Source organism: Hyperolius riggenbachi, chromosome 10, assembly GCF_040937935.1.
Source record: "Hyperolius riggenbachi isolate aHypRig1 chromosome 10, aHypRig1.pri, whole genome shotgun sequence".
NCBI lineage: Eukaryota > Metazoa > Chordata > Amphibia > Anura > Hyperoliidae > Hyperolius > Hyperolius riggenbachi.
The window spans coordinates 81,658,370-81,902,162 of record NC_090655.1 but is presented as its reverse complement, the minus strand read 5'-3'; the positions used below and the strand labels follow the sequence as shown (position 1 = coordinate 81,902,162).

General features: G+C 46.5%; 1 protein-coding gene and 1 long non-coding RNA gene across 2 annotated transcripts; both read left to right on the top strand.

The window, feature by feature from the left end:
- Nucleotides 1-21,132: 21,132 nt before the first annotated feature.
- LOC137534031 (C-type lectin domain family 2 member B-like) lies at nucleotides 21,133-171,465 on the top strand. Its single transcript, XM_068255358.1, has 6 exons — nucleotides 21,133-21,166; nucleotides 116,950-117,039; nucleotides 117,162-117,296; nucleotides 123,001-123,152; nucleotides 125,006-125,109; nucleotides 171,174-171,465. Exons 2-6 carry the CDS (start codon nucleotides 116,982-116,984, stop codon nucleotides 171,289-171,291), a joined length of 567 nt encoding a protein of 188 aa, XP_068111459.1. The 5' UTR covers nucleotides 21,133-21,166; nucleotides 116,950-116,981; the 3' UTR covers nucleotides 171,292-171,465.
- On the top strand, nucleotides 63,004-66,371 carry LOC137534032 (uncharacterized). Its single transcript, XR_011024288.1, has 2 exons — nucleotides 63,004-63,093; nucleotides 66,209-66,371. It is a non-coding gene; the product is annotated as an uncharacterized lncRNA (long non-coding RNA).
- Nucleotides 171,466-243,793: the final 72,328 nt, after the last annotated feature.

Sequence of the window (243,793 nt, the reverse complement as noted above, 5' to 3'; positions counted from 1 at the left end):
CTCTAAGTATCTTTGTATTTGGGCTCCAAGGAGCCCCATTGGTCCTTAGCAGACCAATGGGGTTCCTTCTGATTTGAAGGAACCCCATTAGTCTGCTAAGGACCAATGGGGCTCCTTGAAGCCCAAATACAAAGATGCTTAGAGAGCTCTGAGCTATATAGCTCAGAGCTCTGTGGTCCGTGCAGGACGCTAAGTCCCGCCGGCTCTCGCTGCCCTCCCCGCCTCTCCCACATGTCACCTATATACATGCTGGCACCCATGGGTGCCAGCATGTATATGGGTGACAGGTGTGGGCGGAGTGGACGGCGGGAGTCGGCGGGGACTTCGCGTAAGTGTATGCAGCGGCCGGCGGGTGAGTGGCGAGTGACGTCGGGTGCGGTGGAGTTACAAAGTAACAAAGTTGTTACATTGTAACAACTTTGTTACATTGTAACTGATTAGCCAATTTCCGAGGATATTGCGTGGGAACTGGCTTTTAAAGGGACAGGTAAGTATTAATGGTTAATTAAGAATATTAAAGGACTTTTTTCGTGGTTATGTTTTTTGTTCAATTAAAATACTTTTTCTAAGTGTTTGTGTGTTTACTTTTAACTCTTAAAGGAAATGGGTAAGGGGTACAAGTACCCCTATACTCATTTCTCCTGGGAGGGGGGGGGTGGGCATCTGGGGGACCCCTTTTTAAAGGGGACTCCCAGATGCCACCATGAACCCCCCCAGGAAATCGCGGCCTCCACCTCCACCGCCCATCGGAGGTGGAGAAGAGCCCCTTGTCCTTGGATTGGACAAGGGCTCGGAGGGGGAGGGGAAAGCTTGGCTGCCCCTCCCCTTCCGAGACCCCCCCAATCCATGGACCATGCGGGCTGGTATAGTCAGGGTGCGGAGCCCCACGCGGCTGGTGCTCCGCATTATGGCTATCCCAGCCTGCATGGGGGACAAGGGGTTAAAGAGGTCTGGGAGGGGGGACCCCACGTCGTTTTTTTTTTATATTTCCCACACTCAGAACGAAGTAAGTAAAACTCTTCCCACTTGGGGGAATCTATGAAAATAATACACTATTGTTACCTGTGCAAAAAAACCTGACATTTTCCGCATTTAAAAGACATTTTTGCCCTTGAAACTTAAAAATCGATTTTCTCAAAAACTATAAGGTCTTTTTGAAAAAAAAAATGTCCTCTTATTCCCACTGATCCCCTTAATATACCCTGGGAATTTGGTGTTCCTAAATTTTAAGCAGGCTTTGCTATTAACTGTTAAAGTCGGCGGGTTTTTAAATGTATATATTTTTCCTTTGAAACTTTAACATCGATTTTCTCAAAAACTATAAGGTCTTTTTGAAAAAAAAAAATTTCTTCTTATTCCTTCTGATCTCCTTAATATATTCTCCAAATTTGAGGCTCTAAGCAATTAAGGGGGCTTTGCTATTAACCCTTAAAGTCGGCGGCTACCTAACATTGATCCATGCGTCAACTTTTCCGCTTGGGAGCATGGCCTTACGCATTAATTGCTAGTAGGAAATTACGCGTAAGGCATAACGTAACAACCTGCATTACGGTATTCTTACGCGTAATTGCATAAGGGCTATGCGTAATTACAGACATGAACCGTAAATAAATGTCTACACCGTAAGCGTAATTCCGTAATGCGTAATAGCGTAAAATTACGCGTAATGATCCGTAAGCGTAGTTTTTTCCATTACGCCCAACACTGAAAAACACAACATGTAAAACAAATACACCTTTATTTCTAAATACAATAATGTCATTGTACTAGTAACTTAACCTAAATGAAGTGATAACCAGGACAAATAGGCAAACAACATGTGTGAGTTTTATCTACAATAGCATTGTTTAATGAAGACATTGTCATTCTTCAATTTCATCCCTTTAAAATGCATAGAAAATAGTAAAAATAAACAAACAAAAAAAACACAAAAACCCTAATTTGGCCCTAAAAAAACAAAACAAAAACAAGACCTAGATCATTTAGGTATGATGAGTACCGTAGTTGGGCGAATGAATGAAAGCAGCACTGCAATGTGAACAATAAAGTAAATATGTAATGTTCACTAAGGAGATGAAAAATTAAAGGCACGTGCCCAAAAGTGTAACCAAAGAAAATGGCTCCTTTAGTGTTAACTATCCCACTGACCGAAACTGGTTTTAAATTAATATGCAAATTTGCATGCAAAAACATGCATGCAATTTGACCAATGTTAACACTGCCTAAAGCACAGGTGTGGAGCTCCAGTCCTCGGGGGTGTAAGATCCACTGGCTCCTCATGGTGTTGGAACGCCGAGACTCACGCTGAGCCGCAAGCCTCTGGGTGTCGGCCTCTCTCTGCCATCATTGGAGCGCATGGCGCTCAGCTCCCTTTGGATAAGCGGCGGACGCACTCTCCATATGCGCTCCGCTGCTGTAAACAATAAGTTGGGTTATAGGTCAGTCATATGGGCATACAGTCTGACTCATAGCAGGTGACTAGGCAAGCCTGGGGGGCACTTGTCCTGAAAGATTACTGGAAACAATGTTACCAGGTAACTAATAACTCTACTAGTCTTCCCCAGTAATCTTCTAGCATATGTACTCTGAGATGATCAGCAAGAAATGAGAGGTTAGGGTGAGTCCCCAGCTTGGAGAAAGTCCTGAATGTAGAGCAGGTGACATCTATAGTGTAGTTCCAGCACTGTGAGGCTACGTCATTGCTGCTGCTCTAATAATATGTGCTTCCAGGAGACTTGTGCTTGTTTCCCCGTAGCTTCATAAGCTGCCTGACTGTAACTTTCCTCCTGACATGACTAAGGACGCTTTCCTGTGTGACTTCTCTGAAGTTTAATAAAACTAGCTTTCTGACTGAAACATTTCCCACACTCTGAACACAAATAAGCACGCTCTCCTTTGTGTCTCCTGTGATGTCTAAGAAAAACACATTTCTGACAACCATTTCACGCATTCAGAACATGTCCCACATGTCCAGTGTTTTTTCTGGCCATCCATTGCAATATATGTATGTATCTTAGTAGTATTTGATAGTTATTCATGCCGCGTACTTCATGATGTTGTCAGACTGTGTATTTCCCCTGGGGGCGGACCGACCGGATACGAGGCTTGGCTGTGACGGTGGCCTGACTGGGTGCGTGCGTATTGACACATAAGCGCAGTCCGGCGGTGGGCGTGGCCACGCCCACCGGCACTCGGCGACTCCCGGGGTTTAGTATAAAGGGTATCAGCTGTATTGCGCTGATATCTCCGACGAAGGACAGGGGTCCGGAACGCGTGAGATTGCGCGCAGCAGTGGGGCATCGGTGTCTGGGGTCTCTTCCTGTGGGTAAGTGCACAGTCTGACTACATACATTTATTTATATGTGGACTCTGTGTGATTCACATTTGGTTACTTTCTACATAGCTGTCATTGGGCACAGCTTGTTACATGCTTGGTCCTGTGTTCTCACAGATTTTTCTGTGTGCTTGCCCCTGATCAGTATTTAAGCTCTTTTACATTTAGTGTCATTTTAGACTTATATTATTTATGTGTATCTAAGAGTTTTGCCTGAGTACCCCACCCGTTGTGAACCCGTGCTGATTGATTTTACTTGTTTTTTATTATCATGATATCCTTAATAAACATTACATAATATTACTATTATCATGGAGTTGGTTTCATATATTGATTCATAGTGTCATGGACGCTTTCTTCTTGTGGTTGTATATATGACTTTGTCCATAGACATGAATATAGGTTTGGTTATTTCTTTTGTACTCTGTTTTGTGGTGTCTTCTGAATGTAGAGCAGGTGACATCTATAGTGTAGTTCCAGCACTGTGAGGCCACGTCATTGCTGCTGCTCTAATAATATGTGCTTCCAGGAGACTTGTGCTTGTTTCCCCGTAGCTTCATAAGCTGCCTGACTGTAACTTTCCTCCTGACATGACTAAGGACACTTTCCTGTGTGACTTCTCTGAAGTTTAATAAAACTAGCTTTCTGACTGAAACATTTCCCACACTCTGAACACAAATAAGGACGCTCTCCTTTGTGTCTCCTGTGATGTCTAAGAAAAACAAATTTCTGACAACCATTTCACGCATTCAGAACATGTAAAAGGACGCTCACCCATGATTTTTCTGATGTGTAGTAAGATTACCTTTCTGTCTGAAACATTTCCCACACTCTGGACATGAATAAGGACGCTCTCCTTTGTGATGTCTAAGAAAAATTCATTTGTGAATGAAACATTTCCCACATTCAGAACATGTAAAAGGACGCTCTCCTGTGTGACTTCTCTGATGTATAATAAGACTACCTTTCTGCGTGAAACATTTACCACACTCTGGACATGAATGTGGACGCTTTCCTGTTTGAATTCTGTGATGTGTACATAAACCAGTTTTCAAACAAAAACATTTCCCACACTCAGAAGATAAAAAAAAAAGATGGGTATTTGAGCTAACAGGATAGGATCTATCAGAAGATTCCTCAGGATTGGAGAGATGTGGTGATTTGTCCTCATGGTGACGTCTGCTGTGTATATTTTCTGCAATGAAGTTTCCTGCTGGTAAATGTAGTGCGCACCATTATCATCTGCACCATAATCTGTTGGAGAAATAATAACAGAGAATAGTCATTGTCCTGTCAGCAGTCGTGTGTGTTGCTGTAGCAGTTACAGATAATAAAGACCAGGTCAGACACAAACTCAATAGATTACAAGATAAAACCAAGAAAAAAAACAAAACACAGCGACCCAACCATAAGATCCAACGTCATAGAAACAATCACATCAATCAATCCAGTCCAACAATAGATCAGATGCCTCCCGCCTTGCAGCACATGTAATGTACAGACTGGGAGCCCCAATACACAGCAAGGTGCCACATAGCATCACAGATATACCACCCAACACATCATACCGGTATAGATACATAAATGTAAGTGCTGAAGGGTTAAAGCACTGTGTGCCAAAAGCTATATAAAAGGTGGCCACAGACCATCAAATGTTTCCTTCAGCTCTTTTAAAATACAATCAGTTTTCTTGATTGATTGTTTTGTTTAACCACTTGCCGACCGCACGCTTATACCGTGCGTCGGCAAAGTGGCAGCTGCAGGCTGATTAAACAGGAAGCAGCCGCTCGCGCGAGCGGCTGCTTCCTGTCAAATCACGGCGGGGGGCTCCGTGAATAGCCTGCGGGCCGCCGATGGCGGCTCGCAGGCTAAATGTAAACACAAGCGGAAATAATCCGCTTTGTTTACATTTGTACGGCGCTGCTGCGCAGCAGCGCCGTAAGGCAGATCGGGGGACGTCCTGTCACTGGCTGCACAGGACGGATAGCGTCCTGTGCAGCCTCGATCACCGGGGGGGGGGGGGGGGGGAGCAGGTAGGAGAGGGAGGGGGGAATTTCGCCGCGGAGGGGGGCTTTGAGGTGCCCCCCCCGCCAGCCACACGCAGGCAGAAGAGATCAGACCCCCCCTGCACACCATCCCTATAGGGGGAAAAAAAGGGGGGCAATCTGATCTCTCTGCCTGCACCCTGATCTGTGCTGGGGGCTGTAGAGCCCACCCAGCACAGATCACTAAAAACAGCGCTGGTCCTTAAGGGGGTGTAAAGGGTGGGTCATCAAGTGGTTAAAAACCAACACACCATTCAGATATTTTTAGAGACTGATCAGAATTTTGCCACCGCAGGTGATAGATCAGAAGGCTGAAAATATTTTAGGGAAATTAACCCTTTAACAGTTTTTTTTGTTTTTTCCACAAAAGCCAGTTATGTTTGTATTGTGTTTATAACCTCTCGAGGACCACAAGCTTACATCCCCAGGTGACCAGGCCATTTTTTACAATTCAGCACTCTGTTAACAGTTCGCTGCACAGACATACAACTTATCACCCAAATGAATCTTGCCTACTTTTGCCACCAACAGAGATTTCTGTTAGTGGCATCTGATTGTTGCTGCCCACAGAATAACGTGAACTTGAATATCAGGGACTACTACTCCAGTGCATGATCTGGCATTGTGCATGTTACTGCTTATTAGCTGCAGTGTGTTGCATGTCAACCCTATTATTATTGTCTGTAATCTTATTTATCATCCAGCACTGTGTAATACAGTGGCTTGCAAAAGTATTCGGCCCCCTTGAAGTTTTTCACATTTTGTTACATTACTGCCACAAACATGAATCAATTTTATTGGAATTCCACGTGAAAGACCAATACAAAGTGGTGTACACTTGAGAAGTGGAACGAAAGTCATACATGATTCCAAACATTTTTTACAAATAAATAACTGCAAAGTGGGGTGTGCATAATTATTCTGCCCCCTGAGTCAATACTTTGTAGAACCACCGTTTGCTGCAATTACAGCTGCCAATCTTTTAGGGTATGTCTCTACCAGCTGCGCACATCTAGAGACTGAAATCCTTGCCCATTCTTCTTTGCAAAACGTCTCCAGCTCAGTCAGATTAGATGGACAGCGTTTGTGAACAGCAGTTTTCAGATCTTGCCACAGATTCTCGATTGGATTTAGATCTGGACTTTGACTGGACCATTTTAATACATGGATATGTTTTGTTTTAAACTATTCCATTGTTGCCCTGGCTTTATGTTTAGGGTTGTTGTACTGCTGGAAGGTGAACCTCCACCCCAGTCTCAAGTCTTTTGCAGACTCCAAGAGGTTTTCTTCCAAGATTGCCCTGTATTTGGCTCCATCCATCTTCCCATCAACTCTGAACAGCTTCCCTGTCCCTGCTGAAGAGAAGCACCCCCAGAGCATGATGCTTCCCCCACCATATTTGACAGTGGGGATGGTGTGTTCAGGGTGATGTGCAGTGTTAGTTTTCCACCACACATAGCGTTTTGCATTTTGGCCAAAAAGTTCAATTTTGGTCTCATCTGACCAGAGCGCCTTCTTCCGCATGTTTGCTGTGTCCCCCACATGGCTTGTGGCAAACTGGACTTCTTATGCTTTTCTGTTAACAATGGCTTTCTTCTTGCCACTTTTCCATAAAGGCCAACTTTGTGCAGTGCACGACTAATAGTTGCCCTATGGACAGATTCCCCCACCTGAGCTGTAGATCTCTGCAGCTCGTCCAGAGTCACCATGGGTCTCTTGATTGCATTTCTGATCAGCGCTCTCCTTGTTTGGCCTGTGAGTTTAGGTGGACGGCCTTGTCTTGGTAGGTTTACAGTTGTGCCATACTGCTTCCATTTCTGAATGATCGCTTGAACAGTGCTCCGTGGGATGTTCAAGGCTTTGGAAATCTTTTTGTAGCCTAAGCCTGCTTTAAATTTCTCAATAACTTTATCCCTGACCTGTCTGGTGTGTTCTTTGGACTTCATGGTGGTGTTGCTCCTAATATTCTCTTAGACAACCTCTGAGGCCGTCACAGAGCAGCTGTATTTGTACTGACATTAGATTACACACATGTGCACTCTATTTAGTCATTAGCACTCATTAGGCAATGTCTATGGGCAACTGACTGCACTCAGACCAAAGGTGGCTGAATAATTGCGCACACCCCACTTTGCAGTTATTTATTTGTAAAACATTTTTGGAATTATGTATGATTTTCATTCCACTTCTCACATGTACACCACTTTGTATTGGTCTTTCATGTGAAATTCCAATAAAATGTATTCATGTTTGTGGCAGTAATGTGACAAAATGTGGAAAACGTCAAAGGGGCTGAATACTTTTGCAAGCCACTGTATGTTGGTGCTATATGAATCCAATACACCTGTGAAGTGAAAACCATTTCAGGTGACTGCCTTTTGAAGCTCATCAAGAGAATGCCAAGAGTGTGCAAGGCAGTAATCAAAGCAAAAGGTGGCTACTTTGAAGAACCTAGACTGTGAAATATTTTCAGCTGTTTCACACTTTTTGGTTATGTACTATACTTCCACATGTGTTAATTCATAGTTTGGATGCCTTCAGTGTGAATCTACAATGTTCAAAGTCATGAAAATAAAGAAAAGTCTTTGAATGAGAAGGTGTGTCCAAACTTTTGTTCTATACTGTACCTAATGTGGTACTTTACCAAACTATTATTTTTTACTATACAGCTCAGAGTGATTTGAAGCCAATGTGAAGGCCGGAGGGATGGTGCACATCGTCTTGTCTGGGGCACCAAATAGGTGGGAAATGGCCCTGGGTGTAAGCACATAGTTACATATGGCAATGGGCAAGGCTGCTTGTTCACCTGGAAGTGGCATCCCTGAGTCACTGGTCCCCATCATGTCACTCTCCTCTGCAGACTGCGGCCCCTCCTTCACGTGTCTCTTCATCTCCATCCTCCAGCTTCACATTTGTCACTCCTTCAGCCTAAACACAGAAAATAACACTGTTACAATGCAAGCACTGATGAAGTGAAGTCATTCCATATGGAGTCAATGTTATGTTTACAGCCTCAGTTCCATCTACCTGACGAGGGTGGCAGATGGTGTGATCTTCCTGTATACTATCCTGGGAATTAAGAGGACCTGTATATCTCTCCGGTGAGGTTATGTTACTGGATCCACCTGTAGGGAACAAACACAAGGGTGGGAAAGGCAGAAATATGAGATTCCTCTATTACAGGGGTAGGGAACCTATGGCTCGGGAGCCATATGTGGCTCTTTTGATGGCTACATCTGGCTCAGTAGAGGTTGATTCAATAAGCTACAATGATCAAGCAGCGCAGCTTAGTGTAGCAACGCAAATACAATTTTCAAAACAGGCACGCTACTGCTGTAGCATGCACTACTTACTTACTCACCCTACTCCAAAACGAACAGCTGCTCCAATTGTCCCTCTCTGGACCCTGTCAGGTCCAGTGACTTTGTAGGACGAGATCCCCGCAATTTGGCCCAAGAGGCTGCCTGTCAGGTGACAGGCAACCTATTGGGCCGATCAAAGTTTGGGGATCTTGTCTTACAAAGTGAACCAACCACCAAGTAATCTAGATAATTGTACAAGCTGTTAGTCGGTATTTCTCCTGTCTGGCTCTCGGGGAAATTGCTGATGTTGCTGAAACCCAAGAGAAGCTGAAGACATTGTAAAATCACAAAACACTGCGCTGATATAAATGATACAGGGTGATGTGTACAATCGGTGTGAAGTGAAGCTGAAGACATGTCTGACACTTCCGCTGCCTGGCGGATCAACTGTATACACATCACCATGGCAACAGGGATGTGAGTCCTACTGTCCCAGTTTGAAAAATATTGTATGGCTCTCATGGAATTACATTTTAAAATATGTGGTGTTTATGGCTCTCTCAGCCAAAAAGGTTCCTGACCCCTGCTCTATTACAACATAATAGTGATCTCTGCCATGTAGTCCAAGTGACTGCTGTACAGAAGCAGCTTTGTGTGTGGCTGGGGGAGCTCTGCAGTGTATTGCAGCTCACAGATAACTAACCCATGCTCTATAATAAGCTCCTTATTAGATGGGGATTTCCAGTAGCCTACCCCCACAGCACACCTGCAGAGACAGGCCCTGACCAAATCCAGAGGAGGAGCAGCCCTATTTGAGATAAAACAAGGATGTCACCCTCAACCACACTTTGCAAGACTCAGACACCACTAGCAGTTGTGTGTGAACAAATCTGCTAGACACAAACACACACACAGATTTCTGCGCTGAAAGGGATATCTGTCCCTGTCTGTAAAGTGTAGAGAAACCGAGAGCCCAATATAGTGTAGTATGTTAAGCATAAATGAAGTAAAGGTTATCGTGAGAAAATTATACTCACAAACGTGGGTTACCACAAAGGCAACCACTGTATAGGCAGGTGAGGAGATTAGACCTGTCCTCACTCAGGGATAAGAAGTCGCTCTCTAGATGCGAAAGGGGTAGATCACCCCTCCACCAGTTGTGGACACGGTATAGCAGTAAGAGAACAGAGGCGCCAGCAGGATAAAAACTTTAAAATTTGCTGGAAGGAAGCAGTGGACTTACCTCCATAAAGAAGACACGAAAGACTGTCTGAATAGTAGCAATCACATTTATTAACCACCCTGGCGTTCTATTAAGATCGCCAGGGCGGCTGCGGGAGGGTTTTTTTTAAATTTAAAAAAAACTATTTCATGCAGCCAACTGAAAGTTGGCTGCATGAAAGCCCACTAGAGGGCGCTCCGGAGGCGTTCTTCCGATCGCCTCCGGCGCCCAGAATAAACAAGGAAGGCCGCAATGAGCGGCCTTCCTTGTTTTGTTTAGATCGTCGCCATAGCGACGAGCGGAGTGACGTCATGGACGTCAGCCGACGTCCTGACGTCAGCCGCCTCCGATCCAGCCCTTAGCGCTGGCCGGAACTTTTTGTTCCGGCTACGCTGGGCTCAGGCGGCTGGGGGGACCCTCTTTCGCCGCTACTCGCGGCGAATCGCCGCAGAGCGGCGGCGATCGGGCAGCACACGCGGCTGGCAAAGTGCCGGCTGCGTGTGCTGCTCTTTATTTGAACAAAATCGGCCCAGCAGGGCCTGAGCGGCAGCCATCGGCGGTGATGGACGAGCTGAGCTCGTCCATACCGCTAAGATGGTTAACTAGTACCCCAAAAAAGTGCAATGCGTTTCGAAGGCCCAGCCCACTTCATCAGGCAATAAACATGGGGACCAAACTGTAGACAAGAGACAGTACATTATGCTATAGTAAATTCTGCAAATTTGCATATCAATATATTGCATATCATAAAGCATACCATATGAAAAAATGCTTCGTGGAGATGGCATAAAAGAGTGGGGTGTACAAGTAAACAATAGGGGGTAGAGGCTATTGTGCTCATGATAGTAATGGGCTATGCGGTGTTATTTTACACAGATTTGCAATGAGTGGTATTGGTAATGGAAAAGGGTATATGTCAGCAAGAGTAATGGGTAATAGAGCATTGAGAAGAGAACAGGGGGCCAGAAATACAGGGTAAAGTGTGCAAATAAAATAACATAAAGCACTCACCAGAATTTCAGCAATAACAGGTGTAGCAACTCAGTAAAGTGGTGAGGACGCTCAACTCCTTATATATACAGGTTCTTGCTAAAAGGGCCAATTAGATGTATGGGAGGTGTTAGGTGGGCGGGGTTAGGGCGAGTGTGCGAGCAGCCAATGGGCTCTCGCCACCTGTGTTCAGTGAGTTGGGTTTTTGGGAAGGGTGGGTGGGGTTAGGGCGGGCTTGTGAGTAGCCAATGAGCTCTCGCCACCTGTGTTCGGTGTATTGGGTAGTTGGGGGGCGGATACAGGTATCATGGTTACCAAATGTGCAGCTGAATAGTGTACTAGCTGAATAGAGTACTGGTTAAGGGCACTGCCTTTGACATGGGTGACCAGGGTTCAAATCCCGGCCGGGGCAGTACCTACTCAGTGGTGTTTGGATGCTGTAAATGGGCAAAAGAATAAATTACGTAAAAAAGAATATGCAAAGGTCTTTTTCAAGAAAAATATTATATATATTCCCAGTGGGAATATAATTACCGTAGTATATTTGACCGAGGGATTGATTTGTAAAAGTATTTAGCTGCCATCTAGTGGACCAAAAAGTAAGAGCATGTAAGAGCAACATAAAAATTAATAGAAACATATTAAAAAAAATAATAATATATAAAAAAAAAAAAAAAAAAAAAAGGTCATACCAATAACAAACAAATATGGATCAACTTAGTAGTCCTGGGCTATTGTAGCAACTGGTAAAAAGCATATAGCAATCGAAACAATTTTGACATAAAAATATGTAAAATAATGATCAAGCCAGAGGTGTAGTTGTAAAAATGGACGGTTACACTAAAACTTATTGGGACAAATAAAATAAAATACAATAAATAAAAAAAGTCATGAAACAAGACAAAAAAAGTCATGAAACAAGACACAAAAGAAACATCACAAAAAAATTCCCCCTTCACAGCGTATCACGGCACTTCTGCACTCACCACGCCAACAATCCACAATTCTTCAACATTACACTAATTGACTCAATTGATGCAAGTTCATCAAACGCATTCGAACAACTTAAAACATTTGAAATGTTCTGGATACAAACTATAAGAACCCTCACCCCTGAGGGTCTGAATGAAGTTCTGGAAAAAATTTACTAAAATACCTCCTGTACCGTTTTTCTTTTATCTTTTTTGTCTTGTTTCATGACTTTTTTTATTTATTGTATTTTATTTGTCCCAATAAGTTTTAGTGTAACCGTCCATTTTTACAACTACACCTCTGGCTTGATCATTATTTTACATATTTTTATGTCAAAAAGTGTAATTTGGTTTGATTTGTTATGTGCTTTTTACCAGTTGCTACAATTGCCCAGGACTACTAAGTTGATCCATATTTGTTTATTATTGGTATGACATTTTTTTTTTATATATATTATTTTTTTAATATGTTTCTATTAATTTTTATGTTGCTCTTACATGTCTATTTATTCTATTAATTTTTATGTTGCTCTTACATGTCTATTGATGCTTGTGTCTTAGGACCGGGTCATAACTTTTTGGTCCGATAGAAATCCCCAGAAATCCGCTCACACTTCCCTGGGACAGTGCTGGAACCGGGACAGGCCAATCCAATGAGACAAAAGCAAAGAAAGGGTGTCCGCACGATATCCCTTGCATCAGGTTCCTTTATTATGGACGTATCCACACCACAACACACATCATATAGCTGACACGTTTCGAACCAAACGGTTCTTACTCATAGCTCCACTAGATGGCAGCTAAATACTTTTACACATCAATCCCTCTGTCAAATATCCGAATTATATTCCCACTGGATCGAATCCATTATATTTAAATCTTGAAAAAGATCTTTGCATATTCTTTTTTAAGTAATTTATTCTTTTGCCCATTTACAGCATCCAAACACCACTGAGTAGGTACTGCCCCGGGCCGGGATTTGAACCCTGGTCTCCCATGTCAAAGGCAGTGCCCTTAACCAGTACTCTATTCAGCTAGTACACTATTCAGCTGCACATTTGGTAACCATGATACCTGTATCCGCCCCCCAACTACCCAATACACCGAACACAGGTGGCGAGAGCTCATTGGCTACTCACAAGCCCGCCCTAACCCCACCCACCCAACTACCCAATACACCGAACACAGGTGGCGAGAGCCCATTGGCTACTCACAAGCCCGCCCTAACCCCACCCACCCTTCCCAAAAACCCAACTCACTGAACACAGGTGGCGAGAGCCCATTGGCTGCTCGAACACTCGCCCTAACCCCGCCCACCTAACACCTCTCATACATCTAATTGGCCCTTTTAGCAAGAACCTGTATATATAAGGAGTTGAGCGTCCTCACCACTTCACTGAGGCGCTACACCTGCTATTGCTGAAATTCTGGTGAGTGCTTTATGTTATTTTATTTGCACACTTTACCCTGTATTTCTGGCCCCCTGTTCTCTTCTCAATGCTCTATTACCCATTACTCTTGCTGACATATTCCCTTTTCCATTACCAATACTACTCATTGCAAATCTGTGTAAAATAACATTCCATAGCCCATTACTATCACAAGCACCATAGCCTCTACCCTCTATTGTTTACTTGTACACCCAACTCTTTTATGCCATCTCCACGAAGCAATTTTTCATATGGTATGCTTTATGATATGCAATATATTGATATGCAAATTTGCAGAATTTACTATAGCATAATGCACTGTCTCTTGTCTACAGTTTTGTCCCCATGTTTATTGCCTGATGAAGCGGGCTGGGCCTGCGAAACGTGTTGCACTTTTTTGGGGTACTGGTTAATAAATGTGATTGCTCCTGGGCTGCTTTGTTCCTCTGCTGGGCTGCTTTGTTCCTCCGCTGGCTGGAATGGGTAAAGCCATGACTGGGCGCAGTCATGATTCAATGTGTATACCATGGTGCTTCTGTGGTCAGTAGCACACTGTACCTGCGCAGAATGCTCCTAGCCACAGGAGTATGATCAAGAATGTGCATGGCTGCAGATTTCCAGCACTCCCAGACTACCGAGCTAGACAGTGGAAAAATGGGCGGGACTGGGATGATGATGAGGAAGCCCACAGCCTACAGGGGGCTCTGGAGGAAGTACTCAGGTAAATATAAATGCTTGTAGTTCTTTGGTTTCCTTTAGGCCTCTTTCAGACAGGAGACTGAACTGTGCGCTTGTTGGGTGTTGCCTGTCAGTGCATTTCAGGTGCAATTTAAACACAGAATTGCTGCGGTTCTTAGATGGCATTTGTCAAGCGCTAACATGCAGTGGTGTTACGCAGCAGAGCACTGTGACATGTCGAGTCTGAGCATGGCTGTGGCCATGCTTAGATCTGACTCCAGTGCTGATACCGAGGCGCTAACAGGTGCCCAGCTGGTGCTGGAGAGCAGCTGACAGGCTGTGAATGAAACGCCTGTCTGAACGTGGCCGTTTATGGTATTTCTGTGTGGGAACACAACTGCTGCTATTTTGTGGTAATGTGCTGCAGAGGGGCTCCTGATCTTCCAGGATCCTAACAACTCCCCTGGTCAATGAAATGGTAACCATTCTCTGATGTCAGTTTTATGCTAATTGTATGCAATGTTTGCTGCTTAGAATTGGAACAATAAAATCTAGCCAGTTTATGTTGTAGAGCCCCTGACTAGGGATCATCAATGATAAGCAAATCATTCCCAGCTGGTGCAGGATTATGCAAGATTTACACACAAATGTATGACGCTTGAAAATGGACCATGACCTTGGCCGAATTCATTTGTCCCATTTCCAAGCTGCATATATTTGCATATAAAATTGCATGATTCTGCATTAACTTGGTAGTATTTGCATCTCATTGCCCCTCCCTACTACTGGTGTGTGTGTGTGTGTGTGTGTGTGTGTCCCCGTGTGTCCCCAGCTCCACAGATTGGGATCGGTTTCAGGCTGAAATCGATTCACAATCTGCAGTAAAGGTGGCCATATGATCCCTCTGTGATCAGATTCGATCAGAGAGGGATCTATCTGTTGGTCGAATCTGATGGCAAATTGACCAGTGTATGGCCACCTTAAGCGGTCCCAAACCAGCATTCCTGAATGCTTATGTGACGGATTGTTTGTAAACAATCGTCTTGCAAATTGTACCATTATTGGTCACCTTTTAAAGACTTGCTTATCCTCACTTAAGTTAGATAGGGGTCTAAAACTATTTTTAATTCCTTTGGGTGCCAATGTTCCCATTTTGAGCTATATTTTGTCTCCTAGTTGCACCCCATCCAATTGGGGTAGAAATCACTGGCGTTGTAAGGGGGTTGGAAGTGCGGCCCGCACCAGGGTGTCAGCTGAGCTGACAAGGGGTGACGTCACTCTGCACAGTCTGGGGCTCCAACAGTGACTCTGCCACACGGCCTCAGCTGTGATTGTTAATTATGCCCTGCTCTTTCTGTGCCCTTTCTGCCCCGTCCCCAAAGCTGTGCTTCTGATTGCAGAGCTGCAGATCATGAGAGCAGCATGTCTGCTACATTGTAACAACTCACCTGATTCCAGCGCTGGAGCCTCTCTTCTATGCTCTCTCCAGGCTGCAACCCTCCGATCCTCCTGCTCTGTATCTATCTGCCTCCTCGGTCTTCCTGTATGTTGGGTGAACTCACCAGAGGTGGGACAAGGTCCTTCAGCTGAGGCTGAGACAGCAAAGTGCGCCCCTCCATCCCTCCCTCCCACTCCAGCTGTCACACACTGATTGCTATTAGACTAATAGGTGCCCCAGGGCCCAGAAACACCTTAATCTCTAGTTATCTGGCTTGCAGTCACTGTCATCTATACCCTTTTCTTATTTCTTTCTGCTTCAAACCCAATTGGGAATGACAGCTGAATGAATTGTGCGCCCCCTCCTACACTGCGCCCTGAGGCTGGAGCCTCTCCAGCCTATGCCTCGGCCCAGCCCTGGAACTCACCATGTGACATACAGGAAGACCAAGGAGGCAGAGAGATATATACAGCAGGAGAGCAGAGAAGAGACTCCCGCGCTGGAATCAGGTGAGTTCTTACAGACAGCCACGCTGATTGTCTGCAATAGTAGCTATAGGCCCTGCCCCCACACAATATTAGGCGCTGCCTGCAGGTTTAAGCCACACCCCCTTTTATGTCCAGGTTAGACTCCTGTCCCACAGAAGAAAGGAGGTTGTCACAGTTTCCTTTATGCAGCTATCCCAACAAAGGAATGTAAGTGCTGCCTGCTGTGACCCTGTTGCCTTCTAGTTAGCTCACTGATTTTTCTGCTATTCTTCTCTTCTCACTGTCACCCCTTCCTGCTTTCATCACTGTTTGTCACCCCTCCCACTGTCATGCTACTTGTCGCTCTTGCCGCAGTTGTCACTACGTATTGCTCCTTGCCGCTGTTGTCGCTTCTTGTCACCCTTAGCCGCTGTCGTTGGTGCTTGTTTTCGCTTGTTACTCCTTTCCACTTTCACCCCTTCCTGCTATTATCGCTGCTCATTGCCCCTTCCACTGTCATCTTGGCCTAACACCTCTGCCGCTAGCTATTATAATCTACCTAACACTACCTGCCGGACATTACAATCTACCTATCACTACCTGTCGGCCACTACAATCTACCTATCACTACCTCCCTGCCACTACAGCCTACCTATCCTTACCTTTCGGCCACTACAGTCTACCTATCACTACCTATTGGCCACCACAATCTACCTATTGGCCACCACAATATACCCATCACTACCTATCAGCTACTCCAATCTACCTTCATGGCATTCCTCAGAGATTTTGGTCCACATTGACATGATCACATGAGCATCACACAGTTTCGGCAGATTTATTATCTGCGCATCAATGGGGAAACACTGCTTTCTTATGTGTTTGGGGAACGTTGTCTAATTGCCTTAAGGATTGGTTCAAATGGTCTTTCAGGGCCGTTTCCACTATCGCGAATTTGCATGCGTTTGCCGCATGCGAATTCGCATAGCCAATACAAGTGGATGGGACTGTTTCCACTTGTCAGGATTTCTGAGCGTTTTCGTCCGCGGTAAAAATTCGCATGGCAGGGCCATCAGAATTCGCATACCGCTATGTGGGTGTATGCAAATTTTCAATGGAAAAGCACACAGGCACTGCCATGGTTAAATTCGCATACAGCGTCATACATGTGAATTCGCATGAAAATTTGCATACACCCGCATGCGAAATTCGCATCCACATGGAAATTTTTACCGCGGCAATTCACACCGCACAAGAAGGAAACGGGCCGTCAGCGATCTGCATTTTTCACCCCCACAAACAGACACGTGGCGGTAAATGACTAGGGTCGGCTGAAGCGACAGGAAAAATAAGGATAAAAACATGGCGATTGCGCAAACAGCAAACGACAGTAAACAATGGCATCTGCAGTGCCAATTCATATGTATGGGCAGTGCTTAGACAACGAGCGTCCGTGTAAACCAGGCCTTAGGGTCACTTATCTAACTATGTTTTGGGAGGAAACTCAGGGCACTGCCTTGGAATTACAATGTTACATAACGGTTATCTCCGCCCATGTCTTTTTTTTTTTTTGCCGGGGGAGGAGGGGGGGGGGGGGGGGTGCTGGAAATAACCAGCACCGGGTGTCATGTCTTGCCATACACTAAACTAAATGTTTAAGCTACTGTATATACCTTGCATGTACTTGCATGCAAAACTTTCTGCTTTTTTTTTTTTTATGATGTGATATGTTAATCAAATTCCCCCTGCACAGTGTTTCACGTCAGCGGCCTATGACAAACTGAAAAAAATTGGAGATGTACTGGATCCAAACCCTCAGGACGCTAGTTCCCGAGGGTCTCAACGAAGTTTTAGAGAAAATGAATTATTACTATCCACATTCCGTTAAGACTTTTTTAACTAGTCCTCTCTTAATTCTTTCTATATTTTATATTTACATTTTTATTTTAATATGATGTTATATGATATGCACTGTATATAATGTGTTCATATAATTGGCTTTATACTAAATTATCAGTCTAAACAGCTGTTGACAGTCAACCACTCCCTTATTTCCCAAACCCCCCCCTCCACTCCTCCCCCTTTTTATCCCCCCAGCCCCATTTTTCTTCTTTTTAGGTATTCATTCCTAAATTTAGGTAACTATTCATTTTTTTATATGTATCAATTAATTTTTATATCTTTTTATATTTTTTATCTTGTATATAATTTTTATTGGATGATCTATGCAAATTTTGTTGTGTCTATTTCTACATTAGGCAATGAAGCCCCAACCTTAGTACTATAATACCAGATCTGGTCATGCTTACCACTGAGGTTACCATTCCTCAGTTAAGGATTTTTCAAACACAATTCCCTTTTTTTTTTTTTTTTCCCCCTTCCCCGCCCAGCATTACATCCCTGGCCTGTCCACATGGCAGTCCCTGATTGGCCCACACTCACCCAACACCTATTTAAGCTGCTATAGCTTGCTCTTTCATTACAGAGGTGCTTAAGGCCCCGTTCACACTTGCGGTTTTGTCAAAACCGCACCGGATGTCCGGACCGCACCGGAGCCGGACCGGACCTGATCCGTACGGTTCCTATCCGGATCCGGTCCGGATCCGGTCCGTTTGCATCCGGTTTCCGTGCGGTGTGAACACGGTTGCGGTCCGGATCCGGTTTCTTAAGGAGATAACATCCTGTAAATACCTGGGGTCTGGGAGGTCAGCAGAAGGGTCTGGGGTCATTGTTGGAGACAGGTGGACGTGTGGAGACCATCCGTGGATACAGAGACTGCAGTTGGGACCATGGATCCAGGCATTTTTTACTCGTAAACCTGGGAATTCTCTCCTTCCTGTTGTTCGCCTCCTCGTTATCAGACATGTTGCTGCCAAAACGAGCTCCAGCATGAAATCGCTGCTGCCCCACTCTTTGAACGCTGGGCCCATGTGGTCCCCATCCAAAATGCATAGGAAGTGGGGTAGAACGTCCGGTTTTTGTAGCCAGTGTGTTGTGCGCTCTCCGGCTCTCATTGCTTTGTATTGGCCGGTTGGTGCAGTCCGGCTCCGCTCCGGATACGGCTGCCGGAGGAGCCGGACCAAAAAACAGCGCATGTTGGAACGGACGCCGGAGTCCGGATCCGGTCCGGATCCGGTCCGGCTCCGGTCCGGCAGAACGGACGCATGTGAACAGACGCATAGGCTTTCATTGCTATTGCCGTGCGTCCGTTCCGTCCGTTCTGCAAGCGGTCCGGCTCCGGCACGGCGATTCCGGACGGCCACCGCTAATGTGAACCGGGCCTAACTTGAATCCTTGTGCAGGTTGGTAAGTCACTTTGCTACATCTTTTGGAATCTTGTCTCCTAGTTTGTATAATTATGCTTTACACATCCTTAGGCCACATACACACATCAGACCATAGTCTTTTGAAAATGAAAGATCACAGACCAATCTTACCACCCTTCATGTAGTATGAGAGCCATACTCTACACAGTCTTTTCTATGGAGCTGAACTCCCCATCAGAAACAAATCTTTGCAAGATGCTGCACACACAGATGCTGTACAGACACAAAAGATCAGTATCTGCAAAAGATCTGTTCCTGCCAAAGATCCGTTCCTGCAAATTGCAATGATAGTCTATGAGATCTGTAGATCATCATACACACCTTGTTTAACTGACATTCATCTGCAGATCAGAAAATCCATCCTGGTGGATCTAATCTGCAGATGAATGTCTGTTAAACAAGGTGTGTATGATGATCTGCAGATCTCATAGACTATGAATGCATTTGGCAGGAACGGATCTTTGGCAGGAACGGATCTTTGGCAGGAACGGATCTTTGGCAGGAACGGATCTTTGGCAGGAACGGATCTTTGGCAGGAACGGATCTTTGGCAGGAACGGATCTTTGGCAGGAACGGATCTTTGGCAGGAACGGATCTTTGGCAGGAACAGATCTTTTGTGTCTGTACAGCATCTGTGTGTGCAGCATCTTGCAAAGATTTCTGTCTGATGTGGAGTTCAGCTCCATAGAATAGACTGTGTAGGTATGGCTCTCATACTACATGGAAGGGGGTAAAATTGGTCTGTGATCTTTCATTTTCAAAAGACTATTGTCTGATGTGTGTATGAGCCTTTAGAGTGATACCAGCAAAACCTTTATTACCTTTAGTTTAGTCACTCCTTATCCAGGACAAATACCTGATACTGAATACACTATTATTTATTACTAAACACCTACTACTTCAATCCATATGCAGCACATGGATGTTGCATTAGATCAGTTAAAACAATCACTCATTTGCTGCAATTTCTCTGCATTGCCATGTTTGGCTATGGGTTGTTCCGAGATACATTTGTTCTGAGATTTGTTTTATTATTGACATACTGAATATACAAAATCCATAGTTTTGCATTTGAACTCAATTTATTGAGTTAATTGAGGGAACCATATGCATTGCCAAGTTGGGCTATGTATATGTGTTTTTTCAAGATACATTTATTCTGAAATAAATCATGGGCTTACCTTATATATTTAATCCATAGTTTTGCATTTGAACTCAATTTATTATATTGAAATTACTATTTTTGAATATTATATAATAACACGTTTATGATTGTACGAGTGTATTCATACTTTGGTCTCTGGCATTTTCAGTTTGATACTCCTCCCTATATTGTCTGATGAAGCGGGGTTGAACCTGCGAAATGCGTTGCATTTCTTTTTGGAGTTCCTAATAAATGTTTGACTGTCTGAATCGCAGTCCTTGTCGTGTCTGATTGAGGGAGGTAAGACCACCACTTCCTCCTTCAATTTTGCCATTTAAATTGGTTTTTAAGCTTATTTAATCTAATCTTATACTTTTAGCGCCTCTGTTCATTGTGTACAATTTTGAGTCCACCCTTGGTGGAGGGTTGCTACCCTTTTTTCCTGTCTACAGAGAGCGACTTCTTAATCCTGAGTGGGGTCAGGACAATCTCCCAGGGGCGTAGGGAGGGGGGGGTCAGAGGGGTACATCTGTCCCCCCCCCCACAGCATCTGGGGGGGCGATTTGCCAGTGTTGGTTGACTGGAGAACGGCAGCAGTTGTTTCTCAGTATTCAGCTTGCTGCTGCGCTGTTCTCCAGTCTCTCCTGCCTGTGTGTATACACACAGAGAAGAGCGCCCCTCCTCTTCTCTCCACTGTGACACTGAGCGAGGGGCGGGGCTGAGCCAAACAGACCGGGTAATTCAAGCCAAGCAGGAAGAAAGGAGATGGCTGGCTTCTAGCTAATGAGTGGAGGAGATGCTGCTGTCAGAATGGAGGAGGTAAAGAACTAGCGTGTGAAAAGTCTGCTGGCATTTAGTTTACTTTAGCTGCCTGGTCCTGAGCTACTGTGTAGAGTGAGTGACCAGCGGGGGAGGCACTAATTGAATGATTGCAAAGCAATGTTAATGGAGTATGTTTTCAATGATAATGGTCTGGGGTATGCTTTCTTACTTGTATTTAATATTGTGCAAAGGTCTGCTATATCCCTGTGTTATATTATATACAGTGCTGTAGATTACTTTCTGCCCATACAATTGTATATAGGTTTACACTGCAGCTGGCTGTCTTCTATCAGTTCTCCTATATTCATGCAGCCCTGTCTTTCTTATCAGGCAGCTCTTCTCCTCCCCCAGTCATCTACCTTTTCATTCTCACACACTCTAAAAACTATTCACGTGGGTTCAACTAAAGGTGGCCACACATCAGGTGACTTTGCGGCAAATCGACCATCCGATTAGATCATTATAACCTCATCTGATAAAAATTTGTGACGCTAAGAGCATGCTTGATTGACAATGCAACCAATTTCGGGTTTCTGGAAATTGGTTACATGTAAACTTGCTTGATCGGGTACATGGCAGTAACGGCGTACAATTTCGGGACGAACGCGACGCAACGCTCTGTCCTCCCCAATGTAAAATGTCCCCCCTGGTGCAGTATATTTTACTTGTCTGTCACTGGCTTTGGGCTCTGTCTACATACAGGTGCCCCATCTGGTTGCCAGACATTACGTGGGTGACGCCACACACGTGCCCAAGTATATGCCGGCAATCACATGGGGCGCATGTGTGTAGACAAAGCCAAAACCAGCGACGGACAAGTAAAATATACTGCTCCGGGCACTGGGAGGGCATTTTACATTAAGGGGACAGCGTGGAGGCAGTGAGATGGTGGATGCGGCGTCACAAGGCTGATTCCCGAGAGATTTATGCTGAAATCTATCAGGAATTTACCTGTGGTGTATGGGCAGGCAGCAGATTAGATCAGAGAGAGATCTGTCTCTTGGTCGATCTGCCCATACATCTTCTGATGTATGGGCACCTTACAGGATACCTGATGTGACATGATGAGATAGACATGTGTATGTACAGTGCCTAGAACACAAATAACTATGCTGCGTTCCTCTTTTTTTTTTCTTTCTCTGCCTGAAAGAGTTAAATATCAGGTATGTAAGTGGCTGACTCACTCCTGACAGGAAGTGACTACAGTGTGACCCTCAGTGATAAGAAATTCCAACTATAAAACACTTTCCTAGCAGACAATGGCTTCTGAGAGCAAGAAAGAGATAAAAAGGGGAAAATCTTAACAGTGAGGGTCACACTGTAGTCACTTCCTGTCTGAGTCAGGACTGAGTCAGCCGCTTACATATCTGATATATAACTCTTTCAGGAAGAGAAAGAAAAAAGAAACAGCATAGTTATTTGTGTTCTAGGCACTGTACATACACATGTCTATGTCAACTTGTCACATGTCACTTGGGGTATCCTTTAAAGGGGTTCTCTGGGGGGGGGGTTTGAAAAAATAAACACACTTACCTGGGGCTTCTACCGGCCCCCTGTAGCTGTAATGTCCCGTGCCGTCCTCCAACGATCAGCCGTTCCCTGCTGCCGGCCCCAGTCTAACGCGGCATCTCATCACACTGCGGCTGCGCATGTGCGCGCTTCCGCTCGCGTCATCAGAAGCTTACTGCGCAGGCACAGTACAAGAAAGCTTCGTACTGCGCCTGTGCAACAAGCTCCTGATGACGCGAGCGGGAGCGCTCATTATTCGTCTTATTAGACGAATAATTAGTCTTATTAGACTTATTCCCGGTAGGGAACGGGTGATCGTAGGAGGACGACGTGGGGCATGACAGCTACAGGGGGCCAGTAGAAGCCCCAAGTAAGTGTCAGATTTTATTTCCAAACTCCCCCCAGAGAACCCCTTTAAGTTGGTTCCTTTGTTATTGCATTCTGAGCACAGTGGTTCACCCAGCTGTTTGGAGCAACAGCACTTTTTCTCTTTCTGCAGCAGCCCATTAATGTGTCACCCTAATTCTTATAAAGAATTTATACTATGCTGATGTCCTCCATAGTAGGCTACAGAGTACATAGTCACGTCACTGACTGTCCTCAGAGGAGCTCACAATCTAATCCTACCATAGTCCTAGTCCTAATGTCCTACCATATTACTATTATGTATTTATATATCACTGACCTCTTCTGCAGCACATTACAGAGTACATAGTCATGTCACTGACTGTCCTCAGAGGAGCTCACAATCTAATCTTACCATAGTCCTAGTCCTAATGTCCTACCATATAATTATTATGTATTTATATATCACTGACCTCTTCTGCAGCACATTACAGAGTACATAGTCATGTCACTGACTGTCCTTAGAGGAACTGACAATCTAATCCTACCATAGCCAGTCTAATGTCCTACCATATTATTATTATTATTATTATTATTATTATTATTATTATGCTGCGCTTGAGTGAACCTAACTTGCCTAATCTCTATGCTCCCATCCAGTGACTGACTAAGCATTACCTCATACTGTGCTGTGTGATCTGGTTTTCTTGTATTCCTGTATTGTAATATTGCTATATGTCACCCTAAATATTGTCTGTAACCTAAATTAATGTTCAGTGCTGCGTAATATGTTGGCGCTTTATAAATACAATAAATAATAATCATAATATATATATATATATATATATATATATATATATATATAGCTCTGACATCTTCTGCAGTACTTTACAGAGTCCATAGTCATGTCACTGACCTTCCATAGTCAATTTAATCACCCTAATCTTGTGATCATTAACCCTAACCTGATACTTTACTGTATATTTTTTCCCATAATCCTATTGTCTAATTCCTAGCCTTACCTTAAACTGCCAAAAGGTCTTGTCAATACCCAATATCCTGATTAGTATCTCTAACATCCCCCTCTCCTACTTCTGATAACCCCTGGTGCTGTTCCCCAAGTATATAAATGTGCATGTACATGTATGCATTTATACATTACCTGTCCTGTGTTGCGGTGCCCATCCGTCTTCCGAATCCACCACTCTTCTATTAGCCCCATACATGCCACCGGCACATAGAATGCGGCACGTGTGTGAAGTCACACCCGAGCCACACCAGTGGCGTGTATAGTGCTAATGGAGGAGCGGCGGATTTGGAAGACGGATGGGCACGGCGATACAGGGCTGGTAATGTATAAATGCATACATGTACATGCACATTTATACACTATGGCAGATGCGGCACACTTCAGCATGAAATTGATAGTGAATCAGCCTGTGGTGTATGGGCAGCCAACAGATCTCTCTCTAATCAGATTCAATTACAGAGATTTGTCTCTTGGTTGAATCTGCCCATCATCGCTAGATGTACGGCTACCTTAACTAACCTAAAGGCTGGTACACAGAACGCTATTTCCTGTCAGATCAACAGGTCAGAACAATTATTTCCATCATTTCCAATCTACACCTGATTGATTTTAGGATCACTACTTCATACAATCTTGTTCTTCATCGGGAACAGGTCGGACATACCGGAAATTATTGATTTGACCTGTCGATCTGACGGGAAGTAGCATCATGTGTTCCAGACGTAATGTTTTTCCTTAATTGTATCCCTATCCCCATTATCCTTATCCTTAACCTATATTGTCCAAAATACCTATGTTGCATTGCCCAGGCATCTCCAGGGGGGGCGCAAAAATGGTCTTTGTCCCCGGGTGCTGAAAACCCTAGCTACGCCTCTGGCTGGCCGCGGCTGCGCAGGCTGTTTCCTGTAGCCTGGATCGGGGGGTTGGCCCTAGAGCTGCGGCCAGCTCATGCGGCCATGTTAGTGGAGGCGGAAGAGCCCGGGCAGTGCGGTCGGGAGCCGGCCCTGGGGGCTATTGAGTGGCGGGGACCCGGCGGAACGGCACGGAGGGCGCGGACGGCATCCTCCGTGCCTACACATGTATTTCACTTTTTTTTTTACACTTGGCCTCGGAAGTCCTTTAAAATAAGATGCAATTTTGTAGGCTTCAGACTCTCTTTAGAGTCCTTAATCACCCCAACTACCGGGGGAAAAAATCCACGACTTTCTAGGATGTGGATATTGCTGCCCGGGGAGGCAGAGCTTAGCGCTGTAGCTCTGCCTCCATTCGCATCAATCTCCACGGATCACCACCTCTCCCCGCCTTCACGCTGCTGTGTGTGCCCGCTCCGCTCTATCTTCTGGTGTTATGCTGTCCGCATTGAGATTATTCTCTGCTGAAATGTTGCACTCATTGTGATTATTCTCTGCTGAAATGTTGCACTCATTGTGATTATTTTCTGGTGAAATGTTGCCCACATTGCGATTATTCTCTGCTGAAATGTTGCACTCATTGTGATTATTTTCTGGTGAAATGTTGCCCACATTGCGATTATTCTCTGCTGAAATGTTGCACTCATTGTGATTATTTTCTGGTGAAATGTTGCCCACATTGCGATTATTCTCTGCTGAAATGTTGCACTCATTGCGATTATTCTCTGATGAAATGCTGCCAACGATTATTTTCTGGTGAAACATTGCTGAATTACGATTATTTGAAGGTGAAACGCTGCCCCTTACAATTATTTTATAGTGAAACGCTGCCCCATTATGATTATTTGGCACCTATGGGGGGGCCCCATCCAAATTTCGCAAGGGGATTCCGTGATTTCTAGTTACGCCCCTGACTACTACCTAAACTGGAGATACCTATAGACCTGGCTATCTATACTGGGGACACCTATAGTATGTCTGCATTGGGGACACCTAGAGACCTGGCTACTTTATACTGTACTTATACTAATTATTTATATAGCGCCAACATATTACGCAACGCTGTACAATGTATTGTCTTGTCACTAACTGTCCCACAGAGGGGCTCACAATCTAATCCCTACCATAGTCATATGTGTATGTATGTATCTTAGTCTAGGGCCAATTTTTAGGGGGAAGCCAATTAACTTATCTGTATCGTATGCTATTGGGATTTGGGAGGAAACCAGAGTGTCTGAAGGAAACCCACACAGACACAGGGAGAACATACCAACTCCTTGCAGATGTTGACCTGGCTGGGATTCGAACCGGGAACCCAGCGCTGCAAGGTGAGAGCGCTAACCACTACACCACCATGCTGCCATTACTACTGTACTATATTGTACTGCCATCTTCAGCAGTACTTCAGAGTATGTAGTCATGGCACTGACTATCCTCTGAGGAGCTTACAATCTAATCCTGCCATAGTCTAATGTCCTACCATATTATTATTTATTTATATAGCACTGGCATCTTCTGCAGCACTTTGCAGAGAACATAGTCATGTTACTGACTTTTCTCAGGGGAGCTCACAATCTAATACCTACCACTATTTTGTGCGAGAGAACACTGGCTAATTTCCTACTTGCTTTTTTAGGGTCACTTTACTCCTACCCGAGGAGAAAACATCCCCCACCGTCTTTGGGCTGCACTCTTACTAGGAAATTTTAATTGGCCACACCAACTGTATGTTATGGACACGGCCACTAGGGATGCTCATTCGGATTCCACGGAAATGCAATTTCCGAAATTCCGATCGGAAATTGCATTTCCGCATCGGAATGCGGAAATCGGTAATGCAAGTGTGTTAGGTGGATTTCCGCCGGAAATCGCGGAAATTCCGCCCGACTTTAACATCGATTTTCTCAAAAACTATAAGGTCTTTTTGAAAACTTTTTTTTTTTGCATCTTGTTCAGGAGATTCTGCTTAATAAACCCTGAAAATTTGGTGTTTCTAGGACTTATGGGAGATTTGCTATTAACTGCTAAAGTCGGCGGATTTTTACTGTAATGTAAAATGCAGAAAATCCGCATCTGCCTATTTTCTGCATTTACATTACAGTAAAAATCCGCCGACTTTAGCGGTTAATAGCAAAGCCCCCGTAAGTCCTAGAAACACCAAATTTCCAGGGTTTATTAAGCAGAATCTACTCAACAAGATGCAAAAAAAGTTTTCAAAAAGACCTTATAGTTTTTGAGAAATGTCTGAATACACTGCCAGGTGAGGGGGGAGTGGCGGTGGCTAGAGGGGGGGCTTCCCTGTCACTCACTCACTACCTAAAGGGGCTCCCTGGCACTCACTCACTGCCTAAAGGGGCTCCCTGGCACTCACTCACTGCCTAAAGGGGCTCCCTGGCACTCACTCACTACCTAAAGGGGCCTCCCTGGCACTCACTCACTGCCTAAAGGGGCTCCCTGGCACTCACTCACTGCCTAAAGGGGCTCCCTGGCACTCACTCACTGCCTAAAGGGGCTCCCTGGCACTCACTCACTGCCTAAAGGGGCTCACTCAACACCTAAAGGGGTTCCCTGGCACTCACTCACTGCTTAAAGGGACTCCCTGTCACTCACTCACTACCTAAAGGGACTCCGTCACTCACTCCCTGCCTAAAGGGACTCCCTGGCACTCACTCACTCCCTAATGGGGCTCCCTGTCACTCACTCACTACCTAAAGGGCCTCCCTTTCACTCACTCCCTGCCTAAAGGGACTCCCTGGCACTCACTCACTTCCTAATAGGGCTCCCTGGCACTCACTCACTGCCTAAAGGGCCTCCCTGTCACTCACTCACTTCCTAATGGGGCTCCCTGTCACTCACTCACTTCCTAATGGGGCTCCCTGTCACTCACTTCCTAATGGGGCTCCCTGTCACTCGCTCACTTCCTAATGGGGCTCCCTGGCACTCGCTCACTGCCTGAAGGGGCTCCCTGGCACTCACTCACTGCCTGAAGGGGCTCCCTGGCACTCACTCACTGCCTGAAGGGGCTCCCTGGCACTCACTCACTGCCTGAAGGGGCTCCCTGGCACTCACTCACTGCCTGAAGGGGCTCCCTGGCACTCACTCACTGCCTGAAGGGGCTCCCTGGCACTCACTCACTGCCTGAAGGGGTTCCCTGGCACTCACTCACTGCCTGAAGGGGCTCCCTGGCACTCACTAGCTAACCTGGGGGTCCCTGTCACTCACTAGCTAACCTGGGGGTCCCTGTCACTCACTAGCTAACCTGGGGGTCCCTGTCACTCACTAGCTAACCTGGGGGGGGGGGGGGGGGCTACCATATTAAGGGGGCATTCTGCCTATTTATGTGAAATGCTGTCTATTTATGTGCCTCATGACTGCTGAATTTGTCTTGTTGGGGGGCTCATGATTTGTTGGAGGCGTCATGATTGCTGAATTTGTCTTGTTGGGGGTCACATGATTGCTAACTGTGAGACTATGGGAAAAGCTGAATCCTTATCATATGAGACAATAGCATTAAGGCTGGTTTCACAGTGGGATGTTACAGGCGCACGTTAGAGCAGCCTGTAACGCAGCCCACCGCACAGCAATGAAAAATCAATGGGCTGTTCACAGTGCCCACGTTGCGTTACTCAGTAACGCTGCGCTATAACAGAACGTACTGCATGCAGTACTTTATAAGCGGCAGAGCCGCGTTAGACTGCTTGCACATGCGCTGTAATGTTGGGGAGGAGCGGAGAGCGGCCAAGCACATGGCTAATATTCACTGCACTCAGTGACGTGCAGTGTTTACCTCCTGGAGCGGCCGCTCTGTGCGGCGATTGGCCGGGCGGGACCACGTGATGCCACATGCGTCCAAGAGTGCGCATCACGGCATCACGGACGCCAGAGTGAGCTGCACAACGCGGCTCACTCTGACGTCCACATTAGAAAGCACCAGGCGTTGCGTTAGGGGCACGTTATGCGACCATAACGTCCCCTAAAACGCAACGTCCTGGTGTGAAACCAGCCTAAACCTACTTTTTTAGCTTTTTAAAACAGAAAATAAAACTGGGAGGTTCTAAAAAATTGAATACATTTTTCAGGAGTAGGATGGATGAAATTGTTTATCTTCAGTTTTATTTTCAACTTGGATTTTCCATAATGTTCATGTATGAGTTAAAACATTTGTACAGTATTTAGTTTAAATTGCTGTTGCCACTTTGCGATAGATAAGTGACTTTTGGGTTGCAGTTTGGGCACTCGGCCTCCAAAAGGTTCGCCACCACTGTCATAATCTAATGTCCCACCATTGCTAGGTTCATGTAAATTTGTCTCCACCTGTTACCACACCTATATTCTGGTCCATGGCCCACCTATGTTTCGGTGCAGCGCGATAAGCACGCCGCACAACGTGATCCCCATATTTTTGGCACGCTAGCTGCAGTGTGCTGAATTCTGCTGCCTACAGTATGTACAGTATACGCTGTTCTCTAGTGCCTGCACTGAGTGCTGATTTACCTCCAGTGTGTACAGTGTAAGGTGTTACTCTGTGCCTTTACTGATTGTAAACCAGCTATATTGTATACTGATCCCTGCTACTTTCAGTATGTACAGTATTAGCTGTAAAGCCTGGTACACACATACAATTTTGATTAGCTAATTTTAGCTCTGTTCATAAAATTGTCTGTTGGCCCACTTATTGCAGGGGGGTGGTAAAATTGGGGGTCAGTGATTGACCAATCAAAATTGTATGTGCGTATACATCTTTGATCTATGCCTATACTGATTGTAAATTATCTAAATAAAGGACAGGGGGCTCCATCCAATATTTCGATGGGCAGGCCCGTTATCTGTAGCTTACACCGCTGCTAAGTTCATGTACATTTGGCCCCACCCATGGCCACGCCCACTCACCTCATGGCCATGCCCATTTTTTGCCGCTCCCCACCTGGTGCCCACAGGTGCCCTCGATCTCCAAGGACCCTAGAAACGCCCCTGCCGCCGCACACCCGACCAACCAACTTCGGCCCGACATCTTCCAGCATGCGCAACCAACCGTGCGGCCAATTTCTGTCCCGAAATTGGTCGCTTTGTCGGTCAGGCATGCACTTGGCAGCACCAATTTTCATCCAATTCGATTATCATAATCGAATTGGATGGTCGATTGGTTGGTTGGTCGGCTAATGTATGGCCCCCTTAACTCTTCTGGCATTATGTGCTTTTCAAGGCCGAGCGCATCTACCCCAATAGCTTTAGCTATCTTGATGGTCTACATACCATCCATAAGCTGTTTCTATATTTTTCTCTGCAGCAGTGGATATAGTCAGACATGCTGAGACCTGTAGTTCTTTGCATAAAATCCAAAAACATTGTTATCCTCCTTTTAAGGATTTAAGATTGATAAGATTGAGCTGATAAAAAGCCTGACCTTATGATAGCAGATCCTCTGAGAATATACTTCACTTTGGTAAGGTTAGAAGAATAAATCCCACCAGAAAATGTTAAGAAAATATCAGAAAAGGGCTGGGGCTGATTAAACATCTAGGATTTCAGAGGAACAAATTATGAATTAACCTGGACATTTGTCATTTCATAGTCTTTCTCATGGGAGATGTAATATCAGCCAAGCTGGGCAGGGACATTTCTTAAGGGGCCCATACACTCAGCCGATTTTCTGGCCGACCGATCGATCCCGATCGATCGATTGATCGTTTGCAAATCGGTTGGTCAATCGACCGATCGATGGCCGATTTCGATCGATTTCGATGGATTTCCGTCGACCAGGCAGGATGGAAAATTTAGGTCGATCTGAGATTGCTTATCAGTTTGCATTGGCCTTAATGGAAATCTGATGGCAAAAAAATGCCATCAGATCGAATTTCAATAGATTTCAAACTGAAATCTATTGGAATTCTATCCTGGTAAAAAATGTTCTAAAAACGCATCAGATAGATCATCAGATGCATTTCTTATCTATCTGCTGCCAATCTGACGAGTGTATGGGCACCTTTACTTGTGCATTTAGCAGAATAGCTCCAATCCTTGCCCTATTGCTTTATGATAAACCCCTAATAACATGTGCAGTAAAGCTGCTCTCGTGTGGTATCTGGAAACACTACAGGGGGTTGTAACATCAAAAACAAAAACCTTGTCTAAAAAGCAGTTAGTGCCCCAAAAATATATGGATACCCTTAAAAAAATATTCCTATGAGTTTCCAATTTTTTTTTTCTTTTTATCTGATCTGGGTGCTTTTCCTTAAAGGACACCTGAGGTGAAAATAAACTGATGAGAAAAACAATTTGATCTATCCTCAGTCTTCTAAAAATGACTTTTATAGATATCCCAGAGTTTTATTTTATATTTAAATCTAGTTTTTAAGTTTTTACTGTTTCATTGTCTCTGCTCAATGACACCTTCATTGAAGTATGCTAGAGCTCAAATCTGCAAATTATTGAACCTTTTTATCTCTTTTCCTGCTTTCAGAAGCCATTTACTGACAGAAAAGTGTTTTATGGCTGTAATTGCTTATCAGTGAAGGTTATGCTATAGTCTGACCCAGTCCGACCCAGTCCCGACCCGGACAGAAATTGTCACTTACTTACCTGATATTTAACTTTTTCAGGCAGAGGAAGAAAAAAAGGAACACAGCATAGTTATTTGTGTGCTAGGCACTGTACATACCCATGTCTATCTCATCATGTCACATGTCACCTCGGCTGTCCTTTGGCAGCAGGAACTGTGCTGCAACAGCGGGATTGTGGGAACACTTTTTTTTTAGCTGCAGTAACAAGCTTATCTCTGCATGCAAATAACAGGAAGCTTCCTATTTGGGACAAGATAAGGACACTATGACCAGAAGGTAATTGGAACCCCCTTCATTTGAAGAGTTTACACAGTGTTATAAGCGTGTTGTCTAGGTGATGTTTGTTGTAGGAGGGACAGTAAGCTGGGGGAGTAGGGAGGGAAAATTAACTCTGATCTTGGTTGAAAATAATAAAGGCAGATGTGTTATCACTTTTGGCATCACAAAGAAACAGTAAAGATGGACACCAGCAGAAATATGATTTTCATTTTTCTTAGCACATTTCTCCTAAATCTGACAATAAATGCTAAAAACAGGATAGGAGAGATAAATAGGCAATTTTAATGCTGGATACACACTATGAGATTTTATGGTCGATTTACTGTCAGATCGATTATTTTCAACATGTCCGATTTGCCTTCTGGTCGATTTCCAAGATTGCTGAATTTTTCTTGTTGGGGGCCTCAAGATTGCTGAATTTTTCTTGTTGGGGGCCTCATGATTGCTGAATTTGTCTTGTTGTGGGTCACCTGATTGCTGAATTTGTCTTGCTGGGGGGGCCTCATGATTGCTGAATTTGTCTTGTTGGGGGTCACATGATTGCTAACTGCGAGACTATGGAAAAATCTAAATCATCATCATATGAGACAATAGCATTAAACCTACTTTTCAGCTTTTTAAAACAGAAAATGAAACTGGGAGGTTCTAAAAAAAATGAATATATTTTTCAGGAGTAGGATGGATGACATTGTTTATCTTCACAGTTTATTTTCAACTTGGATTTTCCATAATGTTCATGTATGAGTTAAAATGTTTGTATTTAGTTTAAATTGCTGTTGGCACTTTGATAGATAAGTGACTTTTGGGTTGCAGTTTGTGCACTCGACCTCCAAAAGGTTTGCCACCACTGTCCTAATCTAATGTCCCACCATTACTAAGTTCATGTAAACTTGTCTCCACCCGCGACCACACCCACATTGTGGTCCATGACCACACCCATTTTTCAGGGGAGCGCTAGGCGCGCCACATGACGTAGCCCCATTTTTGTACCCCCAATTTTTGGTACTTCTCCCCCCCTCTTTTTAAGGCCCCCCCCCCTGGAAAATTTTCTACGTCGCCCATGGATGGACATGTAGGACTACAGGGGCTGGAAGAACCCCAAGTAAGTTGAACTTCTTTAGGTCACTTAAGATTGCCTTTAACCACTCGACCACTATAGGTGGTGTTCCCCTTATGGACCAGAGCAATTTTCACATTTCAGCACTCCTTTTACTTTCAGCCCTAGACCCTGAACAAGCATACAGCAGATCAGGTGTTAGCCACATGCCTGTTTCAGGTGTGTGATGCAGGTTTGCAGAAGCCGCCCTGCTTTTCTACACACACAGCCTGAATTCTGGAGCTCCGTGCATCTTCCCTACTTCCTGGTGTGGGACGGGACAGTGCTATCTCCTAATGTTTGGTGGTAGCTGGTCTTGGGCACTGGAAAATACAAATCCGGCCCTGGATGTACTTGAATTTCCTAAAATGTAAGTGGAGTAGCTGTTTCTTGACTTTCAATAATTATATGTTTTATTAATCCCATTAACTAATAATTTTAGATTTTCATAGTCTTGGAAGCTGTACAACATGATCTAAATCTTCTTAGAACTGTTTTGTTTAGTTATACAATGATGCAGTTCTTCAGTAAGGATCACGTGGACCTGTAAAGGTTAAGAGGACTCACCAGACCACAGTTGATTATATATAAATTACTAGACTTATCACAGTAGCGGTTTATCCCCAACAGTCTGTCTCTCTTGATGACATGAGGGCTGGTATTGTAGCTTTCCTTTTCGGCCTGGCATTGATACACTCTTCATCGGCTGGTAAGTCAACTTTTTTCATGCTGAAATCGATTCACAATCTGTTTGCAGTAAAGGCAGCCATACGATCCCTCTCTGATCAAATTCGATCAGAGAGGGATCTATCTGTTGGTCGAATCTGATGGCAAATCGACCAGTGTATGGCTACCTTTAAAGAGAGACTAAAGTGAATTAATTTTGCCCTTTTTACCTTATAATTCGCTTCAGTACACTCAGCACAAGTAAACCGCCACATCCCCGCCGCTAAACGAGCTCTTTAGACCCCACAAATTCCCGGGGGGCAATCTGGCCGGCGCTTCCTGAAAGAGGCAGTGCTTTCAGCTTCAGCTCTGCCTCTTCTGATGTCAATCGCGGCAGAGCGCCGCCTCTCCCCGCCCGTCTCACTTTTTCTTCATAGAGAGGGGCAGGGAGAGGCAGAGATCAGCTCGTCTATTGATGTCAGGAGAGGCAGAGCTGCGGCTGAAAGCTCTGCCTCTCAGCGCAGCAAAATCCACGACCAAGTTGGTCGTGGATGTTTGCCCGGTGATTTGGGGGTTTAAACCCCTCGTTTTGCGGCGGAGATGCGGCGGTTTACTTGTGCTGAGACTACTAAAGCGAATAATAAGGTAAAAAAGGTGAAATTTATTTGCTTCAGTGTCTCTTTAAGGACATCAGAAAAGTGTATGTCTTTAAATATCAGGTTGAAATGAATAGCACCTTAATAAATCCTTTCAATCCGCTTTAAGATACAAACCAAATTGCATATCATAAGCTCAACACAAATGAATCCAGCCCCTTAAATGATCATCACAGGTCAAAGGATTGCAACAATATGGATCCAGGAGTCATCCTTTGACCTGTGTATCCACTTCAAGGACCGGCACCACACAAAAGTATTTATAGCTCAGTGCTCTTTTATTATATCATCAAAGATAATGACAGGCAATGGGACAGCCCGCTGTTTCGGCCAAATGGCCTTTATCAAGTTGGAGCAACAGCGGGCTGTTGTTGCCTGTCATTATCTTTGATGATATAATAAATGAGCACTGAGCTATAAATACTTTTGTGTGGTGCCGGTCCTTGAAGTGGATACACAGTTCAAAGGATGAAACCAGAAATTCCAGTCAATCGAAATCTACAGTAGATAAAATGAGTCCTAATTCGTGAGTAAATTAATTATATCTGAGATCTTACCCTGTGCCTAAAAATTTGTGGCAACCATGGAAATATTAGAGAAGTGTCTATGTGTACACTTACAAACCAATAAGCCTCAACAAAGTACTTACAATTTTGTCAGATTTACACTCTCGCAAAAAAATTGTAAAATGTACACTTTAAAGAGACACTGAAGCGAAAAAAAAATTATGATATTATGATTTGTATGTGTAGTACAGCTAAGAAATAAAACATTAAGATCAGATACATCAGTCTAATTGTTTCCAGTACAGGAAGAGTTGAGAAACTCCAGTTATCTCTATGCAAACAAGCCATTAAGCTCTCCAATTAAGTTAGGGCCCTTTTTCCACCTGCAGTTGCTAGCGTTCATGCTGAACGCTAGCGATTGCTGAATCGCAATTACCGGCGATTCCCCGACGTTCGCCGCCGCGATTTTGCTATCCTATGCACTGCATAGCAAAATCGCGGCAAATATCGCTCCGCCGCGCGTACGCGTTCCTGACAAAAACGAATCGCGGTAGTGGAAATGACCTACCGCGATTCCTATGTTAAAAAGCAAACCGTAGCGATTGTAAAATCACTAGCTGTTTGCGTTTTTGCGATTCAGCCAGCGCAAACGCGCTGGTGAAAAAGGGCCCTCAGTGGTGGAGAGGGCTGTTATCTGACTTTTATTATCTCAACTGTTCCTGGACTATTTACTTTTCCTCTGCCAGAGGAGATGTCATTACTTCACAGACTGCTCTGAAAGAATCATTTTGAATGCTGAGTGTTGTGTAATCTGCACATATTATAGAATAATGCAATGTTAGAAAAAACACTATATACCTGAAAATAAAAGTATGAGAATATTTTCTTTGCTGCTAATCTTCTAGTAATTATTCATAGTACACAACCAATTCATTATATCATATTTTTTTTTTTCGCTTCAGTGTCTCTTTAAGTATTATCTTTACAATTGTTCCTCAAAAGGAGATATACAAATATGTCAACCAGCTTCCCTACTTATTTGCAAACTATTTTGGCATTAGAACTGGGCAATTGCCGCTCTGTAAGAGCTCTTGTAAATAGAGATGTTGCGAACCTCTGATTTTCGGTTCGCGAACCGGGTTCGCGAACTTCTGCGGAAGGTTCGGTTCGCGAAAAAGTTTGCGAACCGCAATAGACTTCAATGGGGAGGCGAACTTTGAAAAATAGAAAAAATTATGCTGGCCACAAAAGTGATGAAAAAGATGTTTCAAGGGGTCTAACACCTGGAGGGGGGCATGGCGGAGTGGGATACATGCCAAAAGTCCCGGGGAAAAATCTGGATGTGACGCAAAGCAGCGTTTTAAAGAGAACCCGAGGTGGGAATTACTAATACTATTGGGGCACAGAGGCTGGTTGTGCACACTAAGACCAGCCTCTGTTGCCCCATCGTATGCCTCCATGTCCCCCCTGCTCGCCGCTATAGACCCCGCAGTGTTGGCGACACGCATCGCGTCGCCAGCACAATGTTTACCTTAGCTCTGTCTATCAGCGCCGCTCCCCCGCCTCCTCCGCATCGCCGCTACTCGCCCGCGTCACTTCCCTCCTATCAGCGGGAGGGAAGGGACACGGGCGGGTGCATGGAGGCATACGATGGGGCAACAGAGGCTGGTCTTAGTGTGCACAACCAGCCTCTGTGCCCCAATAGTATTAGTAATTCCCACCTCGGGTTCTCTTTAAGGGCAGAAATCACATTGAATGCTAAATTTCAGGCCTAACGTGCTTTCAAACATCTTGCATGTGTATACATCAATCAGGGAGTGTAATTAGAGTACTGCTTCACACTGACACACCAAACTCACTGTGTAACGCACCGCAAACAGCTGTTTGTGTAGTGACGGCCATGCTGGACTACTGCGCAACATGGCGAGATTGCTCTTCCTCACTCAGTGATATCAGGTAATGTGTGACTTCCTTCTCAACTTTCCATGGCATTGTTAAAAAGCTTACGTTTTGTTTTTAAATTACATTTTCTACTTGCTGTGTACTTCTTCAGTACCGCTACAATGAGAATCCTGTGGAGGCGGGCAAGTCTGCCATTGTGACCCCGGGTAATGTCCGGGGAATGAGGGGTTTGAATCCGGTGTGGAGCCTGAGCAATGGCTACCACTACACATCCAAGGAGGGCAGCGGGCAGGCATGCCCGCCCGCCCCGGGGTAGTGACCAAAAATAACAATACAGGAGGAGGGCTTTTGAGGCCCTGCTGTGTATTTGAAATGAATGTACTTTAAATCCTTTAACGAGAACCAGTTATGGCGGGCAAAGATGACACCACATTCCTTTCACGAGAATCATATGGAGGCGGGCAAGTCTGCCATTTGTGACCCCGGGTAATGGCTGGGGAATGAGGGATGGAATCCGGTGTGGAGCCTGAGAAAGGGCTACCACTACACATCCAAGGAGGGCAGCAGGCAGGCATGCACGCCCGCCCCGAAGTAGTGACCAAAAATAACAATACAGGAGGCGGACTTTCGAGGCCCTGCTGTGTATTTGAAATGAATTAACTTTAAATCCTTTAACGGGAATCCGTTATGGAGGGCATGTCTGCCATTGTCACCGCGGGGAATGAAGGTTGGATTCCGGCCCGAAGTGGGAGCCTGCTGAGACCCATGCTGTAGCTGCCCTGACCGTGCTTTGCAGACCAGGCATCTGTGGTCAGATGGACCCTTGAGCCAGCGGAAGACAAACCAAGTCGAAAGCATTTGCCAAGAATGTTTTACGGAGGGCAAGTTTTTTTTTGCCCTTTTTTTTTAATTTTTTTGAAAATGATAGATGGTTGTATTTTTAAATTGTTTGAAAGTGTATCCATTCTTCCTCCCCCCAGCCACGAACAATACCATGGGAATGTGGAGCAGCAGAAGCCCCCTGTGACGGCTGCCGCGGTTGTTCTCCGCGGCTTGTCTTTTGAGGGGTGCTGCTTTTCCTCCGGTGTTCTTGCCATAGCTGTTTGTGCCTTCTCTCCAGGTGCCTTCGTAAGGCACTTGTCCCTACGTGAGAGTTGGCCTTTCCACGGCTCAATTTTTGCTGGCAGAGACAACAGATGGCTTTGCTCCGATCTGAGACACACACATTAAAAAATTTCCAAACCGCTGAGCCCCCCTGGGCTGATGGCGCTACGGTGGCATCAGCAGCTGACGTTGAAGGGCATGTTGGCTGTCTGGCCATAGTTGGCGATACATGGTGCCGGACACTGCCCCCAGATGTTTCTGAGGACGAGCTCCCTCTGCTTCTATCATGGAGTCGTCTCCTCCTAGTCCTCTCTGAATCCTCCTCTGAACTGTCCCCCTGGTCATCTCCTCTACCGGGAACATATGTTGTATCCGTATAATCGTCATCATAATCCTCCTGGCCAGCTGCGTTTCCTCAGAAACCTCCTCAACTGCACCAACTTCAGGTGGTCCATCATCCACACACGTTACGTCCATACTATCGCCACCTAACTCAGACGTAGGAGGTGGTGTACCTGTGCCTTCTTCTTGTTGTTGCAGTAGTGGCTGTGAATCGGTGATTTCACCACCACCACCACCAAATAACTCCTGCGAAGTGTCAAATGCAGCGGATGTGGTGCTTGTTGTAGCGCTGGTGGCTGCGGGAGATGAGGTGTTCTGTGTTAAATACTCAATCACCTCCTCACGATTTTGGGAAGTGATGGCACGTGCCTTCTGAGCACTGTATTTTGGGGCAGGTCCGCACGAAATCACAGCAACACCACCTCGCACAGACCTGCCGGTGCCTGGTGGCCTTCCTGTGGGTCTACCTCTACCTCTTCCTCTACCTGGTTTGTCCATTTTGTCCATCTCGGGGGGATGCTAGGTATATGCAGTGAGCTGGGTTTACTCAACACAACTGGTAGTTATGTGCACTGATGAGGTGGGTTAAGTAAACGCAACAGGTAGTAGGTATATGCAGTGAGCTGGGTTCACTTAACACAACATGTAGTAGGTATATGCAGTGAGCTGGGTTCACTCAACACAACAGGTAGTAGGTATATGCAGTGAGCTGGGTTCACTCAACACAACAGGTAGTGGGTATATGCAGTGAGCTGGGTTCACTCAACACTACAGGTAGTTATGTGCAGTGATGAGGTGGGTTAAGTAAACACAACAGGTAGTAGGTATATGCAGTGAGCTGGGTTCACTCAACACTACAGGTAGTTGTGTTTACTTAACCCACCTCATCACTGCACATAACTACCTGTAGTGTTGAGTGAACCCAGCTCACTGCATATACCTACTACCTGTTGTGTTTACTTAACCCACCTCATCACTGCACATAACAGGTAGTAGGTATATGCAGTGAGCTGGGTTCACTCAACACAAAGCTAGGTATATGCAGTGATGAGGTGGGTTAAGTAAACACAACAGGTACTGGGTATATGCAGTACTGGGTAGTAAAATGTGCAGCTCCCTGTCACACACACAGGCAGTCAGTCACTGAATGTGCTGGGCTGCTGGCAGTGGCACACACACGCTATCAATTAGCAAGGCTGTGCATGCAACAAAAGTGTCAGTTTGACACACAGTAAAAAAAAAAGTACAGGATGAGCTCTGACAAGAGCTAGGGTGCTATAAAAGCAATAACAATCAGCCAGGAGCAAACTAAGCAGCCAAGAACCTAACTAATCTGTCCCTAGAAGAACAAGTCTGCAGCAGCTGTCCCTTTCCTCTCACTAGCAGGCACACGAGTGAGCGTAATGGCCGCCGGACCCTGCCTTATATAAGGGGGGGGGGGGGGGGGGGGCTCCAGGGCTTACTGTAGCCTGAATGGCTACAATGTGCCTGTTGACTGTGATGCAGAGGGTCAAAGTTGACCCTCATAGTGCATTATGGGGCGAATCGAACTTCCGGAAAAGTTCGCCTGGCGCAGGTGAACGCGAACCCCCAATGTTCGCCTGGAACCGTTTGCCGGCGAACCGTTCGCTACATCTCTACTTGTAAATACAAAAACCATGTGAGCATTCCCCATGAGGATATGGACTAGTCCAAAACCTGACAGATCTGTCAGGTTTTCACTACTTACTGTAAGTGTCGCCGTAGGAAAATAGTAATTTTAGTGCATTTTACTCTGGTAGAAATGTATATTTATATGAAGGTGTTTTGCAATGTTTTGCAATAGTTATCCTTTTAACTAAGGGATATGGAAAAAATAACCAGAAGATACTTACGTACTTACGTATTATCCTGTCTGCAGAGTTTGGCAGCTTCTTGTTTATGTTCTGTTTGCTCCCCTAGCCAGATCTAACCATTTTTGGAAAGCTGAAAGTCCTGGCTTTCCTTTGCACCAGGTCCCGAGTCAGTGTAATGCAAAGAAAAGCCAGGGAATTACCACAAGATCGTACGCAGCGCAGCTCCCCAGCACGCTGTGTGCAATAATAGCAAATAGGAGTAGAGGTGGGCCGAACGGTTCGCCGGCGAACCTCGGGTGGTTCGTCTTTGCCGGCGAACTTTCCCGGAAGTTCGATTCGCCCCATAATGCTCTATGAGGGTCAACTTTGACCCTCTGCATCACAGTCAGCAGGCGCATTGTAGCCAATCCGGCTGCACTAAGCCCTGGAGCCCCACCCCCCTTATATAAGGCAGGCTTCGGCGGCCATTAGCCTCACTCGTGTGCCTGCTAGAGACAGACTAGGGACGGCTGCTGCAGACTTGTTCTCCTAGGGACAGATTAGTCAGGCTCTTGCCTTCTTAGCTTGCTCCTAGCTGAATCTTATTGCTATAATAGCGCCCCAGAACAGCTTTTCAGAGCTCATCCTACTCGTGTGATCAATTTTTTTTTCTGTGTTTGAAACTGACCCTTGTGGTGTTTAGACAGCATTGCTAATTCATACTGTGTGTCCCACTGCCAGCAGCAGCAGCAGCACATTCAGTGACTACTACCTGTGTGTGTGAGACACTTGTGTTGCTTAGACAGCATTGCTAATTCATAATGTGTGTGTCCCACTGCCAGCAGCCCACCAGCATTCAGCAGCACATTCAGTGACTACCTGTGTGTGTGTGACAGGGAGCTGCACATTGTACTACCCACCCAGTACTGCATTTACCTACTACTAGTACCTGTTGTGTTTAGCTAACCCACCTCATCACTGCATACACCTACGTTTGTGTTGAGTGAACCCACCTCGCTGCACATAACTACCTTTTGTGTTGAGTGAACTTGCCTCACTGCATATAACTACCTTTTAAGTTGAGTGAACTCGCCTCACTGCATATCTACCTTTTCTGTTGAGTGAACTCACCTCACTGCATATCTACCTTTTCTGTTGAGTGAACTCCCCTCACTGTATATAACTACCTTTGTGTTGAGTGAACCCAGCTGACTGCATCTAACTACCTGCTGTGTTCATTGAACTCACCTCAATGCATATATAACTACCTTTGGGTTGAGTGAACTCACCTCACTGCATATAGCTACCTTTTGTGTTGAGTGAACTCACCTCACTGCATATACCTAGCTTCCCCCCAAGATGGACAAAAAGGACAAACCAGGTAGAGGAAGAGGTAGAGGCAGACCCAGAGGAAGGCCACCTGGCACTGGCAGGTCTGTGTGAGGTGGTGTTGCTGGCCCAAAGTACAGTGCTCAGAAGAAGGCACGTGCCATCACTTCCCAAAATTGTGAGGACGTGCTTGAGTATTTAACACAGAACACCTCATCTCCCCCAGCCACCAGCGCTACAACAAGCACCACATCCGCAGCATTTGACACTTCGCAGGAGTTATTTGGTGGTGGTAAAATCACTGATTCACAGCCACTACTGCAACAACAAGAAGAAGGCGCAGGTACACCACCTCATACGCCTGAGTTAGGTGGCGATAGTATCGACGTAACGTGTGAGGAGGGGCATGATGACCCACCTGAAGTTGGTGCAGTTGTGGAGTTGTCTGAGGAAAGCGAAGCTGGGCAGGAGGATTATGATGACGATTATACGGATGCCACGTATGTTCCCAATAGAGGAGATGACCAGGGGGACAGTTCAGACGGGGAGCCAGAGAGGAGTAGGAGGAGACCACTCCATGATAGAAGCAGAGGGAGCTCGTCCTCAGAAACATCTGGGGGCAGTGTCCGGCGCCATGTATCGCCAGCTAGGGCCAGCCAGAAAAACATGCCCTTCAAGGTCAGCTGTTGATGCCACCGTAGTGCCATCACCCCAGGGGGGCTCAGCGGTTTGGAAATATTTTAACGTGTGTGCCTCAGATAGGAGCAAAGCCATCTGTTCTCTCTGCCTCCAAAAAATTGAGCCGTGGAAAGGCCAACACTCACGTAGGGACAAGTGCCTTACGAAGGCACCTGGAGAAAATGCACAAACAGCTATGGGAAGAACACCTGAGGAAAAGCAGCCCCCTCAAAAGACAAGCCACCCTCCTTCTCCTCTTCCTCCTTCAGGTGCATCCTCTTCATCCGCTTTCTCCCTTGAACCTTCACAGCCACCCTCCTTCACACCGCCTCTGCCCTTGAGCGGTTCCTGCTCCTCTGCCCACAGCAGTAGCCAGGTGTCCGTGAAGGAAGTCTTTGAGCGGAAGAAGCCAATTTCGGCCAGTCCCCCTCTTGCCCGGCGTCTGACAGCTGGTGTGGTGGAACTATTAGCTCGCCAACTATTACCATACAAGCTGGTGGAGTCAGAGGCTTTCCGTAAATTTATGGCCATTGGGACACCGCAGTGGAAGATACCAGGCCGCACTTATTTTTCACGAAAGGCCATACCCAAACTGTACCGTGCAGTTCAGAGGCAAGTGGTGTCATCTATTGCGAAGAGCTTTGGGTCCACCTGACCACGGATGCCTGGTCTGCCAAGCACGGGCAGGGCCGCTACATTACGTACACAGCCCATTGGGTCAACCTGGTGACCGGTGGCAGCAAGCAGGGAGTACGTGGCTGCGCAGCGGACCGACTTGTCACACCTCCACGGCTTGCAGGCAAGCCTCCTGACACCTCCTCTCCTTCTCCTCCAGCTACATCCTCTTCACTGTCAACCTCCTCCTTGGCTGAGTGGCAGTTGAACTCTAGCGGTGCTGCCATCTCCTATTCCTCTCCAGCCAAACAGCCCCATCTCCCCAGAGCCTACGCTGCATGCCAGGTACGACGGTGTCACGCAATTTTAGACATGTCTTGCCTCAAAGCGCAGAATCACACTGGAGCAGCTCTCCTGGCTGCTCTTAACAAACAGGTGGAGCAATGGCTGACCCCGCACCAGCTGGAGATCGGCAACGTGGTGTGTGACAACGGCAGCAATGCATGGCACATGTGCTGAATCTGGTCGTGCAAAGATTTGTCTCAAAGTACCCAGGCTTAGAGGACGTCCTGAAGCAGACCAGGAAGTCGTGTGGGCATTTCAGGCGGTCTTATACGGCCATGGCACGCTTTTGCGGACATTCAGCGGAAAAACAACTTGCCGGTGAGACGCTAGATATCGCTGGAATTCCACCCTGCTCATGTTCCCTCGCCTGCTAGACAGGGGAGGACTGGGACCTCTTGGCCTGGGGGGAAAACACAACCCAGAGGCCCTTGGGAGGGGGGGGGGGGGGGGGGAGTGTTACAACAGTGAGGCGAACAACAAAGATGGGATTGACCGTGGCATGATGTGGGCGGAGCTAACTGCATGGCACTATCATGCCAGTATGGACCAAAAATCTCTGAGGAATGTCTTAAAGAATTAAGGCAGTTCCGATGGCAAAAAAAATAAATCATATTCAGTACTAGCAAAACATACCTAATAAAGTGGCAAAATACAGGTAGTCTCTGGTTAATGAAGGAGATAGAGAATGTGGGTTCGTTCTTAATCTGAATCCGTTCTTAAGTCAGAACACTCATTTCTGTGCCTCTTCTGTCCTCCTCTATGTCACCTGTTCCCCCTGTGCCTTTTTTGTCCCCCTCTGTGTTACCCGTGTGTCTCTTGTCTCCCTCTGTGTCACCTCCTGTCCCGTTCCTTATTTCCCCAGTGTCCCCTCTGTTCCCCTGTGCCTTTTTGTCCCGTGTCACCTCTGTTCATCGTCTCTTTTGTCCCCTATGTTACATCTGTTCCACGTGTCACCTCTGTTCCTCCTCTGTTACCTCATGTCCCCCTGTGCCTTTTTTCCCCCCCAATCTCTTTTGTTCCCTCATGTTACATCTGTTCTTCCCTCTCTTCTCACTGTGCCTCTTTTGTCCTCCTGTGTCACCTGTTCCGCCTCTGAGATGTGGTGTATTTATGCTTACCTGGGGTTTCCTCCAGCCTCATGAGGTGTGTAGGCTCCCTCGCCGCCCTCTCCGTTGTGTTGTAGTCCCCCATGGTAATCTGGCTGGCCGCACTCTTCTGCGCAGGTACGGCTCGACTGCATGTGCTCCCCCATCATGCTCCCACAGCTGGGAGCGTTCTGTGCCTGTGCACTGTTGCAGACGCAGAGCACTCGTGCGTGGCAGGGCATTGTAGAAGCACATGACTGGCTGCTACTGGCCAGATTACTGGGAGGGGTTGTGTAATATTACAACAAAGTGGCCAGAGAGAACAGCAAGGGAGCACCTCATGGGGCTGGAGGAAGCCACAGGTAAGTATAAATACACCAGTACACAACTCAGGTAGACTTTACAGTTTCCTTTAAAGGACTTCCGATGCATCTACCAGTTGTACTAATATCTTGTACTTAATAAAGCCTTAATAAAGGACTTACGATGCAAAGTAAAAAAAAATCAATTTTTTACTCACGTGGGGCTTCTTCCATCCCCGAACAGTCGTCTCAGTCCCTCACCGCAGCCCCGGTCCTCCTTGGTATCCCCTCTGGCTATCCGCAATGATGGCGACCCGCTGGTGGGGTCGGCTCTTCCGTGCCTGCGCGTCTATGTCATCTCACGCATACTGCACTTGCGCACAACTATTGCACAGGCACCATATGCGCCAGATGATGTGGACACGCAGGCGCAGAAGAGCTGACCCCAGCAGCGGGTCACCATCATTGCGGACAGCCAGCGGGGACACGAAAAAGGACCATGGCTGCGGCGAGGGACTGACACAGTTGCTCGGGGATGGAAGAAGCCCCAGGTGAGTAAAAAAAAAATAGATTTTCTACTTCACATCAGAAGTTCTTTAAGTAAAGTGGTAAGTGCTATTGAGGTAGTACAATATATCAGTATGCAGCCAAAGTAGTATATATAAATATGCATGACTTAAATAGAAAGTGCTGTGAAAAGCTATATCAGCTAATAACAGCAGGCAGCAGTGAAAGGGTTAAATGAATGCATCAGACAGAGGGATGCCTGGCTGGAGTGTTCAGAACTTGCCTGCTCAAAGCATAACAAAGGAAAAGCAGAGGAAGTGTCCGCTTAAGTGACTCTGCTCTGTAGACTCTGCCGCTGTCAGCGTCCTTGTCCGTCCCAGCTACAAGAGGCAGGAGGCTGGGATTGAGGGAGACACTCGGCAGGGAGAGACATCAGGCAGCACTGGAATACTCGGCCTGTCTCTGCCCTTTCATATGACGCGCTGGAGGCGACGCTGCTCTCTTCTCCTCACTGGCTGGCTGTGTCTGCAGGCAAGGGGTGGGATCTCTGTTGCCTAGCAGCCAGTCTTAGCAGCCGGAATAGTAGCAGTTCGGGAGAAGGGCCACCCGCTTCTGCAAATGTAAGATTCAGCCCTGGGCGGCCCTGATGCAAGGGACAGGAGGCGGCCCGGGGGGCAATCACCCCCCTCCCCCCGGGCCAGTCCGCCACTGCTGCTAGACCAGGAGAAAGCCGTCACCCAGTACCTGTACAACTACAGTAGGACACAATCTGGGAAGATGGGGATGTTGTGGCCCAACAGCTGGACACTGATGCGAAATGCATGCAGGACCATGCGGCCGTTTGAGGAGGTGACCAACCTGGTGAGTCGCGCTGAAGGCACCATCAGCGACTTGATCCCCCTACGCTTACTTCCTGGAGCGTGCTGTGCGTAGAGTGGTGGATGAAGCGGTGGAGGAGCGGGAACAGGAACCGCTACGGCAGGAGGATTCGTGGGAGCGATTTACATCCGAACCACATGTTTCCTCGACACCTGCAGCACCACAGAGGGGGGAGGAGAAGGAAGAAGAGGAGTCGTGTGGGGAAGGAGAGGAGTCAGACTCGGATGACGATTATGAGGAAGGTGTTTCTGTGGAGGAGGAAGAGGCGGCAGAAGAACAACCGCAGCAGCCATCACAGGGGGCTTCTGCTGCTCCATGTTCCCATGGTATTATTCGTGGCTGGGGGGAGGAAGAGGAGTTGCGTGACGCCACTGTGGAAGAGCAAGAGGAGATGGAGAGTACGTCTGGATCCAACTTTGTGCAGATGGCCTCTTTCATGTTGTCCAGCCTGTTGAGGGACCCCCGTAACAAAAAACTCAAGGCGAATGACCTGTACTGGGTGGCTACGCTACTAGACCCTCGGTACAGGCACAAAGTGGCAGACCTTTTACCAACTCAACACAAGGCGGAAAGGATGCAGCACTTGCAGAACAAGCTGTCAATGATGCTTTACAATGCATTTAAAGAGAACTCGAGGTGTGTTTAAAGAATGTTATCTGCATACAGAGGCTGGATCTGCCTATACACCCCAGCCTCTGTTGCTATCCCAAACCCCACTAAGGTCCCTCTGCACTCTGCAATCCCTCATAAATCACAGCCGTGCTGTGAGGCTGTGTTTACATCTGTAGAGTCAGTCTCAGCTGCTCCCCCCGCCTCCTGCATAGCTCCGGTCCCTGCCCCTGTCCCTTACCTCCAATCAACAGGGAGGGAAGGGATGCAGGCGGGGACCGGAGTTCTCCAGGAGGCGGGGAGAGCAGCAGACTGACACTATAGAGATAAACACAGCCAGCTCTGACAAGCTGTTTGTCAGCAGCGTGGCTGTGATTTCTGAGGGATTGCAGAGTGCAGGGGGACCTTAAGGGGGTTTAGGATAGCAACAGAGGCTGGGCTGTATAGGCAGATCCATCCTCTGTATGCAGATAATATTCTTCAAACACACCTTGGGTTCTCTTTAAGGGTGATGTGACAGTACAACGCAATAAAGGTACCACCGGCAGTAATCCTCCTCCTCCTCCCCAGTCCACGCAGGCAAGGATAGGACACTCCAGCGATCTCGGGGTGATGTCGGACATGCGGACATTCTTTAGTCCAACGCCTCGCAGTAGCCCTTCGGGATCCACCCTCCACCAACGCCTGGACCGGCAGGTAGCCGACTACCTGGTCTTAAGTGTGGATGTACACACTGCGACTGCGAGCAGCGCCCTTGCTCTACTGGTTGCGCATGCTTGACCTGTGGCCAGAGCTGTCCCAATTTGCCATACAACTTCTCTCTTGCCCTGCCGCAAGCGTCCTGTCAGAAAGAACCTTCAGTGCAGCTGGAGGCATTGTCACTGAGAAGAGAAGTCGCTTAAGTCATGACAGTGTTCAGTACCTGACCTTTATCAAAATGAATGAGGCATGGATCCCTGAGGGCTATTGCATGACCGAAGACTAAGTCAGTCCCCACACACAGCATCTCCGCCTGCAGGCCGCTTGACTGCCTTCTCCGCCACCACCACCAGGGTCCAGGACTCTAGGCGGATTCCAGAATTTTTAAGAGCGCTGCTAGCAGTGGCCGCTATACTAATTTTTCTGGGGCGTGCACATGCCTGCCTAATTTTTCTGGCTGAACTGCAGGCGGCTGCAACAAAAAAACAAAAGGCATGTACATGTGCCCATCCCCCTTCGTGATCATTACCTTGCCGCGGTGAAGGGGCTTGCTTATCACAATGAAGCAATGACCGCCGGCTATATGAGTGTCTCGGTGGGGGTGGCACACCAAAGATAATAAGGTCATTGTTTCATTGTGGTCAGACCAAATTTGATCAGATGGACAGTCACTGTTCTGTCATTCAGCTATATCAGCCGGGGCAGGCGTGCATGCCTGCCTGCTGCCCTCCTTGCCTGGATGTGTGGTGGTAGCCGTTTCTTAGGCTCCAACTCCGGAGCGCAATACAACCATCTACAGTTTCAAACAATTTCAAAATACAACCATCTACAGTTTCAAACAATTGAAAAAAATGGCAAAAAACTTGCCCTCCGTAAAACATTCTTGGCAAATGCTTTCGACTTGGTTTGTCTTCCGCTGGGTCAAGGGTCCATCTGACCACAGATGCCTGGTCTGCAAAGCACGGTCAGGGCAGCTACAGCATGGGTCTCAGCAGGCTCCCACTTCGGGCCGGAATCCAACCTTCATTCCCCGCCCATTACCCGTGGTGACAATGGCAGACTTGCCCTCCATAATGGATTCCTGTTAAAGGATTTAAAGTTGATTCATTACAATTAAGGCCTCAAAAGTCCTCCTGAGTCCTGTATTGTTGTTTTTGGTCACTACCTCGGGGCGGGCGTGTATGCCTGCCTGCTGCCCTCCTTGGATGTGTAGTGGTAGCCGTTGCTCAGGCTCCACACCGGATTCAAACCCTCATTCCCCGGCCATTACTCGTGGTCACAAATGGCAGACTTGCCCGCCTCCATATGATTCTCGTGAAAGGAATGTGGTGTCATCTTTGCCCGCCATAACTGGTTCTCGTTAAGGATTTAAAGTACATGTGGTGTCATCTTTGCCCGCCATAACTGGTTCTCGTTAAAGGATTTAAAGTACATTCATTTCAAATACAGCAAGCCCTCGCTAGTCCTCCTGTATTGTTATTTTTGGTCACTACCTCGGGGCGGGCGGGCGTGCATGCCTGCCTGCTGCCCTCCTTGAATGTGTAGTGGTAGCCGTTGCTCAGGCTCCACACCGGATTCAAACCCTTATTCCCCGGCTATTACCCGGGGTCACAATGCCAGACTTGCCCGCCTCCATAGGATTCTCATTGTAGCAGTACTGAACAAGTACACAGCAAGTAGAAAATGTAATTTACAACAAAACGTAAGCTTTTTAACAATGCCATGGAAAGTTGATAAGGCAGTCACACATTACCTGACATCACTGAGTGAGAAAGAGTAATCTCGCCATGTTGCGCAGTAGTCCAGCATGGCCGTCACTACACAAACAGCTGGTAACTTGCGGTGCGTTACACAGTTAGTTTGGTGCGTCAGTGTGAAGAAGTACTCTAATTACACTACCTGATTGATGTATACACATGCAAGATGTTTTAACCACTTGAGGACCTGGGGCTTTACCCCCCTTAAAGTGGACCCAAATTAAAAATACAAGATTTCAGAAATGAAATCTATTTTCTAAATTATAATCATAAATAGCAGCCTTTTTTCAGCTGCATGATGGCAAATATAAAATATTTTACATTTATTGGAGAAACCCCTCCCTTCCTTTCATATTGCCGGGAAATAATCCGGCAAACTGGTGAAGTAGATGGTGTCCAGCAAAGGAGGAATTGCTAATGGCTGCCACCTGTATAACCCTAGTTATGCAAAGAGAAGGGTGAAAAGCATGCACTGAAATGCTCACAGGCTTGAAGGAGTATTTATTTATCTTTGTATGTGTCAGAGTGGTGCAACTAAATATTTTGAATAAAAAAAATGTTTGGTTTGGGTCCGCTTTAAGGACCGGCCACTTTTTTTCCATTCAGACCACTGCAGCTTTCACGGTTTATTGCTCGCTCATACAACCTACCACCTAAATGAATTTTGGCTCCTTTTCTTGTCACTAATAAAGCTTTCTTTTGGTGCTATTTGATTGCTCCTGCGATTTTTACTTTTTATTATATTCATCAAAAAAGACATGAATTTTGGCAAAAAAATGATTTTTTTAACTTTCTGTGCTGACATTTTTCAAATAAAGTAAAATTTCTGTATACATGCAGCGCGAAAAATGTGGACAAACATGTTTTTGATTAAAAAAAACCCATTCAGTGTATATTTATTGGTTTGGGTAAAAGTTATAGCGTTTACAAACTATGGTGCAAAAAGTGAATTTTCCCATTTTCAAGCATCTATGACTTTTCTGACCACCTGACATGTTTCATGAGGGGCTAGAATTCCAGGATAGTATAAATACCCTCCAAATGACCGCATTTTGGAAAGAAGACATCCCAATTCACTGAGAGGCATAGTGAGTTCATAGAAGATATTAATTTTTGTCACAAGTAAGCGGAAAATGACACTTTGTGACAAAAAAAAAAAAGTTTCCATTTCTTCTAACTTGCGACAAAAAAAAATGAAATCTGCCACGGACTCACCATGCCCCTCTCTGAATACCTTGAAGTGTCTACTTTCCAAAATGGGGTCATTTGTGGGGTGTGTTTACTGTCCTCGCATTTTGGGGGGTGCTAATTTGTAAGCACCCCTGTAAAGCCTAAAGGTGCTCATTGGACTTTGGGCCCCTTAGCGCAGTTAGGCTGCAAAAAAGTGCCACACATGTGGTATTGCCGTACTCAGGAGAAGTAGTATAATGTGTTTTGGAGTGTATTTTTACACATACCGATGCTGGGTGGGAGAAATATCTCTGTAAATGACAATTTTTAAAAAAAATTTTACACACAATTGTCCATTTACAGAGATCTTTCTCCCACTCAGCATGGGTATGTGTACAAATACACCCCAAAACACATTATACTACTTCTCCTGAGTACGGCAATACCACATGTGTGGCACTTTTTTGCACCCTAACTGCGCTAAGGGGCCCAAAGTCCAATGAGTACCTTTAGGATTTCACAGGTCATTTTGAGAAATTTTGTTTCAAGACTACTCCTCACGGTTTAGGGCCCCTAAAATGCCAGGACAGTATAGGAACCCCACAAATGACCCCATTTTAGAAAGAAGACACCCCAAGGTATTCAGTTAGTAGTACGGTGAGTTCATAGAAGATTTTATTTTTTGTCACAAGTTAGCGGAAAATGACACTTTGTGAAAAAAAACAATAAAAATCAATTTCCGCTAACTTGTGACAAAAAATAAAATCTTCTATGAACTCACTGTACTACTAACAGAATACCTTGGGGTGTCTTCTTTCTAAAATGGAGTCATTTGTGGGGTTCCTATACTGTCCTGGCATTTTAGGGGCCCTAAACCGTGAGGAGTAGTCTTGAAACAAAATTTCTCAAAATGACCTGTGAAATCCTAAAGGTACTCATTGGACTTTGGGCCCCTTAGTGCAGTTAGGGTGCAATAAAGTGCCACACATGTGGTATCGCCGTACTCGGGAGAAGTAGTACAATGTGTTTTGAGGTGTATTTTTACACATACCCATGCTGGGTGGGAGAAATACCTCTGTAAATGACAATCTTTTGATTTTTTTTACACACAATTGTCCATTTACAGAGTTATTTCTCCCACCCAGCATGGGTATGTGTAAAAATACACCCCAAAACACATTGTACTACTTCTCCCGAGTACGGCGATACCACATGTGTGGCACTTTATTGCACCCTAACTGCACTAAGGGGCCCAAAGTCCAATGAGTACCTTTAGGATTTCACAGGTCATTTTTGTTTCAAGACTACTCCTCACGGTTTAGGGCCCCTAAAATGCCAGGGCAGTATAGGAACCCCACTAATGACCCCATTTTAGAAAGAAGACACCCCAAGGTATTCCGTTAGGAGTATGGTGAGTTCATAGAAGTTTTTATTTTTTTGTCACAAGTTAGCGGAAATTGATTTTAATTGTTTTTTTTTTCACAAAGTGTCATTTTCCGCTAACTTGTGACAAAAAATAAAATCTTCTATGAACTCACCATACTCCTAACAGAATACCTTGGGGTGTCTTCTTTCTAAAATGGGGTCATTTGTGGGGTTCCTATACTGCCCTGGCATTTTAGGGGCCCTAAACCGTGAGGAGTAGTCTTGAAACCAAATGTCGCAAAATGACCTGTGAAATCCTAAAGGTACTCATTGGACTTTGGGCCCCTTAGCATACTTGGGGTGTAAAAAAAAGCCACACATGTGGTACCGCCGTACTCAGGAGAAGTAGTATAATGTGTTTTTCCCACAATCCTTCAGGGCAAGGTGAGACGCAGCTCCACCCAACGCAGGAACAAGCAGCACTTCCCCTATAAAACAATCACATGGTTAGTCCACCCTCAGTGCTGTTTGTTCCTGCGTCCAGGCAGGTCAGCATCTCCCCTGGGAGTTGGATCTGTGTGCTGGGCTGCAGGTTAAATTCCTTTAGGGTGGCTGAGACTGTGGAAATGAGGCAGTCTGGCCGTTTACCCCATGCTGGAATCTATGCGGGTAACCTACCTTTCCTTTCCCAGATGGTTGGGAGCAGGGGCGTAGCAATAGGGGGTGCAGAGGTAGCGACCGCATCGGGGCCCTTGGGCCAGAGGGGCCCCATTGGGCTCTCCTTCAAGCACAATATTAGCTGTCTATTGGTCCTGTGCTGGTAATAATCACTTCTATAGATGCTCTAAATACTTTTAATCATTAACACACTGTTCCCCATTCCCTTCTTGCACCTCCAACACTGTGGTTGTCCTTGGCAGGTTTTGGTACGCCGTATCAATCGTTATAAATAGAGTGCTTAGGGGCCCCATGTAAAACTTGCACCGGGGCCCACAACTCCTTAGCTACGCCACTGGTTGGGAGGCAAGTGTGGAAGGCGCAAGGTCCCCCGGTCTGCCGGATGTCGGAGGTGGCGGGGATAGAAAGGTGAGCGGCAAGCTGAGAGCGTTCTCGGGGCGGTGTTCATGCGACCTCGTGGTCGCATTTCTCTTCCGCATTGCGTAGCTTCCGGCAGGTATGTGGAAGTACGCTCTTTATGCCGATCGTCTCCATGATCCTGGTCCCTGCCCACCGTAGACGTCATAGGCAGGAAGTATAAGGGGGAAGCGCGGGCTGTAATGGCGGCTGCAGAAGAGACGGCGTTTTGTATTGCACATAACTATGTCAGCAGCAGACAAGACGGACAGCGCCTCAGCCGCCCAGAAGGTGAGATGACTGGGTTAATCTCTTTCTGTGGCATCTTATGCTTTACTACTGTGGTGTATGTGGGAAAGATACAGTTCTTGGTTAAAAGCACATGTTATAATGTTACTTTTAAAAACAGCATGTTCTTTATGTGCATAGAATATGTTTGTTTTTATTGCAGGCAAAAACGGGAGAGTCTTCAGACAGACCTAAACCCCCTACATACAAAAGATGCCCTGTTTGTAACATTAAGATCCCTTTACCATATACAAAAACTTTATGTCAATTATGTATGGAAAAGGTGTTAGGCGAACAGCCTAGTGTCTCTATTCAAGACACTTTACAAGCGTTCAGAGAAGAAATCAATGCATCTCTGGCCTCATTTAAATCCTCCCTGTCAGAGGCTGGTCCATCTACTGCAAAAGAGGTTTCTATACCTACTTTGTTAGAGAAAGACAGTCAAGAGCAGATAGAGGTTCACAATAGTTCAGAGGAATCTGATTCCAGGGAACTAGAATCTGAGATATCTTCAAGGTTTAAATTCCGCATTGAAGATACGGAGACACTAATTGCAGCAATTAATGATACTTTGGAATTAAATAAAGAGGTAGCTTCCACGTTGTCATTACATGATCAGTTATACAAAGGTATGGAAGAAAAGGAAGGCCTAGTTTTTCCGGTTCATAAATCAATTGCTCAATCAATTGTCAAAGAATGGAATGAGCCCGAGAAAAGATTATTGTTATCAAAAGCTGTTAAAAGGAGGTTTCCGTTTGCAGCTAGTGATACGATTCTTTGGGATAAGTGCCCTAAACTGGATACTCCCTTTTCTCAAGTAACTAAACAGGGGGATTTAGCTTTTGAGGATTTAGGGGATTTAAAAGATCCAATCGATAAGAAAATTGATGCTTATTTGAAAAGATCTTGGGAAGCTAGTGCGGCGACGTTTAGGCCAGCAGTTGCATCCACGTGTGTATCCAGAACACTTGAACTCTGGATAAACCAGTTAAAAGCCAGTATTTTAGCGGGAGCTCCTATGGAACAAATGTTAAATTCCATTACTATATTGACGAAGGCTGCTGCTTATTTGGCAGATGCCTCGGCTGAGATTGTTAGATTTACGGCAAGAACTACAGCCCTGGTTAATGTAGGACGCAGGGCGTTATGGTTAAAGACCTGGGACGGAAATCTGACGTCAAAAAATAGGCTTTGTGGGGTTCCGTTTTCAGGCGATCTTTTGTTTGGACCAGAGCTGGACTCAGCACTGGAGAGAACGGCTAACAAAAAGGTTTTTCCAAAAAAAACAGAAAATAACTCCTAAAAAGAGGTTTTTTCGTAGGCCGGGTAATGATCAGAAAGAATCCTTTAAGGATCAAAGAAAGGGCAGGAAATGGACGTTTGATAAATCAGCGAAAGGGGGATTTAAGTCTAAAATTCCTGAGACACAGTCCAAGTCACAATGACTCCTTTCTGGCGGTAGGAGGAAGATTAAAGTTCTTTGCTCAAAAATGGTCTCTGATGTCAAAGAGTCCATTTATCAAGCAACTGATAAGATTCGGTTATCAGATAGAATTTGCGGCTCCTCCTCCGTCAAGATTCATTATAACAAAAAATCCAAGAGACCCATGTCTACTTCCCGAGATTCTCAGGATCCTAGAAAGCATGTTAAGTCAGAAAGTGATTCGAAAGGTTCCAAAAGCGGAACAAAAACAGGGTTTTTACTCAACAGTGTTTGTTGTAAAGAAACCATCGGGCAAGTACAGGCTGATTTTAAATTTAAAGAGTCTAAACCCGTTTATGAAAAAGAAAAAATTCAGAATGGAGTCAATTTTTTCAATAAGGGATCTTTTGTTTCCAGGAGCCTTTATGGCGTCTCTAGATCTCAGAGACGCATATTGGCATGTTCCAATCCACTCGCAATCTTAGAGATTTCTAAGGTTTGCGGTAAAAGTAAACGGAATTTTAACACATTACCAATTCGTTTGCCTCCCGTTTGGGATAACATCTGCCCCAAGAATCTTTACAAAGGTTCTGGGAGAGGCATTGATCCCGTTGAGACAAAGAGCAGTGCAAATCATCCCTTATCTGGACGATTTATTAATCTTGGGAAGTTCAGTTCAACAACTGAAGGATCATTTAGAGATCGTCTCAGATCATCTAAAGTCTCTTGGATGGATTATAAATTCAGAAAAATCCATGTTGGTACCAAACCAGGAGGCTTTGTTTTTAGGAATGATCGTAAATTCAATAAAACAAATGATTTTTCTGCCTCCGGAAAAAATAATGAATTTAGGATTGGCGGTCCAGTCCTTAATGAAAAAGCCAGAAGCGTCACTACGAGAGATTTCTCGAGTATTGGGTATAATGTCATCAACAATTGTGGCAGTACCTTGGGCTTTGACACATATAAGACCCCTGCAGAGGTGTCTTTTGGAAAATTGGGACGGTCGTCCACAAACATTGGATTTCATAATTACAGTCCCACAAATGGTTGTATCATCCCTGCCTTGGTGGTTGGAGGAATCCAATCTGAGGAAGGGCAGGCTTTGGAAAGAACCTGTAGAGAAAATCCTAACCACGGATGCAAGTTCGTGGGGATGGGGAGCTCATATAGGTCACAGAGCATTACAGGGAAAGTGGACCAAGTGGGAATCTCAAAAATCGTCAAATCTGAGAGAATTAAGAGCAGTGAAACTAGCTCTAATTCAGATACAAGACGAGATTGCACAGAGTCATGTATTGGTCCAATCGGACAATGTGACAGCTGTTGCGTTTATAAACAAACAGGGGGGTACAAGATCCCAGTTATTACAGGAAGAGGCAGAACAGATTTTTTTCATGGGCAGAAAAGAACATATTGACATTGAAAGCAGTACACCTCAGGGGTACTTTAAATGTGGAAGCAGACAAGCTGAGTCGAAACCAAGTTGTCTCCTCAGAGTGGTCTCTCAACAAGGAGATATTTGCTCAGATAGCAGGGAAGTGGGGGCTTCCGGATGTGGACCTGCTAGCAACAGAAGAGAACGCACAGGTTCAGAAATTCTTTTCTCTGAATCCAAGGGATCGCTGTCTAGCAGTGAATGCCTTCAATCAAAGCTGGGATTTTCCACTTCTATATGCATTCCCTCCAGTGAAGCTGATACCAGTGGTACTCAGCAAATGGAGAGCTTATCAAAACCGGATAATAGTGATTGCTCCCTTTTGGCCAAGGAGGAGTTGGTTTGCAACATTAAAATCCTTGGCAGTGGAAGATCCGTGGATTCTTCCGAGCAGACCGGATTTATTATGTCAGGGTCAACTCTGGCATCCGAATCCGGATCATTTGAACCTAGCAGTATGGATCCTGAATTGAAGTTGCTAAGAGGTTTGGGAGTATCAGACAAGGTAGCGTCTACTCTGATTAGTAGTCGCAAGGAGGTAACTAGAAAGATATATCTTAAGTATTGGAGAACATTCCATTCTTGGCTGAAGGGTTCAAGTTTTAGAAAGTTGTCGGTCCCAGCTGTCTTAGAGTTTCTTCAAGACGGATGGGATAAGAATATTTCTCTCAGTACATTGAAAGTACAGATTGCAGCGCTATCGGCCTTTTCAGGTTGGCCGTTATCTTCTCCATTGATTATAAGATTTTTCAAGGCCTTGTCCAGAAAATCTCCAATTTTCAAACCTTATGTATCCCCATGGGATTTATCTACAGTTCTTAAAGGGTTATGTAAGGAACCCTTTGAACCTTTAGGGGATTCTTCTCTAAAAACAGTGCTTTTAGTGGCAATTACGTCTGCTAGAAGAATTAGTGAAATTCAGGCTTTGTCGATGAAAAGTCCATATTTTCAGGATTTCCAAGATAGAATAGTATTACAAACAGATCCTAAATTTTGTCCAAAGGTCATGACGAAATTTCATAGATCTCAAGAAATTGTGCTTCCTACATTTTGTGTTAATCCGGGTTGTGAAAAAGAAAAGATTTTTCACACCTTGGATGTTAGGAGGTGTGTTTTGGAGTATTTGAAAAAGACATCAGAAATTAGGAAGTCTGATTCTTTATTTATATTGTTTTCGGGAAAGACAGCGGGTCAGAGAGCTTCAAAGTCTTCTATTGCTAATTGGATAAAGTTAGCTGTTAGCGAAGCATATAAGGCAATGCAGTTAGATGCGCCAGCCTCATTCAAGGCCCATTCAACCAGAGCAGTGGCATCATCATGGGCAAATAATGCAGGGGCCTCGCCAGAGCAAATCTGCAAAGCGGCAACATGGTCAAGCTTCTCAACTTTTATTCGCCATTACCGAATTGATGCAATTTCGGCTCAGGATCAAGCGTTTGCAAGAAAGATTCTCCAAGCGGTGGTCCCACCCTAAGGTTGTATTACTTGTTAATCGTCTCACCTTGCCCTGAAGGATTGTGGGAAAAAATCAGAGTTAGTACCTGCTAACGCTGTTTTGAACAATCCTTCAGGGCAACGATCCCACCCGGGTGTTATTGTCTATGTCAGATAGTGGCACGTATGTGGGTTAGTGGAGGTTCACCTGTCGGGTACTTGGTATAAAAAGCACTGAGGGTGGACTAACCATGTGATTGTTTTATAGGGGAAGTGCTGCTTGTTCCTGCGTTGGGTGGAGCTGCGTCTCACCTTGCCCTGAAGGATTGTTCAAAACAGCGTTAGCAGGCACTAACTCTGATTTTTGGGGTGTATTTTTACACATTACCATGCTAAGTGGGAGAAATATCTCTGTAAGGGCTGGTGCACACCAAAACCCGCTAGCAGATCCGCAAAATGCTAGGAGATTTTTAAACGCTTTTTTTTATTTTTCTATGGCGTTTTGCTAGCGTTTTGCGGATTGCTGCTGCGGTTTTCAGTATAGTAGATTTCATATATTGTTACAGTAAAGCTGTTACTGAACAGCTTCTGTAACAAAACCGCCTGCAAAACCGCTCTGAACAGGCGTTTTTCAGAGCGATTTGCGTTTTTACTATACTTAACATTGAGGCAGAAATGCATCCGAAATCCAAAAAATGCCTCACCCAGGCATTTTTCGTTTCTGCAAAACGCCTGCTGCTCTGGTGTGCACCACCCCATTGAGATACATTGACCAAGCAGATCCGCAGCCGCAAGCGGATCTGAAAACGCCCAAAAAGCCGCTCGGTGTGCACCAGCCCTAAATGACAATTGTTTTTTTTTTTTTTTTACACACAATTGTCCATTTACATAGAAATTTCTCCCACCCAGCATGGGTATGTGTAAAAATACACCCCAAAACACATTGTACTACTTCTCCCGAGTACGGCGGTACCACATGTGTGACACTTTTTGCAGCCTAGGTGCGCTAAGGGGCCCAACGTCCTATTCACAGGTCATTTTGAGGCATTTGTTTTCTAGACTACTCCTCGCGGTTTAGGGCCCCTAAAATGCCAGGGCAGTATAGGAACCCCACAAGTGACCCCATTTTAGAAAGAAGACACCCCAAGGTATTCCGTTAGGTGTATGGCGAGTTCATAGAAGATTTTATTTTTTGTCACAAGTTAGTGAAAAATGACACTTTGTGAAAAAAAAACAATAATCAATTTCCGCTAACTTTTGACAAAAAAAATAAAATCTTCTATGAACTCGTCATACACCTAACAGAATACCTTGGGGTGTCTTTTTTTCTAAAATGGGGTCACTTGTGGGGTTCCTATACCGCCCTGGCATTTTACGGGCCCAAAACCGTGAGTAGTCTGGAAACCAAATGTCTCAAAATGACTGTTCAGGGGTATAAGCATCTGCAAATTTTGATGACAGGTGGTCTATGAGGGGGCGAATTTTGTGGAACCGGTCATAAGCAGGGTGGCCTTTTAGATGACAGGTTGTATTGGGCCTGATCTGATGGATAGGAGTGCTAGGGGGGTGACAGCCTGACAGGAGGTGATTGATGGGTATCTCAGGGGGTGGTTAGAGGGGAAAATAGATGCAATCAATGCACTGGGGAGGTGATCGGAAGGGGGTCTGAGGGGGATCTGAGGGTTTGGCCGAGTGATCAGGAGCCCACTTGGGGCAAATTAGGGCCTGATCTGATGGGTAGGTGTGCTAGGGGGTGACAGGAGGTGATTGATGGGTGTCTCAAGGTGTGATTAGTGGGGGGAATAGATGCAAGCAATGCACTGGCGAGGTGATCAGGGCTGGGGCATGAGGGCATTCTGAGGGTGTGGGCGGGTGATTGAGTGCCCTAGGGGCAGATAGGGGTCTAATCTGATAGGTAGCAGTGACAGGGGGTGATTGATGGGTAATTAGTGGGTGTTTAGGGTAGAGAACAGATGTAAACACTGCACTTGGGAGGTGATCGGACGTCGGATCTGCGGGCGATCTATTGGTGTGGGTGGGTGATCAGATTGCCCGCAAGGGGCAGGTTAGGGGCTGATTGATGGGTGGCAGTGACAGCGGGTGATTGATGGGTGGCAGTGATAGGGGGTGATTGATGGGTGGCAGTGACAGGGGGTGATTGATGGGTGATTGATAGGTGATTGACAGGTGATCAGTGGGTTATTACAGGGGAGAACAGATGTAAATATTGCACTGGCGAATTGATAAGGGGGGGGTCTGAGGGCAATCTGAGCGTGTAGGCGGGTGATTGGGTGCCGGCAAGGGGCAGATTAGGGTCTGATCTGATGGGTAACAGTGACAGGTGGTGATAGGGGGTGATTGATGGCTAATTAGTGGGTTTTTAGGATAGAGAATAGATGTAAACACTGCGCTTGGGAGGTGATCTGATGTCGGATCTGCGGGCGATCTATTGGTGTGGGTGGGTGATCAGTTTGCCCGCAAGGGGCAGGTTAAGGGCTGATTGATGGGTGGCAGTGACAGGGGGTGATTGATGGGTGGCAGTGACAGGGGGTGATTGATGGGTGATTGACAGGTGATCAGTGGGTTATTACAGGGAAGGACAGATGTAAATAATGCCCTGGCGAATTGATAAGGGGGGGTCTGAGGGCAATCTGAGCGTGTAGACGGGTGATTGGGTGCCCGCAAGGGGCAGATTAGGGTCTGATCTGATGGGTAACAGTGACAGGTGGTGATAGGGGGTGGTGGGTGATTGATGGGTAATTAGTGGGTGTTTAGAGGAGAGAATAGATGTAAACACTGCGCTTGGGTGGTGATCTGATGTCGGATCTGCGGGCGATCTATTGGTGTGGGTGGGTGATCAGATTGCCCGCAAGGGGCAGGTTAGGGGCTGATTGATGGGTGGCAGTGACAGGGGGTGATTGATGGGTGATTGATGGGTGATTGACAGGTGATTGACAGGTGATCAGGGGGGATAGATGCATACAGTACATGGGGGGGGGGGTCTGGGGAGAATCTGAGGGGTGGGGGGTGATCAGGAGGGAGCAGGGGGAAGGGGGGGGGATAAAAAAAATAGCGTTGACAGATAGTGACAGGGAGTGATTGATGGGTGATTAGGGGGGTGATTGGGTGCAAACAGGGGTCTGGGGGGTGGGGTCTGATGGGTGCTGTGGGCGATTTGGGGCAGGGGGGGTTAAATCAGTGTGCTTGGTGCAGACTAGGGTGGCTGCAGCCTGCCCTGGTGGTCCCTCGGACACTGGGACCACCAGGGCAGGAGGCAGCCTGTATAATACACTTTGTAAACACTTTGCGGCAGGTGAGCGGCGCCAGGCGGAGGCGGAGGATCGCGTCACTGATGACGCGATCGCTCCGCCCATGCCCCTACAAGGACCGACGCCATTTGTCAATACGGCGGTCCTTGCGGGGTCCACTTCCCGGCCGCCAATTGTATATACGGCGGTCGGGAAGTGGTTAAAGCACGTTAGGCCTGCAATTTAGCATTCAATGTGATTTCTGCCCTTAAAACGCTGTGTTGCGTCACATCCAGATTTTTCCCCGGGACTTTTGGCGTGTATCCCACTCCGCCATGCCCCCCTCCAGGTGTTAGACCCCTTGAAACATCTTTTCCATCACTTTTGTGGCCAGCATAATTTTTTCTATTTTTCAAAGTTCGCCTCCCCATTGAAGTGTATTGCGGTTCGCGAACTTTTTCGCGAACCGAACCTTCCGCGGAAGAACCTAAAATCGGAGGTTCGGCCCATCACTAAATAGGAGCCATTAGCGGTGAGTGGAGGGGTGTTCCTGAGGGGGCATTCCAATGTTGGCATTCCTGAAGACGGGCAGAGAGGAGGAAGTACTGACACTTCCTCCCCGCACATCAACTATGTTCTGCTCAGATCAATATTTTGGCTGAGCAGAGCGGGGGGCACAGGGGGCGCTGGAGAGGTTTGTATGTCACAGCACCACACATAAGACAGCATGAAAAGTAGGTTTATAAAGCGGTTCAGGTTATATAGCGGTTCAGAGGTACTTTAATTGAAATTGCCTGTTAGTTTCCAGGTGACCCTCGAATGAACAATATTTAACAGCTGATAATTGAATTATATTTGTTGCAGTGTTGATGCTAATGAATCTATTTTACTCCCAGAGAGCTTAGCGGCTGGCAGGGATGAAGCGGATAATGATGACTTGTCTTCTCCATCATCTCCTCCCGTAGAAGGGCAAGGATTGGCATTTGGTACTGTCATCTATTTGTTTGGCCCTGCGTTTATCCAGGATAAGCAGTTCCTCGAAAAAAGTTCAGAGCTTCTAAATGATGCGTCATTGGTCTTCAAGAACTGTACCTCCTTAGAGTGCAGGGCATTCATGCAATGTAATTTTATTGGCGAAGACAGACAAGCCTGCCTATCAGTTACTTTGAGTAAGTATCAGCCAAGTGTCAGTGCCACATTACGTACAACCGTCCCTAAAGAAGATTTACTATAACAATGTATTTTAGTCAGAAAAGGATGAAGATAGAATGGTGCCCTAGGCAAGATAGCATTTTATGCCCACTGCTGATAGTCACCTGGCTTTTTTTTTTTTTTTTTAAAGTAAGATTTGGTGGGGGGTAGCATCCACCAGGCCCTAGGCAACGGCTCAGGATTGCCTTGTGGAAAATCTGTTTCTGATTTTAGTGCAATCTTAGGCTTCACACTGGGGTGTTGCATTTCCAGTAAAAACAGTATCACAATGTACTGCAGAGGGCACAATGTGACACACAGTGAAGCATACAATCAATGAAATGTATGCTTCCTGCAATCGTAGAATTGCACATTGGCAAATACCGCAAAACATGCCTTGCGTTATTACAACAGATTCCACACCACTGCTAACGTACCATTGTGAACGCACCATTGCCATATAATTGCATCTACTTACTAATGTAATTATGTTGTCTGGCGCATCGCACTGCCGCACCTCAGTCTGAACGTAGCCGTACTGATCTCCCCTGTTTGGACTGGTTATTGAAATGGAATGGTCAAAAGCCCAGCAGGCTGCAAGTATCCAGTTGATTTGACCGCACCCCTCTAACTTAGCTGTTCAGTAAGCCAGCACCTACCAGGGCCGGATTACCAACCAGGCAACAAAAGCAGTCACTTGGGGCCCCCCATTCAGAGTCAAAGGGGCCCCATCAGCACATAAACCAGCCCTCGCCATCCTGTCAGTGGTGGCTGGATGGTATAATGGTTAAAGGGACTCTGAGCAGTGCAGTAACTATGGAAAGATGCATATAATTTTAAAGCTCTCTTTCTCCTCTCTCCAATGCTCTTCGCGTTCAAAATCGCGGCCATGGCAATTTCGATCGTGAAAATAGCGAAAACTAAAAGGCGTAGGGTGGCAGTTTATCTATCATTGGAGAAAAAGAGCTTCAAAATGATATGCATCTTTCCATAGTTACATTGTATTACACAGGACGACTTTTCTCCAAAGTCGGCAGCTCGATTCAGCACAATGCAATGAAATATAAGGAACCCAGGGGGATATAATTACAAACATCATGCTGGTAGGTGTGAGGATGTAATTAATTAGTTGTGGGTATGCTTAAAGGCATACCCACAGGCACTGCTCGGAGTCCCTTTAAGGGCTCTGCCTCTGACACAGGAGACCAGAGTTCCAATCTCGGCTCTGCCTGTTCAGTAAGCCAGCACCTATTCAGTAGGAGACCTTAGGCAAGTCTCTCTAACACTGCTACTGCCTATAGGGCGCGTCCTAGTGGCTTCAGCTCTGGCGCTTTGAGTCCGCCAGGAGAAAAACGAGATATAAATGTTATTTGTCTTGTCTTGTCAAATGATGCCGTGTGCTGCGGATTGTCTTCAGAGCCAGGCTCTCCTCCTAGGTCCCTCTCCTGCTACTGTGCGCTCTGCCACTGCCCACTCCTCCCTCCCTTCCCACAGAGAACCACAGCTGCAGCAAGAATGATAGCAGCAGATGGCAAACGCTCACTCACCTATCCATGATCCAAGCGATAGAGATCCCGTCATCTGAAACCCATCTGTCTCTTCTACAGTGCAGCCGCTCGCTCTGAACTTCCTGATTCTCAGATCAGACAGGAAGTAGGAAGTAGTAATAGCAATAGTAACAGAGCGACACTGCTGCGGCAGCACTCTAGAGGAGACAGATGGACTCCGGATGACGGGACCTCTATTGCTTGGATCGCAATAGGTGAATGTGAGTCATCTGGTGCTGTCATTCTCCCCCGCTGCGGCTGGCTTCTCTGCTGGACTATCGTATTCACTGGGATGGAGACTGCATGGTGGCTGTCTAGTTTGGGAGGAAATCAGTTGTTCAGTGGTGGGGGAGGTTATGTAATTCTGTCTGGGGAACGGCTTCCAGTTTGGCAGTGTCCAGAGCTTTCTGCTATTGCCAGGCTGAAGATGCAGGGGGAAAGTGCTGCTGCTGTGATATCTGGCGCCCTCTTCACAGGGGTGCCCCAACCCCTGATTGCAAATGTCCCAGTCATTCATCTCTCACTCTGCATTTTGCAGCTGCTATTCCCTGCATTGTGCACCCACAGAGGAATGCGGGCTGTTGCCCATAGCAACCAGTAGCTCGGCTGCCCCGGTGTGTGCGGCATGTTGCTGTGCAGCTGCATCTTCTGATTCTATTACTACATGATGGGGGGTCCAAATCAGTTACTTTGCTTAGGGCCCCATTTAGCCTTAATCCGGCTCTGGTGACCATCGACTGGCCAGTCGACAAGAACTAAACTAAGTTGCAGCAGGGGATCTGTAAAGGCACGGACACATTGTGGCTGCAGGGGGCTGGTAGAAGCCCCAGGGAAGTGAAACTTTTTTTTGTTTCGGTTTAGGTTCTAGGCTTATTGCACCTCCCATAGGCCAGAGTCGGTTCCTGTTCATCTGTAAAAGGTCCTATCCCTAAATAGTGGTCGGTGGGGTTGGCGTAGGTGCAGTGTATCCACGTGCATTACTGCGGGAAGACGTAGCTGGCGCGCATAACCGTCTAACGCAGACATACTGCGCTCATGCACAGTATGTCCATTTGAGCACCTTGCCAACATCTAGTCCAGTGCAAGCACGCCGGCTACGTCTTCCCGTGAGAATGTTCACGTACTCCCATGCACATAATGCGCATGCACCAACCACTTCTTTGGAAGGGGACCTTTTACAGATGAACAGAAACAGATGTCAGGCCAAGGGAGGTGCAGTAAGCCTATGCGCATCTCCACACACACACAGGGTGTCCATTATAGTATTCATTAACAACTTAGGTATCCTTTAAAGTGTACCAAAGACTGCACACTACAATGTTTTTTACTTACCCGGGGCTTCCTCCAGCCCTATAAGCATGGATGCATCTCTCGCCGTCCTCCAGTTGTCCCCCCTCTAGCGGTAATCAGCCGCGGTATCTGGCTCAGTGACGTCAGCCGGGGTCTTCTGCGAATGCACAGGAGGTCTGCGCATGCGCAGAAGACCCCAACTGACTCAGACTGGAGCCGACTGAGCCAGTTACCAGGGCTGATTGCGGCTGACCGACAGACTCCTGGAGGACAGTGAGGGATGACTTATCCATGCGTATCGGACTGGAGGATGCCTCCGGGTAAGTAAAAAAACATTTTAGTCTGTCGTCTCTGGGTTTCTTTAAAATCCGAGACACTAAAGCAGAAAGACTGAGGCTAAGATTCAGCAGCAGCAATGCTGCAGTATTACCTCAGACAGCATGATTGCTTGCTGCTGATATCATCATCATCATCATCAGTGGTGCTGCAGCAGCTGCGTGCGTCACTCAATCTCAGACTCGAGTTCAGCATTCAGCGATGAGCAATGCTTATTTTGGATGATGATTCAGGGCTCACGGTCACCTTATTTCCTATGGCCTGGACTAGCTGCTGGTGCTGCCTGCTGTGTCTGGGGACTCTGAGGGTGTTTTGGGGCCAGGGGGAATGCAGGGCCAGCCAGGGGGGCACTGCGAGCGGCACAGTCTGCTGTCGGTGGTGGTGCCCGAATGCCTGGCACCACACACACACACACACACACACACACACACACACACACACACGTCCCGATTTGGGGGGGCTGTCCCGCTATCCCGGGCCCCCCCTCTTGAATCCCGGCCGGCTGGGCAGATAATGGAGGCGGAAAAACTGATCAAGGCTCCAGCCGCGGTAATGAGGGATGCGGGAGCTTAACACCTCCCTCCCTCTCTCTGAATACCCCCCTATGTATGTCTGTGTCCCCTCCCTCCCTCACTGTAGGCAGAATGAGCGCAGCGGAGCGGGCAGTCAGGTCCTCTTACCGCTGATGCACGCGTACTGTCTCTGGCATCGGACCTCCATGTGCTTCCTGTTTACTATGACGTCACAGGAAGCAGATGGAGATCCGGTGCCAGAGACAGTACGCGTGCATCAGCGGTAAGAGGACCTGACTGCCCGCTCCGCTGCGCTCACTCTGCCTACAGTGAGGGAGGGAGGGGACACAGACATCCATTGGGGGGTATTCAGAGAGAGGGAGGGAGGTGTTAAGCTCCCGCATCCCTCATTACCGCGGCTGGAGCCTCGATCAGTTTTTCACCTCTTCTCTGCCCAGGCAACCCCCCCCCCCAAACTAAAAGTGGCACCCTCCTCCCTACCCACTGACAACCTCCCTACCCACTAGCACCCTCCAGCCTAGTGTCAGTGCACTCTGCTAACGGGGGACACTGGGGGGCAGATCTCAAGGGAGGGAGGTAGTAATGCTATGCCCGCATCCCACTTAGGCGCGGCTGGCGCCTCGATCATTTTTTTTTTTTTTTTTTTGCAGTGGCACCCATCCTTACCCTCCTCCCCACCCACGGGCTGGGGGTATATTTATAAAAAAAAATTAAATATAAGGGCATAAATATTTAATTAAAAAAAAAATCTTCAAAAACCGATGGTAGGCGTGTTGGGTGTGTGGTTAGGGTTGTGGCCAGTGTCCCGGTTTCTTATTTTAAAATGTTGGGAGACGCACACGCACACGCACACACTTTGACAGATGGGGGACGAAGTTAGAGGCAGTGCTGCACAAGGTAAACAAAGTACTCGTGCGGCTGCTTGCTTTGAAAGAGAGGAGAGGGGATGGCACAGTGTGCATAGAGGTGCGGCGGTGGCCGGCAGAGCTGCATTAGAAACCATGATCTAGCCAATGAAAACTGCTTTACGTAGTCCACACAGAACTGCATTTCTGAAAGCCAGGGCCCAAATGACATGTGCGCTCTATAGCCCTCCTCTTATGCATTGCCTATAAATTATAATAAAGCAGGAAGTTTTATTTGGAAAATATTAACATTCTTGTTCCTTGCTATTCAGTTACTCCTGATATGGCTCATGGAAGAGGATTGAAGGACAACTATGAAGAAGAAGATGAAGAGCCCAATGGTGCATCAGAAGACGATGATGAAGAGTGGCAAAGCGGAAGATAATAAAGATAGGAAACAGAAGATGAGAAGATGTAATACAATACAAATCTGAAGATGCTAGATTTGCTTTAAACACATTTATAGTCATTTTAGTTCTGTAGAAAAATTACTATCTGAATTTAATTTTTTTTTCCAGGTGGCTGGATGGTGTAATGGCTCTGCCTCTGACACAGGAGACCAGGGTTCGAATCTCGGCTCTGCCTGTTCAGTAAGCCAGCACCTATTCAGTAGGAGACCTTTGGCAAGTCTCCCTAACACTGCTACTGCCTATAGAGCGCACCCTAGTGGCTGCTGCTCTGGCGCTTTGAGTCCGCCAGGGGAAAAGCGCGATATAAATGTTATTTGTCTTGTTTTGTCTAAATAAATGTAAGCAGTTGAGAATTCTGATTAATTCCACCAGAGGGCAGTAGAAGACAGACTAGAGGAATTTGTAGACTATATACCAGACGGCACTTGCGAGCTGCTTCAAAAAATACTAATTGAAAATGATCTACTAGGTAGACTCTACCAACAGATGCAAGCCACAACTGCAGCACATGCACAGTGGCAGTCCATCAGTGATCACCACAAGCCACAACTGCAGCACATGCCCAGCGGCAGCCCATCAGTGATCACCACTAGCCACAACTGCAGCACATGCACAGCGGCAGTCCATCAGCGATTACCACAAGCCACAACTGCAGCACATGCACAGGGGCAGTCCATCAGCGATTACCACAAGCCACAACTGCAGCACATGCACAGCGGCAGTCCATTAGCGATTACCACAAGCCACAACTGCAGCACATGCACAGCGGCAGTCCATCAGTGATTACCACAAGCTACAACTGCAGCACATGCACAGCGGCAGTCCATCAGTGATTACCACAAGCCACAACTGCAGCACATGCACAGCGGCAGTCCATCAGTGATTACCACAAGCCACAACTGCAGCACATGCACAGCGGCAGTCCATCAGTGATCACCACAAGCCACAACTGCAGCACATGCACAGCAGCAGCCCATCAGTGATTACCACAAGCCACAACTGCAGCACATGCACAGCGGCAGTCCATCAGTGATTACCACAAGCCACAACTGCAGCACATGCACAGTGGCAGTCCATCAGTGATTACCACAAGCCACAACTGCAGCACATGCACAGCGGCAGCCCATCAGTGATCACCACAAGCCACAACTGCAGCACATGCACAGCGGCAGTCCATCAGTGATCACCACAAGCCACAACTGCGGCACATGCACAGCGGCAGTCCATCAGTGATCACCACAAGCCACAACTGCAGCACATGCACAGCGGCAGCCCATCAGTGATCACCACAAGCCACAACTGCAGCACATGCGCAGCGGCAGCCCATCAGTGATCACCACAAGCCACAACTACAGCACATGCACAGAGTCGGCCCATCAGTGATCACCACAAGCCACAATTGCAGCACATGCACAATGGCAGTCCATCAGTGATTACTACAAGCCGCCAGTCAATTAGATGAATATCAGACTCCTTCTCAGTAAGTCAAATAGAACAGTGCTTGACCAGATTTCACAATAGTATGCTTACAATATCCTGCTCAGTGTCCAGAAAAATTAGCATGTATTGCTTAAGAAAATGTTTGCTTTCTTTTAAAAAGAAAGTATTTGCAATAATTCAGGTTGAAGTTGGCGCCGAGATTTCTTCCAGTGCATCACTGCTGAAATATGTAAATCATCCATTGTTCACCCTGTGCGCTAAACACACCTCCAGATCCGCTGGAATGCAATGATGTGCAAATACTTTAATTCATCTGCTCAACATGTACATACTGCGAGCATTGAGGGAAGAGAGGTTTTTGGGTCTGCTCTTTTGTGAAATAAGCATGCTGTAGTTGGAGGTGGGGGTGGGCGGGTCAGAAATATTTTACCCAAGATACACCTGCAGCACTTTTCAGACATTTCCAGCAGGATCTAATAAAATAGACTGCATGCAGCACTAGGCTAATGGGTTTAGACTGGCGACAGTGGAAGCAGTGACTGGAGATACACTGTGAGGTCTCTGTGGTATGTGTGACACTTGTTGACGTGAGTGTACAGTATGCATATGCAGTATGCAGGATTGAAATTCCTGGTTAGTGATGTCATGATCAGAATGAAGCTTCTTGTTGATCAGGTTGTGTCTGAGATTAGCTGGTTATCTAAAGTTCACAATTCTGAGACTCTGGAAAGCCTTCTTCCTGAGTCTCGTTCTATAAACTTTTGTTTTTCATAGCATTTTAGTAAGAGGGCTTTTTGGTCCATTGTAGCCCCTTACACACTCCTAGGAGTTCTGGTTCACCATAAGCTTGCTGGGTTCTCTGTAACTCTGCTTCTAAATATATGGCTTCCCGGCTTACAACGTCATAATCCTCTATACTGCTGTAAAACATCAGATGATCAGCATTTCACACTAAGCTCATACAAGTCAAAAAGACCTAAGTATGATGCACATGTCACTTAGGCGGGCAGTGTGGGATCTACCCAGAACAAGTCCTATGAGATCTACCTGAAGATCGCAATCTACCTAATGGGTACTCCCAGGGACGGATTTGTACTCTTTACCACCCTAGGCCACTGTCACCAGCCGCCCCCCTTCAGTATAGGTAGTGAGATGACCCCTCCCCCTTCCATCTAGTATAGGTAGCCTGATGACCCCCCCAGTATAGGTAGCCATATGACTCCTCCCCTTTCCCTCCAGTATAGGTAGCCAGATGACCCCTCCCCCCTTCCCTCTAGTATACGTAGCCATATGACTCCTCCCCCCTTTCCCTTCAGTATAAGTAGGCAGATGACTCCCTTAATCCCCCCCCCCCCTTCCTTTCAGTATAGGTAGCCAGCTCGCCTTCACACGGCAGGAGCAATCTGTGTCACTCATTTCTCCACTCGTCTCCAGTGCAGAAGCTTCCTCTTCCTTTCCGTCTCCAATGCTGCCCAAGTCTATAACCGCCAGCCACAATGCAAACATGCACAGAGAGCAAGGTGGCTGCTGCACAGGTGGCTAGCAGTAGAGTACCGCAGTCAGGCGCTCACCTGATCTCCCTGCATTGCAGCATTTGCAAGCTTGCAAATGCTGCACCAGTGTAGCCTGCTGCTTTGGTGCCCTTTCTCCTGTGGTGCCCTAGGCCATGGCCTAGGAAGCCTTGGCCTAAATCCAGCCCTAGGTACTCCTGGTATGTATTATTCATTTGTTTCCCTAATGCCTTCTGTTATGATAAACATCAGTTCTGCTGTCCCTGAAGCAAGAGATACTCAAATACATCAGTTCCAGTGAGTAGGCAATATGCATTGTTTTGTCATTAAGAAATAACACACATTTTTATTTTTTTTAACCATTTCTGCTGCCTGGACGTGAAGCTCACGTCCAGGCGGCTGCTCTGCTGCGGTGCCACACTTTGGCACGCTCCTGCGCGCGCCCCTGCGCTGTTCCCCGATAGCCCTGGGATCAGTGAATGGGAACATGGTTCCCGATCACTGATCCGTGTCCCCAGCAGAAAAACCAAAGCACTCTTACTAGAGGCTTCAGTCTTTCTGCACATAAAAATTTCTGCTTCCCCCTTGTGCTTCCGCTTATCTTGTGGCCAAATAGTAAAACTACATCTGCATATTTTTTACATTGCAATTTACACATATAATAACATTAAAAATTAACTGTTTATTTCCCACACCAAAATATTACCCAAATAAAATTTTTAATGGAAAAAAAATTACAATAAAAAAAAAAGACATAAATAGTTACCTAAGGGTCTGAACTTTTTAAATATGCATTTGAAGGGGGTATACTACGAACATTAGAGAATCTGTATTGTTAAAATCGCACAAAAGTAAACAGTTAGGGGACATCTCCTATTACCCTCTGTCACAATTTCGCCGCTCCCCGACGTTTTAAAAAGTTTGTTTATAAACAAACAAAATGGCCACCAAAACAGGAAGTAGATTGATGTACAATATGTCCACACATAGAAAATACATCCATACACAAGCAGGCTGTATACAGCTTTCCTTTTGAATCTCAAAAGATCATTTGTGTGTTTACCTTCTGTCCCCTTCTTCTCTCATGCACTGAGCATTACAGGCTTCCTGCAGACAGCTCTGCCTGTGCCTGTGTTTGTAATTCCTCAGTATGTGTCAGCCAGCTACTTTCACAGCCTAACAGAAGAGGGTTTTTATCCAGCTCTCTTCTATCACTGATAAGATAGCAGAGAAGCTGCTGGCTTATGTAAATAAAACACACACTGGAGTGTGCATAGAGGAACAGACCAGCACGGAAGAGTTGGCAGCCTTCCAGACACAGGCCGACAAGTCTGACAGGGGAATGATACATTGATTTATTACAGAGACCGTGATAGTACAAAGTGCTGCAGTGAGCCAGAACAGATTAGAATAGGTTTAGGAACTTGTAGGATGGTAGAAAAAACGTTGTAATTTTTGTTACGGAGTCACTTTAAATTATAAGCTTGTAAATAGTGAAAACAATAAAATATTGGCGCCATACATTGTGATAAGGACAAAATTTAAATGGTGTCATAACTAACGGGCAAATAAAATACATAGGTTTTAATTATGGTAGTGTTGATTATTTTAAAGGTATAATGGCCGAAAACTGAGAAATAATGAATTTTTTCCAATTTTTTCTTATTAATCCTGTTAAATTGCATTTATAAAAAAATAATTCTTAGCAAAATGTACCACCCAAAGAAAGCCTAATTAGTGGCGAAAAAAACAAGATATAGATCAATAAATTGTGATAAGTAGTGATAAACTTGGGCCTGAGACCCATTAGTGGTCCACAGAGAGCTGGATCTCTCATGAAGCAAGGTATAACATTTGCATCAGGCGCAGAGATTACAGGGACGGCATGTTTGTACTGTGTTTACACTTACAGCATGCAGTCAGAGTAGCAGGAGAAGCGAGAGGAGAGCAAGGTAAAGAGGTCATAATTAGGGAAAAGCAGCTTGTTGTGCTGTGTGAGGAGTCTGACAGTGAGTGAGGAGGGGGGAGGCAGGGGAGCAGCAGTGTTTAATTTGACTTGCACAGCAGAAGGGAGGAGGTGCTGTCCTGACTGAGGACCGACTGGCTGAGGGTGAGCAGTTTGTTTGCCACAGACTCGCGTGTCCATCTGAAAATGGAGCACGGTGTTGCCGCTAATCCGTTTGTCGCTTATCGCTATTTAACGTTAAAGCCAGGGACGTACCTAGAAATCCCCAGGCCCCCCTGCAAAAAGAAAAAAAAAAACGGGCCTCCCGCCCCCCCCCACCCCTCAGGGACTTTTGAGGGGCAGGAGGGGTCGCAGCATAAGAGGAGAGTGTGGCAGATCGGTGGGGACAGGGGAAATTCCCCCCCCCCTCCCTCACCTAGGGTTCTCCTCTCAGCGCTCCCCCTGCTGCAATCATTGGTGGCAGCGGGTAGCCGCTGCTGCCTGTCCGCTGCCACCAATGATTGCAGGAGGGGGAGCGCTGAGAGGAGAGCCCGAGGTGAGGGATGGTGTGGGGGGGGGAATTTCCCCCCTCCCCACCGATCTGCCACACTCTCCTCTTATGCTGCGACCCCTCTTGCCCCCAAAAGTCCCTGAGCGGGCCCTAGGGGGGCCCCCCCCGCGATGGCAGGGGTCGCATCCCCTATTGGTACGCCAGTGGTTAAAGCCTTATTGTTATTTAGCGTTAACACACAGAACCCTCTCTATACCTATCCCTAACCCCTAAACCCTCCCTGGTGGTGCCTAACCCTAACCACCCCCCTGGTGGTGTATATTGTGCTGTAACTACACCTAACCCTACTCTCACACAGAACCCTCCCTGTACCTATCCCTAACCCCTAGACCCCCCTGGTGGTGCCTAACCCTAAGACCCCCCTGGTGGTGCCTAACCCTAAGACCCCCCTGGTGGTGCCTAACCCTAAGACCCCCCTGGTAGTGCCTAACCCTAAGACCCCCCTGGTGGTGCCTAACCCTAAACATTCCCCTGGGGGTGCCTAACCCTAAGACCCCCTGGTGGTGCCTAACCCTAACCACCCCCCTGGTGGTGCCTAACGCTAAATCTCCCTTGGTGGTGCCTAACCCTAACCTTGACAGTGTTACATTAAATCCATTCACCGTTTTGCAGTTAAATAACTTCTGCAGTTTGGCTGATGTAGGGCGATATTGATAAATAACGTTACTGTGCATAATAACATGTTCTGTTTGGCATATGAACGGCGCTATTGATAAATAACGTTAGTGTGTGCCGTTTTTCTCATTTTTTCCCTGTGCGCCATTATTATGCAGTACTAACGATAAATAGCGATAAGCGTATCTTTTTAATGCGGCTCCATTTGTATGCATAGGCGATGTGCGCCATTATTCACTGATCCACAGACTCGCAGCCAGCCAGTGTGTTATTATGCTGACCTCCAGCAGGTCATGTCTCAAGTTGTTGCATGCATTCCCTTGCTGACTGAGAACATTAACTGAGTAAATTGTGGGGTGCTGTGCGATCATTCCAAATCAGGGGGGCGCACCCTCACAAGTTTGCCTCAAGCAGCAAAAAGTCTAGAACCAGCCCTGGGTCCACACACCCTATTTTGGGAACCACTGCTCTGAGGCACATGAATAATGACACATTCATATGATAGATAATGTGATTTCCCTACAAACACGATCTTCCAACTAATTTTCTACAGTTTCCAATGATTGTCCTCCATGCCATGATGAACTTCTTGGGGTTGCAGCAAAAACGTTTAATATTGTGTAATGAGATTAATTTAAACCATTGTGTTAATTTCAAGGGCAATAGAAAATATAATTTAGCACAGCAGATAAGCTGCATGTTTATTTATCCATGGATAGTAATAGCAAGTGACTCAGCTTTGCCATAGACATAAGATGCAGTTAAAAGTGTAACTGTAGTCATAATATCCCATCTGCTCTTATGGATAAGTCACACCATAAGAATCTCCAGGGACAAAGTAATATTGGATAAGAAGTTAATGAAACGGACAGTTAATAGACTGTTTTTCACTCGCTTGGAAGCATATTATTTATATTGTTGCACTGCCATGGCTCCCCAGATTATCTTTTGATCACTAAGAGCTTTTGATAAGGGTCAGAATACCTATAAGGGTCCATTCAAACCAGAGCGTTTTGATGGCGATTTCGGCAAAACGCTCAAGCGCTAGTGCTTTTTAAAGCGCTAGTGCAATAATACCCTATGGGCCCGTTCTCACTTGGGCAATTTGTGTTAATCGCCGGCGATTAACGCAAATCAACAAACGCAAACGTATAGCCTGCACCATTTTGAGGCGATTTTCCGGCAATCGCATTTCAGTGCTTTAGAAGCGCTAAACGCGATCGCTGAAAAATCGCCAAGTGTGAATGGTGATTTTTTTTCGTGTTCAGTGCAAAGAAAAGCGTTTTGCGTTTAGCAAGTGTGAATGGGCCCTTAGAGAGTTTTTCTTTGCAGGATTCAGTGTGACTGTAAGTAAAGAAGAGTGCTTTCCTGAATGCACGTATATAATACATTCATGAAATGGCGACTCCCACGCCACAGTACTTTGAAGTGTGTGTGTGTGTGTATAGGGTGTGTGTGTGTGTGTGTGTGTGTGCGTGCGTGTAGGGTGTGTGTGTGTGTGTGTGTGTGTGTGTGTGTGTGTGTGTGTGTGTGTGTGTGTGTGCGTGTAGGGTGTGTGTGTGTGTGCGTAGAGGGTGTGTAGGGTGTGTGTGTGTGTGTGTGTGTGTGTGTGTGTGTGTGTGTGTGTGTGTGTGCGTGCGTGCGTGCGTGCGTGCGTGTGTGTGTTAACAGTGTGGGCAATAAAAGAGTATGAAACTGAGCTTTTATTGAGGCTAGGTTCACAGTGGTCAGTTATTGTCAGTTATTATGAGTGTGAACTGCAATGGAGACTGGATAAAGACTGTAATACAACGCCTGTAATACAAGGGCCCGTTTCCACTTGTGCGGTGCGAATTAGTCGCAGAAAATGCAAAAAACGAATTTGGATGCGAATTTTACCCCGAATTTGTGGGTGTTTTCGCATATGTTAATGAGTATGCAAATTTAACCATGTCAGTGCCTGTGTGCTTTTACATTGATTTTATGCGAAAACACCCAGGAATTCGTGTTAAAATTCACCGGTACAATTTGCATACGAAAACGCATGCAAATTTCCTATTAAATACATTGTATGCAAATCGCACACCGGAGGGCAGTGTGCAAATTCTGAGGGCTCTGCCGTGCAGATTATTTCTGCACAGAAAAACGCTCAGAAATCCTGACAAGTGGAAACCATCCACTTGTATTGTCTATGCGAATCTGCATGCAGGAAACACATGCAGATTCGCTCTAGTAGAAACGGGCCCTAAGCCTGCATGCAGTGAGTTAGAATAAGTGACCATTTACAATGCAGACCCAACAGGCTCATGAGTTGACATGTCGAATTATTCTGAAATGCAGCTGAGCACTGTGAACTAGCCCTGAATATGATGCCAGACCAGGGGCGTCGCTAGCCCTATTTTGGGGGGGCACGTGCCCCCAATCTGTCCTGGGGTGCCACGGATCTCCGCCCGGCCGCCCCCTCTGTCAGCGGCTCCCTCCAGCCGCCGCCGCGTCACTCAGACCTCAGGATCAGGCGGCGAGCCGGCGACCAATCGTGCGGGCGCTAGGACCCAGCGCCCGCACTGATATGCGGAAGTGACATCACTTCCGCATATCGAGCGGGTGCGTCCGGCGCCCGCTAGTACTGGTCGGGTCGCCGCTGATCCTGAGGTCTGAATACACTGCCAGGTGAGGGGGGAGCGGCGGGGGCTAGGGGGGGGGGCCTCCCTGTCACTCACTCACTACCTAAAGGGGCTCCCTGTCACTCACTCACTACCTAAAGGGGCCTCCCTGTCACTCACTCACTGCCTAAAGGGGCTCCCTGTCACTCACTCACTACCTAAAGGGGCTCCCTGTCACTTACTCACTGCCTAAAGGGGCTCCCTGTCACTCACTCACTACCTAAAGGGACTCCATGTCACTCACTCACTACCTAAAGGGGCTCCCTGGCACTCACTCACTGCCTAAAGGGGCTCCCTGTCACTCACTCACTACCTAAAGGGGCCTCCCTGTCACTCACTCACTTCCTAAAGGGGCTCCCTGTCACTCACTACCTAAAGGGACTCCCTGTCACTCACTCACTACCTAAAGTGGCTCCCTGGCACTCACTCACTTCCTAAAGGGGCCTCCCTGTCACTCACTCACTGCCTAAAGGGGCTCCCTGTCACTCACTCACTGCCTAAAAGGGCTCCCTGGCACTCACTCACTGCCTAAAGGGCCTCCCTGGCACTCACTCACTCACTACCTAAAGGGCCTCCCTGTCACTCACTTACTACCTAAAGGGGCTCCCTGGCACTCACTCACTACCTAAAGGGCCTCCCTGGCACTCACCCACTGCCTAAAGGGGCTCCCTGTCACTCACTCACTTCCTAAAGGGGCTCCCTGTCACTCACTCACTACCTAAAGGGACTCCCTGTCACTCACTCACTACCTAAAGGGGCTCCCTGGCACTCACTCACTTCCTAAAGGGGCCTCCCTGTCACTCACTCACTACCTAAAGGGGCTCCCTGTCACTCACTCACTGCCTAAAAGGGCTCCCTGGCACTCACTCACTGCCTAAAGGGGCCTCCCTGGCACTCACTCACTACCTAAAGGGCCTCCCTGTCACTCACTCACTACCTAAAGGAGCTCCCTGGCACTCACTCACTACCTAAAGGGCCTCCCTGGCACTCACCCACTGCCTAAAGGGGCTCCCTGGCACTCACTCACTGCCTAAAGGGGCTCCCTGGCACTCACTCACTTCCTAAAGGGGCTCCGTGGCACTCACTCACTACCTAAAGGGACTCCCTGTCACTCACTCACTACCTAAAGGGGCTCCCTGGCACTCACTCACTACCTAAAGGGGCTCCCTGGCACTCACTCACTACCTAAAGGGGCTCCCTGGCACTCACTCACTACCTAAAGGGGCTCCCTGGCACTCACTCACTCCCTAATGGGGCTCCCTGTCACTCACTCACTACCTAATGGGGCTCCCTGTCACTCACTCACTACCTAAAGGGACTCCCTGTCACTCACTCACTACCTAAAGGGCCTCCCTGTTACTCACTCACTACCTAAAGGGCCTCCCTGTCACTCACTCACTGCCTAAAGGGGCTCCCTGGCACGCACTCACTGCCTAAAGGGGCTCCCTGGCACTCACTCACTGCCTGAAGGGCCTCCCTGGCACTGACTCACTGCCTAAAGGGGCTCCCTGGCACTCACTCACTACCTAAAGGGGCTCCCTGTCACTCACTATCGGGGTCCCTGTCACTCACTACCTAACTGGAGGCGCCTGTCACTCACTACCTAACTTGGGGGGCTACCATATTAAGGGGGCATTCTGCCTATTTATGTGAAATGCTGTCTATTTATGTGCCTCATGACTGCTGAATTTGTTTTGTTGGGAGCCTTATGATTTGTTGGGGGCCTCAAGATTGCTGAATTTGTCTTGTTGGGGGCCTCATGATTTGTTGGCGGCCTCATGATTGTTGAATTTGTCTTGTTGGGGGCCTCATGATTTGTTGGAGGCCTCATGATTGCTGAATTTGTCTTGTTGGGGGCCTCATGATTTGTTGGGGGCCTCATGATTGCTGAATTTGTCTTGTTGGGGGTCACATGATTGCTAACTGCGAGACTATGGGAAAAGCTGAATCCTCATCATATGAGACAATAGCATTAAACCTAATTTTTTAGCTTTTTAAAACAGAAAATAAAACTGGGAGGTTCTAAAAAATTGAATACATTTTTCAGGAGTAGGATGGATGAAATTGTTTATCTTCAGAGTTTATTTTCAACTTGGATTTCCATAATGTTCATGTATGAGTTAAAACGTTTGTACAGTATTTAGTTTAAATTGCTGTTGCCACATTGCGATAGATAAGTGACTTTTGGGTTGCAGTTTGGGCACTCGGCCTCCAAAAGGTTCGCCACCACTGCCATAATCTAATGTCCCACCATTGCTAGGTTCATGTAAATTTGTCTCCACCCGTTACCACACCTATATTCTGGTCCATGGCCCACCCATTTTTCGGTGCAGCGCGATAAGCACGCCGCACAACGTGATCCTCATATTTTTGGCGCGCTAGCTGCAGTGTGCTGAATTCTGCTGCCTACAGTATGTACAGTATACGCTGTTCTCTAGTGCCTGCACTGAGTGCTGATTTACCTCCAGTGTGTACAGTGTAAGGTGTTACTCTGTGCCTTTACTGATTGTAAACCAGCTATATTGTATGCTAATCCCTGCTACTTTCAGTATGTACAGTATTAGCTGTAAAGCCTGGTACACACATACAATTTTGATTAGCCAATTTTAGCTCCGTTCATAAAATTCATTGTCTTTTGGCCCACTTACTGCACGGGGGTGGTAAAATTGGAGGTCAGTGATTGACCAATCAAAATTGTATGTGCGTATACATCTTTGATCTATGCCTATACTGATTGTAAATTATCTAAATAAAGGACAGGGGGCTCCATCCAATATTTCGATGGGCAGGCCCGTTATCTGTAGCTTACACTGCTGCTAAGTTCATGTACATTTGGCCCCACCCATGACCACGCCCACTCACATCATCGCCACGCCCATTTCTTGCCGCGGCACGCTGCGCGCGGCGCATATACCCCCCCACCTGGTGCCCACAGGAGCCCTCGATCTCCAAGGACCCTAGAAACGCCCCTGTGCCAGACTAATTCTGCTTTACAACCCAGCTATTTAAATGTATTTTTTTTTTCCACCCACCAACCACTATCTTTAAAAAGTGTGGTAATGTGTTCAGAAGTCACAAAGGCAGGCTCACCTGGGTATGGAAGAAAAAATGCAGGTTGTAATTTGTTGTGTTAAAGAGACTCTGAAGGGAGATTAAAAATCGCTTTTAAAGGACTTACGAGCCCAAATCATAAAAAAAGGTCTGTATGCCGTTTGAAGGCACGGAGCTACAGGGCTTAGCTCTGCCTATACAGGAAGCGCTCCCCGGAGCTTGCAGAGGGGATTTGGGGGGTAAAGACCCCTCGTTTTGCCGCGGGATAGCGGCATTTTAGCAGGGGCAAACATAAAGCATATAAACTTAAAAGCGCTTTTTAATCTCGCTTCAGACTCTCTTTAAGCAGTCACTAAGGCATGGTGAAACTAAAGTTGAGAGAGATCGAGAGCCCAATATAGTGTAGTATGTCAGTACTAGTTGAATAAGCAGAAGAGTGAGATGGTTATACTCCCAAACGTGGGTTACCGCCTAGGTAACCACTCAATAAGCAGGTGAGGAGATTAGACCTGTCCTCACTGAGGATTAAGAAGTCACTCTCTGTAGATCAGAAGAAAAGGGGGTAGGTCACCCCTTCACCTGGGGTGGACTCAAGTATACTGGTGAACAGAGGCGCCAGAAGAATAAAAGTGCATAAAATCTTTAAAAAATTGCTCGGAGGAAGTGGTGGACTTACCTCCGTAAAGCAGACACAAAGGACTGTCACTTATGTAAACATACACATTTATTAAAAATACCCCAAGAATGCAAAGCATTTCGCGGGCACAGCCCACTTTATCAGGCAATAAGCAGGGGACAAACAACTGTAAACAAGAGACAAAGGCATAGCTATAACAATTTGCCAAAGGCATAAATGCATTATTATCATGGTGAAAGTGTGGTGAGGACAGTACTTTAAGAATGGTATTCTGTGTTTATAGAAGGGGGTGATAACGAACAGAATGATAAGAAATAACTGTATGGTGAATTGGTGTAGCTAAATATTGAGTATAGGGGATGGGTAAATAAAGCTAGGTGATGAGATGGTGGGTGGTGAGGGATGCTGGTCTGGCGTGGGTGGGCGCGGCAAGTAGCCTAGGTGATGGGGAGACTGCCAATCGGCTGTGGCCAGCGGTAGGAAGCCGATTGGTGTGTCTGACCTGTTGTGTAACTCACACGCTTTGTATACGTTGTACACGTGCACCGGGCTGGGGCCTATCACGGGGGGGGGGGGGCGTGTCAAAGGATGGTGCGTTAACTGCGTAACCTGGCCGGGGATAGATGCGCGCATGCGTAAAAAGGGACGCGTTAGTATTGATGTGCGATGCGACGTAAAAGCCGCATCGCGGGACAAAGTGCATAGTGTGCATGCATAAAAATTGACGTGGAGCGCAAGTGATGTAAGGAAAACGTTGTGTTTGGTAAATACAATCGTCAGGTAAATACAATTAATTGTGTATATATTACAAAAAGTTTCCTAATGCCCATTTCTTTATCCCCAACAGTGTGTAATGTGTATTGGAATTTCATGACGGTTATACATTTTTTCCACCACTTGAGGGCAGCAAAATACCTGTTACCAAACACAACATTATCCTTACATCACTTGCGCTCCACGTCAATTTTTACGCATGCACACTATGCACTTTGTCCCGTGATGCGGCTTTTACATTGCATCGCACATCAATACTAACGCGTCCCTTTTTACGCATGCGCGCATCTATCCCCGGCCAGGTTGTGCAGTTGATGCACCATCCTTTGACACGCCCCCCCCCTCACACGTGATAGGCCTCAGCCCGGTGCACGCATACAAAGCGTGTGAGTTACACAACAGGTCAGACACACCAATCGGCTTCTTACAGCTGGCCACAGCCGATTGGCATTCTCCCCGTCACCTAGGCTACTTGCCCCACCCACCCACACCAGACCAACACCCGGATTGGCCATACAAGCCTACCCCATTACATCTACAGAGGAACTCCAGTGAAAATAGTGTAATAAAAAAAGTGCTTCATTTTTACAATGATTATGTATAAATGATTTAGTCAGTGTTTGCTCATTGTAAAATCTTTCCTCTACCCGATTTTCATTCTGACATTTATTACATGGTGACATTTTTACTGTGGGCAGGTTATGTAGCTGCTGCTAGCTGTTTTGGCCGTTGGAGACAGCTGTAACCAGCTATTTCCTGTCTGTGAACCTTGTTACATTGTGGCAAACTGCCAACAGTACCGCAGTCCTCAGAGCTTCTTGTGGGAGGGGTTTCACCACAATATCAGTCATACAGCGCCCCCTGATGGTTTGTTTGTGAAAAGCAATAGATTTCTCATGTAAAAGGGGGTATCAGCTACTGATTGGGCTAAAGTTAAATTCTTGGTTGGAGTTTCTCTTTAAAGCAGCAAGTGACCTCACACCATTACAGAGGCACTCCACTTGCTATAACTGTTACTGAATTGCTGGTAAGTTCTTATAATTGTCTCCCCATTTGCCATATATTCACTACAACTCCGTAACTAATGCTGATAAAGATTTAGTCATTAACCAGTTTCTGGTCCAGGCTCACCACCCACCATCTCATCACCTAGCTTTATTTACCCATCCCTTATACTCAATCTTTAGCTACACCAATTCACCATACAGTTATTTCTTATCATTTTGTTCGTTATCACCCCCCTTCTATAAACACTGAATACCATTCTTAAAGTACTATCCTCACCACACTTTCACCATTTAATAATAATGTATTTATGCCTTTGGCAATTGTTATAGCTATGCCTTTGTCTCTTGTTTACAGTTGTTTGTCCCCTGCTTATTGCCTGATGAAGTGGGCTGAGCCCGCGAAACGCGTTGCATTCTTGGGGTATTTTTAACAAATGTGTATGTTTACATAAGTGACAGTCCTTTGTGTCTGCTTTACGGAGGTAAGTCCACCACTTCCTCCCAGCAATTTTTTTAAAGATTTTATGCACTTTTATTCTTCTGGTGCCTCTGTTCTCCTACCACTAAGGCAGGATAACTGAAGCTAGGTTTATTTACAGGTTTCACCGACACCTACATAAGCAGTGTCTTCTCTCCATGTTCCTAGCAAGGCAGAACATGACCCAGTGACCCACAACAGTCTAGATAATCTTATGTAGTAATACAAGTAGAACAGTGACATCTACATGCCAGGTGTATGCCACAAGTGTGTCAAAGTGTTTCAAAAAATTACTTCCCCATTTCACTTTAGTGGTGTTTAGATTCAATATCTTCCATGTCCAGAATGCTTTGACCTGTACAGCTGAACTGCCCCTTAAAGTGTACAGAGGTGTGTTTGCTCATTCCCAATAAGGATTTTTTGCTAACACTATCTGTAGACCAAGCAGTTCCACAGAGAAAATTAAAAGAGGAGGAAAACTTACAATTGACCCCCTTAATTACTCTTTCTCGTAATTGGATTCACCTGTGTATGTAGGTCAGGGGTCACTGAGCTTACCAAGCCAATTTGAGTTCCAATAATTAGTACTAAAGGTTTTGGAATCAATAAAATTATTGCACCTGCCTAATTTTCTTTAAACAATTATTGCGCACTTTCTGTAAAACCAATAAACTTCATTTTACTCTCGCAAAACGCCAGGCAAAAATTGCCAGCTTTTTTCCCTTTCAAGTGTGAATGGGCCCTAAAGGTCCACCGATCTCACTTGCTTTTATTTTTTTAAGTGCATGTTTTATTGTGGGTTCAGCTTAAAACATTTCTAGAGAAGCAAGTTGGTAATCTCAATATGCTTTCATCACCTAAAAATCTGGCACACCAGATCTTTAGCAACAGTGATGCCCCAACCAGAAGCTGCTTTGTCATCTGCTGCGCATTGTTCCTCTTCCCTCCTCCATAGCAACAAATATTTTACTGGCCTCTGTTTTCTCCCAGCTGACAAATGATTGTATATCCTTTCAGAGCAGTGAGTCCCTCAGTGGTGCAGTAGCAGGGCAGCGGTCATCTCCCTCTCTGCTCTGCTGTAATCAGAGACCTGTTGCTCAGCAATCAAAAGGCATCAATTAATTAGAGAGCAAAAAGCCACTCTGTCCACTCTGTCAGAAAGGATGAAGCTGAACAGAACTGTTTCCCAGCCCCACATTGGCCACCAGGGCATCCTAAGAGATCCGGGGGAACGTTTGGAAACTCCAGCTGAAAAATGGGTGTGGCCACGCACCAGAATATGTGTGTGGTCATGGGTGAAACCAAATTGACATGAACTTAACTCTTAGTAGGCCTGCCCAGTAAAAAGGTTGGATGAAGCCCCCCTCTCCATTCATAAAAAAAATGCATGCTGGAGCATGCAGGTTGCTGTGTGGTGCCATGCTAGGTGCTCTGGTAGCTGTATGGGGCATATTGGAGCTGTGGTGCCTCTATGGGGTATGCTGGGTGTTGTGGCGACATGCTGGAAGGTATAGAGCCTCCATAGGGAGCCTGCATTGTTGTATGTGTCCTTTACACCTCCCTAGTGACCAGGTGATTTTTCACAATACAACACTGCACAGCTTTAACATTATATTGCACAGCCATACAACTTGCCTCCGTTTCTTGTTCCTAACAGGGCTTTCTTTTGGTGGTCTCTGACTGCTGCTGCGATCAGTAGTTTTCTTTTTATTTGAATAAAAAAGCATCAGCCTATGAGAGGGATTTTACTGTGAGCCGCTTGGAGGGAAAGCTAGTGTCCCCTGCAGGGCCGCCATCAAAAATTTTGGGGCCCCTCACACATCCTCAGGCCTGGGGCCCCCCTCCCTGGACCCACCCACTGGTTGCTGTGCCCACCTACTAGCCACCCCACCCCCGTGCACGAAGTGCGCTGCGGCAAAAAAATTTTCATGGCTCTGACACTGAAGAAAGCGGCATGCACAGCAAGATGCGGCAAAAAGTGGGCGTGACCATGGCATGTTGTGGGTGGAGTCAAATACTAGCAAAATACAGGTAGTCCCCGGTTAACAAATGAGATAGGAACTTGTAGGTCCGTTCTTATTCTTTATCCATTCTCTTTTGTCCCCCTCTTTTCTTCCTCTGCCTTTTTTGTCAGTGCTGGAACGCAGTGTGGTGGTTAGTGAGCCACAGGCCCACAGCCAGCACAGGCGGCCCTTCCAGCGCTTGTGGGTCCCAGGGCCCCCAGAAGCCCTGGGCCCCTCACTGCAGTGTCAGTTGTCCCCCCCTGATGGCTGCCCTGGTCCCCTGTACAGAGCCACGCTAAATCGCTGTGCTATACAAATGTAAACAAACCATTTTTTGTTCCTGAAGAGCCTGCCAGCCGTGTTCACGGGCTGACAGGTTGAACACGGATTTCCACGTCTCGGCAGGAAACGATTGCGCATGCACGTTCCCTGCTAATCCCCACCCACCGCTCTTGACACCAATCGGCTTTAGGCGGTCCTGGGGCTGCTACCCTCCCGTTGCTCATTGGCATTAGGCAGTCGGGAAGAGGTTAAGGTAAATGGGGCCCTAGGGAAGTAACAAGCATCAGCCTAACAGTCGCATGAGTTGATCCACCGGTTGGATTGGGCAAACCGCCTGTTGTCAGTTGCTTGTCTAGTCATTTGTCACGCGTACACACGGCAAACTATCGTCCAACAAGCCAAGTTTGGACCATTAGTGGGGTGGAAATGTTGCACGTGTGTATAAGCCTTTGTTCCAGTACACAGGACTGAGTCATTACATAACCAAATCCCAGGACTTTATGACTGGTAAAAGCTTCTATTAGCTAGACTGCACGTACTTTGCAGTCTACCTTTTGCTGTATTTTTTTCTTGTCTGTACAGCGGTCTTTAGAGGAAATAATGATGTGTAACATTTCTTGGCTGGCTCACAGTAGTTGTTGTGGTTAGTTGTAAAAATGAAGTGTGAAAACCAACATGATATATAGTCTAAACATGAAGATTCCACTTCCTTTATCAGTGTATGTTTACTAGACTCTACCAAACTTCATGAATTCTGCAAATGAATCTATCCAGTAACAAGCAGCATTGCTAACCTGCAAAACTTTAGTTCTAGTTCAAGGGGGCAAAGGAGGACACAGGGGGAAAGAAGGGGACACATGGGGGAGAAAAGGATGACACATAGGGACACATAGGGAGCAAAGAAAGACACAAGGACAGAGGGGGACACACAGGGGGAGCAAAGAAGGACACAGGGACAGAGGCGGGCACACAGGGGGAGTAAAGAAGGACACATGGACAGAGGGGGTACACTGGGGGAGCAAAGGAGGGCACATGGTGGACAGAATTGGACACATGAGGGGCACAATAATTGGGCGAGAACATCTTCAACATGCTTTTTCCCCTGGTTTTTGCCCTCTAAACCTAGGTGCTTCTTATAGCCCGGAGCATCTCATATGCCGAAAATATGGTAGTTTATACTACTGAGGAGCAGGCAGCCCTTGCAGCTAATTGACACCTGGAGGGTTAGTGTCACGAGTAGTACAGTAAGACTGATCACTCAAGGGATGAGTGACAGCCAGAAGGGTCAGACAGGCCAGGTCGGCAACACACGAGTAGGTAAGGTACAGAGACAGAAGGCTGATTCGGTAACCGGGTACAGGCAAGGTTGGCAACTGGTAGACAGATGGGCAGAGGTACCGAATCAGAAAGCAAGAGAGAGATCAACAGAGCCAGAGGTCATAACAAATATCAATACGCACAATCCTAGTCTAAGGTGTGAGGTCCTTGGTCTCAACACCCGGGAACTGGTCTAAAGTATAACACAGCAATGACACAGCAATCCTATACTTGAGTGTGAAGTCCTTGGTCTCAACACCCTGGAACTGGTCTAAAGTATAACAAAGTAATGACACAGTAATCCTATACTTGGGTGTGAGGTCCTTGGTCTCAACACCCTGGAACTGGTCTAAAGTATAACACAGTAATGACACAGTAAACTTCAAGAGCGGAATCTGGCTAAGTGTGAATTCCCAGTTCCAACTGGTTCTAACACACTGTAGGATCTGACTGAGGTCTGAGTGCTCACACGTTAGTATTCGCATCGGCAGACAACCGGCAACTGCCAAACAAGTACTATATATACTTACGGCGCTCCGCAGCGCCGCCCCAGCCACTCAGCCAATCAGAAGTCCAGCTGGGAGCAGCTGATCGGCCTGATCAGCTGATACCCCTCCTGCTGGCATAAAGGTCCTGTCTTCTGGCGCGCGCGCGCATAGCTCTCCATCTGTGTGCACTAGAAGGCCCAGGCAAACTAGACACATGTTGCTGCGCGGAAACCGCCGGCCTGAACGCGGAGACAGCCGCCCTGCTGCCTGACCGTGCGGCGGCATCTCCGCTATTCATTACAAACCCCTACTGAATCTCCTACATCTAATAACCTTACCATCATGCTGATTTTCTTTGATGTTGTGGTAGGGATCTCTAGCAGTTTATCCTCCTGCAGACTGCCACAAAGGATCTACATCATTAGGAGCATATGCCATCTAGTGGCAACTTTTGAGAAGTACAGTCTTTTTGCTGTGCTTTACTTATGAAAAATTGGTCAATGTCTGGTGGGCAAGTTTGAGCATATAATCGTTTGTTTTGTCTTAGATATTATCATAATTAAAATAAATTAATGGATAATAATCATTTTTAGTAACCACGTCACATGCCGGATGCCTAGACAGAAATTCAGCTTTATATAGACGATGTATCCTGACTGTAATGAACTTTTCTGCAGGTGTTCCTGGGAGACAGGTGGCCACACATACAATAAAATGATCCAGTTTTACGGCAATTCGATAAAAACGATCATTTGTATAGAAAAAAATGAAAGCTTTTTTTTTTTAATTAATTCCAGAAATCTGATCAGGAGTGGTAGATTTTTATGAAAACTGAATGGTGTACGGTAGATTGTCAATTCCCTAATCTATAGTCCCAAGCAATATTTTCATAGTTTTTTCATTAGAATAGCGCTCTAATTCACATAGAGAGAGGCAGAGAAGGACTCTGGCCCAGGCGGCAGAGAAGCATTTTCTCCTGGGCCACTCTCTTTCTCTCTCATAATACAGTATGTTTGTGTTCTATCTGCATATGCTAATAGGGCCACACTGTTACTGTCATGAGGCTTCCTCCCTCCCGTGAACACAACATGCGCAGCTTTGTGTCCTTAGTGATTGGACAACAGTGTGGTGGAGGTGGAGCTGGGGAGGTCAGATTCTCAGGAATTGCCTAGTACACACCTTTAATTTTGATTGGCCAATTAAGCTGAGAACAGTGAATTGGTGTGCCATGGTCTGTGTTTAAAATCACTTTGAATGCTAACCTGAAATCAGAATGTCCTCTATGCTCTAAATGATACGCAAACAGCATAATAACCTTTAAAGAAATTAGGATAGTTTCTCCAAAAAGCTTATCTAGAGGGAACGTGTGAAGATAGCATATGTGACTTGTAAATAAGGAAGGGGAGGGGGGAACATGGCAGTTCCTATAGCTATTACAAGCCAGGAGAAATTCCAGTGAAAGGGTGCTTAGTTCCCTTTAAATGCTACCCCCCCCCCCCCCCCAGCTGCTAGAAAAAGCTTTACCAGGCACTGTCTTGTGTTTAAAGTTACTATTATTGTTATAAAAACGCTATTTTTTTCCGACTTATTCAAATAAGTGAGCCTGCCAGCCGGGTAGGGGAAATTTTTAAAAGGTTAAAAAAATATTCACGGACAAGACTTATAACTATTTAAAAAAATATAAATAAATCTATTATTCCTATTAAACATGCAATCTAGTGACGCTTACTGTAGGTGAATTACCAAGATAACATACTATTTTCATTAATATAACCCTGAGTTTTACTATATAGGTTTTATAGGTTTACTTAAAGTGGTATAGGTTTTATAGGTTTACTTAAAGTGGTCTAACACCCAGCATTACAACTTTGCTTTAAAAGATTGCTTACAGCTTAGAAACTATTATGCCAGATTTTTTTAAATTAGAAATTCACTGAATGGGTTAAACATGACATTTTAGTTTTGCATTTAGCTAGAGATCCGCATCAGTGCTGAGGTTTAGTTACAAATGTATCTTTGTTTGGAATGCAAATAGACCTCTGAAAAGCCTGTCTGGGAAGCCATCTGTGCTCTCTCAGGCCCGGTTCACATTAGCGGTGGCCGTCCGGAATCGCCGTGCCGGAGCCGGACCGCTTGCAGAACGGACGGAACGGACGCACGGCAATAGCAATGAAAGCCTATGCGTCCGTTCACATGCGTCCATTCTGCCGGACCGGAGCCGGACCGGATCCGGACCGGATCCGGACTCCGGCGTCCGTTCCAACATGCGCTATTTTTTGGTCCGGCTCCTCCGGCAGCCGTATCCGGGGCGGAGCCGGACTGCACCATCCGGCCAATGGAAACCAATGAGAACCGGAGAGCGCACAACACACTGGCTACAAAAACCGGACGTTCTACCCCACTTCCTATGCATTTTGGATGGGGACCACATGGGCCCAGCGTTCAGGTGGGGCAGCAGCGATTTCATGCTGGAGCTCTAGGCAGCAACATGTCTGATTAGTCTGATAACGAGGAGGCGAACAACAGAGAATTCCCAGGTATACGAATAAAAAATGCCTGGATCCATGGTCCCAACTGCAGTCTCTGTATACACGGATGGTCTCCACACGTCCACCTGTCTCCAACAATGACCCCAGACCCTTCTGCTGACCTCCCAGACCCCAGGTAATAACAGGTTGTTATCTCCTTAAGAAACCGGATCCGGACCGCAACCGTGTTCACACCGCACGGAAACCGGATGCAAACGGACCGGATCCGGACCGGATCCGGATAGGAACCGTACGGATCAGGTCCGGTCCGGATACGGTGCGGTCCGGACATCCGGTGCGGTTTTGACAAAACCGCAAGTGTGAACGGGGCTGGAGAGGTGTTTGTTTATTTATATTGTAAATAGATACATTTGTATCTAAACCTTAGCATGGAGGAGGATTTCTAGCTAAATGCAACACTAAAATGTCATGTTTAATCCATTCAGTGAATTTATGCTAAAAAAAAGCTGGCATAATAGTTTCTAAGCTGTAAGCAATCTTTTAAAGCAAAGTTGAAATGCTGGGTGTTAGACCACTTTAAAGAGAAATGTAACTTTCATATTTTTTTTTTTTTGCAGTTTAACTTTATTAAATGTTATCTTTTAATTTTAATGTGCATCCAACTAGGAATACATAAAATTGAGATCCAGTTGGTGTTTATTGCACTGTTTGGAGTACTGTTACCATTAGACTACCCAGAAGCTCCTACTAGTGATGAGCAAAAAAATACGTGTTTGTGTAATTATGACACAAAATTTGTAATACAAACACAAAATCGTAATATGTAATTTTCAGAAAATTCTTAATTCATTTTGTCATTGTAATTTTGTTATTTTGCATTAAATTGTAATCTCATGTTTAATTTTGTGTTACATGTATTTTCATAATTAAAGGAAACCTAAAGCGAACAGAAACAAAAGAGTTTCACTTACCTGGGGTTTCTACCAGCCCCCTGCAGACGTCCTGCACCTGCGCTGTCCTCGAACGATCCTCCGGTCCCCCGCCACGGCTTAGTTTCAGTTTACACTGACTGGCCAGTTGATGGGCACTGCGCCTGCTCAGCCTCATATTGCCGGGAGCGTACTGCGCATGCGCAGTACTCGGAAAGCTCCTGGTGACGCAAGGTTGCACGTCAAGGGTCCGCGCAGGCGCAGAGGCCATCAAATGGTCAGTGGGTGTAAAGTGAAATTAAGCCGCGGCGGGGGACCGGAAGATCGTTCCAGGATGATGCGGGCACAGGACGTCTGCAGGGGGTTTGTAGAAGCCCCAGGTAAGTGAAACTCTTTTGTTTCTGTTTGCTTTAGGTTCCCTTTAAGTGTAATTACAAAAAACTACAAAAGTACAAGTAACACAAAATCGTAATTTTCATGTTTTACATGAAAATTTGTGACAAAAATAATTGTAAATCTGAAAACTGAATCCCGAAAATAATTGTAATTATGAAAAATTATAGTAAATATGAAATTTAGTTTATAGTCGTTACTAGGCAAAATTCAGCCTTATTTTCAGCAATTATGCAAATTGTGTAAAATTTTATGAAATCACACAATCATCACTACCATGCTGTCGAGGTGAGCACAGAGTAAGAAGACCTGTCATGCTTTATATTACCCAATGTCATCCATTGGCTGGCAGCCAGAGATGGTCCGAACCTCCGATTTTCGGTTCTCAAACGGCGAACGCGAACTTCCGCAAAAGTTCGCTTTGCGCACAGTTTCGCGAACCGCAGTAGACTTTAATGGGGAGGTGAACTTTGAAAACTAGAAACACTTATGCTGGCCACAAAAGTGATGGAAAAGATGTTTCAAGGGGTCTAACATCTGAGTTTTTGCATGGATGAGTGGGATAGACGCCTAAAGTCCCGGGGAAAAATCTGGATTTGACGCAAAGCAGTGTTTTAAGGGCAGAAGTGCTTTAAAACATCTTGCATGTGTATACATCAATCAGGGAGTGTAATTAGAGCACTTCTTCACACTGCCACACCACACTCACTGTGTAACGCACCGCAAACAGCTGTTTGTGTAGTGACAGCCGTACTGGACTGGTGCACACCATGGCCAGAGTGCAGGCGATAGCGGTTTTCAAGCCCATATGGTCGCCGCGCTGTGGTAGCCCAATGATAGAACAACAGTGACTGTCCAGCTGATCAAATTTGGTCTGTCCACAATGAAGCAACAACCTTCTTATCTTGGGTGTGCCCCCCCCCCCCCCCCTGAGACACTCATATAGCCGTCGGTCATTGCTTCATTGTGATACGCAAGCCCCTTCACCGCGGTAAGGTAATGATCATGAAGGGGAATTGGTACATGTACATGCCTTTTGTTTTGTTGTTACAGCTGCAGTCAGGGTCGGACTGGGACACTGGGGGCCCACCAAAGAAATTTCAACCTGGGGCCCACACATCCCATGATTGCGGTGAAAAAAGGGCGTGACCATGCACTGGAAGGTGGGCGTGGTCATCATGTATTATGGACAGGGCCAAATGTAAATGATGTTAGCAGCATTGTAATTCAGAGACACTGCTGCCCAGCAAAACTTTGCATAGAGTCCCCTCCTTCAATATAAAGTAATGTCCTACTTTGCAGAGGTTGCGACTGCAGAGGTTGCAGAGGTTGCGACCGCATCGGGGCCCTTGGGCCAAAGGGGCCCCGAAGGGCCCTCCCTCAACTACAGTATTACCTCTCTATTGGTCCTGTGCTCATAATAATCACTTCTATAGATACTTTGAACAGTGGTAATCATTAGCAAGCTATTTCCCATCCCCTTCTTGCACCTTTGACACTGTAGTTGCTATTGGCAGGCTTTGGTGCGTCATATCAATTGTTATGTATAGAGTGCTTGGTGGGCCCCATTGTAAAATTTGCATCAAGGTCTACAGCTCCTTAGCTACGCCACTGCTCTCAGCATGAGTGATTACAGCACTGAGAAGAGAATTTTTGTGCTGCAGGCAGCAATTGGAGCGCTGTCAGACAAGGAGGGGGGGCCCACCAAAGACCTGGAGGCAGGGCCCAGTGAGGGAAAAAAGTGTACTACTGTGGCCCAGTCCGACCCTGGCTGCAGTGCAGCCAGAAAAATTAGGCAGGCATGTACACGCACCCGAAAAATTAGTATAGCTGCCGCAAAATTCAGGAATCCACCTGGAGTCCTGGACCCTGTTGGTGGTGGCGGAGAAGGTAGTCAAGCGGCCTGCGGGCAGAGGTGCTGTGTGGGGAGCGACTTAGTCTTGGGGCAGGCAGTCACACGGAATGCAGGCAGAGATGCTGTGTGTGGGGACTGACTTAGTCTTCGGGTGGGCAGTAGCCCTCCGGGATCCATGCCTCATTCATTTTGATTAAGGTGAGGTACTGAACACTTTTGTGACTTAGGCGACTTCTCTTCTCAGTGACAATACCTCCAGCTGCGCTGAAGGTCCTTTCTGACAGGACGCTTGAGGCAGGGCAAGACAGAAATTGGATCGCAAATTGTGACAGCTCTGGCCACAGGTCAAGCCTGCGCCCCCAGTAGTCCATCACTGCTCATACTGTTGTTAAAGAAATCGTACGGCCGGGGAGTCAGGGTTCGATTCCGGTCTGGAGTTGGAGCCTGAGAAACTGCTACCACCACACATCCAAGGAAGGCAGCAGGCATGGCATGCAAGTCCCGAGGTAGTGACAAAAAATAACAATACAGGAGGACTTTCAAGGCCCTGCTGTATATGAGACCAATCAATTTTAAATACTTTAACGAGAATCTGTTATGGAGGGCAAGTCTGCCATCCATTCAAGTGAAAGGTATGCACTGACTGCCAGGTATAGTACAATGTGCTGTCACAGATGCAGTAACTGGTATTACAATACAATGTGCAGCTGTCACACAGGTGCAGTTAACAGGTATGCTCGGAGTGGTATATTACACATCGTGCGGTCACATAGGTACTGTGAACAATTGTGCAATGACTGGTATTACAAATGTGCACCTGTCATACACACACTGGTATCGGACAGACACAGTGACACTGCGTGCGCTCACGTAGGTAGGTGGGTGCACTGAAGGGAACAACAGGTCTGTATATGCAGTGATGGGTATTATAATGTGCACCTGTCACACACACACAGGTACTGGACAGGCACAGTGACACTGCATGCGCTCACGCAGGTAAGTGGGTGCACTGTGAACAACAGGTAGGTATATGCAGTGATGGGTATTATAATGTGCACCAGTCACACACAGACAGGTACTGGACAGGCACAGTGACACTGCGTGCGCTCACGCAGGTAAGTGGGTGCACTGTGAGCAACAGGTAGGTATATGCAGTGATGGGTATTATAATGTGCACCTGTCACACACAGACAGGTACCGGACAGGCATAGTGACACTGCGTGCGCTCACGTAGGTAGGTAGGTAGGTGCACTGTGAACAACAGGTAGTAGGTATATGCAGTGATGGGTATTACAATGTGCACCTGTCACACACAGAGCTGTTGAGGGGTGTTTTTTTTAGCAATAAGAATCAGCAAGGAGCAAGCTAACAAGCCTACAAGAGCCTAACTAAGCTTTCCCTAAGAGAGTCTGCAGCAGCTCTCCCTTCTCTAATTACTGCAGGCACACGAGTGAGTCCAATGCCTGACGCTGCCTGCCTTTTATAAGTGTGTGTGTGTGTGTGTGTGTGGGGGGGGGGGGGGGGGGCTCCAGGAAGGAAGTGTAGCCTGATTGGCTACAATGTGCCTGCTGACTGTGATGTAGAGGGTCAAAGTTGACCCTAATGATGCACTATGGGGGCGAATCGAACTTCCAGAAAAATTTGCGGTTCTGCGCGAATGCGAACCACGGAAGTTCGCCGGGAACCGTTCGCCAGCGAACCGTTCGGGCCATCTCTACTGGCAGCAAACTCTGCCACTCCTATCTTCCAGTTACAGGTAGAGACATTGTGGAATGCTTATTTGCACATTAGAAACAAGTAAACAGATGAGCAAGGAGGAAGCGGTATACTGAGGGAGTGAGAGGAGCGTCCTGTCCCGCCCCCTCACCAGGAAGTAATGCAGGAGACGCTGCGTGCGGTGCGGCGGCGTCTCTGATCTCGGAGGCTCAGAATCCTGCTGAGTAGCCTGGATACAAAGCGGACTGTTTGCCAGTCTGGTGGAAGCAGAGAGGGGTTAAGAGGAGTGTGGAGGATTGGCTACAGGAGATGGACTAGCGACATATGGAGCACGTGAGAAAGCTGCAGCATAAAGGTGGTGAGACTATAGATATATGTGCATTGGTGGACGTCAAGAAGTGATTGCAGCAGACTGTGAATATATCCTGGTGCGATTGGCCAGAAGATTTGTCTTACATGATACATGCTGCAAGTTGCTACATATTGGTGGTCTTAAGAAATCAACAACAAAAGACTGTGTATGTTATCTGGTGCGATTGGCCAGAAGATTTGTTTTATATGACACATGCTGCAAGTTGCTAAATATTGGTGGTAGTGTTGGGCGAACAGTGTTCGCCACTGTTCGGGTTCTGCAGAACATCACCCTGTTCGGGTGATGTTCGAGTTCGGCCGAACACCTGATGGTGTTCGGCCTTTTAAGTTCGGGTTCGCCCCGAACTACTAATTGGCCGCCGAACAGGGCTGAACAGGGCCCCTGTTCGGCCGAACAGGGCCCTGTTCGGCCAAATACTGAGCCCCTATGTACGGTACTACTGCTGAACCACCCGCTGCCCGGCCTCCCTCAACGCGTCACTCTCCGGACTCCTCCTCCTCAGTCACTCACTTCACAGTGCCGCCCACTGCCAGCCACCCACTACCACCGGACCGGTACTTCCTGAAACTTTTGTATGGGGAAGCGGGCAGAGGGGGGAGCGCTATCGGAGGGGGTGGGGGGAATTTCCGACCCCCCCCCCCGCGATCGGGGCATGCTCCCCCCCTTATGCCTGCGACCACATAGGGCCCCCAAAAGCGGGATGTTCGGGGAGTTCGGGGTTCGGCCCGAACATGCCGAACATTGCGGCCATGTTCGGCGAACTTTCCCGAACCCGAACATCCAGGTGTTCGCCCAACACTAATTGGTGGTCAGGAAATCAATAACAGCAGATTGTGTATGTAACCTGGTGCGATTGGCTGGAAGATACGTGCAGCAAGGTGCTACATATTGGTGGTCACAAGAAATCGATAACAGCAGACCGTATATGTAACCTGGTGTAATTGGCCAGAAGATTTGTTTTATATGATACGTGCTGCAAGTTCTTACATATTGGTGGTCATAAGTAATTGTTTAACCACTTCACCACTGAGGGGTTTTACCCCTTGAACATCAGAGCAATTTTCAACTTTCAGCGCTCCATCCATTCATTCGTCTATAACTTTATTATTACTTATCGCAATTAAATGAACTATATCTTGTTTTTTTCGCCACCAATTAGGCTTTCTTTAGGTGGGACATTATGCCAAGAATTATTTTATTCTAAATGTGTTTTAATGGGAAAATAGGAAAAATGTGGGAAAAAAATATTATTTTTCAGTTTTCGGCCATTATAGTTTTTACATAATGTATGCTTTTGTAATTAAAACCCATGAAATGTATTTGCCCATTTGCCCGGTTATAAAACCGTTTAAATTATGTCCCTATCACAATGTTTGGCACCAATATTTTATTTGGAAATAAAGGTGCATTTTTTTTCAGCTTTGCGTCCATCCATAATTACAAGCCCATAGTTTATAAAGTAACAGTGTTATACCCTCTTGACCTAAATATTTAAAAAGTTCAGTCCCTAAGGTAACTATTTATGTTTTTTTTTATTGTATTTTTGTTTTGTTTTTTTAAATTACAAAAAAAAAATAATTGGGGAGTGTGAGAGGTAATGAATTAATTTATTGTGTAATCCAATGTAATTGTACGTGTAAAATGCTTTAGGGTGTAGTTTACTATTTGGCCACAAGATGGCCACAGTGAGTCTGTTTACATGCGACCTGTAAGCGTCCGGAAGGACGCTTACAGGAAGCAGTAGGAGGCTGGGAGAATCACAATGATCGCGCTGTTTCTAATAGAAGCAGCGGATCATTGCGGGGGCTTAGATCAACGAACGGGAATGGATTTTCCCGTTTATTGATCTCTGGGCGAGCGGGGTGGCGGCATGCACGAGCGGCGGGTGCGCGCGCATGAGTGGCGGGAGCGCGGACAGCGGCGGTAGCGCGGAAGGTACATATATCTTTGTCCCTGGGGGTGAAAGGATGGAAAAAGGGACGGAGACATTCGTACCGCCGGGGGTAAAGTGGTTAAAAACAGACTGTGTATGTAACCTGGTACGATTGGCCAGAAGATACGTGCAGCAAGTTGTTACATTTTGGTGATCACAAGAAATAGATAACGGCAGATTTTGTATGTAACCTGGTGCGATTGGCCAGAACATTATATGTTCTATATGATACGTACTGCAAATTGTTACATTTTGGTGGTCGCAAGAATTTGATAATCAGTAGATTGTGTATGTATCCTGGTGCGATTGGACAGAAGTTTTCGCTATTATGACATGTGGGAAATCGAAAGGGAAGACTGATAGCTGCTCACAAACAGGGGATATACGAAGTTTTATGGAAATGAAATCTAAAAAATCTAATGGAAGTGGAGAAAGAATGGAGGAGACTCCTAGTGAATCCCCTCGGGAAGATCAGGGGCGCCTCACCCACCAGGCACTACAAGCGGCTGCCTAGGGCGGTATGAGATGAAAAGGTGCGACCTCCCGCTGCTGCTATCGTGATTGTGATTTTTTTTTAATTTAAGCTCCCGACTCTGCCCCGAGGGCTCAACGCGCTGCCTCCATGTGCTCAGCAGCAGTGCCTCCACCTCTAAAGACGCCCCCTTCTCCCCAGCCAATAGAAAAATGATACTGCTCTTTTCCACAAGGTTTTTCTTTTAAAGCCCCGCCCCTGCATCTCAGTAGCCACACGAGTAAAGTGTTTACCTCGTGTGGCCCAGCCTTTAACTCCCCCCACCATCAGTCAATTCAGGAGCCAGCGGCCAGCCAACGTATGCCCCCCCTGACAGTATGACCCCCTCTCCCCCATCGTCACTGGCTGGACAGATACTCGAGCGAGCCAGGCAGGGAGCAGACAGTCACAGTAAGAGTGGACACAGAAGAATGTGAAGTGTCTGTGTAGTGCCTCCCCCCCACCCCAAAAAAAAATCTCAACACAGCCCGGGAGCCAGGAGGACTGACAGTGGCTTTAGCTTCTGCTTGGGAGATAGGCTGCATGCATGGACAGAAGAGAAGGTATGCAGGCAGCCTGATTAACATGAACACATCCTGTCCTGTGTGCAGACCACTGTTTACTATTGTGATAGCAGAAAGAATGTGCCCTGCTGTTTTGATTGGAAAAGTTTGTGAAAGCTGGTTAGGCTGTAACCTGTTGTATTTTAGTGCCCTCTCTCCCTTCCCCCTCCCTTCCATCTTGTGCTGTCTCTCTCTCCCCCCTCTGTCCCTCTCGTCCATCTTATGCTTTCTCTCTCCCTTCTTTTCTCTTTCCCTTTGGCCCCTCTTCCATCTTATGCCCCCCCCCTCTTTCCCTCTGCCCCCTCTTTCATCTTATGCTGTCTCTCCCTCCCCCCTCTGTTCCTCTGCCCCCCTCTATCATTTTATGCTGTCTCTTTCCCCCCTCTCTGTTCCTCTGTCCCCCTCCTTTTCCATCTTAACCTGTCTCTCCCTTCCCCTGTTCTCTTTCCCTCTGTCCCCCTCTTCCATTCTATGCTGTCTGTCTCTCTCCCTCTTCTCTTTTACTCTGACAACTTTCATCTTATGCTCTCTCCACCCCCCCCCCCAGAGGTAACTGGTGCACCAGGCCAACCAAGCGGTCACCAGGAACGCTTTGCGGGGGGCGGGGTGTGTGAAACGCTGCTGCATAACGATTATTTTACGGGGGGGGGGCACAGGATTTCTCGTCTGAAGTGGCAAAATGGCTGGAGGCGCCCCTGGGGAAGATGGTGGAATCGGTAATGAGTGTGTATCTACCAAAAGCCCTGCAAGAAAAAGGAAAACTCTGTCTGGTGAAGAGGAGGAGGAGGAAAATTGGAGGGATCGGGTGAGGACTCTTCCCACTTTGTCTGATATGGAAAGTTTGATTGAACGTTTAGAAAAATCGTTTCATATGGAAATGATGGAGATTAAAAATGAAGTGATGAGTATTGGTCAAAGAGTAGTAGCCGTGGAGGGTAGGGCAGAAAAGATGGAGCAAACTTGGCTGACGTTTCTTCCCAATTTAATTTGCATAATAAAAAAATTGATGAGATGATATCCCAATTGGATGATTATGAGAATCGGAATCGCAGACAAAATATCAGAATAAAAGGGCTCTTTGAGAATGTTAATGCAGCTGATTTGAAAGAGTCAATTATGAAGATTTTCCATATTTTTTTGAATAGATCTATTGAGATTGAGAGAGTGCATAGGTCACTGGGTCCTAAAAAGACTGATCCTAACAAGACAAGAGATGTAATTTGCAGACTTTTACGTTTTGCTGATAAAGGGGAAATTATGCTTAAAGCTAGAGAAAAAGGATGAATTGACTTTCATGGAAGCATAATTGATTTATACCCGAATTTATCTTGGAGAACTTTAATGATCAGAAGGACAGTGAAACCTTTGTTGGAGGAATTAAGGAAAGCAGGAGCAAAATATAAAAGGGGGTTCCCTTTTAGTCTTACTGCAAGTTTGAATGGAAAATCAGCAATTTTGAGATCCAAGGATGATGTTAAAAAGTTTTGTGAGACTTTGGGGATAACATTAGTAGACTTTGAGGATTGGCGAAGTTCTGGATGTAACCTTTTCTCAGCAGGATAGAGGGGAGAAGGAAAAATGAATGATTAGTAATATGATAAAATTGTATAGGTTGTATAAATAATAGTATGGGAGCTTTCCTGGTGGGGGGAGGGGGTATGCTGCTGTGCCTTTTCAAATCCCTAGGAGGGGTCTCTAAGGGGGTGGAGACAAAGAGAATGGGATTCTCTGGTGGGGGGTGTTTTGAGTGGACAATTTTTTTTGCCTTTTTGTTTGTTTTTGGATGTGTTATTTTTTTTATTTTTGTGGTTGTGTTTGATTTTTCTTTTTTTATTCACCTTCTAGTCTCCCCTAAACAATTAATGAAATTTGTATTTGATGTCCCAGAAGGGTTATAATTTAAAGATCCTCTCCTATAATGTTAAGGGTCTTGATTCTCCAGTTAAGAGGGGAAAATTATCGATGGAGTTGCATAGACTAAAACCCCAAATCCTTTTTTTTTGCAGGAAACTAATTTTTGTGGAGATAAGATGCCTGATATGCCCTTGTCCATATTTGACAAGTGGTTTTTTTCCAAATTCTCTAATTAAAAAGGCTAAAGGAGTTGCAATAGCAGTGAGTAAGGCGTGTCTGTTTATATTTTTGAATAAAAAGGATGATGAGATGGGTAGATTTATCTTTTTGAAAGGTCAATTAATGGGACAAGTATATACTTTTGTTAATATTTATGTGCGCCTAATGAATCACAGGCTACTTTCTTTAGATAAGTGCTTGAACAACTTTAGGGGTTCAGAGAGGGATGCCTGGTTTTTGGAGAGGATTGTAATTGGGTCTCTGAGCCTAAAATGGATGTGTCATCTGGTTCTAGGAGTATTACGGCAGTAGCTAATAAATCTATTAAAAAGATTTTTCAGAGTGTCCATCTTATAGATGTATGGAGAACACTTTTTTCTTCTGTGAAGGATTATTCTTTTTTTTTGCATGTACACAAAATATATACAAGGGAAGATATTCTGTTTTTGGATCAATATTTTTTGGATAGAGTAAAAGGGGTGGGACGTGGGTATGAGGAATATAACTATTTCAGACCATGCGCCTGTGTGGTTTGATTTGGATTTGATGGCAAGGAATAGGCGTGATTGGCATTGAAAACTCAATTGCAACCTTTTGGATGATTTAAGCCGCATCTACACGCATAGATGCGGCTCCGATCTGGCGGCTCGATTAGCCGCCGGATCGCCTCTTCCACGTCCCCGCGCGTGCCCGCCGCGTCCCCGCTCGCCACGCGCACGCCGGATTCGATTCCCCGCTCGTCCCCGCCGGCACCGCTTATCTTCCGCTCGATTCCCAGCCAATGTCCCCTCGCTGGGAAAGAGCAGGGAATCGGCGGAAGCAAGATCCGTCATGTCGGAGGCTCGATTGATAAGGAGGATCGGAGCCGCATCTACACTTTAGAAGTTAAAGATAAGATAACAAAAACATTGGTGGAGTATTTCGAGGACAATGAATTGGATGGTATGGACAAGGGCCTAGTATGGTCAGCCCATGAGGCGGTGCTAAGGGGGGTCTTTATTTCTTTGGGAGCTAAAAAAAAAGTGAAATGGTAAAATTACAGAATTATTATCGGAAATAGGAAAACTGGAATTAGAACATGCAAATAAAAGTGGGAGGTGGTTTGCAAGGGCATTAAAAGGACAAAGGAAAAGTGCGTATATTCCTAAGATTAGGGATGCAAGCACACAAAATAGCGAATGTTTTTAGGGAATATTATTCTTCGCTGTATGGCCTTCCAAAACATGGATCTAGGGAGCTTGATAAAGGGATGTGGAAATATTTAGAGGGATCTGGAATGGTTAAAATATTACAGGAAAACCAAGATATAATGGAAAAAGAAATTAGTGAGGAGGAGGTGTTAGCTATGATAAAAGCCATGAAGGTGGGTAGGTCACCCGGGCCTGATGGTTTCATAAAGCAATACTTTTAAAATTTCAGTGATGTGTTAGTGCCACCTATGTGTAGATTCATCAATTCCCTTAAAGAACAAGCGACACCCATGCTAACCTAGAAAAAAAAACACATATATAAGTAGATAAATACTACTTCTACTTACATAACAGATGTATTGTGCTATCCACATAATGATTCCTGTGAATTTTATAAAGGAAACACAGAAAATCCTATTCTAGGCAGTGGCCATCTTGCCAAGCTAATGCTGAAATCATATCCTCCTTGACTCTTGTTTTCCCCCCTCCCTTCTCTTGCTCATTGTGTATTCATTAGCTGCTGTCTTCTCAGAGTCTTCAGACACTGCCACTGAGGTGTATACTAACAACTGCACAGTCATCTTTTTCATTTACACATCCAATAACTGAGTCGCCTCAGCCTTGCTTGTAACCACAAGTAATCAGAGGGTGTTTCTGATAAGCTGCTAGGCAGGGGAATAAATGGAAGAGGAGGAAAATATTATAGATAAAAATAACTCCCAGCATTCAACTCTTTGGCACTGTTTGGCACTAGGGCCAGTGCTCTTAAAGTATGTGATAACTACAAACCATAACAGCAGAAAAAGTTTTGCAAGTTTTGAATGCAGGATTAACATCTTTATCACTTAATACACTCAGACCAGTTGCTGTTGAAATTTGATTTTTATGGTGACAATACTGCTTTAAAGAGTGTAGAGTAATGCCCAAAGATGTGTTAGAGGCCCTTATAACAATTATTCACAAGAGTGGAAAAGATCCGGCTGTATGTCAAAGTTATAGGCGTATATCATTATTGAATTTGGATATAAAGGTTTTTGCAAAAATTTTAATTGAGATAATTAAGCCATGGTTAGGATTAGTAGTTAAAGGAGATCAGGTTGGTTTTGTGCCAGGGAGGGAAGGGAGGGACAATGTGGCAAGGGCGATGGCATTATTTAAGTGGTTTTCGGTGAAGGGGGTTCCTATGATGGTATTATCGACAGATGCGGAGAAGGTATTCAACAGGGTGAATTGGGATTTTATTATAGCTACTTTGAGATTTGTGGGATTGGGAGAGAATATGTTAATATGGGTAGGGGCCCTTTATTCTAATCCAACTGCGAGAGTTAGAGCGAATGGTGTCCTGTCGGATGCCTTCTCCTTGTCGAATGGAACGAGACAGGGTTGCCCCTTGTCACCGATTATTTTTATTTTGACCTTGGAAGTTTTTTGTGCACTGTTAGAAGGTCCGGGAATATTCATGGGGTTAGAGTTGGGGCCGAGGAGCATAAGATATCAGTGTTTTCAGATTATATTCTATTTTATATATCAGAGCCTCTGGTGTCTTTGCCAAATTTGGTCAAGGAAATTGAGAGATATGGTAATTTTTCAAATTTTAAGATTAATATGAATAAATCTGAAGCACTGAATGTGTCATTGACACCAGGAGTTTTGAATTTGGTAGAAAGTAACTTTTTATTTCCCTTTAGAAAAGAGGCAATTAAATATTTAGGAATAATGTTACCTAGTGATTTAACAAAGTTATATTCCCTGAATTATCTTTCATTATTAGGTTTTATTAAAAAAGACTTGGAGGGATGGAGTGGAAAAGGTTTTTCATGGTTTGCGTGTATAGATATTGTTAAAATGAATATTTTTCCTAGGTTGGTGTTTTGTATGTCCATGATTCCAATTTGTGTGCCTGCAGCTTTTTTTCATATCCCTTAAAGAGAATCTGTACTCTTGTAAATTCTTACAATAAAATGCATACCATTCTATTCATTATGTTCTCCTGGGCCCCTCTGTGCTGTTTCTGCCATTCCCTGCTGCAATCCTGGCTTGTAATTGCCAGTTTTAGGCAGTGCCTACAAACAAAAGACATGGCTGCTAACAGCACGTGATAGGCTGAGAGTAGCTCAGTGTGTGAGTCATACAGAGCTTGGAAGGGGCCTGGAGAGGGTGTGTATAGCTTCTATCCTATCACAAGCAGACCTGCACATTCCAGCCTGAGTTCCTGAGCCCGACAGAGAAAAGAAGATTAGATTATATAACAGAGATAACACAGCCACTGTGCAACTAGGAAAGGCTGCAGTAAGACACAGCACATTAGAAAAGGTATAGGAACTTATAGGATAGAAGAAATAAGGCTGAACATTTTGTTACAGTCTCTTTAAATCGATCCTTATTAGGTTTGTTTGGCAGAAGAAGCCTTCAAGATTAGCATATGAGATTTTGGTACGTCCTAAAGAAAAAGGGGGGTTGGGGCTTCCAGATCTAAAGCTTTATGATAGAGCGTGTGTATTGGTAAGACTTTTTCGATTAGACGTATGGAGGTGGAGTTAAGAGGTGGGTAGATATTAAAAAGGAATTGGTGGGATTGGATTTGGCAAAAGTTTTTGGGCTCCCCGGAAAATTTAGAGATTTACCAAGATGGACACCTTCGTGGGTAAAAAATGTTTTTAAGGTTTGGGATGTAATTAATAAAAGGGTAGTTGGTCTGAGGGAATTTCCTTGATGAACCTTTGGAGGGATTTTCCTCTTTTCTGCCAGGGAAAGAAAGGGTTTTTTTTTGGATCATGGGGTGAGAGGGGAGATGTAATCCTGAGAGATATTATGAATAATGGAGAAATTAAAACTTCGGCTGCGTGAAGAATATGGTCAAGTTCCATTTGATTTTTGGAGACATACTCAATTAAAATATTTTTTGGGCGGAGAAGGGGAGAAATCTTTCCATTTGTATTGAACTATCACAATTTGAGGAATTATTTGTGAAGGAGGCTCCTCCCATCCATCTGGTATCATTTTTGTACAAAGAGTTGAATAAATTGAGGGAGGGAGAATTTCCTAAATATTTGAGTAGATGGGAGGAGGACGCTGGCATCTCTTTAGATGATGGGTTGAAAAGGAAAATATGTATTTTGGCTCATGCTACATCAGTTAGTTCTAGAATTAAGGCAATTAATTTTAAATTATTGACTAGATGGTATAGAACACCGGATAGGCTTGCTAAAATGTTCCAGGGGGTTAGTGATAGATGCTGGAGGGGGTGTGGAGCAAAGGGTCTTTATTGCATTTAGTATGGGATTGCCCAGTAATATCTGGTTTTTGGAAGGGTGTGTTGGATTTTATTAAGAAACTATGGGAAGATTGTGGAGATTGGGACCCAGTAAAGGTATTACTGCATGGAACATATATGGCTATTCAGGGTCGGACTGGGACACTGGGGGCCCACCAAAGAAATTTCAACCTGGGGCCCACACATCCCATGATTGCAGTGAAAAATGGGGCGTGACCATGCACCGGAAGGTGGGCGTGGTCATGATGTATTATGGACCGGGACAAATGTACATGATCTTAGCAGCATTGTAATTCAGAGACACTGCTGCCCAGCAAAACTTTGCATAGAGTCCCCTCATTCAATATAAAGTAATGTCCTACTTTGCAGAGGTTGCGACCGCAGAGGTTGCAGAGGTTGCAACCGCATCGGGGCCCTTGGGCAAAAGGGGCCCGAAGGGCCCTCCCTCAACTACAGTATTACCTCTCTGTTGGTCCTGTGCTCATAATAATCACTTCTATAGATACTTTGAACAGTGGTAATCATTAACAAGCTATTTCCCATCCCCTTCTTGCACCTCGGACACTGTAGTTGCCATTGGCAGGTTTTGGTGCGTCGTATCAATTGTTATGTATAGAGTGCTTGGGGGGGCCCCATTGTAAAATTTGCATCAAGGCCCACAGCTCCTTAGCTACGCCACTGCTCTCAGCATGAGTGATTACAGCGCTGAGAAGAGAATTTTTGTGCTGCAGGCAGCAATTGGAGCTCTCAGACAAGGAGGGGGGGCCCACCGAGGGAAAAAACTGTACTACTGTGGCCCAGTCCGACCCTGTGTTTATTGGTAAATATAAGAGATCTTTTGTTCCTCAGCTCCTGATTGCGGCTAAAAGTTTAATCCCAGTTAAGTGGAGATGCCAGTGTTCTCCAACCTTTAAAAAATGGGTTGAGAGGGTAACTATGGTCAAGAGTATGGAGAATCATATTGCTTTGCAGCAGGACAGATTGGAAGCATTTAATGTTAAATGGGGAAAATGGAATGAATTTCAAGATACTAAGGAATATGGCGATATGGTGGAGATGTAGGGGAAGGAGCTTTCTGTAATTTGAAAAAGAAATGTTTATAATTTTTTGTAGTACTTTGGCGAGTAATGGAGGGAGGGGATCTTTAACCACTTGAGGACCACAGTCTTTCTACCCCTTAAGGACCAGGCACTTTTTTTCCATTCAGACCACTGCAGCTTTCACGGTTTATTGCTCGGTCATACAACCTACCACCTAAATGAATTTTACCTCCTTTTCTTGTCACTAATACAGCTTTCTTTTGGTGCTATTTGATTGCTGCTGCGAGATTTACTTTTTATTATATTCATCAAAAAAGACATGAATTTTGTCAAAAAAATGATTTTTTTTTTAACTTTCTGTGATAAAATTTGTCAAATAAAGTAAAATTTCTGCATACATTTTTGTCCAAATTTATTGAGCTACATGTCTTTGATAAAAAAAAAACATTCAGTGTATATTTATTGGTTTGGGTAAAAGTTATAGCGTTTACAAACTATGGTGCCAAAAGTGAATTTTCCCATTTTGAAGCATCTCTTTTCTGACCACCTGTCAGGTTTCATGGGGTGCTAAAATTCCAGGATAGTATAAATACCACCCAAATGACCCATTTTTGGAAAGAAGACATCCCAAAGTATTCACTGAGAGGCATAGTGAGTTCATAGAAGATTTTATTTTTTGTCACAAGTTAGTGGAAAATGACACTTTGTGGAAAAAAACAATAAAAATCAACTTCCGCTAACTTTTGACAAAAAATAAAATCTTCTATGAACTCGTCATACACGGAATACCTTGGGGTGTCTTTTTGTGGGGTCACTTGTGGGGTTCCTATACTGCCCTGGCATTTTAGGGGCCCAAAACCGTGAGGAGTAGTCTGGAAACCAAATGCCTCAAAATGACTGTTCAGGGGTATAAGCATCTGCAAATTTTGATGACAGGTGGTCTATGAGGGGGCGAATTTTGTGGAACCGGTCATAAGCAAGGTGGCCTCTTAGATGACAGGTTGTATTATGCCTGATCTGATGAATAGGGGGGGTGACAGGAGGTGATTGATGGGTGTCTCAGGGGGTGATTAGAGGGGGGAATAGATGCAAGCAATGCACTGGCGAGGTGATCAGGGCTGGGGTCTGAGGGCACTCTGAGGGTGTGGGCAGGTGATTGGGTGCCCTAGGCGCAGATAAGGGTCTGATCTGATGGGTAGCAGTGACAGGTGGTGAAAGGGGGTGATTGATGGGTGATTGATGGGTAATTAGTGGGTGTAGAGGAGAGAACAGAGGTAAACAATGCACTTGGGAGGTGATCTGACGGCGGGTCTGCGGGCGATCTGATGGTGTGGGTGGGTGATCCGATTGCCCGCAAGGGGCAGGTTAGGGGCTGATTGATGGGTGGCAGTGACAGGTGGTGATGGGGTGATTGATGGGTGAGTGACAGGTGATCCGTGGGTTATTACAGGGAAGAACAGATGTAAATAATGCACTGGCGAATTGATAAGGGGGGGTCTGAGGGCAATCTGTGCGTGAGGGCGGTTGATTGGGTGCCCGCAAGGGGCAGATTAGGGTCTGATCTGATGGGTTACAGTGACAGGTGGTGATAGGGTGTGATTGATGGGTGATTGATGGGTAATTAGTGGGTGTTTAGAGGAGAGAACAGATGTAAACAATGCACTTGGGAGGTGATCTGACAGCGGGTCTGCCGGCGATCTGATGGTGTGGGTGGGTGATCAGATTGCCCGCAAGGGGCAGGTTAGGGGCTGATTGATGGGTGGCAGTGACAAGTGGTGACAGGGGGTGATTGATGGGTGATTGACAGGTGATTGACAGGTGAGAATAGATGTATACAATACACAGGGGGGGGGGGTCTGGGGAGGATCTGAGGGTGTGGGGGGTGATCAGGAGCCCCCAGGGGGCAGTTAGGACCTAACCTAAAATAATAGCGTTGACAGATAGTGACAGGGAGTGATTGATGGGTGATTAGGGGGGTGATTGGGTGCAAACAGGTGTCTGGGGGGTGGGGGGGTCTGAGGGGTGCTGTGGGCAATCAGAGGGAAGGGGGGGGGGGCAGATCAGTGTGATTGGGTGCACAGTAGGAGGGCTGCAGCCTGCCCTGGTGGTCCCTCGATCACTGGGACCACCAGGGCAGGAGGCAGCCTGTATTATACGCTTTGTATGTGGCAGATCGGCAGGATGTCGCCATGGGTGGGCGGAGCCAGTTGCCGGGGGAAGCGCATGTCACCAGTGACGCGATCGCTCCCCAGGCATGCCAAAAGGACGCAACGCCGATGCGCGTATTGCGGTCCTTTCAGCATCCACTTTGCCGCCGCCCATCAGCTGTGGGCAGTCGGCAAGTGGTTAAGGCAGAATTCTTATAATGTGCAATTTTTATGTGAGATATGGATTTGAGGATGGGGGAGTGTAGAGGGTGTTTTTTCTTTATGAATTTTTGTTTAAAGGGAACCAGAGAGGAATACAATGTAAAAATAGAAAAAGGCTTTTATACATACCTGGGGCTTCTTCCAGCCCCATAAGCCTGGATCGCTCCCACGCCGTCATCCTCCGCTTCCTCTATCGCCACTACCGGGTCCCGTCACTTCCGGCAGACGCGGCCAATTGTCCGCATCACAGGGGCTCTCTCCATGCCCTTACGCATGCGGCTGCGCAGTAGGCAGCTGCAAGCGTAAGTGTATGGAGGGAGCCCCTGTGATGCGGAGAATTGGCCGCATCCACCAGCCGACTGGCAGACTGGCGGTAATTACGGGACCCGGTACCGGCGGATCCAGGCAGCGGAGGACGGCAGCGTGGGAGCGATCCGTGCGTATGGGGCTGGAGGAAGCCCCAGGTATGTATAAAAGCTTTTTTTTAATCATCTCTGGTTCTCTTTAATGTGTATTTGTAAAACTGAAAATTGAGGAAGAAAATATGATGATATGCTGTATTGGAATTGATATGAGAGTTGGAAATATTCTTACTTCTTCAATAAATTATATGTAAAAAAAGAAACAAGTAACCAAGCTGGAAAAAAGTTGAGATGAATCCTTGCAAATGTATGGAACCAAAGTGAAAGAATTGAGCAGGAACTGACTTCAGAATACCAACATGACTGCAGTAAGTTCTTTATTAAGTTAAATCTGCAGGTGTGATGTGAAACCTAAACAGAACACTCCTCACTAGTTTTGAAACCCCGTTTCCTACAGTAGACCTGGCCTTTGATGTACGTTTTGTTTCACTGGTGGCCTAAAATCTACATCCTGTCAGCTCTACATTACCAGACCAGGGCATTGTATAGGCAGCTCTCATTTCCTTTATTCACCCAGGTCAACAACGTGTCAGAATGAGAAGATCGGTAAAGCCAAAAGGTAAAACCTGTTATTTCAGATTATTTGGTTTTGGTGAGAAGAGATTTGCATGTGGACGGGGGTCTGTGTAATCAGTTTAGTTTTTCATTTCCTTTTTTTACTACGCTTCCTTTTCTCTTGTTGCTGAGTTAGACTATACACAGATTTTTACATGCTGCAGTCACAGAAAAGGTGTAATACTCAGCAGGGGAAAACCCAGGATTTTCAAGGGGGGGATTCCTGAAAGGTCTCCCTCAACAACACATCTAACTGTATAATAATATGGTAGGATATCAATCATGCTGGGTACACAGAATGCGATTTCCCATTCGACTGACAGGATCTAACAATTATTTCCTACCCAATCTGCTCCCGATCGACAATGGGATTGATGAGAAGCAGTTTGGATACAGATAATAATGTGGACAGCTGACATTGCTAATGGAGGGGAAAGTGAAGCATTCACACAGCAGGGCACTGGGCTGTGCTCATACCTGACTCTGTTAAGTTCCCCAGAGCTGCTCCATGCCCTGTACGATACAAAAACTGGAGCACCCGGCGCTCAAAGTTATAATCACAATGTGATGGATCACCGTAAAATGAATCCTGAAAGGGATCTCCTCTCAAACAAACATGGACACCAGCCATGAAGTTCTATCCCATGTGGAAACAATTGCCGGTTCTTTCGTGTATCTAATTAAACAGTACCTCTCTGGAGTATGCTGGCACTATACCCCAGGTATGGGAGACCCTCCTAGCCACACTCCAGTCAGTCGCGGGGCATGGGGAAATCCCTCGGATACAGAGCGGATCAAAGCTCACGCGGAGATGATGAGGGCGTCTTCCTCTCCGTCCGTCGGATGTGACGTCACCCGCTGCGTTCCAGTGCTGCTCAGGCTTGTGTCGGCTAGTTCCTGAGTACGGAGACACAGAGGGGACAACCTAATTGTGCAGACTGCGCCCAAAGTTGGTTAGCTGCGCAAATGAATACACTTACGGACGACTTCTTGATTTATTGCATATTAGGGATACACATTTTTATATGCAATAAATCAAGAAGTCGTCCGTAAGTGTATTCATTTGCGCAGCTAACCAACTTTGGGCGCAGTCTGCACAATTAGGTTGTCCCCTCTGTGTCTCCGTACTCAGGAACTAGCCGACACAAGCCTGAGCAGCACTGGAACGCAGCGGGTGACGTCACATCATCTCCGCGTGAGCTTTGATCCGCTCTGTATCCGAGGGATTTCCCCATGCCCCGCGACTGACTGGAGTGTGGCTAGGAGGGTCTCCCATACCTGGGGTATAGTGCCAGCATACTCCAGAGAGGTACTGTTTAATTAGATACACGAAGGAACCGGCAATTGTTTCCACATGGGATAGAACTTCATGGCTGGTGTCCATGTTTGTTTGAGAGGAGATCCCTTTCAGGATTCATTTTACGGTGATCCATCACATTGTGATTATAACTTTGAGCGCCGGGTGCTCCAGTTTTTGTATCATTCATCTATTTAGGGGCTTGAGGACTGGCCCTGAGTACACCTGTGCCGCTTGTTTGCCAGTACGCTGCAACCCCTTCCTTTTGGTTTTCCATGCCCTGTACACACGCTGCTGCTCCATGCTCTGTACACACGCTCAGGGGTGCCTCTAGTCATTTTGTCACTCCAGGCGAGAAAACCTGTGGCACCCCCCCCCCCAAGCCCCTCCCCCCTAGGAAATAATCATAATGCAGCATCGTTTCACCAGAAAATAATCATAATGCGGCAGTGTTTCATCAGAAAATAATAGTAATTATCGTAATTCAGAATCGTAATTCACCAGAAAATAATCGTAATGTGGCAGTGTTTCACCAGAAAATACACTTATTGCAGCAGCATTTCACCAGAAATTAATCATAGGGCAGCAGCGTTTTAACCAGAAAATAATCGTAATGGGGCAGCGTTGTCAAAAAATAATCGTAATGCAGAAGCGTTTCACCAGAAAATACACGTAATCCGAGCAGAGGGAAAGAGTAGAGAGGGAGAGGCGGCATAAGATGTAAGAGGGGGGTAGAGAAACAGAGAGGGGGAGGGATAGACAGCATAAGATGGAAGAGGGTGCAGAGAAACAGAGGGGAAAGGGAGAGACAGCATAAGATGGAAGAGAGTGCAGAGGAACAGAGAGGGGTAGAGACAGCATAAGATGGAAGAGGGGGCAGAGGAACAGAGAGGGGAGAGGGAGAGACAGCACAGCACTAAAGCACAGGTTTACAGCTTTACCAGCCTACAGCCTAACCAGCTTTCAAAGAAAACTCTAGTATCAAAAGAGCAGGGCACATTCTAGCAGTTCTAACAGTACTGGGAGTCTGCACACAGGACAGGAAGTGTTCTTAGCAGCCTGCCTGCATACCTTCTCTTCTGCCTGTGCATGCAGCTTATCATCTATGAAGTAGTGATGGGTCGTTCGCAAACGAGCCGGCTCTTTGCTGCGAACGACAAGAGCCGGTTCTCAGTTTTGAAAGAGCCGATGCCTCAGCCGCCCCACACAGCTCTGCTTTGCTCTGCAATAAAGGGCGCTGAGGCATGCTGGGAGATGTAGTCCTCCTCTTGCAGCTTGTAGGAGTGTATGGGGCGGAGCAGAGCAGTAGCAGGAGGGATTGCCTCAGTCAGAGAAGCAGTCTCAATTGTCATGGAGACGGGGGCGGGGCTTATACTCCGATTCTGAGTGGTGTCTAGTGATATTTAATGAAGAGCCGATTCAGAGCCGTAAGAGCCGGCTCTTTAATGGGAGCCGATTCAGAAGAGCGATTCTCTGAAAAGAGCCGGAATTCCCATCACTACTCTGGAGCAGAAACTTCCCTTCTCCCGGGCTGTGTTGCTGTCTTGTGCGGGGGCGGAGCTCCAACACGGACACATCACATTCTTCTCTCTGTGACTGCATCTGTCCCCTGGCTGTCTCGCTCCAGTGTCTGTGTGCAGCCAGTGACACAGGCAGGGCCGGGCCGAGGCAGAGGCAGGGCCGAGGCAGAGGCAGGAGAGGCTCCAGCCTCAGGGCGCAGTGTAGGTGGGGACGCACAACTTACTCAGCTATCATTTCCCTATTGTGTTTAAAGCAGAGAGAAACAAGAAAAGGGGATACATTGCAGTGACTGCAAACCAAATAACTAGAGATTAAGGTGTTGGGGGGCCTGGGAAACCTCTTAGTCTAAAATAAATCAGTGTATGACGGCTGGGGTGGGAGGATGGGGGGGGGGGGGCGCACTTTAGTGTCTCAGCCTTGGGTGCTGGAGGACCTTGTCCCAGCTCTGGACACAGGTGGGGGGTCAGACTGTCGGGGGCATAAGCTGGCTGGCCGCTGGCTCCTGGTTTGACTGGCGTGGGGCGGAGTTAAAGGCTGGGCCACACGAGGTAAACACTTTACCTGTGTGGCTACTGAAAAGAAGGGGCACGGCTTTAAAGAAGGAGCCTGGCAGAGAAGAGCAGTATTGATTGCTCTATTGGCTGGGGAGAAGTGGAGGTGGAGGCACTGCTGAGCACATGGTAGCGTGCCGAGCACTGGGGACTGAGTTGGGAGGTTATGTAATATATAAAAAAAAAAAAAACATGGTCACGGTAGCAGCGGCGGGGGAATGTGCCTCACCACCTCATGGCGCCTCATCACCTCATGGCGCCCAAGGCAACCGCCTATACTTGCCTGGTGGGTGAGACACCCCTGCACACGCTGCTGCTCCATGCTCTGTACACACGCTGCTGCTCCATGCTCTGTACACACGCTGCTGCTCCATCCAAAGTCAACTGTAGCAGGGAAAGAAAGAAGGCAGTGCTGTGAGCTGCAGGATGTCTGCAGATATTCTGCTGTCTCAACTTGTGCCTTTCCCCAGACACTGCACCAGCCCTGGTCTGAAGGGGGATTCTTGCCTATGATCAGGGCAGTTACAATGTACTTATCTGCCATAAAGCAACTGCTAGGGGTCAGTTTATAAACCAGGGGTGTCAAACTCAATCATGTCATGGGCCAAAATCTAAAACATAGTCTAGGTTGCAGGCCAAATTGTTTATCAAGATTTAAAGAGGAACTGCAGTGAAAATAACATAATGAAAAAGGTGTTTAATTTTTACAATCATTATTTATAAATTTAGTCAGTGTTTTCCCATTGTAAAATCTTTCCTCTCGCTGATTTACATTCTACCATTTATCACATGGTGACATCTTAAGCCCTGTTCACACTGCTGCGCTTGCACTACGTTTTTAAAATCACATGCAATTTTTAAATCGCAAAGCCTTCATGAAAATAGAAAAATCGCATCGCACCAGTGTGTACAGGTATTCACGATTTTCATGATTTTTCAAAAGACCTTGCGATTAAAAAAAGCATGCAATTTTAAAAGCAAGCGCAGCAATGCGCACAGGCCCTTACTGTTGGCAGGTGATGTCTGTGGAAAGAGTTTTTGGCAGTTGGATACAGCTGTTATTTGCCACTATGAAAAAAGGCTCCCACAGGGTGATGTCAGCACCCTGGTGCTGACATCACCCTGTGGGAGGGGTTTCACCACAATATTCGACATACAGAGCCCCCTGATGATTCATTTGAGAAAAGGAAAAGATTTGTCATGGGAAAGGGGGTATCAGCTACTGATTGGGATGAAGTTCAATCCTTGGTTACGGTTTCTCTTTAACATTTATTGAACAGTCTCACACTAAGTAGCGTAACAATAGCGACTGTGTGGGGCCGTTCCTCCCTCTTCTGCAGAGTAGCACAGTAGAGCAGTTTAATATGTACCATTTCCAGTGCTGCTTTAGGTCTCCTCTGACCTTCCTGACAGCCACATGCTCTTAGGGCTGTGCTTAGAGTTTGTGCTGCCCTAGGCACTTCAGACCTATGACGTCCCTACTAAAAAGGAATTTAGTGGTGTGCAACTCGCGCGGCAATGAGAGTAGACGTAGCCACAACAGATGGTGGGCATGGACACATGGAAGTGCCAATGAAAAAAATCCTAGTAAAAGTGCAACCCAAAGTCAGTGGGCTTATGTTTCCACCTTAACCACTTGCCGACCGCGCACTCATACCGCGCGTCGGCAAAATGGCAGCTGCAGGACCAGCGACGCAGTTCTGCGTCGCCGGCTGCAGGCTAATTAATCAGGAAGCAGCCACTCGCGCGAGCGGCTTCTTTCTGTCAATTCACGGCGGGGGGCTCCGTGAATAGCCTGCGGGCCGCCGATCGCGGCTCGCAGGCTAAATGTAAACACAAGCGGAAATAATCAGCTTTGTTTACATTGTACGGCGCTGCTGCGCAGCAGCGCCGTAAGGCAGATCGGCGATCCCCGGCCAATCAGCGGCCGGGGATCGCCGCCATGTGACAGGGGACAGCCTGTCACTGGCTGCACAGGACGGATAGCGTCCTGTGCAGCCCAGATCACCAGGGGGGACAGGGAGGAGAGGGAGGAGGGGAATCTCGCCGCGGAGGGGGGCTTTGAGGTGCCCCCCCCGCAACACCCATCAGGCAAATGTGATCAGACCCCCCCCAGCACATCATCCCCCTAGTGGGGAAAAAAGGGGGGCGATCTGGTCGCTCTGCCTGCACCCTGATCTGTGCTGGGGGCTGTAGAGCCCACCCAGCACAGATTAGCTAAAACAGCGCTGGTCCTTAACCAGCTGGGCGGTATGGACGAGCTCAGCTCGTCCAGTACCGCCGGAGCCTGCCGCTCAGGCCCTGCTGGGCCGATTTGCCCCAAATAAAGTGCAGCACACGCAGCCGGCACTTTGCCAGCCGCGTGTGCTGCCCGATCGCCGCCGCTCTGCGGCGATTCGCCACGAGCAGCGGCGAAAGAGGGTCCCCCCAGCCGCCTGAGCCCTGCGCAGCCGGAACAAAAAGTTCCGGCCAGCGCTAAGGGCTGGATCGGATGCGTCTGACGTCAGGACGTCGGCTGACGTCCATGACGTCACTCCGCTCGTCGCTATGGCGACGGTGTAAGCAAAACAAGGAAGGCCGCTCATTGCGGCCTTCCTTGTTTATTCTGGGCGCCGGAGGCGATCGGAAGAACGCCTCCGGAGCGCCATCTAGTGGGCTTTCATGCAGCCAACTTTCAGTTGGCTGCATGAAATAGTTTTTTTTTAATTTAAAAAAAACCCTCCCGCAGCCTCCCTGGCGATCTTATCAGAACGCCAGGGTGGTTAAGGGGGGGTAAAGGGTGGGCCCTCAAGTGGTTAAAGGAATTCTATCAAACTTTTACTATTTCTGTAAGCACTATAAATCAATTTGCCAACAACAGTAAGAATGAGCACAGCATATATTTTTGCTGTGCAGCGTCTTTGTCTTTATCTAACTTACTGTTGGTGTCCCCTGAGAAAACTGACGGCGATGGGGAATTGGGGCAGTTCATTATGCAAGAGGGGAATCCTCTTGCTGAGTACAGCTGTGGTTAATTCTATTCTGATGCTCCCCCCACAGCAGAGCAAGTTATGCAGCATGTGATCCGGCTCATAAAGTTACTGTGAAGACTAGGGGCCCTCTCTCGCTCCTAGTCTGAAGGAGACTCTGTGCTGAGCTGTGTGATTAGTTGTTGCTACACAACGGCAAACATATGAGCTGGAGGAAGGCGTGTCATTGCTCTGAAGAGGAGCCGTAGAGGGATATTTATTATGATAATAAATATTCCTCTACGGCTCCTCTTCAGAGCAGTGAAGGCAGCAGTTTCACCCAAAATGCACACAATGCAGCAGTGAACCGCACAAAATACACATAGGGCCGGATTCACAAAGCGGTGCTATCTGTTAACACGGCCGTTTTTGCGCGAATTTTTGGCATTGCGTGCGATCGTGAACTTTCGCGCGAAACAATAACGTTTTACGCAAAACGTGATTTTTGGCGCGAAAACGATATCGATTTCGCTCGAAAATTCGCATTTGCGCGCGAAAATGTTATCATTTTGCGTGAAAATTCGAGATCGCGCGCAATGCGAAAATCACGCGAAAACGCCCGTGCTAAGAGTTAGCACCGCTTTGTGAATCAGGCCCCAAATGTAGCAGCGTATCTCTCAAACTACACATAATGCTTTAGTGTATCCCACAAAATAAACATAATGTGCAATGTTTCAGCACAAAATACACATAATGTGGCAGTGTTTCCTTACAAAATACTCATAATATGCAGCATTTACCCACAAAATACACAAAATGCGGTGCATTTTTCCCACAAACTACACATTATAGGGCAGCATTTTCCCACAAAATACATATGTACAGCATTTCCCACAAAATACACATAATGCGTTGCGTTTCCCCACAAAATACACATAATGCAGCAGCGTTTCCCATCAAAATACACGGTTAAAAAGAACAATGGAGTCAATTTCGCACAATATGAAAAAGTGATATCACATTCTGCTTTTGTTGTGATGATTGCACTGAATGGTTACTTTCGGCGCACGCTCACAGCCATGTAGTGCCTGACGTGAGCGCTGCCAAAGATGTAATGGTATTACGTCTATAGCGGCACAGCAGGATTTTCAGTTACATTTGGGTACCAGAAATAGCCGGATGCCAAGTTTCTACGACTCTGAAGGGGAAAAGTATTTTTCACTGCCTGGAATTTCAGCAACAGCAAGGTGAGCCGTCATTCGGTTCACCCAGCAACCAACTGGCCAGGTGACGGTGAGCCATTTACTTTCACATGAGTGATTTGGCTGATGGCTATGTGTGCTTGCACTTATTATTATTATTTATTGTATTTATAAAGCTCCAACATATTATACAGCCCTGGACAATAAATAGGGTTACATGCAATGCTAACAAGGGTCGACAGACATAAACGTTGCACAAGGTCATACAAGGAATATAGGGAACAAGATACATGAGCATGTGATTTGGGAGCTGGTCACAAAGACCCAGCAATTCAAGTCCCAGTCAGTCCATGGGGAAAGTGCACAATGATAAGAGAGCATGATCAAGTAGGATACACTGGGGGGAGGGAGGGGTGGTTTGAAGGACCCTGCAAAAGGCTTTCTGTAATGGATAGCCGAGATACCGCCGCAGCGGTGAGCGGCAGGGTGGTTATCTCCGCGTCTCAGCCGGCGGCCTTTGCCGCGCAGTTACATGCTGGAGTTTTGCCTGGTCCTTCAGTTGCACATAGACTGAGGGCTACGCGCGCGCGCGCCAGGCGACAGGACCTTTATGCGAGTAGAAGGGGAGTCAGCTGAACAGCCGGTCAGCTGACTCCAGCAGTGCTCGGGATTGGCTGAGTGACTGGGGCAGCGCTGTGGAGCGCTTGCAGTATATATAGGACCTGCCTGTCAGTTGCTCCGCGTCTGCTGTTGCGAATGCTACGTGTTAGCACTCAGACCTTAGTCAGATCCCAAAGTGTGCTAGAACCAGCAGGAGCTGGGGATCCACACTTAGTCAGACTCTGTTGATAGCTTAAAGTACTAATTGCATTGTATTATTTGTTATGACCTTCTGCTACCCTTGACTACTCTTCTGCTTACTGATTCTGTGCCTTTGCCTATCTGATCCTGTTGCCGACTCTGCCTGAATACTACTCTGATTCAGCCTTCTGTCTTTGTACCGTAGCTGTCCGCCTGTTACCGAATCTGCTTGTCTGACTATCCTGTCCTCACCAGTGAACCTAGTCACTGGTGAGGGATTCTCTGTTTAGGAATCACCTGCTCCTCAGGTGATTGAAGCTACAGTACAGTCTGAATCACCTGCTCCTCAGGTGATCAGTAGCTGCAGTACAGTCTTAATCACCTGCTCCTCAGGTGACTAGCTACTATAGTCAGTAACTGCAGTACAGTCTGAATCACCTGCTCCTCAGGTGAACAGTAGCTGCAGTACAGTCTTAATCACCTGCTCCTCAGGTGACTAGCTACTATAGTACTTTCATCACCACCTGCTCCTCAGGTGATCTCCTGCTGCAGTGCATTCTGAATCACCCGCTCCTCGGGTGATCAATACCTTGTCTTATTGTATACCACCCGCTCCTAAGGTGAACTGATTACTATTGTTGTCTACATCTCCAGCTTGCTGGAGGTTGTATTCCTGAGTTCAATAGACTAGAGATACCTCTCTATACCAGCTCCTCTGGGGTAGTGAGTATCTCTACACATTACTGTTGCACCAAACACCTATCTTACATCTGGTTGTCCTGTGTCTCGCTATACTCGCATTATTGGTGATTCTGCAGATCACCATATAATCAGGTATAGCATCTGTATTATTGGTGATACTGCAGATCACCAATAATCAGAATATCTGTGCTTGCTGACACCAGTCGTTACACTTTCAATCTAAGGGAGGGGGAAGGACACACTGCGTGGGGTGGTGGTAGTCTGATGGGCAGTGGAAGACAGTTCCAGAAGGTTGGGCAGCTCTAGAGAAGTCCTGTCAGCATGCATGCAAATGCGCAGGACAGTCTGGCGCAGGTCCTTGGAGGACTGGTGGGGACGGCAGAGTATATATCTGTGGATGAGCTCAGAGATGAAGGTCGGGCAGATCTTGTGCACAGATTTGTAGGCCAGGCATCGAATCTTGAAACTGCTCCTGCAGCGATTAGGGAGCCAGTGCAGGGATTTAGAGAGGGTAGAGGTCTTTAAGAGAATCTGAAGCAAAAAAGCAAATAAAACAACAACAAAAAAACACAGATATTTATCTAAGGAGAGGGAAGGCTCTATGTCCTATAGAGCATAGTTCCCCAACCCTGTCCTCAAGGCCCACAGTACATGTTTTGCAGAAAACCAACAAAAACAATTTTTTTTTTATAAATTTGCCTCATGCGGCAAAAAGTCTAGGGCCGGCCCTGCACAGGTGGGTTAATTAGTGTCTCAGCAGACTACATCTGTGGATTTCCACAAAGCATGCACTGTTTGTGGGCCTTGAGGACAGGGTTCAGGAACACTGCATAGAGTCTTCCAGGTCCTCTCACAGTCCCCACATTCCTTCGCCATTCAAATCTCCCACCACGGGAGGCTTTCGGAAGTCCTCAGGAGCACTTGGGCAGAGAGAAGTCTCCAACCCAGAAGCCTTCCCTCTCCTTAGGTAAGTATCTGTTTTTTATTTTTGTTCTTTTGCTTCAGACTCTCTTTGAGTAACTCATCCCGATACAAGTACATTTTCCTTATCCTGTTCACCATTGTTGAACAGATGTGTGTGTAAAGAGATTACTTTATTATTCATCTAACAATACTGTATTTGCTTATCTTTCAGATTCCTATAAGATACGCTGTTGTCGTGCAACTATGGTGTCATTGGTTTTTCTTTTTAAAGCAGTGGAAGTGACTGTGTTATTTATACTAGGTAATGTTTAATAGCTATTCATGTCTGCCCACTTAGTGGGTTGTAGGTAAAAACATCAGATTATGGTTTTATATATGTCATGTTTACTGTAACCTGTGTGTATGCTTATGTCTCAATATTAGTTAGAAATGCATCTTGTAACTTTTCTCAAGACCGCGTTGTGTGCTCCCCAGACACAAGCAATGAAACATCTACATGTATCCCACAAGAGTATATTGAAACATACAATATGATCAAAGATCTGTGTGCTGCAACAGGTAAGAATAATATACTGGTTAGTCCAAAAAGTGTATTAAAGGGTTTTTTAAGTGAAAAAAACAAACAAACAGTTGAACTTACCTGGGGCTTCTTGCAGCCCCGTGGAGTCATCCTGTGCCTGTGCCATACTTCTGCCACCCTCCCTCCAGTCAACATCGGCGACCCCCTCTTAGCTGGCCAGTAGCGGCAATTTGGAGGTTACTACGCATGCGTGTCCCTGAGCTGCACACACCCCGATTGTGCTCCCGTTGCGAGGAAGGCATGCGCAGTAGCGATTTTCCCACACTGTGCATGCACAGAATGCTGCTGCGCACTGGGAAGCGACAAGGGGGCACATGGCGGGGGCCAGCTTTGAGGGGGGTCGTCACTGCTGGCCAGAAGGTCTTGGAAAGATGGCATGGGCACAGGATGACTGGAGAGGGCTGCAAGAAATCCCAGGTAAGTTTATTTTTTTTTTTTTACTCACCTATGGAGAGGGAAGGCTCTATGGGATCCAGGGTCTTCCCTTCGCTGTTGTCCCTTGTTCATATCTGACACCTTTGGGCAGAGGCGGCCATAGAGTATGTTGGGCCTGGGGCAAATGTCATATGCAGGGCCTAGAGCCATAACTGTAGACCATATACAGTACCACCATGCTCACGGGCTTGCCCACCTCTAATGCAGTATGCCTTATTATTGTTTAAAAACTTGTTAAAGGCCACTAAACTAACCAATATAGGGAACAATTACAATACGTAATGTAATCAAATGGCCAATGGTACTACCATTCGCCGTTTGATTACATTACGTATTGTAAATTATTCTTTATATTGATTTAGTGGCCTTTAACCAACTGATGGGTTCTAGGCTGGCCTGGGATGGTTGCTAGGCTGAATGGGGAGTCCAAGGTTTGTATTTCTATCCAGATGCGCTCCCCAGCCAGCCTAGCACTGGTGATGAGCAGAAATTATGCTCATGTGTAATTACGCATCGTAATACACAATTACGCATCGTAATCGTAATTAAACATTTCGGGAGAATAGCGTAATTAATTTCGTAGTTAAATGTTCCTATTCTTAATTACGCATGAATGTACACGTAATTTACGCGTAATTTTGCGCCAACTTTAGTGGTGAATAGCAAAGCCCCCATAAATTGCTACCAAAATTGCTAAGTATGTTAAGAAGAATAGTGGGTACAAGTTACTAAAATAATTGTTCAAAAAGACCTTGTAGTTTTTGAAAAAATCGATTTTAAAAATACAAAAAGTTTTTAAACTGTCATTTTTCTAGGTTTAAAAACCATTTTTCTTTGCATTTTTAAACGCGATTTTCTCAAAAACTACAATGTCTTTTTGAAAAATGCTTTCTGTACCTTGTGTAAGGACCTGCTCTGTTGGCCTGCGCAAGCAGGCAGTTTTTTTGTCATTTCTTGGGCTGCAGGTCTCTGGAAAAGAGACCTTTTGTCAGCTTGCAGCTTGCTGGAGCGGTAATTTGCATCCACTTGTTTTGCAAATTGACTTCTCTACTTCTCTGGAAGGGCTTCAGTATAAATGTCACTTCCTCCCAGAAGTCTTTGCTCATCATAGTTCCTGCTTAGTCAGACTGTATTGAGCCCAGCCTCTTGTGATCTGTTTCCAAGGTTTTTTGTTAGCTTATTCAGGAGTTGGTTTCTCAACTCCTGTCATCTTGCTATTTGATCTCTGCTGTTAGTTAGGGTGGTACGCTTTGTCGCTGTTGCGCTTAACGCGTGGCGACCGTGCATTGAACACATTTTGTCTCTGTTGCGCATAACGTGCGGAGACCGCGTTTAGCTAGTACGTTTGTTATTTTCACATTGTAGTTGATGTGTTCTGTTTTCTTTTTCTCGTCTTAGTGCTGCGGTTGCATTAAGGCGATTCTCTGTCTATTGACGAAGTGAGTGTTCACTGCGGTTGTGTATCGCTACTTCGTCTCATGCTCTGTGAGCGCTCAGCTCTTCTGTCTGTCTGAAGTCTGCGAAGTGAGAGTGCACTGCGGTTGTGCATCGCTACTTCGATCTCTGTACTTCTCTCTTCTTGTCTCACGTAGGGGATGAACGCCGTTGCATGGCTTGCAACTAGATTGGCGGACATTCCTTCAGTCTGTCTTAGTCTTGTCTGAAGTTTGCGAAGTGAGCGTGCACTGCGGTCGTGCATCGCTACTTCGTCTCATGCTCTGTGAGCGCTCAGCTCTTCTGTCTGTCTGTAGTTTGCGAAGTGAGCGTGCACTGCGGTCGTGCATTGCTACTTCGATTCCTGTTACCTCATTCTCTGATCTTGTGTTGTGGATGGATGCCGTTGCATGGCTTGCAACTAGATTGGCAGACATCCATTCATTCTATGACTGTCCAGTCTGTTTCTATGCATTCTGCTCTAGTCTATCCTGTCTCAGTGCTGTGTTCACACTTGTGCATTGTTTTTGTATTGTGCAGTCGCAGTCTAGCGTCGCTGAATCGCACAGAGGAATCTCTCCTCTGTGCTCCACAGCGCCTTTTGTTGGCTGCTTTGTTTCCACCATTACTGGACCCCTTTTTGTTTGAATGTTTGTAGGAGATCTTCTCTGTGTCAGCGCACCTGCTTTCCGCTGACCGAGGAGATTATTCTGCATTCGTTACACTTTGTACCCACTATTCTCCTAAAGCAGGGGTGTCAAACTCAAATACAAAGTGGGCCGAAATTGTATGCTAGGACCTAGTCGCGGGCAAGCCTAAATGTCTGCTGGCCACCTTCCTCCCTTATTAAGTTCCTAGGTGTCTAGTGACCCCCCCTCCCCTACTCAGTTTCCTGGTGTCTAGAGGCCCCCACCCTCCCCCCTATAATGTTCCCTGGTATTTAGTGCTTTCCCCTACGTCCTCCATATGGCTTCCCTGGTGCTCTAGGGCTTTACTTCCAATATAGCTTCCCTGATGGTCTAGAGTGGGCCAAACATAATGCAAAGTGGGGAAACCACTTGAGGGCCAAATTTAATGGCTCTGAGGGCCAGATTTGGCCCACGGGCCAGAGTTTGACATGTATGTCCTAAAGGCATGTAGCAATTTTGGAAGCAATGACATGTATGGAGGCTTTGCTATTCACTGCCAAAATTACAAATGACTATACAAAATAAATTGAATTATGAATTTGTTATTACGTATATGCGTAATTGTGAAAATGATCGTAATCTGATAATCGTAATTAGCAGATTATGATCATGATCATCACTACCTAGCACCCATCCCCAGCTCCTCAACCAGCCTTGTACCCATCCCCAGCTCCTCAGACAGCTTAGAACCTATTCTTTGCTTCTCCACCAGCGAAGCACCAATCCCCAGCTCTCCAAGGCAGCCTAGTACCTATCCCCAACTCTCCAGCCAGCCTAGTACCCATCCCCAGCTCTCCAGTAAGCCTAGTACCCATCCCCAGCCCCCCAGCCAGCGGAGTACCCATCCCCAGCTCTTCAGCTAGAACGCATCCCTTGCTACCCAGCCAGCCTAGTACCCATCCCCAGCTCTCCAAGGCAGCCTAGAAACTATCCTCAGCTCTCTGGTCAGCTTAGTACCCATCCCCAGCCCCCCAGCCAGCGGAGTACCCATCCCCAGCTTTTAAGCCAGCTTAGAACGCATCCCTTGCTACCCAGCCAGCCTAGCAATAATCTCCAGCTCGCCAAGGCAGCCTAGCACCCATCTCCAGCTCCCCAGCCAGCCTAGCAACCATCCACAGTCCAGTCTAACACCCATCCTTAGCCAGTCTGGTACTCAACCCAAGCTCCCCATCCAGCTTGTACCTATCCCTAGCTCCCCAGCCAGCCTCTACCTATCCCTAGCTCCCCATCAAACCTAGCACCAATCCCCAGCCAGTCTGAAGGCTCCAGCGTGAGCCTCCCTCTGGCTCCAGTCCATGCTCCACTGACCTAAATGCCCCTGGGGCCCTCAGACTGAGGCTCTTGCATGTTACCTTAATCTGACATTTAGCAAGCTTCATGTCAGTGCAGAAATTCATTACAAAAATTAAAATGGCATAGTACGCTAAAGCATGCCTAAGCAATAAAAGGGAGGTCGGTGCAAAATATAAGGTGCATAAAACAAAATAAGAAGATCTCAGTATTTGTAAATGGCACACCGCTCAGAACACGACAGCTAGACCTCTGTAGACCTTTCCTTCACCACCAAAATGAGCATGGTATGGTGGGCATGACATGAGGGGCCCTCTTCAGGTGTGGGGCCTGGAGCAATCACCCCACTTGCCCCCCAAAGGCCACCTCTGCCTTTTGGTCTCTCTCACATCTCTGAATGTTTACAAAGACGGGCGCATCCATACTTCGCATGCGAGATGCGCAGAATGGATCCGCTCAATTTCGGAAGTGCTTGGGGATGTGAGTGCTTTTGAGGAGTGGATGGAGGAATGAGGACACGGAGAGCGGACCGGGAAGGCTCTATGGCAGGGATGAGCAAACTTTTTTTTAGATCAGGCCGCATTCCTCTAAAATGTGTCCCGCAGCTTGGGTTTCTGTCTCCCTCCCTCTCTCCGTAAAACATGGGAACGGAAGATTGGGTGGTAACTTTCGCACTTTCCAGTGGTGGTCTCCATGGTGACGGTGGCATAATGTGACATGCTGGTACATACTGAAGGCAGGTCACATCATGTGGCTGTTGCCATGGAGATCAGCGTTGGACAATGCCATTGGGTGAGTTGATTATTGTACGTGCGCTGCACGTATTTTTTAAAAAACGGTGGGAGGGAGAAGGGTAGAGGAGCGGAACCCCACCCTCTATTAGCGGGCCGCCTTCATATCGGCCGTGGGCTGTATTTTGCCCAGGCCTGCTCCATGGGATCCAGACCTTCCCTTTACATAGGTGAGCATCTAAGTATTTGTTTTTTTAGGTTGGTTCAGGGTTGCTGAAGTAGCAATATTATGGTTTCATTTTCATAGTGGGCCACCTGTATTTATGTGTGCTATAAATGATCTGCTATTTGTCCATTATCCAGGAAGTAGCTATAGCAGCCACAGCAGTTGTGTGGACTGGCAGTAGATTGGGCACAGTTTTCTACTGACCTTAGAACTTTCATTAGAGGGGTACAAAATTGGTCCGCAAATTCGCCCATGTCAACGGGAGCATACTGCCTCTGCACAGTAGTCTCTGCAAATGCAGTGTGCACCCAATGACGTGAGCACCTACATCCATTGGGGGTCAGCGATCCTTACAGGTTGCCAGCGGGACCCTGGAAAGGATCGTAGCTGTACTGAGGGACCCAAATTACTTTTAGGGTCTGGAAGAAGCCCCAGGTAAGTAAAACATTTTTTCCTCACCTTGTGAGTCATTTAAAGGGAACCTAAACTGAGCATAAAATAAAGTTTCACTTACCAGGGGCTTCTACCAGCCCCCTGCAGCCGCCCTGCGCCCGCGCCGTCCAGGAACGATCCTGCAGTCTCCCACAGTGGCTAACTTTCATTTGCGGCGACAGAGCCAGTGGCCATACTCCTGTAGCCGTGAGCTTCCTGTGCATGCACAGTATGAGGAAATCTCCACTGTGCATGTGCAGGACGCACTCTTTTTTTTATCATCAGTTTAGGTTCCCTTTAAGTATACTTCTGTCAGCGATTCGTGTGAAAGAGCCCTACAATACAATGCTGTGTTCTGCTGATTCTACTCTTCAATGCTGTGGCAGCTTCAAGATAAGGCTCAACTGCACGTCCTTATGATCTATCTCTGTTTTCTCAATGGCAGGAAGGGAGTGTAAGCTTTGTCCTTTGAACTGGTTGGCATTCAACGGTAAATGCTACCTCTTTTCCGAAGAAAGAAATAATTGGACTGCTAGCAAAGAGAACTGTCGTCGGAGAAATGCAGAAATACTTTCCATGGAAGATCTCGATGAACAGGTTAGACATCCCAGTAAACAATTTTGACACTTTTGCCTTTTTAGAGCCAGAGGCTGTACCAATCAGAGTAGGCAACCTAAGCAGGTGCCTGGGGCCTAGTGGATGTCAGGTGGCCCAACTGCCACTTTTCTGACCCCTCTCCCATTTCATATTACCTATATAAGACCATAAAAGGGAGCCAAATCTACTACCTTGCCTAGGGCACCATTTCATTTAATCCATCTCTGGAACCAGGTAAGTGCTCTACACCTTATCTTTGTAATCTGAGTGAGAATCCAGAGTGCCTGCACAGGACTGACTTGATCATCAACACCACTTTAGTGAAGGCAAAATGATAATTCCTAATAGAAGAGGAATAATTTTTAAAACAAACCTGCCACAAACATGGCAAAGGAAAAACTAGGATGAAAAAGAACCTTATCAGAGGACACCCTCAGCAAAATACAGATCTCAAAGCCATTATTAGTTTTAGAAGCTAAAAACTATTAACCACTTAACATCTCAGTCGTTTTCAGCTTATGCATCCGAGCAATGTTCACCTCCCATTCATTAGCCTATAACTTTATCACTACTAATCACAATGAACTGATCTATATCTTGTTTTTTCCGCCACCAATTAGGCTTTCTTTGGGGGGTACATTTTGCTAAGAGCCAATTTACTGTAAATGCATTTTAACAGGAAGAATAAGAAAAAAAATGAAAAAATTCATTATTTGTCAGTTTTCGGCCATTATAGTTTTAAAATAATACATGCCTCCATAATTAAAACCCACGTATTGTTATTGCCCATTTGTCACGGTTATTTCACCATTTAAATTATGTCCCTATCGCAATGTATCGCGACAATATTTTATTTGGAAATAAAAGAGCATTTTTTCCGTTTTGCATACATCACTATTTACAAGCTTATAAAAAAAAAATAGAGAGAAATATTTCATCTTTACATAGATATTTAAAAAGTTTAGACCCTTAGGTAAATATTTATGTTTTTTTTTTTTTTTATAGTAATGTTTTTTTTTGTTTTTTTTTATTAAACATTTTATGTGGGCATTTTTGGGAGGGTGGGATATAAAAGTGTTTTATTTGGGGAAATATTGGTGTTGTGTGATGTTTTTGGGTATTTGCTTGTAGTTTTACTTTTTGGCCACAAGATGGCAATCTCGATTTTTTTTACATGACGTCACTCTAAGCGTACAATGTACGCTTAGAGGGACACAGCTTCAGAAAGAGCGAAGCTTCCGAGAGAAGCTGTCGCTTTTTCAGCGGGGGAGAGGAATCAATGATCGGGCTCCCCAGCCCGATACATTGATTCCGTGGCTACCGACTCCGCGGCCGGGAGTGCGCGTGCACGCGCGCGATCGGCCGCGGGAGCGCGCGGGAGCACGCCTGTCCTCCTTGACGTTTTTATACGTCAAGGAGGACAAAGTGGTTAAAATAAAATACATTCCTAAAGTTTTACTTTTTTAAACATTGCAAAACTGTGGTATATCTAAAGTCATTTTTAGGAGTAGGAGGACAGATACAATAACTTAGCTTTCATCCATTTATTTTCAATCAAGTTTCACTTTAATGGCCCATTCATTCAAATTGTAAGGTGGTAAAGGTAGGGCCATTACCTCTTATTTATTTTTATTGCTGTATATATTTCATCTTAAATGTATATATTTGTTCCTGACAAATTCATGTTGTATTACTTGTATTATATGCATAACCATGTTATTATATTACTGCGTAAAGCATAATGGAATATAATAATAACAAAAATAACAACACCATGCCAGATGTATGTTTCTATTTCTTACAATTTTAGTGTTTAAATTCCAACAAAAGGTCAATAATGTATTTCATTATAGGAATTTATTACAAAACAAGTTACTTCAATGCATGGACACTTTTGGATCGGTCTTAGGAAACATGGATCACAATGGAAGTGGGAGACTGGCGGAGCATACAAACAGTAAGTTTATTGGATATCAGGACAAATTCAAATCTAAAAACCACTTCCCATCCCCACCACAGGTTGTTTTCCCTTAAAGGATACCCGAAGTGACATGTGACATGATGAGATAGACATGTGTATGTACAGTGCCTATCACACACATAACTATGCTGTGTTTTTTTTATTCTTTCTCTACCTGAAAGAGTTAAATATCAGGTATGTAAGTTGCTGACTCTGTTCTGACTCAGACAGGAAGTGACTACAGTGTGACCTTCACTGATAAGAAATTCCCCTTTTTTTGTTCCAAATTTTTTAATTAGTTTTCAAATAGGAACAACACCATATCATGTCATATAATAAACATAACAGTTTAGTGCAATTGTTTTAAAGTACAATAAAGTTGCTTAGGCAAAATACATTACACGTAAAAAGAACTTTTCGAAGTCAGCAGCACTAAGGGATCATGTACTGACATCTGAACGAGTCAACTGTAAAAACTCGAATAAAAAAAAATTGTAATAAAGAAACCACCATGCAGGGCCGGCAGTTCAATGATCTTGACCTGGTGTACCCTGATACTCTTCTGAGCAGCCTTAGGGTTGCATCTCTACTGGTTATCGGTATTGCAAAAAAGTCCAAAGGCTGTGCTATAACTGTAACTGTTTTTATATGGTTTTTATTGTAGTTATAAAAGGGGATCTGATGGGATAGAACCCATCAGATAGAGGGGATAGAGATAAGGGGACCTAGGGAGAAAAGTAGGGAAAGGAGTGTTAGTATTGGTATAAGGGGGGGGGGGTAGAGAAAAGGGGGTGGGGGGCTGCCAAGCTGCCAATAACCCCACCTAGTTGTTAGACTGAACTGTTGTGGAAGTTGTCAGGTGAAATTATATGTGTTATACTGATGTCAGAGAGTTGGGAAGCCAATGTGAGTAGTGCTCAAAGTAGGGTTTCCATACCCTTTCAAACTGAGGGAGCTTGTCATCTACTATAGCTTTCATCCGATCAAAGCATAATGCATGCCTAAGGTTACTTCTAAAGATATGAAGAGGGAGCGCAGATGACTTCCAGGAGCGAGCTATCACTCGTTTAGCTGCAAGGCAGATGTGCGCCAGGAGTTTATACTGTGAATTAGATACGTCTGGTGCTTTTAAGCCCAGTAAGGCTACTTCTGGTAGCTTGGGGATTTGCAATCTGACCGTAGTAGAATAGATAACTTGGTAGATTCTGTTCCAAAATCTATGTGCCTTTGGGCATGACCACCACACATGTAGAAGGGTGCCCCTCTGACCACAGGTCCTGAAACATAGACCCTCACTACTGGAGTTGAGCTTCTTGATACGATCCGGTGTCAGGTACCATCTCAGTAGAACCTTATATTGTGTCTCTACTAGAGCAGAGCTGATCGAGATGCTAGATGCACCCTTCCACATGTATTGAAGGTCTTCCTTTTCAATAGCGGTGTTGATCTCTTGTTCCCATCTAATAATGTATTGTGGTTTGGGGAGATTGGTGGGGGAGATTGCATTTTTATAGAGTAGAGAAATGAGACCCGGGGAGTATGGGTCTGTAGCACAGATATGTTCAAAGTGGGTTCTAGTGAGCAGAGAGTCATGAGACCTGATGTATTTGTTAACAAAGTGTGCAACTTGCATATACCGAAAAAGCTCTGCGTCAGGTATTTGTCTAGCATCCATCTGAAAATGGCGCCTGCGAATAATGGCGCACGGTGTTGCCGCTAATCCGTTTGCCACATATCGCTATTTAATGTTAAAGCCTTATTGTTAATTTCCGTTAACACACAGAACCCTCTCTGTACCTATCCCTAACCCCTAAACCCCCCTGGTGGTGCCTAACCCTAAGACCCCCCCTGGTGTTGCCTAACCCTAAGACCCCCCTGGTGGTGCCTAACCCTAAGACCCCCCTGGTGGTGCCTAACCCTAAGACCCCCCTGGTTGGTGCCTAACCCTAAGACCCCCCTGGTGGTGCCTAACCCTAAGACCCCCCTGGTTGGTGCCTAACCCTAAGACCCCCCTGGTGGTGCCTAACCCTAAGACCCCCCTAGTGGTGCCTAACCCTAAGACCCCCCTGGTGGTGCCTAACTCTAAGACCCCCCTGGTGGTGCCTAATCCTAACCACCCCCCTGGTGGTGCCTAACACTAACCACCCCCCTGGTGGTGCCTAACCCTAAGACCCCCCTGGTGGTGCCTAACCCTAAGATCCCCCTGATGGTGCCTAACCCTAAGACCCCCCCAGTGGTGCCTAACCCTAACCTTGACAGTGTTACATTAAATCCATTCCCCGTTTTGCAGTTAAATAACGTCTGCAGTTTGGCTTATGTAGGGCGCTATTGATAAATAACTTTAGTGTGTGCCACTATTGATAAATAACGTTACTGTGTGCCACTATTGATAAATAACGTTAGTGTGTGCTGTTTTCCTTCTTTTTTCCCTGTGCGCCATTATTATGCAGTACTAACGATAAATAGCGATAAGCGTATCATTTTAATGCGGCGCCATTTTTATGCATAGGCGCTGTGCGCCATTATTCACTGATCCCATTTGTCTATGTTCTTTTAGGGAAGTAAACGATTTGAGTGAGGAGTCAGTTACTAAGCTATATATTGAGGTTAGTCCTTTTTGAGTCCACCATTTAAAGGCAGAAGGGTTGTGTAGTCCCGGATAGAAGTCCGGATGGCCCATAAATGACATGAGGGGAAAATGTGGAGATTGAAATCTGTCTTTTAGTTTAACTTGACTCCAGATCCTCAGTGAATGGACCATAATTGGGTTTTCAATAGATGTACGTTGTGAGGTAGGTAGCCAGAGTAGATTACTGATGGAGAGGGGAGAGCAAATCGAACTTTCAATGTCCCGCCAGATAGGGGGATGGGCGTCCTCATGCCACAGTGCTAATTGTGCAACCTGAGCTGCTTTGTAGTAGATTGCCACATTAGGGACACCCAGACCACAATCCGCGGTGAGGCGGTATAATGTTGCTCTTGATACGCGGGGTCTTGAGTTTTTCCAGATAAAGGCATAAAAGAGGGATTGTACAGCTTTGAGGTAGGAAGAGGGGATGGGCACTGGCAGTACTCTAAATGTGTATAGGAATTTAGGTAGAATTGTCATTTTGATTGCTGCTATCCGACCATGATATCACATATCTTTTCCAGCATTCTAATAGCTTAGAAACCTCGGCAAGCAAAGTTGGATAGTTGGCCTTAAACAATGAGCTATATGAGTTTGTTAGATAGATGCCTAAGTAATTCAGTTTTTGGGGTTACCATTTAAACTCCTAGCTTTTCTGTAGGTTCTGCACTATTGTAGTAGATAAAGAGATATTTAATGCTTTGGATTTGAGGCTATTTATTTTCAACCCGGACATGTCCTCAAAAGTCAGAAGAACGTCTGCAAGATTGGATAGGGATACCTGGGGGTCAGATAAGGTAAGAATTACGTCATCTGCATACATGCATAATTTATGCTGTTTGCCTGCAATCTTAATCCCCTGAATACCAGTGTGGTTATTAATTAAAAGAGCCAAGGGCTCCATGATGAGGGCAAACAATAACAGGTAACAAAGTTGTGTCCGAAGCCCCAAGCAGTCAGGAGTGTGAACAGGTATCCCCACGACACTGTATCAAACGCTTTTTGTATATCAAGCTATATTAGCTAGCCCCCGATGGAAGATGTCTACTATTTTTTGGGGATTACAAGTATATGCCCCCTGTCCTATATTTAATTTTATTGTTTTAAGGTTGGGCTCTGTTCGTCTAAGCCGGCGGGCAAACATTGAAGTGGGCTTATTGCAGTTAACTGATAGTCTGTATTTACTCCATCGTAGGTGCTTTTCAGCTCTATCAGTGAGGAGGAGATTTAAAGCTTCCTCCGCTTTAAACCAAGCTTGTCTATTTGTGGTGGATGGGTCTGCATTGTATTTTTCTAAAGCCTCAGCATATGTTTGCTCAAGTAGTGTTTGCTCTTGTTTCTTTCTGTTTTTCCTATTGGAGGCAATGGCTATAAGGTATCCACGCATGACCGCTTTGTGGGCCTCCCATATTATATAGTCAGGTACCTCATTATTATTGGGGTTGAGTTTAAAGTAATCTTTGAGGTGAGCTTCCAGGGTGGTGACTATGTCTGGGTCGGACAGCAGAGATTGGTTAAGAGACCAACGAGGTTCTGGTGCTTTCGGTATTATAGATGATAAGGTGATATATACAGCATTGTGATCCGACCAAGGGATAGGGAGAATTTTAGCGTCACTGAGGTTGGAGATCAGATTAAAGTGTATGAAACAGTGGTCAATTCGAGTTTGTGTGTTATGCGGGTGGGAAAAGAAGGTGAACCCTTTTTTAACGGGGTAGGTTTCCCTCCAGCAGTCCGCTAAGTGGTAGGTTAGAAGGAGATTGTTGAAATGTTTGGCTTTACAGAGATCTGAGGAGGGATGGGTGCGGGTGAGTGGGGTTATCCCTGTCAAGGTGAGGTCTCAGCGTTAGGTTTGAGTCACCACAGACAATCAGAGTGCCAATGGAGTGTATCTCCAACAAATCCATGAAATTATTTAAGAAAGGGAGCTGATCTGTATTTGGTGCATAATAGGAAGCAATGGTTACTTCGGTATCTTGAATGGTTCCCAGTAGGATAAGGTATCTGCCCTCCGGGTCTGCAATTTCTTTCTTGCAGGTAAAATTAACTGATTTTCTAAATGCAATGAGGATCCCTCTTTGTTTTGTTTTAGCGTTAGCAGTGTGAAACTGTGGAAAGGTGTTGTGGAGGTATTTGGGGGCATAACCAGCGGGAAAGTGCATTTCTTGTAGGCAGACGATGTCTGCATGTGCTGCTCTGAAGGTTGAGAAAGCTTTTGTGCGTTTCATTGGGGAGTTAAAACCCTGAACATTGAGGGATAAGATGTTAACAGACATTATTCTGGATGGAGAGAGTTATATAACATAGTTCACCTGTTATAAGCAGAAAAGGTGGAGGGCACAGGCAGCTCGGCATAGGAGAGGGGGGGGGGGTGGGGGGTATCAAAGAGAGAGAAGGTTGTGTTAGGTGGAAAAGGGAGAGAGGCTATCAAAAGAGCAGATAGCCTCAAAAATGTAAAGAGATGCTGGGAAGCATCAAGTCGCGCCCGTGGGGTGCCAAGCATTTGACACTCGTCGGGGGCTTGTGGGAGCACATATTGGTTCGGGAGTAGCAAAGTAAGTTGCGGGAATATATTCCGCCATGTCACCAGCACAAATAATACGAGTTAGGCGCACTATGGTTTTAACTCATGGGGTGCCTCTACAGGAGGTAAAATCCTCTAAATAGGGGCGTCAGAGCTCAAGGTCGCAGCCCCAGCCCCCCGAGGGCGACCCGCAGGAGGAACGCCGCCACGGCAGGCCCAGCCAACCTAAGTGGCCAGGTCGGCACATGCAACGCCACCCCAGCACGGCCCCCCGGGGGGCAGGGGGGGAGGCGGCTGCGCCCCCAGTCCGTTAGATCCCCACCAAACAAGATAAGTCATCCCGCCGTTCCCCCGAGGGGTCCCACGAGGGAAAATGCCAGGACAGCATGCATAACATATATCCATCATGGGCCCCCCGGGGGACAGACGCGGCGCCCAGCACCCCACAACAAACCCCCGGACATGAGGGGGCAGGCCGCCCCGCCAGCCCCCCAAAGGAGCCCATGAGGGAAAATGCTGCAGTGGCGGACCCAGCCGGCACGCGCCGGCCAGGACGGCATGCATAACATATATCCATCACGGGCCCCCCGGGGGGCAGGCGCGGCGCCCACCACCCCAAAAAACACCCTGAACATTAAGGGGCAGGTCGCCCAGCCAGCCCCCCGAAGGAACCCACGAGGGAAAATGCAGCAGTGGCGGACCCGGCCAGCACACGGTGACCGGGACGGCATGCTAACATGTATCCGTCATGGGCCCCCCCGGGGGCAGGCGCAGCACCCACCACCCTAACACTGAAACCGACAACCGAGGGGTTATAGTAGCAGGGGTTTATGATTCTACACAATGTGGAGATTATAATCAGGGCCTATATCGGCGTGCTAGTTTAACAGGCAGCCGGCAGTGGGGAAGATTGTGCACAACGGTAGCTCGCTCCTGAGGATGCATTCAAATATCTGATCGTTATCAGCGCTTATATATCAATAAACGGCAAATCATTACATTTGAACCAGAACTATTCTAAACACATAACCCGCAATCATCTCTAAGGCAGAGTTTTTATAACATTGCAAGGAAACGAGCAGCGCTACTTAAAAACAGACTAGTGCCTACCTGCAAAAGAGTGCAAGCCCCACTTGTGGGGTCGAATACACACCGAGCATACACATGACCTGTCTACCACTAGAGGAGGATGTTGGTTTCCATTAACAGCTTGCATGCAACCTATTAAGTACTCATCCCTCCCACTGCGAAGAAGTCAATCCTCCATGGGAGGGGCCTAACACTAACTAAATCCTAACCTATGTATATGCATAGCCTGGGTGCGGCTAATTAAATAAATTCAAAAATTGAAAATTGCGCAAAAGGTGGATCAGCGCAACACCAGGCCCCTCCGAATGGCCTCCATCAGAGATGCGCTGAGCCCCCCCAGGAACTACAAACGCACATTGAACCCAAACAGAAGCTCTGCATATACACCAAAAGCATGGCTGTTAAGTGGGAGCAGCTGACCAAAAACGAATTACATTCGTACATAGCAAGGAAATGAGTAGCGCTACTTAAAAACAGACTAGTGCCTACCTGCAAAAGAGTGCAAGCCCCACTTGTGGGGTCGAATACACACCGAGCATACACATGAGCTGTCTACCACTAGAGGAGGATGTTGGTTTCCATTAACAGCTTGCATGCAACCTATTAAGTACTCGTCCCTCCCACTGCGAAGAAGTCAATCCTCCATGGGAGGGGCCTAACACTAACTAAATCCTAACCTATGTATATGCATAGCCTGGGTGCGGCTAATCAAATAAAATCGAAAATTGAAAATTGCGCAAAATGTGGATCAGCGCAACACCAGGCCGCCTCCGAATGGCCTCCATCGGTGTGTATTCGACCCCACAAGTGGGGCTTGCACTCTTTTGCAGGTAGGCACTAGTCTGTTTTTAAGTAGCGCTGCTCATTTCCTTGCTATGTACTAATGTAATTCGTTTTTGGTCAGCTGCTCCCACTTAACAGCCATGCTTTTGGTGTATATGCAGAGCTTCTGTTTGGGTTCAAGGTGCGTTTGTAGTTCCTGGAGGGGCTCAGCGCATCTCTGATGGAGGCCATTCGGAGGCGGCCTGGTGTTGCGCTGATCCACCTTTTGCGCAATTTTCAATTTTATTTGATTAGCCGCACCCAGGCTATGCATATACATAGGTTAGGATTTAGTTAGTGTTAGGCACCTCCCATGGAGGATTGACTTCTTCGCAGTGGGAGGGACGAGTACTTAATAGGTTGCATGCAAGCTGTTAATGGAAACCAACATCCTCCTCTAGTGGTGGACAGGTCATGTGTATGCTCGGTGTGTATTCGACCCCACAAGTGGGGCTTGCACTCTTTTGCAGGTAGGCACTAGTCTTTTTTTAAGTAGCACTGCTCATTTCCTTGCTATGTACTAATGTAATTCGTTTTTGGTCAGCTGCTCCCACTTAACAGCCATGCTTTTGGTGTATATGCAGAGCTTCTGTTTGGGTTCAATGTGCGTTTGTAGTTCCTGGGGGGGCTCAGTGCATCTCTGATGGAGGCCATTCGGAGGTGGCCTGGTGTTGCGCTGATCCACCTTTTGCGCAATTTGCAGAGTTTTTATAACATTTTCGGGTCTGCTACGATATTTTATCAGTATGAACTGAGCAGTAAGTCTGGTTGCATAGTAATGGCGGGATGTCCATGTTCTCAGTATGCCAGCAGTGAAAACCTGTTTATGCAGAGCCATGGTGCATCATATGGGAAATTAAAAAGCGGTGGGTGTGGTAGTTAGCTCCGCATCCATGCCCAGGCCTCTTCATTAAACAGAGTCTGAAGCGAGAATAAATCTCGCTTCAGACCTCAGAGTTAGCAGGGGCATGCGTGCCCCTGTTAAAACGCCGCTATCCCGCGGCTTAACGGGGGTCCCTTCACCCCCAAATCCCCCTCCGTAATGCGGGGGAGCGCTTCCTGGTTGGGGCAGGGCTAACCGCCGCAGCCCTGCCCCACGCGCGTCTGTCGGCGCGTATCTCCGCCTCTCCCCCGCCCCTCTCAGTCTTCGTTAAATGAGAGGGGCGGGGGAGAGGCGGCGATGCGCGGCTGATAGACGCGACTGGAGGCAGGGCTGCAGCCGTTAGCCCTGCCTCCAGGAGCAACCAAGTCTGCGACCAAGTGTCGCAGTGGGGGGTTTGGGGGTCAAGGGACCCCCGTTTAGCGGCGCTATTGCGGCGGTTTAGCAGGGGCACACGTGCCCCTGCTAACTATGGGCTCTGAAGCGAGATTTATTCTCGCTTCAGAGTCTCTTTAAAGTTAATGTTTTTCCTGGGGAATACATGAGAGTGGCCAGGACACATCATGGGGATAAATCAGGGGCAAGATGTCCCGGACCGGGGATAAATGACCTTCAAAGTGGAGGTGGTCTGGGAGTAAGAAAACAATCTATGTACTTATCTGGGGGCACAAGGCACTCTCTGAAACACTTGCGATGATAACTCTTTCAAAGCTTGAGAGCGATTCTTGGCAGGCCGTTGCTCTTTAGGTGAGGCGGGCGCTGAATTAGGTCGCGTCTGAGAGCTGGTGGATTGGCACGGGGAATTCTGCGATTGGGAGGACTGCGGTGGTAAGGGGAATTCTAGTTGTCGAAAGCATTCCCTCGCATCATCGATATTACGGATGACTTCTTGCTTTTCCTGCCAGGTGAATGTAAGCTGAAAGGGGAAACCCCAGCGGTATCGTATTCCTTTGTCCTTCAGCATAGTGAGGTATGGACGCAGTTCCTTACGCTTGGCCAGGGTACCGGGGGCCAGATCAGAGTAGATTTGATATTTATGTCCCTGGAAGGCCAAATCAGATCTGTTGCGAGCTGCTAGGAGTATTTTTCCTTAGTGATGTAGTGATTAGAGTTGGGCCGAACCTCCGATTTTAGGTTCGCGAACCGGGTTCGCGAACTTTCGCGGAAGGTTCGGTTCGCGTTAAAGTTCGCGAACCGCAATAGACTTCAATGGGGATGCGAACTTTGAAAAAAAAAAAAAATTATGCTGGCCACAAAAGTGATGGAAAAGATGTTTCAAGGGGTCTAACACCTGGAGGGGGGCATGGCGGAGTGGGATAGATGCCAAAAGTCCCCGGGAAAAATCTGGATTTGACGCAAAGCAGCGTTTTAAGGGCAGAAATCACATTGAATGCTAAATGACAGGCCTAAAGTGCTTTAAAACATCTTGCATGTGTATACATCAATCAGGTAGTGTAATTAAGGTACTGCTTCACACTGACACACCAAACTGTTCACTGAACAGAACAGGTATGCAGTGGCGGGTTCACTGAACAGGTATGCAGTGGCAGGATCAATGAACAGGTATGCAGTGGCAGGATCACTGAACAGGTACGCAGTGGCAGGATCACTGAACAGGTATGCAGTGGCAGGATCAATGAACAGGTATGCAGTGGCAGGATCACTGAACAGGTACGCAGTGGCAGGATCACTGAACAGGTATGCAGTGGCAGGATCAATGAACAGGTATGCACTGGCAGGATCACTGAACAGGTATGCAGTGGCAGGATCAATGAACAGGTATGCAGTGGCAGGATCAATGAACAGGTATGCACTGGCAGGATCACTGAACAGGTATGCAGTGGCAGGATCAATGAACAGGTATGCAGTGGCAGGATCACTGAACAGGTATGCAGTGGCAGGATCAATGAACAGGTATGCAGTGGCAGGATCACAGTACAGGTATGCAGTGGGCTGAGGGCTCACTGAACAGAACAGGTATGCAGCCAGGAAGAAGTTAAGCCTAACTAATCTTTCCCTATGAGAGACTGCAGCAGCTCGCCCTACTCTCACTAATGCAGGCACACGAGTGGCCATAACGGCCGCCGCTGCCTGCCTTATATAAGGGGGGGTGGGGCTCCAGGGGCTAGTGTAGCCTAATTGGCTACACTGGGCCTGCTGACTGTGATGTAGAGGGTCAAAGTTGACCCTCAGGTGCATTATGGGGCGAACCGATTTTTTGCGAACTTTTGCCGCAAAACGTTCGCGTGCGACACCCGCACGCGAACCACCTAAGTTCGCGCGAACCACGTTCGCCGGCGAACCGTTCGGCCCAACTCTAGTAGTGATGTGTTTTAAGAATAATGTCTCGCGGCAAACCGCTGGCGGGTGGGCGAATGAGGGCCCTGTGTACCCGGCCCATCTCAAGCTGTTCCACCGGTATGTTGGGGAGAAGCTCTTGAAATAATGCGGTGGTGAAACCTCTCAGATCTTGTACCGACTCCGGAATCCCCCTTATTCTGACAGTCTCTCTACGCGATCGATTTTTGGAGTCCTCCAGCTTATCGTGTAGTATACAGACTTCTTCTCGTAGGGATGTGATCTCCTCCTCATGGCCCTCTAGCACAACAGTCGCGTTTTCCAGTCTTCCTTCATTGGCAGACACACGCTGCCCGACCTGTCTGAGCTCGCGAAGGAGCTCACAACCTAGCTGCTTGTTAGCCCCAACAATTTCTTGTCGGATCATATCCCTCAGTTCGTCTAGTGTGAGCTGGTCAGGCAGGGAGGGTGATTTGGTTGGTGTGCCTGGGACATCTTCGTTCAAGAACATATCTTGGCTGTTCACAGTGACCTGTTCCGCCTCATGGTCTGATCCGGACGCCATCTTAGGAGAATCCGACGGGGAGCTTACCGGCGTGTTTTTAGCTCCTGTCCTGGCTCGAGTGCTGGAAGCCATCCTCTGGCTGTTGCCCTGGATGTTCTTATTGCGTTTTCTACGCTTTGGAGGAATTGTTAGGCTGGATGAGCGGCGGTATAAGCATTCAATCTCCCCGGACTCACGCAGGGCTGAGACTAAGCGTCCATCTCAGTTGCCTGCGCGCATGCGCTCCAGAAATTCCCCTTTTTACCTCTCTCTTGCTCTCAGACGCCATTTTCTGCTAGGAAAGTGTTTTATAGTTGGAATTTCTTATCAGTGAGGGTCGCACTGTAGTCACTTCCTGTCTGAGTCAGGACTAAGTCAGCCACTTACATACCTGATATTTAACTCTTTCAGGCAGAGAAAGAAAAAAAGAAACATAGCATAGTTATTTGTGTGCTAGTGTAACGATTGGTGTAGCAACACAGACGTCTGATTATGTGTGATCTGCAGTATCACTGGTAATACAGACGCTATACCTGATTATGTGGTGATCTGCAGAATCACCAATAATGCAAGTATAGCTAGCAAAGTGACAAGGTGTATAGTGGGGATCGGTTGAAAAGGGCGCCCGAGCTGCCTGTATGAAAAGGGCGCCGCCATAGACATCAATGTTATTTCTGGAAATATGGGCTACAAGGGGTAGAAAAGGGCGCCCGAGTTTTGATATAGGCTACAAGCGGGCTCCCCTTTGTAGCCCATATTTTTTCGGCTACAAGGTTTTCGGCTACAAGCGGAGCCCGCTTTGTAGCCCGTATTTTTTTCGGCTACAGTAAGCCTAAGTTTTTATATGGGCTACAAGCACTGTAAGCCGAATTATTTCATTCCCCCACTATCCATGGCGGCCTGGAGGGGGAATAGTAATTAACACATCCCGGAGTTTTTTTCTAGCCGAAGTTTGTATATGGGCTACAAGCGCTGGAAGCCAAATTATTTCATTCCCCCACTATCCATGGCGGCCTGGAGGGGGAATAGTAATTAACACATCCCGGAGTTTTTTTGTAGCCGAAGTTTTTATATGGGCTACACCAGGCGCTCCTTTTTTTTTGTAGCCGAAGTTTATATGGGCTACACCAGGCGCCTTTTTTGTAGCCGAAGTTGGTATATATATATGGGCTCCACCAGGCGCCCTTTTTTACCGGCGCCCTTTTCATGTAGACCCGTATAGTGCTTGGTGCAACAGTAACTGAATAGTTTGACTAGACCTCACCAGAGGAGCTTGTGGGTACTATCAGAGATCACCTCACCAGAGGAGCTGGTGGGTACTATTAGTGATCACCTCACCAGTGACAAGGGCTCACTGGTGAGAACTATCAGTGAGCACCTCACCAGAGGAGCTGGTGGGTACTATTATAGCACCTCACCAGTGACAAGGGCTCACTGGTGAGTAGAATGGTCAGACAGGCTAGGATCGGTAACAGATAGGCAGGAACAGTACAAAGTCGGCAGGCAAGAGAGAAATGATAATTCAGGCAGAGTTCAGCCACAGAGTCAGATAGGCAGAGGTACAGAATCGATTAGTAAGAGCAAGGTCAGAGATAAGCCAGAGTCATACACAGAATATCAAATATAACAATAATACAAAAATCCTAGTCTTGTGTGAAATCCCTGGTTTCCTCCCAGATCAAAGCACACCGGATACTGTCTAAGGTCTGAGCGCTAACACATAGGCGTTCGCAACAGCAGGCAGGTTGCGAGTGAACACCGAAGGCTTTTGAAGCAGAGGAGACCCCACGGCCGCGCCCACTCCAATCATCCAATCCGGAGCGCCGTGAGTCACCTCTGACGTCAGCCGACCGGCCGGTCAGCTGACGCGCCTCCTCCCCGCATAAAGGTCCTGTCTACGCGCGCGCCCGCGCGATACAGCAACCCTCTGGGCAAATGACAATCCCGTCCTCGTTGTACTAGACGCCAGAGGAACGGGCGAACTCCCCGAGCATTAAAGCGAGGCGGCTGCGGAGACACCCTGCGTGCCTGCAGCCGTAGCTTCAGCGAATGTTACAGTACCCCCCCTTGAGGCATGGACTCCGGACACGATCTACCAGGTCTGTCATGAACTTTTTCTCTAGGTTCTTCCGCAACAAACATCACAGGGTGGGAGGGAGAGGAATACCCCTGCATGACAGACCTAAACAAGGATACCTGGGAAGATCTAACCCCTCTCATTCTGGAGGGCAGAGCCCAAACTATGTCACCAGGTACCACCTCCCAAACCTCAGACCATTTCCTATGCTTCTGCTGAAACGGGCCTAAAACAGAAGCCCGATCCTCTCGAATTACAGCAGTAGCCAGAACCACTTTCTCGGGAAGGATGCCGACCAGGGTGGCAGGTTGTACTGTCTCACACTCGGGTTTTCCATCAATCACCACAAGGGAGGGACAAGAGGAAGTCACATGCACTGCAGGCCTCAACAGGGACACATGGAACGATCCAACACCTCTCACACTGGACGGAAGGGAGACGACATATGTGACACTATTTATCCTTTCGGATACAGGGTGCAGACCTATAAATCTAGAATCTAGTTTAGCACAGGGCTGTTCTAAAGCCAGATGTCGAGTCGACACCCACACCATGTCCCCCGGTGCAAACTCCCACTCCACAGACCGTCTCCCATCCGCCCGTTTTTTCTGGGTCACAAAGGGCTTCTTGAGATTCCTTTGGACCCAAGGTTGCTCAACTACCGGCAATGACTGTAGTGTACCCTCAGGAGCCCGTCTGGACGACTTACTCCTGGTACAGACAGAACAGTTCCCAACAAAATCCTTACAGTCAGAAACAATCGAAGGCCACCAGACACATCTGTCCAGTAACTCCTGCGTGCGGGCAACACCTTGGTGACCTGCCTTTTTATGGGCATGAAAAACATGAAGAATTTTAAACCTGAATTGAAGTGGTACAAACAGGACCCCATCTGGTTTCCCTTTTGGAACCTCCTGCTGAAATGGGCTCAGACTAGATGCCCAATCCTTCCAGGTTTCAATATCAAAAGTGTCCGACAACCCCTCCACCTGAATCTCTGTAGCACCTCTAGTGACTTTCTCCAAACAATGATGATGACAATAGAAGGACCAGCTCAACAACTGTCTTGAACTCCAGTCAATCTGAGGGGAGTGTTTCTTTAGCCACGGCATACCAAGCATTACAGTGGAGGTGGACATTTTGAGCACCAGGAACTGTATTAGTTCTTTATGCAACACTCCTAGCTGACATAACAATACAGGAGTCTGAGTAAGCGGTTGTTTTTTAGAGGTAAGACTGGATCGCCCAGGGTAGTACCTCCAGCTACACCTAGGCAATAGTGTTTCCTCCTTCTTGGGACAATTTAGCACCATATGCCCCTTCTCTGCGCAGTAAAGGCAGAGTTTCTCATGACGTCTCCTGTTCTTTTCAACCTCAGTGAGCTTGGACTGTCCAATTTGCATCGGCTCATCCAGAGGAGGAGGGGAAGAAAAAGGAGACGAGAACATACCAGAAGCAAGTCTCCCTGGGCCTTTACCCCGAGTCTGCTTTTGATAGCGAACTCGCCGATCAATTTTGATTGCTAAGGATATTGCCTCATCCAAAAATTTAGGTTCAGGGTGACCCAACATCAAATCGGCTACCGCATCAGACAATCCCGATAAAAAACAATCTAGAAGAGCATACTGCCCCCATCTGGCTGACACCGCCCACCTTCTAAACTCAGCAGCGTAAGTTTCGACAGGGCTATGCCCTTGTCTGAGGGTCTCACGTTTCCTCTCTGATGTCGTAGCTAAATCGGGATCATCATATATAACTGCCATTGCTTTAAAAACATCTCTAACAGCGGCCAAGGCCTCATGACCCTCGGGGAGACTATAGGCCCAAGACTGCGAATCACCAGACAATAAAGTTTTTATTAATGAAACTCTCTGAATCTCTGTACCTAAAGACACTGGCCGTAACTCAAAATATGATAAACAACGGTGCTTAAAATTTCGAAAAATCAGACCGATGCCCTGAAAATCTTTCGGGAGAGGGGCATCCTGAGCTCATTAACTGGAGGGGAGGATACTTGTGCATTAGGACCTTTAAGACTGTTAACTGTCTCAGCCAGCTGGTCAATCTGAGTCTGCTGCATGTTAACCGTCTTGATGAGATTGTTAACGGTCGTGGTCAAAAGTTCAACCCGATTGCACAGTGTCTCCATGATACTTTGGTCTGCTGTTCTGTAACGATTGGTGTAGCAACACAGACGTCTGATTATGTGTGATCTGCAGTATCACCGATAATACAGACACTATACCTGATTATGTGGTGATCTGCAGAATCACCAATAATGCAAGTATAGCTAGCAGAGTGACAAGGTGTATAGTGCTTGGTGCAACAGTAACTGAATAGTTTGACTAGACCTCACCAGAGGAGCTGGTGGGTACTATCAGTGACCACCACACCAGAGGAGCTGGTGGGTACTATCAGAGATCACCTCACCAGAGGAGCTGGTGGGTACTATTAGTGATCACCTCACCAGTGACAAGGGCTCACTGGTGAGAACTATCAGTGAGCACCTCACCAGAGGAGCTGGTGGGTACTATTATAGCACCTCACCAGTGACAAGGGCTCACTGGTGAGTAGAATGGTCAGACAGGCTAGGATCGGTAACAGATAGGCAGGAACAGTACAGAGTCGACAGGCAAGAGAGTAATGATAATTCAGGCGGAGTTCAGCAACAGAGTCAGATAGGCAGAGGTACAGAATCGATTAGCAAGAGCAAGGTCAGAGATAAGCCAGAGTCATACACAGAATATCAAATATAACAATAATACAAAAATCCTAGTCATGTGTGAAATCCCTGATTTCCTCAGACTGGTGCTGCTGCTCTCTAAGTCTGCTCCAGACATTACATCTCAAAGCACACCGGATACTGTCTAAGGTCTGAGCGCTAACATATAGGCATTCGCAACAGCAGACAGGTTGCGAGTGAACACCGAAGGCTTTTGAAGCAGAGGAGACCCCACGGCCGCGCCCACTCCAATCAGCCAATCCGGAGCGCCATGAGTCACCTCTGACATCAGCCGACTGGCCGGTCAGCTGACGCGCCTCCTCCCCGCATAAAGGTCCTGTCTATGCGTGCATGCGTTTATTGGATTTACAGAAAGTGTGCAATAATTTTTTTTAACAAAATTAGGCAGGTGCATAAATATGGGCACCACAAAAAAGAAATGAAATCAATATTTAGTAGATACTCCTTTTGCAGAAATTGCAGCATCTGAACGCTTCCTGTAGATTCCAATGAGAGTCTGGATTTTGGTTGAAGGTATTTTGGACCATTCCTCTTTACAGAACCTCTCTAGATCATTCAGGTTTGATGGCTTCTGAGCATGGACAGCTCTCTTTAACTCACACCACAGATTTTCAATTATTTTCAGGTCTGGGAACTGAGATGGCCATTTCAAAACGTTGTACTTGTTCCTCTGCATGAATGCCTTAGTGAATTTTGAGCAGTGTTTAGTGTCGTTGTCTTGTTGAAAGATCCAGCCCCGGCGCAGCTTCAGCGTTGTCACTGATTCCTGGACATAGGTCTCCAGAATCTGCTTATACTGAGTGGAATCCATGCATCCCTCAATTTTGACACGATTCCCAGTCCCTGCACTGGCCACACAGCCCCACAGCATGATGGAACCACCACCATATTTTACTTTAGGTAGCAGGTGTTTTTCCTGGAATGCTGTGTTGATTTTCCTCCATGCATAGTGCCCCTTGTTATGCCTAAATAACTTTTACTTTCATCAGTTCACAGCACCTTATTCCAAAGTGAAGCTGGCTTGTCTAAATGTGCTTTAGCATACTGTACCTCAAGCGGCTCTGTTTGTGCTGTAGGCGGAGAAAAGGCTTCCTCTGCATCACTCTCGCATACAGCATCTCCTTGTTTAAAGTGCGCCGAATAATTGAACGATCCACAGTGACTCCATCTGCAGCAAAATTATGTTGTAGGTCTGTGGGTTGACTCTGACTGTTCTCACCATTCGTCCGTTCTGTTTTTCCGAGATTTTTCTTGGTCTGCCACTTTGAGCCTTAACGTTAACTGATCCTGTGGTCTTCCATCTCCTCAATATGTTCCTAACTGTGGAAACAAACAGCTGAAATCTCTGAGACACCTTTCTGTATCCTTCCCCTAAACCATGATGGTGAACAATATTTGTCTTCAGTTCATTTGAGAGTTGTTTTGAGACCCCCATGTTGCTACTCTTCAGAGAAAATTAAAAGATTAAAAAATTACAATTGACCCCTTAAATACGCTTTCTCGTAATTGGATTCACCTGTGTATGTAGGTCAGGGGTCACTGAGCTTGCCAAGCCAATTTTAGTTCCAATAATTAGTTCTAAAGGTTTTAGAATCAATAAAATGACAACAGTGCCCAAATTTATGCACCTGCCTAATTTTATTTAAACAATTATTGCGCACTTTCTGTAAATCCAATAAACTTTATTTCACTTCTCAAATATCACTGTGTGTGTTTCCTATATGATATATTTAAAGGGGAACTTCAGCCTAAACAAAAATACTGTCATCAAGTTACATTAGTTATGTTAATTAGAATAGATAGGTAATATAATCTCTTACCCACCCTGTTTTAAAAAAACAGGCAAATGTTTGTGATTCATGGGAGCTGCCATCTTTGTCATGGGGGCAGCCATCTTTTTGGTTGAAAGGAGGTGACAAGTAGAGTTGGGCCGAACGGTTCGCCTGCGAACGGTTCCATGCGAACTTCAGTGGTTCGCGTTCGCGTCCCGCAGGCGAACTTTTGCGGAAGTTCGGTTCGCCCCATAATGCACCATGAGGGTCAACTTTGACCCTCTACATCACAGTCAGCAGGCCCAGTGTAGCCAATTAGGCTACACTAGCCCCTGGAGCCACTCCCCCCCTTATAAAAGGCATGCAGCGGCGGCCATTACGCTCACTCGTGTGCCTGCGTTAGTGAGAGTAGGGCGAGCTGCTGCAGACTGTCTCTCATAGGGAAAGATTAGTTAGGCTTAGCTTGTTCCTGGCTGCATACCTGTTCTGTTCAGTGGACCCGCCACTGCATACCTGTTCTGTGAACCCACCACTGCATACCTGTTCTGTGAACCCACCACTGCATACCTGTTCTGTGGACCCACCACTGCATACCTGTACTGTGAACCCACCACTGCATACCTGTTCTGTGAACCCACCACTGCATACCTGTTCTGTGAACCCACCACTGCATACCTGTTCAGTGAACCTGCCACTGCATACCTGTTCTGTGAACCCACCACTGCATACCTGTACTGTGAACCCACCACTGCATACCTGTTCTGTGAACCCACCACTGCATACCTGTTCTGTGAACCCACCACTGCATACCTGTTCTGTGAACCCACCACTGCGCACCTGTTCTGTGAACCCACCACTGCATACCTGTTCAGTGAACCTGCCACTGCATACCTGTTCTGTGAACCCACCACTGCATACCTGTTCTGTGAACCCGCCACTGTATACCTGTTCTGTTCAGTGAACCGGCCACTGTATACCTGTTCTGTTCAGTGAACCCGCCACTGTATACCTGTTCAGTGAACCTGCCACTGCATACCTGTACTGTGAACCCGCCACTGCATATCTGTTGTGTTCAGTGAACCCGCCACTGTATACCTGTTCAGTGAACCTGCCACTGCATACCTGTTCTGTGAACCCACCACTGTATTCCTGTTCAGTGAACCCGCCACTGCCGTCACTACACAAACAGCTGTTTGCGGTGCGTTACACAGTGAGTTTGGTGTGTCAGTGTGAAGCAGTACCTTAATTACACTACCTGATTGATGTATACACATGCAAGATGTTTTAAAGCACTTTTGGCGTGTATCGCACTCCGCCATGCCCCCCTCCAGGTGTTAGACCCCTTGAAACATCTTTTCCATCACTGTTGTGGCCAGCATATTTTTTTTTTTTCAAAGTTTGCATCCCCATTGAAGTCTATTGCGGTTCGCGAACTTTAACGCGAACCGAACCTTCCGCGGAAGTTCGCGAACCCGGTTCGCGAACCTAAAATCGGAGGTTCGGCCCAACTCTAGTGACAAGGAGCAGGAGACACAGTTCCAACTGTCCTGTGTCCTGATTACCCCTCCCAGCAGCACAAGCTAGGCTTCAAATGTCAAATTCAAAATGTAAAAAAAAACGAAACAGCAGAAAGAGAACAACAACATCAGAAATCCCATCATGCTTTGCACAGCATCGGGGAAAAAAGCCCGGGCAGTTTTCTTCTGTGCAGCTAAAAATGAGGCTTGGATAAGAGAAACAAAGTTCTGATGCTGTGAAACTGTTAAAGAAACACCAAGCCTTTTCAGTGCTGCTGAGTCGATTTTTAGTCCGGAAGTTCACTTTAAGGAACTACAAGCCCCACAATGCATTGCAGGAGTCTGACAGCCACAGTCATGACTCATACAGGCAAATGCATTGTGGGACTTGTAGTTCCGTAACAGCTGGAGGGCCGAGTTTGCCCATGCCTGTACTAAACCTTTCCCTATCCACTGATACTATTACCCTCAGCCTTCAAACATACAATTGTCCTTCCAATACTGAAGAAACCCTATGTGGACCATTCCCTACTATCCAGCTATCATTCTTCTTCTCTTCTTGTTTCTCTTCTTCCATATGTCTCCAGAATTCTTGAGCGCCTTGTTTACAAAAGACTAACAAACTTTCTCAACTCGCTACTCAGCCCTTACCACTTGCCGACTGCCCACTACCAATTGGCGGTTGCAAAGCGGCACCCCCAGGACCGCGTAACACCAATTGGCGGCGGCACCTGGGGGACTAATTAGCCGGGGATCGCGCTCAGTGATGCGCGTGCATCTGCCGGCATTACACTCTGCCCACCCGTGACATCAACCCGCCAGCTATTTAGAAGCGCCGGCGGGTTGTTAACCCCTGATCTGCCGCTACAAAGTGTATAATACACTTTGTAATGTATGCAAAGTGTATTATACAGGCTGCCCCCTGCCCTGGTGGTCCCAGTGATCGAGGAACCACCAGGGCATGAGGCAGCCCCCCTAGTAAGCACACACACAAAATGATCCTGCTCCCCTGCCCCCTGATCGCCCACAGCACCCCTCAGACCCCCCCCCCCCCTGATCTCCCCCTCAGACCACTGTTTTCACCTAATCACCCCCCTAATCACCCATCAATCACCTCCTGTCACTATCTGTCAATGCTATCCTATAGATTAGGTCCTAAACTGCCCCCTGGGGGCTCCTGATCACCCCCCACACCCTCAGATCCTCCCCAGATGCCCCCAGACCCCCCCCCCCTGTGTACTGTATACATCTGCTCTCCACTGTAATCACCCACTGATCACCTGCCAATCATCAGTCAATCACCCATCAATCACCCTCTGTCACTGCTGCCCATCAGATCAGACCCTAACCTGCCCTTTGCAGGCACCTGATCACCCGCCCACACCCTCAGATCGCTCACAGACCCGCCCTCAGATCACCTCCCAAGTGCATTGTTTACATCAGTTTTTCCCTCTAATCACCCACTGATCACCCATCAATCACCCCCTGTCACCACCTGTCACTGCTGCCCATCAGATCAGACCCTAATCTGCCTCTTGCGGGCACCCACTTACCCGCCCAAACCCTCAGATCACCCGCAGACCCGCCCTCAGATCACCTCCCAAGTGTATTGTTTACATCTGTTTTCCCCTCTAATCACCCACTGATCACCCATCAATCACCCCCTGTCACCACCTGTCACTGCTACCCATCATACCCATCAGATCAGACCCTCATCTGCCCCTTGCGGGCACCCAATCACCCGCCCACACCCTCAGATCGCCCTCAGACCCCCCCAATCACCTCGCCGGTGCATTGCTTGCATCTATTCTCCCCTCTAATCACACTCTGATCACCTATCAATCACCCCGTAACCTCCTGTCACCACCTGTCAATGCTACCCATCAGATCAGACCCTAATCTGCCCCTTGTGGGCACCCAAACACCCGGCCACACCCTCAGATCGCCCTCAGACCCCCCATCCTGATCACCTCCCCAGTGCATTATTTACATCTGTTCTCCCCTCTAATCACCCACTGATCACCCATCAATCACCCCCTTTCACCACCTGGCATTGCTACCCATCAGATCAGACCCTAATCTGCCCCTTGCGGGTACCCAATTACCCGCCCACACCCTAAGATCGCCCTCAGACCCCCCCCTGATCACCTCCCCAGTGCATTGCTTGCATCTATTCCCCCCTCTAATCACACCCTGAGACACCCATCAATCACCTCCTGTTACCCCCTAGCACACCTACCCATCAGATCAGGCCCTAATTTGCCCCGTGTCGGCTCCTGATCACTCGGCCAAACCCTCAGATCCCCCTCAAACCCCCTTCCGATCACCTCCCCAGTGCATTGATTGCATCTATTCTCCCCTCTAATCAACCCCTGAGGCACCCATCAATCACCACCTGTCACCCCCTAGAACTCCTATTCATCAGATCAGGCCCTAATCTGCCCCCTGCGGGTTTCTGATCACCCGGCAAAACCCTCACCCGCCCCACTGCAGTGACAGAATTTTTTTTTCAGATCACTGCTGGTTTCTACGACTTAAAGAGACTCTGAAGCGTTATTAAATATTGCTTTTTACCCTATATTCAACATGGGCATGTTTGCCCCTGCTAAAACGCCAATATCCTGCGGCAGAACAACGGGTCTTTACCCCCCAAATCCCCCCTGAAAAATCCACTACCAACTTGGTTGTGGATTTTGCTGCTCATGGAGGCAGAGCTAATGGCTGTAGCTCTGCCTCCATGCACGTTTATCAGCCGGCGGATCTCTGCCTCTCCCCGCCCCTCTCACTGAAGGAAGACTGAGAGGGGCGGGGAGAGGCGGTGATCAGCGTTGATAGACGCGCTGAGAGGCATTAACCCTGCAGCAAGCGCTCCCCGGGCACTACGGAGGGGATTTGGGGGGTAAAGACCCCTCGTTCTGCCGCGGGAGAGCGGCATTTTAGCAGGGGCAAACATGCCCCTGTTGAATATAGGGTGAAAAGCGATTTTTAATAACGCTTCAGAGTCTCTTTAATTGTGGCTGAGACAAACCGTTATGCCACACAATACACAACCGCCAATCCAAGAAGCTACCATGCCCAGCCTTTTCAGTGGAAACCACTCCAAGTTTTCAAACGTAACATTTTTTGGGGCCTTCTCCTTAACATGGGTTTAGTCAAAAAGAATGTATTGCGGTCTTATTGGTCTACACACCCAATACATCACATGCCCATGTTCTCTGCTGCTATGTCCAGGTCACGATTTGAGAACATCCTGCGCTTCGTGCACTTCAGTGCCAATACAACCTGTCATCTAAGAGGCCACCCTGCTTATGACCGGTTTCACAAAATTCGGCCCCTCATAGACCACCTGTCATCAAAATTTGCAGATGCTTATACCCCTGAACAGTCATTTTGAGGCATTTGGATCCCAGACTACTCCTCACAGTTTTGGGCCCCTAAAATGCCAGGGCAGTATAGGAACCCCACAAGTGACCCCATTTTAGAAAGAAGATACCCCAAGGTATTCCGTTAGGTGTATGATAAGTTCATAGAAGATTTTATTTTTTGTCACAAGTTAGTGGAAAATGACACTTTGTGAAAAAAACCAATAAGAATAAATTTCCGCTAACTTGTGACAAAAAATAAAATCTTCTATGAACTCACCATACTCCTAATAGAATACCTTGGGGTGCTGTCTTTGTAAAATGGGGTCACTTGTGGGGTTCCTAAACTGCCCTGGCATTTTAGGGGCCCTAAACCGTGAAGAGTAGTCTGAAAATCAAATGCCTCAAAATGACCTGTGAAATCCTAAAGGTACTCATAGGATTGTGGACACTGGGGGCCCACCAGAGAAATTTCAGCCTGGGGCCCACGCACCCCATGATTTGCCGCTCACATACCCTCCACTGTTGGTCCCCATAACAGCATCACCTAGTTGTATAGGGGCCCTAAACCGTGAAGAGTAGTCTGGAAATCAAATGCCTCAAAATGACCTGTGAAATCCTAAAGGTACTCATAGGATTGTGGACACTGGGGGCCCACCAGAGAAATTTCAGCCTGGGGCCCACGCACCCCATGATTTGCCGCTCACATACCCTCCACTGTTGGTCCCCATAACAGCATCACCTAGTTGTATAGTGGTCCCCCTCCCTCCCCTATACAGTCCCTTTTACTCTGTTTAGTGCTGCAGCAGATGTCAATGCTCTATAAATACATAATCATAATATGGCATGACATTAGACTATGACTATGGTAGGATTAGATTGTGAGCTCATCTGAGAACAGTCAGTGACATGAATATGTACTATGTAAAATACTGCAGAAGGTGTCAATACTATATAAATACATAATAATCATATGTAAAGACATTAGACTATAACTATGGTAGGATTAGATTGTGACCTCTGAGGACAGTCAGTGACATGACTATGTACTCTGTAATGTGCTGCAGGAGATGTCAGTGATATATAAATACATAATAATAATGTGGTAGGGCATTAGACTAGGACTATGGTTGGGATTGGAGTGTGAGCTCCTCTGAGGACAGTCAGTGACATGACAATGTACTCTGAAAGGGCTGCAGAGGATGTCAAGACTATATAAATACATAATAATAATAATATGGTAGGGTATTAGACTATTATAGTAGGATAAGAGTTTGAGCCCCTCTGAGGACAGTCAGTGACATGACTATAAGTGCTGCACTAGATTTCATTGCTATACAAATACACAATAATAATAATAATAATAATAATATGGTAGGACATTAGACTATGACTATGGTAGGATTAGAATGTGAGCTCCTCTGAGGACAGTCAGTGACATGACTATGTACTCTGAAAGGGATGCAGAGGATGTCAGTACTATATAAATACATAATAATAATAATATGGTAGGGTATTAGACTATTATAGTAGGATAAGAGTTTGAGCCCCTCTGAGGACAGTCAGTGACATGACTATGTACCCTGTAATGTGCTGCAGAAGATGTCAGTACTATATAAATACATAATAATAATAATATGGTAGGACATTAGACTATGACTATGGTAGGATAAGAGTGTGAGCCCCTCTGAGGAAAGTCAGTGTCATGACTATGTACTCCGTAAAGTGCTGCAGAAGACGTTCTGTTCAGGCAAAGCCAGAGTTCACGAAGAAATATTTAAATATCAGTTACACTCTTCACTGAGGTTAATAGCAGCATCTGAGCTGCTAAAAAATTAGCTCTACTTACCCGGTGCTTCTACCAGCCCCTGGCAGCCACTATGTCGCTCGCCGCAGTTCCGGTGTCCTGGGATACGCTCTGTTTCAGAAGCCGACCTTGCCAGGTCGTCCTCTACTGCGCCTGCGCAGAACACTCCAGACCGTGTGAGCGTGACTGACAGCAGCACTCGCACAGGCGCAGTAGGGGCCGTTCTAGCGAGGTTGACATCTAAAATGGAGCAGATCCCGAGACACTGGAATTGCGGAGAAGAACACATAGGCTGTCAGGTGCTGGAGGAAGCCCGGGGTAAGTAGACTTAATTTTTTTTAGCTGCTTGGATGTTTCCTTTAAAGAAGTCATCAAGTAAAGTAAATGAGAGCCCATTTACTTACCTGGGGTTTCCTCCAGCCCCTTGCAGCTGTCTGTCTGACGCTGACAGCTCCATTCTCAGCCACCAGCCCGGGGTCCCCGCACAGTGCAGAGGCTGAGCCAGAGGTCATCCTTCTGCACCTGCGTGAAGTGCCACTGTCAATCAAGCCCATGTTGTCCGCTGTGGACAACGTGGGCTTGATTGACAGTGGCCCTTTACGTAGGTGCAGTAAGGACGACCTCTGGCTCGGCCTCTGCACTGTGCGGGGACCCCGGGCTGGTGGCTGAGAATGGAGCTGCCAGTGTCAGACAGACAGCTGCAAGGGGCTGGAGGAAACCCCAGGTAAGTAAATGGACTATCATTTACTCTATGTGATGACTTCTTTAAGCATACATTTGGACCAAAACAGTTGTGGCAATACATGATACAGAACTCACCAGCCTTCTCTTGTCTGTATACACTGGCCCAGTTGTAATGCAAACTATGCATATAGATGATCTCTGCTCTTTTCTCTGCATTCTCTTCCTGCTTGGTCTTCTCTGCTGTGTACAAGTTAATCTTTCCTCTGTCATTCTTTCAGCTTAGTCATTGTTTATATTTTCTGTCCTTCTTTATCTTTCTCCTCCTGTATACATGTGTGTGTGTGTGTGTGTGTGTGTGTAATAGCTGTCCTCTCTCTCTAATATGCTTCCTTACACCTTTTCCCTCTTCCATTGTCTCTGCCGGTTCTTATCTTTTCTGTCTTTGCTCTGAGCCCTATTCCCTCCATCTCTCCTGTCAGACTTGTCTTTACTGTTATCTCTCCCCCACGATCTCCTGCTTCCTCACAGCCCAGCATCAGCTCCAGCCAGCCAGCTCTCTCCTGACCTGTATATGTTAATTTAAAATCCCCGCGCTGCAGCCGAGAGCCGGAGGTCTGTGTGCCGGAAGCGGGAAAAAAGGGCGCAGGCCGCTAGTGGACAAAAAGGGTGCCGCCATTCACTCTCATAATAAATAACGTTTAATGGGCGCCGAGCAGGAAAAAAGGGCGCAGGACATAAATAACGTTTACAAACGGCGCCAGGAGATTTTTAATGATTTATAAGTGTGCTTGTGGTGATTTACGTTTATAAAATGCACCCGTGCCGAATAACGTTTATAAAAATACTAAACATATTTATCTTATTTAACTAATTAAAACATTATTTAAAGTTTTATCCCTTACTGTTTCTAAAACATTATTATTCACAAAATAAAGCGATCAGTACGTAACGTAAATTGCTAAATATTTTTTGCATCCACAATTAGTAAAACATTATTATCCACATAATAAAGGGGGGTCTTAGGTTTAGGCACCACCAGGGGGGTCTTAGGTTTAGGCACCAACAGGGGGGTCTTAGGTTTAGGCACCAACAGGGGGGTCTAGGGGTTAGGGGTAGGTACAGGGAGGGTTACTTAGGCACCAACAGGGGGGGGGGGTCTTAGGTTTAGGCACCAACAGGGGGGTCTTAGGTTTAGGCACCACCAGGGGGGTCTTAGGTTTAGGCACCAACAGGGGGGTCTTAGGTTTAGGCACCAACAGGGGGGTCTTAGGTTTAGGCACCAACAGGGGGGTCTAGGGGTTAGGGGTAGGTACAGGGAGGGTTACTTAGGCACCAACAGGGGGGGGGGTCTTAGGTTTAGGCACCAACAGGGGGGTCTTAGGTTTAGGTAGTGTTGGGCGAACAGTGTTCGCCACTGTTCGGGTTCTGCAGAACATCACCCTGTTCGGGTGATGTTCGAGTTCGGCCGAACACCTGACGGTGCTCGGCCAAACCGTTCGGCCACATGGCCGAACTAAGAGCGCATGGCCGAACGTTCCCCGAACGTTCGGCTAGCGCTGTGATTGGCCGAACTGGTCACGTGGTTCGGGCCCGAACGCGCTCTGATTGGCCGAACGGTCACGTGGTTCGGGTAAATAAATACCCGAACCACGTCATATCTCCGCCATTTCTCTGTGGGTTTAGCTTTGGGTAGGCAGGCAGGGTAGTTCGCTCTCCAGCCACGCTAGCCAGGGTCCCCCCCAGTCATTGTGTGTTGCTGCTGGGAACAGTAGTACACCGCTCGCTCAGCCACACTATATATATAGCATTGTTTACTGCCACTGTGTACCTCGCTCAGCCACGCTATATATAGCATTGTGTTTTCTGACACTCTGTGTACACGGCTTAGCCTGGCTATATAGCATTGTGTGTACTGCCACTGTGCACCTCGCTCAGCCACGCTATATATAGCATTGTGTTTTCTGACACTCTGTGTACACGGCTTAGCCTGACTATATAGCATTGTGTGTACTGCCACTGTGCACCTCGCTCAGCCACGCTATATATAGCATTGTGTTTACTGCCACTCTGTGTACACCGCTCAGCCAGACTATATACCATTGATTACTGACACTCTGTGTACACCGCTCAGCCAGACTATATACCATTGTTTACTGACACTCTGTGTACACCGCTCAGCCAGACTATATACCATTGTTTACTGACACTCTGTGTACACCGCTCAGCCAGACTATATACCATTGTTTACTGACACTCTGTGTACACCGCTCAGCCAGACTATATACCATTGTTTACTGACACTCTGTGTACACCGCTCAGCCAGACTATATACCATTGTTTACTGACACTCTGTGTACACCGCTCAGCCAGACTATATACCATTGTTTACTGACACTCTGTGTACACCGCTCAGCCAGACTATATACCATTGTTTACTGCCACTCTGTGTACACCGCTCAGCCAGACTATATACCATTGTTTACTGCCACTCTGTGTACACCGCTCAGCCAGACTATATACCATTGGTTACTGACACTCTGTGTACATCGCTCAGCCAGACTATATACCATTGGTTACTGACACTCTGTGTACACCGCTCAGCCAGACTATATACCATTGTTTACTGCCACTCTGTGTACACCGCTCAGCCAGACTATATACCATTGTTTACTGACACTCTGTGTACACCGCTCAGCCAGACTATATACCATTGTTTACTGACACTCTGTGTACACCGCTCAGCCACACTATATACCATTGTTTACTGCCACTCTGTGTACACCGCTCAGCCAGACTATATACCATTGTTTACTGACACTCTGTGTACACTGCTCAGCCAGACTATATACCATTGTTTACTGACACTCTGTGTACACCGCTCAGCCAGACTATATACCATTGTTTACTGACACTCTGTGTACACTGCTCAGCCAGACTATATACCATTGTTTACTGACACTCTGTGTACACCGCTCAGCCAGACTATATACCATTGTTTACTGACACTCTGTGTACACCGCTCAGCCAGACTATATACCATTGTTTACTGACACTCTGTGTACACCGCTCAGCCAGACTATATACCATTGTTTACTGACACTCTGTGTACACCGCTCAGCCAGATTATATAGCATTGTTTACTGACACTCTGTGTACACCGCTCAGCCAGACTATATTGCATTGTTTACTGACACTCTGTGTACACCGCTCAGCCAGACTATATACCATTGTTTACTGACACTCTGTGTACACCGCTCAGCCAGACTATATACCATTGTTTACTGACACTCTGTGTACACCGCTCAACCAGACTATATACCATTGTTTACTGACACTCTGTGTACACTGCTCAGCCAGACTATATACCATTGTTTACTGCCACTCTGATTCTGCTGGGAACAGTAGTACACCGCTCGCTCAGCCAGACTATATAGCATTGTGTTTACTGCCACTCTGTGTACACCGCTCAGCCACACTATATAGCATTGCGTACTCTGCCAGTCAGTGTGTATATTGCTGGGATCAGTAATACTCCACTCACCGTCAACCACTATATGAGCTCAACATGAGTTCCCCAGAGACCTCCGCTGTGAGCAGCACTCCCAACAACAGCAACAGCCAACGCCCCACGCAAGCTATAACATCCACCCCAGCAGCCAGTGGTCAGCAGCAGCCCTCCCCGGAGGAGAACGTTGTGTCCATCGGTCTGTCGCCAGAGCGATTAATGAGGGCTGCCATTGAGGAGATGATGGGGCCTGATGTGGAGGAGGAGGTCTGGCTCAGGCCAGCATCCAAAGTTAATGTTGAGGACGATGAGGGGTCTGTGTCTGGGGATGTTGGGGTGGCAGAGGTGGTGGGTGGGTCAGACTCAGGAGAAGAGTTGTATGATGAGGATGATGATCGGGACCATCTGTATGTGCCTCAGAGTCCGACCCCGGAAAACATGTTGTATCGTGTGTTTAGGTACTAAAATCTGCGTTCCCTCCCAGTAGTGTTGGGCGAACAGTGTTTGCCACTGTTCGGGTTCTGCAGAACATCACCCTGTTCGGGGTGACTATATAGCAGACTATATAGCATTGTGTTTAATGCCACTCTGTGTACACGGCTCAGCCACACTATATAGCATTGTGTTTACTTCCACTCTGTGTCTGCTGGGAACAGTAGTACACCGCTCACCCGCCACTGTATAGCATTGTGCTCTGTGTCGCTGCTGACAATAGTGGTACACCGCTCACCCACCACTGTATAGCATTTCTGTACTGCCACTGTACTGCTGCCAGTCAGCGTGTACTTTAAGGATAAGTGAAATGAGGAAGAAATCCGGTGAAAGAGGGAGGGGCAAGGGAAGAGGTGTTTCCCCTGACGGTTCACGTACAGGCCACAGGGGAGCACCCAAGAAAACCCACTCAATACCGCCCATGTTGTCCAGGACAACAACCCTCACAGATCCAAAAGAACAGGACCAGATAATTACTTGGATGACCTCTCAAGCGTCCAGCAGTGGGTTAAGCAGCACCAGCACATCACGCACGAGGTCCGAGTCCTCAGCCAGTTACAAGGAGCCAGTGGGCACAAAGCTGACACAACCGGCAGCGACACCATGCACACAACTGCCAGATAACCAGACGACGTTGGAGTGAGCTGCGCAGAGGTTGTTCTGGGGAGCTCTACTCCACGGCGGCGGCCCCCCACAATGACATATGACGAGTTTGAGGAGATGGAAGAGGAGGGTATGGACAATGTGGACATAGACCCAGATTTTGTTTGTGAATGAGAACATCGCCGTCGTAGCAGCAGCACAGATGAGTCTGTTGAGGAACCCACTGCTGCACGAGTTCGCCTTGTGCCACAAGGTAGGCGGCGCGCAATTTCAGGCACCGCAAGCATGGAAGTTCAAGTGAGAGGCAAAAGAGGCGCAAACAGAAATCGCCAGCAAGGCAGGTGCTCCAAAGTCTGGGCTTTCTTTGAAGACTGCACTGAGGATGTTACCATGGCGATTTGCAAGGTGTGCAAGACCCGCCTGAGCAGGGGGAAAAGTATTAACAACCTCTCCACCACCAGCATGAGCCGCCACATTCTATCCAAACATCCCACTCTGTGGGCAAACGCGGCAGGACAGGGTACCACCAGCAACACTGCCTCCCTTGGGTTCACCAGACTCACCACCAGACCCGCCTCAGCAGCAGCAGTAGCCCAGCCATTGCGTGGTTCACAACATTCACAAACATCAGACGATGCTGACACTGTCACTTTCCGGACTAATGCTCTTGAGGTCTCCCAGTGTTCATCAAACACAACAACCAACAGCCCTTCGGTGTGCAGCCCTACGGTTGAGTTGTCTGTCTCTGAGATGTTTGAGCGCAAGAGGAAATTGCCAGCAAATGACCCCCGGGCCGTGGCAGTAACAGCCAGCCAGCATAGCCAAGGTTCTGGCCTGCAAAATGCTGCCATATCGAGTGGTGGAGACAAACAGCTTCAAGGGCATGATGTCAGTGGCCATCCCACGTTACGTGGTTCCCAGCCGCTACCACTTTGCGCGCTCTGCAGTGCCTGAGTTGCATGAGCACGTGGTCAGCTAAATAACCCGAAGCTTGAAGAATGCCGTTGCCTGCAAGGTTCACCTCACCACTGACACCTGGACGAGTGCGTTCGGCCAGGGTCGATACATCTCCCTTACCGCGCACTGGGTGAACCTTGTGGAGCCTGGCAGCGATTCCTCACCTGCTACGGCGCGGGTGTTGCCCACGCCGCAAACAGCTGCACCGCCGTCCCTCCCACTGGATAACAACAGCAGCACCTACCTCTCTGACTCCTTCTCCTCCAACGCATCTCAAAGCTGTACCTCATCCGGAAACGCTAACCCAGCACCAGCAGCAGTAGGATCGTGGAAGCAGTGCAGCACAGCTGTTGGCATGCGTCAGCAAGCGTTGCTGAAGCTGATCTGCCTTGGGGATAAGCAGCACACAGGGGAGGAAATTTGGAGGGGAATAAAGGAACAGACGGATTTGTGGCTGGCACCGCCGGACCTGAAACCGGGCATGAAGCTAGACACCTGGCACAAACTGGCAATGTACGCAATAGAGGTGCTGGCTTGCCCGGCAGCCAGCGTTATGTCGGAACACTGTTTCAGTGCTGCTGGAGGCATCGTCGCAGATCGGCGTATCCGCCTCTCCACAGAAAATGCAGACCGTCTGACTCAAATTAAAATGAATCAATCCTGGATTGGAAACGACTACGCAACACTCCAGGACCCCAACCAAGTAACATGACCAATGAACATCTGGGATGGTTTAGCGTTTCCGGTCCCTGTTTATTGAACCTCTCATCTGTATTACATTTATGACTGCATGGCGGCAAAAAGCATTGCTGCTATATCCGCACGCTTTTTGTCCTCATGCAAGGCCTGGGTTGTTGTGTCTCAAAAAGCATGGCCTTCTTCTCCTCCTGCGCCTGCTCCTGTTCCATCACGTGTGCTGCTGCTGCTGGGTTAGCGTTGCCGCCCGGTCCCTGTTTATTGAACCTCTTATCTTTATTACATTTATGACTGCATGCATGGTGGTAAAAAGCATGCTATCTGCACGCTTTTTGTCCTCATGCAAGGCCTGGGTTGTTGTGTCTCACAAAGCGTGGCCTTCTCCTCCTGCGCCTCCTCCTGTTCCATCACGTCTGCTGCTGCTGGGTTAGCGTTGCCGCGTGGTCCCTGTTTATTGAACCACTTATCTTTATTACATTTATGACTGCATGGCGGTACAAAGCATGCTATCCGCACGCTTCTTGTCCTCATGCAAGGCCTGGGTTGTTGTGTCTCACAAAGCGTGGCCTTCTCCTCCTGCGCCTCCTCCTGTTCCATCACGTCTGCTGCTGCTGGGTTAGCGTTGCCGCGTGGTCCCTGTTTATTGAACCACTTATCTTTATTACATTTATGACTGCATGGCGGTACAAAGCATGCTATCCGCACGCTTCTTGTCCTCATGCAAGGCCTGGGTTGTTGTGTCTCACAAAGCGTGGCCTTCTCCTCCTGCGCCTCCTCCTGTTCCATCACGTCTGCTGCTGCTGGGTTAGCGTTGCCGCGTGGTCCCTGTTTATTGAACCACTTATCTTTATTACATTTATGACTGCATGGCGGTACAAAGCATGCTATCCGCACGCTTTTTGTCCTCATGCAAGGCCTGGGTTGTTGTGTCTCATAAAGCGTGGCCTTCTCCTCCTGCGCCTCCTCCTGTTCCATCACGTGTACTGCTGCTGCTGCTGCTGGGTTAGCGTTGCTGGTCCCTGTTTATTGAACCTCTTATCTTTATTACATTTATGACTGCATGGCGGTACAAAGCATGCTATCCGCACGCTTCTTGTCCTCGTGCAAGGCCTGGGTTGTTGTGTCTCACAAAGCGTGGCCTTCTCCTCCTGCGCCTCCTCCTGTTCCATCACGTCTGCTGCTGCTGGGTTAGCGTTGCCGCGTGGTCCCTGTTTATTGAACCACTTATCTTTATTACATTTATGACTGCATGGCGGTACAAAGCATGCTATCCGCACGCTTCTTGTTCTCATGCAAGGCCTGGGTTGTTGTGTCTCACAAAGCGTGGCCTTCTCCTCCTGCGCCTCCTCCTGTTCCATCACGTCTGCTGCTGCTGGGTTAGCGTTGCCGCGTGGTCCCTGTTTATTGAACCACTTATCTTTATTACATTTATGACTGCATGGCGGTACAAAGCATGCTATCCGCACGCTTTTTGTCCTCATGCAAGGCCTGGGTTGTTGTGTCTCATAAAGCGTGGCCTTCTCCTCCTGCGCCTCCTCCTGTTCCATCACGTGTACTGCTGCTGCTGCTGCTGGGTTAGCGTTGCCGGTCCCTGTTTATGGAACCTCTTATCTTTATTACATTTATGACTGCATGGCGGTACAAAGCATGCTATCCGCACGCTTCTTGTCCTCATGCAAGGCCTGGGTTGTTGTGTCTCAAAGCGTGGCCTTCTCCTCCTGCGCCACCCTCCTCCTGTTCCATCACGTGTGCTGCTGCTGGGTTAGCGTTACCGGTCCCTTTTCCTGGAACCTCTTATATGTATTACATTTATGACTGCATGCCGACAAAAAGCATGTTACCTGTGCAAAGAAAACAGACATTTCCCGCATTTAAAAGACAGTTTTCCCTTTGAAACTTTAAAATCGATTTTCTCAAAAACTATAAGCTCTTTTTGCTAAAAAATTTTTCCTCTTGTACCCACTCCCAAGGTGCACATACCCTGTAAATTTGGGGTATGTAGCATGTAAGGAGGCTTTACAAAGCACAAAAGTTCGGGTCCCCATTGACTTCCATTATGTTCGGAGTTTGGGTCGAACACCCGAACATCGCGGCCATGTTCGGCCTGTTCGGCCCGAACCCGAACATCTAGATGTTCGCCCAACACTAGGTTTAGGCACCAACAGGGGGGTCTTAGGTTTAGGCACCAACAGGGGGTCTTAGGTTTAGGCACCAACAGGGGGGTCTAGGGGTTAGGGATAGGTACAGGGAGGGTTCTGTGTAAGAGTAGGCTTAGGTATAGTTTTAGTAAAATTTTAGTAATAATTACTAATGTTTTACAACACTTATTACGAACGTAGTTATATTTATATCATTATTATAAAGAATATTTTCAGATTTTATTATAAGAACAAACCATAAATGAAAGTTATTCACAATAATATACAATTATAACAATTAAACATATATTATTGGTTTTTTAATAAACGTAATTATAAGTTTAACTTTTGAAACAGGGAAGATTAACGTTTTCACAATTTCCGATTTCATAAACATTACTTAATGATTTATAAATTTGTTAAACATTATTTGTAAACGAAATATAGCACACTATTTTTATAAACGCTATTAAAAATTAATTGTTAATTAGCGTTTACACCCCGCGCCCTTTTTGTCCAGGCGCCCTTTTTGTACATACGCCTGTGTGCCTGTGAGTCATGTGACTGTCACATGACTCACTGCTTCCCTGAAGCCATCCAGGGCCTGTCTGCTCATATTCCATCCTGTGCCAGCAGCATTATTCATGATGCGACTGCTGGCCAGGGGAAGTTCCTCCTTAGCCTCCACTAAGCCGCTGGCTCAGAGGCAGGGAGTGCAGAGAGGAGAGGGGCCCACGTCACGTGACAGGTGACGTCATAGTGTTTATAAGAGGACTACCGATCATTACATTGGCAGTTCGCTGGGCCGGTACGAGCCTGCCCCTTAGTGCACCTAGGCTGCAAAAAAGTGTCACACCGTGGTATCTTCGTACTCAGGAGAAGTAGTATAATGTGTTTTGGGGTGTATTTTTATACATACCCATGCTGGGTGGGAGAAATATCTCTGTAAATGGACAATTGTGTGTAAAAAAATCAAGAAAATCTCATTTACAGAGATTTCTCCCACCCAGCATAGGTATCTGTAAAAATACACCCCAAAACACATTATACTATTTCTCCTGAGTACGGCGATACCATATGTGACTTTTTTGCAGCCTAGGTGCGCTAAGGGGCCCAAAGTCCTATGAGCACCTTTAGGCTTTACAAGGGTGCTTACAATTTAGCACCCCCCAAAATGTTGGACAGTAAACACACCCCACAAATGACCCCATTTTGGAAAGTAGACATACTGGGGAAAATTCACTTTTTGCACCATAGTTTGTAAACGCTATAACTTTTACCCAAACCAATAAATATACACTTATTGCATTTTTTTTTATCAAAGACATGTAGCACAATAAATGTGGACACAAATTTATATAGAAATTTTACTTTATTTGAAAAATGTCAGCACAGAAAGCTAAAATAAAAATAATCATTTTTTTTGACAAAATTCATGTCTTTTTTTGATGAATTTAATAAAAACTAAAAATCACAGCAGCAATCAAATAGCACCAAAAGAAAGCTGTATTCGTGACAAGAAAAGGAGGTAAAAATGATTTAGGTGGTAGGGTGTATGACCGAGCAATAAACCATTAAAGCTGCAGTGGTCTGAATGGAAAAAAAGTGTCTGGTCCTCAAAGAGAACCTGTACTGAGTAAAATTATTTAAAATAAACACATGAGGTAACTTCAAATGAACATTACACAGTTACCTTGCCATCAGTTCCTCTCAGAAGCTCACCATTTTCTTCTTACAGTGATCCCTTCCAGTTCTGACAACATTTTGTCAGAACTGAAATATATCAGTTGCTGTCAGTTATATATCAGTTGCTGTCAGTTACAGCTGAGAGGAGAACTGATGTGTCCATGTTTCCCTATGGCTCAAGTGGGCGATGTTACAGTTTAACAGTGTGCTGACCAGGAAGCTGTTATGGGGTAATAGCCATTTTCAAAATGGAGGACGGAGAATTCCATTGATCACAGTGGACAAACTTTCGGAAGAACTCTCTGCGTCCTGCATCCTGCAGGAGAGGAAAAATAGATTGAGGAGTAGACTACACAGGAGGTAAGTATGACTTGTGTATGGTTATTTTGACTTTTAATTTTCAGTTCAGGTTTTCTGTAAGGCTGCTTACACACAGGGACGTTACAGGCGCACGTTGGTGCAGCCTGTAACGCTCCCCCAACGTACAGCAATGTAACACAAGTGGGCTGTTCACACTGCCCACGTTGCGTTACATGTAACGCTGCACGTTCTTCCGAAAGTGCAGCATGCTACGGCGTTACAGCGGCTTAAGCCGCGTTAGACTGTTTGCACATGCTCAGTCATGTTGGGGAGGAGCGGAGAGCGAACAGGCACATGGCTAATTAATATTCACTGCACGTTGTGACGTGCAGTGTTTACTTCCTGGTGCGGCCGCTCTGTGCGGCGATTGGCCGGCGGGACTACGTGATGCCGCATGCGTCCAAGAGTAAGCGTCACGGACGCCAGAGTGAGCTGCACAACGCGGCTCACTCAGACGTCCACATCGAAGAGCACCAGGCCTTGCGTTAGGTGCACGTTATGCAACCTTAATGTAGCACCTAACGCAACGTCTTGGTGTGCAAGTAGCCTTAGGGGTGTTAAGACTGCAGTCCTTGGGCTTGATTCACAAAGCGGTGCTAACCTACTTAGCACGTCTAAAGTCTTTAGGCACGCTAACCAGGGTGCTAAGTAGGTTAGCACCGGATTTCTCAATCAGATCGTGCGCTAAGTACCGCACGCAAAGTTTTGCACGCCCAAAGTCCTATGCGTGCGCTAAGTCCCATAGGCTTTAACAGTGGCGTCCCTTTAATAGGGCGCAGGGGAGCGTCCCGCACCGGGTGACACAGCTGAGGGGGGGGGGGGGTGTCAAAAACGTCAGCCAGCCTAATAGCCAAATATAATTTAAAACACCTGGCTGGCTGACTAATGACACGGAGCGGAGCCGGAGGTAAATTGCAGCCTCTTTTCATGTTGTCTAGGCAGGGGGGCAGGGCAGCAGGCACACCTCCCTCCCCTCCTGCAATAGGCTTGCTTGCTGGAGTCTCGGAGACTCGGCCCCGTCTCCGCATCGGGACTTCCGCTTAAATTCCGGCTTCCAGCCCCTGTTGCATGCTGGGGCTGCCGGAGCGGAAGTGGAGTGCGCGGGTCCGCGTTGGGCAGCGTGTGGACCGGCCTGGCAGCATGGATGGAGGAGCAGCGGCATGAAATGGCCAGGCACGGAGCGTGGTACTCGGCGGCCATCCGGCAGCACGGTGGACAGTCAGGGGGCACACAATGGACGCTGCACAGCAGCAGCACACACAGCTTGCTGCTGCATGACGCTTGCCAGGTGACCAGCCGCCTGCCGCCAAGTACCACGCTTCTGCTATGCGCCATTTCCCGCTACTCTTTGCACACAATCAGTGAGTGACTGACTGCTGCAGCTGGAGTGAGCGCCTCGGTGGGCATTGGGCAGATTGGGCGGGGCGAGAGATTGGCAAAAATGTGGGCCACACCAGGAGGAAAGCACCTGACCTTGGAGACACAGACAGACACACAACTGCCTGGCGCCATCATGTCTTAGGTGCCTGCTGCTGGCTAACCTATACTGGGGCACCTATAGCTGGCTAACCTATACTGGGGCACCTATAGCTGGCTAACCTATACTGGGGCACCTATAGCTGGCTAACCTATACTGGGGCACCTATAGCTGGCTAACCTACACTGTGGCACCTATGCCGGGCTACCTATATAGGAGGCAACTATACCTGGCCAACCTATACGTGGGAATCCATAGCTTACTAATCTATTCTGGGGCACCTATGTGTGTCTACCAATACTGGGACACCTATAGCTGGCTACCTATACTGTGGGCACCTGTAGCTTGCTAACCTATACTGGGGGCACCTATAGCTGGCTAATGTATACTGAGGCACTTCGAGCTGGCATGGGGGGAGGGAAGCACATCTGAATGTTTATGGGGGTGTATGATGGGATGAAGCCTGTGTTAAGGGGCGGAGTTTAGGGCACCAGAGCTTATGTGCTTAGTGGCTCCTGAGCTGTAAATCCAGCCCTGCAATAACATGTTTGTAAAACCCTGAACCTTAAAGCCAATGGGTACCGATTTAAAAATAAAAAAGTCAGATACTCACCTAAGGAGAGGGAAGGCTCGGTCCTAATGAGACCAGTGGCGTTTCTACCACAGGGCGCAGGGGGGCGTGGCGCACTGGGTGCCAGACAGCCAGGGGGGTGTCGCCACGACCCCCCATAGATGCTGGACTCAGGAGGGGAAGAGCAGCTCTAGGAGGAGGGGTGACAGCAGGGATAGCGGTGGGGAGGGGGGACATATCCCCCCCTCCCTCACCTGGGTCCCCTCCTTCTGCCTCTCTTCTCCCCCCTCAAAATGCGGGCCGGGGGCAGTGGTCAGCGAGCAGGCGAGCGCGGAGAATACTCACGTTACTTCCGCGTATCAGCCTGGAACGCTCCGTCGCCGTCACGTGCCTCTTCTGCGCCTCCAATCACTGGAGGCGCAGTAGAGGCACGTGACGGCGACGCATGTTCCAGGCTGATACGCGAAAGTAACGTGAGTATTCTCCGCGCCTGCCTGCTCGCCCTGTTTGCTGCCCGCTGCCCACATTTGGGGGGGGGAAAGAAGCAGAAGGAGGGGACCCAGGTGAGGGAGCGGGGAGATATGTCCCCCCCTCCCCACCGCTATCCCTGCTGTCACCCCTCCTTCTAGCTACACGGGGGGGGGGGGGGAGGGGTACTATACTACCTAAACTGGGGGCCACTATACTGGGGGCAGCTAAACTGGGGGCCACTATACTACCTAAACTGGGGGCCACTATACTGGGGGCAGCTAAACTGGGGGCCACTATACTACCTAAACTGGGGGCAGCTAAACGGGGGGCCACTATACTACCTAAACTGGGGCCACTATACTGGGGGCAGCTAAACGGGGGGCCACTATACTACCTAAACTGGGGGCCACTATACTGGGGGCAGCTAAACTGGGGGCCACTATACTACCTAAACTGGGGGCCACTATACTACCTAAACTGGGGCCGCTATACTACCTAAACTGGGGCCACTATACTACCTAAACTGGGGGCAGCTAAACGGGGGGCCACTATACTACCTAAACTGGGGCCACTATACTGGGGGCAGCTAAACGGGGGGCCACTATACTACCTAAACTGGGGGCCACTATACTGGGGGCAGCTAAACTGGGGGCCACTATACTACCTAAACTGGGGGCCACTATACTACCTAAACTGGGGCCGCTATATTAACTAAACTGGAGGCCACTATACTATCTAAACTGGGGGCCACTATACTACCTAAACTTGGGGCCACTATACTACCTAAACTGGGGGCCACTATACTACCTAAACTTGGGGCCGCTATACTGGGGCCACTATACTGGGGGAAGCTAAACGGGGGGCCACTATACTAGCTACACTGGGCCTGGGGGTCACTATACTAGCTATACTGGGGGCCACTATATTACCTATACTGGGGGGGGGGCACCATACCAGCTACAATGGAGGCTACACTGGGGGCAACTATACTATCTAAACTGTGGGCCACTATACTACCTATACTGGAGGGCAGCTGTACGGGGGCCACTATACTAGCTACACTGGGGGCAGCAACACTACCTACATTGGGGGCAGCAGCTATGCTGCCTATCCTGGGGGCAACTATACTAGCTATATTGGGGCAACTATACTACCTTCACCGGGGGCAACTAGCTACCTATACTGGGGGCAACTGCTAGCTACCTATACTGGGGGCAGTGGCGGCACCGGGGGGGGGGGGGGGTGCTTTTGGTGCTGAAGCACCACCTAAAATTCTCCAAGCACCCCCCAGCGTGAACTGACTTGTCAGTTCACCGCAGTGGCAGAGCAGGGCTATAGTAAAATGTCTGAAGCCCTGCTCTGGAGACTTTGGGAGTTTCAGTTGCTGGCTGCAGAGGATCGTGGGAGCTACGCACCGGACGGAGGCCGGTACAGGAGCTCTGCTGCAGGTGAGTAAATGTGTTTTTTTAATTTTTTTATTTATATTAGCAGCCAGGTGTAGCGTTTATGTTCTGGACAGGTCTGCTACACGATTGAAGTGTTTTCTGGACTGGTCTGCCACACGTTTGCATGTATTTTCTGGGCAAATCGGCTACATGATTGCATGTATTTTCTGGGCAAATCTGCCGACATGATTGCATGTATTTTCTGGGCAAATCTGCCGACATGATTGCATGTATTTTCTGGGCAAATCTGCCGACATGATTGCATGTATTTTCTGGGCAAATCTGCCGACATGATTGCATGTATTTTCTGGGCAAATCTGCCGACATGATTCCATGTATTTTCTGGGCAAATCTGCCGACATGATTGAACTTATTCTCTGGGCAAATCTGCCGACATGATTGAACGTATTCTCTGGGCAAATCTGCACACATTACGTTTATTTTCTTGAGAAAACCTGCACAAGTATGTGAATTTTCTGGGGAAAGGGTCACCAAAACATGGGTCCACTGTCTTTGCGTTGCACTTTTAAAGGGAACCCGAGGTGAGAATAATATTGAGGCTGCCATATTTATCTCCTTTTGAGCAATATCAGTTGCCTGGCTGCCGTGCTGGTCCTCTGCCTCTAATTCTTTCAACCATAGACCCTGAACAAGCATGCTTGTTTCTGGTGTGATTCAGTTCGCTACTGCAGCCAAATAGATCAGCAGGGCAACTAGTATTGTTTAAAAGGAAATAAATATGGCAGCCTCCATATCACTCTCACCCGAGTTCACGTTAAATTACAGTTAGCTCCGCTCTCATCCGGTCATGGCCACGCCCATTTTTTTTGCCGCGGCGCGATGCATGTTATAGCGCCACCCATTTTTTGCCCCTTAACTTGTTTTTTTTTTTGGGGGGGGGGGGGGTGTCGTATAATACCCAGCATCGGGTGTCAAATGCCCTAGGTACGCCACTGGGCTTTAATGGGCACTTCGCGTGGAGCACCCTGCGTGCATAACTTTGCGCGCGATGCGTTTCGCGTGAAAACCTTTTTTAGACGTGCTAAGGGGCTTTTCACAGGTGTGCTAACAGTTAGCACCGCTTCGTGAATCAAGCCCCTTAAGTGGTTAATCTGGCTCTTCACCCATATCCATAGTCACTCACAAGGATGGACAATGACCTCTTAGGAGCCCAGTCTTGAGGCAGCATTTCTCTCCTTCTTCTACTACGTAATATGTTGCCACTCTATAAATATAATACATAAATAAAATAAATACTGAAATCTTCCCTGCTTTTGACATTGCGAGTCATCTTCTCATTACCCAAACCTTGTGTAACGTTTGCGGAATTATCTCCGTGGTCAGCGCACAACATGTGCGCCGACACTGCGGAAACCCTCCACAAGCGTTTAGATAAGGGAACCCAGCTTTGGTGCAAATGCACCAGTAGAGGAGATTTCCAACCAGCAGATGGAGCTGTGGCGTACAGAGGAACAAGTCCTCTGCACAGCCACATATGCCAGTTAGAAATTGCACGATTAAGCAAGACTGAGCAACAGAGTAGCAAACCAGAAGAAAGCAAGAACAGAGACAGACAATATGAATGTCTACCAATCTAGTCGCCACCCCGCAACGGTAGACATATCACATCAGAGCTGACCAGAGTGAAAGCTAATCGCAAGAGAGGCGATTGCTATCAGCAACACAAGACTGAGCAAAGACAGAGCATGAACTGAGTAAGGAAGACACAGTAAACAAGTACAATCAGAACGCCAAGGAAAATAACAAACGCAATAACTAAACGCGGCCGCCGCACGATATGCGCAACAGCGACAAAGCGTGTTAACGGTACGGCCACCGCACGATATGCGCAACAGTGACAAAGCGTACCAACTCTAACTAACAATTTAACACAGGACAAAAAGACAAGCAGATGGCGAGAACGCTTGCTAATCGGTTGTCTAACACCAGACAACAGCAAGCGTTCGCACCAGACAAAAGCTCAGGCCCACACTCCAGGAACATAGGTCAAAAGGATCCACCGCCTCTACCGCTAGGGCGAATGCGATCCAAACAGACAGACAAATAGAGCAACCAGTAGCAACCGCTGCTCTGGCTTACACTCCAAAACAGAACAGGTAATACAGATAATAAACAACCTGACTGCACTAGAAAGAATGCTAAGAGCACTCCCAAGGATAACTACTCTAAGACAATATTAGCAAACCATAAGCAGAGGGGCTGAAACTCAAGGTAAGTCCAGCATAACAAAACCTTTATGACCAACAGGGAATTCTGGGAGGAAATGGCATTTATACTGCAAGCCTTCAAAAGAGGTAGAACTATCAATAACCAGATAAGTGAATGCAAATCCCTCACCAGAACAGCAAGTCTGAAACTTGCAGAGTGAAAACAGGTCTCCTTTCCAGGGACCTGCAGCATGCAGACCTGAAAAATGGTCAAAAAGCTGTCTGCCTGTACAGACAGCAGAGTTGATCATTACACCTTGTATTGTATTAGTACTGTTAACACTGCACTCTTTTTGTTTGCTCCTGATTTATCCAACAACTTTCATGATAACTCTTCCTCTTTCAGTCCCCTCCCTGTCTGTGATTAGAGATGGTTTGAATGGTTCGCCGGTGAACGGTTCCAGGTGAACTTTAGGTGGTTCGCGTTCGCCGGCGAAGGCGAACTTTTGCGGAAGTTCGATTCGCCCCCATAATGCTCCATTAAGAACAACTTTGACCCTCTACATCATAGTCAGCAGGCACATTGTCGCTAATCAAACTACACTCACTCCTGGAGCCCCACCCCCCTTATAAAAGGCAAGGTTCTCCTCTCCTGCCATTTTACTCACTCGTCTGCCTACAGTAATTAGCTAAGGGACAGCTGCTGACAGACTCTGCTAGGGAAAGCTTAGTTAGGCTCTTTTAGGCTTGTTAGCTTGCTCCTGGCTGATTGTTATTCCTTATATTACATCCCCCCCAGCTCCCTTCTCCCTCACTCCTCCTCCTACTCCAGAGGAGGTTCTTGTCTTCCAGGGAATTGTAGGATTTCAAAAGCCAGCACACATACCATGGCCGGGAATTGAACCCAGGTCTTAGCGCTTGGTAGGCAACTCTCTTCACCACTATACCACCACCAACACTACTTGCTGAACCAGCCTAGCATGTACCATTATGATATATCCAAGAGAAAAATTACCTTGCATAGGGATTTGTAGGATTTCAAAAGCCAACTCACATGCAGTGGCCAGGAATTGAACCCAGGCCTACCGCATGGTAGGCTGCTATCCTAACCATTATACCACCAACACAACACACTACAATGCTACATGCTAAAGCCAGCCTAGCATGTGCCATTATGATATATCCAAGAGAAAAATGAACTTGCTTAGGGATTTGTAGGATTTCAAAAGCCAACTCACATGCATTGGCCAGGAATTGAACCCAGGCCTACCGCGTGGTAGGCTGCTATCCTATCCATTACACCACCAACACTACATGCTGAAACGTCTTGGAGCAGACTTACTTCCTACCTCCAAAGGACACACATGCATCCCCATAAAATCATTCAACAGCAACTGCATGCACAGTCTTTGTGGTACACAGTCTCTGTGGCACAATTGGTTAGCGTGTTTGGCTGTTAACTGCAAGGTTGGTGGTTCAAGCCCACCCAGGCATGGCCTTGCCTTTTGTGTTCAACAGTTGTCAGAAGAGAACCCCAGATAGCCATGTAGATTAATCTCTCTCTCTCTCTAGTAGGGATGGTCACGGCTTTCAGCGGAATTGTATTTTTCACAATTTTGGGTGGAAGTTCGCCTCTCCATTGAAGTCTATTGCGGTTCGCGAAAGTTTGCGTGAACCAAACCTTCCGCGAAAGTTCGCGAACAGGGTTCGCGAACCAAAATTCGGAGGTTCGCGTCATCTCTATCTGTGATCACCAAGGCTTGGCTTGGTTTTGTGCCCATCTCTCTTTACACCTCTTCCATCAACAAAATCATGTTATCTTTTGGCCTACAATAACATCTGTAAGAAGATGGCAAGCATATGTATTTGTCCCTCTGTCCTGAACAAAGTCTCTCTAAATACCTGAAACTCAGCTTAGATAAAACTAAATTTATCATTGTTCTCCCACTCTCAATCCTTTCTCCTGGCATCTATCTAACTGAAAATAACAAACTTACCTTATGCGAGGAAACGCGGAAAAGCCTCCGCAAGTACTCAGAGTGAGGCGGCGGTTTCCGCGTCCAACATGGTGGCACAACGCGGAGAAACCGCCACATGCCGCATGGGCAGAGCGGTGGAGTCCGCGTTGGATGCGGCAGATTGCGCGCATGACAATGTTAATGACAGTGTGGTTGGACGCGGGGAGGCCGCCGCTTGCTGGTGTGGCTGGGACTGATAGACCACACAGGTTCAGAAGGGCGCGCGCGCGCGCTGAGAGGCAGAGCTTTTATGACAGCCAGAAAGGGAGTCAGCTGACCAAGCTGGTCAGCTGACAATTCCACCACTTCCCATTGGTCCAGCACTTAGGGGAGGCGCTGGAGAGCGCCTTGCTATATATACTGGGTGCTGGTCATTCTCTGGTTGTCTGCCGTTGCGATCACTACTCGGTAGCACTCAGACCTTGTCAGTATCTGTGTTCTAGATCAGTTTCCAAAGGTGTTGATGATCACGGAGCTCACACCTTAGCTTAGGAATATTGTATTGTACTATTTGTTATGATCTTCTGCCTGCCTGACCATTCCTCTGTAGAGTTGGGCCGAACCTCCGATTTTAGGTTCGCGAACCGGGTTCGCGAACTTTCGCGGAAGGTTCGGTTCGCGTTAAAGTTCGCGAACCGCAATAGACTTCAATGGGGATGCGAACTTTGAAAAAAAAAAAAATATGCTGGCCACAAAAGTGATGGAAAAGATGTTTCAAGGGGTCTAACACCTGGAGGGGGGCATGGCGGAGTGGGATAGATGCCAAAAGTCCCCGGGAAAAATCTGGATTTGACGCAAAGCAGCGTTTTAAGGGCAGAAATCACATTGAATGCTAAATGACAGGCCTAAAGTGCTTTAAAACATCTTGCATTTGTATACATCAATCAGGTAGTGTAATTAAGGTACTGCTTCACACTGACACACCAAACTGTTCACTGAACAGAACAGGTATGCAGTGGCGGGTTCACTGAACAGGTATGCAGTGGCAGGATCAATGAACAGGTATGCAGTGGCAGGATCACTGAACAGGTACGCAGTGGCAGGATCACTGAACAGGTATGCAGTGGCAGGATCAATGAACAGGTATGCAGTGGCAGGATCACTGAACAGGTACGCAGTGGCAGGATCACTGAACAGGTATGCAGTGGCAGGATCAATGAACAGGTATGCACTGGCAGGATCACTGAACAGGTATGCAGTGGCAGGATCAATGAACAGGTATGCAGTGGCAGGATCAATGAACAGGTATGCACTGGCAGGATCACTGAACAGGTATGCAGTGGCAGGATCAATGAACAGGTATGCACTGGCAGGATCACTGAACAGGTATGCAGTGGCAGGATCAATGAACAGGTATGCAGTGGCAGGATCACAGTACAGGTATGCAGTGGGCTGAGGGCTCACTGAACAGAACAGGTATGCAGCCAGGAAGAAGTTAAGCCTAACTAATCTTTCCCTATGAGAGACTGCAGCAGCTCGCCCTACTCTCACTAATGCAGGCACACGAGTGGCCATAACGGCCGCCGCTGCCTGCCTTATATAAGGGGGGGTGGGGCTCCAGGGGCTAGTGTAGCCTAATTGGCTACACTGGGCCTGCTGACTGTGATGTAGAGGGTCAAAGTTGACCCTCAGGTGCATTATGGGGCGAACCGATTTTTTGCGAACTTTTGCCGCAAAACGTTCGCGTGCGACACCCGCACGCGAACCACCTAAGTTCGCGCGAACCACGTTCGCCGGCGAACCGTTCGGCCCAACTCTATTCCTCTGATCTCTGATTCTGTACCTTGCTATTCTGATATCCTGTTGCCAAACTCTGCTCGTTCCTGGACTCTGTATCTGCCTCCTGATTCTGTACCCCGCTATTCTGATACTCCGTTGCCAAACTCTGCCTGTCCATTGGATTCCGTATCTGTCTCCTGAATCTGTACCTTATCTGTCTGTGTGTTAACGAACTGGCTTGCCCAACCCCGAGAACTGGCCTTACTGTTAGAGGCATTTCCCAGACCTGTTAGTGACACCCTCATTGGTGTCACTCACACTCTGTCCTTCCTACTCTAAGCCTAGCTCCTCCCCCGGGAGAGTCTAGGCTAACGGAAGGAACGTACTTCTGTGCAGTATCTCGTACTGCCTAGCACCCTCTATAGGGTGCTCTCCTCAAAGTATTACTGTTGCACCTAACACTCATATTACTCAGGTGTCCAGAGGTTAGAGATATATCTGATTATCGGTGATACTGCAGATCATCAATAATCGGGTATATATATGTATTCTCGGTGATACTGCAGATCACCGGTAATCAGATCCTCTCTGTGTTACACCGATCGTTACACCTAGTTAGAATCAAATTCACATGACTGTGTTTGTGTTGATGGCTAACATGGTACAACACTCTACTGTCTTTAAAACTGCTGCTGACCCTCTTACATTTCCAGCCTTGTATACATGCAGACCCTTAAAGGCCATCTCTGCTTTCCTCCATAATTATGAATCCTTTACATATAATTTCCCACTCCAAGATTTCTCAAGGGCTGCCTCCACTCTTTGCAATTCTCTTCCAATTCCTGTTAGGCTTGTTCTAACCTTTAACGCACTTAAAAAAAATCCAAGAACTTAGACAGCAGAATGTGTTGGCTTTTTATAAATAACAGATACAGTTTCTTCATGCATTTTAATAAACAGTGTTTTTCCTGTTACATCTAACCTTCCTTTTTCTTAATTGCTTTCAGATCTATCACAGAAGCTACGCACAGCTGTACCACCTTTGGAAGAGAAATGACGCCTGAAAGCTGCTTTAACCCTAACAAATGGATATGTGAGAAGAACATGACGAGCTATGTTACTTAAAGTGACTTTAGAAAGCGTGAATTGTAGGTGATGAGGGAGCAGGCCTAAACAAGTGGACCCTAACCTTTAAATGTTGTTTAAAGGGACAATGTGCAGCCAATATACAGTTTAAACCACACACCCTGGTTGGAAATAAAGGATCACTGTCCCAAAAAAAAGGCAACATTTTAAATACAAGTGGATGTAATGAAAATGTACTAAAATGCACTATAAATTACCTTTTTCCTGTTTTGCTGTCACTTACAGTAGGTTGCAGGGCTGGATTTACCATAAGGCACTGTAGGCACGTGCCTACAGGCGCCTGATCACGGAAAGGCGGTGTAACGAAAAATCCGCAACGCCGGATGGATTGCGGAAATATTGTCGCATCCAGTCCGGCAAGCGGACCTTCCAACGCGGGATGCGGAAATTCGTCCGCATCCGCTGTGCAAACCCGTCCGAGCACTCTGCTCCAAACTCACCAGCATGCTGCTCACCAGGGCTCTGCCATCTTGCCTCTAGGGGCTGCGGGCGCGTGCACGCCAGACACGCCTTTATACTCTTAGAAAGCGTGTCAGCTGACCTGGAGGTCAGCTGACATTTTAGCCTGTTTTGATTGGCTGCTGCCTGGGGTGGAGACTTCTCTCCCAGGCAGTATATAAGGAAGTGCTTTTCAGTCACACTTCGTCTGTGTTTGAGATACCCTGTGTCAGCACTCAGACCTAGTCAGCCTTGTCTCTGGTATTGTGTTATATATTGGTTTATCGCCAATATATACACATATTATACTGTTTGATTTATCCTGTATGATTCTGTGCCTGTCTTGACTACTCTTCTGCTTCCTGATTCTGTACTTCGCCAGCCCGTACCGTTATCGACTATTGGCTTGGTTTCCGACTATTCTCTTGTCTCACGTTTCTGTACTGCTGCCGCCTGATCTGTTGCCGAACCTCATTTTGTCTGACATTTCTCCCTTCAGTGGAACGTCTCCCACTGTAGGGTTCTATCAGAGGCTTGCCTCTTTGAGATGACCACCACTAGCAAACCCTTGCTGCTAGAGGCCGAGACTCCTCCACTCCGTCCTTTGGAGGATCTCACACATGGGGTTCCCATTCAGAGGTAACCACACCTCTGAGGAATTACGGTGTGGTGGATATTTCCACAGACTTGAATTTATGCTGTATATTATTATTGTTGTCTGCTGTTCCAGCTTGCTGGAGGTTGTATCTCTGTGCCCTATAGAGATACTCTATTGTACCAAGCACCCTCTTGCATACGATTGTATCGTGTCACGCTATACTTGCATTATTGGCGATTTTGCAGATCACCATATAATCAGGTATAGCATCTGTATTATTGGTGATACTGCAGATCACCAATAATCAGAATATCTGTGCTTGCTGACACCAATCGTTACAGGCGGCTCACTTCCCTCCCCAAGTCCCTCCTACCTGCCTTATCTATGCAGAGTCTTGAGCAGAGTGTAAATAAGAGGTTTGTCACCCAGGTCTCGGCATTCCACTGACCAGATCTCCCTTCTGCTGGGGGCACCTCTAGCTACCTAATACTCGGGGGCACCTCTAGCTACTTAATACTGAGGATAGCTCTGGCTACCTAATGCTAAGGGGCACCTGTAGCTACCTATGACAGGCAAGGGAACTAAAGGAGAAGTGATAGCTGAAACAGCCAGCACACTTGTGGTTCGGCAGGGGTTTGTAGGTTTATGGAGCGTGAGGTATAGGTTTCCAGGACATCTGTGCCTATAGGCTCCTGTGATGTAAATCCGGGCCTTGTAGGTTGTAAAAATCTGATATATCTGACAGGTTTTGGAATAGTCCATCTCCCTAACCGCTTCCGGGCCAGTGCGGCTGAAATTTACGTCCTGCTTGTGACTGCACGGCTCTGACAGGACGTAGATTTCCACAATCATCGCCACGCGGTCCCGACACTACCGCCGATCAAGCTGCTCTATCGTCGCCGCAACCCACTCGCCCTGCCATCAGTATGACAGCAGAGCTGTGTGATGTGATCACTGTAAGCCAATACCATTGGCTTACAGTGATGGACAGTGTCAGGAGGCAATGAAAGCAGCTCCTTACCGGCGCAGAGAGCTCTGCCGTCACAGAGACGGCAGAGAGAGGGACCTGCAGCGATGGAAGAGCAGCAGGACCTGCAAGAGCGGCGGATATGGGCGGCAACTCGTCAGGAAGCTGCGTTTTACCGTACCAGCAGTCTCTGGTCCTTAAGGGGCCATAGACTGCTGGTATGGAAGTAGTGAAGAGGGATTCTTAGGTTTTCCTTTATTTTCAAAAGCACTTACTGAACCGCAGATGCTCAGTCTAAGTGCCAAAATACTGTGCAAGCAAGTAGGGAGAACGGCTGGCGTCTTTATGTAGATCCTTTCTAGGGAGAGCTTCTGTAAAGGATAAATGAAATACTGAGTACATGAACTAGTCCAAAACCTGTCAGAGTTTTATTACCTACAGTATAGTGAATAGCAGGAGAAATTTACTTATTTTAAATATGTGTAACATGTGTTTTAAATTTTACATTTTTTGCAGTAGTGGCTGGTTAAGAGCTCTGCCTCTGACACAGGAGACCTGGGTTCAAATCTTGGCTCAGCCTGTTCAGTAAGCCAGCACCTATTCATTAGGATACCTTAGGCCAGTCTCACTAACACTGCTACTGCCTATAGAGCGCATCCTAGTGGCTGCAGCTCTGGCGCTTTGAGTCCGCCAGGAGAAAAGCGCTATATAAATGTTCTGTGTTTGTTTGTTTAAATTAGTCTGAACATAAAGCACAAACATAAACATAAAAGAACTGTATTTAAACAAATACATTTTATTACTTTTAATGATTAACACATCAAAAATAATTAAAAAGACAAAAGGTAAAAGACACGGTAATGTAATACCTACACTGTCCCATGAACAGAATACTAAAGGATACCCGAAGTGAAATGTGACATTAAGAGATTGACATGTGTATGTACAGTGCCTAGCACACAAATAACTATGTTGTGTTCCTTTTTTTTCTTTCTCTGCCTGAAAGAGTTAAATATCAGGTATGTAAGTGGCTGACTACAGTGTGACCCTCACTGATAAGAAATTCCCCCTTTTATCTCTTTCTCTCTCCCAGAAGCCATTTTCTGCAAGGAAAGTGTTTTATAGTTGGAATTTCTCATCAGTGAGGGTCACACTGTTGTCACTTCCTGTCAGGACTGAGTCGGCTACTTACATACCTGATATTCAACTCTTTCAGACATAGAAAGAAAAAAAGGAACACAGCATAGTTATTTGTGTGCTAGTGTAATGATTTGCTCTGCTGTCTGCACAGGCAGACGGCTTTTTGACCATTTTTTAGGTCTGAGTGCTGCAGGTCTCTGGAAAAGAGACCTGTCTTCACTCTGCAAGTTTGAGTTACTCTGCTGGTGATGAATTTGCATCCACTTGTCCTGCAAATTGCTTAGCTGCTTCTTTTGATGGCTTGCAGTAGAAATGCTGTTTCTTCCCAGAATTCCCTGCTGGTCATGATGGTTTGTTCCTGCTAACTTGCCTGGAGTCTCAGCCCTCTGCTCATAGTAGGCTATTATTGCTTGCTTAGAGTAGATACCCTTTGGGAGTGCGCCTTGCATTCCTATTAGTGCCTTCAGATTTGTGTGTATTTGTACTGCCTAGTCTGTCGTGTCTTGTCCTTGCGATTGCACTTTCGCCAGCAGTTGGCGGTAGTGAATCGTTCTGTCTGTTTGGATCGCACTCGCCCTAGCGTTAGAGGCGGTGGATCTCTCCGTATTCTGTCTTGGAGTTTAATCTCGGCTGCGGTAGCTGCTGGTTACTCCTTCTGTCTGTCTTGTTGTATGAATCGCACTCGCTCTTGCGGAAGAGCAGTGGATTCTTTCAGTCCTGTTCCTGTGTACGGATCGCACTCGCTCTTGCGAAAGAGCAGTGGATTCTTTCAGTCCTGTTCCTGTGTACGGATCGCACTCGCTCTTGCGGAAGAGCAGTGGATTCTTTCAGTCCTGTTCCTGTGTACGGATCGCACTTGCTCTTGCGGAAGAGCAGTGGATCCAATCTGACTTGTTCCTGTTGTCTGTTTGTCTGGAGCAAACACTTGCTGTTGCCTGAGGTAAGGCAACCGATTAGCAAGCATTTCTGTTATTTGTCTGTTTGTGTTTCTGGGTTCATTTGATAGTTAGGGTTGGCGCGTTTTGTCTCTGTTGCGCTTTTCGTGCGGAGACCGTGCCATTAGCGTGTTTTGTCGCTGTTGCGCTTTTCGTGCGGTGACCGCGCTTAGCGAGTGCGTTTGTTATTTTCCTTGGCGTTCTGATCATTATTGTTTGCTGTGTCTCTCTTACTACACTTATGCTCTGTCTTTATTCAGTCTTGTGTCGCTGTTAGCAATCGCCATCTCTTGCGATTGCTTTCCCACTTGGTTTTCACTGTTGTGTGTTCACCATCGCCAGGTGGCGACTAGATTGGTGGACATACATTCATTCTATCTCTGTGCTTATTCAGTATTGTGTCGCTGTTAGCAATCGCCATCTCTTGCGATTGCTTTCCCACTTGGTCTTCACTGTTGTGTGTTCACCGTCACCGGGTGGCGACTAGATTGGTGGACATACATACATTCTGTCTCTGTGTTCGCTCTCTTTCACTACGGGCTATCTTGCCCTGTATTGCTTTCCCTCGTACAATTCCTATCTGGCATCTGTGGCAGTCCAGAGAGTCCTCTGCACTCCACAGCTCCATCTGCCGGTGGGAATTCCCCTCTACAGGTGCATTGCACCGCAGCTGGGTTCTGTTATTCAGACGTTTGTGGAGGATTTCCGCAGTGTCGGTGCACATCTTGTGCGCTGACCACGGAGATATTCCACAATCGTTACAGTATGACCAGCCAAACAGAAATTCCCAGTGTTGAGGGAATTTCCGATTTGTACGATTTTGTCAGTTATGGTTCTTATACCTTTAAGAGGTTTAAAAAAACTGGACTCTGAAACTAAAGAAGACTTCCTGTCTGAATGTGTAAGATTCTTTCTGAATTACTTTCAAATTACTGATCTGTCCACATGGGCTCTCCAATTGGCTTGTGTTCTATTGCAGGGGGATCTGTTTTCGTGGGCTTATGAGGTTTTGAAAAATCATTCCTGGAATGATAATCCTTATCAGTTCCTTACATTCATTTTTTCCCATTGGTTTAAAATGCCTTGTTTGCCATTTGCCCTTGATGAGTGCGTACCTGCTAATCAGTCAGCTGTCCTATCCCATCCATACAAAACCATTCAGTGTGACAATCACATACCTCCCAACTTTTTGTGATGAGAAACCGGGACACATAAGCCACACCCCCAACCACACCCCCTGACACACCCCTAGTCAATATATATATATATATATATATATATATATATATATTAAGGCGCTGCTCTTTTTCCCTATCCTCTCCTCCACCTGTCAGCTGCTTAGTTCTCAGGGTGTGGGGTGTCTCCTTAGCCCCCACCAAATGACAACAATAAAAAAGAAAAAAGAGAACAGCGCTCGTATCTAAATTTTTAATTTCTTGTATATTTATTTATCTTTGTATAAAATTCTGTTTGTTTCAAAATAAACTAAAAAATAAAATCATAAAATTCATACACTTTATCTTAGAAATTTCTCAAGAAACTTCTCATCTATGAACTCCTTCACGTCTCTTATAAAATTAGACAATAAGCCCCATTCATGTCCGCATACAAACTATCATGCACACAATGGAGCCACCTGAATCTCTGTAAAAAAATGTTTCCCATATAAAAATCTCATAGAGAATCCATGCAATTGGATATTCCAGGCAAGTCTTTCTATATGTAATTCAATCCCCTCCGTTTGATAGGAACGTTTTCCCCCCTCAGTGAGGAGCGCTACAGTCACTTACGCGTCTTGCAGCTTTATCAGTATCCCGTGCGGGCTCCGGCTGGTAGCCTCGCAAACAAAGGTTTTTTCCTCTAGCTCCGTCTCGCCGCTTCCTCCGGTATAGCGTCCGCCTGTGATCCTCTTGCGACTTCGTTCGTTCCGGCTGTGCGGCTTCCGGGTGATTGGCTAGCTGGGAGTGACGTCACTTCCCTTCCGGGCTCCTGCGTCCCACTCTGCGTTACAATGCGGCCGCTGCTATTAAAGCTCGTGTATGCGAGCCGTATGATGCGTATTCTGTTGCAAACAGTGGAAACAACTTGATGGGTTATTAGGGAGCCCTTCTTACATCATCATGTTTCGATAGTTGACGACTATCTTCATCAGGATGAGGGATACCCACTAGCCACCACTTCCTGCTTTTTATAGAGCATCCAGTTCATCAGATATCCGTCTCTTCTTAAAGGGGAACTCTATTTATTACTAGTGGCAACCTCAGATTATTCTGATCTATATTCTTTCCTCCATAGATTACTAATATAATGATAGACTATAACACCTGATATCTTAACTCTCCCCCTCCCTCCATAGAGACTCAGGTGGTCCCCCAATCAGGTGGCTCCCATTCATCTCATTCCAAAAAACCAAACATTTCCCATTCTTCATTCAAACCTTTGGGTACCATAGTGTTTAGGTTAAAAATCCACGGGCTTTCTCTCCTCGACATTTTTGCTATATAATTACCCCCTCTGGGATCTCTCTGGACTATTTCCAGTCCAAAATATACTACATTATTTAGTTTACTTCCATGATTATATTTAAAATGTTTTGAGAGGGGATGCCCCTCCCAGCCCTTCAAAATATTATTAAAATGTTCTCCTATACGTTTATGCATTTCTCTCTTCGTGCGCCCTATATATTTTTTACCACATGGGCATATAAGGCAGTAAATGACACCTCTGGTGTCACATGTTATTAATTCATTGATTTTATATATTTCTTTCCCCTCATTTACTTGCAAAATTTTGGTATATCCCTTTGTCCTCTGGCAGTTTTGACACCTCCCACATCTCACAAACCCCTTCCCCACGGTCTTTGGTCGTGAAACCCCCCCCCCCCCCCCCAATTATTGGCCGTAGCTATTTTCAGGCCTATATTACTCACTTTCCTAAATACAAAGGAGGGGTACTCTGGTAATATCTCCCTTAGTATTTTGTCCCCCTTCAAAATTCCCCAATGTTTTTTAATAATCCCCTTTACACATCCTATCTGCGAGTTGTATTTCAAATTTAATCTCATTGAGAAATCTCTAGTATCCTCCTTCTGTTTTTTCTCCAACAATGTCTTCCTATCCAGTGTTTCCACTTCCTGCCTCACTTTCTCCAGAGTGTCCCTCCCATATCCTTTCTCTATGAACTGCTCAGACATTCCTTCAGCTTCTTTTTTGTATTGTGTCTCTTCCGTGCAGTTCCGCTTAAGTCTCATAAACTGGCCTTTAGGGATATTCTCCAGCCATACCGGTAAATGACAGCTGTTGGCTAGGATGTATCCATTCACATCCGTGCCTTTTCTGTAAGTTTTAGTTTTCAGATCTGCTCCCTCTATGTAAATGAATATATCCAAGAAACTCACCTCCCTCTTACTTATTTCTGCCGTGAATTTTAACCCACAATCATTTGTGTTTATTTTGTCAATATACCTCCTCAAAGCATCATCAGTGGCTTTCCAGATGAGCAGGACGTCATCTATGAATCTTTTCCAGAGGACCAGGTCCGCGCCCGGCCCCTCACGCCCGTATACATGGGTATTTTCCCAATGGGCCATGAACAAATTAGCATACGCGGGCGCGAACCTGGTCCCCATCGCTGTCCCGCTCGTCTGGAGGTAGCTATCCCCTCCATATTCGAAATGATTATGTGTTAGTACATACAAAATTGCATCCTTAATAAATTGTTTCTGTTCACATAGTAGTGTTTCGTCCAAACTCAAAAAGGGTTCGATTGCTTCTATACCCCTACTATGCTCAATGATGGTATACAAGGAAGTAACATCAAGGGTGGCCATTATCCACCCCTCCTCCCATTCTAGACTTTCCAGTATATTTAAGATATGTCTGCTGTCCTCCAGGAAGGTGGGGGTATCTCGAACATATTCTTGCAAAAAGTGTCAATATACCCCGACAGATTGGATGTAGATGAACCAATCCCTGAAATTATCGGCCTCCCCGGAGGATCAGTCAGACTCTTGTGTATTTTTGGGAGGTGATAGAATTTGGCCACCCTTGGATGTTTTATACTGACATAATTCATTTCTTTTTTATTCAAGACACCAGCATCAAATGCTCCTTTCAGGAGGCATCCAAGTTCTTTCTCAAATATCTGGCTGGGGTTTCTTTTTAATTTCCTATATGTCTTTTGATCCCCCAGAAGTCTTAATGCCTCCCTCTCATAATCCGCTTTGTCTTGCACAACAATCCCCCCCACCCCTTATCCGCAGGACGTATAACCACCTGGTTATCTAATTGTAAATCTTTTAGAGCCCTCTTTTCATGTGGTTTTAGATTATCCAAGAAAGTGGATCTGGGTTTTAATATCCTCAGATCCCTCTCTACATAGTCCTCAAAAATGTGTATTTCTTTACTTATTTCACTCACAGGATAAAAGAGGGAGTTTTTTTTTTAGTTGTATGTGTCGAAAAGCATCCTTTGGCTCCTCCTGTATTACTGGATTCTTCTGGAAGTATTTTTTCAAACACAATCGTCTAGTATATTTTTGTATGTACACATAAGTTTCAAATTTATTTAATTTACATGTAGGGGCAAATTTCAAGCCCTTCTCTAGAACTTGTTTCTCTGCTTCTTTCAATTCAATTTTACTCAAATTAAATATTCCCCTCTCTTTGTCTGTTTTAATGACTTTCTCAATATCTATCTTCTTAGCCCTTATCGTCTTTTCCCTTTTCCTCCTCCCCCCCCCCTACAGCCCCTCCTGCTGCTCCCAACCCCCCTCCCCTCCAATTGTCCCTGCTCTGGGCTAAAAAATATTGATCCAAAGTGTTTGAGCCATTGTTATGATTCCTTTTTGTTTTAACTGTTGGCCCCCGGTTTGTATCCATCGGGTGGTTGCAATTGCCTGCTAGTGCGGAGTATCGATTGTACATGGGAATCCCTATGTTATTAGGTTTCTCCATTTCTGGATGTTTATTATAGCTTCGTGTATGGTAGGGTGTATCTCTATTCGTACCCTTTCTTTTCCCCATATTCTTTTTCTCACCTCCTTTGGGTCTCTTATTAATTGGTTCCCTCCCCTTTTTGGAGTTGTTATTTAAAACTCTAATCCATTCATCTCTGATGGATTCTTTATTATGGGTATTAGATATTTGTCTGGGTCTTACCACCATCTCCTCAACCCCTATTCCACCCTCTATATTTCCATTTATAGCTGGTCCTAATATTAATGATTCTACCGTTCCTTGATGGTTTGTTCATTCTCTTCTCTGTTAGGGGATATATACTCACCTCCTTGACGGGAGTCATACTGCTACTCCCATACTTCTTCCTCCTCCCCAACCACTTCCTCCACAATTTGCTCATCATAATCTATTATTTCATCCACCGTTTCTAGTGATTCCTCATGCACACTCCATACACAGTCCTCCCCCATTGTATTCCGTGGGTTTGGCTCAAGAATATGCAAGGGAATTGAGTCACGTAGAAATTTCTTTTTCTTTTTTTCTATTATGTCTCCTTCTAAACTTTCCAATCTTCTTTGTATGTTTCTTTCCATATTCTGGTATTCAGGAATATTATTAAAGGGTTCTATCTCCCTCTTCATTGTTTTTATTTGTTCATCCAATTTCCAACATTGATTCCTCCTTGTATCCCTTATAAATGTAACTACCTGAAGCGAGAAGTCGTGGAACATCTTGTCCCATTCCTCCTGCACCTCAGGTGTTACCAGATCCTCTGCTAATTGTTTAGTCATAGTGAGGCCCACTGGGGAGATGTCCCAAAATATATATTGATCTAATGTCGCTACCTCCCAATTGCTTTTTGTTTCTTTTATTAATAATTTCTCTAAATCTCTCATATTATACATCGCATCCTCCCAATATAGACCCTATCTCTCTTCATATCCTGTGTTCTTAAAGAAGGTATCAATTCTTTGTTGTTGTTCATTTCTGAATTCCCAAATGTTTACCTTTTGAGCTGCTGCCATACTTCAAGAAGGGGTTTCGTCAATTCAAGAAGAGCCAAAGAAAGAAGTTAAAGGTGCTACTCTTTTTCCCTACCCTCTCCACCTGTCAGCTGCTTAGTTCTCAGGGTGTGGGGCATCCCCTCTCAAAACATTTTAAATATAATCATGGAAGTAAACTAAATAATGTAGTATATTTTGGACTGGAAATGGTCCAGAGAGATCCCAGAGGGGGTAATTATATAGCAAAAATGTCGAGGAGAGAAAGCCAGTGGATTTTTAACCTAAACACTATGGTACCCAAAGGTTTGAATGAAGAATGGGAAATGTTTGTTTTTTTTGGAATGAGATGAATAGGAGCCACCTGATTGGGGGACCACTTGAGTCTCTATGGAGGGAGGGGGAGAGTTAAGATATCAGGTGTTATAGTCTATTATTATATTAGTAATCTATGGAGGAAAGAATATAGATCAGAATAATCTGAGGTTGCCAGGAGTAATAAATAGAGTTCCCCTTTAAGAAGAGGCGGATATCTGATGAACTGGATGCTCTATAAAAAGCAGGAAGTGGTGGCTAGTGGGTATCCCTCATCCTGATGAAGATAGTCGTCAACTATCGAAACATGTCGATGTAAGAAGGGCTCCCTAATAACCCATCAAGTTGTTTCCACTGTTTGCAACAGAATACGCATCATACGGCTCGCATACACAAGCTTTAATAGCAGCGGCCGCATTGGAACGCAGAGTGGGACGCAGGAGCCCGGAAGGGAAGTGACGTCACTCCCAGCTAGCCAATCACCCGGAAGTCGCACAGCCGGAACGAACAAAGTCGCAAGAGGATCACAGGCGGACGCTATACCGGAGGAAGCGGCGAGACGGAGCTAGAGGAAAAAACCTTTGTTTGCGAGGCTACCGGCCGGAGCCCGCACGGGATACTGATAAAGCTGCAAGACGCGTAAGTGACTGTAGCGCTCCTCACTGAGGGGGGGGGGGGAAACTTTCCTAGCAAACGGAGGGGATTGAATTACATATAGAAAGACTTGCCTGGAATATCCAATTGCATGGATTCTCTCTGAGATTTTTATATGGGAAACATTTTTTTTACAGAGATTCAGGTGGCTCTATTGTGTGCATGATAGTTTGTATGCGGACATGAATGGGGCTTATTGTCTAATTTTATAAGAGACGTGAAGGAGTTCATAGATGAGAAGTTTCTTGAGGAATCCCTAAGATAGTGTATGAATTTTATGATTTTATTTTTTAGTTTATTTTGAAACAAACAGAATTTGATACAAAGATAAATAAATATACAAGAAATTAAAAATTTAGATACGAGCGCTGTTCTCTTTTTTTTCTTTTTTATTGTTGTCATTTGGTGGGGGCTAAGGGGACACCCCACACCCTGAGAACTAAGCAGCTGACAGGTGGAGAGGAGTGTGGAGGTGAAAAAAGGGATCGAGGCGGCTGTGGTGTGTGGGATGCGGGTCTGGGATAAGATTGTCCCTCCCTCCGAATGTGTCCCCCTGTATGGAGAGATAAGAGCGCAGCGGAGCGGGCAGTCTTACCATTCCTCCTCGCGTACCGGGCATCTCTGGCTCTTCTCCGCTTCCTGTGACGTCACAGGAAGTACATGGAAGCAAGAGATGCCCGGTACGAAGAGGAATGGTAAGACTGCCCGCTCCGCTGCATTCTTATCTCTCCATACAGGGGGACACTGGGGGGCACATTCGGAGGGAGGGAGCTACAATCTTATCCCAGACCCGCATCCCACACACCACAGCCGCCGGCTGGTGCCTCGATCCTTTTTTCACCTCCGCTGCCTGCCAGGACACAAGGGGGGGGGGGACCCCTCCCCCAACCCGTGACCGTCCCGACGAAAACAGGACGGTTGGGGCCCCTGCAATCAGTGTGATGTTCCTGTATCTAAAGCTACTCAATGTCAGATTTCTGAGTATGTGAACATTGACCTTGTGCAATCTGAACCTATACATGTTGGGGTTACTGCTTTGGTTACTAAGCATATGCAGGAGGAATGCATTGACAGCTCTTTTGCATTTAATCAGCAGCAGTTCAAAGCTGCTAAAAAGGGAATTGTTCAGCCTGTGTCTGGAAAAACTTCCCAGCTGAAAAATCCGTTGCCCTTAGCAACTACAAATGAGGAAATTATTTCTGTAGAGTCTGATATGTGGAGCACACTTGAATGTGATGAATTCAGAGAGACTTCTCAGTCTCAGGTTTTGTTGCCCCAAGCAAAAGCATATGTGGATCCTACGATAGGCAGAATTATTTACTATATTAAAGGAGTAAGAAAATCTATGCATGTTCCTGATCTCAACCCGTATGAGAGTTACCTTGATACAGGGTTGTTTGAGCCTCCATTTGCTCCGTGGGAGATTGGAGCTTTGATTGAGGAGTTCGAGATTGATTGGAAGGCATTTTGCGATTTTTACATCGCAAAAAGCGAAGAGATTCTTAATGCTTGTGTTGATTCTATGTACACTTTGATTGAAGCTGATGAGTGTGACGAATGTTTTGTGGATCCGGTGATTTGTGAGTGGCAGACGATTTTGGTTGAAATGCACACACCCCAACCAATTGATTCCAATAAAGAGACACCGTTATCTGATGATTGTTCCTGCCCATCTGGGGTAGAGCAAGTGAGTTTAGACACTGTGCGATCTGAAATGAATGGGTGCAGGGCCGGCCTTAGGTTTCACAGCGCCCTGAGCGTATCCAGATTTTGGTGCCCCCCCCCCAGACTCCGACTCCCGACTCCTCAGTTTATAAAACCACGACTCCAACTCCGACTCCGGGTGCCCAAAATTGCCCTGACTCCGACTCCAATTCCGACTCCACAGTCCTGGCTACTAGACTTGTATATGTAGGCAGATCTTTCACTTTAGTATATATACAGGATCTTCTCAAAAAATTAGCATATTGTGATAAAGTTCATTATTTTCTGTAATGCACCGATAAACTGTAGACTTTGATATATTTTAGATTCATTACACACAACTGAAGTAGTTCAAAGCCTTTTATTGTTTTAATATTGATGATTTTGGCATACAGCTCATGAAAACCCAAAATTCCTATCTCAAAAAATTAGCATATCACGAAAAGGTTCTCTAAACGAGCTATTAACCTAATCATCTGAATCAACGAATTAACTCTAAACACCTGCAAAAGATTCCTGAGGCTTTTAAAACTCCCAGCCTGGTTCATTACTCAAAACCGCAATCATGGGTAAGACTGCCGACCTGACTGCTGTCCAGAAGGCCATCATTGACACCCTCAAGCAAGAGGGTAAGACACAGAAATACATTTCTGAATGAATAGGCTGTTCCCAGAGTGCTGTATCAAGGAACCTCAGTTGGAAGTCTGTGGGAAGGAAAAAGTGTGGCAGAAAACGCTGCAAAATGAGAAGAGGTGACCGAACCCTGAGGAAGATTGTGGAGAAGGACCATTTCCAGACCTTGGGGGACCTGCGGAAGCAGTGGACTGAGTCTGGAGTAGAAGCATCCAGAGCCACCGTGTACAGGTGTGTGCAGGAAAAGGGCTACAGGTGCCACATTCCCCAGGTCAAGTCACTTTTGAACCAGAAACAGTGGCAGAAGTGCCTGACCTTGGCTACAGAGAAGCAGCACTGGACTGTTGCTCAGTGGTCCAAAGTACTTTTTTCGGATGAAAGCAGCATTTGCACGTCATTCGGAAATCAAGGTGCCAGAGTCTGGAGGAAGACTGGGGAGAGGGAAATGCCAAAATGTCTGAAGTCCAGTGTCAAGTACAGGTCAGGTGCTTCTGCCGCTGTTTCTGGTTCAAAAGTGGCTTTATCTGGGGAATGCGGCACCTGTAGCCCATTTCCTGTACATGCCTGTACACAGTGGCTCTGGATGTTTCTACTCCAGACTCAGTCCACTGCTTCCACAGGTCCCCCAAGGTCTGGAATCGGTCCATCTCTGCAATCTTCCTCAGAGTCCGGTCACCTCTTCTCGTTGTGCAGCGTTTTCTGCCACACTTTTTCCTTCCCACAGACTTCTCACTGAGGTGCCTTGATACAGCACTCTGGGAACAGCCTATTCGTTCAGAAATTTCTTTCTGTGTCTTACCCTCTTGCTTGAGGGTGTCAATGATGACCTTCTGGACAGCAGTCAGGTCGGCAGTCTTACCCATGATTGCGGTTTTGAGTAATGAACCAGGCTGGGAATTTTTAAAAGCCTCAGGAATCTTTTGCAGGTGTTTAGAGTTAATTAGTTGATTCAGATGATTAGGTTAATAGCTCATTTAGAGAACCTTTTCATGATATGCTAATTTTTTGAGATAGGAATTTTGGGTTTTCATGAGCTGTATGCTAAAATCATCAATATTAAAACAATAAAAGGCTTTGAACTACTTCAGTTGTGTGTAATGATTCTAAAATATATGAAAGTCTAAAGTTTATCAGTACATTACAGAAAATAATGAACTTTATCACAATATGCTAATTTTTTGAGAAGATCCTGTATATGCTGCCTATATATACTAAAGGGGGGGATCTGCCTACATTTACAAGACAAGTAGCCTATATACACTAAGCGGGGATCTGCCTATATATACACTAAAGAGGGGATCGATCTGCCTACATACACAAGACTAGCAGCCTATATACACGAGGGGGGGATCTGCCTATTATAGGCAACCCCCCCTAGTGTATATAGGCTGCTAGTCTTGTATATGTAGGCAGATCCCCCCTTTAGTGTATATATAGACAGATCCCCCCCTTAATGTATATGTAGGCAGACCCCCCCCTTAGTGTATATGTAGGCAGATCCCCCCCTTAGTGTGTGTGTGTGTGTGTGTATATATATATATATATATATGTATGTATGTATGTATGTATGTATGTATGTATGTATGTATGTATGTATGTATATATATATATATATATATATATATATATATATATATATATATATACACAGATGATTCCCCCTTAGTGTATATATATATATATATATATATAGTGTATTAGGCTGCAAGTTTCCCCTTTAGTTAGGCAGCAGATTAGCAAACCCCCCCCCCCCCCCATCAAGCATAGAATAGGAGGGAGCCTTACTTTTGGTGGTCACTTGGGGAGCATGAGAGGAGATGGCCGGGTCTCGTCTCTCACGCAGGACTCAGGAGGACAGTCACAGGGGTGGGTAGCTGCCGGCACACGTGCTGCGCGCTTCAGTGCTCCTGGCTGGCTCCATCCATCCTATCACGTGGGCCGAGTGCCAGGCGGAGTCTCGCACTGACTCCAAGAGGCAGCGCCGCAGCAGTTGCTGGTCTTCGCCCCCATCACCCCCAGCGGCACCAGGGGGTGGAGCCGGAGGGAGACAGACGCACTAGACCAAGCAGTCGCCGCAGCCGCTGCAGCAGAAAATAAATATGCGGCCAGGGCGGCAGGAGCGCGGTGTCCCCCCCTGGAAGCCGGCGGCCGGCGCCCTGAGCGATCCCTCTGGTCGCACAGGTCAAAGGCCAGCCCTGAATGGGTGTACTACTGTGGTTGACACCTGTGTGAATTCTGAAAGATTCTCTCCTGCTTGTGTGGAGTTTGAATCTGTGCGGTCTAATACCTGTTTCTAAGGCGTTCCTGCAGATTATGATCAACATGAATGTGTCAGTTCTGTCAAGATATGTGTGATCCCTTGTCATTTAAAAACAGATCTTTTTCTCCCAGTAATTCTTTAAGATCTTCCATCTATGATCTTGCTATGGGGAAAATTCCTAAACTATGCATCCTCAAGAGTAATGTTAATATGACTAATAAAATTCCTCGTGTTGTTGTTGCAACGTCTTCTGCAAATAAACCTATGTTTCATTCTGTTCACACCGTTGAAAGTTTGTTGCCAGATGAAATTTGTTCCAATATTTCTGTCCTGAACACCTTACAGGTGGGTCCTCAGATAGCGGAGGCTTGCGCTTTGGAAGCTTCAGCTTCACAACCAAAAACAATCTTAGATGCGCAAATTTTGCGTTCTGACTCCTTGGATTCCACATTGTTAGCCGAGTCTAAGGGTGAGACAGCGCTTTGGTTGTGCGAATCTGATACTGAGGGATCTTTCTGTGAGCCTACCCTGTACCATGAATGAATATATGATGTCCACTCGCATTGACATTTGTGATTCCCTTTCTTGCTCTGAAGAAAGTACTGACTTCCCACCCTGTACTCTGGATGAGTCAATGCTTTCTTGCATAAAATCTCCTGCAGAAAGCCCAGAGGCTCCTCTAGGTATTACAACTAGTCGCATCTGTTTTTCTGCCATTTCAGAATTGCAGTCTGGTTTGACTGCTATGAAGGATTCTGAAACTAGACTTGGGGAGTCGGTGTTGGTTTCACTAGATATTCCTGTGCATCCTGTTCTTGAAGATGAAATTCAGTCCCAGCGTATGGTAAAGCCATCCTGTCCACAGAAGGTATTTGATGTTCGACCCTGTAACATGGATAGTTCAGAATCCTTGATTGCTTTGTCAGAAAACTTGGGAAATGATGCTCCTGAAGTTCTGGAGGTCTCCAAGTTCCTCCCAAAGGGTGCAGAACTTTTGGGAGGTGCCTCCTGCCCCGCAGGGCCGTCTGAGGTATTGCCCACTTCAATAGGCATTGCTGCTATACTGACTACTTTTGCAGCTCTTGTGGAGCTTCAGTCATGCGTAGTCAATGATGAGTTCTGGTTGGATACAATTACAGTCACAGAAATTTCTAAGTCTGAGTCCAAGTCTTCTTTTGAAAAACCAGTACTTGTGACCACTACTCGTGATGATTCTCTGCCCGGTCCTGGTTTTGGCCTTGTCGTGACGGACTCTGAGGGTGGCAGTTCCTCGACATGTCCTGAGGTTTCTCTTGTGCTAGTGTACCCCGATGCGTTCTGTGAGCCAGAATGCCCAAGTGTGTCTCGGTTACCAGCATGCTCAGATGCTTCCTCGGTGGAGACATGTTCTGATATTGCCTGCCTGCCTGCATGCCCAGAAGTGGTCCCTGAAAGCCCTGATCTTGATGGTTGTCCTGGTAATCCTGAATCCGGAATTGTCATAGGTTCCATAGGGGTTCTTGATAGTTCTCAATGTGAGCTTGGTGAGCGTTCTGGCCTCTTGGGATCTCTGCAGAGCTTCAAAGTGTCCTGGGAGATTCTGGGAGAAATGTTTCTTGGTACCCTGGATGGGACCAACAGTGGCGTCTCTGTTGAAAGGGACACTTCGAATTGTTATTGTGGCAGATTTGGTATTTTTGGACGGTCCCTGGAAGGTGGTGGGTATTGCTCGGAAAGTGTCGATGGGTTCTTCTCTGGCATTCACAGTTCTGATGGGTGCTACACTGAGGATTGTAGTACTGATGGGCATGTTTCGGTGGCTTCTGCTTCCGATGAGTTCGGTTTCGGGAGGATTGACTCTGGAATTGGGCCTTGTCGGGCTGCCCTGACCTTCATGAGTGTTCAGTCAGACTGTTTTGTTGGAAATGTCAGTTTTGAGGGGCTGTCTAGAAGCCAGAGGAGGGGGGGGGGGTACTGTAATGATCTGCTCTGCTGTCTGCACAGGCAGACAGCTTTTTGACCATTTTTTATGTCTGAGTGCTGCAGGTCTCTGGAAAAGAGATCTGTCTTCACTCTGCAAGTTTCAGAGTTACTCTGCTGGTGAGGAATTTGCATCTACTTGTCATGCAAATTGCTTAGCTGCTTCTTTTGATGGCTTGCAGTATAAATGCCGTTTCTTTCCAGAATTCCCTGCTGGTCATGATGGTTTGTTCCTGCTAACTTGCCTGGAGTCTCAGCCCTCTGCTCATAGTAGGCTATTATTGCTAGCTTAGAGTAAATACCCTTTGGGAGTGCGCCTTGCATTCCTATTAGTGCAGTCAGATTTGTGTGTATTTGTACTGCCTATTCTGTCGTGTCTTGTCCTTGCGATTGCACTGTCGCCAGCGGTTGGCGGTAGTGAATCGTTCTGTCTGTTTGGATTGCACTCGCCCTAGCATTAGAGGCGGTGGATCTCTCTGTATTCTGTCTTGGAGTTTAATCTCGGCTGCGGTAGCTGCTGGTTACTCCTTCTGTCTGTCTTGTTGTACGAATCGCACTCGCTCTTGCGGAAGAGCAGTGGATTCTTTCAGTCCTGTTCCTGTGTACGGATCGCACTCGCTCTTGCGGAAGAGCAGTGGATTCTTTTAGTCCTGTTCTTGTGTACGGATCGCACTTGCTCTTGCGGAAGAGCAGTGGATCCAATCTGACTTGTTCCTGTTGTCTGTTCGTCTGGATCAAACACTTGCTGTTGCCTGAGGTAAGGCAACCGATTAGCAAGCATTTCTGTTATTTGTTTGTTTGTGTTTCTGGGTTCATTTGATAGTTAGGGTTGGCGCGTTTTGTCTCTGTTGCGCTTTTCGTGCGGAGACCGCGCCATTAGTGTGTTTTGTCGGTGTTGCGCTTTTCGTGTGGCGACCGCGCTTAGCGAGTGCGTTTGTTATTTTCCTTGGCGTTCTGATCATTATTCTTTGCTTTGTCTCTCTTACTACACTTATGCTCTGTCTTTATTCAGTCTTGTTTCTCTTGCGATTGCTTTCCCACTTGGTTTTTGCTGTTGTGTGTTCACCGTCACCAGGTGGTGACTAGATTGGTGGACATACATTCATTCTATCTCTGTGTTCGCTCTCTTTCACTAGGGGCTATCTTGCCCTGTATTGTTTCCCCTCGTACAATTCCTATCTGGCATCTGTGGCAGTACAAAGGGTTTATTCCTCTGCACTCCACAGCTCCATCTGCCGGCAGGAATTCCCCTATACAGGTGCACTGCACCGCAGCTGGGTTCTGTTATTCAGACGTTTGTGGAGGATTTCCGCAGTGTCGGCGCACATCTTGTGCGCTGACCACGGAGATATTCCACAATTGTTACAGCTAGGCACTGTCCATACACATGTCTATTTCCTCATGTCACATGTCACTTCGGGTATCCTCTAAAGTTGACATAGTTGTGGCATGACACTTGACATAAATAATGACATTTTCCTTGTTTTTTTAAAATATACATATCCCTAAGCTAAAACTTAATTTCGACAACAATAACAAGATGTAATAGTTGTCTCTTCATTACAGTCCTTTTATGTATAGACTTATTTAATTCCAACCTGGCTCAGTTATCTTATATGATAATCGGCAAGTGTCTCTGCGTCCCCTGTCCCTGCGTCCGTGCGTTTGTGCTACTGTGCATGTGCAGCATGGACAACTTTTGGGACTGAAGGAGGACGGGGCCAGGGGGGCAGGTGGGCGTGTGTGCAGGTGGACGTTTGCGACGTGCGCATGCGCACTGACATGCGGAGTGGCGGCGGTCACAGGGGTGGGAGTGGATGGGGGTTGTGAGGGAGACCTAGAGCCCGTTATATTAACGGGCTTAGGTCTACTAGTGTATTAACATATAGTATATATTATATTGTACATTGATTGCACTTCCCCCCCCCCCCCTTTTAACCAGTTTACTACTGAAGGATTTTTCCACTTATGGAACGAGAGCAATTTTCACATTTCAGCGCTCCTCTGTTTCATTTTTCTAATAAATTTATCACTGCTTATCACAACAAAATGATCTACATCTTTTTTTTTTTATTAGCCACCATTTAGGCTTTCTTTGGGTGGTACGTTTTGCATTTTAGCAGGAATAATGAGAAAAAAATGAAAAAAAAAACCTTATTTCTCAGTTTTTAGCCATAATTGTTTTAAAATAAAGTGTGCTACCATGGATAAAACCCACACATTTTATTTGCCCATTTGCCCTGGTTATTACAACATATAAAGTATGTCCCTAGTACAGTACAGGTAGTCCCCGACTTACGAACGACCCGCCAATACGAGCGGCATAGATTCTCTGTTTCCATGGGAACAAGCAAAAAAAAACAACAATTTTTCAAATTGGACTTATAGTTTTTGAATCGATTAAAAAAAAAACAAAAAAAAATTGCTTTTAAACTTGTATAAACCATTACAAAGCGCAGAGGTGACAGAGAGGGGGACACTGGAGGCACATGGGGGCACAGAGGAGGTACAGGGGACAGAGATGACACAATGTTCCGACTTAAGAACAGATTCAGGTTAAGAACGAACCTACAGTCCCTATCCAGTTCGTTGTAACGCGCACGTCATCTGTGGCAGACCCGCAGGCGAAGCCAGAGGAAGAGCTTCTCATTGCGCAGCAAAGTCTGCGCTGACAGCTGCCTCCATCACAGCCTGCGGGATGCCTGAATGCTGGGGGTCCTTGTGTGTAACAGTTATTGATGATGGTAAGCGCGAGCATTGTAACATTGACAGTTTGGTTTGCTGGGATAAACCATTTTAATTTTTTTTTATACACCCTGAAAAAAATCCCCCTGCTGTGTCTATCTACATACAAAAGTCCGTCAACGTTATGCAAGGGACTGACGGACACAGATTTCAGAGACATAATGTAAATTAAAGAGCCATCACAAAATAAAAATAAAAAAACACAGCAAGACTCCTATATACTAGAAATATCTACTGTTGGATGATTAAAACTTAATTGATTCGCGGGAGTGGTCCTTTAAACATCAGGCATGGAAGTGACAGTTTCTGTCTGGGTCGGGACCCGGGTCAGACTATAGCATAACATTTACCGATAAGTAAATTACAGCCAAAAAACACTTTCTTGTCAGTAAATGGCTTCTGAGAGCAGGAAAGAAATAAAAAAGGGTCAATAATTCATAGATTTGAGCTCTGGCATACTTCACTGAATTTGTCATTGGGCAGAGACGATGAAACAGTAAAAATAGATAAACAGATTTAAATATAAAATAAAACTGAAATAGTTATTTTTAGGAGCAGCAGGATAGATACAATTGTTTTTCTCATCAGTTTATTTTCACCTCGGATGTCCTTTAAAGCAGAGGTCCCCAACCTGTCCGTGGGCAGATTTTTGGGGGGCCGCGGCGGATCTGGCCTTTCTCCCTCTCCCCCCCCAGCGGCCGCCGTTCCTGATACCTTATGAGCAGGCGGCCGCTTTCTTCCTTGTATTCCCCATAGCCCCTCTCCTCTTTGAAGCATCTCATATTACAGCAGCGCTTGCTGTGCGACTGCTGTAAGGAGGGAAGGAGGCGGGGCAGCGTTCCCATGGTAACGGCGATCGCCGCTGCCTTATTTCCTACCTTTCCTTACAGCAGCCGTGCGGGAAGCGCTGCTGTAATACGAGGTGCTGCAAGAGGAGAGGAGCTATGGGGAATATAAGGAAGCGACTGCCCGCTCGTAAGGTAACAGGAGGAGCGGGGGGGGGGGGGGGGGGTGTAGAGGCTACACTGGGGCAGCGATACTGGGCTAATTATACTTGCTATTCTGGGCTAACGATACTTGCTATTCTGGGCTAACTATACTTGCTATACTGGGGTAACTACTGGCTATACTGGGCTAACTATACTTGCTATACTGGGGTAACTACTGGCTATACTGGGCTAACTGTACTTGCTATACTGGGCTAACTGTACTTGCTATACTGGGCTAACTGTACTTGCTACACTGGGCTAACTGTACTTGCTTTACTGTGGTAACTGTACTAGCTATACTGGGGTAACTATACTTGCTATACTAGGCTAACTGTACTTGCTATACTGGGCTGACTGTACTTGCTATACTGTGGTAACTGTACTAGCTATACTGGAGTAACTACTGGCTATACTGGGCTAACTATACTTGCTATACTTGCTATACTGGGGTAACTACTGGCTATACTGGGCTAACTATACTTGCTATACTGGGGTAACTGTACTTGCTATACTGGGCTAACTGTACTTGCTACACTGGGCTAACTATATTTGCTATACTGTGGTAACTGTACTAGCTATACTGGGGTAACTATACTTGCTATACTAGGCTAACTGTACTTGCTATACTGGGCTGACTGTACTTGCTATACTGTGGTAACTGTATTAGCTATACTGGAGTAACTACTGGCTATACTGGGCTAACTATACTTGCTATACTGGGGTAACTACTGGCTATACTGGGCTAACTATACTTGCTATACTGGGCTAACTGTACTTGCTATACTGGGCTAACTGTACTTGCTACACTGGGCTAACTATACTTGCTATACTGTGGTAACTGTACTAGCTATACTGGGATAACTAGACTTGCTATACTAGGCTAACTGTACTTGCTATACTGGGCTGACTGTACTTGCTATACTGTGGTAACTGTACTAGCTATACTGGGCTAACTATACTTGCTATACTGGGCTAACTATACTTGCTAGCGCTTTCAAACAACCTCATACCTGAATGGTTTAACTGCAATGGTGAGCAGAGCTCCAGAAACTGGACTAAATTACACACCCAGCATACACTGCAGGCAAAGAGAGGGAGGGGGAATTAGTGATTAAGCTGCATCAGTGGGCAGAGCTCCAGAAACTGGACTATATTACACCCCCTGCATCACTATAGACCAAGGGGGGGTGTTAGCTTCAGTGATAATTAGTGCACAAATTATGACCTAATAGACTTCCCCACGGCCTGCAGTGTATGCCTGCAGTGTATGCTGGGTGTGTAATTTAGTCCAGTTTCTGGAGCTCTGCTCACCATTGCAGTTAAACCATTCAGGTATGAGGTTGTTTGAAAGCGCTGCCATGTCTCCCACTGTGCAAAATTAAATGTAAGTATACTAGTGGCTAGCTGCCTTCACTGTTTTAAATTCACTCTCAAATTTTTAGATTAGAGTTAGCACATAATTTTGCATCTGTTTTGCATTAGAGGCATGTATTCAGCCCTAGTGGGCTCTGCATTGCCGCTGATGGCTCACAATTCAGGTGCATCCTTGAGCGCTTATCATTTGTCTGTTTTGCTTAACTATACTTGCTATACTGGGCTAACTATACTTGCTATACTGGGGTAACTACTAGCTATACTGGGCTAACTGTACTGGCTATACTGGGCTAACTGTACTTGCTATACTGGGCTAACTGTACTTGCTATACTGTGGTAACTGTACTAGCTATACTGTGGAATCTGGGAAAAAAGAGGGGTCAGCTGCCGCCGACACTAGCCACGCCCACTCCCCCCCACCAGGGGGGGGGGGGGGGGCGGAGAACATTTTGGTCGGGATAGTGGGCCCTGGGCTCAAAAAGTTTGGGGACCCCTGCTTTAAAGGATACATCCGGCAATCTAAAAAAATAAACGTTTCACTCACCTGGAGCTTCTTCCAGTTCCTAGAAGTCTTTTAGGTCCCATGGCGCTGTTGTGCTCTGAGCCAGGCCTCCGCACTACCCTCTGTAAGATCGTGACCCGAAGCTGGGTCGGGATCTTCTGCACATGCGCCAGCATGCTGTGCACCTCTTGTGATCATGCTCCCATCGTCAGGAAAGCTCTGCTCTTGTGCAGTTCAGAGAGAATTGAACTGCGCAAGTGCAGAGTGCTCTCAGCTACGGGAGCACAATCACGAGAGGCACAGCCACGGGTAGCAATCTTATGGAGGGGAGAGCGGAGGCCTTGCTCAGAGCAGAACTGCACTGTGGGACCTAACAGACTTCTAGGGGCTGCAAGGTGAGTGAAACTTTTATTTTTTTAGTTTGCTGGATGTATCCTTCAAGAAAGAGGATTGGCGGTGTTTAAATGTACAGGGGTATATGTAACAAAAAGGTACCATGGGAAGATAGTTGAGCAAAGGGATAGAGTTAATAATTTTATTACTTAAAGGAATACTGTAGGGGGGTCGGGGGAAAATGAGTTGAACTTATACCCGGGGCTTCTAATGGTCCCCCACAGACATCCTGTGCCCGTGCAGCCACTCACTGATGCTTCGGCCCCGCCTCCGGTTCACTTCTGGAATTTCAGACTGTCTGAAAACCACTGCACCTGCGTTGCCGTGTCCTCGCTCTCGCTGATGTCACCAGGAGTGTACTGCACAGGCACAGACCATACTGGGCCTGCGCAGTACGCTCCTGGTGACATCAGCAGGAGCGAGGACACAGCAATGCAGGTGCAGTGGTTTTCAGACTTTAAAGTCTGAAATTCCAGAAGTGAACCGGAGGCGGGCCGGAGCATCGGTGAGTGGCTGCGCGGGCACAGGATGTCTGCGGGGGACCATCAGAAGCCCCGGGTAAGCTCAACTCATTTTCCCCCGACCCCCCTACAGTATTCCTTTAAGTATTAATAACTGGCAGCATTGAAATCACAAAAAATAGCTTTTTGTATTACTTTTTTGCTTGAAGTGCAATAATGGTGCGATTAAAGTACTTTTTTTTTTTTAAATGTAAGGCTTGTTTTTAGAGTGTGTGATCAAGTTAATGTAATTAAAAAAAAAAATAGAACATAATGCATGTAGGCTGTAAAGCAGTTTGAGAAACCCTAATCCCTAGAATTCTGTAAAATAAATATGCTCATCCCTACTAGAGATCAATAAACTCCTAGAGTAGGAAGATTGCCCTTTTTATTTTTATAAAACTTTTTTTCTGCATGATATGAAAGAACAAACTATTAATGGGATATGGGATAACACAGCTTATCGCTAAGGACATATGTGTGGATAGCAAAGGACAGGCAGATTTTTACAGACTAGAAGATTTAAAGGGCAACTATCCCGAAATATTGTAACATTTAAGACACATACATATAAAATGTGTGTTTCTTCCTGAGTAAAATGCTCTATAAATTACTTTTTTCCTATGTTGCTGGTACTTACAATCAATAGTGAAAATCTTATCAATTTGTCGGGTTTTGGGATAGTCCATCTCCTACTGGGGATTGCTTAATTATTTCTTAATTTACAAAAACACTTAAAGAACTGCATTTGGTCAGCCCAACTACCAAAATAGTGTGAAAGCGATTAAGGAAGCTTGCTGACATCATTATGGCGATGCTTTAAACAGTGGCGTAGCTAAGGAGCTGTGGGCCCCCATGCAAGTTTTACAATGGGGCCCCCTGGACATTCTATACACAACAATTGATACGGCGCACCAAAACCTGCCAAGGGCAACAACAATGTCAGAGGACCAAGAAGCGGATGGGGAACTGTTTGTTAGTGATCACTACTATTTAAAGTATCTATAAAAGTGGTTATTACCAGCACAGGACCAATAAAGAGCTAATACTGTAGTTGAGGGAGAAGCCTTCTGGTCCCTCTGGCCCAAGGGCCCCGATGCGGTGGCTACCTCTGCAACCCCTATTGCTACGCCCCTGCCTTTCAAGGGAATGCTTTCGTAAAGAACAAAGGTAATACTGAGAATTTCCCATGAATAGATGGACTAGTCCAAAATATGTCAGATCTCTCAGCTTTTTACTTCCTACTGTAAGTGACAGCAGCATAAGAAAAAAGTAATTTAGGTTCCCTGCACACTGCATTCGATTCCGATTTTTAATTGTTTTTTACATCCGATTCTGATTCCGATTTTTAATTGTTACTGCATGCTGCCTTTTTATCCTCCGTTTTTCTGTTGATTGTATTCAGGGAGAATCGGAATTGCGAATCGGAATCGATAACGGAATCGGAATCGCAAAACTGATTTGCAGTGTGCAGGGAGCCTTAAACTGCATTTTACTTTTATTGTATCTAAAATTTTACAATCTTTCATGACAGTGATCCTTTAAGAAAAGAAAGACATAACAAAGACAAAGAAGGTAGGGGCAAACTGAAATAATTCATACTGAGGGAGGAAGTAACTAATTATCACTATTTTCACTACTTTGACTGAGACCTCACATGCCTGAAAAAGAGTAAAGGAGGAGCAAAGGTGCCAAAAAGAGCATCAAAAATTTGGAAGGATGTCCACTGCTTGAATGAATGTAAATCAAGTCATTATCATCATATTGATAGTGCAAAGGCAACTTGCAATACAGTATGACTGTAGATCGTGTAGAAGCTTTGCTATATTTGTCAGTTTTTATTACTATGTAAATTTCATTGACTTAAAGGGACCCTAAATAGTAAAAAAAGAAATCTAGATTGGTTGGTGGGCCATGGAGGAGACTTTGGGCGAAGTCGTGCTCAACTGCGCATGCATGGTCCATCCGCGCACCTGGCTCGATCACGTGCATCGCCGTAAGCCTCAAATGCATGCGCAGTTCTCAAAAGACTGAACTGTGAGGTTCTTGAAAGACTGAACTGTGCAGTTTATACTGCTGTACCAGTTAAAATCACATGAATGGACCTTCAGTTGCTTGTAATGTATTGTCTGTTTTCTGATGTATTCTTATACAGTCCTCTTTGATTTTGTATAAACTAAAATGGAAAGCAACAGCCCTTTAGATTTGACACATCTAACTTTTACCTACCATTGTCAATATCTCCATACAGTTTGTTCCAATAAACCGCTTTAAAACCACCCTAATGTTTTGTTTTTCATCTGTAAAACTGAAAAGTGAAATTTCTACAGCAATCTCTACAGCACAGTCCTAGGCTAGGTCCACACTACACAGATGCACAATTTATGAACAGATACACTGTCCCCTGTGGCAATGTCTGGTGGGGAGATGTTCACACTTACCACCATCGCATCTGGACCAGCGCTGACATCATTCTTATTCTCCACTACTGTACTGCTGGCCTGGCGCCACTGCTGGGCTCGGGGACAAACGCCAATACAAAGAGCCCTGGCAGAAGCATAGGGCTTTCATTAAATTGCAAAAGACCAATGGTAATCCTTCCCTAGAAACAGGAAGGATTCTCATTGGTCCTCCATGAACAAATGACAATCCTTACTGGTGCTAGGGAAGATTCCATTGGCCTTTTGCAAACCACTGGAAGTCCTATGCTTCTGCTGGTGCTCTGAGCTATATATCAGCGTTTATTCCTGAGCCTAGCAGTGGTGCCAGAAGTGGTGGAGGTCCCCAACGGTGGCAGAAGACAAGTGAGCAGATCCAGAATGGAGAGCTTGCACAAAGCTTCTCATGGGCTTGCATGGAATCCATAAGCATATGTGGTCTCTGGAAAATTGTGAAAACCAGTGATATCTTACCATAAATGACTGGACAAGGTTTTCCAATAACAATTAGATGTTGGTCTTTGCAGAGAATCTGCTTACATGAGATTGTTGTCAGATTCAGCTGAAAGAAGCTGGACTGACAGGGGCGTAGCAATAGGGGTTGCAGAGGTAGCGACCGCATCGGGAACCTTGGGCCAGAGGGGCCCCGAAGGGCCCTCCCTCAACTACAGTATTAGATCTCTATTGGTCCTGTGCTCATATTAATCACTTCTATAGATACTTTGAATAGTGGTAATCATTAACAAACTGTTCCCCATCCCCTTCTTGCACCTCTGACACTGTAGTTGCCATTGGCCGGTTTTGGTGCGCCGTATTAATTGTTATGTATAGAGTGCATGGGGGGCCCCATTGTAAAACTTGCAACGGGGCCCACATCTCCTTAGCTACGCCACTGTGGACTGAGCAACAGAGCTGCTCAAATCCTGAACCAGGAGACATCCGGATAGTTCTATCCGGATATCTCCCAGTTACCTGTGCGGGGTGGGGGGGCAATCTTACCTGTCTGACGTCTTCTTCAGTCCGTTCCTCAGCGCCTCCCACGATGCTGTCCAAGCGGCAGTCACGTGATTACAAACATTTCCTGTTTCCGGGTTGAAGAAGGAAGTGTTTGTAATCATGTGACGCGCGTGGAGCGCATCGTGGGAGGCGCCAAGGGACAGACGAAGAAGACGTCAGACAGGTAAGATTGACTCCCCCCGCCCACCCCGCACAGGTTTACTGGGAGATATCCGGATAGCAACTATCCGGATGTCTCCCGGTTCCGGATTTGAGCAGCTCTACTGAGCAACGCTCATATATGGCTATCTGACCTAAGCATTATTTCAAAACCAATCGATTGGACTGCACTCCAGACCTCCTTGTATCCAAGGGCGATGTGCCTGGCTATTGGAATGTCAGCACTTCAATTCCACGAAATCCATATGTATGCATCAGCCGGCACCATCTATTAATAAGCTCTTTTATTGATTAAAATGACACATGAGAGAACATAGCAACGTTTCGGAGGAAGGCGTCCTCCTTTCTCAAGCTTCTGTCAGTGTCTCACAGCATAATGTTCATCACCACTTTATATATACATAACATTGGAAAGTTAACCAATCACACATCAGTGCAAAAATACGCCGACCTATCCCCATCCGTCTCATCTGGAACCTTGTGGGGAACTACTACTAAATATGCACACTGACATGCGCACAAATGGACATCCCATCCTACGTGATGGGGCGGAGGCGAAAGCCCCGAGAGCTGAGCGCACTAGCGCCGACCAATGACCCTGAGTCAGCTGATGACAGTGTCCACCAGCTCCGCCCCAAAGAGTCGGACCTGATGGGGAACTGACTCACTCGCGGCCAGACAGGCCGCCTCCCATTGGTCTGACGTCAGGCAACACGTACGCGGAAGACATTCCGCCCACGTGACTGCCAGTGCGCAACAGCCTCACAGGCACGCCTTCCGCCCCACCACGTAGCAACCAGACAGCGCGTCCCAGGCAACCAGGCGCAACACTATCAGTTCAGAAGACATAAATTAAAAACCAGCACCAATGACGAACCAATCTCCAGGGGCACAACAAGAGAGCATCCCCAGGAGCAGCACGAGGACTAAACCTCAGATATTTAAGAAAAAATATTCAAAATTAGAAAAAATTAGAAAAAGTTAGAAAAAATCCAGAAAAGAAAATAACAATGACCATGAAAAATATATAACACAGTTAGCAGATTCCAGACTACTCCCAGCTGTCACATGAATGGTGACATGTCATATTCTCTATTGAGTCCCTTGGGTACTAGAGTGTCTAGCCTACGTATCCAGACAGCCTCACCATACAATAACTTCCTAATCCTATTGCCACCTCTTCTAGCTGGTCTCACTTGCTCCAGCACCTGAAACCGCAACTGGTTCACTGAATGTCTAGCATGTACAAAATGTTGTGGAACAGCTAGTTCTAATGCAGGTTTCCTAATAGTGCTTTTATGTGCAGATAGTCTATCTTTAATTCTTTGGGTAGTCTGACCTATGTATAGCAACCCACATGGGCATTTTAAGGCATAAATGACATATCTAGAGTTACAGTCATAGTGACCATTAATGGGAAACTTTTTGCCACTATATGGATGTGACACATAACTGCCCCTAATAACACTGTTGCAGTGCACACACCCCAAACAGGGGTATGTCCCCTTAGGTCTAATGGATCTATCTTTCTCCAGCTTTTGTGAACCCAAGTCTGTATGGACCAATTTGTCCTTAAGTGTAGGTGCTCTCCTATATGACATCAAGGGAGGAGTCTGGAATTCACCAATCTGTGGAAAACTATCCCCCAAAAAGTGCCAATTTCTTCTCAATATTCTGGCTATATCATCGCTGAACACATTGAACTGACTCACAAAAGGGATCCTCTTGTTGTGTCCCCTCCTACGGTCAGTTGTCCCCGTCCTATCTCTCCTCTCTAAGTCTCGTCTGGCCCTGTCTAGCAGTGTGTTGGGATAATGTCTCCTCTGGAATTTTTTCTGCATCTCGTCAAGCCTATCTCTACACAATTCTTCGTCTTCAACTATCCGTCTCACCCTTTGGAACTGACTTCCTGGGATGGACAATTTCGTACTGGGGGGGTGGAAACTGTCATATAGCAACGTAGAGTTAGTGTCAGTAGGTTTAACATATATATCTGTATTAAGTTTGCCCTGACTCAGTCTCACCATTACGTCAAGGTAACTAACTTCAGTTTCATGTGCATGTATAGTCAACCTAATACATGGGCACTGTGACTCTAATTGTGCCACACACTGCATGAGGCTCGAACGTGGCCCCACCCACACGCAAAATATGTCATCGATATATCTCATCCAGCAGATGGCGCTCTGTAAAAAAATTCTATTAGTATAGACAAACGTCTCTTCGTACGCATTCATGAACATATTTGCATAGGTAGGGGCCACGTTCGAGCCCATCGCCGTTCCCCTAAGCTGTAAATAGAACTGGTCTTCCACCAGAAAATAATTACGTGTCAACAATATATACAACAATCTACATAGAAACGATCTCTGTGGCTCAGAAAAATCCGAAGCACACTCCAAGGCATGTTGAACCGCCTCTACACCCCCATCGTGAGGGATGGAGGTGTAGAGGGACTCAACATCCATGGTAACCAACAGGGCCCCCTCTGGGATCTCAGGTAATTTTTTAATCTCCTCCAAAAACATCGTAGTATCCCTCAGATAGGATTTTCCTGCTATCACAAAGGGCCTCAAAATCTGGTCGAGATATTTAGCTATAGGAGAGAAGATAGAATTTATCCCTGCTACTATAGGCCGGCCTGGGGGGGTTGTTCTATTCTTATGTATCTTTGGACAGATGTAAAACACAGGGACTATAGGGTCCTCCTGTATCAGATATCTCTGTAGTTTCTCATCAATTATGTCCTGCTGAAAGGCCTGGTACACTGTCTCTTTGATGCATCCAAAGAATTCCTCAGTAGGATCTGTTATCAATTTGGTATATGTGGAAGTGTCCGATAATAGTCGGTTGATCTCATGTTTGTAATATTCCACATCCATGACAACAACTGCTCCCCCCTTGTCCGCCTGTTTTATAATGATGGATTTGTCCTCGCTTAGTTCACGCAGTGCTTGTCCTTGTTCCTGATTTAGATTATGTTTGGTCCGAATACCGGAACCCACATTTGAGCCATCAAAAACCTGGTCTATCTCATCTGTAACTTTTTTCATGAATTTGTCGATGACTTGACATGATGCAGGGTTAAATCGACTTTTAACATGCAGATTAGTGTCTCTTAGTCTTAGGCTGCCCTCACCCCTTTCTCGATCTACAAAAAAGGGCCTCTCCTGAGGCTGACTGAAAAAATATTTTAAACGGATGGATCTAAAAAATTTGTGTAGGTCTATATCTAGATCAACTCGGTTAGGCCAATTAGTAGGTGCAAATGATAGTCCCTTTTCCAGAAGAGATTGCTGTGACGGGGTCAACTGTTTGGAGGATATGTTGACTACTATGGTTTCAACTAGGTCCCCTTCTGACTGCCCGATCTGGGCTGTCTGGATCTGTGCCTCAGGCGTTCTTTTATATTTCCGCTTCCTGCCTCCCCTACGTTTTCTTCGCTTGACACATTGTCTGATGATGTTGTCTGTGCCAAAAAATCAGTTGATTCCCCTCTTTGTTCACCCTGCCTGCGTTCATAGGGCTTATTTTTCACAAATCTTCTTCTCTTGGACGTAGGTTTTTGCCATGAGTATACATAGCCTGTGGTGTAATCTAGTGCATCTCGTTGAAATTTCTCTCTCTTGATGTTCTGGATTTGTTTCTTATGTTGTTCCAGAATATTACCCAAGTCTACCACATATTTAGCATATTCATAAGTTGGTGTGTTATCAAACAATCTTTGCTTCAAATCACTAATCTGTTGATCAAGCTTAGGAATTTCCATCATGATCCTATCAATAGTCAAGGTCATGGAATCGAAAGATGCCTTGTTCCAAATCAAAGACCATGTGTGGCAAAAGCTGTTGTCATCAGGGAATAGCAGTGGACTGACATGAGAACGTAGACCTCTGGGAATTCTCCTATTTTTATGGTATTCCGCCAATGTAGATGCATGTAATTCCAGAGATACCCTTATTTTAGAGATCTTTTCCAGCTGTCTTTTCACTGATTTGTCATCCACTGTGGAGAGATATGTCACCTCCGTTGTAACCTGGGCTATGATCCTGGCTGTGTCCTCAGGTGTATATGAGAAGATGAGACTGTCCATCTGTGTACTCTCCATCTCCAGATCTGGGTGCCCGTCCTGTACTGAAATCCGTAAACCAATCGATTGGACTGCACTCCAGACCTCCTTGTATCTAAGGGCGATGTGCCTGGCTATTGGAATGTCAGCACTTCAATTCCACGAAATCCATATGTATGCATCAGCCGGCACCATCTATTAATAAGCTCTTTTATTGATTAAAATGACACATGAGAGAACATAGCAACGTTTCGGAGGAAGGCGTCCTCCTTTCTCAAGCTTCTGTCAGTGTCTCACAGCATAATGTTCATCACCACTTTATATATACATAACATTGGAAAGTTAACCAATCACACATCAGTGCAAAAATACGCCGACCTATCCCCATCCGTCTCATCTGCGGACCTTGTGGGGAACTACTACTAAATATGCACACTGACATGCGCACAAATGGACATCCCATCCTACGTGATGGGGCGGAGGCGAAAGCCCCGAGAGCTGAGCGCACTAGCGCCGACCAATGACCCTGAGTCAGCTGATGACTATTTGTCTATACTAATAGAATTTTTTTACAGAGCGCCATCTGCTGGATGAGATATATCGATGACATATTTTGCGTGTGGGTGGGGCCACGTTCGAGCCTCATGCAGTGTGTGGCACAATTAGAGTCACAGTGCCCATGTATTAGGTTGACTATACATGCACATGAAACTGAAGTTAGTTACCTTGACGTAATGGTGAGACTGAGTCAGGGCAAACTTAATACAGATATATATGTTAAACCTACTGACACTAACTCTACGTTGCTATATGACAGTTTCCACCCCCCCAGTACGAAATTGTCCATCCCAGGAAGTCAGTTCCAAAGGGTGAGACGGATAGTTGAAGACGAAGAATTGTGTAGAGATAGGCTTGACGAGATGCAGAAAAAATTCCAGAGGAGACATTATCCCAACACACTGCTAGACAGGGCCAGACGAGACTTAGAGAGGAGAGATAGGACGGGGACAACTGACCGTAGGAGGGGACACAACAAGAGGATCCCTTTTGTGAGTCAGTTCAATGTGTTCAGCGATGATATAGCCAGAATATTGAGAAGAAATTGGCACTTTTTGGGGGATAGTTTTCCACAGATTGGTGAATTCCAGACTCCTCCCTTGATGTCATATAGGAGAGCACCTACACTTAAGGACAAATTGGTCCATACAGACTTGGGTTCACAAAAGCTGGAGAAAGATAGATCCATTAGACCTAAGGGGACATACCCCTGTTTGGGGTGTGTGCACTGCAACAGTGTTATTAGGGGCAGTTATGTGTCACATCCATATAGTGGCAAAAAGTTTCCCATTAATGGTCACTATGACTGTAACTCTAGATATGTCATTTATGCCTTAAAATGCCCATGTGGGTTGCTATACATAGGTCAGACTACCCAAAGAATTAAAGATAGACTATCTGCACATAAAAGCACTATTAGGAAACCTGCATTAGAACTAGCTGTTCCACAACATTTTGTACATGCTAGACATTCAGTGAACCAGTTGCGGTTTCAGGTGCTGGAGCAAGTGAGACCAGCTAGAAGAGGTGGCAATAGGATTAGGAAGTTATTGTATCGTGAGGCTGTCTGGATACGTAGGCTAGACACTCTAGTACCCAAGGGACTCAATAGAGAATATGACATGTCACCATTCATGTGACAGCTGGGAGTAGTCTGGAATCTGCTAACTGTGTTATATATTTTTCATGGTCATTGTTATTTTCTTTTCTGGATTTTTTCTAACTTTTTCTAATTTTTTCTAATTTTGAATATTTTTTCTTAAATATCTGAGGTTTAGTCCTCGTGCTGCTCCTGGGGATGCTCTCTTGTTGTGCCCCTGGAGATTGGTTCGTCATTGGTGCTGGTTTTTAATTTATGTCTTCTGAACTGATAGTGTTGCGCCTGGTTGCCTGGGACGCGCTGTCTGGTTGCTACGTGGTGGGGCGGAAGGCGTGCCTGTGAGGCTGTTGCGCACTGGCAGTCACGTGGGCGGAATGTCTTCCGCGTACGTGTTGCCTGACGTCAGACCAATGGGAGGCGGCCTGTCTGCCCGCGAGTGAGTCAGTTCCCCATCAGGTCCAACTCTTTGGGGCGGAGCTGGTGGACACTGTCATCAGCTGACTCAGGGTCATTGGTCGGCGCTAGTGCGCTCAGCTCTCGGGGCTTTCGCCTCCGCCCCATCACGTAGGATGGGATGTCCATTTGTGCGCATGTCAGTGTGCATATTTAGTAGTAGTTCCCCACAAGGTCCGCAGATGAGACGGATGGGGATAGGTCGGCGTATTTTTGCACTGATGTGTGATTGGTTAACTTTCCAATGTTATGTATATATAAAGTGGTGATGAACATTATGCTGTGAGACACTGACAGAAGCTTGAGAAAGGAGGACGCCTTCCTCCGAAACGTTGCTATGTTCTCTCATGTGTCATTTTAATCAATAAAAGAGCTTATTAATAGATGGTGCCGGCTGATGCATACATATGGATTTCGTGGAATTGAAGTGCTGACATTCCAATAGCCAGGCACATCGCCCTTGGATACAAGGAGGTCTGGAGTGCAGTCCAATCGATTGGTTTACGGATTTCAGTACAGGACGGGCACCCAGATCTGGAGATGGAGAGTACACAGATGGACAGTCTCATCTTCTCATATACACCTGAGGACACAGCCAGGATCATAGCCCAGGTTACAACGGAGGTGACATATCTCTCCACAGTGGATGACAAATCAGTGAAAAGACAGCTGGAAAAGATCTCTAAAATAAGGGTATCTCTGGAATTACATGCATCTACATTGGCGGAATACCATAAAAATAGGAGAATTCCCAGAGGTCTACGTTCTCATGTCAGTCCACTGCTATTCCCTGACGACAACAGCTTTTGCCACACATGGTCTTTGATTTGGAACAAGGCATCTTTCGATTCCATGACCTTGACTATTGATAGGATCATGATGGAAATTCCTAAGCTTGATCAACAGATTAGTGATTTGAAGCAAAGATTGTTTGATAACACACCAACTGATGAATATGCTAAATATGTGGTAGACTTGGGTAATATTCTGGAACAACATAAGAAACAAATCCAGAACATCAAGAGAGAGAAATTTCAACGAGATGCACTAGATTACACCACAGGCTATGTATACTCATGGCAAAAACCTACGTCCAAGAGAAGAAGATTTGTGAAAAATAAGCCCTATGAACGCAGGCAGGGTGAACAAAGAGGGGAATCAACTGATTTTTTGGCACAGACAACATCATCAGACAATGTGTCAAGCGAAGAAAACGTAGGGGAGGCAGGAAGCGGAAATATAAAAGAACACCTGAGGCACAGATCCAGACAGCCCAGATCGGGCAGTCAGAAGGGGACCTAGTTGAAACCATAGTAGTCAACATATCCTCCAAACAGTTGACCCCGTCACAGCAATCTCTTCTGGAAAAGGGACTATCATTTGCACCTACTAATTGGCCTAACCGAGTTGATCTAGATATAGACCTACACAAATTTTTTAGATCCATCCGTTTAAAATATTTTTTCAGTCAGCCTCAGGAGAGGCCCTTTTTTGTAGATCGAGAAAGGGGTGAGGGCAGCCTAAGACTAAGAGACACTAATCTGCATGTTAAAAGTCGATTTAACCCTGCATCATGTCAAGTCATCGACAAATTCATGAAAAAAGTTACAGATGAGATAGACCAGGTTTTTGATGGCTCAAATGTGGGTTCCGGTATTCGGACCAAACATAATCTAAATCAGGAACAACGACAAGCACTGCGTGAACTAAGCGAGGACAAATCCATCATTATAAAACAGGCGGACAAGGGGGGAGCAGTTGTTGTCATGGATGTGGAATATTACAAACATGAGATCAACCGACTATTATCGGACACTTCCACATATACCAAATTGATAACAGATCCTACTGAGGAATTCTTTGGATGCATCAAAGAGACAGTGTACCAGGCCTTTCAGCAGGACATAATTGATGAGAAACTACAGAGATATCTGATACAGGAGGACCCTATAGTCCCTGTGTTTTACATCTGTCCAAAGATACATAAGAATAGAACAACCCCCCCAGGCCGGCCTATAGTAGCAGGGATAAATTCTATCTTCTCTCCTATAGCCAAATATCTCGACCAGATTTTGAGGCCCTTTGTGATAGCAGGAAAATCCTATCTGAGGGATACTACGATGTTTTTGGAGGAGATTAAAAAATTACCTGAGATCCCAGAGGGGGCCCTGTTGGTTACCATGGATGTTGAGTCCCTCTACACCTCCATCCCTCACGATGGGGGTGTAGAGGCGGTTCAACATGCCTTGGAGTGTGCTTCGGATTTTTCTGAGCCACAGAGATCGTTTCTATGTAGATTGTTGTATATATTGTTGACACGTAATTATTTTCTGGTGGAAGACCAGTTCTATTTACAGCTTAGGGGAACGGCGATGGGCTCGAACGTGGCCCCTACCTATGCAAATATGTTCATGAATGCGTACGAAGAGACGTTTGTCTATACTAATAGAATTTTTTTACAGAGCGCCATCTGCTGGATGAGATATATCGATGACATATTTTGCGTGTGGGTGGGGCCACGTTCGAGCCTCATGCAGTGTGTGGCACAATTAGAGTCACAGTGCCCATGTATTAGGTTGACTATACATGCACATGAAACTGAAGTTAGTTACCTTGACGTAATGGTGAGACTGAGTCAGGGCAAACTTAATACAGATATATATGTTAAACCTACTGACACTAACTCTACGTTGCTATATGACAGTTTCCACCCCCCCAGTATGAAATTGTCCATCCCAGGAAGTCAGTTCCAAAGGGTGAGACGGATAGTTGAAGACGAAGAATTGTGTAGAGATAGGCTTGACGAGATGCAGAAAAAATTCCAGAGGAGACATTATCCCAACACACTGCTAGACAGGGCCAGACGAGACTTAGAGAGGAGAGATAGGACGGGGACAACTGACCGTAGGAGGGGACACAACAAGAGGATCCCTTTTGTGAGTCAGTTCAATGTGTTCAGCGATGATATAGCCAGAATATTGAGAAGAAATTGGCACTTTTTGGGGGATAGTTTTCCACAGATTGGTGAATTCCAGACTCCTCCCTTGATGTCATATAGGAGAGCACCTACACTTAAGGACAAATTGGTCCATACAGACTTGGGTTCACAAAAGCTGGAGAAAGATAGATCCATTAGACCTAAGGGGACATACCCCTGTTTGGGGTGTGTGCACTGCAACAGTGTTATTAGGGGCAGTTATGTGTCACATCCATATAGTGGCAAAAAGTTTCCCATTAATGGTCACTATGACTGTAACTCTAGATATGTCATTTATGCCTTAAAATGCCCATGTGGGTTGCTATACATAGGTCAGACTACCCAAAGAATTAAAGATAGACTATCTGCACATAAAAGCACTATTAGGAAACCTGCATTAGAACTAGCTGTTCCACAACATTTTGTACATGCTAGACATTCAGTGAACCAGTTGCGGTTTCAGGTGCTGGAGCAAGTGAGACCAGCTAGAAGAGGTGGCAATAGGATTAGGAAGTTATTGTATCGTGAGGCTGTCTGGATACGTAGGCTAGACACTCTAGTACCCAAGGGACTCAATAGAGAATATGACATGTCACCATTCATGTGACAGCTGGGAGTAGTCTGGGATATGCTAACTGTGTTATATATTTTTCATGGTCATTGTTATTTTCTTTTCTGGATTTTTTCTAACTTTTTCTAATTTTTTCTAATTTTGAATATTTTTTCTTAAATATCTGAGGTTTAGTCCTCGTGCTGCTCCTGGGGATGCTCTCTTGTTGTGCCCCTGGAGATTGGTTCGTCATTGGTGCTGGTTTTTAATTTATGTCTTCTGAACTGATAGTGTTGTGCCTGGTTGCCTGGGACGCGCTGTCTGGTTGCTACGTGGTGGGGCGGAAGGCGTGCCTGTGAGGCTGTTGCGCACTGGCAGTCACGTGGGCGGAATGTCTTCCGCGTACGTGTTGCCTGACGTCAGACCAATGGGAGGCGGCCTGTCTGGCCGCGAGTGAGTCAGTTCCCCATCAGGTCCGACTCTTTGGGGCGGAGCTGGTGGACACTGTCATCAGCTGACTCAGGGTCATTGGTCGGCGCTAGTGCGCTCAGCTCTCGGGGCTTTCGCCTCCGCCCCATCACGTAGGATGGGATGTCCATTTGTGCGCATGTCAGTGTGCATATTTAGTAGTAGTTCCCCACAAGGTCCGCAGATGAGACGGATGGGGATAGGTCGGCGTATTTTTGCACTGATGTGTGATTGGTTAACTTTCCAATGTTATGTATATATAAAGTGGTGATGAACATTATGCTGTGAGACACTGACAGAAGCTTGAGAAAGGAGGACGCCTTCCTCCGAAACGTTGCTATGTTCTCTCATGTGTCATTTTAATCAATAAAAGAGCTTATTAATAGATGGTGCCGGCTGATGCATACATAAGCATTATTTCAAAGTAAGAATAATCTTTCCTGTGGAAACTTGGGACTCAAAAATAGTTCATAATTATTTTTTTACTTATCAAGGCTCGTACACACATGCAACTTTCTGCACGACCAACCCGATGACATGACCGTCTGCACGACTGTATTTTCCACGCACCAATCAACTGTATGACTATCTCGTTTCCATACTACACATGCAAGTGAATGACAGACTGTACAATATGGCTGCATTCAAAATAAGTACAAGTTGTTCAAACGACTTGTACACACGTGGCCAAATGCACGATATCAGCCCAACAGTCGTGTGAGTTGATCCGCCTGTTGGGTCAGGGAAACCGCCTGTTATCAGTCGCTCATCTAGTCGTTTGTTACACGTTCACACACCCAACTATCGTCCAACAGATCAAATTTGGACGATAGCTGGATGGCTAAGTTGGGTGGATAAGTTGCATGTGTGTATGAGCCTTTATGGGTTTGCAGAAGTCTTGCAGTACGACCAATGTTCTGGGGGCCTAGATTAAATGTATTGTATGCGTTTAGACAGGAGATCACTGTGTCACTCCAGATGCAGCTAATTTGTTTACACAGGATGTTAACCCTATGTCTGCTACCGTGAAAGCCGGAAGTAGACCCACTGCAGATTTATTGCAGGATTTGAATCAGCTGTACCAAAGAAATGTTTTTCTTTGAAGGTTATTATGCTGGTGACTATCTTTTGGAGCAGAGAGGAAGTTCTGAGTTTAGGTCTGCTTTAACAGTACACGACAGAGCACATCGTTTCGGGGTGACCTGAGTAATGGGTATCAACCCGAAACATTGTGCTCTGTCTTGTACTGTTATTTACACAATGTAATTGTCTTACATACTACAATAAACCAAAGTATTGTAAATGCAGCTGAGCCCGGGACCATATTCTCTACGTTTACAGGTATCTTTGGGTCACTAGGGGAGAGCCAGTACTGGGCTGCTTGACACTTAATGTGCTGTCCTCCGGTGATGTGTCAGAAGCCACACTCTATTACCGGTCTAACCACACAGCACAGGTACTGCAGTCAGCCTCATCCACACACTTTGTATCTGCATCTGAGCAACACAGCGTCACTAATTGGGCGTAGCAATCACCCCTGCGACCCCTGCCATCGCAGGGGGGCCCAGAGACTTTGGGGGCCACTCCTCCATCTCCCCAACCGCAAAAGCAGCCAGTTAGCAAAGAAACCTACCCATTCACTCACCAAAACCGTGTGCAGGAGCCCCACGCGTCCTGAAGAGGCGTGAAACTCACGTGAAACAGCTGTAGACAGTAGGGGCATCTGCTGTATCTGTTGCTTTGTGGCTTCAATAAATAGAAGAATTCCTTTGGAATGCCGGAGTCTGTGATTTTCTTTATGGAAATGTGCAGGAGCATGGGTAATTTTTTCCTGCTCCCAGAGGCTGCTTCACAGCAGAACACTCTGCTGCCATTCGCCAGCTCCCTTTACCGTGGGGGTTTGGGGAAAAACGGGGGCCCCAAGCTATTATTTTTGCAGGGGGCCTTTTTAAGTCTAGTTATGCCCCTGGTCGCTAATAATACCCCCTTCACCACCCTACTAGTACACCTCACATTATGCATCCTTGTCAGTTGAATGAATGCCTGTCCATTGATATACATTATTCTAGTATGTGCATATGTGATTTTTCAGTCCACTGTAGAACATCTTGGGCTTGATTCACTAAGACAAATACCATGCCTTATCAGAGTTAACACACCTTATCAGAGTTACATGCCTCATCAGAGTAGCATAGCGAGCGCTACAAACTTATGCCTGCTAATTGGCAATGCCAATGACAGGAGCTCCACTCATCCTGCCCTGAGCCCCTGCGGGTCCAATCACTTTAAAGGACATTATCCCCGCACTTTGATTGGCCCAATAGGCTGCCTGTCAAGTTTCCTGTCAAGTGACAGGCAGGCTATTGGGCCAATGTAATGATAGTTTTTATATTTTCTTGCTGTTGAAGAAGAGTATATTTGAACCTTTGTTAGAAGCAAAACTGATATAGGAGTACTGAATTCCTCGAATTATTTTGAATTTCCTGTTACCTTGAAAAGACTACAAGGACAAATATGGAATTTTTTCAACATTTTAATGCTTTGCACTGTTTTAACATCCAATAACAGATGTCTGTTCTACACGTGACCTAAGGCTGAAAGTAAAATGCTGGTCCTGGTACAGGTTCCTGCCTTTATTATGGCCCTGTGTGGTTTTTGACCTCTTTACCATGACTCAAGTCTGGTGCCCATGGTGCCTGTTAGGGTCAGGTATTCTACCCTGATCCTTTACCTGCACAAATCCTTTTCCATATTCCTTGCCTGGCTCAGGTCCTCTACCCTGGCCCCTATCTGAACCAAATCCTTCACTGTGGTCTATGTAAGGCTCAGGTCCTTTGCTGTGGTTCTTTCTCTGCATGAATCCTTTACCATGCTCCATTCCTGACTCAGGTCCTCTACCCTGGCCCCTGTCTGAACCAAAATGTTCACTATGATCCCTGTCAGACTCAGGTCCTCTACCTTGGTCTTCTCTCTGCCTAAATCCTGTACTATATTCCTTGCCTGCTTCAGATCCTCTACCTTGGTCCTCTCCCTGCATGAATCCTTTACCATATTCCTTCCCTTGTGCATGTCCTCTACCCTGGTTCTTACTCTGCATGACTCCTTTACCATAGTCCAAGCCTGGGTAAGGTCCTCTACCCTGGCCCCTTTCTGAACCAAAACCTTCATTGTGGTCCATGTAAGGCTCAGGTGCTCTACCCTGGTTATTTCTCTGCATTAATCCTCTACCATGCTCCATGCCTGGCACAGGTCCTCTACCCTGGCCCCTATCTGAACCAAAACCTTCACTGTGGCCCATGTAAGGCTCAGGTCCTCTACCCTGGTATTTTCTCTGTATGAATACATTGCCACGTTCCATGCCTGGCTCAGGTCCTCTAGCTTGGTCCCTATCTGAACCAAAACCTTCACTGTGGTCCATGTAAGGCTCAGGTTCTTTACCAAGGTTCTTTCTCTGCATGAATGCTTTACCATGATCCATGCCTGGCCGAGGTCCTCTACCCTGGCCCCCATCTGAACCAAAACCTTCACTGTGGCCCATGTAAGGCTCAGGTCCTCTACCCTGGTACTTTCTCTGCATGAATCCTTTACCACGTTCCATTGCTGACTCAGGTCCTCTACCCTGGCCCCTATCTGAACCAAAATGTTCACTGTGATCCCTGTCAGATTCAGGTCCTCTACCTTGGTCTTCTCTCTGCCTGAATGCTGTACTATATTCCTTGCCTGCTTCAGGTCCTCTACCTTGGTCCTCTCCCTGCATGAATCCTTTACCATATTCCTTCTGTGGCACAGGTCCTCTACCCTGGTCCTTTCTCTGCATGACTCCTTTACCATAATCCATGCCTGGGTAAGGTCCTCTACCCTGGCCCCTATCTGAACCCAAACCTTCACTGTGGCCCATGTAAGGCTCAGGTCCTCTACCCTGGTATTTTCTCTGTATGAATACATTGCCACGGTCCATGCCTGGCTCAGGTCCTTTACCCTGGCCCCTATCTGAACCAAAACCTTCACTGTGGTCCATGTAAGGCTCAGGTTCTTTACCCTGGTACTTTCTCTGCATGAATGCTTTACCATGATCCATGCCTGGCTGAGGTCCTCTACCCTGGCCCCTATCTGAACCAAAACCTTCACTGTGGTCCATGTAAGGCTCAGGTTCTTTACCCTGGTACTTTCTCTGCATGAATGCTTTACCATGATCCATGCCTGGCTGAGGTCCTCTACCCTGGCCCCTATCTGAACCAAAACCTTCGCTGTGGCTCATGTAAGGCTCAGGTCCTCTACCCTGGTACTTGCTCTGCATGAATCCTTTACCACGTTCCATTGCTGACTCAGGTCCTCTACCCTGGCCCCTATCTGAACCAAAATGTTCACTGTGATCCCTGTCAGATTCAGGTCCTCTACCTTGGTCTTCTCTCTGTCTGAATCCTGTACTATATTCCTTGCCTGCTTCAGGTCCTCTACCTTGGTCCTTTCTCTGCATGAATCCTTTACCATATTCCTTCTGTGGCGCTGGTCCTCTACCCTGGTCCTTTCTCTGCATGACTCCTTTACCATAATCCATGCCTGGGTAAGGTTCTTTACCCTGGCCCCTATCTAAACCAAAACCTTCACTGTGGTTCCTGTCATATTCAGGTCCTCTTTCCTGGTTCTTTCTCTGCATGAATCCTTTACCATATTCATTGTCTGGGGTAGGTCCTCTACTCTGCATTCTTTTTTTACCATAATGTCCTTTACTCTGGCCTCTACCAGAACCAAATTCTTCCTCGTAGTCTTTGCCATGCTCTGCATCTTTGTCATTGCTTGGTCCTTCATTATGGCCCTCAGCATGATGTGGCCTCTCTTCTTTATCTCCGTATACTTTTATAAAAAAAAATAATGATTTTTCTGGTGAGTCTTCTGAGATTACATATAAAATGCACTACACTTACATAACAGGAATACTGTAAATTAACATACACTTCAACTTGATGTGGATAATTAATTATACTGGTTCTACTGGTGACTTATTGAAGCACAAGAACAATATTATCTGTGTTGACTGGCAATGACCGTGATTATGTTTTGTTGAATCATTCAGTCATTGATGATGTATTCTGCAATTTTGAAGACAGTCCCCTACTTATAAATGCTATAAAGTTACAAATGTCTCATACATATGAAAAAAGTTGTCCTCATGTACAAAATGTACCTTACTTTTATGTTACTACATAGTTTTGTTATTAGATGTTACAGTATTGTACCAAGTGTTGTAATTTGTTCAAAGAACTTTGGAAATACAGATGGCCCGCACGGTTTGCATGCAAACTTATTCGCGCAAACTTCTGTGGTTCGCGTTCGAACTTTAAGGCGGTTGACCCGCCCCTTATATTACATCATTAGGGTCAGCTTTGACCCTCTACATCACAGTCAACAGGCACAGGGTTGCCAATCAGGCTACACTCCCTCCTGGAGCCACCCCCCCCCCCCCTTAAAAATGCAGGCAGCGTCAGCCATTTCACTCAGTCGTGTGGCTGCAGTAATTAAAGAAGGGAGAGAACCTTGCTGCTGACAGGGAAAGCTTAGTTAGGCTCTTGTGTTAGGCTTGTTAGGTTGCTCCTTCTTGCTGACCTTATTGCTAAAAAGCACTCCTCATCCTCAACAGCTCTTTTGAGAGCTAATGTTGCTCTTGTGATCTATTTTTTTTGTGTGTGTTTGTGTGTCCCACAGACATTTGTGTTTCATATACAGCCTTGGTAATTCCTACTGTGCCACTGCCAGGCCCAGCAAATTCAGTGACTACCTGTGTGTGTGACAGGCAGCTGCACATTTGTAATAACACCTAAGATAATAACGTTGGACAGACCAAATTAGATCAGCTTTACAGTCTCTGTTGTTCTGTCATTGAGCTACCTCAGCCCGGCGATCACATGGGCTTGAAATCCGCCATGGCCTACACTCTAGCCATGGTGCGCACCAGTCCAGCATGGCCATCACTACACAAACAGCTGTGTGCGGTGCGTTACACAGTGAGTTTGGTCTGTCAGTGTGAAGCAGTACTCTAATTACACTCCCTGATTGATGTATACACATGCAAGATGTTTTAAAGCACTTTAGGCCTCCAATTTAGCATGCAATGTGATTTCTGCCCTTAAAACGCTGCTTTGCGTCAAATCCAGATTTTTCCCCGTGTATCCCACTCCCCCATGCAAAAACTCAGATGTTAGACCCCTTGAAACATCTTTTCCATCACTTTTGTGGCCAGCATAAATGTTTCTAGTTTTCAAAGTTCGCATCCCCATTGAAGTTTATTGCGGTTCGCGACACTGGAAGGGGGGCAGGACAGGACTTCCAGGGCGTTCTGGGCAAGCTCCCTCCAGGCAGTGTATTCCTGGGTTCTGCGCACGATCAGTGCTGCACAGCGGGACACAGGCTTCTCCCCCCGCTGTATACCTCCTCCCTGGCCGCCGGGATCCCCTATGTTCCTGCTATTCTTCCAGGGACCTGACGGGCAATCAGTGCGGCGGTGGCGGCGTAAGGTATACACACACACACGCACGCACACGCACACACACACACACGTAAGTGTGTGTGTATTTACATATATATATTGCTCGGTACAATGTAGAAACTTTCGCTTGGCACTCGGCTATGCAGGGATGGAAGGTTATACAATTCCATCCAGTCTATGTATATACTTAACCCTACCAGCTCTACCGCAAATTGCATCAGCAGAAAGACGTGCATCTGGTTATGCAGTGAAAACACACGAATTGATCCTAGTACGAAAGGCCGGCCAAGCAGTCTCTTGACTGCTTTATTGCTCTATTAAGCCACGCTCATGTTACAATGAATTATCACAAATGGACAGGGCCGGCGTTACCATAGAGGCAAAGGAAGCAATTGCCCCAGAGACTGTAGGGGCCCCCAGTGGCTACAAGAGGAAAAAAAATTCAAAAAAGACCTTATAGTTTTTGAGAAAATCGATTTTAAAGTTTAAAGGAAGAAAAATACACTTTTAAAAACCCACCGACTTTAACGGTTAATAGCAAATCCGCCTTAAATGCTAGAAACTGTAAGTTTGCAGGATATGTTAAGGAGATCATTGGGAATAAGAGGAAAAACAATTTTTCAAAAAGACCTTATAGTTTTTGAGAAAATTGATTTCAAAGTTTCGATGGAAAAAAGTATACTTTTAAATGCGGTAAATGTTACTTTTAGTAGCAAACCTAACGGTAGTGTAATTTTACATGTATCAAAAGAAAGAGTAATACATTTCCTGACGGGGTTTACAGGGGGTCCATACGCAGCCGCAGTGCTTTGGCCAGGGATTGCTATACAGCCGCAATATGGCTGTATGAAGATCCCTGGCATTTTTTCCTATTTTTCCCAATTTTTTTTTTTTTTATGTTTAGAGTGTGGGAATTTTTTTTTAATTATGTGGGGTCCCCCCTCCTGAAACTTTTTAACTCCTTGTCCCCCATGCAGGCTGGGGTAGCCAGAATGTGGAGCTCCGACCGATTGGGGCTTCACACCCTGACTATACCAGCTGCAAAAAAAGGTCCCTTAATGCCGATTTTTGTTCCGGGGTATCTGTTGGGGGGCCCCCAGGTTTATTTTGCCTTGGGGCCCCATTGTTGCTTAAACCGGCCCTGCAAATGGATGTAAGCCCGATGAAGGCTGCAAATCCGAAAGCTTGCTTATTCTTATTCTTTTTAGTTAGCCAATAAATGGTATCATCCTGACTTAAAACTTCTTGCTCATGTTGCAAACAAATACATATTCCACATATGCATAAATCTCAAACCTGAAGCTGGAGATAGTGGTGGGGTGGGTAGGATTCGGGAATAGACGGCATGTGCGATAAAGCAGCAATAAAGCAGTCAAGAGTCTGTGCCTGGACTGTCTTTTCATACTAGGATATACATTTTGCTGCCTGCCAGGCCTGGATTTACATCGCAGGAGCCTATACCTGTAGGCACAGATGTCCTGGTACCCTAAACTTCACCCTCCATGAACATTCAAACCCCATTGGAACTGCACTGCAAGTGTGCTGGCTGGCCCAGCTGTCACTTCTCCCTTACTTCCCTTGCCTGACATAGGTAGCTGCAGATGCCCCTTAGTATTAGGTAGCCAGAGCTATCCTCAGTATTAAGTAGCTAGAGGCGCCCCCAAGTGTTAGGTAGCTAGATGTTCCCCTGACTTAAGGGATATCTGGTCCGTGGAATGCTAAGACCCACAGGGCCGGCGCTACCATAGAGGCAAAAGGGGCATTTGCCCCGGAGCCCCGACCTCTGCTTGGGCCCCAGCAGCACTGACCCTGCTGCAAGTATATTAGCAGCCATAATCACCTTATCCCCATCGGGTGAGCGGGCGGCAGTGGCTGCACTCGGACACACTCTGTCTCCCTCCCACTCTATGACCCGGCGTGTGTTTACACATGATGCGTATAGTTTATACTCTGCTCCAGACTCTGCATAGGCAAAGGTGAGGGAGGCACTTGGGGAGGGGAGTGAGCCGCCTTTCCATCATCAGGTGCCTCTAGGCACATGCCTACACAGCCTTATGGTAAATCTGGACCTGCTGCCTGCACCATCCTCTGCCTGAATTTTGACTACTCTCTGCCTGTCGCCTGCTCTGATGCCTGCGTTGATTTTGACTACTCTCTACCTGCCGCCTGCACCGACCTCTGCCTGGATTTTGTCTACTCTCTGTCCGCCGCCTGCACCGATGTCTGCCTGGATTTTGACTACTCTCTACCTCCCGCCTGCACCGACCTCTGCCTGTATTTTGAATACTCTTTGCCAGCCTTATTTGTACACAATATTTTAGTTTATTCATACATTTAATTAACTCAAAAAATGTGTGTTCTAGTCTTTTATTTATATGCAGAATGTCTACCAGGCTTTTATTCTGTCATATTTTGGTGAGTTATGACTTAAGAATTGGAGGCCTAAAATTCTTGAAAAAAATGTACCGCTTTTGACTCATAAATCCAGACAGAAATGCACTGCCAGGGAGGTTAAAGGTTACCTGACCCTCTTTGTTATCTCAAAATGTTGGGAGGTATGATATGGTGATGACATGTAATTGACTGGATGGTGTTTATATCCTCATTTGTCTACTGAAAGAAGGAATAGGCCGAGGCGGCCCTAGAGTACGCAGGGCCTGGGGTGAGTGTCATATGCGGGCCTAGAGCCATAAGTGTAGGCCATATACCGTACCACCACACTCATGAGCTTGTCCATCTCTAATGCAGTATGCCTAATTATTGTTTAAAAACTTGTTAAAGGCCACTAAGCCAACCAATATAGGAACAATTATGATACGTAATGTAATCAAACAGCCAATGGTACTACCACTCGCCGTCTGATTACATTACATATTGTAATTATTCTTATATTGGTTTTGTGGCCTTTAACCGAACTGATGGGTTCTTAGGCTGGCCTGGGATGGGTGCTAGGCTAAATGGGAAGTCCACAGTATTTATTTCTATCCAGACACGCTCCCCAGCCAGCCTAGCACCCATCCCCAGCTCCTCAACCAGGCTTGTACCCATCCCCAGCTCCTCAGACAGCTTAGAACCCATTACTTGCTTCTCCTCCAGCCTAGCACCAATCCCCAGCTCTCCAGTCAGCCAAGTAGCCATCCCCAGCTCCCCAGTCCCCAGCCAGCCTAGCACCTACCACCAGCTCTCCAGTCTACCTAGTACCCATCCCCATCTCCCCAGCCAGCGGAGTACCCATCCTCAGCTCTTCAGAAAGCTTAGAACCCATCCCTTGCTCCCCAGCCAGCCTATCTACAGTCTCCAGCTCCCCAGCCGGCCTAGCACCCATCCACAGTTCCCCATCCAGCTTAACACCCATCCTTAGCCAGTCTGGTACACACCCCAAACTCCCCAGCAAACCTGTACCTATCCCTAACTCCTCAACCCGGGTCCGTTAAAAATGGCGCCAGTTATCGTAGTTAAAAAACGGCGCCCCATAGAGAACCACTATCGCTAGTTATTTTTCGTTTTTGACAGCTAAAAACCGGCGCCGGCTTTAAAAACGATATTTATCGTTTATATTTGTATTGCTCCCAAACGATAATTTTCGTTTTAACCCTTGCTTTGCTGCCGTTTTGAAAATATCTGCCCGCCGGCTTTAATGTTTAATAGCAAAGCCCCCTTAAAAGCTAAAAACACCAAATTTGCAGGGAATGTTAAGAAGAAAATTGTGAACAAGAGGAAATTTTTTTTTTTCAAAAAGACCTTATAGTTTTTGAGAAAATCGATTTTGAATATTCTTCTTCTGACCGTGGGAAAATTAAACGCCCGCCGACTTTAGCGGTTAATAGCAAAGCCCCTTTAAATGCCAGAAACACCAAATGTGTAGGGAATGTTAAGAAAAATAGTGGGAACACGAAGAAAAAAAATTGTTCAAAAAGACCTTATAGTTTTTGAGAAAATCGATCTTAAATCTTCAAAGGAAATGTAACTATTTAAATCGCGTACTGACATTCCCGTGGAAACTTTTTCCGCCGACTTTAGCAGTTAATAGCAAAGTCCCCTTAAATCCTAGCAACACCAAATTTGCAGGATATGTTAAAAATTGAAAAATTTTATTTATTTTTTTTTTAAATTAAAATTTTTGGGTTATGTTCAGAGTGTGGGAAAAGTTTTGAAAAAAATGATGTGGGGTCCCCCCTCCCGAGCCTCTGTAACCCCTTGTCTCCCATGCAGGCTGGGATAGCCAGAATGCGGAGCCCCGGCCGACTGGGGCTTCGCACCCTGAGCTATACCAGCCCGCATGGTCCATGGTATGGGGGGGCTTCGGGGGGGAGGGGCGGCCAAGCCTTCCCCTCCCCCCCGGAGCCCTTGTCCAATCCATGGACAAGGGGCTCTTCCCCACCTCCGGTGCCCCAGGAGGAGGTGGGGGCGACGACTCCCTGGGGGGGGGGGTTCATGGTGGCATCTGAGAGTCCCCTTTAAGAAGGGGAACCCAGATGCCTGCCCCCCTCCCAGGAGAAATGAGTATAGGGGTGCAGGAGTACCCCTTGCCCATTTCCATAAAGGGTTAAATGAAATAAAAACACAACAACGAGAAAAGTCCTTTAATGTTCTAAATTAACCAGAAATACTTACCTGTACCTTTAAGAAAAAAATCCCACGTCAATTAGGTCCCACGACAGTATCCTCCATCTTGCGACCTTCAGTTACATGTTGATTGAAGATCTCCGCCGCCCCGACGCCACACACGCCGCCTCCGCCGCACTCACTGCTCTTAGCTATACTTAGTATAGCTAAGAGCAAAAAGCATCTTTACATTTTAGCTCCAATGGTCCCCATTGGTTCCTTAACAGACCAATGGGGATCAGGAGGATCCCCATTGGTCGATAAGGAACCAATGGGGAGCCTTGGAGCCAAAATTTAAAGATGCTTTTTGATCTCAGCTATACTTAGTATAGCTGAGAGTTGCGTCTATGCATCTATATAGACGCATTAGCGCTAGCTGCCGCTGCCCTCCCTGCCTCCCCCCACCTGTCACCCTCACCCATGCTGGCACCCATGGGTGCATTGGGTGCCAGCATGGGTGAGGGTGACAGGTGGGGGGAGGCAGGGAGGGCAGCGGCAGCTAGCGCTAATGCGTCTGTACAGACGCATAGACGCAACTTTCAGCTATACTTAGTATAGCTGAGAGCAGTGCGGCGGAGGCGGCGTGTGTGGCGTCGGGGCGGCGGAGATCTTCAATCAACATGTATCAGAAGATCGCAAGATAGAGGATACTGTCGTGGGACCTGATTGGCGTGGGATTTTTTCTTAAAGGTACAGGTAAGTATTTGTGGTTAATTTAGAACATTAAAGGACTTTTCTCGTTGTTGTGTTTTTATTTCATTTAACCCTTTATGGAAATGGGTAAGGGGTACTCCTGCACCCCTATACTCATTTCTCCTGGGAGGGGGGCAGGCATCTGGGTTCCCCTTCTTAAAGGGGACTCCCAGATGCCACCATGAACCCCCCCCCCCAGGGAGTCGTCGCCCCCGCCTCCACCTGGGGCAAGGGAGGCGGGGAAGAGCCCCTAGTCCATGGATTGGACAAGGGGCTCCGGGGGGGAGGGGGAGGCCTGGCCGCCCCTCCCCCCCGGAGCCCCCCCATACCATGGACCATGCGGGCTGGTATAGCTCAGGGTGCGAAGCCCCAGTCGGCCGGGGCTCCGCATTCTGGCTATCCCAGCCTGCATGGGAGACAAGGGGTTACAGAGGCTCGGGAGGGGGGACCCCACGTCATTTTTTTTTTTTAAATTTGCTATCAATTTTTTTTTAATCTTCTGAGTGTGGGAAATAAATTTAAAAAAAAACGACGTGGGGTCCCCCCCTCCCGAGCCTCTGTAACCCCTTGTCTCCCATGCAGGCTGGGATAGCCAGAATGCGGAGCCCCGGCCGACTGGGGCTTCGCACCCTGAGCTATACCAGCCCGCATGGTCCATGGTATGGGGGGCTCTGGGGGGGAGGGGCGGCCAAGCCTCCCCCTCCCCCCCGGAGCCCTTGTCCAATCCATGGACAAGGGGCTCTTCCCCACCTCCGGTGCCCCAGGAGGAGGTGGGGGCGACGACTCCCTGGGGGGGGGGTTCATGGTGGCATCTGGGAGTCCCCTTTAAGAAGGGGACCCACAGATGCCCACCCCCCTCCCAGGAGAAATGAGTATAGGGGTGCAGGAGTACCCCTTACCCATTTCCACAAAGGGTTAAATGAAATAAAAACACAACCACGAGAAAAGTATTTTAATAATCTTAATTAACCACAAATACTTGCCTGTACCTTTAAAAAAATTTTCCCACGCCAATATATCCTCGGAAATGATCCAACGAATAACAATATCCTCTTATCTTGCGATCTTCAATTAACTTGATTGAAGATCTCCCACGCCAATTAAAATACTATACCTTACAATGCGTCCTGCGTAGGGACGCATAGCACGGCTCCCGCTGTCCTCCCCGCCTCCTCACCTGTCACCCTCACCTAGCCTGGCACCTGGTGCACCCATGGGTGCACCGGGTGCCACCCTAGGTGAGGGTGACAGGTGCAGGCAGGTGGGGAGAGATCGCGGGAGCCAGCGCTATACGTCCTGCACAGGACGCATCCTAAGGTATAGTAGCCGGCTCATAAATGAGCCGGTTCTTTTTGTATCGAATCAAATGAATCGATTCATTTGATTCAATACAAAAAGAACCGGCTCATTTATGAGCCGGTTACTATACCTTAGGATGCGTCCTGTGCAGGACGTATAGCGCTGGCTCCCGCGATCTCTCCCCACCTGCCTGCACCTGTCACCCTCACCTAGGGTGGCACCCGGTGCACCCATGGGTGCACCAGGTGCCAGGCTAGGTGAGGGTGACAGGTGAGGAGGCGGGGAGGACAGCGGGAGCCGTGCTATGCGTCCCTACGCAGGACGCATTGTAAGGTATAGTATTTTAATTGGCGTGGGAGATCTTCAATCAAGTTAATTGAAGATCGCAAGATAAGAGGATATTGTTATTCGTTGGATCATTTCCGAGGATATATTGGCGTGGGAACATTTTTTTAAAGGTACAGGTAAGTATTTGTGGTTAATTAAGATTATTAAAATACTTTTCTCGTGGTTGTGTTTTTATTTCATTTAACCCTTTGTGGAAATGGGTAAGAGGTACTCCTGCACCCCTATACTCATTTCTCCTGGGAGGGGGGTGGGCATCTGTGGGTCCCCTTCTTAAAGGGGACTCCCAGATGCCACCATGAACCCCCCCCCCCCAGGGAGTCGTCGCCCCCACCTCCTCCTGGGGCACCGGAGGTGGGGAAGAGCCCCTTGTCCATGGATTGGACAAGGGCTCCGGGGGGGAGGGGGAGGCTTGGCCGCCCCTCCCCCCCAGAGCCCCCCCATACCATGGACCATGCGGGCTGGTATAGCTCAGGGTGCGAAGCCCCAGTCGGCCGGGGCTCCGCATTCTGGCTATCCCAGCCTGCATGGGAGACAAGGGGTTACAGAGGCTCGGGAGGGGGGGACCCCACGTCGTTTTTTTTTTAAATTTATTTCCCACACTCAGAAGATTAAAAAAAAAAAATTGATAGCAAATTTTAAAAAAAAAATGACGTGGGGTCCCCCCTCCCGAGCCTCTGTAACCCCTTGTCTCCCATGCAGGCTGGGATAGCCAGAATGCGGAGCCCCGGCCGACTGGGGCTTCGCACCCTGAGCTATACCAGCCCGCATGGTCCATGGTATGGGGGGCTCCGGGGGGGAGGGGCGGCCAAGCCTTCCCCTCCCCCCCGGAGCCCCTTGTCCAATCCATGGACAAGGGGCTCTTCCCCGCCTCCCTTGCCCCAGGTGGAGGCGGGGGCGACGACTCCCTGGGGGGGGGGGGGGGGTTCATGGTGGCATCTGGGAGTCCCCTTTAAGAAGGGGAACCCAGATGCCTGCCCCCCTCCCAGGAGAAATGAGTATAGGGGTGCAGGAGTACCCCTTACCCATTTCCATAAAGGGTTAAATGAAATAAAAACACAACAACGAGAAAAGTCCTTTAATGTTCTAAATTAACCACAAATACTTACCTGTACCTTTAAGAAAAAATCCCACGCCAATCAGGTCCCACGACAGTATCCTCTATCTTGCGATCTTCTGATACATGTTGATTGAAGATCTCCGCCGCCCCGACGCCACACACGCCGCCTCCGCCGCACTGCTCTCAGCTATACTAAGTATAGCTGAGAGTTGCGTCTATGCGTCTATACAGACGCATTAGCGCTAGCTGCCGCTGCCCTCCCTGCCTCCCCCCACCTGTCACCCTCACCCATGCTGGCACCCAATGCACCCATGGGTGCCAGCATGGGTGAGGGTGACAGGTGGGGGGAGGCAGGGAGGGCAGCGGCAGCTAGCGCTTATGCGTCTATATAGATGCATAGACGCAACTCTCAGCTATACTAAGTATAGCTGAGAACAAAAAGCAACTTTAAATTTTGGCTCCAAGGCTCCCCATTGGTTCATTATCGACCAATGGGGATCCTCCTGATCCCCATTGGTCTGTTAAGGAACCAATGGGGACCATTGGAGCTAAAATTTAAAGATGCTTTTTGCTCTTAGCTATACTAAGTATAGCTAAGAGCAGTGAGTGCGGCGGAGGCGGCGTGTGTGGCGTCGGGGCGGCGGAGATCTTCAATCAACATGTAACTGAAGGTCGCAAGATGGAGGATACTGTCGTGGGACCTAATTGACGTGGGATTTTTTTCTTAAAGGTACAGGTAAGTATTTCTGGTTAATTTAGAACATTAAAGGACTTTTCTCGTTGTTGTGTTTTTATTTCATTTAACCCTTTATGGAAATGGGTAAGGGGTACTCCTGCACCCCTATACTCATTTCTCCTGGGAGGGGGGCAGGCATCTGGGTTCCCCTTCTTAAAGGGGACTCCCAGATGCCACCATGAACCCCCCCCCCCCAGGGAGTCGTCGCCCCCACCTCCTCCTGGGGCACCGGAGGTGGGGAAGAGCCCCTTGTCCATGGATTGGACAAGGGCTCCGGGGGGGGAGGGGAAGGCTTGGCCGCCCCTCCCCCCCGAAGCCCCCCCATACCATGGACCATGCGGGCTGGTATAGCTCAGGGTGCGAAGCCCCAGTCGGCCGGGGCTCCGCATTCTGGCTATCCAAGCCTGCATGGGAGACAAGGGGTTACAGAGGCTCGGGAGGGGGGACCCCACGTCATTTTTTTCAAAACTTTTCCCACACTCTGAACATAACCCAAAAATTTTAATTTAAAAAAATAAATAAATAAAATTTTTCAATTTTTTTTTTAAATATTGTTTCCCAGTATCTTTTTAACATATCCTGCAAATTTGGTGTTGCTAGGATTTAAGGGGACTTTGCTATTAACTGCTAAAGTCGGCGGAAAAAGTTTCCACGGGAATGTCAGTACGCGATTTAAATAGTTACATTTCCTTTGAAGATTTAAGATCGATTTTTTCAAAAACTATAAGGTCTTTTTGAACAATTTTTTTTTCTTCGTGTTCCCACTATTTTTCTTAACATTCCCTACACATTTGGTGTTTATGGCATTTAAAGGGGCTTTGCTATTAACCGCTAAAGTCGGCGGGCGTTTAATTTTCCCACGGTCAGAAGAAGAATATTCAAAATCGATTTTCTCAAAAACTATAAGGTCTTTTTGAAAAAAATGTTTTTCCTCTTGTTCACAATTTTCTTCTTAACATTCCCTGCAAATTTGGTGCTTTTAGCTTTTAAGGGGGCTTTGCTATTAAACATTAAAGCCGGCGGGCAGATATTTTCAAAACGGCAGCAAAGCAGGGGTTAAAACGATAAATATCGTTCAGGCAGGACCAAAAAAAACAAAAACAAACAGTTTTAAAACGATAAATTTCGTTCTGCACTATTTTAACCTTTAAAACGATAAATATCGTTTTAAACATATATCGGGCAGAAGGGGGCGCCATTTTTTTGCCGGCGCCATTTTTCACTAGACGCCCCCAACCAGCCTCTACCTATCCCTAGCTCACCATCAAACCTAGCACCAATCCCAAGCCAGTATGGGGGCTCCATTCTGAGCCCCCTCCGGCTCCAGTCCATGTTCCACTGACCTAAATATGCCCATGGGGCCCTTAGGCTGAGGCTCTTGCACGTTACCTTAATCTGACATTTGGCAAGCTTCATGTCAGTGCAGAAATTCATTACAAAAATGCAAGCGGCATAGTACAGTAAAGTATGCTGAAGACAAAATCCTAAGCAAAAAAAAGGGAGGTCGGTGCAAAATATAAGGTGTATAAAACAAAGTAGGAAGATCTGAGTATGTGTAAATGACACACTGCTCAGAACACGAACAGCTAGACTTCTGTAGACCTTTCCTTCACCACCACCAAAATGAGCATGGTATGGCAGGTATGACATGCGGGGTCCTCTTTAGGTGCAGGGCCTGGGGCGATTGCCCCACTTGACCCTCCCACCTCTGGAATAGGAATGAGTATTCTCAGTCATTTAAGTGGCCGCATGTGAGAAAACGCGGAAAAGCCGCTGCATATGCCAAGAGCAAGGCGACTGACTCCGTGTCCAATGCGGCGGTTTGCATGCAGCAGCATGCGCTTGGTGTGGCTGGGTCTGTTAGTGCACATAGGCAGATGGAGAGCTACGCGCACGCGGGCCTGAACTCAGGACCTTTATACCAGCAGGGGAAGTGTCAGCTGATCAGGAAGATCAGCTGATTCCTGCAGGACTCATGATTGGCTGAATGGCTCGGGCGGGGCGGCAGAGTCCAGCAACTATATATTCTGCTGCTTGTCAGTTGCTGGTTGTCTGCCATTGCTAACACTTGCGTGAAGGCACTCAGACCTTAGCTAGACCCAACAGTGTGCCAGAACCGGCTGGAGCTGGGAATCCACACTGAGTCAGATTCTTGATAGCTTAAAGTACTAATTGAATTGTATTATTTGTTAGACCAGTTCCAGGGTGTTGAGATCAAGGCCCTCACACCCCAGACTAGGAATACTGTGTATCTTCTGTGTATTCTCTAGCATAGGTTCAGGGTGTTGAGATCAAGGCCCTCACATCCAAGACTAGGGAACTGTATTATCATTTATGTTATACTCCAGACTAGTTCCAGGGTGTTGATGATCACGGAACTCACACCCAAGACTAGGGAATTGTATTATCATTTATGTTATGCTCCAGACTAGTTCCAGGGTGTTGTGAATACGGACCTCACGCCCTAGACTAGGATTGTGTTATTACTGTGTTACGTTAGCCCAGTTCAGGGCAAAACCTTACATATTAGCAGCAGGGCTTCCTGCAACCCAGCCTTGGTCCCTCGCTCAGGGGTCCACAGGCTACAGAAATATCACCCACCGCTCAGGGGTGAATTCCTCAGGAGTATAGGCCGCCAGCTCCTCTGGTGGTCTTTACTCAGAGTTGTTACTGTTGCACCAAACACTTACACTCTCTCCGGTGTCTAGAGGTTAGACATATCTGATTGTTGACGATTCCGCAGATCCTCAATAATCGGGTATATCTGTATTCTTGGGGATACTGCGGATCGCCAAGGATCAGATTCTCTCTCTGGTTGCTGACACCAATCGTTACACCGCAGGTGTACAAGGCATGTAATTTGTGGCCTGGACAACAGAATCCTCCTCTTGACTGAATCTCTAGGTGACATCCTATTGGTCTGCTTTGATTAGGTTCTGTTTGGAACAGCTTTAACCTCCCCGGCGTTCTATTGAGATCGCCAGGGAGGCTGCGGGAGGGTTTTTTTTTAATTAAAAAAAAACTATTTCATGCAGCCAACTGAAAGTTGGCTGCATGAAAGCCCACTAGAGGGCGCTCCGGAGGCGTTCTTCCGATCGCCTCCGGCGCCCATAATAAACAAGGAAGGCCGCAATGAGCGGCCTTCCTTGTTTTGCTTAGATCGTCGCCATGGCAACGAGCGGAGTGACGTCATGGACGTCAGCCGACGTCCTGACGTCAGCCGCCTCCGATCCAGCCCTTAGCGCTGGCCGGAACTTTTTGTTCCGGCTGCGCAGGGCTCAGGCGGCTAGGGGGGCCCTCTTTCGCCGCTGCTCGCGGCGAATCGCCGCAGAGCGGCGGCGATCAGGCAGCACACGCGGCTGGCAAAGTGCCGGCTGCGTGTGCTGCACTTTATTTGATAAAAATCGGCCCAGCAGGGCCTGAGCGGCAGCCTCCGGCGGTGATGGACGAGCTGAGCTCGTCCATACCGCTCAGGAGGTTAAGCATAGCTCCCAACTGTCCCTTTTTCGGAGGGACAGTCCCTCTTTGGGAGCTCTGTCCCTCCGTCCCTCTTTCCTCCTCATTTGTCCCTCTTTCAGGACTTTGTCCCTCTTTCTATGTAAATATATATATATATATATATATATATATATATATATATATATATACAGGATCTTCTCAAAAAATTAGCATATTGTGAAAAAGTTTATTATTTTCTGTAATGTACTGATAAACATTAGACTTTCATATATTTTAGAGTCAAATACACACAACTGAAGTAGTTCAAGCCTTTTATTGTTTTAATATTGATGATTTTGGCATACAGCTCATGAAAACCCAAATTTCCTATCTCAAAAAATTAGCATATTTCATCCGACCAATAAAAGAAAAGTGTTTTTAAAACAAAAAAAGTCAACCTTCAAATAATTATGTTCAGTTATGCACTCAATAGTTGGTCGGGAATCCTTTTGCAGAAATGACTGTTTCAATGCGGCGTGGCATGGAGGCAATCAGCCTGTGGCACTGCTCAGCTGTTATGGAGACCCAGGATGCTTCAATAGCGGCCTTAAGCTCATCCAGAGTGTTGGGTCTTGCGTCTCTCAACTTTCTCTTCACAATATCCCACAGATTCTCTATGGGGTTCAGGTCAGGAGAGTTGGCAGGCCAATTGAGCACAGTTAATACCATGGCCAGTAAACTATTTACCAGTGGTTTTGGCACTGTGAGCAGGTGCCAGGTCATGCTGAAAAACAAAATCTTCATCTCCATAAAGTTTTTCAGCAGATGGAAGCATGAAGTGCTCCAAAATCTCCTGATAGCTAGCTGCATTGACCCTGCCCTTGATAAAACACAGTGGACCAACACCAGCAGCTGACATGGCACCCCAGACCATCACTGACTGTGGGTACTTGACACTGGACTTCAGGCATTTTGGCATTTCCCTCTCCCCAGTCTTCCTCCAGACTCTGGCACCTTGATTTCTAAATGACATGTAAAAGCTGCTTTCATCCTAAAAAAGTACTTTGGACCACTGAGCAACAGTCCAGTGCTGCTTCTCTGTAGCTCAGGTCAGGCGCTTCTGCCGCTGTTACTGGTTCAAAAGTGGGTTCATGCTTCCATCTGCTGAAAAGCTTTATGGAGATGAAGATTTCATTTTCCAGCCCGACCTGGCACCTGCTCACAGTGCCAAAACCACTGGTAAATGGTTTACTGACCCTGGTATTACTGTGCTCAATTGGCCTGCCAACTCTCCTGACTTGAACCCCATAGAGAATCTGTGGGATAATGTGAAGAGAAAGTTGAGAGAGGTAAAACCCAACACTCTGGATGAGATTAACCACTTTACCCCCGGCGGTACGAATTTCTCCGTCCCTTTTTTCCCCCCTAAAAAAACAGGGACGGAGAAATCCGTACCTTCCGCGCTACCGTCGCTGTCCGCGCTCCCGCCGCTCGTGCGCGCGCACCCGCCGCTCGTGCACGCCGCAGCCCGCTCGCCCGGAGATCAATGAACGGGAAAATCCATTCCCGTTCGTTGATCTAGCCCCCGCAATGATCTGCTGCTTCTTTCAGAAACAGCGAGATCATTGTGAGTCTCCCAGCCTCCTACTGCTTCCTGTAAGCGTCCTTCCGGACGCTTACAGGTCGCATGTAAACAAACACTCTGTGGCCATCTTGTGGCCAAATAGTAAACTACACCCTAAAAGCATTTTACATATACAAACATTACATTTACACAACAAATTAACTCATTACCTCCCACACTCCCCAATTTTTTTTTTTTTTTTTTGTAATTAAAAAAAAAAAAAATACAATAAAAAAAAAACATAAATAGTTACCTTAGGGACTGAACTTTTTAAATATTTATGTCAAGAGGGTATAACACTGTTACTTTATAAACTGCGGGCTTGTAATTAGGGATGGATGCAAAACTGAAAAAAATGCACCTTTATTTCCAAATAAAATATTGTCGCTAAACATTGTGATAGGGACATAATTTAAATGGTTTTATAACCGGGACAAATGGGTTAATACATTTCATGGGTTTTAATTACAGTAGCATGCTTTATTTAAAAACTATAATGGCCGAAAACTGAAAAATAATAATTTTTTCCCACATTTTTTCCTATTTCCCCATTAAAACACATTTAGAATAAAATCTTGGCATAATGTCCCACCTAAAGAAAGCCTAATTGGTGGCGAAAAAAACAAGATATAGTTCATTTCATTGGGATAAGTAATAAACGAATGAATGGAAGGAGCGCTGAAAGGTGAAAATTGCTCTGGTGGTCAGGGGGTAAAACCCCTCAGTGGTGAAGTGGTTAAGGCCGCTATTGAAGCATTCTGGGCCTCCATAACACCTGAGCAGTGCCACAGGCTGATTGCCTCCATGCCACGCCGCATTGAAGCAGTCATTTCTGCAAAAGGATTCCCGACCAAGTATTGAGTGCATAACTGAACATAATTATTTAAGGGTTGACTTTTTTGTTTTAAAAACACTTTTCCTTTATTGGTCAGATGAAATATGCTAATTTTTTGAGATAGGAAATTTGGGTTTTCATGAGCTGTATGCCAAAATCACCAATATTAAAACAATATAAGGCTTGAACTACTTCAGTTGTGTGTATTTGAATCTAAAATATATAAAAGTCTAATGTTTATCAGTACATTACAGAAAATAATGAACTTTATCACAATATGCTAATTTTTTGAGAAGATCCTGTATGTATGTATATATATATATATATATATTTCTCTACTAAAAATGTGTTTGACTCTAAACTTTATTCCCATCCTTTACATTGATCTATTACTCATTGTAAAATGTTAATATGAAGGAAAATGAATCAGGATAGAAAGGACCAGTGTGGTTTGAATTATAAAAAAACATATTTTTCTTATGAAATCTTTATGGTATGCACGACTAGGGGTGTGACAGGGGCGTGATTAGGGGTGTGGCAGGGGCATGGCTTAAGTGTCCCTCTTTCTCATCTCAAAAAGTTGGGAGGTATGTGTGAGAAAATGCGGAAAAGCCGCCGCGTGTACTGACAGCAAGGCGGCTGATTTCGCGTCCAACGCGGTGGTCTGCACGCGGACGCGTGCATCTAGTGACATGGCAGAACGCGGAAAAGCTGCCGCATGTACTGACAGCAAGGCGGCTGGTTCCGCGTCCAGCGCGGCGGTTTGCACGCAGCAGCGTGCAGCTGGTGTGGCTGAGCCTGTTAGTTCACACAGGTTTAGGGCTACGCACGCGCGCGCCAGAAGTCAGGACTTTTATGCCAGCAGGAGATGTGTCAGCTGATCAGGATGATCAGCTGATTCCTGCTGGACTCCTGATTGTCTGAGTGGTTCGGGCATGGCGGCAGAGTCCTACAACTATATATATAGCTTGCTTGTCAGTTGCTGGTTGTCTGTGTTGCGATCACTACGTGGAAGCACTCAGACCTTAGTCAGATCCAACAGTGTGTTTGAACCAGGAGGGCCTGGGAATTCACACTGAGCCAGATTACTTGTGTTATTATTCTGTTATTCATCAGACTAGTTCCAGGGTGTAGAGACCACGGACTTCACACCCAAGACTAGGCATTGTTTGATATTTGTTATGACCTATTGCTTTCCTGACTACCCCTCTGCTTTCTGATTCGGTACCACGCATATCTGATATCTCATTGCCAAACCCTGCCTGACTTGGATACCGAATCAGCCTTCTGTCTTTGTACTTTATCTGTCTGTGTGTTGCCGACCTGGCTTGCCCGACCTCGAGAGCTATCTCTCTCCACCTAAGAGATAGTCTCCTAGATCAGTCAGTGACATCCACCTTCAGGTGTCACTCACTCTCTGGTCCTTCCTACCTTCAGCCTGACTCCACCCCTTGGAGAGTCTCAGGCTGCTGGAAGGTTTCTGTACTCTCCATAGCAGTTTCTTATGTACTGCTTAGGGTAACCTATTCATCAGGTGGGTTGCTCAAAGTCATACTGTTACACCAAACACTCACCATATATATATCTAGAGGTGTCCAGAGGTTAGCACTATATCTGTATTATTGGTGATTCTGCAGATCATCCATAATCAGGTATAGATCTGTATTCTTGTGAATACTGCAGATCACCAATAATCATCGTTACAGAACGGCAGACCAAACCCAAATGGACGCACTTTACAACCGTCTTGATGCACTCACCACCTTGGTGGAAACATACATCCGAGTGCTGGACAGTCATCAGACTCAGATCAACGCATTATCTGGGTCTGTACAAGTCTTTCAGACGGCTGTGAACACAGTGCGATCTCCTCCTAGCACAGACATACGTATGCCTGTACCTGAAAGGCTTTCTGGTCACAGATCTGACTTCCAGAATTTTAGAAATAGAGTGTTGTCATACTTTGAGTTGAGACCTAATTCTTCTGGAACCATGGCACAGAGAATTACGTTTATGAAGACTCTGTTGTCAGGGGATTCCCAGACCTGGGCATATAATCTTCAGCCAGGGAATGAGGCTCTAGCCTCGGTTGAGGAATTTTTTAAAGCTATGGCTATAATTTATGATGATCCAGACATTGCCTCTACTGCTGAGCGGAAGCTCAAGACGTTACGGCAGGGCAAGGGTCCGGTGGAAAATTATGCAGCTGAGTTCAGGAAGTGGGCAGTTTCATCTAGATGGGACTCATTCGCACTTCTGGACTGTTTTTTGTAAGGGTTGTCAGACGCGGTCTCTGATCTAATATTGGGTCACCCCGAACCAAAGTCTATCGATGAGGCCATTTCATTAGCAGTCAAGATTGATCGTCGCCTACGTTATCAAAGACAGACTCGGAGTAGGAACGATGTGAGATATGTTTCCTACGCCGCACCTCAACCCGATTCATCTCCACCCGATTAATCTCCACCAGAACCAATGCAGATTGGGCGGTCGAAATTGGCCCGGGTGGAGCAGAGGCGCAGAGAAACAGAGCAGCTCTGTCTATACTGTGCAGAGGTGGGTCACATAGTGCAGAGTTGTCCCAAACAGTCTTTGCCTCTAGACAATAAATGTTTGCTCCTCCCTTGTACTATATCTTGGAAGGATAAGACAGAGACCACTGAGGCCTTCGTTGACTCAGCAGCCAACTTTATGGATTACAAATTTGCTAAGAAATTGGGGATCCCAATTTCCCCGTTGAAACAACAGATTCTGGTTACTGCAGTGGACGATTCCCCCCTGCAGAGTAACCACCCTCTGTCTCAGACCCCTGAGTTAAGGGTTACGGTAGGGGTGTTACATAAAGAGAATTTACAGTTTCTAGTGTTGCGAATGACAACCTCCACGATCATTCTTGGTATGCCATGGTTACAACTTCACTCGCCTCAGATCAATTGGGCTACAAGTCAGCTAACGAGCTGGTCTACCCATTGTTATCATAATTGTCTAGAGAAAGTAACCTTGGGTGAAACCAAGATTCACATGGAGGGATTGCCAGATCAGTATTCAGAATTTGCGGACGTGTTTTGTCCTAAGTCAGCCGATAAACTTCCTCCACACCGTCCTTTTGATTGCCCCATTGATCTCAGGTCTGGCTGTATGCCCCCTAGAGGTCATCTCTATAATCTATCTGGGCCAGAGAAATTAGCCATGCAAGAATACATCCGAGAAAATTTAGCTAAGGGTTTTATTCGTCCTTCTCGATCCCCAGCAGGGGCCGGGTTCTTTTTTGTGAAAAAGAAGGATGGAGGCCTCCGTCCATGCATTGATTATCGGGGCTTAAATAAAATTACAGTAAAGAATTGTTATCCTCTGCCCTTGATAGACAATTTGTTTACCCAGGTCACCAGTGCTAAGATTTTCTCGAAGCTGGATTTAAGGGGTGCATACAACCTTGTGCGTATCAGGGACGGTGATGAATGGAAGACGGCCTTCAACACGCCCGATGGGCATTACGAGTACCTAGTGATTCCCTTCGGGTTGTGTAACGCCCCGGCCGTCTTCCAAGAGTTGATTAATAAGGTGTTCAGAGAGGTATTGGGCAAATTCGTCTTGGTGTATTTAGACGACATACTAATTTTCTCGTCCAACCTCTCAGAACACAGAAAGCATGTTAAGTTGGTGTTATGAAAGTTATGACAAAATATGCTGTATGCTAAATTGGAGAAGTGCATTTTCGAAGTGACCTCTGTCGCCTTTCTGGGGTACATAATTTCGACCTCTGGCCTCTCTATGGACCCTGGAAAAGTTTCAGCTGTCTTGGAGTGGCCCCAACCTGTAGGGCTGAAAGCTCTCCAGAGATTCCTGGGGTTCGCTAACTACTATAGGAGGTTCATAAAGGGGTACTCTACGGTGATTTCACCTCTCACCAGTTACATCAAAAAAGGGGCAGATACTCACCACTGGTCCCCTGAGGCCCATGCTGCTTTCTCCACCCTGAAGAAACTGTTCTGTTCTGCACCCATACTGAGACATGTTGACATCTCCTTTCCTTTTATCGTGGAGGTAGATGCCTCAGAGGTAGGGGTAGGGGCTGTGCTGTCTCAGCGTTCCGGTTTGCAGGGAAAACTGCATCCTTGTGCCTATTTCTCCCGTAGGTTTTCACCCGCAGAGAAAAACTACGATATAGGCAATAGGGAACTTCTAGCCATCAAATTGGCCTTTGAGGAATGGCGACATTGGCTAGAAGGGGCAGAACATACCATTACGGTTTACACTGACCACAAGAATTTGGAGTACATTGAAGGCGCTAAGAGACTTAGCCCCCGACAGGCCCGGTGGTCATTATTTTTCTCAAGATTCAGATTTGTAATCACATATACCCCTGGTAGTAAGAACGTCAAGGCTGATGCCTTATCCAGATGTTTTGAGCCCGAGACAGCACAGCCCTCAGACCCAGAAACCATTGTTCGTCAAAAGATGGTTCTGGCAGCCACTGAGACCTGGAAAGACTGGACAGTCACGTTGGCTCCGTTCCAACAAGATGTACCAGAGGGGAAGCCTGAGGGGGTCATGTTTGTACCATTGCCTTTGCGCTTACAAATATTGCAGCTGTTCCATTCCCACAAGAATGCTGGGCATCCTGGGGCCACCAGAACTCAAGATCTCATTGCTAGATGTGCTTGATGGCCGTCATTGGCAACTGACTGCAAGGAGTATGTGAGGGAATGTGCAGTGTGTGCTAGGAGCAAACCCTCCCGTCAGGCACCTGTTGGAACATTGCAGCCTCTGCCAGTCCCAAGTCAACCATGGACCCATTTGTCCATGGATTTTGTGGGCCAGCTCCCCAGGTCTGAGGGCATGACGGTCATTTGGGTGGTAGTCAATCGATTCAGTAAGATGGCCCATTTTGTCCCCCTGAAAGGACTCCCCTCGGCCCAGGAATTGGCCGATCTCTTCATCCAGCATATTTTCCGGCTGCATGGCATTCCGGAAAATATAGTGTCAGATCGGGGAGTCCAATTTGTTTCCAAGTTTTGGAGGGCATTCTGCCATCAGTTAGACATGGTGCTTTCTTTCTCATCAGGCTACCACCCACAGACCAATGGCCAGACCGAAAGAACGAATCAGTCTCTGGAACAATTTCTGAGGTGTTATGTTGCAGATGCACAAACCGACTGGGTCAAATTTTTGCCATTTGCAGAATTTGCACACAACAATCTAAAGAGTTCCTCCTCAGGATTTTCCCCATTTCAGGTGGTGATGGGAAGGTTACCTAAGTTCACCCCATTGCCAGTGGCTTCTACTCCGTTTCCAGCACTGGAGAACTGGCAGAAGTCTTTGAAACAGATTTGGGGAATGGTTGAAAGAAATCTGGGGAGGGCTTTTCAGAACCAGAAAAAACAGGCTGACAAGAGACATTCCATAGAATGGGAATTTCTTCCAGGAGACTTGGTCTGGGTGTCCACGCGACATTTGGCTCTAAAGCAACTGTCACCCAAGTTAGGTCCTAGATTTGTGGGTCCTTTTCCAGTAACCAGGAAAATCAATAATGTCACTTATGCCATTGATCTCCCTACCAGCATGCGAGGTGTGAGATCATTTCAGGTGTCCCTGCTCAAGCCGGCAGTGCACATGGATTCCTCTCCCCCCCCCTGTGTTGATTGATGACCAACCCGAGTATAAAATTGAGAAGATTCTGGACTCACGGCTTGTGCAGAACTCTGTGCAATATTTGGTTTACTGGAAGGGGTATGGCATAGAGGAAAGAACTTGGGTGCCAGACTGTCGTATGCACGCAGAGGAGTTGAAAAAGGAATTCCATAACTTGCATCCTGGGAAGCCGGGTAGGAGATGTCCGAAGTCCACTCCTCAGGGGGGGGGTACTGTGAGAAAACGCGGAAAAGCCGCCGCGTGTACTGACAGCAAGGCGGCTGATTCCGCGTCCAACGCGGCGGTCTGCACGCGGAAGCGTGCATCTAGTGACATGGCAGAACGCGGAAAAGCCGCCGCATGTACTGACAGCAAGGCGGCTGGTTCCGCGTCCAGCGCGGCGGTTTGCACGCAGCAGCGTGCAGCTGGTATGGCTGAGCCTGGTAGTTCACACAGGTTTAGGGCTACGCACGCGTGCGCCAGAAATCAGGACTTTTATGCCAGCAGGAGATGTGTCAGCTGATCAGGATGATCAGCTAATTCCTGCTGGACTCCTGATTGGCTGAGTGGTTCGGGCGGGGCGGCAGAGTCCTGCAACTATATATACAGCTTGCTTGTCAGTTGCTGGTTGTCTGTCGTTGCGATCACTACATGGAAGCACTCAGACCTTAGTCAGATCCAACAGTGTGTTTGAACCAGGAGGGCCTGGGAATTCACACTGAGCCAGATTACTTGTTTTATTATTCTGTTATTCATCAGACTAGTATCAGGGTGTAGAGACCACGGACCTCACACCCAAGACTAGGGAACTTGTGTTATCATTCTGTTATACTTCAGACTAGTTCCCGGGTGTAGAGACCACGGACCTCACACCCAAGACTAGGCATTGTTTGATATTTGTTATGACCTATTGCTTTCCTGACTACCCCTCTGCTTTCTGATTCGGTACCACGCATATCTGATATCTCGTTGCCAAACCCTGCCTGACTTGGATACCGAATCAGCCTTCTGTCTTTGTACTTTATCTGTCTGTGTGTTGCTGACCTGGCTTGGCCGGCCTCGAGAGCTATCTCTCTCCACCTAAGAGATAGTCACCTAAGGATCAGTCAGTGACATCCACCTTCAGGTGTCACTCACTCTCTGGTCCTTCCTAACTTCAGCCTGTCTCCACCCCTTGGAGAGTCTCAGGCTGCTGGAAGGTTTCTGTACTCTCCATAGCAGTCATTTATGTACTTCTTAGGGTCACCTGTTCATCAGGTGGGTTGTTCAAAGTCATACTGTTACACCAAACACTCACCATATATATATCTAGAGGTGTCCAGAGGTTAGCACTATATCTGTATTATTGGTGATTCTGCAGATCATCCATAATCAGGTATAGATCTGTATTCTTGGGGATACTGCAGATCACCAATAATCAGATTCCCTCTGCGTGCTGACAAGTAATTGAGAAACATATTTGCATAATGGTTCAGGACTGCATGTCACGGAACTGTCTTTGCTGAATACTTACTGAACAATGGCTTTAGGCATGTCATCCCACATGGTGTAGGGCAGCACCTCTCTTGATCGTCACAGTCTCCATCCATGCTGCACTCAGAGTGAGGATGAACTTTGTTAGGACCTCCTTTAGAGACTGTATTGTTGCCAGTCGTGTGGTTCTGCCTACGGTATTTATCTTCACTGGAAATGTTCATCTTTTCAGTCCTCTCTAAATGTAAACTCAAGAAATTTTCAGGGCAAATCCCATATATTCTGTCCTCCTCAGTCATCTCTGGGGAAACAAAACCATAAGAAAAAATATCATCATACATGCCAAATTACAGGCTTGAGCCCTGAATTCCCACCCACTGTACCACATATGTCAGGGCACGTAGTGCACCGTACCTTAGCAGCGCTGGCATCTGTTGTTAGGCACCGACACTGCTCTCTTCTTTTTCTGCTTACCCTCTCCCTCTGTATCAGTGCAGCGTTCAGTCAGCAGAAATCACTCACCTTCCACAGGCTCCCTCTGTGTTTGATGATGTTTGGAGATGTGTTCCTCTGTGTTTAACACCAGCCGTGTTCTTACTACTTCCCGTTTCTTCTGCACCTCATGGGATTACACAAGGTGCAGGAAATCGGGAGGGCAGTGAGCAGCCAGCTGGTGCTGAACAACACACAAGGACACATCGATCAAACCTGTGGCAGACAGGGCCAGTTCTAGACTTTTTGCTGCCTGAGGCAAACTTGTGAGTATGCGCCCCCTCCTCAGTCAGGACATCAGTGCAAAGGTGGCCTTTGTGGGGGCAAGTGGGGCAATTGCCCCAGGCCCTGCACCTGAAGAGGGCTCCGCATGTCATGCCTGCCAGACTATGCTCATTTTGGTGGTGGTGAAGGAAAGGTCCACAGAAGTCTAGCTGTTTGTGTTCTGAGCAGTGTGTCATTTACAAATACTCAGATCTTCCTATTTTGTTTTGTGCATATTTTGCACTGACCTCCCTTTTTTTTTGCTTAGGATTTTGTTTTCAGCATACCTTACTGTACTATGTCGTTTGCATTTTTGTGAAGAATTTCTGCACTGACATGAAGCTTGCCACATGTCAGATTAAGGTAACGTGCAAGAGCCTCAGCCTGGGGGCCCCAGGGGCATATTTAGGTCCATGGAGCATGGGCTGGAGCCAGAGGGGGCTCAGGATGGAGCCCCTAGACTGGCTGGGCATGATTAATGGGGAGCTAGGGATAGGTAGAGGCTGGTTGGGGAGCTAGGGATAGGTACATACCCCCATTGCTTCTGCCCCCCATGGCATCTGCTATGGCTGCTATGACTATTGCTACACCCCTGCATCAGTGCCACCTCGTCCCTTCTGCTGTGTAGGTCAAATGAAACACTGTTGGTCTCCTGCCTACCCCCTCCTCACTCACTGTCAGACTCCTCACACAGCACAACAAGCTGCTTTTCCACAACAATGACCTCTTCACCTCGCTTCTCCTCCTACTCTGACTGTATGTTGTTACAAAAATGCTGCCCCTGTAATCTCTGCGCCGGATGCAAATGTTTCACCTTGCTTCATGAGAGAACCGGCCCTGGTGGCAGGTGAGGGAGAGCTGCTAACCGCCCGCTGCGCTGACTGCGTAGGAAGGAACCTCAGGAAGCACGTAGAGCTGTGTGAGTTCCAATAGGCTACAGTCAGGTGCAGGACAGAATCAGAAATCTTTGTGACAGCTCTGTGTATCAGATGCAATCTTTTGATGCAATTTTTACTATCGAATTATACAGAAAACTGTGCAGTCTGTGGTGAAAATCGATGTGAAATGATTCTATGGTCAATTAGAACAGAAAATGTATTCGATCCAAATGTTGGATTTATGGGAAAAAATCAATAATTACCTGCAGATTTTTTTCAATTGTAAAAATTACATGGAAAGATTGCATCTGATGAAAAAAAAATGGGCACCACTTCAGCCGTTAGTATTTTTTCACCTTATGCATCTAGGCAATTTTCACCTCCCATTCATTCGCCAATAACTTTACCACTACTAATCACAATAAAATTATCTGTATCTTGTTTTTTCCGCCACCAATTAGACTTTCTTTGGGTGGTACATTTCGATTAGAACTATTTTATTCTAAATGCGTTTGAATTGGAATATTAAGAAAAAATTTGAAAAAATTAATTATCTGTCACAGTTTTTGGCCATTATAGCTTTAAAATAATACATGCTATCATAATTAATAACCCACGTATTTTATTTGCCCATTTGTCCCAGTTATTACACCATTTAAATTATGTCCCTATCACAATGTATGGCGCCAATATTTTATTTGGAAATAAAGGTGCATTTTTTCAGTTTTGCATCCATCACTATTTACAAACTTATAATTTAAAAAAATAATAGTAATATACCCTCTTGACATGCATATTAAAAACGTTAAGAGGGGATGTGTAACAGAACGATTGCGGTTTCTCTTTAGAAGCCAGCGAGCATTCTAACAGGGAATCAGATCAATGAATGGGAACTTTGTTCCCATTCATTGATCTCCGGGCTAACGGGCAGCCCTGCGCACCCCGTTGGTTGTGGCCCTGCGAACCCCCTCGGTTCTATTTTTACATGGACGTAGCTCCTAAATCCAGCATTAATTTTTTAGGCGCTACGTAATGAAAGCTAAAGTGGTTAAACTACCGTTTGTTCCCCCGATTCATCTGCAGCTACCTGCCATGATGAGCAGACTCTGATAAAGCAGGGCGGCTGCGGACCGGGGTGGGGCTTGGTCAGTGTATCAGGAAGTGGCATCAGGCAGCGAATGCCCCTGATCAGCAACCTGCAGTTCCCTGCTCCCTCTGTTTAATCTGAGTGACCCTATTAGAGAATGAAATGCATGACAGGCCAATCGTTTCAAAGCCCACATGGCTATGTGACTAAATGGTGAATGGTAGGAAACTAATTAGGCATGCCAAGGAATTAGGGTTGTTTCCAGTTTATTTGGTGCGCAAGGCAAGAAATCCTATGTGACCCCTTTCCAACCAACACACACACACACACACACACACACACACACACACACACACACACACGGCCAAATTTATACTCTTTGTGCCCCTAGGCCGAATATGTTGTGACTCCCCTTTCATGTACAGCAGCCGTTCCATGTGCAGCCCCCTCTTCCATGTGTATCATGCATTTACTGTAGCCATTTTCTTCATGAACAGCTCCCTTGAGTATTAGATTCCCCTTTTCCATGTGTTGCTCCCCAATTTCAGCTTCCTTTTTCATCTCCAGATGCCTCCTTGGGTTGCCGCCGCTTAAGGCCTGGGCCTTTGTGGCCTTTCCAGAGCTCTGGCCCTGCACACATCACTATAGATTCAACAACACTAAAGAGTCACCCTAACGTGTATATAGTATACATATAGTATACATGTGTGTATACCGGTAGTATCAGGGTTGTATCTGGCCATTTTGGTGCCCCAGATGATTCTTCCTTTGGTTTTATCCTGCCCATCCCAATCAAAATTAATTAGTTTTGCTGGTACCATTAATTATTAAAAGGTATTACTTTTACAAGACTTTGTTTTTTTCTACCTACATCTACTGGTACTGTAACGATTGGGGAATTATTTCCGTGGTCAGCGCACAGGACGCGCGCTGACACTGCGGAAAACCTCCACAAGCGTGTAATTTGATAGAACCCAGCTTGGGTGCAATGCACCTGTAGAGGGCAATTCGCACCGGCAGATGGAGCTGTGGAGTGCAGACGAGCACAGCCTCTGCACGGCCACAGATGCCAGATGGGAATTGTATGAGTTGAAGCAATGCAGGGCAAGATAGCCCTTAAAGAGAGAGAGCACAGAGACAGAATGAATGTGTGTCCACCAATCTAGTCGCCACCCAGTGACGGTGAACTCACATCAGCAGAAACAAAGTATGAATGCAATCGCAAGACTGGCGATTGCCAACAGACACAAGACCGAGCAGGACAGAGCACGAGAGTAGCAAAAAAGGCACAGCAAGCAACAACAATCAGAACATCAAGGAAAATAACAAACGCTAGCTAAACGCGAACACCGCACTTATTCGCAACAGCGAACGCATTTAAGACACGATCACCACGCGTTAGGTGCCCAGTGATAAGCGTGCTACCCTAACTAAGCAATGAAACACAAACACGAAATAGAGAACGCGAACGCTTGCTAAACGGTTACCTCACCGAGCCTACAGCAAGCGTTCGTACCAGACAAGACAGACAGAAGGAGCAGCCAGTAGCAACCGCAGCTCTGGCCTACACTCCCAGACAGACAGAACGATTTCCTGTCGCCCGCCGCTGGCGACAAGACAATCGCAACAGAGAGACAGTACAGGGCAAAACAGATAATACAACCTGACTGCACTAGAAGGGATGCCTAGTGCAGTCCCAAGGAATTACTCTAAGATTTTGGCGTCAATTCACCAGAGGTTACCAACCTATTTATCTCTTGGGAGGTAATTTACCTCCTGTGATATCTCCAAATAGCAATTCTCCAGAAGTATAGGGGAAAATATCGACAGAGAGAAATGCAAGAGATAAATGTGAGATAAGTATGAGATAAATAAGTGATAGTAGTTAGTTTTTCTCCAAATCACAATTCACCAGGGAAGAAAGGGGGTGTGGCCATTCGTTATTTTTTCATCTCTTTATCCCCTGAATGAACCTGGAGATATCGTGGTTTTCACACAGCAGCTGCTGCTGTGGAAGATGGAGCCTTTTGAGCTTACTCTGTTAGGCCCGGTGCACACCAAAAACTGCTAGCAGATCCGCAAAATGCTAGCAGATTTTGAAACGCTTTTTCTTATTTTTCTGTAGCGGTTCGGCTAGCATTTTGCGGTTTTGTAAAGCGATTTGGTGTAGTAGATTTCAGATATTGTTACAGTAAAGCTGTTACTGAACAGCTACTGTAACAAAAACCGCCTGGCAAACCGCTCTGAGGTGCCGTTTTTCAGAGCGGTTTGCGTTTTTCCTATACTTAACATTGAGGCAGAAACCCCTCCGCAATCCAAAATCTGCAGCAGCCCGGGAGTATGCGTTTCTGTAAAACGCCTCCCGCTCTGGTGTGCACCAGCCCATTGAAGTACATTACCCAAGCGTATCCGCAGCCGCAAGCGGATCGCAAAACGCAGCCGAACCGCTCTGGTGTGCACTAGGCCTTAGAGCTTGCTTCTATTATGAGGAGACGAAGGCGCAGGAGGAGGGTCTGTTTAATCGCCCCTCGTATTTTTCGTGAGAGAACAGTTCTTGATAATTTTACTGAGACAGAGGTGGTGAAGAAGTTCAGACTCACTCGTGATATGATTTATGATATGATCCGGCAGTAAAAGGCAGGAATACTCTGGTCAGGTAGTGGTAAAACTCCTACCCACAATGCTTCACTTTCAAGCTTACAGAGAGGAAAAGTATCCCATGTAAATCATTAACCACTTTACCCCCGCGCGTACGGATTTCTCCGCCCCTTTTTCCATCCTTTCACCCCCAGGGACGGAGAAATCCGTACTTTGCGCACTCCCGCCGCTGTCCGCGCTCCCGCTCGTAAACACGCCGCCCGCCGCTAGTAAACACGCCGCCGCCCGCTCGCCCAGAGATCAACGAACGGGAAAATCCATTCCCGTTCGTTGATCTAAGCCCCGCAATGATCTGCTGCCGCTCGGCTGAGCAGCGCGATCATTGTGAAAAAATAACAAAGTCCCAGCCTCTTTCTACTTCCTGCAAGAGTCCGGAAGGACGCTTGCAGGTCGCATGAAACAAATTGGTAATGTTGCCATCTTGTGGCCAAATAGTAAAACTACACCCTAACCATTTTTTACACACAAATAAACTTGTTTTACACAAAAAATTAACTCCTTACCTCCCACACTCCCCAATTTTTTTTTTTTTGTAATTAAAAAAAAAATAAAAAATTTACAATTTAAAAAAAATACATAAATAGTTACCTTAGGGACTGAACTTTTAAAATATTTATGTCAAGAGTGTATAACACTGTTACTTTATAAACTATGGGCTTGTAATTAGGGATGGATGCAAAACTGAAAAAATGCACCTTTATTTCCAACTAAAATATTGGCGGCAAACATTGTGATAGGGACATAATTTAAATGGTTTTATAACCGGGATAAATAGGCATATACATTTAATGGGTTTTAATTACAGTAGCATGCATTATTTAAAAACTATAAAGGCCGAAAACTGAAAAATAATAAATTTTTTCCCACATTTTTTCCTATTTTTCCATTAAACACATTTAGAATAAAATTATTCTTGGCATAATGTCCCACCTAAAGAAAGCCTAATTGGTGGAGAAAAAAACAAGATATAGTTCATTTCATTGCGATAAGTAATGATAAAATTATAGACGAATGAATGGAAGGAGCG

What these genes read in the sequence shown, in the direction of transcription:
- LOC137534031 (XM_068255358.1), top strand. Translation starts at nt 116,982, where the DNA reads ATGGTGTCATTGGTTTTTCTTTTTAAAGCAGTGGAAGTGACTGTGTTA. An exon ending in GACTGTGTTATTTATACTAG is followed by an intron (nt 117,040 to 117,161) that starts GTAATGTTTAAT and finishes TCTCAATATTAG; the next exon opens with TTAGAAATGCATCTTGTAAC. An exon ending in TGGAAGATCTCGATGAACAG is followed by an intron (nt 123,153 to 125,005) that starts GTTAGACATCCC and finishes ATTTCATTATAG; the next exon opens with GAATTTATTACAAAACAAGT.